The sequence below is a fragment of the Schistocerca cancellata genome, chromosome 9 (genome assembly GCF_023864275.1).
Source record: "Schistocerca cancellata isolate TAMUIC-IGC-003103 chromosome 9, iqSchCanc2.1, whole genome shotgun sequence".
Classification (NCBI taxonomy): domain Eukaryota; kingdom Metazoa; phylum Arthropoda; class Insecta; order Orthoptera; family Acrididae; genus Schistocerca; species Schistocerca cancellata.
In genome coordinates this window covers 462,700,571-462,981,677 of record NC_064634.1, presented here as the reverse complement: position 1 = coordinate 462,981,677, position 281,107 = coordinate 462,700,571, and the positions used below count along the sequence as shown (strand labels likewise).

The 281,107-nt window shown below is 42.3% G+C and overlaps 2 protein-coding genes and 1 pseudogene across 3 annotated transcripts; 1 reads left to right on the top strand and 2 right to left on the bottom strand.

Moving 5' to 3' along the window:
• Positions 1-28,748: 28,748 nt before the first annotated feature.
• LOC126101502 (speckle-type POZ protein B-like) lies at positions 28,749-49,525 on the bottom strand. The gene is made up of 2 exons (XM_049912147.1): positions 48,972-49,525; positions 28,749-28,836 (listed from the first exon to the last, which is right to left on the bottom strand). Exons 1-2 carry the CDS (start codon positions 49,523-49,525, stop codon positions 28,749-28,751), a joined length of 642 nt encoding a protein of 213 aa, XP_049768104.1.
• Positions 49,526-49,791: 266 nt separating this feature from the next.
• LOC126102219 (5S ribosomal RNA) lies at positions 49,792-49,909 on the top strand (annotated as a pseudogene).
• A 42,118-nt stretch (positions 49,910-92,027) lies between these two features.
• Positions 92,028-215,520, bottom strand: LOC126100109 (glycogen [starch] synthase). Of its 2 annotated transcripts, none has more exons than XM_049910629.1 (13): positions 215,303-215,520; positions 214,456-214,614; positions 200,315-200,499; positions 194,037-194,228; positions 177,901-178,098; positions 161,869-162,131; positions 150,324-150,444; positions 150,064-150,230; positions 144,015-144,207; positions 122,688-122,862; positions 114,198-114,409; positions 99,060-99,260; positions 92,028-93,224 (listed from the first exon to the last, which is right to left on the bottom strand). In XM_049910629.1, the coding sequence occupies exons 2-13, from the start codon at positions 214,592-214,594 to the stop codon at positions 93,186-93,188; spliced, it is 2,085 nt and encodes a 694-aa protein (XP_049766586.1). In that variant the 5' UTR covers positions 214,595-214,614; positions 215,303-215,520; the 3' UTR covers positions 92,028-93,185. The 2 variants fall into 2 exon arrangements, with proteins under 2 accessions (XP_049766586.1, XP_049766587.1); XM_049910630.1 differs by lacking the exon at positions 215,303-215,520 and adding an exon at positions 214,794-214,936.
• Between the last annotated feature and the right edge of the window lie 65,587 nt (positions 215,521-281,107).

The following is a 281,107-nucleotide window of genomic DNA, read 5'->3' as shown; positions in this document are numbered from 1 at the left end:
TAAAATTTATCAAACACTTAGATGGAATACACATGTGCGAGTTAGCTAACGTCACATCACGTCTATGAAACAGTACATCAGAATACATTTTAAATTTTCACGAAATATGTTCTTTGTTATTCTGCCTCAATTACTAGTTTGTAGGATTCCACGCAGGATCTTTATCTTCCACGTAGACAAATTCCTATACATAACAACAAAATACACTCCTGGAAATGGAAAAAAAGAACACATTGACACCGGTGTGTCAGACCCACCATACTTGCTCCGGACACTGCGAGAGGGCTGTACAAGCAATGATCACACGCACGTCACAGCGGACACACCAGGAACCGCGGTGTTGGCCGTCGAATGGCGCTACTAGCTGCGCAGCATTTGTGCACCGCCGCCGTCAGTATCAGCCAGTTTGCGGTGGCATACGGAGCTCCGTCGCAGTCTTTAACACTGGTAGCATGCCGCGACAGCGTGGACGTGAACCGTATGTGCAGTTGACGGACTTTGAGCGAGGGCGTATAGTGGGCATGCGGGAGGCCGGGTGGACGTACCGCCGAATTGCTCAACACGTGGGGCGTGAGGTCTCCACAGTACATCGATGTTGTCGCCAGTGGTCGGCGGAAGGTGCACGTGCCCGTCGACCTGGGACCGGACCGCAGCGACGCACGGATGCACGCCAAGACCGTAGGATCCTACGCAGTGCCGTAGGGGACCGCACCGCCACTTCCCAGCAAATTAGGGACACTGTTGCTCCTGGGGTATCGGCGAGGACCATTCGCAACCGTCTCCATGAAGCTGGGCTACGGTCCCGCACACCGTTAGGCCGTCTTCCGCTCACGCCCCAACATCGTGCAGCCCGCCTCCAGTGGTGTCGCGACAGGCGTGAATGGAGGGACGGATGGAGACGTGTCGTCTTCAGCGATGAGAGTCGCTTCTGCCTTGGTGCCAATGATGGTCGTATGCGTGTTTGGCGCCGTGCAGGTGAGCGCCACAATCAGGACTGCATACGACCGAGGCACACAGGGTCAACACCCGGCATCATGGTGTGGGGAGCGATCTCCTACACTGGCCGTACACCACTGGTGATCGTCGAGGGGACACTGAATAGTGCACGGTACATCCAAACCGTCATCGAACCCATCGTTCTACCATTCCTAGACCGGCAAGGGAACTTGCTGTTCCAACAGGACAATGCACGTCCGCATGTATCCCGTGCCACCCAACGTGCTCTAGAAGGTGTAAGTCAACTACCCTGGCCAGCAAGATCTCCGGATCTGTCCCCCATTGAGCATGTTTGGGACTGGATGAAGCGTCGTCTTACGCGGTCTGCACGTCCAGCACGAACGCTGGTCCAACTGAGGCGCCAGGTGGAAATGGCATGGCAAGCCGTTCCACAGGACTACATCCAGCATCTCTACGATCGTCTCCATGGGAGAATAGCAGCCTGCATTGCTGCGAAAGGTGGATATACACTGTACTAGTGCCGACATTGTGCATGCTCTGTTGCCTGTGTCTATGTGCCTGTGTCTATGTGCCTGTGTCTATGTGCCTGTGGTTCTGTCAGTGTGATCATGTGATGTATCTGACCCCAGGAATGTGTCAATAAAGTTTCCCCTTCCTGGGACAATGAATGCACGGTGTTCTTATTTCAATTTCCAGGAGTGTAGTATGCCTAAATGGTGAGTCTTTTATTACTAATAATTTAAAATTGGGTGACTACTCAACTATTTCATGATGATTTGACAGTCCTCGTGGTATTCAGGAAGGAGCATGAGCTACTATGTAATCCTTACCGATTACATGAGTTATTTCTATGTCATATCCTTGCAATACTTAAGTCCAATGTGTGAGTCTCGCATTTAACGGTTTCCAGGTAAACAGAAAACTAAGCGCTTGACGATCACAATTTTTCATAGATAAAATAATTAAACTTTTCTAATATTCATTTTACAGCAAGCGCATTGAATTTCATGATCATATGCATGCGTAGTGTCTTTTCCTTTGGCCATATTCAAAAGTACAGACACCACGCGGAATCCGCAGCTGTGATATGTGTTATGTAAATTGAAGGTGGAAGGGGAAGAAAGAACTCATGAGGTCAGGTGCACTGGGACTGTATGCGCAGTCAGTGGCACTGAGTTAAAATGTGTGCCGGCCCGCGATTCGAACCCACGATCTCCTGCTTAGCAGGCAGTTGTGTTAACCACTGCATCAGCCGGACACAGTGTTTACCGCAATTGTCTGGACTATCTCATTACGCTCCGGGGCTGACCTATGTTCCCACCTAGCTCCACCTTTCCCTTGTCGCTGTCCGTGTGCTCCATGCTCACTAATTTGTAATTCCTGCAGGAGGTCGAATGTGATTGTGCATTCACACTGAAGGTGACGGACTCGTAGCCCATCAAAGCGACTCAATTCTTTAAATGCATGGTGTCTGTTCTTTTGGACGCGTGTCTGCGGTAATAGATGGCTGTTTTGTTGTCCAGGCTCTAGACATCACACTGCAGCAGTGAGACATATAATGTGCAGAAAGTCCCAATGTTGGAGACACAGTGAGTTCCTTCCCTTTTCTTCCCTTTCCCCCCCTCATATTCCAATTTAATTCCGTAACAGTATATGCTCTTTCACACTCGGAAAGGGTTCTATTCGCAAAATAGATGGCTTTGACCACCTGTTAATGATCTAGTGTGTCTATTTGACATAAGCACGTCCCAAGTCCGGTTAAGACGTATCCATCACCAGATACAATCCTCATTCATATTCAGGTGGTGCACTATATCAAAATTACCAGCACACATTTAATTTCTTCAAATACTTCAGCATACTAAGCTCTTCTGCAACAAAGTTAATAAATGGTCATTATTGGACATGTGGTTGAGAACAAATTTTCAAAAAAACGATACCTGGTCTACAAATGATTTCAACTGTCATTTAGTTGTAGGATGAGGCAAATTTTTTATTGTGTCAAATTTTTCGAGTCAGGTTCGGTTCATATTGGTGATATGATGTGCTCCAAAAATTTTGTTTGGTTTTTATCCAATTCTGATTTCGTTAAACCGGGATTCAGTAAATCAGTAAATTTTTGAAAACTTTTCCAAGTATCTCAAGATATTTCTTCCATGTTTCTGTTGCTTAATAGCAACGGTTGCATTTCGAAATAACATACAAAGAAGTGTGCAGTACAGATCAGTCCATCACCACAGACGCGAATATCGCTGCCAATTTATATTCTGTTCACACCAAAGAGATAAATCGAATCTAACCTAGAGCCTGGACAACAAAACAGGCATCCTTTACTGGAGACACGTCTCTCGCTCCCACATTTATTGTCTTCGCCAACTTACAACCAAACATCCACACTCCAACCCAAACCTAGACCTTTTGTTATTCTACTTTCCACACTGTCACCCCAACCACGTTTTTTCGCTATCACATTCTTTGCCTTCAGCTACTCACAACCAAATTGGGGGGGAGGGGGGTCAGGGGTTCAGTGAAGTGTAATGAAAAGAAGACAAGGATTTTTCCGGCCAGAGGAGTATAAGGTAATATCAGCAGCAGGAGAAAATGGTATAACGGAAGCTGTATTCGTTATGAACAAGAAGCCAGGGCAGAGAGTGAGTTACTGTAAACAGTTCAGCAATACGGTCGTTCTCATCAGTCCACAACAAACCAACAGCGACAACGACAGTTGAGGTGTACATGCCGACGTCGCTAGCGAGGATTGAAGAGATAGAAAAAGTGTATGAGGATACTGAACAGGTAATGCAATTTGTAAAGGGATACAATAATACAATAGTGACGGGGGACTGGAATGCGGCTGTAGGGGATGGGCAGAAGAAAAGGTTGCGAGAGAATATGGGCTTGACAGAAGCAATGAGAGAGAAGAAAGTCTGATTTCGACTATAAATTTCAGCTAGTAGTAGAGAATACTCTGTTCAAAAATGATGAGAGAAGGAGGGATACTTGGCAAAGGCTGAGAGATTCGGGAAGATTTCACTTAGTTAACATCATGGTCAGGCAGAGATTTCGAAACCAGATGCTGAATTGTAAGGCGTACCCAGAAGCAGATATAGATTCAGATTACAATTTAGTAGCGATGAGAACCGGTTGAAGTTTAAGAGACTAGTCAGGAAGAATTAATGCACAAAGAAGTGGGATATGAAAGTGCTAAGGAGTGACAATATACGCTTGAAGTTCTTTGAGGCTATAGACACTGCGATGAGCTCTTTATTAATTTTAATTTTAATAATTAAAATTAATATTTACACAGTTGCTGACAGGGCCGCGAAATTTTGAAGATATTTAAATAGCTCTTTAGGCTATTCAGTTTAAGAGGCATGCACGTCTCCAAAAAGGGCAGTCACAGACATTGGTAAGAGAAGCGTAGGTACAAATAAGACAACGGCGAGGACATCATGGGCAACAGAAGCGATACTTCAGTTGATCGATGACAGAAGTAAGTACAAAAATGTTAAGTGAAATTCAGGAATACAGAAATAGGGGTCACTCAGGAAAGGAATAAATAGGAAGCGCAGGGAATCTGTGGCGAAATGTCTGCACGAAAGATGTGAAAAACTTGAAAAAGAAATGATTGTCGGATGGACTGCCTCATCACATAGAAAAATGAAAACAATCCTCGGTGAAACTAAAAGAAGGGGTCGTAACATCGACAGTATAGTGGGAATTTCGCTGTTAAATGCAGAAGAGAAAGCGGACAGGTGGAAACACTACATTGAGGGCCTGTGTGAGGAGAAATAATTGTCTGATGACGTGATAAAGAAGAAACAGGAGCCGATATAGAACACATAGTGGATCCAATATTATAATCATAATTTAAGAGAGCTTTGGAAGACTTAAGACAGAATAAGGCAAGAGCAACGAGGGCATAAAAACCAGACGAGGACTGAAAAAAAGGGGCATTTCAGGCCAAGAAAAGTCTACTAGTATCAAACACAAGCATTAATCTAAGGAAGGAATTTCTGAGAATGCTCGTTTGAATCACAGTATTGTATCGTAGTGAAACATGGACTGTGGGAAAACAGGCAAAGAGGAGAATTGAAGCATTTGAGATGTAATGTAACAGAAGAATGTTCAAAATTAGTTTAACTAGTAAGGTAAGGAATGAGGAGGTTTACCAGAGAAAAAAAAATTACTGTGAGTTGTAGAAGGCAACGAATCTGGTAACGAAAAACGTGTGTGTGGTGACACTCTGATCTGTAGCTTAGCCTGTGTTCTAGCATAGTTTGGAATGCGACAGTTTGGTAGTGAGTTGGTGAAGCCAACGAATATGACAGCAAAATATGTGACTGTGGTAGAAAACTGATCTGTGACATATCCCGAGCTCTACGTTAGATTCGATTGCAATGGTGTGGGTGCGAGATTTAATAGCCAAATACGTGTGTGTGGTGACGCAATGCTCAGTAGCGTAACCTGAGATGCAGGATAGTATTGAATGCAATGTTTGTAAGTTGGGGAAGCCAATGGATGTGGTAGAGAAAAAGAGCTCTTTGGTGACTGACTGATTTGTATCGTGGCATTTCTTGTAGGTTGGTTTTGAATACAACAGTTTGGTTGTGAGTTGGCGATTCCAACGTGTCTGAGGGGTGTGATGGCGAAAACCATGGCTGTGTGACAGAATGATCTGAAGCGTAACATGAGATATAGGTTAAGTTGGAATTCAGCAGTTTGCTTATGAGTAGCCGAAGCCAACCTATGGAACAGCGAGTAACGTTACTGTGGTGACAGACTGGTTTGTATCGTGGCGTCTGGCGTGGTTTAGTTTTGGAGGCAAAAGGTGGGTTGTGTGTTGGCCGAGCCAACGAATGTGATAGCGAAATGCGTATTTGTAGTAACGGAATGATCTGAAACGTTGCCTCAGGTCTAGCTTAGGTTGCAGTGCAGCAGTTTGATTGTTAAGTTGCCGAAGCCAAAGACTGTCATAGCAAAAATCATGTGTGTGCTGACATGGGTCTGTGGCGTAATACGAGAGGTTCAAATGTTCAAATGTGTGTGAAATCTTATGGGACTTAACTGCTAAGGTCGTCAGTCCCTAAGCTTACACACTACCTAACCCATGCCCGAGGGAGGATTCGAACCTCCGCCGGGACCAGCCGCACCGTCCATGACTGCAGCGCCTGAGACCGCTCGGCTAATCCCGCGCGGCGTAACACGAGGTCTAGGATAGCTAGAAATGCAACAGTTTGGTTGAGATGACGAAGGCGCCGATTGTGATACTGACAGATGTGTCTGTGGTGTAATGTACCCCGAGATCTAGGATAGCTCGGACTGCAAGAGTATAGTTATGAATTGCCAAAGTCAACAAATGTAACAGTGACAAAGTTATTGCTAGTGGGAGACTGCTCTGTAGGATAGACCGAGGTCCAGCTTGTGTTGGAATACAATGGTATGTTTGTAAGATAGCGAAACCAACTTGGGTGATTGCGAAAAACGTGTATGTGGTAACAGTACTGGTCCTTAGCACTAGTGGCATTTAGATGTAAAATAGGATTTACTCATATCTCTGTTACATACTTGTCCAATGTGAAAGGTACTATAAGCAGTTACATCCCCACTATTAAATGTCTCAAGCGCGGCAACTTCTTTTACCTATCACCATTACAGGGCTATTACAAATGATTGAAGCGATTTCATAAATTCACTGTAGCTCCATTCATTGACATATGGTCACGACACACTACAGATACGTAGAAAAACTCATAAACTTTTGTTCGGCTGAAGCCGCACTTCAGGTTTCTGCCGTCAGAGCGCTCGAGAGCGCAGTGAGACAAAATGGCGACAGGAGCCGAGAAAGCGTATGTCGTGCTTGAAATGCACTCACATCAGTCAGTCATAACAGTGCAACGACACTTCAGGACGAAGTTCAACAAAGATCCACCAACTGCTAACTCCATTCGGCGATGGTATGCGCAGTTTAAAGCTTCTGGATGCCTCTGTAAGGGGAAATCAACGGGTCGGCCTGCAGTGAGCGAAGAAACGGTTGAACGAGTGCGGGCAAGTTTCACGCTTAGCCCGCGGAAATCGACGAATAAAGCAAGCAGGGAGCTAAACGTACCACAGCCGACGGTTTGGAAAATCTTACGGAAAAGGCTAAAGCAGAAGCCTTACCGTTTACAATTGCTACAAACCGATGGATCGGTCATGGTGGAGATCATGATCAGCAATTCATGTCATGGCCTCCACGCTTTCCCGACTTAACCCCATGTGATTTCTTTCTGTGGGGTTATGTGAAAGATTTAGTGTTTAAACCTCCTCTACCAAGAAACGTGCCAGAACTGCGAGCTCGCATCAACGATGCTTTCGAACTCATTGTTGGGGACATGCTGTGCCGAGTGTGGGAGGAACTTGATTATCGGCTTGATGTCTGCCGAATCACTAAAGGGGCACATATCAAACATTTGTGAATGCCTAAAAAAACTTTTTGATTTTTATATGTGTGTGCAAAGCATTGTGAAAATATCTCAAATAATAAAGTTATTGTAGAGCTGTGAAATCGCTTCAATCATTTGTAGTAACCCTGTATAATGTACTACTGCAATAGTTAACCAACCATTACCACACAGCGCAGCATCAACTTTGGTAAAGGTAAAATTCACTACACATCCACAAAACACAGACGGACGCTGCAATATAGCTTGGGCACCAACGGCATTAGCTGTAGTAATCTCCAAATCGTCGACACTCTTGTAAACAGCAACAGCAACAGCACAGCCTTTGCGCTAGCATATGGGGGGGAATGGGGGGCACCCCTCCCATGGATACTACACATTGTTCTTGCCAAATGCCGTGAGGCTTAGTATAGTATACTATGATTTTGTAGCGTACCCTGCTGGAATGCAACAGTTTGGTTGGGAATTGGAGAAGCCAACCAATACGGTAGGAACAACATCTGTGGTGAGAGCCTGTCTGTAGCGTATCCCAAGCTCTAGGTCAGTTTGGAATGCAACACTTAGGTAGTGTGCTGCCGAAGGCATCGGGTGTTGTACCGAAAAACGGGTCACCAGTGACAGATTTACTTGTCGTGGTCTTTGGTGTAGGTTACTTCGGAATGCGACTGTTTGGTTGTGAAACAGCTAAGCCAACGAACGTGATAGCGAAAAATGTGTCTGTAATGACAGATTGGGCTGCAAAGTAAGCCGAAATCTAGGTAAGGTTGAAATGCAGCAGTTTGGTGTTGAGTTGGCAATTCCATCGAATGTCATAACTAAAAACGTCTCTGTTGTGACAGACTTTTGCCTAGTGTAGGATATGTAGCGTAGTTCTAGCTATAGGTGAAGTAGGGGAGCTACAGCTTGGCTGTGAGTTTTCGAAACCGACGAACGTGATCGCGCATAGCGGTTAGAGATTGATTCCTACCGTAGCCCAAGGTGTAGGTCAGGTTGGAATGCGACCGCGAAATTTTGGTTTGGTGAAGTCGACGTATATGGTAGTGAAAAATACGTCTGTAGCCGTAGTGGTCTCTATCGCAGTCTCAGAACGAATTGCGTTAGGTGTGGGCGAAGCTTACGAATGTGACAGCGAAAAATCTGTCTGTGGTGACAGACTTTCGTCTTGTGTACGCTGAGGCCTAGTTGGATTTGACCGCAACTAATGTGATAGCGATTAACGTGTCTGTGATAGGAGACTGGTCTGTAAGGTACCGAAAGGCCTAGGTTAGTTTGCAACGGAACAGTCTGATTGTGAACTCGCAAGACAACGAATGTGGTAGCGAAAAAGGCTTCTCTGGTGACACACTGATCTGTAAAGTAGCCCAAGGTCTACGTTAGTTGCCCGCATCTCGTGGTCGTGCGGTAGCGTTCTCGCTTCCCACGCCCGGGTTCCCGGGTTCGATTCCCGGCGGGGTCAGCGATTTTCTCTGCCTCGTGATGGCTGGGTGTTGTGTGCTGTCCTTAGGTTAGTTAGGATTAAGTAGTTCTAAGTTCTAGGGGACTTATGACCACAGCAGTTGAGTCCCATAGTGCTCAGAGCCAGCCATCTACGTTAGTTCGGACACCAATAGTATGGTTGTGACTAGGGAAAAAGGCAACGAATGTGATAGCGAAAAACGATTCTGTGATAACAGACTGATACATAGCGTAGCCCGAGGTCTAGATTAGGTTGGAACGCAATGGCATGATTATGAGTTGGCGAAGCCAGCGAATGTCACAGCGAAAAGCGTGTCTAAGGATACAGACAGCTCTGTAGCGTAGCCTGCGCTTTAGATTAGCTCGGAATGCAACATTTTGGCTGTACGTTGGCGTAGCCAACGAACTTGATGGCAAAAGATGTGAATGTGGTAGCACATTGCAATGCAGTGTAGCTCGACCTCTAGGTTAGTTTAGAATGCAGTGGTTATGTTGAGAGATGGTGAAACCAAAATGTATGATAGAGAAAATCGTGTTTGTGGTTACAGATTGGTCCTTGGCGAAGCGTGGGGTTTAGGTTGGGTTGGAATGAAACAGATGTGTCTGAGTTGGCGAAGCCAACGAATCTGACAGCGGCAAACATGTCTATGGTGACAGCATATTCCAAGGTATAGGGTACTTTGGATTCCAAACCGCACGGCCACTCCGGCCGGCCAATTAGTTTGCCACCACAGACATGTTTATGCTACTACATTCTGTAGTCAACTGACAACAAAACGTTTGGATTCCATTGTTGTCAGTTGAATGTAGTAGCATAAACATGTCTGTGGTGGCAAACTAATTGGCCGGCCGGAGTGGCCGTACCGTTATAGGCGCTACAGTCTGGAACCGCATGACCGCTACGGTCGCAGGTTCGAATCCTGCCACGGGCATGGATGTGTGTGATGTCCTTAGGTTAGTTAGGTTTAAGTAGTTCTTAGGGGACTGATGACCAGAGCCATTTTTTGGCAAACTAATTTGTAATGTTTGCTGAGGCTCAAGATAGTTGCGACTGCAACAGTACAACTGTGAGTTGGAAAAGGTCAAGGAATGTGAAATCGAAAAACGTGTCTCTGCTGATGTCTGATCTGTAGCGTAGCCCATGGCCTATGTTTATTTGGAATGCAACTACACTCCTGGAAATTGAAATAAGAACACCGTGAATTCATTGTCCCAGGAAGGGGAAACTTTATTGACACATTCCTGGGGTCAGATACATCACATGACCACACTGACAGAACCACAGGCACATAGACACAGGCAACAGAGCATGCACAATGTCGGCACTAATACAGTGTATATCCACCTTTCGCAGCAATGCAGGCTGCTATTCTCCCATGGAGACGATCGTAGAGATGCTGGATGTAGTCCTGTGGAACGGCTTGCCATGCCATTTCCACCTGGCGCCTCAGTTGGACCAGCGTTCGTGCTGGACGTGCAGACCGCGTGAGACGACGCTTCATCCAGTCCCAAACAAGCTCAATGGGGGACAGATCCGGAGATCTTGCTGGCCAGGGTAGTTGACTTACACCTTCTAGAGCACGTTGGGTGGCACAGGATACATGCGGACGTGCATTGTCCTGTTGGAACAGCAAGTTCCCTTGCCGGTCTAGGAATGGTAGAACGATGGGTTCGATGACGGTTTGGATGTACCGTGCACTATTCAGTGTCCCCTCGACGATCACCAGTGGTGTACGGCCAGTGTAGGAGATCGCTCCCCACACCATGATGCCGGGAGTTGGCCCTGTGTGCCTCGGTCGTATGCAGTTCTGATTGTGGCGCTCACCTGCACGGCGCCAAACACGCATACGACCATCATTGGCACCAAGGCAGAAGCGACTCTCGTCGCTGAAGACGACACGTCCCTCCATTCACGCCTGTCGCGACACCACTGGAGGCGGGCTGCACGATGTTGGGGCGTGAGCGGAAGACGGCCTAACGGTGTGCGGGACCGTAGCCCAGCTTCATGGAGACGGTTGCGAATGGTCCTCGCCGATACCCCAGGAGCAGCAGTGTCCCAAATTTGCTGGGAAGTGGCGGTGCGGTCCCCTACGGCACTGCGTAGGATCCTACGGTCTTGGCGTGCATCCGTGCGTCGCTGCGGTCCGGTCCCAGGTCGACGGGCACGTGCACCATCCGCCGACCACTGGCGACAACATCGATGTACTGTGGAGACCTCACGCCCCACGTGTTGAGCAATTCGGCGGTACGTCCACCCGGCCTCCCGCATGCCCACTATACGCCCTCGCTCAAAGTCCGTCAACTGCACATACGGTTCACGTCCACGCTGTCGCGGCATGCTACCAATGTTAAAGACTGCGATGGAGCTCCGTATGCCACAGCAAACTGGCTGACACTGACGGCGCCGGTGCACAAATGCTGCGCAGCTAGCGCCATTCGACAGCCAACACCGCGGTTCCTGGTGTGTCCGCTGTGCCGTGCGTGTGATCATTGCTTGTACAGCCCTCTCGCAGTGTCCGGAGCAAGTATGGTGGGTCTGACACACCGGTGTCAATGTGTTCTTTTCTCCATTTCCAGGAGTGTATATCTTGATACAGTAAGCTTTCGAACCAACTAATGTGGTAGCGAAAAATGTGTCTATGGCGACAGACTGATCTCTATAGTGCGTTAGTTCGGAATACAATAGTTTGTTAGAGAGTTGGCAATGATAACGAACGTGACAGCGAAAAACTTGTCTGTGGTTACTGTGACCGATTTGTAGCTTTGTTCCAAGTCTTGGATAGGTTGGAATGCAATAGTATTTTTGTGAGTAGGAAAAAGGCAATGATTGCGATAACGAAGAACGTATTTGTGGCGATAATCTGATATATATCATAGCCCGAATTCTGTGTTTGCTTGGAATGAACAGGTTGGTTGTGAGTTGGCGAACGTAGTAATAACGAAAAACGTTTCTGTCGTAATGGACTGGTTTGCAATGTAGCCCGTGTTCTAGGTTATGATGGAACGCAGCCGTTTGGCTGTGAATTGGCGAAGCCAACGAATGTTATAATGAAATACGCGTCTATGACGACAGATTAATTTGTAGCATAGCCTGAGGTCTAGGTATGGTTTTTGTGAGTTGGCGTAGCCAAGGAATGTTATAGGGAAAAACATGTCTGTGGTGACGGGCTCACTCGTGTTGTAGCTCGAAGTCTAGATTAGTTTGGAATTCGGTTGTGAGTTGACAAAGGCAATGAATATGTTAGCGTTAAACATGTCTGTGGTGAGGGACGGCTGTAGCGCAGCCCGATGTCTATGGTACTTTGATCTGAGTTGATGAACGAATATGATAGTGAAAAACGTGTTTGTTGTGACACAGTGGTGTTTAGCGTAGCCCAGTACCTAAGTTAGGATGGAATTCATTTTTTTTGTTTCGTTGAGGCAGCATTCTACTGTTGGTCTATTGAGGTAACAGTGATACAGACAAGTTGATTGCTGTCGCTGATGCTTTCCTGGAAAAACCAACAGCCTCTAAACTTACACGCATCTGCGTTAAACGATGGCAGAGAGTGGACTGAATGATCGGTTGAGATGGAGTTGTAATGAGGTACGATTTACTGGTAGACTGATGATGAATTCTATTGAGAGAGGGAGATGTCGCTGCAGGTCATTTCACCATTTTTTCCGTTTTTCTGTCCGGATGCGTCTGTTGTGTGACATAGTCTGCGTTCGACTCGTATACACCCGCGTGTTCTGTGTGTGACTTAGAGAACTGTCAACTAGCGATCGTTAACAGCCGATCTCTTGAAACTTCGTGGCAGATTAAAACTGTGCGCCGGACCGCGACTCGAACTCGGGACCTTTGCCTTTCGCAGGCAAGTGCTCTACCATCTGATCTACCCAAGCACGACTCAGTCCCAGTCCTCACAGCTTTACTTCTGCCAGTACCTCGTCTTCTACCTTCCAAACTTTACAGAAGCTCTCCTGCGAACCTTGGAAGGTAGGACACGAGCTACCGGCAGAAGTAAAGCTGTGAGGACGGGGCGTGAGTAATGCTTCGATAGCTCAGATGGTAGAGCACTTGCCCACGAAAGGCAAAGGTCCCGATTTCGAGTCTCAGTCCGGCACACAGTTTTAATCTGCCAGGAAGTTTCATATCAGCGCACACTCCGCTGCAGAGTGAAAATCTCATTTATCAGATCTCTTGGTCATCAGAGGACTTCGATTTCATGTGTCATGAAACGTGACCATCCCGTTTCCACACATTCCTCTAAACAAACGAAGATTTATGAGACGTACTCCATTCTCCTGTCGCATCTTGGGTGTAAAATCGGTACTTCAGTGTCATAACTAAGGTGATTCTAAGTTAGTGACAGGAGTTTGTGACACACTGCAATCCCCGTGTATACAGGGTGAGTCACCTAACGTTACCGCTGGATATATTTCGTAAACCACATCAAATGCTGACGACTCGATTCCACAGACCGAACGTGAGGAGAGGGGCTAGTATAGTTGTTTAATACAAACCATAAAAAAATGCACGGAAGTACGTTTTTAACACAAACCTACGTTTTTTAAATGGAACCACGTTAGTTTTGTTAGCACATCTGAACATATAAACAAATACGTAATCAGTGCCGTTTGTTGCACTGTAAAATGTTAATTACATCCGGAGATATTGTAACCTAAAGTTGACGCTTGAAACCTCCGACGTTCAGTTGCGTGTTGTAACAAACACGGGCCACGGTCGGCGAGCAGCATCTGCAGGGACATGTTTACGATGACGACCGTGTTTACGAGTCTGGCTGTAGTGCACTGTTGTGGTTCGATCTAGCTGTCGCAGTGTCCGCATGTAGCGCTTGCTGCTATTGTTATTCTGCATTCGTCTCCGCACGTAGACCAACTGTAGTACACCGTGTTACCAGACGTCTGTGATAGTGTAGTGTTGTAGGAACTGTGACCATGGTGTATTCGAACTCTGAAAAGGCGGAGATGATACTCATCTATGGCGAGTGTCAACGAAATGCAGCTGAAGCCTGCACGGTGTATGCAGAACGGTACCCGGACAGAGAGCATCCAACGTGCCGCACATTGCAGAACATCTACCGCCAACTGTATGCAACAGGTATGGTCGTAGCACGCAAACGGGTCCGTAACAGGCCCGTCACAGGAGTAGCGGGTGCACTTGGTGTGTCAGCTGTTGCCATGTCCGCAGCTCGTGGTCGTCCGGTAGCGTTCTCGCTTCCCACGCCCGTGTTCCCGGGTTCGATTCCCGGCCGAGTCAGGGATTTTCTCTGCCTCGTGATGACTGGGTGTTGTGTGATGTCCTTAGGTTAGTTACGTTTAAATAGTTCTAAGTTCTAGGGGACTGATGACCATAGATGTTAAGTCCCATAGTGCTCAGAGCCATTTGAACCATTTTTGTTGCCATGAACCCACACATGAGTACACGGGACATTGCGAGAGCCGGTGGACTGAGTCAAAGTAGTGTCATGCGCATACTGAATCGTCACCGCTTTCACCCGTTTCATGTGTCGCTACATCAGCAATTACATGGTGATGACTTTAATCATCGAGTGCAATTCTGTCAATGGGCATTAACAGAGAATGCGTTGCAGTTCTACCTGTTTACCGACGAAGCGGGTTTCACAAACCACGGGGCAGTGAATCTACGGAACATGCATTACTGGTCCGTGGACAATCCTCGCTGGTTCAGACAGGTAGAGCGACAGCGACCGTGGACTGTAAATGTATGGTGCGGAATCATTGGCGACCACCTCATTGGTCCTCACTTCATTGCAGGGGCGCAAACAGCTGCAACATACATCGCGTTTCTTCAGAATGATCTGCCAACGTTGCTCGAAAATGTCCCACTGGAAACGCATCGACGTATGTGGTATCAGCATGGTGGTGCACCTGCACATTCCGCAATTAACACTAGGCTGAACCTTGACAGGATGTTCGACGGGCGTTTCATAGGACGTGGAGGACGCATAAATTGGCCAGCCCGTTCTTCTGATCTTACACCTCTGGACTTCGTTCTGTGGGGTACGTTAAAGGAGAATGTGTATCGTGATGTGACTACAACCCCAGAGAATATGAAACAACGTATTGTGGCAGCCTGCGGCGACATTACACCAGTTGTACTGCGGCGTGTACGACATTCATTACGCCAGAGATTGCAATTGCGTGCAGCAAATGATGGCCACCACATGGAACATCTATTGGCCTGACATGTCGGGACACACTCTATTCCATTCCGTAATTGAAAACGGAAACCACGTGTGCACGTGTACCTCACCCCTCATGGTAATGTACATGTGCGTCAATGAAAGAGACCAATAAAAAGGTGTTAGCATGTGGACGTAATGTGCTGTTCCAGCCTCCTCTGTACCTAAGGTCCATCACCGTTCCCTTTGGATCTCTACGTAATTCGGTGCTCTCCGATACACACGATCGAACAGCGGAGGAGTGGTACTCAAGCGTCAACTTTAAGTTACAATATCTCCGGATGTAATTAACATTTTACAATGCAACAAACGGCACTGATTACGTATTTGTTTATATTGTCAGATGTGCTAACAAAACTAACGGGGTTCCATTAAAAAAAAACATAGGTTTGTGTTAAAAAACATACTTCCGTGCATTTTTTATGGTTTGTATTGACCAATTACACTAGCCCCTCTCCTCAAGTTCGGTCTGTGGAATCGATTCGTCAGTATTTGACGTGGTTTACGAAATATATCCAGCGGTAATGTTAGGTGACTCACGCTGTATATCTGCTTGACAGATGTCTCGTTTACGGAGTTAGTGACGGCATGACGTGTAATTTCACATGTCAAACGCCGCTGCTATGCTATTATCTGTTTCCTTGTGAGAGGTATTCTCCGCTATTAACGATCATTCTATAGGAGTGATACAAACATATTATAATTTCCGAATCGTGATCGGATATGAACATTGGACGCTATACACCTCTGGAAAGCTATATTGTGCATGTATCACACAGAATCGATGTTTTAAGGAAGTAATTTTTTTCATTTTACAGTTTGTCACCATAGTTTATCGTGGAGAAAGAAAGATGTATGTCATGGGCTGGAAATATATTTCTTATATTGGAATAATAACAGCGTTGCATTACACATGAAGCAACGATCTAACATTATATCCTGTTTTAATTGCAGAACCGTGTAGCCTTAGGAGAGCATGTGTTTATGTTATCTCTTACCAATACCTTCTTGGTACTGATCCCAGATACTAGAATAACACTTTAGAATTTATAGCGCAGTTGATCTACGTAAAACGCTTTGAACTCTGTCCGTCTGAAATCACCCGTTTCTTGTTCTTCTTAACTAGCTTCTGTTGCATCACAACACTTTCATATCTACTACTATTCTCCGATAAGGGGTGCTAACCTCTTCAACATGCGGGCTTCTGGAGAAATCTTGTGCGCTTGGATGGGTGCAGAACAGCAGCCACGGACTCTGCACGCTGTATTCCTTCACGAGACGCAGAACGTAGTGGTCCACTTCTGGTCAGTTGCAGATGAAATTGGGGACAGTGCTGCAGGGCGGGTTGGTCAAAGACAATGCAAGGAGACCTTTCAGACTCTAACTTTATCCTAAGAATGCGACAATGCCCTGTGACTTCCATCCACATAGAGAAAGATCGTAAATTACTCACTATTTTCCAAGTTCTAGAAATCTGTAGATCGCTGTCTGGTATACTTTCATGTATATGTTTAAGAATTAACAATGAATGGACGTACTGCACAGTCATCTATCTACATTCGCAGTGGTACAGGGGGGACGGTTTAGCGATGAAACAGAATCTGGAAGCATGCTGCTGTGTCACTGGTCGGTGTTGAAATTACGATAAAATTGCTAAAATTGTTCGCACCATCAACTGTGATGCTTGTTATTACACTACATCGATGGTGTCTTTTGCATCCCCTCCGTCCATTGGTACACTGTTGATTACCACATAATGACTGACTGACATCGCTTGTTTGAGATGGAGAAAGAGTCTTGGTGGAGGGGCAACACCTTCTGCAGATGGCTAGCACCGAAAGAGTGATCGCGTATATTACTGTAGTATGAGGAATCAATCGAAATGGAACACAGAGCCATCAGCTGTTCCATCACTGTAACAGAAGAGCTTAAATGTAGAGGACATCAATCACCTTCAAACAGCAGTTTGGAAACGCTCCACAACGCCGCAAAACTCTTCTATTTTCCTTATGTTGTGACTGTCTTTTATTTCAGTCATTCAATGTGTATGTGGGTGTGTGTGTTTGTCTGTGTGTGTGTGTGTGTGTGTGTGTGTGTGTTGTGGGGGCAGCAGCAATAACACGATTTACAGAGAGGCAATGGATCGAAATGTGTTACTGTCAGTTTAGAATCTGACACAGACCTCGAAGTCTTGGCGGAAAAAACAAAATGTGTGGTAATGTACAAAGCATGTTACAGCACAAAGAAGCAGTGTTTCAAATAACGACACAGGGTCACTGAGAGCCTCTCGTGTGACTGATAGTCTGTGGGATATGGTCTTCCTCCGCCTACAGTACAGGCGCTGACACTTTGCACTGGTCTGTGCAATGGACCAATACCTGCATATTTAATAGAATCGCAGCATATGCTCGATGCCAGCAAACATATGGTATTTATTTTCGATACATCAGAAGAGAGGGATGCAGCAAAAATCTTATCGAGTTCTCTTTCGGATGAAGTTAGTAGAGCTTTTATAATTCGTAATTTTTCTCTGTTGGATGGTACAGAATAATAATGACATAATGTTGGGGTGATAGACGTAAATGGACCCTGAAGGACGTGGATCTGCTTCAGACTGCAGTATCTGTATGATGTTGAGTCTTCCTAATTTTCCCTATAAGAAACACCACTGTAACTGATCATACTGTCTTTTATACCACCTCGTGTTGCAGGAGCGGACATCATTTGGTGCTCAGCTTACACATCGTACACTGTCGGCAGAGCTACGACAACACGTTCCCATTTCCACCGAATGGTCGAAACGCGGTCCTGTCGCACTAACTCAGCTTAGCCTGTTTCTACATGGGTTGCAGAATGTGTTAAATATAGGTCTCCCCGACTTCTACTCAGTTCCGACTTTAATTGGAACGATCACATGCGCAAAGCCGCAGAGATGGCAGGGCGGAGTCTGAGAAGCAGTTACAAGATCCATGGGGTCTATCTAAAACCACGTTGGAATTTTTACAGTAACAGATCGGTTCAGAAAAGGTGACTCGTTCCGAGTTATGAGTGTGCGACGAATATGAGTCATTAGTGGCTGTAATTATTAAAAGACTTCTCCATAGCATCAACACACTATGTGGTTGAATGGAAAAAGTTGATTCCATATTGCAGACAGCATTCCTACTGTAGGACCATTTTCGTATATTTGAGAGTTACTTTCTTGAATAAACATTATTCAGCAGAGTTCTCTGATGTCTGCATCAAATACTGACATTAGAATAGATTCCTTTTTATACATTATTTATATTATGTTTAATATTTCTGTTTGTTTATTAATTCGCAGGTCTAGCCAATGCATAGACTATATTACTGCAGACCACAGCCAAAGGCTATTATTTGCAGCGAGTGATCTGCCAGATATGAAAGCATACAGGTGCGGCGCGGCCCTACGACATTATCGAGCAATGCTTTTAAAGAGCAGCTGTGCATTACCCAATTACCAAAGGTACAAGTAACCGCAGGAAAAGTTCTAGCTGGTGTGCTCATATGGGATGGTGGTTTGACAGCAACAACTCAGCACAATATCCACTAGCCCTTACCACACTGATTCAAGAATGATGAGACATTAAGTGGCATTTCAGTGTACTTGTAAAAATTTGTGCTCAAAATTCAAATTCCATGAATTTTTGGGTGACACCTCGTATATCTGCAGGCCACTTGGCATCTTACGGTGTGCCTAAGTCTACTTGAGTACATGGCATTATAATTTCCTCACTCCTAAGTTCCTTCGCCAAGTGGTTTGTGGGATGAGTGACTTTCAGTAAGGCTCCGTATGAGGTCTTCATTCCTGTGATGTTCTCGTCTCCCGAGACGTGAGTCGAAGAAAGTAATATGTTGCTCGGTTTTTCTCACGAGGTATAGTCTCCACATTTTGGCATTAACCCTCTGTGTAACGTAGTGCAGTTTGCAGAAAATCTCTCTAACGTTTTCGCGCTTACTAAACGAATGCGTCACGAAAAGCATCGCTCTTCGCTGGCTCTTGTCTACGTTTTCTATTAATCCGGCACGAGAAGGTTCACAGGTTGACGAGTAACACGCAAGAGTCGATCGAACGAATGTTTTTGAAAGTCCACTCTTTCGGAGATCAAAGTCGTTTCCTTACGATTCTACCACAGGACCTTAGCCTGACACCTGGTTATCTTATATTTATCGCCAACAGTGGAATCGAAAACTAATGGATTTCTTCGACTGTTTATATAAAATGCGTTACCTTCACAGTCTCTTAAGGTACGGCAGAAGTCACTTCTACGTCTACCCAGTTATATTTGCTAGGAAGTCATGCTTCTAGCGATAAATGTGGTCCAGTTGTGGAAAAGCTCTTGGTTTGTTCACTGTATGCACTGTATGACAGTGCGAGACTGTATCGGATGCCTTCCTCATGAACGAACGGAGCGATTTCAGGTATGTACTGAGTGTCTCACGAGCAGTGATAAATATTCTGGGATATAACAGGAACGATCATTCGAAGCAAAAAGAGTCAAGTTAATATGGACTATAAAATGGATACCTTAAGATATATGAGCAATTGTTCATCTTGGCTACCACGAAACAAACTACTTTTACTGCAAGAGTACTTTGTGCCCACTTTTTGAGAACATTGTCATTTAGTCAGTAACTTTATATTCTAAAATTTTGAAAAAGTAATTACTGTTTTAATGAATTGCTCAACCACAGTGTAAAATTTTTCAAATTTTTTAGTTAAATTGAAGCTGATAAATTAAGTCTTAATAGTAGATGTCACCTTCCCCATTGAATGCCATATGCAATGTTTTGAGGTTCTCTACCTAACTTATGAATCAGTATCTCTTTAAAAAGTATGTCGTTAAGATAAGTCAACAGCAATGACGGAATATCGATTATTTTTTTTAGGGTGGATATAAAGTACCCCCTTCCCTCTCTCATCACGTCCCGGTAATGGCGTTATGGGGTTATTGCTAGGTTTAAGGTAGGGACTTGAGAAACCATGTTTAATAGACCTTTTTGCTACTAATGATCGGTCCTGTCAGATATCCTTGAATACCGACCATTGCTCCTGGGACACCCTGCACATTGGAACTTGGTTCTCGATTTTTTTTTTTCAAAAGCTTTACCGTAGGGGAATCTTAATTTTACTTTAAAGTCGCACATCTCAGATTTGGCTATGTTCGGAACAGACGATGATTCAGTGCTGGGTGATTCGACAACTGTGGGATGGTTAGCTCCACTGGACGATGCACGGCATCAAGTGTCAAACTCATATGGGAACGCGTAAATTGGGATTTGAAAGCGTTAATAAATAAGCTGCAGATTCTTCAGAATTGTGTACTTAAAGGAAAAAAGTAGCAAAAATAGCAAAAAAAAAACGGTTACTGCAAAAAGCGCTGTGTTAGATGACCTTGACACATACCGTTCCAGAAAAAGAATTTGTGGAAAGAAACGGACCGTTGTTCGCTATGTCTGTAGGCAGTGGAGCATGTGTGTGTGCTCACAACAGAAGAGAAGTAGAATTCACTTTCACCACGTGTCGATGAGCAAACAGATTTATTCTGGCACGTTCAGTTTTGTCACTGTCTAACGAACACCAAACACGAACTTCTTACGAACATTTAAGTCAGCGTTTTCCTCAAATATTAGGTACACTAATAAGTACAGAGAATTTCCTCTCCCACAGATTAATTTTCTCAGCTAATCTACAAAGAGTAAATTTGGGCACACTCTAGAAGGTGCCTTGACTTTTCTCCGCAGTCTCCAGTCGCAGAAGAAAAACAAGCATTAGCACGTCATATTTCTAGCACTGTCAGTAGATGGAGTTACATGCATGATCTTCTGAATAGTGTATGTACACCACATGATAAAAAGTATTCGGACAGCCGTACGTAATGCGGAATTGATGATTAGATACCACCACAGGCTGACATGCCAGTATAAAATGGGGCGGGGAGTTTCCGCTGTTGGCAGACAAGCAGTAGCAGCAGAACAGGTCAGCCGGGTGAGCCCAGTGACTTGGTCATCGGGCGTCATGTGGCTGACAAAGCCAAGTGGGACATTTCAACCATTCTAAAGCTGTCCGAGTCGGCTGCTGGTGGTGTGATAGCGAAGTGGGAACGCGAAGGAACGACCGCAGTCAAACCGAGAACAGGCAGAGCTCGAGCAGCGCGGAGCGTGGCTGTTATAAAACCGCACAAAACATATGGGCGAGAAGCTCCTCATACGCCACACATCCCTGTAATCAGTGCTAAGCAACGCTCGACGTGGTGCAAACAGCGGTGACACTGGACCGTAGACGACTGGAAACAGTGAATTGGAGTCATGAACCGCGCTGTACCCCGTGGCAACCCGACGGGAGGGTTTGGTTTTGGCGAATGCCTGGAAAACGTTAGCTGCCACCTTACGTAGTGAAGCACGGAGGAGCTGGTGCTACGGTACGGGCGTGTTTTTGTCGGTTAGGGTGTGGTCCCTTTTATTGCACTTAGAAAACGCTCAAATCTACAGCATTATGTATTGCGTACAGCAGAGGAAAAGTTCAGAGCCGATGACTGTGTCAGCGTGACAAAGCACCGTGTCATTAAGCAGTATGTGTGTCGCAATGGGTTGTCGACAGTAACATTCGTATAATGAATTGGCCTGCGTAGAGTCCCGACCTGAACCCAATGGAAGGCCTGGGAGATGGGTTAGAACGTCCTCTCCAGACCGGGGCGTCTAACCTTCCCATCTTCTCTGGAGAGGAATGGGCTACCATTCCTACACAGTCATTCAGACACCTCAGCGGAGTTCAAGCCGTCATGAGCCCCCTGTTAACGACCACTAACGGGTGTACCGATACTTTTGACCAACCTTCCAGCACCAAAAACGTACGGCCAACCGCGATATGTAGGAATGCACAGTATAATTAACTGAAATACAACTTGATACTAAATAAAGGCCAATTAAATGAACTACTGAAATTACATTGGTCGACAAGAATGGTACCCGTTCTATATACTTAACACAATGACAACGCTCATTATTACTCGACAAAATTCCTCAAAACAAGATACCGGCACGTGACTGTACTCTCAGCAAACATCGAAAACCTCTATTTGGCTGTAGCCGTCACATCATCAGAATCTGAACAACTGAAGTTCGGTTTCATTAGCGTATCCAGCAAATTTACTTTAGCACATTTGCTTTTCTCATTGCTCATTATAAAGTCAACGAGATTAGATCTATGTGCAATTAAGATATAAACGAAACAGGAGGTCGTCGCCGGCCGCTGTGACCGAGCGGGTCTAGGTGCTTCAGTCCGGAACCGCGCTGCTGCTAAGGTCGCAGGTTCAAATCCTGCCTCGGGCATGGATGTGTGTCATGTCCTTAGGTTAGTTAGGTTTAGGTAGTTCTAAGCCTAGGGGACTGATGACCTCAGATGTTAAGTCCCATAGTGCTCAGAGTCATTTGAACCAGGAGATCGTCGAAACGCACATCGTATCAGTAATGAGAACTGGTGCAGTTGCCACCGTTCATCTCAACGATCACACTTTTGATTGTACGTTGGATTTTAGTTCTATTATTTTGTATCTCCTGGTACCTTGAATAACAATCCAACGATGAAAAACACTCCGAATGGAAGTGGCTTACTCTTCTCGTTTTTACTGTACTGAATCCTAATGCCATGTCTCATTGTATGTATAATTAACTCTCAATCTCTCAATACGCATTTTTGCCGATTTTACCGATTTTTGTACAGAAAGAACACTTGTCATTCTTTGAGAATAAGTTTTACGATCAAGGTAATTCGTGGGCGCCGCGTGACATATGTTACTATGTAAGATCTTAGAAAGGGATTTTTAAAAAAGACTTGTACATTTTTCACGATAAAGGATGACAGCCAAAACAGTTGCAGGATAAAAATTTATTAAAATATATATAAATGTACCTTCATCAGAAGTAAAAAATCTAAAATTTTCGCGATACTTCTCGATATCAAGCACATAGCAATATCGCTTGCATAGCAGTATCGCTTGCACAGTATATTTCCTAAGAGATAGACTGGAAATTATTTCTCTAGAAACTCGAAACTTCAGCGAGGTGGATCGTGCTGTATCTCGTCTGCGAAGATCTTTACTTGAAAACTCGACGAAAATAGAGGAAACTGATTATTCCACTCGCGAATATCGATATCGATGACATAACATATTACAAATCATTATTATACTTTACAAAGTCAACTAATGTGTTTCCCTTGTCTAGAGAACTAGCAAACATGTCTTCCACCCAACTTTCTCCTGCTACATACACGTAATACACACCACAGTCGATGTTCGCTCAAACAAATAAAGACAGGAAATGTGCAGAAGCAGTCAACTGGACAATTTATGTGGGAGGGGATAATTGTCCAGCGCAAACACACGTCCATATTGAATCTTCCCAAATTTCCATGGAGCACACACGTGGTCACGAAGGTTGTCCAGCATATACTGAGTATTGGTCCGCAATTTCGCCATCTAGAGGTCGACATGGTTGGGTCAGCTATATTCCTGTACCCCAACCGGGCTTTCCATTAGGACGGTTCCTGCCGTAAGCCAGAAGCGTGAATCGTTCCCGCCACAGGACATGTACTCCTCACACACGAGGCAGATCGTCCTAGGAAACCGGCCACATATCTTTTATCACTTTACTTACAATTAAATATTATCTGTGTGCTATGCAAGTGATGTTGCTATGTGCTTGATATTGAGAAGTATCACATAAATGGTATGACATTCTGGAAACCCGTGTGAAAATACGTATGTTCGTGTGACCTCAGAGTGTGGAGATAGATGTAGAAAGCATGCGAGCAAGCAGATCAGCATCACAAACAGTAACGCCTTTGTGCCGAGGGGAACCGGCCCAGCCTTTGTACAACAATTCTGAGAGTTACCTTGGTCTGCTTAGTCACGTGTCAGGTCAGTGTGTGTAGATGACTTGTCACCTTTGGCTGTGGTGGATAATCTACCGAGTTTGCTGGAAATATGTAGTGATGCAATGACTATATATGGTGCATGTGCTTATGCTGTCTGTCTTTGCGGTATATGTACGAGTGTCTGGTGGTCGATAGCCGTATGCAGGAAGCAGAAGTGATGATTTTGTATGTTGTAGGATGCGAATTGTGTGTTTACTATATCGATATGGTATGTGGTGATGTATAGCCGGATTGGAGATCAGTTTCACACTGAAATATTCAAGCTTTCGTTGTCAGTGGCAGAGCAGTGTAATTGAGGAAGTGTGTTTCCGTATTTCATGATCTGTAGATCACTTTTGCAGGGTTTAACTGTCAGTGAGATAGGGCGATCTGTACAAAATAATTTTGCCACTGGGTCTCGTCTGCAGAAAATGGTGGACAGTGCACCTACACTGCGAAGCATCAGTAGTTTGGCGGGCTTCGGAAAAAAAAGAAAGAAAATCGAACTTTGCTCGACAACAGCAGAGCACTGTAATTGAAAAGTTTCTTTCCATATTTCACGATCTGTAGACCACACTATTGTGGGGTTTCAGCGTCAGTGAAATATAATGATGTTAACAAAATAGTTTTGTTGCTGAAAGTCTCGTATGCAGAAAAAAATGGCAGACAGTTATCCTACACAGGCAGCAGCAGCAGTTTGGTGGGCAAATTCAGTAAGAGCCAATCGGAATGCTCCACAAGATATCCTTTGTGTGGCCATAGGGGCCTCTGCAGACTGGTTCGACCAAGATGGGGGAAAGGTATCTACGGAAAGTTCTGAGAGTAATACGATATCTTGTTTGTTCAAATTAAGCAGACCATCCATCTATGGCGTGATGCTCTCCCTCCTCCGCCATTGTAGCCTTTAGGACATCTCCAGACCAGCAGATGTAGGACACCAAAAATTCCATACATTTTTCTCTTCTGTAGGACAATGCTTTGAATTCTGTTTCCGTGACTGTTCTGATTTTCCTGTCTGTGCCTAGTCCGTGCTCTCTTTCCAAATAACGAGATTAATGGTGTTTTTGCTAGCATGCACAGACATGATGAAGGCATTTAGCAGTGAGAACAAGAGTGAACGTCTAGCATTTCTGAAACGTATGTTGAAAGAAGGACATTACGATTTCTGGGAAGGGTAGCACGCGATGGACGAGGTGCCTCGTTAGAACCATCAGGAAGAATACTTTCTGGGATATTTTCGTAAACAGGTCCTGTTAGGACAAGAATTTCCAAGCAGACAAGCTGAGACATCATGAAAGTTACTACAACAAAAGCGACCATCAACTATCTCTGCAGCACTTCACGATTTCTGGTAAGGGTGAATATGTGATGTATGGGCTGTCCCGTTAGGATCGCTAGGAAGAATGCATCCTGTGTTATTCTGGGATATATTCGAATGCAGTTTCTGAAAGCATTGCAAAAGATTTCTATAGCTGTCTATAGCATGAGACTGGGCTGTCATTTACATAGACATGAGATGTCAGTATAACACTGACAACCTTTGAGCGGCATCTCCGTGATTGGGTCGCTAGGCAAGCATCTCGCTTGTCAATTAGGCCGGCACTGGACCTGCAGACACAAAGGCGATGTATCAGTGCACCAGCTACAGTGGCCAGGTAAACATGTGCGTGGCCAGATGTATCTCGCATGTGGGACAGGCTGGACCAGCGTGTGCGCTCCACACATGCGGTCATCTTTTCACCTTATACCTCTGTAGGGAGCAGATCACTGATACATCATGGTCGAATTTCTTAACGATAGTTCCAAAGCGTTTTTACATGCAGTGAGTGTTTGTGCACTGCATTAGTTCCTCTGTTTAAGCGTTGTGAGCGTGTTTGCAGAGTGTTATATATGCATTATTATGACAATTTTACACGTACTGAACGTGTCTGTACATCCGTGTTCTGCATTATTTTGTGAACATATCTGTAGGCTGTGCAATGCATTATTTTGACAGTTTACATTTAGTGAGCGTGAAACTTCCTGGCAGATTAAAACTGTGTGCCCGACCGAGACTCGAACTCGGGACCTTTGCCTAACGCGGGCAAGTGCTCTACCATCTGAGCTACCGAAGCACGACTCACGCCCGGTCCTCACAGCTTTACTTCTGCCACCGGGCGTGAGTCGTGCTTCGGTAGCTCAGATGGTAGAGCACTTGCCCGCGATAGGCAAAGGTCCCGAGTTCGAGTCTCGGTCGGGCACACAGTTTTAATCTGCCAGGAAGTTTCATATCAGCGCACACTCCGCTGCAGAGTGAAAATCTCATTCTGGAAACATCCCCCAGGCTGTGGCTAAGCCATGTCTCCGCAATATCCTTTCTTTCAGGAGTGCTAGTTCTGCAAGGTTCGCAGGAGAGCTTCTGTAAAGTTTGGAAGGTAGGAGACGAGATACTGGCAGAAGTAAAGCTGTGAGGACCGGGCGTGAGTCGTGCTTCGGTAGCTCAGATGGTAGAGCACTTGCCCACGATAGGCAAAGGTCCCGAGTTCGAGTCTCGGTCGGGCACACAGTTTTAATCTGCCAGGAAGTTTCATATCAGCGCACACTCCGCTGCAGAGTGAAAATCTCATTCTGGAAACATCCCCCAGGCTGTGGCTAAGCCATGTCTCCGCAATATCCTTTCTTTCAGGAGTGCTAGTTCTGCAAGGTTCGCAGGAGAGCTTCTGTAAAGTTTGGAAGGTAGGAGACGAGATACTGGCAGAAGTAAAGCTGTGAGGACCGGGCGTGAGTCGTGCTTCGGTAGCTCAGATAGTAGAGCACTTGCCCGCGATAGGCAAAGGTCCCGAGTTCGAGTCTCGGTCGGGCACACAGTTTTAATCTGCCAGGAAGTTTCATATCAGCGCACACTCCGCTGCAGAGTGAAAATCTCATTCTGGAAACATCCCCCAGGCTGTGGCTAAGCCATGTCTCCGCAATATCCTTTCTTTCAGGAGTGCTAGTTCTGCAAGGTTCGCAGGAGAGCTTCTGTAAAGTTTGGAAGGTAGGAGACGAGATACTGGCAGAAGTAAAGCTGTGAGGACCGGGCGTGAGTCGTGCTTCGGTAGCTCAGATAGTAGAGCACTTGCCCGCGATAGGCAAAGGTCCCGAGTTCGAGTCTCGGTCGGGCACACAGTTTTAATCTGCCAGGAAGTTTCATATCAGCGCACACTCCGCTGCAGAGTGAAAATCTCATTCTGGAAACATCCCCCAGGTTGTGGCTAAGCCATGTATCCGCAATATCCTTTCTTTCAGGAGTGCTAGTTCTGCAAGGTTCGCAGGAGAGCTTCTGTAAAGTTTGGAAGGTAGGAGACGAGATACTGGCAGAAGTAAAGCTGTGAGGACCGGGCGTGAGTCGTGCTTCGGTAGCTCACATGGTAGAGGACTTGCCCGCGATAGGCAAAGGTCCCGAGTTCGAGTCTCGGTCGGGCACACAGTTTTAATCTGCCAGGAAGTTTCATATCAGCGCACACTCCGCTGCAGAGTGAAAATCTCATTTAGTGAGCGTGTTTGCAGAGCGTTTTACATACATTATATTGACAATTCACGAGTTTTTTCATGTCTGTACATCAGTGTACTGCATTATTTCGGTAATTTACGAGTAGTTTGCAGGTCTGTAGGCTATTTATTTCGACCTCAAGCAGGACAGGGATAGTGTTTTGCATGTGAAATCCATCCCTAAATAAACTGTTCCAAATCCTGACTGAGAATAAATAATGTACACTCCTTCCTCTCCAGCAGCTGGACACAGAGCCCTTTTCCCGCACTTTTTTACCCAAACCATCATTTTGGATTACGTTATGGGATGGGTGAAGGGGAGGGGTGACAGCGCCCTCTGGTGGTGATACTGTGTACTAGCTCTGTTGGACTGCGGACCTCATGGTGAACACACTGGATAGGGCTACCACGTATGACAACTCACATTGTTTATTACTTTGGAATACATTGTGGGAGTGAACAGTGATCAATATATTACAAATATTTACTGTCAAAAACAGTCTTCATCACAATTTATTTATTACAGTGATCAGTTTCGAACACTACTGTACTCATCTTCAGATTAATGAGTAAGAACCTCCCTCTGCTGGAGAATCACTACTAGTGATTCTCCAGCAGAAGATGACCACAGGAGTGGTCGAAACTGGTCACCATAATAAAAAAAATTGTGATCAAGACTGTTTTTGATAGTAAATATTTTTTACATTGTCATGCAAAATAATGACTTACTTCCATCCTATCCAGCAGCCCAGCACAGACTGTCCTTTTCCTGCCAACTCCAAGGAAGAGGTGGTGGTGGGATGACTTGTGTTACTGGAGGTAGGCTGAGTGACCTTTCTCCCCATCAAAATTTTCCCGCCATTTTCTTGGGAGGGGGGGAGAGGGGAGTGTTTAGGTTAGTGGAGGTAGCCCAATTGACCTATTTTCCAGCCAAAATTTGAACTTTCTGCAATGGGGTCATTGTGATGTGGCCACATCTATCGCTGCCATCTTGGATCCGCCATCTTGAATAAATCTGGCAACAACACAACGTAGGGTGACGTCCTTGTTGCCCCTCTAGTACTTATGCCACCACAGCTCACTTCATCAATGAGAACACAACGTTGCAAAACGAGCTATTGGAATGTATTCATTATGAAAGCTGGCACACAGCTGACAATATAGGAAAAATGATGCGAGATGTTCTGTCTGAATGGGGTGTACAGCATAATGTTATTGCCATGGTGACGGATAATGCTAGCAACCTCTTAAAGGCTGTGACAACTGCAGGGCGGACACAGGTGACATCTTTGGACACTCCTTAAATTTGGCAGTAAATGGTGGTCTGAAACAGGACGATCTTAAATCAGTTATGTCAAAAGTGAAAAGTACTGTCGAATATTTTATGTGAAATTCATATGCTTTATCAAGGCCAAAGAATAATAATAAAAAAAATTAAACCTTCCGATATTGAAACTCAAACAGGACTAACTCGTTAGAAGTCGACGCATGTTATGATTACTAGATTCCATACAGTGCAGACTGCTATAATAACTGCTGTAGGGATTCAAAACCCACAGCTAAATAATTTGTCTGCTGAGGAGAGGGAAATTATTTTAAAATGCAGAGAAGTTTTACACATTTTCCAGAGTCCATTACATTGTTAGAGAGTCTCTTTGCTCATAAATAGAGGTTACCTTGTCAAAAGTATCTATTTATGTTCGTGCCGTGCGCAAGATTTGGTGATGTTGAAACAGAAGAATTAATTGCTCAAGCGACGTTGCTATATCCAAGGATCAAGACGTATGGTCTAGCGCCTAGAATCGCAGAAAAATCACTAGATGACCTCAATTAGGTTAAATAATGACCAAAACCATCAAGACATCAGTTCAAACAATGAACAGTATTCCTCAGGTCAACAGTCGTTGACTTGGGGAAAATTTTATCAACAAGTTAAGAATTTGCTTGGTGTACAAAATCCTGCTACATAGAGCGCTATAGAAAGATACATTAGTGAAGAATTACTTGACAGGACTCTAGATCCTCTTATGTGGTGGAAACAGTGAAAAGATATTTATCGACGTCTCTGTAAAGTGATGGTGAAACGCTTGTGTGTCACTGCCACCTCCGTGCCGTGTGGGAGGATCCTCTCCACGATGGGCCAAATAATTAATGAGCGATGGAGCAGACTTAAATCTGAAAAACTATCCTAAATAATATTTATTGCTCACAGTTTAAAATAATTGAGTTGCATATGCTTGTGGACTTGTTTACGTATATTTACCAGAAACATTTCTTACAAAACCTAATACTCGTAATTATTTAAAAATATTGGTTGACTAAAAGTGATTTTTTTTTTTACAGTAAGAACTAATAGCGGACAATGAATTTAGTTTTGTAGCAGTCGGTGATTTGGGTGACATGTATCGTAATTGATGACTGTAGTTTTACTACCTGGTAATAAAACATAATTTTATCGCAGTTGGCATCGTCTTATTTAAAAAAATCATTACTATTGTTAATACGTTACTGACTGCATGTTTTGTAAATCCTGTGTAACAAAACTGCAGTCCTTCTCGGTCAGAGAAGGTTCACTCCACAGATACAGTTCGTCCGCCGGCTGTGGAGCCGGAACAATACAGATCCAGTGGACACGGGTTCACTTTACAGTTGGCGCTCCATCCGAATGGCTGTAGAGCTGGACACGTACAGGTCCACTGGACTCGGAACCCGGACGCGTGTCCTCTGAGCTGGATGCAGATCCGAACCGGACTACTTTAAAATCTTGGACCTCCTATCTCTAAATCCTACGAAACCTATGTGGGTCAGTAACGAGCACCACCATCGCGTACTCAAATCAGCAACCCGCTATTTACGCGAATTGCATAGCTCGATCGTAATCTAATACCACATATCTCCGTAAACCTACCAGCAAACTGTCGGATCCCTGATACGCAGTCATGTATTCCGTTCTAAAGGACAACGATGTATTAAGCGTATTGGTTAAAAACAGTCTTGGTTGCAGTGTTAGTGTTTTATTTTTCAACGACGCGTTTCGCCTTATTTAGGCATCTTCAGGTTATCTATTCAAGATGGACGCGAGAGACACCAAGATCTGCATAACGCGTTCGCGTTCACAGGAACGGGTTATGCGGATCTCGGTTCGCGTTCACAGGAACGCGTTATGCAGATCTTGGTGTCTCTCGCGTCCATCTTGAATAGATAACCTGAAGATGCCTAAATAAGGCGAAACGCGTCGTTGAAAAATAAAACACTAAAATTGCAACCAAGACTGTTTTTAAGCAATACTGTTAAGCACTGGTTTGCTGTATGCCACATATGAAATGGAAGAAGATCTATTAAGCAGTTGGTCATAATGTTTTAGGCCATCAATGTGTGTGTGTGTGTGTGTGTGTGTGTGTGTGTGTGTGTGTGTGAGCGTGTAGTGAGGGGACTCACCGTTTGCGAGGCACCGCGTCGCCGTCGGGTGACGGGGAGCGGCGGGCAGGCGGGGGCGGCGCGGGGGCGGCAGCAGTCCGGCTGCGGTCCCCCCGCGGGCGACGGCGGGCGACGACGGCGGCGGCGGGTCCACTGTCCGCGGCGGCTGGCTCACTGCACACATACACACACAGGGCCACTGCGTGGGAAACAGGTCACATACTGGCAGCAGCAGCTGCTCGTTACGTGGTAACGGTGACCTAGCACTGACTTAAGCAATTTCTCCACTGCTTCTCTCTCAAATAACTTAAGTGTTGAAAATGAAGCACTAACTAATATCCCATAGAATTGCCGCGCAGGGTAGCCGCACGGTCTGAAGCGCCTTGTCACGGTTCGCGCGGCTCCTCCCGTCGGATGTTCGAGTCCTCCCTCGGGCATGGGTGTGTGTGTGTGTTGTCGATAGGGTAAGTTACTTCGCGTTAGATTAAGTAGTGTGTAGGCTTAGGGGACCGATGACCTAAGAAGTTTGGTCCCATAACATCTTACCACAAATGTACAAAATTTTAAATTGTGATCACTAGATGTTGTGTACATAGTTCCGCGTAGTCAACGCGCACACAAGTTACCCAATAGAGCGCGCCCCGCTAAGCACAACAGCGCAGGCGCAGCGCTCGTCCGTCTCCGCACTATGAGATGGCGCTGCATTAGAGACGGACCAAATTCTGCTTCCGCCGATCTGCGTGTTAATATGTAACGCAGCCAATGAGATTGCTGCTAACGTAGAACCTTTTCTCCTTGTGGGTCTCACTCGCGCAGTGATACCTGAATGCGCGAGGTATTATAACGAGTGTACAGACCTCCGATTAGTCAGTCTGCATTAGTTTGCTTTTCTCTGCACCAGTCTGTACCAGTCTGCATTAGTCTGTACCAGCCTATAGGCAAGTTTCAGTCTGCACCTAAGAAGATTATCACATTCCTGTACATAGCCATGAAGATAAATGTATAGACACTTTGTCAAGTATCAGAGATATGTGAGAATAAGATTAACGTATCAAGACCAAAAGAACTTCAGATTGTCAATTGTAAATAGCATGCAGAACCAAGTTAAGTTATTTTTATGCTTGTTATTAATAAATGTCTGTGAAAATTACTCAAGTTCTGTTTAAAGTAGGTCACCGTCAATCTGCTACTCTAATCGTGCAAGTGGCATTTCTATCGTCTGACCTAACGGCAGAAGATAAACACGCCACGATAAGACCACGAGAGATATTGCTGACACTTGCCTACTTCGTTAGAGCGACAAGTCAAATAATCTGATGGTGTGTGTACCGAAGGTCTTACAGTATGCACACCACACTAGATGTACTTTCAGCACATAAACTGTCGGAAAAAATAGCAACACCGAAAACAAACTGTGCGGAATAAATTAAAGTTGTTGAGAGTGTTCCTGCATATGAATAGATTATGTGTACTCAAATTTCCTGCCACTGGCATGATATTGGCGCTAGCACCACCACCATGAGGATGCAAATCACGTTGGCTTTAAATACAGGCTCTAACGGTCGTGAGCGTTACTCGGCTTTGAGACTGGACGTGGTGAGCCGATGTTAAAGAATGCCTTTAACGTGACTAGAATGTCATTATCAGAACCTCGGTCCTCTGAACGAGGCCCTGTAACAGGGCTACGCGAAGCTGAAAGTTCCTTCTGCAATATTGACGAAGACCTCGGCTAGAGTCTAGTCACTGAACGTGATTGCTGGCAGCAGTGGTCACGAGAATGAACTGTGGTGTCACCGCCAGATACCACACTTGCTAGGTGGTAGCCTTTAGATCGGCCGCGGTCCGTTATTATACCTCGGACCCGCGTGTCGCCGCTATCAGTGATTGCAGACCGAGCGCCGCCACACGGCAGGTCTAGAGCCACTTCCTAGCACTCGCCCCAGTGGTACAACCGACTTTGCTAGCGATGGTTCACTGACAAAATACGCTCTCATTTGCCGAGACGATAGTTAGCATAGCCTTCAGCTACGTCATTTGCTACGACCTAGCAAGGCGCCATTACCAGTCACTATTGATGCTGTAAAACATGCACCGTCAAGAGCGACGTTCACCATTTATGGCTTAAAGTTAAGTATTGCACCAGCTACGTCAGTTTTTTTTTTAAGTCTAATTTCCTTGTCCTGTTCCAGACCTCACGCCAGCCTGCGTGAGCTAAAACGCGTGCGTTTCGGCTTCCTCGCATACCGGTGTTGGCTCTCCTGCCAACCCACAACATGAACGGTCGTTCAAATGGCTCTGAGCACTATGAGACTTGACATCTGAGGTCATCAGTCCCCTAGACTTAGAACTACTTAAACCTAACTAACCTAAGGACGGCACACACATCCATGCTCGAGGCGGGATTCGAACCTGTGACCGTAGCAGTAACGCGGTTCCGGACTGAAGCGCCTAGAACCGCTCGGTCACAACGGCCGGCTTGTACGGTCGTAACAAGCCCGGTCTCCCGTGAGGGGAGACCATAGGTTTATCTGTTTAGCAAGAGTAATAGAAGGCAGATTTCAGACTACCTAACAGATCAAAAAGTAAATTTCTGTTCCGACACTTACAATGTTGAGTGTTTATGGAAAAAGTTCAAGGCAATCGTAAGATGCGTTTTAGACAGGTACGTGCCGAGTAAAACTGTGAGGGACGGGAAAAACCCACCGTGGTACAACAATAAAGTTAGGAAACTACTGCGAAAGCAAAGAGAGCTTCACTCCAAGTTTAAACGCAGCCAAAACCTCTCAGACAAACAGAAGCTAAACGATGTCAAAGTTAGCGTAAGGAGGGCTATGCGTGAAGCGTTCAGTGAATTCGAAAGTGAAAGTCTATGTACCGACTTGACAGAAAATCCTAGGAAGTTCTGGTCTTACGTTAAATCAGTAAGTGGCTCGAAACAGCATATCCAGACACTCCGGGATGATGATGGCATTTAAACCGAGGATGTCACGCGTAAAGCTGAAATACTAAACACCTTTTTCCAAAGCTGTTTCACAGAGGAAGACCGCACTGCAGTTCCTTCTCTAAATCCTCGCACAAACGAAAAAAATGGCTGACATCGAAATAAGTGTCCAAGGAATAGAAAAGCAACTGGAATCACTCAACAGAGGAAAGTCCAGTGGACCTGACGGGATACCAATTTGATTCCACACAAAGTACGCGAAAGAACTTGCCCCCCTTCTAACAGCCGTGTACCGCAAGTCTCTAGAGGAACGGAAGGTTCCAAATGATTGGAAAAGAGCACAGGTAGTCCCAGTCTTCAAGAAGGGTCGTCGAGCAGATGCGCAAAACTATAGACCTATATCTCTGACGTCGATCTGTTGCAGAATTTTAGAACACGTTTTTTGCTCGCGTATCATGTCGTTTTTGGAAACCCAGAATCTACTATGTAGGAGTCAACATGGATTCCGGAAACAGCGATCGTGTGAGACCCAACTCGCTTTATTTGTTCATGAGACCCAGAAAATATTAGATATAGGTTCCCAGGTAGGTGCTATTTTTCTTGACTTCCGGAAGGCGTTCGATACAGTTCCGCACTGTCGCCTGATAAACAAAGTAAGAGCCTACGGAATATCAGACCAGCTGTGTGGCTGGATTGAAGAGTTTTTAGCAAACAGAACACAGCATGTTGTTATCAATGGAGAGACGTCTACAGACGTTAAGGTAACCTCTGGCGTGCCACAGGGGAGTGTTATGGGACCATTGCTTTTCACAATATATATAAATGACCTAGTAGATAGTGTTGGAAGTTCCATGCGGCTTTTCGCGGATGATGCTGTAGTATACAGAGAAGTTGCAGCATTAGAAAATTGTAGCGAAATGCAGGAAGACCTGCAGCGGATAGGCACTTGGTGCAGGGAGTGGCAACTGACCATTAACATAGACAAATGTAATGTATTGCGAATACATAGAAAGAAGGATCCTTTATTGTATGATTATATGATAGCGGAACAAACGCTGGTAGCAGTTACTTCTGTAAAATATCTGGGAGTATGCGTGCGGAACGATTTGAAGTGGAATGGTCATATAAAATTAATTGTTGGTAAGGCGGGTACCAGGTTAAGATTCATTGGGAGAGTCCTTAGAAAATGTAGTCCATCAACAAAGGAGGTGGCTTACAAAACACTCGTTCGACCTATACTTGAGTATTGCTCGTCAGTGTGGGATCCGTAACAGATCGGGTTGTTGACGGAGGAGATAGAGAAGATCCAAAGAAGAGCGGCGCGTTTCGTCACAGGGTTATTTGGTAACCGTGATAGCGTTACGGAGATGTTTAACAAACTCAAGTGGCAGACTCTGCAAGAGAGGCGCTCTGCATCGCGGTGTAGCTTGCTCGCCAGGTTTCGAGAGGGTGCGTTTCTGGATGAGGTATCGAATATATTGCTTCCCCCTACTTATACCTCCCGAGGAGATCACGAATGTAAAATTAGAGAGATTAGAGCGCGCACAGAGGCTTTCAGACAGTCGTTCTTCCCGCGAACCATACGCGACTGGAACAGGAAAGGGAGGTAATGACAGTGGCACGTAAAGTGCCCTCCGCCACACACCGTTGGGTGGCTTGCGGAGTATACATGTAGATGTAGATGTAGATGCTAGTAATTTCGCTGTCGGAGCGGTACTTTCGCAGGAAATTGCCGGAGAAGAGCATCCAATTTCATTTGCTTCTCGTCTTTTGAACAAGGCAGAGTGCAATTATTCGACAACAGAAAAGGAGTTATGTGCACTTGTCTATGGCATAAACTACAACCGATGTATTTTAGTGGGCCTAGAATTCACGGTAGTGGATCATGCAGCACTGAAGTGGCTACTCAACCTAAAAGACCTCAGCAGTCGATTAACTCGATGGGCTTTACGGTTAAGTGAGTATCAATTCAAGGTAGTCCGTCGCCCCGGGAAACTGCACAGCAATGTGGACGGACTGAGTAGGAAAGTCGAACATGTTTCACCATCGGCCGGGAAGAGGAATTAATAAATACGCAAGATGTTGACACACAGTGTCAATCATGGAAACATGATCCTAAATTTGAAGTTGTTGATGGGATACTGTACAAGATGACTGAAAAAGAGAACTGCATTGTCGTACCTGAAGCACTACAGGAACAAGTATTAAAAGAATGTCATGATGTCATGACAGCCCATTGGCAGGACGTAGTCGCAAAAGGGCAACTAACCTACGAATAGCACAACTCTATTGGTGGCCAAATCGTAAAACTGATGCATACAGCTACGTTTCACGTACAACGTGCTGACATGAGGAAAGTTTCCAACCGATTTCTCGTACACAAACAGCAGTTGACCGGCGTTGCCTGTTGAAACGTTCTTGTGATGCCTCATTGGTGAAGTTGCAGCATTAGAAAATTGTAGCGAAATGCAGGAAGATCTGCAGCGGATAGGCACTTGGTGCAGGGAGTGGCAACTTATACCTCCCGAGGAGATCACGAATGTAAAATTAGAGAGATTCGAGCGCGCACGGAGGCTTTCAGATAATCGTTCTTCCCGCAAACAATACGCGAGTGGAACAGGAAAGAGAGGTAATGACAGTGGCACGTAAAGTGCCCTCCGCCACACACCATTGGGTGGCTTGCGGAGTATAGATGTAGATGTAGATGTAGATGTTGTGCTCGGCATACGGCTCTGCTGCATCGTACTGCGTCTCCAGCAACAATTTGAGCAGCAGTTGGTACCACGGTGAGACGACAAACTGTTACAAACAGGTTACTTGACGGACAGCTCCGAGCCAGTCGATCTGTAGTGCGCATCCCACTGACCCCAAACCATCGCCATTTCCGACTTCAGTGGTGTCAAGCGAGAGCTGGGTGGACGTCTGTTGTGTTTCTCATGAAACCTGGTTCTGCCTCGGTGCCAGTGATGGCCGCTCTTGGAGCAGGGCCTGCAACCAACCTCTCGTCGTGCTGGACACACTGCGCCTACACCTGAAGTTACGGTCTGGCATGCGATTTTGTATGACAACTGGAACACTCTCGTTGTAATCCCACGCGTCCTGACAGCGAAATTGTACGTCTATCTGGTACTTCAACCTCTTGTGCTGTCATTCATGAACAACATTCTAGGGGATGTTTTATAACAGGATAACGTTCGCCCACATACTGCTGTTGCAACCCAACATGCTGCAGAGTGTGTCGACAAGTTGCCTTGGCCTGCTCGATCGTCAGATCTGTCTGCAACCGAACACACATGGGACATCATCGGACGGCAACTCCGGTGTCATCCGTAAACGGTATTAAGCGTCCCTGTATCGATCGATAAAGTGCTAGAAGCGTGGAACCTCATTCCACAAACTGACATCCGGCACTTGTGCAGCACAACGCATCCACGTTTCCATGTTACCATTCAACATTCTGGCAGTTACACATTTTATTAATGTACCAGCATTTCACATCTGTCTTGACTTATCTCGCATTTAAATTAATATGTGATCTTGCAATGTTAATCACTTAAATACGTTAACAAGACAAATGTATTCCCCAAATTTCATTACTCTACATTAATTATTTTTCGGTGATGCGATTTTTCTCTCCTTCAATGTATTTGTTAGGGCATACGCTGTAGCAACGATAGAAGCTAAACAGCCGAACAGCAGTTTTTGTGTTGAACGGGTAATGAAATTCATACAAGCAAAGGGTACAGAACCTCTGATGCAATAATGTTGTTCGAGTTAGAAATTTAACTACGACGTTAATACGAAATTCAAATGAGAAGTAATTATTTGTTGTTGTTCCTTTTCTGTGTGAAGAAGAGGAACCTGCGAACGAGTAACCGTGTAATAAATTTAACTAAACAGTGGTACACAGACAGCTGTATGACTCGGCAAAGGAAATGCTAATCTGGTCACGGTGGTGGCGCCGCCGTGTTTAGGCCCCTGAAGCAGGGAGTACGCAGCAGGACTGGCGGACGCTGCAGTTTCCTTACAGCTGGCGTACTGTCACACCAATCCACCAGGTCTACACGCCACACGGTTCGCCGAAGGCGAAAATCAAATATCGAAATCCGAATGCGATGTTCGCTGTCGTGGTTACATGTTGCCTTCGAATTTATTTTGTTAGCATGGCCAGATATTGGTTTCCGAATGTCACTCGTCCAACACGAACGGATCCTGTAGATCTGCTCTTCCGGTTTAGTAAATTATATGAAGTGAAATTATCAGGTTTTTCATTTTTCTTTTTAATAAAAGTAGTAGGTAGTTCAAGAAGAAATGTTTGAAAATCTTTGCCATGTGAGACTGTTTTATTATTACTGCCGGATGTGCAGATTATGGAAAAAAATTGGGAAGGGATCAGTGGTTGAACGTTATTGTAATCAAACATTTTCCATACTTTCTACGGCTAGCAATATTTCGATCGTCTAGATATTTCGAGTAAAGGACGAGAAGAATATTGCACGGCTTCCTAGAACAGCGTAGATGTTAAGATACGTTCATGGCAAGTGGAAGATAGTTGATCGGAATTCCATCAAAATCTTTGAAATTTTTATTTAAATCTTTATCAAAATTACTTATTGCCTTATTTGTATTCGACCAACTGTATTTATTTTATTTCTAATTCTTTACTGCATAATTTTAATAAGTGTATTAACTTTTCTATTTGTCCATTATCATATGGATGGTATCAGACAGTTGATTCCACTATCGTGGTGACCTTACGAGTTACCGAATGATTTGTCACCGACAAATGATTGGTGGTGAGAGCGTTTACAAATAAGAGCAAATGAGTATAAAAGTTAACAAAAGCCTGCTGCGAAAGGAGAATGCCCCTACTTAACTTGGTTTAATTATACTAAAAATATTGTGCTTCGTGTGACAGATCGACAATTTCAAACGCTGCGGTGATTATTTGGTACCGCACCCTAGTAGAAACAGCAGTGCCTGATGCAAATTATGTTTATTGATGTGATTCTTCAATTTCTCCAGGAGCATTTCATGACGAAATAAATCTCGGGTGAACAGCCTGGTATGAGTGTGCATAGGACACAATATTCCGGCAATCAACCACGTTGCCATCATCAGGTGCGCTGATACTTCACCTGGAGGGGTAGTGAGGTAGAGGAGTTGGGTGCTGTTTCATGGGGCCATTGTGTCCTAGCTCAGTCGATCCCTACACGTCAAGGGGAGCGCACACACGAAAATTTTCCAAGACAAGACCTCCACTCTGCAGCCATGTAATTACGTGATTAGGACATGTAGTTGCTGGAAAGGGTCATATTTGCACTTTCCACACTAACATCCCTGCACAAAAAATGGTTCAAATGGCTCTGAGCACTATGGGATTTAACATCTATGGTCATCAGTCCCCCAGAACTTAGAACTACTTAAACCTAACTAACCTAAGGACATCACACAACACCCAGTCATCACAAGGCAGAGAAAATCCCTGACCCCGCCGGGAATCGAACCCAGGAACCCAGGCGTCGGAAGCGAGAACGCTACCTCACGACCACGAGCTGCGGACCATCCCTGTACAGTCTGAGCGACTTTCCCACCAGTTTTTTTTCTGGAAGGGGAGGGGAAATGGGAAAGAGGGAACTGGGGCCAGAGAGGGCTGGAGAATTTCCCAGTAAGGAGGAACTGGACTGGCGAAGGCTGACAAAAAGAAGTGTCCCTTTCTCCAGAGTGATGGGCTGGGATTCCTCAGAAGGATGTGTTATTTCCAGAGGGTCACAAATGAACCCCCAGAACGCCACAAATCAATTAGCATAACAATAGGTTGGGGGGGGGGCTAATTTTACCCTGAATGTATGCTTTCCCCTTAATGTATGAAGAAAATGTGCCAGTATCCCTTTGTACCATTAATGAAACAAAAGTAAATGGGAGCTGCATTGCGACTTCATGCATAATGAGCAGCAATAAGTGAAATTGTTCACTAGATCAGATTTGAACAGGGATCTCCCGCTTACTAGGCAATTCCGTTAACCTCTGCGCCACCTGGAGACAGTGTTTATTGCCTTTGCTCAGACTACCTCAGCACGCACCCTGGCGAACCACACCCCCACCCAGTGTCACCCATCAGCATTCCCCATCGATGTCCTCAGTGCTTTAAATCTGAGATTCCCACGGGGGGTCAAATGTAGCTGTGCATGCACACTGAAGGTGGTGGATTCATTGCCCATCAAAGTGAATCAGTTATATGGATGCTTGGTGACTGTTCTTTCAGGCATGGCCTTCCCCTCTGCCCATTGCCTCCTCCTCCGTTTAATTCCATCTTTTCCTCTCCCTCTCCCTATTCATCTGCTCCCCTTTCCTTTCTCCATCCAACCCCTCCTCTCGTCTCTCTCTGCGCATTTCCCCCTCCCATAGCTCTGTCCATCTCCTTCACCTACTATCTGTGCCTATCGTTTCCTTCCTTGTCATGGGCTATCCATCTCATCATCCTCCATCCCTCCCTCCCTCCACCCCACCTTCCTCCCTCCCTGTATATGTGTCAATGTCTGCAAAGTGTATTCTGAACACAATTAGCAGTAAGGAAGTAATAAATTAAAACGCCATACATGATGCGAAAGTCTCTCACGCATCTCAGTGATTATGGCATCATATCTCCAGACTGCAATACGTGTCGTAAAACGATACATTTTTCTAGATACACTCAGCAGCATATATGGATTCTATCTGAGAAATGTCAATAGAGGTAGTAGCAAAGAAGTAATATGGTAAAACATCTTCCATGATGCGGCAGCTCTTCACACGTCATGTCGAACTGTGTGTGCTGCAATAATATATTTTTGTAGCTGCATTCAGTCGCAAATCTGGATCTGTGAAAAATGGTGCGTACAAACTTAGTAGAAACAAAGCAATAAATTTGAACGCCTTGCGCGATGCGATAGTTTTTCACGCGTTCATTGTTTATGACGTATTTCCTGAACAGAGTGTCGTACAATGATGTAATTATTCCGGCACATTCAGTTGTGTATGTAAATGCTGTCCGAAAAAAGTGTCACGAAAACAGTTAATAGTTAAGAAGTAATAAATTAAAACGTCATGAATCATGTGGCAGCTCCACTGCACGAACAACGAAAATGTAGTAAGCGACAAGCTTTTTTTCCTTTCGTCATTTTTTGGCGGTCGTCAGCGAGAAACAGTTTCATTAAGGCTTGAAATTCTGTGTAAAGTTTGTTGCACGTCTCTAAATGCCCTCTTTCTCAAAGAAGGATAACTAAAGTATGGATATTATTGTGTCGTGGGCTACACTGTTTATTCTCCCCCGCCCCTTTGATAGGTGGATTGTTATTACCCCCTCAGTCACTACGTTTACACGCGACACATCTTCCGAAAGTCGAAAACCGAATTTCGGAAACCGTTTTTTCGCTGTCGTGTTTGCAAATTAAGGTCTGAAGCGGACTTGGTCGCCCAGTTTAATATGTTCCCCGGAAAACAGCTGATCAAGTTTCTGATTCAATCAACACATTAGTTACTTCTCTTCTATTAAATATTACAAGTAGACAGCTTCATAGTCGGTCTAATATTTCTGCTTCTCCTTCACCGCACAGTAAGCTCACGTAAACCGAATATCCAGAAAGCAAGATGTAACTTGAGAACCAAAGCACGTTTCAAAATCGTTGCGTTTACAAGGGAGCGAAAATCGACTGCGAAATTGTAAAACCGGCAACTAGTTGCGGATTTCCGGAATCGATTTTGAAATGTTTACATGACCACCCGGAAGCGGTATTGGGAAATCTGTTTACGTAATCCGGTTTTGGGAGCCCCGTGCAAATAGCCTGAGTGATTCTTTCTATACAGTAAATGATATTTGTACCAAATGTGGTTGAAATCGTTCCAGTTGTTTAGGAGGAGATGTGGAACATACATATATAATTTGCATGGGTGTTGTTCAAAAATGGTTCAAATGGCTCTAAGCACTATGGAACTTAACTTCTGAGGTCATCAGTCCCCTAGACTTAGAACTACTTAAACCTAACTAACCTAAGGACATCACACACATCCACGCCCCAGACAGGATTCGAACTTGCGACCGTAGCGGTCGCGCGGTTCCAGACTGAATGACCTAGAACCGCTCGGCCACTCCGGCCAGCGCCTCACGTTGCTTTAACGTGTTACACTCCCGTATGTGACACAGACGTGAGTTTGATCCCTAGTAATTGACTGGCTTACGCACAATATATCCACGACTTAATAAATTATGTGAGTAGCACAATTAAACGTCGGTTCACCTATATTTTGTACTGTTGTCTCTCCTTCTTGCGCCCGCATCTCGTGGTCGTGCGGTAGCGTTCTCGCTTCCCACGCCCGGGTTCCCGGGTTCGATTCCCGGCGGGGTCAGGGATTTTCTCTGCCTCGTGATGGCTGGGTGTTGTGTGCTGTCCTTAGGTTAGTTAGGTTTAAGTAGTTCTAAGTTCTAGGGGACTTATGACCACAGCAGTTGAGTTCCATAGTGCTCAGAGCCATTTGAACCATTTCTCCTTCTTGCTTGCTGTTGTGGGAAATCATAATGGAACTATAATCGTCTGGAACTAGCTGTACAATTAAAGGTATGTTATTTCCGACTGAAGCGCATTTATAATTCAGTTATGGGCTAATATGATCCTCTGTCGCATATGTTCTAGATATCAGATTTTGTGTAAGGATAAAAAATTTTATGAAACTGCGAAAAAATTTCTCTTCCGTGATTTTGTTAGATAAATTTGTGTATAAATGCTACCATCCCGACTGACTAACTTCCCTCACCATCGCGGAGCCTAAACCACTAAGGACGGAAACCTGAAGTTTGCAGAGGGCGTTGACCGTATACTTTATGCGTCGTTTACGAGGGGATTTTTTAAAATTAATCTTATACTGAAGACATTTTTCTGAAAATATATCATTATTAAAGTACTACAAAAGTATTTTTAAAGCTACATCTATGAAAACTAGTATCTGACTTCTGAGTTCCAAATTTAAAAAATCGTATTTCAGTGTTTTTGAAAAGTCAACGCCCAAGGAATTTAAATAAGGGATGAAATGTTTTATGGAAATATTTAATTGTGATAACATTTTTAAAATTTGGTATTTAGCTTCTCGATTAGAAAAATACGTGTTACGCTGTTTTTGGAAATTCAGTCCCTAAGGGGGTGAAATAGGGCCATTATCATACAACCCATACTGCAAAGAATAGAAAGTTGAAATTTGTAGATAGTGTTGATCTTGTACTGTAGACATGGTTTCATAAAAGACTGCTCGAAATTTGACCGCTTAAGGAGAAGAAATAGGAGATAAAAATTTTATGTAATTATGTCATTACGAGAGCATTTCCAAAGATAAATCTATGAAAATTTGTATTTCGCATCTCAGTTAGATAAAAGAAAATATATGTTTCAGTGTTCTGGAAAGGGAACACCAAAAGGGGATGAAATAAGGGATGAAAAAATTTTTAAGAACATATTTCGTTATATAAAAGGTATTTGACTTCTCAGTTAGATATAAATAAATAAATATGTGTTAGGGGATGAAAGTTTCTTTGGAAATATCACTGGGAGGACGCAAAAAGCACGATTAGCAGAAGTATTGGACCGCAGCTCCCAGAATCGCTTATTGGGCAGAGCCACATTCGGGAAATGACTTAAGTAGCGTGAAAAGTTTACGTGCTACAATTTATGGACAACACAAAAAGTCGATTAAAGATAAACAACAAAGGAAGAAAAAGAGCATCTGGGGGACTAATCTAGTTGCAAATAAATGCAGTTCAACTTAGAGATTCGATGGAACTGTTACGCGAAGTCAATAACATCATCAGAGCAGTGTGATAAGGGCTTATTAGTGACGATGAATTTTACGCTACCGGCCATTAAAATTGCTACACGACGAAGATGACGCGCTACAGACGCGACCGACTGGAAGAAGATGATGTGTTACGCAGATGGTTAGCTTTTCAGAGCATTCACACAAGGTTGGCGCCGGTGGCGACACCCACAACGTGCAGACATGAGGAAAGTTTCCAACCGATTTCTCATACACAAACAGCAGTTGACCTGGTGAAACGTTGTTGTGATGCCACGTGTAAGAAGGAGAAATGCGTACCATCACGTTTCCGACTTTGATAAAGGTCGGATTGTAGCCTATCGCGATTGCGTTTTATCGTAGCGCAACATTGCTGCTCGCGCTGGTCTAGATCTAGTGACTGTTCGCAGAATATGGAATCGGTGGGTTCAGGAGGGTAATACGGAACGCCACGCTGGATCCCAACGCCCTCGTATCACTAGCAGTCGAGATGACAGGCATCTTATCCGCACGGCTGTAACGGATCGGGCAGCCACGTCTCGATCCCTGAGTCAACAGATGGGGACGTTTGCAAGACAAAAACCATCTGCACGAACAGTTCGACGACGGTTGCAGCAGCATGGACTATCAGCTCGGAGACTATGGCTGCGGTTACCCTTGACGCTGCATCACAGACAGGAGCACCTGCGACGGTGTACTCTACGACGAACCTGGGTGCACAAATGGCAAAACGTCATTTTTTCGGATGAATCCAGGTTCTGTTTACAGCGTCACGATGGTCGCATCCGTAGTTGGCGAAGTCGCGGTGAACGTACATTGGAAGCGTGTATTCGTCATCGCCATACTGGCGTGTCACCCGGCGTGTCGGTATGGGGTGCCACTGGTTACACGTCTCGGTCACCTCTTGTTCGCACTGACGGCTCTTCGAACAGTGGACGTTACATTTCAGATGTGTTACGACCCGTGGTTCTACCCTTCATTCGATCCCTGCGAAACCCTACATTTCAGCAGGGTAATGCACGACCGCGTGTTGCAGGTCCTGTACGGGCCTTTCCGGATACAGAAAATGTTCGACTGCTGCCCTGGCCAGCACACTCTCCAGATCTCTCACCAACTGAAAACGTCTGGTCAATGGTGGCCGAGCAACTGGCTCTTCACAATACGCCAGTCACTACTCTTACAGAAACCAGATGGCAGTTATAAGAGTCGAGGGACATGAAAGGGAAGCAGTGGTTGGGAAGGGAGTAAGACAGGGTTGTAGCCTCTCCCCAATGTTATTCAATCTGTATATTGAGCAAGCAGTAAAGGAAACAAAAAAAAATTCGGAGTAGGTATTAAAATCCATGGAGAAGAAATAAAAACTTTGAGGTTCGCCAATGACATTGTAATTCTGTCAGAGACAGCAAAGGACTTGGAAGAGCAATTGAATGGAATGGATGGTGTCTTGGAGGGAGGATATAAAATGAACATCAACAAAAGCAAAACGAGGATAATGGAAAGTAGTCGAATTAAGTCGGGTGATGTTGAGGGTATTAGATTAGGAAATGAGAGACTTAAGGTAGTAAAGGAGTTTTGCTATTTGGGGAGCAAAATAACTGATGATGGTCGAAGTAGAGAGGATATAAAATGTAGACTGGCAATGGCAAGGAAAGCGTTTCTGAAGAAGAGAAATTTGTTAACATCGAGTATAGATTTAAGTGTCAGGAAGTCATTTCTGAATTTGTATGGAGTGTAGCCATGTATGGAACTGAAACATGGACGGTAAATAGTTTGGACAAGAAGAGGATAGAAGCTTTCGAAATGTGGTGCTACAGAAGAATGCTGAAGATTAGACGGGTAGATCACATAACTAATGAGGAAGTATTGAATAGGATTGAGGAGAACAGAAGTTTGTGGCACAACTTGACCAGAAGAAGGGATCGGTTGGTAGGACGTGTTCTGAGGCATCAAAGGATCACCAATTTAGTATTGGAGGGCAGCGTGGAGGGTAAAAATCGTAGAGGGAGAGGAAGAGATGAATACACTAAGCAGATTCAGAAGGATGTAGGTTGCAGTAGGTACTGGGAGATGAAGCTTGCGCAGGACAGAGTAGCATGGAGAGCTGCATCAAACGAGTCTCAGGACTGAAGACCACAACAAACTCTTGATGGACTGTGGTATCGTGTTGAAGCTGCATGGGCAGTTGTACCTGGACACGCCAGGCGTATCAAGGCCGTCATTATGGCCAGAGGTGGTTGTTCTGGGTACTGATTTCTCAGGATCTATGCACCCAAATTGCGTGAAAATGTAATCGGATGTCAGTTCTGGTATAATATATTTGTCCAATTAGTACACGTTTATCATCTGCATTTGTTGGTGTTGTAGGAATTTTAATGGCCAGTAGTGTATAAGACAGACACTTCTGTGGAAACAGTGCAGGCTCGCAAACATAGGGAGGACTATAACTGGGCAAGAGAGATACCGGGCTGTCTGTTTGCACTTTTGTAATGAAGTACCACTGGGCTGTGCCCGTCTGACTTCTAGGAATGCGCTGGGGCGTTTATGAAGATGGTGGTTTGGTTTGTGTGCGTGTTTTTGAGTAAATGTTTGTTCTGTGTGTGTGTTTGTGTGTTTTAAATGTCCCTAAAGTGGCGCGTGAGGGTTAATTTAGGTCTCTTATGTTGAAGGTCTGGACGTTCGCAGCCTAAATTTCGAATGAGGTGATGGGGCGATGTTTGTGTTCTCTCATAAAGCTTGGCAGATTTTTCCTTTATGAGGGAATAGATGGTGGGCTGTTCTAAGAAGTCTCTGATTTGTGTGTTGCGGACGTATCTGTCAGCACCTGTTATTACCCGGAAGGTTTTATTTTGTAGCCGTTGTAGTCTTGAAAGTGAGGTGTCTGACGCCATTGACCACACTTCCGAGCCATACAAGATGACCGGAAGCGTGAGTTGGCGCCAGAGAAGCATTTTGCATTTCAAGGTGAGTCCTTCACGCTTCAGAAGAGGGTATAGTTGGGACAGGAGCGCGCACCCCTTGTTTGCCGCTTTCTTTATGTGTTGTCTCCATGTGAGGCGGTTATCGATCTCCATCCCAAGATATGTGACACAATTTCGCCAGGCTAGCTCCCGACCACCAATTGTTAGTTGTTGGTCTGGGAGTTTTAGCCTGGTTGTGAAGTATATGGCCTGGGTTTTATTCGGATTGATTTTAATTTTCTATAGATTGCACTACTGCGTTATGGAGTCGAGGTGGGCTTGCAGCTTTCGTCGTATGAAGTCAAGTTTGCGGCTACTTCTGTAGATGGCAGTGTCGTCGGCGTAGAGAGCGATCTCCCCGCCGACCTGCTTCGGTATGTCGTTCGTATAAATGGAGGATAGGACGGGACCTAAAACCGAACCTTGGGGAACTCCGGCCGCAATCGGTCGCATCTGGCTCGATCCTGTCCCATTTCTTACGAAGAAGTGACGCTCCGCAAGAAATGAGTCAATGATCTTTATTATATGTTCTGGGCACCCTATGTGATCTAGTTTAAATATTAGGCCATCGTGCCAGACGTGGTCGAATGCTTTCTCTATGTCCAGGAATACTGCTCCTGTGGATTCCCTCTTTGCCCTGGCCAGACAAGCGTGCTCAACCAAGCGCAGGCATTGTTGGACTGTGGAGTGCTCAGCGCGGAATCCAAACTGTTCAGGCAACAGGATGTTGTTGTCAGTAAGGAATTGCTGGAGGGTTGTGAGTAGAGATGGGCAAAACTGTTCTTTTCAGAGATTGGATCAGAACTGTTCACTCCCTGAAATGAATTAGCTATTTTTCATGACTCACCACTCATTTACAATAGAAAATAAATGGAAGGCACATTGCCCTTTAAACTTGGTTTATTCCAGTACTATACCTGTATTTTGATCTTATTTGATCCTATTTTGAAGTAACACAGATAATGAGTAAGAATTTTGTATTGTTTATTGAAATTTCCACGATATGACAAAGTTTTTGATTATTGATTTATTTTGCACTATCGTGGTTTTTTGGGTGATCGGAAAATGTTGTAATTTGAGATTTACATTAACAATATATTTGGCTATAATGTATTAAAATTTCATTAACCTCATACAAATACATCGCAAGCCATATATTTTTAAAGTGACGTTTCCTTTCGAAGACGCCTAAAATCGCAAAATCCGTACCAGAATAAGAAAAAAAAATATAAATTTGACTGTAAAACGAAAGTGCTGCATATAGCCTTACGCAGAATAAAACAAGGAAAATATTGGTGTATCACATTTTGCGATACGTTTATCGCTTCGCTCGTAATTAAAGCGTAAATTCGAGTGTCCATAATAAAAATCCTATAGTAAGAGGAGTCATCAGGAATCTAATCTAATCAGTTTAAACAAATAAAAATAAAATAAAAACAATTGATGTATACATAACATAATAATGTAATATACATAGCGGTATTACTACGAAGAACAATATGCAGTGGGGACGAACTCCGATGCAGAGGCGCTGAGTCGAGCAGGTCGAGCAGCGAGCTGTATTACTGAGTGACCAGAGTGACACCTGAGTCGCTTTGCTCGACGCTCTGGCTAGAGTCGAGACGGTGGGGTGAGCGTTGAGCGGGCGAGTTCCGAGGGTGGGGGGGAGCGGTGAACTCACCCGCTCCGAGACAAATCGTCCGTTCCCTTGCGAACAGGTTTTTGCAAGTAGTTCCTATGTTATCCGCTAGGTGGCTCTCTGTCCTGTTGCTCGCATCAACTGCCCAGAGGGCAGGACGTGCGACTGAAACGATCGCCGACAGAGTGCGATGCGAAGTTAAGTTGCACCAGACACTGCACAGTGCACACAGCAGACGACGCACAGAGACGGCACGGCATATGTGAAACACAAAATCCAATGGGGCACTGCACAATGTAGGCAGCCAAGGTAGAAGCAGGGCAGAGGCCGGCGCTGGCTGTGTTGTGTGGCGTGCACTGTGCTCTAACCAGCAGAGGCGCTGCTGATATGCTCCATCTCTCTCTCTCTCTCTCTCTCTCTCTGCCGTGGGAAACGTTTGAAGCTACCGTTCTTTTTTTCTGAATCACTGATTGTTCACTCCTTTGAAAGATTGAACTCTATGAATTAGTTCAAGAGCGGATCCCCCATCTCTAGGTGTGAGTATAAGCAGCTCAAGGATTTTACTCGTGCCAGTGAGTAGGGAAATTGGTCTGTAACTTTCGGGTAGGAGAAGGTTTTTGTTAGGTTTGGGGAGGGTGATTACCTGAGCAGTTTTCCACGCTGAGGGGAAGAGAGGGGCGGCTCACCTGGTTTCTGCCGGCGGGTCGGCCAGCCGCCGGATGACCTCTATGAGGGCGTCGGGCTGCGTGCGCATCGCGTGCGCCCAGCCGGGCGTGCCCACGACGCGCGAGACGTGCCGCCTGAGGAAGGCGAGGGCGGCGCGCGCCAGCCCTTCGTAGCGGCGCGTGACGGCCAGCACGGCCGCCGCCGCCGCCGTCTCGACGCGCAGCTGCGCCGCCGCCAGCCGCTCGCAGTCCGCCGCCAGCTGCGGCACGCCGTACCTGTCGGCGGCCTCGAGCAGGCGGAGGGCGGCGCCGGGCTGGCGCGGCGCGCGCAGCGTGTACAGGCCGGCCAGCAGCAGCCGCAGCTCCGGGCCCGCCACGTCGCGCACCTCCAGCTCCACGCGGCCGGCGCCGGCGCGGCGCAGCAGCGCGGCGAACACGGGGCTCCTGGCGGCGAGCACGGCGCGGTGCGCCGCCAGCCGCGTGCCGCCCGCCACCAGCGTCGCGACGGCGCCGTCGCCCGCGTCCAGCAGCGCCGACAGGTCCGCCGCCTCCTCCGCACCGGCAGCGGTCGCCATGGCGCACGGTTCGCTGAGCACCCTTTACCCTTACAGGCCGATCTCTGTACCTGTCCGAGCCGCAGGCAGACCTGTAATAAGCAACAATTGCTACATGTCGTCTATCGTATGAAATACTGCAATGTGAATGCTACATAAAAATGATGCCAGAGTAGATGCAAATACAGGGTTATTACAAATGATTGAAGCGATTTCACAGCTCTACAATAACTTTATTATTTGAGATATTTTCACAATGCTTTGCACACACATACAAAAACTCAAAAGGCAACGGCCTTGTCACAGTGGATACACCGGTTCCCGTCAGATCACTGAAGTTAAGCGCTGTCGAGCGTGGCCGGCACTTCGATGGGTGACCATCCGGGCCGCCATGCGCTGTTGCCATTTTGGCCGGCCGCGTTGGTCTAGCGGTTCTGGCGCTGCAGTCCGGAACCGCGGGACAGCTACGGTCGCAGGTTCCAATCCTGCCTCGGGCATGGGTGTCTGTGATGTCCTTAGGTTAGTTAGGTTTAAGTAGCTCTAAGTTCTAGGGGACTTATGACCTAAGATGTTGAGTCCCATACTGCTCAGAGCCAAAAACTCAAAAAGTTTTTTTAGGCATTCACAAATGTTCGATATGTGCCCCTTGACTGATTCGGCAGACATCAAGCCGATAATCAAGTTCCTCCCACACTCGGCGCAGCATGTCCCCATCAATGAGTTCGAAAGCATCGTTGATGCGAGTTCGCAGTTCTGGCACGTTTCTTGGTAGAGGAGGTTTAAACACTGAATCTTTCACATAACCCCACAGAAAGAAATCGAATGGGGTTAAGTCGGGAGAGCGTGGAGGCCGTGACATGAATTGCTGATCATGATCTCCACCACGACCGATCCATCGGTTTTCCAATCTCCTGTTTAAGAAATGCCGAACATCATGACGGAAGTGCGGTGGGGCACCATCCTGTTGAAAGATGAAGTCGGCGCTGTCGGTCCCCAGTTGTGGCATGAGCCAATTTTCCGCGGGCTACGCGTCAAACTTGCCCGCACGCGTTCAACCGTTTCTTCGCTCACTGCAGGCCGACCCGTTGATTTCCCCTTACAGAGGCATCCAGAAGCTTTAAACTGCGCATACCATCGCCGAATGGAGTTAGCAGTTGGTGGATCTTTGTTCAACTTCGTCCTGAAACACGGCATCTACCTGTGAACCCGTGTCTATGGCCCTCTGAGTCTCGTGGACGAATAGCGTGAGCTGGGTTTCACACGACCGTCTTTTTCGAAACCCATGCTGATTCCTACAGAGTAGATTTCTAGTCTCCAGAAAAAACACTATACTCTAAGATATTACGTGTTCCAAAATTCTGCAACTGATCGACGTTAGAGATATAGGTCTATAGTTTTGCACATCTGTTCGACGTCCCTTCTTGAAAACGGGGATGACCTGTGCCCTTTTCCAATCTTTTGGAACGCTACGCTCTTCTAGAGACCTACGGTACACCGCTGCAAGAAGGGGGCAAGTTCCTTCGCGTGCTCTGTGTAAAATCGAACTGGTATCCCATCAGGTCCAGCGGCCTTTCCTCTTTTGAGCGATTTTAATTGTTTCTCTAGCCCTCTGTCGTCTATTTCGATATCTACCATTTTGTCATCTGTACGACAATCTAGAGAAGGAACTACAGTGCAGTCTTCCTCTGTGAAACAGCTTTGGAAAAACATATTTAGTATTTCGGCCTTTAGTCTGTCATCCTCTGTTTCAGTACCATTTTGGTCACAGAGTGTCTGGACATTTTGTTTTGATCCACCTACCGCTTTGACATAAGACCAAAATTTCTTAGGATTTTCTGCCAAGTCAGTACATAGAACTTTACTTTCGAATTCATTGAACGCCTCTCGCATAGCCCTCCTCACACTACATTTCGCTTCGCGTAATTTCTGTTTGTCTGCAAGGCTTTGGCTATGTTTATGTTTGCTGTGAAGTTCCCTTTGCTTCCGCAGCAGTTTTCTAACTCGGTTGTTGTACCGCGGTGGCTCTTTTCCATCTCTTACGATCTTGCTCGGCACATACTCATCTAACGCATATTGTACTATGGTTTTGAACTTTGTCCACTGATCCTCAACACTACTTGTACTTGAGACACAACTTTTGTGTTGAGCCGTCAGGTACTCTGTAATCTGCTTTTTGTCACTTTTGCTAAACAGAAAAATCTTCCTACCTTTTTTAATATTTCTATTTACGGCTGAAATCATCGATGGCGTAACCGCTTTATGATCGCTGATTCCCTGTTCTGCGTTAACTGTTTCAAATAGTTCGGGTCTGTTTGTCACCAGAAGGTCTAATATGTTATCGTCACGAGTCGGTTCTCTGTTTAACTGCTCAAGGTAGTTTTCAGATAAAGCACTTAAAAAAATTTCACTGGATTCTTTGTCCCTGCCACCCGTTATGAACGTTTGAGCCTCCCAGTCTATATCCGGCAAATTAAAATCTCCACCCAGAACTATAACATGGTGGGGAAATCTACTCGAAATATTTTCCAAATTATCCTTCAGGTGCTCTGCCACAACAGCTGCTGACACAGGGAGCCTATAGAGACATCCAATTACCATGGTTGAGCTTTAACCTTCACCGAAATCATTTCGCATTTCGTCGGATCTCCGTCAATTTCCTTCGATACTATTGCACTTCTTATCGCTATAAACACGCCTCCCCCTTCACTGTCCAGCCTGTCTCTGCGGTATACATTCCAATCTGAGTTTTGGATTTGATTACTGTTTACGTCTGGTTTCAGCCAACTTTCTGTCCCTAGTACTATTTGGGCATTGTGACCGTTTATTAATGAGAGCAGTTATGGGACCTTTCTATTGACGCTCCTGCAATTTACTATTACCACATTAATATTGGTATTCCCTGTTGCATTTTGCCCACTCCTATCTTGCCGCGTCTCAGGAGGCGTCTTGTCGGGCCTAGGGAGGGAATTCTCTAACCTAAAAAAACCCCATGTGCACTCCACACGTGCTCCGCTACCTTTGTAGCCGCTTCCGGCGTGTAGTGCACGCCTGACCTATTAAGGGGGACCCTACATTTCTCCACCCGATAGCGGAGGTCGATAAATTTGCACCCCAGATCTCCGCAGAATCGTCTGAGCCTCTGGTTTAAGCCTTCCACTCGGCTCCAAACCAGAGGACCGCGATCGTTTCTGGGAACGATACTACAAATAGTTAGCTCTGATTCCACCCCGCGAGCGAGGCTTTCCGCCTTCACCAATTCCGCCAACCGCCTGTACGAACTGAGGATGACCTCTGAAGCCAGACGGCAGGAGTCATTGGTGCCGACATGAGCAACAATTTGCAGTCGGGTGCACCCAGTGCTCTCTATCGCCGCCGGCAGGGCCTCTTCCACATCTCGGATGAGACCCCCCGGGAAGCAGACAGAGTGAATACTGGCGTTCTTCCCCGACCTTCCCGCTATTTCCCTAAGGGGCTCCATCACCCGCCTAACGTTGGAGCTCCCAATAACTAATAAACCCCTCCCCCCGTGTGCCTGCTCGGACCTTGCTGAAGGAGCGACCACATGTCCACTCACAGGCAGAGAGGGCGATGCCACACGCCAGCCTCCATATTGACCCTCCGCCTCGTGTGACACGAACGCCGCTGAACCCGCCACTCCCCTTGGGGAGAGGGTGGCCCAACCGCGCCCGGTATCCGCGAAGATGTCTCGACAGCAGGGACAGTGGGTGAAGCATGTAACATCTGGGGTGTACCCTGCGACGCACCAGACTCCCCACTGCCGCTACACTCCGAGGCAGCAGCCTGAAGACGGCTGACCGCGGCCATCAACACGCTCAGCTGTTCGCGAACAGTGGCCAGCTCCTCCTGCGTCCGTACACAGCAGTCACACATCCTATCCATCCTAAGGAATCAATTTACTATAGAGAGTTAATCAACTTTTAACTAGACTGCTAATTCACTAAAGGCGGCTGATTGTTGACTAAACTGTGATTGCTAGCCACTTCTTGTAGAAAACAATGAAAATAGCAGTACCTGTCTCTGGACTGTATTGAAAACAAACACAGTACTACTGGCACTATAGTTGACTAAAGGGACTCTCTCTGACTGTATTCAAAACAAACACGAAATCTATGGAACACTATTACTAGCACTCGACAATTAAAGCTTCCTAAAAGCAAAAACACACGGAAGAAGAAGTGACAAGTAAGAAAAATACAGTTAATACTTAAATTAAGGTAGCTCGCTGCACAGCAGACGTGAAGCAGACGGCAGTTACGACGATTCCCGTACGAGTTTGGGCAACCTGTGCGCATTCGCACAGACGTAGGTTCAAATGGCTCTGAGCGCTATGGGACTTAACATCTATGGTCATCAGTCCCCTAGAACTTAGAACTACTTAAACCTAACTAACCTAAGGACATCACACAACACCCAGTCATCACGAGGCAAAGAAAATCCCTGACCCGCCGGGAATCGAACCCGGGAACCCGGGCGCGGGAAGCGAGAACGCTACCGAACGACCACGAGCTGCGGACACAGACGTAGGTCAATGGCTGGGTAGCCTTTAACTATATATACGAAGACAGTAACTTGTTCTCGAAAGAATAGTTACTGTTGATGACCGTGCAGCTTTCCCCTGGAATAAATGATGACTAACTGACAACTTCAGCTGCCGACAGGTGTTGTTGATATACCTCGATGTGGACAGCTGAAAATGCGTGCCCCGACTGGACTCGAACCCGGGATCTCCTGCTTACATGGCAGACGCTCTATCCATCTGAGCCACCGAGGACACAGATGAATAGCGCGACTGCAGGGACTTATCCCTTGCACACTCCCCGTGAGACTCACATTCCCAAGTGTCCACAATTCTACATATGTATTGTATCGACAACATCTGTCGGCAGCTGAGGTTGTCAGTTAGTCATCATTTATTCCAGGGAAAAGCTGCACGGTCATCAACAGTAACTGTTCTTTCGAGAACAAGTTACTGTCTTCGTATATAACTGACCGGGAATTATTGACGGAGAGTGCGGTGGAGCACTGAGTACACGAAAACAGTGCGAGAGTAAACAGCACAACAAGTCCCCCGGAGCCGCTACTCACCCCAGAGTGAGGGAAGAGTGACGTCAGGAAGTGTGTGAGCCCCGCCGCGCTGCGTGCAGTGACGGCTCGGCCTGCCCTTCGCTCTGCTGCTCGTACACCTTCTGGCTGGCTGGCTGCCCTCACCTCACCTCACCTCCTACTTCGCTTCAGCAGGTGTGGCCGCAGTGAGGTGACGCGTCTTAGCTTATCGCTTATCTCGGCTGTTAGCCTCAAAGTGTAAGGGTCCGCTAATCACGAGTGCGCCCTGAGAGTAGGCTTACGTAACCCGTCTACAAATACCTCTGATATTCGAGACTGCGAAATGTCAAAACATGTTCCGTATCAGACTGAAATAGTGTACTATGTCACTGAAAATTTTGTCCCGGTCAGAATTTGAGTCGAGGGGCATGAAAGAGAAGCAGTGGTTGGGAAGGGAGTAAGACAGGGTTGTAGCCTCTCCCCGATGCTATTCAATCTGTATATTGAGCAACCAGTAAAGGAAACAAAAGAAAAATTCGGAGTAGGTATTAAAATCCATGGAGAAGAAATAAAAACGTTGAGGTTCGCCGATGACATTGTAATTCTGTCAGAGACAGCAAAGGACTTGGAAGAGCAGTTGAACGGAATGGATAGTGTCTTGAAGGGAGGATATAAGATGAACATCAACAAAAGCAAAACGAGTATAATGGAATGTAGTCGAATTAAGTCGGGTGATGTTGAGGGTATTAGATCAGGAAATGAGACACTTAAAGTAGTAAAGGAGTTTTGCTATTTGGGGAGCAAAATAACTGATGATGGTCGAAGTAGAGAGGATATAAAATGTAGACTGGCAATGGCAAGGAAAGCGTTTCTGAAGAAGAGAAATTTGTTAACATCGAGTATAGATTTAAGTGTCAGGAAGTCATTTCTGAAAGTATTTGTATGGAGTGTAGCCATGTATGGAAGTGAAACATGTATGGAAGTGAAAACACGGTAAATAGTTTCGACAAGAAGAGAATAGAAGCTTTCGAAATGTGGTGCTACAGAAGAATGCTGAAGATTAGATGGGTAGATCACATAACTAATGAGGAAGTATTGAATAGGATTGGGGAGAAGAGAAGTTTGTGGCACAACTTGACCAGAAGAAGGGATCGGTTGGTAGGACATGTTCTGAGGCATCAAGGGATCACCAATTTAGTATTGGAGGGCAGCGTGGAGGGTAAAAATCGTAGGGGAGACCAAGAGATGAATACACTAAGCAGATTCAGAAAGATGTAGGTTGCAGTAGGTACTGGGAGATGAAGAAGCTTGCACACGATAGAGTAGCGTGGAGAGCTGCATCAAACCAGTCTCAGGACTGAAGACCACAACAACAACAGAATTTGAACAGCATCGAATAGTACGAGGGCAGTTCAATAAGTAATGCAACACTTTTTTTTCTGAAACAGGGGTTGTTTTATTCAGCATTGAAATACACCAGGTTATTCCCCAATCTTTTAGCTACACAACACTATTTTTCAGCGTAATCTCCATTCAATGCTACGGCTTTACGTCACCTTGAAATGAGGGCCTGTATGCCTGCACGGTACCATTCCACTGGTCGATGTCGGAGCCAACGTCGTACTGCATCAATAACTTCATCATCCGCGTAGTGCCTCCCACGGATTGCGTCCTTCATTGGGCCAAACATATGGAAATCCGACGGTGCGAGATCGGGGCTGTAGGGTGCATGAGGAAGAACAGTCCACTGAAGTTTTGTGAGCTCCTCTCGGGTGCGCAGACTTGTGTGAGGTCTTGCGTTGTCATGAAGAAGAAGTTCGTTCAGATTTTTGTGCCTACGAACACGCTGAAGTCGTTTCTTCAATTTCTGAAGAGTAGCACAATACACTTCAGAGTTGATCGTTTGACCATGGGGAAGGACGCTCCGCCATTGCAGGAGTCACAGCTGTGCACGGCCGGCCCGCACGCGGGAGATCAGACAGTCTTGCTTGACCTTGCGGCGATGATGACACACGCTTTGCCCAACGACTCACCGTGCTTTTGTCCACTGCCAGATCACCGTAGACATTCTGCAAGCTCCTATGAATATCTGAGATGCCCTGGTTTTCCGCCAAAAGAAACTCGATCACTGCCCGTTGTTTGCAACGCACATCCGTTACAGACGCCATTTTAACAGCTCCGTACAGCGCTGCCACCTGTCAGAAGTGAATGAAACTATACGAGACGAAGCGGGAATGTTTGAAAATATTCCACAAGAAATTTCCGGTTTTTTCAACCAAAATTGGACGAGAAAAAAAATGTGTTGCATTACTTATTGAACTGCCCTCGTATAATTTTCATTTTCTGTGGAATATGTTAGTAATACTGTTTGTTGGTCAGTTCTGTTTGACTCAGGTGCATATTATGATGTGAAGTGGTCAGAGCGGGACATATTTCTAGTTAACAATTTATATATATACTTTACATAATGCTAAATCTTTTTACACTGTTGACCATCGAGGGGCTTCGAACTCACCGTACTGGATGATGCGACAGTGAGAGGCAGTTCCACGATCCTACTTTCAGCGCCTGGGTTGCAGTATGCTCAGTACTATTCTTACTGACCATATTTATGTAACTTCGGCATTCTAACCGTTATCAACACTTATTAAGAGGTTTAAATATCTCCATCCCACAAACATCTTTATTCTCTCTCAGTCTCCCTGCACGATGCTGTAACACTTAACAGAAGTGGCGGAGAACTTGCTACATCATGTAAGAAAGATTTAATTGCAAAGTACTAATACCTACAGTTCTGTACAGGGTGGGGCAAAATAGGTGCTAGGAAGTTTTTGTCTGCTACGACGTAATAAGGGATAGTATATTCTTGTTATCATATTTATGCTATAGCAGACAACTTGAAATTTAATGCAAAAGGTTTTCGAAGTGGTTTCTTCTGTAGAGCCTTGAAATGAATTCCGTGACGACTTTCTGATGAACGTCATTCTCGGCTCCACGAATCTCTCTGGAAATTTCAGTATGAAGATCCTGTAGTGTTGCAGGAACATCTCGATCCCTTAGGTAACCCTATAAGAAATAATCTCGCGGATTGAGATCGTGGCTATAAGGGCGCCATTCCACACGATGTCCAATGAATGCTAAGGTGTGCAGGGTGACGATCCGATGTCTGAATGTAGCCTGAAGAAGGTGGAAGACGTCTGCAGTACGATGTGGACATGAACTATTAGTCTCAGAGCGTTCGGCGGCATCGTGCAGCCAGTACAAATACGTATTCAGACTTGTTTTTATTTGTCTTCTGCGGCAGGTTCCTCAATAGAAATGGCCCCAATAATGCACTGTGCACATATTTCCACCAAACAGTGACTTTTTGTCGAAGAATCTGAGCAGCAACTTGAACGCGTGGGCCTACAGTACCGCTGTTCCAATGTTAGTCCTTCCGTTCTGAAATGTGAATTGAGACACCAGTGGGTGAGCTGTAGAATTTTCAGAGCCACAATACAGCATCCCAATGAGAATCATTTGCGGCATACGATTAAAGCACAGTAGACAGACACTTTATCATGCGTATTTTGCGCCACCTTGTACATACACGTGCTGGCGGCCGTTTCGGCCGAAGCCCGCGAGAGAGAGAGTCCACGGCGCGTGGGTCTCAGCACGTGGAAAAATTTTGGAAATTTGTGGTAAATTTCTATGGGACCAAACTGCTGAGGTCATCGGTCCCTAGGCCTACACACCACTTAATCTAACTTACACTAACTTAAGCTAAAGACAACACACACCCATGCCCGAAGGAGGACTCTAATCTCCAACGGGGGGAGCCGCGCGAACCGTGGCAAGGCGTCCGGGACGAGGCGGCTACCCCGCGTGGCCCAGCACTTGACACTGCAGGTCTGACGAGTGGCGGCAGCCGTCTCGGGCGGGAAGCGAGTAACTACTCCAAACGAGTTTAATAACTCTTGACTGAGCGTTTAAATGCGTGCAAGTTCTCTATAGCACAAGATAAAATTAAGACCATTGGTGGGTATCTCTCCAATTAGATATTAGTTTCCCGTGGGGCATGCACGGAGCCGAGCGTTCGCGATGTGTGGCGGACAAGGCGACTAGTGTGGCGTCACAAGTTCGTTGCAGAGCTCGTATATCTCGTTGGCTTCGGCCACGTGACGTCACCGCGTCGCAGCTTTTACACCTCGCGTAACAGCTTATCGCTCATATTGAGTGTATACCGCCACGTGTGTCTATGTCTGGTCACGACTGCAAGAAGTGAGCAGCCTCATATATTGTCTGTCGACTCCCACCTGGACATTTGATGTCCCAGAACGCGAAGTGCTAGAATGCTTTCTGTATCTGAGCGCATCTTGGGACTGTGTGACTGAAAATTTTGTACCGATTTCAATTTCAACGTCGTCAAACTGTCCGTTTTGGTAGTGTGCGTAGAACGAATGTGATTGTACAGGGTGATTCAAAAAGAATACCACAACTTTAGGAATTTAAAACTCTGCAACGACAAAAGGTAGAGCTAAGCACTATCTGTCGGCGAATTAAGAGAGCTATAAAGTTTCATTTAATTGTACATTTGTTCGCTTGAGGCGCTGTTGACTAGGCGTCAGCGTCAGTTGATGCTAAGATGGCGACCGCTCAACAGAAAGCTTTTTGTGTTATTGAGTACAGCAGAAGTGAATCGACGACAGTTGTTCAGCGTGCATTTCGAACGAAGTATGGTGTTAAACCTCCTGATAGGTGGTGTATTAAACGTTGGTATAAACAGTTTTCAGAGAATGGGTGTTTGTGCAAAGGGAAAAGTTCTGGACGGCCGAGAACGAGTGATGAAAATGTAGCACGCATCCAGCAAGCATTTGTTCGCAGCCCAGGAAAATCGACTCGCAGAGCTAGCAGAGAGCTGCAAATTCCACAATCAACTGTATGGAGAGTCCTACGAAAAAGGTTAGTTATGAATCCGTAACTACCTGAACGTCAACTACCCGAGGCGATGGATCGGCTGCCAGGCAGCCCGTGACAGAGCACTTCATCACTGGCCTCCAAGAAGCCCTGATCTTACCCCCTGAGATTTTTTCTTATGGGGGTATGTTAAGGATATGGTGTTTCGGCCACCTCTCCCAGCCACCATTGATGATTTGAAACGAGAAATAACAGCAGCTATCCAAACTGTTACGCCTGATATGCTACAGAGAGTGTGGAACGAGTTGGAGTATCGGGTTGATATTGCTCGAGTGTCTGGAGGGGGCCATATTGAACATCTCTGAACTTGTTTTTGAGTGAAAAAAAAAACCTTTTTAAATACTCTTTGTAATGATGTATAACAGAAGGTTATATTATGTTTCTTTCATTAAATACACATTTTTAAAGTTGTGGTATTCTTTTTGAATCACCCTATATTTCACGTTTTTGTTGGCCAGCGTTTTTTTTGGCTCGAACGAATACCTTGATGTCAAGCAGGTACAGAAAGGAGCAATTCCATAAATTACAATTCTTTTTGCATAAAATTGTGGCAATTCTGGCAAATAAAATTGCAACAACAGGAAGTATAGGAAATTTATTGTGCATGTACAGATACACGACAAGATTTCTGGGTGTACAGAGAGGGAAATGTAATGCACAGTGCTGTCGTCTGTGGTATCTGCACTGTCTCTCTCCCGGCTGGCTGAGTGTCAGGCTGAAGTGCGCTCAGACGACAGGTGTGTAACCCGACGCTGCTCGAATACTGTGCCAGGGACCCTCAGTCGTAGCCACTGGTGACCAGTAGCGGGCAATGCGTGACCAAATGTTTTCAGTGTGTGAAGGATCCGCATGACGCACTGGCGAGGCCTCTAGTGGAAAACGTAAGTTTCGAGGAACACTGTGTGATCAAAAGTATCCGGACACCCCACCATAACATAGGTTTTTAATATTATGTGCATTGCGCTGTCACCTATTGCCACGTACTCCATATCAGCAACCTCACAGTCATTAGATATCGTGAGAGAGCAGAATGGGGCGCTTCGTGGAACTCACGAACTTCGAACGTGGTCAGGTGATTGGGTGTCACTTGTGTCACACGCGAGATTTCCACACTCCTAAACGTCCCTAGGTCCACTGCTTCTGATGTGATTGTGCAGTGGAAACATGAAACGACACGTACAGCACAAAAGCGGGAGACCATGATCTCGCCTGGTCTCGAAACAATTTGTTTGGCCTAAAGTGCAAGAAGACTGTCGTTCATGGAGTGCTGCATGTATCCGGACTGAACGAAGCTCGGTGTCCTACCATGTGCATATACGAATCATCAGAAGGAGACTTCCCTGACACAGCTTCATAGATTGCACGCATACCTATCGACATTGTAGGTCCACTACCTCCATCAAATGGTCAACACTACCTTCTACATCTACATCTACATGACTACTCTGCAATTCACAGCCGGCCGCGGTGGTCTAGCGGTTCTAGGCACTCAGTCCGGAACCGCACGACTGCTACGGTCGCAGGTTCGAATCCTGCCTAGGGCATGGATGTGTGTGATGTCCTTAGGTTAGTTAGGTTTAAGTAGTTATAAGTTCTAGGGGACTGATGACCATAGATGTTAAGTCCCATAGTGCTCAGAGCCATTTGAACCATTTTTTTTGCAATTCACATTTAAGTGCTTGGCAGAGGGTTCATCGAACCACAATCATACTATCTCTCTACCATTCCACTCCCGAACAGCGCGCGGGAAAAACGAACACCTAAACCTTTCTGTTCCAGCTCTGATGTCTCTTATTTTATTTTGATGATCATTCCTATCTATGTAGGTTGGGCTCAACAAAATATTTTCGAATTCCGAAGAGAAAGTTGGTGACTGAAATTTCGTAAATAGATCTCGCCGCGACGAAAAACATCTTTGCTTTAATGACTTCCATCCCAACTCGCGTATCATATCTGCCACACTATCTCCCCTATTACGTGATAATACAAAACGAGCTGCCCTTTTGTGCACCCTTTCGATGTCCTCCGTCAATCCCACCTGGTAAGGATACCACACCGCGCAGCAATATTCTAACAGAGGACGAACGAGTGTAGTGTAAGCTGTCTCTTTAGTGGACTTGTTGCATCTTCTAAGTGTCCTGCCAATGAAACGCAACCTTTGGCTCGCCTTCCCCACAATATTATCTATGTGGCCTTTCCAACTGAAGTTGTTCGTAATTTTAACACCCAGGTACTTAGTTGAATTGACAGCCTCGAGAATTGTACTATTTATCGAGTAATTGAATTCCAACGGATTTCTTTTGGAACTCATGTGGATCACCTCACACTTTTCGTTATTTAACGTCAACTGCCACCTGCCACACCATACAGCAATCTTTTCTAAATCGCTTTGCGACTGATACTGGTCTTCGGATGACCTTACTAGACGGTAAATTACAGCATAATCTGCGAACAACCTAAGAGAACTGCTCAACTTGTCACCCAGGTCATTTATATAGATCAGGAACAGCAGAGGTCCCAGGACGCTTCCCTGGGGAACACCTGATATCACTTCAGTTATACTCGATAATTTGCCGTCTATTACTACGAACTGCGACCTTCCTGACAGGAAATCACGAATCCAGTCGCACAACTGAGACGATACCCCATATGCCCCCCAGCTTGATTAGAAGTCGCTTGTGAGGAACGGTGTCAAAAGCTTTCCGGAAATCTATAAATACGGAATCAACTTGAGATCCCCTGTCGATAGCGGCCATTACTTCGTGCGAATAAAGAGCTAGCTGCGTTGCACAAGAACGTTGTTTTCTGAAACCATGCTGATTACATATCAATAGATCGTTGCCTTCGAGGTGATTCATAATGTTTGAATACAGTATATGCTCCAAGACCCTATCGCAAACCGACGTCAATGATACCCTTCTTAAACACTGGTGCGACCTAACAATGACTGATAGCTTCACTCACTATCTGGAAGCAGTGTCAGTTAACCTCCGCCTTTGTGTCAAGTTGGATATCTCGGTTTGGTTGCCTGCTACGTGTCACAACAGATTACAGCCGTTAATTTGAATCTGATCTATTCACCCAACATACCAATTCTCCAGCACTGTTCACTACGAAACTGCAAATTATCACCTGATGAGGAACAACATGAATGAACATTGACACCGTTCCCTGAAAGCAGCACTGATGTGTCACAAAACTAACTGAAGAAAGCTCTGCCGATAATCCTACATTTGATTCGAAACACATGCAAGCTAAACTTAGATTCTTCATCAGAGGACCCAGTCTACAGTGTACTGTTGTCTACACTGAAGCGCTACGGAGTTCTTGTAGAATTTGACGCAAATTCTACATCTACATCTACATTTATACTCCGCAAGCCACCCAACGGTGTGTGGCGGAGGGCACTTTACGTGCCACTGTCATTACCTCCCTTTCCTGTTCCAGTCGCGTATGGTTCGCGGGAAGAACGACTGTCTGAAAGCCTCTGTGCGCGCTCTAATCTCTCTAATTTTACATTCGTGATCTCCTCGGGAGGTATAAGTAGGGGGAAGCAATATATTCGATACCTCATCCAGAAAAGCACCCTCTCGAAACCTGGCGAGCAAGCTACACCGCGATGCAGAGCGCCTCTCTTGCAGAGTCTGCCACTTGAGTTTGTTAAACATCTCCGTAACGCTATCACGGTTACCAAATAACCCTGTGACGAAACGCGCCGCTCTTCTTTGGATCTTCTCTGTCTCCTCCGTCAACCCGATCTGGTGCGGATCCCACATTGATGAGCAATACTCAAGTATAGGTCGAACGAGTGTTTTGTAAGCCACCTCTTCTGTTGATGGACTACATTTTCTAAGGACTCTCCCAATGAATCTCAACCTGGTACCCGCCTTACCAACAATTAATTTTATATGATCATTCCACTTCAAATCGTTCCGCACGCATACTCCCAGATATTTTACAGAAGTAACTGCTACCAGTGTTTGTTCCGCTATCATATAATCATACAATAAAGGATCCTTTTTTCTATGTATTCTCAATACATTACATTTGTCTATGTTAAGGGTCAGTTGCCACTCCCTGCACCAAGTGCCTATCCGCTGCAGATCTTCCTGCATTTCGCTACAATTTTCTAATGCTGCAACTTCTCTGTATACTACAGCATCATCCGCGAAAAGCCGCATGGAACTTCCGACACTATCTACTAGGTCATTTATATACACTACTGGAAATTGAAATAAGAACACCGTGAATTCATTGTCCCAGGAAGGGGAAACTTTATTGACACATTCCTGGGGTCAGATACATCACATGATCACACTGACAGAACCACAGGCACATAGACACAGGCAACAGAGCATGCACAATGTCGGCACTAGTACAATGTATATCCACCTTTCGCAGCAATGCAGGCTGCTATTCTCCCATGGAGACGATCGTAGAGATGCTGGATGTAGTCCTGTGGAACGGCTTGCCATGCCATTTCCACCTGGCGCCTCAGTTGGACCAGCGTTCGTGCTGGACGTGCAGACCGCGTGAGACGACGCGTCATCCAGTCCCAAACATGCTCAATGGGGGACAGATCCGGAGATCTTGCTGGCCAGGGTAGTTGACTTACACCTTCTAGAGCACGTTGGGTGGCACGGGATACATGCGGACGTGCATTGTCCTGTTGGAACAGCAAGTTCCCTTGCCGGTCTAGGAATGGTAGAACGATGGGTTCGATGACGGTTTGGATGTACCGTGCACTATTCAGTGTCCCCTCGACGATCACCAGTGGTGTACGGCCAGTGTAGGAGATCGCTCCCCACACCATGATGCCGGGTGTTGGCCCTGTGTGCCTCGGTCGTATGCAGGACTGCATTGTGGCGCTCACCTGCACGGCGCCAAACACGCATACGACCATCATTGGCACCAAGGCAGAAGCGACTCTCATCGCTGAAGACGACACGTCTCCATTCGTCCCTCCATTCACGCCTGTCGCGACACCACTGGAGGCGGGCTGCACGATGTTGGGGCGTGAGCGGAAGACGGCCTAACGGTGTGCGGGACCGTAGCCCAGCTTCATGGAGACGGTTGCGAATGGTCCTCGCCGATACCCCAGGAGCAACAGTGTCCCTAATTTGCTGGGAAGTGGCGGTGCGGTCCCCTATGGCACTGCGTAGGATCCTACGGTCTTGGCGTGCATCCGTGCGTCGCTGCGGTCCGGTCCCAGGTCGACGGGCACGTGCACCTTCCGCCGACCACTGGCGACACCATCGATGTACTGTGGAGACCTCACGCCCCACGTGTTGAGCAATTCGGCGGTACGTCCACCCGGCCTCCCGCATGCCCACTATACGCCCTCGCTCAAAGTCCGTCAACTGCACATACGGTTCACGTCCACGCTGTCGCGGCATGCTACCAGTGTTAAAGACTGCGATGGAGCTCCGTATGCCACGGCAAACTGGCTGACACTGACGGCGGCGGTGCACAAATGCTGCGCAGCTAGCGCCATTCGACGGCCAACACCGCGGTTCCTGGTGTGTCCGCTGTGCCGTGCGTGTGTTCATTGCTTGTACAGCCCTCTCGCAGTGTCCGGAGCAAGTATGGTGGGTCTGACACACCGGTGTCAATGTGTTCTTTTTTCCATTTCCAGGAGTGTATATTGTGAAAAGCAATGGTCCCATAACACTCCCCTGTGGCACGCCAGAGGTTACTTTAACGTCTGTAGACGTCTCTCCGTTGATAACAACATGCTGTGTTCTGTTTGCTAAAAACTCTTCAATCCAGCCACACAGCTGGTCTGATATTCCGTAGGCTCTTACTTTGTTTATCAGGCGACAGTGCGGAACTGTATCGAACGCCTTCCGGAAGTCAAGAAAAATAGCATCTACCTGGGAGCCTGTATCTAATATTTTCTGGGTCTCATGAACAAATAGAGCGAGTTGGGTCTCACACGATCGCTGTTTCCGGAATCCATGTTGATTCCTACATAGTAGATTCTGAGTTTCCAAAAACGACATGATACTCGAGCAAAAAACATGTTCTAAAATTCTACAACAGATCGACGTCAGAGATATAGGTCTATAGTTTTGCGCATCTGCTCGACGACCCTTCTTGAAGACTGGGACTACCTGTGCTCTTTTCCAATCATTTGGAACCTTCCGTTCCTCTAGAGACTTGCGGTACACGGCTGTTAGAAGGGGGGCAAGTTCTTTCGCGTACTCTGTGTAGAATCGAATTGGTATCCCGTCAGGTCCAGTGGACTTTCCTCTGTTGAGTGATTCCAGTTGCTTTTCTATTCCTTGGACACTTATTTCGATGTCAGCCATTTTTTCGTTTGTGCGAGGATTTAGAGAAGGAACTGCAGTGCGGTCTTCCTCTGTGAAACAGCTTTGGAAAAAGGTGTTTAGTATTTCAGCTTTACGCTTGTCATCCTCTGTTTCAATGCCATCATCATCCCGGAGTGTCTGGACATGCTGTTTCGAGCCACTTACTGATTTAACGTAAGACCAGAACTTCCTAGGATTTTCTGTCAAGTCGGTACCTAGTATTTTACTTTCGAATTCACTAAACGCTTCACGCATAGCCCTCGTTACGCTAACTTTGACATCGTTTAGCTTATGTTTGTCTGAGAGGTTTTGGCTGCGTTTAAATTTCCCCACAGCACTTCTCTTCAAGACCAGCCACACTTCATTTGACAGTTGATACAACATATGAAGGGCTTATTTCAATAGTGGTACAAGTCCATTGCCTCCACCCTTCTGCCTATAATGCTTCTGCAATTAATGATCCAAACAAATAGAAAGGAAGGTTCACCTCTAGCAAGAAGCCATATGCTTGGATATTTGTAGTGTGGTGTCACCGCCAGACACCACACTTGCTAGGTGGTAGCCTTTAAATCGGCCGCGGTCCGCTAGTATACGACGGACCCGCGTGTCACCACTGTCAGTGATTGCAGACCGAGCGCCGCCACACGGCAGGTCTAGAGACACTTCCTAGCACTCGCCCCAGTTGTACAGCCGACTTTGCTAGAGATGGAACTGACAAATTACGCTCTCATTTGCCGAGACGATAGTTAGCATAGCCTTCAGCTACGTCATTTGCTACGACCTAGCAAGGCGCCGTATTCAGTTGATATTTATCTTGTGAAGCATGTACAGTCAAGAGAGATGTTCACCAATTGTGGATTAAAGTTGAGTATTCTACCAGTTACCTCCTGTTTTGCTAGTCTTATTTCTCTGACCTGTTCCAGACCTCACGCTAGCCTGCGTGAGCTTAAATGTGTGCCTTTCGGCTTCCTCCAAACCCCGTGAATTGGCTCCTGCCAATTCACAACATCTAGTATCTCAACTGCAGATTTTTCCGCGCTCATTTAACTTTAGGACTCTGTATCTCGCAGGGAACAAAAATGGAATTGTACCACTACTGAAATAAGCCCTTCATGTGGCGTGCATTCGTCCTCGCAAAGCTTGGAGACATGGTGAAGGGTGTGCATCTCAACGTGGAAACATTTACGCTTGTAATACAACCTACGGATGCTGTTAGGCCCTTGCTTGAGCCACCTTACACAGATCTGCACTGTGTCTTACGAAGAGGAGCACGAACACTGGACGTAACAGTAAGTACCAAACACTCTATAGTTTCCACTGACGGAGTCAAATCTGCATACATGTTCCAAGATGTACATCCAACTGATGCACCACAGAACCAGCCTAATCCGCAAGCACCACCAACACAGATCTCCTTCCAGAACGCATCAGATCTGGACACTGAGTACACTTCCCTGTTCATTTTTTTGGACAACGCTGTGCTTTCCCCGAGGTGGTTTGCTTTGTGTGTTTGTTTCTACTAAACGGCTGTCAAAGGTTTTACGCGACAGCTCCAAGAGGCGCTGTGTTTCAAATTGACAATTTCTGTTCATTATTGGACTTTAGAGTTCAGCCACAGAACTACCACGAAGCATGTGTGGTAGAGACAATTTGAAAATCGGAAGTACAAGCTCATGTTACGATACGGAAACAGAGAACGACAGCAGTGCTCCAAATGTTCTGGCAGTGAACTCTGAATACGAGAAATGGACGTGAAAATCTGTATTACTGCTTTTCGAAATACAGATACTGAATGATATTATTTATTCCATTCATACTTTATGGGTGGGCATCATAGCCTAATGGTAATATGCATGCCTGAAAATGTTTTTGTGACCTTCCAAAGCAATGTATTCAACCAATCAGTCAATCAAAAATTAAGATTAACTTCTCATAGATGGCATTTAGCCATGTAAAATTTTCTAATTGACATTGTGGTCGCCTTTTGACAGTATAATTATTTATTTGACAGACCTAATATTGGCCATTATGAAGTGGAAAACACAACTATCCCCTCTTGACTATGGCCACACCATCAAATTTGGGATATCGGGTTTGACAAATACATAATTTTACAATCAAAAGGCTACCAGGTTTCGTTTATAAAAAATGGGAGTATATTGTATACTGCAAAATAATGATTTACTTTTATGTCAACACAACTGATTTAATTTAATTTTTATCACTTAACATTGATACATATTCATTCATCTGAAGTCGTCCTTCTGCCAGTTCCAAACAAAGTAAATTTATGCAACCCGCAAAATACTTATTTCGATTGTCTGAAAAACAAAATTGGGCGCATAGGAAGCACACACTAAATGAGTGCAGCTACATTAAATTTTTATCATTTGCCCCATACTGGGCCATTTTCTATTTTTTTTCTTTTTTCGTACCCACTCCTTTTTAAATAGCGAAATTAGATGTAAGTTCAACACGTGCTTTCAAGGCTTTTATTTATTCGTTCTTTGAAAACTTTGTACAGTACACGACTGAAACTGAACGAATACACAAACTCCTGCTAACAGTACTTTATTCATTACACCTCCCCCCCCTCCCCATACACACACACACATTTTTTTTATTAGATGTCTGTCATCAATTTATGTATTGACAGCCACATCTGGAACACAGAAAATAGAAAGCCAACAGCAGAATTTTTTTTTGCATAGCAACACGCTTCTCTAAGAGATATAGTCGCCACTTCTATGAGCACTTAGCATTTCTGTGAGCCAATGTAACACATACATTGCAGAAAAATTTCTCAAGAAGTTTCTTCTCTTTTTAAATTCTACTCTAAAACCCCTTTCCTCCAATCTTTCGTTTTATAGTGGTGCTGTATGACACCCTTGTGGCTAATATGTCCAAGTAGTTCTTGCTGGCATATGGAGATGAGACGACACAACTTATCAATCTCGTCTGCTACGTTTTTTGGTCTCCCGAAATTTTCTAAATTTTTTCCTAAATTATGATAATGACAATATGATAGAGCGCCTAGTACCCAGTGAGTGCACAGTAATTTCAGATTCATAAATAAGCTTAGTCCCATTGAATTTCATAGCTCATTACATGCTACTTGCTAATATAGTAGCGGTCATCTAATTACTTAACTCCAGAAACGACATGCAAACAAATCTTATTCACAATCTCAAGTCTACAGTTGCTCCTATACACAATTCAGGAGTGTATAAAATCACTTGTGATAAGTGTCCCACTTATCATATAGTGTCGGGTACAAAGCACATTTTTTGGGAAAAAGAGGCACTAATGCACATAATTCCACTCTTGTCGATCATTTATCATATAGTGTCGGGTACAAAGCACACTTTTTGGGAAAAAGAGGCACTAATGCACATAATTCCACTCTTGCCGATCATCTGTTAATTTATGATCACGAGCTGCAAAGTGTTGAAGAAATTTCCATTTTACATTGCGAAAAGAAACGTCATAGTGTCAGCATGCTCGAAGAGCTGGAGATTTTGAAGCATATTTCTAAGAATGAACAGTTACAATTACGGAAGAAAATTTTTTCTGTAGTTTTAATCGATAACTCGCGGAATTTTGATTCCTCTATTTTTTTACTGTATTTCTCTTCCTCTAGTTCCGAAACATCATTTTCTTCGAATCTCTTAGATTATAAACTTACCTTCGTGCAGATATTTTTTGGATTGTACAACTGTTTGTAGAAACTTCGTATATTATTCTATCCTTTACGTAATTGCAGTTTCTGTAAGGCCTTATAGATGGCCCTTAGTTATACTTCATCTGCTTGACTACTGTGTATTTTCAGAAAGACATTAAGCCCTCTTCCTTTGTATTTTGTTTTTATAATTAAATGTCTTTTTTTCAATTACTTCTGTTATAATGTTTCAAATGGCCAGATGTCACTGTCCACGCCCGATAGATGGCACAACTTGTATTGTTTTCGTGGCAGCAATCGAAGCCACTGGGCCAGACATGTTATTTTATAGGGTTTCTCAAAATTTCATTGTGATGAAGAGACCTAGATCAATTAACCAAACAGCTATTTACTATCAGTTGGCTGTGTGATTCCTATGTTGCAACTCAGAAACTATGTTAGTTATGAAATATTGGTAATTAAAAAGATTTGAGACAGTAAAACCTTACATATTTAGTGAGCAGTAAGAAACGTATTTCGGCATATTAACGCCTATCATTTCAAAGTTCATAACTCCAACTTTTCTGTAAGGTGTCTGAAATTGTCTGAAACTAACTATCTTCTACATTAATTAACACTAAGTCTTTATTTCACTGCTAATTTCAAGTACAAATTATGTCAAAATTTCTATTAGATTCTGAACTTGGGCGTTATTATTATGTTGCTATATTTTTTATGTTCCATTTGATGTGCAGCATTTGTTAATTAACTCACTAACTAGAAAGTTTAATATTTTGAGGGTCATAAAATATTTTATTTAAGATGGCTGCCATCGGTAATGAGTAGTGTAAACTATATTGTTCACAGGCAAAAATATATATCAGTTGGCCCAGGCATGCCGTCCCCCGTTGATGTTAGTTAATCCCGGTACCACAGACGCTGAAAGGTTTGCCTAAGCAGAAGGGGACTCCACAGCGACAGAGAGAAGACGTTGCTAAACGTAAGACTGGCGCTTGACGTCAAACACTTTACAGCTGTAATTGGTCCTATAAGTCGCCGCTAGAAAACTTGCTTGCTGTAGGAGGGCTCGAGAAAGGTGTCTGTATTCAAGAATGATTGTCCCTGACCAAAAAAATACGCACAGGGGCCAAAACATATTAATTATCTGTATCAAGGCATATCAACTATGACAGCTAATTTATTAACATCACAAAATACGCCAGTTCGTGCTTCACAATTGGCAGCATTACATAAATGCTATCATATCTTTGATTGCAATAAAGAACAATGAATATCAGAAATGATGTTTCTTTAAAGCTACGTCATAGACCGACAGATCTTTCTACCTGCATTATTCATAGTAGAAATGTTCGAATACATGTCTGTCTCGCTGGATGCATTGATATAAGCGCCTCTTGGTGTTAGTATGGACACCACTTAACATTACTGCAGATACTGAAGTGGAAGCATGGCGTATTCATTCTTTTAACACATCTGGATTTTTCGGTTCCGTTTCGTAAACCGTGGCTCTGTTATAACCCATAAGAAAAAAATGTAAGGACATTAAATCAGACAATCTCGTTGGCCATCGAATGCCGACCATCACGACCTAGCCTCCGTTTGGGGCATACATTTTAAGATATTCGTTAACCCCATACAATAATGGGATGGTACACCATCTTGCTGAAACCAGTGCCTCACAGGTAACTGAAATGGGATGTCTTCTAGTAGATGCCGACCAGTTAGTCTGGAAACCAAATAAACTGGTCCGGTAATGTGGTCTCCTAGAATGCCGCTCCATACGTCGACACCCCAGAGCGCTTCAATGTGACATGGTCGTAGCCAGTGAGGATTTACAGAAGCCCAGTAATGATAATTGTGTCTGTTGACAGTGGTATCACTGGCGAAATAGCACTCATCTGCGCATAAAATCTGCCTGATGAAAAGCCGAATTTACGGGTATTTTATTTACAAGACGTCTGCAGAACGATACCTGATTTTGGAAATCGTTTGCATATACCTGCTGGTGATGCCATTTTCGTTCCTCTAGAATTCTCTTTATCGAAGACGTCGAGATCCTCAGGTGAGCTACACCTCATCTCTGTTCTAACTACGATGAGAAGTAGATATTACTGAGCGATATCTAATGACTTTCATAATAATGTACGTAATAGTATTTTTCTTTCTTTCTTTTCTCAGACGTTATGTCTGGTCAAAAATGGAAAGTGACGCGGACCTTGATCAAGCGTGACTTCCTTTTAACTGTACGGTATGTGTTATATTGCATTTAGGAACTTTCGGGTAATTGAACATGTATCAACAATTAAGGATTTCTGTAGTTGTATATATAAGTTTGGATGTAGCTGTATTGCGTTGATGTACTGGTGGATATTGTGTGGTATGACTCCTGTAGTTGATAGTATAATTGGTATAATGTCAACTTTATCCTGATGCCACATGTCCTTGACTTCCTCAGCCAGTTGGATGTATTTTTCAGTTTTTTCTCCTGTTTTCTTTTGTATATTTGTTGTATTGGGTATGGATATTTCGATAAGTTGTGTTAATTTCTTCTTTTTATTGGTGAGTATGATGTCAGGTTTGTCATGTGGTGGTGTTTTATCTGTTATAATGGTTCTGTTTCAGTATAATTTGTATTCATCATTCTCCAGTACATTTTGTGGTGCATACTTGTATGTGGGAACGTGTTGTTTTATAAGTTTATGTTGTAAGGCAAGCTGTTGATGTATTATTTTTGCTACATTGTCATGTCTTCTGGGGTATTCTGTATTTGCTAGTATTGTACACCCACTTGTGATGTGATCTACTGTTTCTATTTGTTGTTTGCAAAGTCTGCATTTATCTGTTGTGGTATTGGGATCTTTAATAATATGCTTGCTGTAATATCTGGTGTTTATTGTTTCATCCTGTATTGCAATCATGAATACTTCCGTCTCACTGTATATATTGCCTTTTCTTAGCCATGTGTTGGATGCGTCTTGTTCAATGTGTGGCTGGCCGGCCGGTGTGGCCAAGCGGTTAAGGGCGCTACAGTCTGGAGCCGCGTGACCGCTACGGTCGCTGGTTCGAATCCTGCCTCGGGCATGGATGTGTGTGATGTCCTTAGGTTAGTTAGGTTTACGTAGTTCTAAGTTATGTGCTTTCGACTTTAAAACAATCTCTCACTAGTGCCATCTCTCTCGATTACGAAGGTAATCGACTGTCACTTCGTTGGTACAAAGTCGACCACCATATCTTGTCTAGTATTAATCCTCCTTCTTTTCTATTAAAATTATTTCCATGCTAGTAGATCTCTATAGCTTCTCTATACATGCGAGTATAATTATGTGAGGTCCAAGCTATCACATTGGTCTCACTAAATTTTATTTCGTGATCACCGTCTTTGAAAACGTGTTCCGCTACAGCTGATTTGTCAATCTGTCCCAATCTACAGTTCCTTTTGTGTTCCGTTAGGCAGGTATTAACACTCCTTTTAGTTGTTCCAATATACACCATGCCACAGCTACATGGAATTTTACACACACCTGGGGTAGCTAAGGGGTCTCGTGCGTCTTTCACCGATCTTAAACTTTCACTAATTTTCTTGGTAGGTCGAAAGATTGTCTCCACTTGAAACTTGGCCTAAACTTTACCAATACAGTCCGTGATGTTATGAATAAATGGAAGAAAAACTTTGCCAGCCTACAGTTGTTGTTGTCCTGTGTTTTCAGACACTTTTCTTCTAAGGTGGAGTGCTCAATCTATTTCCTTGTCAGTGTACCCATTTCTCTTGAAAGCTGTTCGCAAATGGCTTAATTCATCATGCAAGTAAATTGGCTCACAGATGTTATTAGCTCTGTCCACTTAAGATTTTTTATGACTCCTCTCTTCTGCCTAGGATGATGATTCGAATTCTTCTGTAGGTAACGATCGGTGTGTGTGTGTGTGTGTGTGTGTGTTTCCTATATACCTTGTGCCCTAAAGTCTCATCTGCCCGTTTAGTAACCAATACAACCAAAAAATTTAGTTGTCCATTACTCTCTTTCTCCGTGGTGAATTGTATCTTTGGATTGAAACTGTTTATGTGCACAAAAAAATCACTCAGTTCCTCTTCAGCATGATTCCATATCACAAAGGTGTCATCCATGTATCTATACCATTTCAAAGGTATTTGGCCGACTGCAGCACCTGTTGTTCAAAAAAATTCCATAAATAGATTAGCAATAGCAGGGCTTAGAGGGCTACCCATGGCCACCCCATCAATTTGTTCATAAAACTCGTTGTTATATTGAAAATAAGTTGAGGATAGACAATGTCGAAACAAAGCTATTATATCAGTAGGAAACAGATCAGCTATGTAAGAAAGAGCTTCGTCAACAGCGACCATGGTGAACAGGGATACTACATCGAAACTGACAAGGGTGTCACTTGGACTAACTGTGATCTCCCTCAGTTTTTCGATAAAATGCATGGAATTTTTAATATGAGTGTCAGTTTTACCTTTATATGGTTGCAACAAAGGCGAGAAGAATGTTCCATACAGCACAAGTGAATCTTATTTATTTACGCATGGAATTGGCGAGGCTTAGCTACATTGAACCTATTAACGAGGCTTATGACAACTGTACAAAGTACTAGCCTCCATAGCTCTGATATTGCTCACAACATTAAGAGTACAGCAAGAATAATGGCAATTCAGAGGACAAAACTGGAAGGTTATATAGTATGTACACACCCCAAGAATGGTGTCTCATGGAACTTCCTTCCTCTACAACCGACTCAGAGTGTTCTGTCAATCTTCATTGCTGACGTCATGGATGCAGCAGGACACAAACTCACCAGCACTCACAACATGCCAAAGACCTTTCAAAGCGATTCCCCCCTTCTAGCATTACTTTTCCTCAACAGAAGTAGTCGATACCAAAAATAATTACAACTTTTTAAACAAGTTAATATTATCTCTGCTGTTTTCCCAAAAGAATTTCGTATGATTTTGTACATGATGTAAATTATTTCAGGCGATAATCCATAGAAAGAAATTGCTTTATTTTCATTGTTACAATCGATATCTACTGGCTCTGTATGTACAGTTAAAATATTTTCTTTTTCTTTTTTTAGAAATATTTGAAATTACAAAACATGTGGTACATTTAAAATTCCTATAATTAATTGCACAATCCGATGATATTTATTATATTTACTTCTGGATTCATTTAAAAAAAAAAAAAAAAAAAAGTAAATTGGTGGAGGTTCAATTGTCAAGAAAATTTGTGAACTCTTTGGAATATTGTTAGTACTGCAGGCAAAAATGTGGAGTGGAGTAGTGGGCAGACTTCTGTTGTGATCAGATGTGTTTTTATTTCTGGCAATAACAATGTAATTTTTGGTTTTCAAGTGGAAATTGTAAAGACAGTGTGATATAGAAAAATGTGAAAGAATAAAAATTACAGATACAGAAATATATATTCAGGCAATACTTCAGCATTCTTATGTCAATTGTAACCATGAGAACCTACAATGTCAAAAATTTTATCTTCAAGAATCAGCCACTAGATGTGAAGAACTGAAGGCAACTAAGAGAAAACAAGATAAGTAAAAAGTTTATTGTAAATCTTATTCTTCTCAAAGCTTATTAAAGAGTTTATGATGAAGTCAATGACAATCAACAAATGTGAGGGAGGCGTAGACTATAAGTGGTGGGGTCGTCTGGGATCAATTGGCTGATAATGAAGTTTTGTCTGTTGCAGAAGAAGGGAGAGAAGTTTGCATCATTTGCAGTTCATGTCCAAACAGATTTCCGATCACTCAAAGAAATAAAACTGAGCAATGCCCGACAAAGTTGTATTAACAGTGACAATGTACTACCAACAATGTCGAACTGGATCGAAAGAAAGAGGATTATACAACTACGACCAGGGACATCAAAAGCAAAATATAAGTACAAAATATTTACGAAATTAATTTTTTGTTGACCTGTGTGCTTGTTATCAAAATGATGATAGACAAGTGTAGCAGTGATATAGAAGTGAAAGCTGTAGGACCCAGCAAAGACATGTATGAACCAAGTGGAATCTTAGTCAGCAAAGAAACAGTAAAAACTGATATTTTGAAGTTAATTTTGGCAAAACTAGAGGAAATGAAGATAGATAACAATAGCTAATTTAGTGCATCTTATGATCAGTTAACTGAAATAAGAACTGGAAACAATAGTACAATGGACAGGGTCAAAGAACAAATGGACCAACTTAGTATTCAGGTTTCAGAGCTAAAAAAGGGTTGTCAGAGGGGTTGAAAAGTGTGAATGAAAAAGTTGATGTTTTAGAAAATAAATTTATTGTTTTGGAAAATGGGTTCATTGTCGAATTGGCAAGACAGTCGAAGAATGTTAATGACATCAGAGTAGAACAGAACACCATAGCAGAAAAATTGGAACAAAACATCATTAGTTTAGATCAAAAAATTTTAAATGTTGAAAACAATATGCAAACTAATGTAAATTGTTTTCGATCAAAATATTTCAGAGATTCAGGAAAATTGCATTCACAAAAATCTGTAATCAAACAATAGTATTGTGTGGTCCAACATTCCTATCAAAAGTTTTCCATCAGATAATTTACTCCCAGTTGATTTTCTGCACCACTGTAGAAATAGTTTTGTGTCAGGCATGAGTGACAATCAAAAAATTAACTTTGTTAGAAGATGTCTTGAAGGTGAAGCTCTATCATGGTAAATTTAAATTTCAGTCAGTGGGAAACATATCAAAGTTTCAAGAAAAGTATTTTAAATCAATTTTGGTCGGAAGCTGAACAAGGGAGAATTAAAAGTGAAGTTTTGAATGGTACTAATTACAGGAATAGGGATGGTACTCTGAAAGAGTTTTGTAAGAACCAACTTAAGAAACTAACACACCTCAACAAACCATTTGACGAAATGACATTGATTGATGCACTTAAAAGGAGATTGCCAGAAAGGCTGCAGTCGGATTTAGTACACAGACCTGATGATTGTGTTGAACAATTTTTACGATATGTTGACAGGCTGGATAGGGCAGCAGGAAGAAGTATGTACCATAATAATAGAAATGATAGAGATGGCAATGGTAATAACTGCAAAAACAGAGATAATGGTAACTTCTATCAGGATCAAAATGTTAATAGAGACAAATGAACATCAGCAGGATAGGAATAATGGGGATAATCACGAGCATTTTAATAGAAGAAACGATCATAGAAGTAACTACTCAGGACACAGCAATCTGCCTCAATGAAGGTCCAGATTTGGGGCGAGGAAACATCAAGCACAGGACCAATTTACACTTGCAAGTAGACAATAATAACAGTATTAATGATATGGTACAGGTATCTGAAGTTGAATGAAAGGAATATCAGATTTCTCAATTATTGTTTGATCAAAATTTTTTGAATATTATGTTTAATTATGGTGGTGTAGGCACTAACCACAAACCAGAATGTGAGAGTAATGATGTAGTACGTACTAATGATTTCTTATCCTGGTCAGAAAACAGTGTTATTTATGTATGTAAATCAGGTGTTGACTGAATTGGATCTGAACTAGATGGTATTTTTGACGTACATGTGAATGAGAGCTTGGAAATAACTGAGGTTGGATGGCCTGAGACTGGTAGCTTATTGCAAATGAATGTAGGTGTTGATGGAGATGAGACTTGTGTTGTTTATGATGTTGTTGGTGCAGAAATTTTGAAAAATTTGATGATGATGATGATTATTATCAGGTGTTTGTGGAGTTTAAGAATAATGAAGTTTCAGAGGTATTTATGAATGACGTTGACAATACAGACAAGATAAGAGATATAAGTGATGATGTAAGTGAGAGTCATGGAATACCAGTCCAGTCAAAGCAGTTTTTCATTAATGTCATGCAGAGTAATGATCCAAACAGTAAAGGTGAGTTATCTGTAAGCCTAGAGAATAAATGTGAAAACTTTTTGAAGTTTTTTTGGGGCTAGATTGATGATAACATAGATAAATGTGAATTCTGGAATAACTTAGCTGTGGTTAGTCAAAATTTGTATCCACATTGGTGGAATGAAGTGAAAGAAGGTCTAAGCATGAAGTGTAATTTTGACGGTAATATATATTGTGTTCTTTCTGTAATAAATGAAGTTGGTTGTGCTATGGAGTTGATTCATTGTGTTCAATCTTTAGCTGACAACATGAGTAACCAAAGTAATGCTACGATAACAATAAAGTTGATAAAATTCAGTAGTGGATGTAGCATGTGATGCTACTGCTAAGCAAAACCAAATATGTAAAATGTCAAGTACTGTTAACTTTTAGTATGGAAGATAAGACCTTTGAACATGGATGTATAACAACCCCTAGTCTGAAAGAAAATATACACTATGTTTACAGATTCATAAGACTATATAATTGTGTTTTGTTTGTCATGAATGTAGTATGTAAGATGATGTGATTTTTAGTTCTGTCTTAGCTACTGACTGAGTTTAAATCCATGATACACTACATAATTGTGATCTGTAATAGATTTGTGCTTTAGAACTTGATACATATATGCCATGAGACTAAATGAGTAGATCGTTTTACAATGTTCATAATTAGTGCTATAAAAATTAGGCTCAAAATGGCTCTGAGCACTATGCGACTTAACTTCTAAGGTCATCAGTCGCCTAGAACTTAGAATTAATTAAACCTAACTAACCTAAGGACATCACACACATCCATGCCTGAGGCAGGATTTGAACCTGCGACCGTAGCAGTCGCTCGGTTCCAGACTGTAGCACCTAGAACCGCACGGCCACTCCGGCCGGCATAAAAATTAGGAATAGTATCTTAGTAAATATGTATCACCTTATTAGTTCATTTTTTCATTGCATTTAACTCTGTTTATTAAAATTTCATATGTGATCACTTTTTAATCTCATCTGACATAAATCCTTTATACTTGGTTTTGCAATATAAATAGGGAGAGCATATGCTGTGAGATGTGAGTAATGTACTGAAGAGTATATTTAGTACATAAAACAAAGTTTCAGGATTTGATGTGAATGCTAGACAAAAGTTACCTATCCATCGGGGTGTGTGATGAGTACTCTAGGGAGGAAACAGAGATGGCGGTGGATCCTCTCTCCCCATTGCCGTACGGCTGTACCCTGATGGACCAGTTGCCTTACAAGAGATCATAGGTGCTGGGTAATGTACTAAAGCATCTATCAACTACATCAGTGTTGTGACAGAGATTTGAAAATTGTTAGCCAAGACTGCCAAAGACAGTGTTAGTCCACATAAATGTGTGTTTTTTCAAGCAGGGGGATTGACTTCCCAATACATTATGTAACTTTAAATCAATGTATGTTTTTTTTATCAATTGTAAATGAATTTTCTAGGTATCTATGTACATAGAATGGTTTGTATGAACAATTAGCAAATAGTATGGAAGACATTTACTAGTATAACCAATATAACAAAATGTATACTTCTGCTTTCATACACTGATGTGTGAGTGTGGTTTGGATTCATGGGTCAGTCTCCACATCGCATATCCTTAATACTCTGATTTATGTGGCTGATTGATTTTGTGCTATATTCCTACACATGATTGAGTATATTATTCTGATCTGTACCTGTCCTGAGTTTTTCGAGTTGGCTCACTTGTCATACACTTAGACTCTGAATTTTTTTTTCCTCTTCTCTTTTTAAGATTTTGAAGGTGTGATTTTATTTATAAAAAACTTGCAATTTGTATTTCTAGTAATTTACATTGTGTCTGTGTTTATTTTATAGTTTAGTTTTGTAATAATGTAGTTTTGACTTTGTATTATTTGTCTTGTGACAATATGTACCACATATCTGAGAATCTGAATGCCATGTCCTAATATATGAGTAAACTAGGACTTCTGTAGAAGATTCTTTCCTTATGTTTTCTGTAATATGTTATGTATCAGATACTTCTATACATCTGTACTCTACACACATCAAAAATGGTAGCACACTGGACTCGCATTCGGGAGGACGACGGTTCAATCCCGTCTCCGGCCATTCTGATTTAGGTTTTCCGTGATTTCCCTAAATCGTTTCAGGCAAATGCCGGGATGGTTCCTTTGAAAGGGCACGGCCGATTTCCTTCCACTTCCTTCCGTACCCCGAGCTTGTGCTCCGTCTCTAATGACCTCGTTGTCGACGGGACGTTAAACACTAATCTCCTCCTCCTCCTCACATCAAAAAAAGTTTTGCATAAACCCCGTTCCCAGAACTCCTGAAGATAGACATTGTGGATATTGTATCAAAGAGACAATCCCTTTGACTATTCAGAAATGTCACTAAACCCACCCAAAGATGTAAACCACCATGCATGGGCAGCACCTATTAGATGGAGCTGATCAGTTCGTCCTTCCACCAGGAAGGAGGTACACAGCTCATGTTGTCTGTAGTTCAACCAGACCTAGGTGGTCAATACTGCAGTTTGATCATGTCCCCATTGTTACTTTGTGCCAGGAAGGGCTCTCAACAAGGAATTATCCAGGCATCTTGGAGTGAACCAAAGCGATGTTGTTCAGACATGGAGGAGATGCAGAGAGACAGGAACTGTCAATGACATTCCTCGCTCAGGCTGTCCAAGGGCTACTACTGCAGTGGAAGACTGCTACCTACAGATTATGGCTCAGAAGAACCATGACAGCAACGCCACCATGTTGAATAATGCTTTTCATGTAGCCACAGGACATCATGTTATGACTCAAACTGTGCACAATAGGCTGCACGATGTACAACTTAACTCCCAACATCCATGGCAAGGTCCATCTTTGCAAACATGACACCATGCAGTGCAGTATAGATGGGCCCAACAACATGTGGAATGGACCACTCAGGATTGACATCACATTCTCTTCACCAATGAGTGTCGCATATGCCTTCAACCGTATCAGCAGCATACTGGCGAGGCACTAGTCTTCATGGATGACAATTCACACCCCCATCCTGCACATCTTGTGAATGACTTACTTCAGGATAATGACAACACTCAACTAGAGTTACCAGCATGTTCCCCAGACATGAACCATATCGAACATGCCTGGGATAGATTGAAAAGGGCTGTTTATGGATGACCTGACCCACCAACCACTCTGAGGGATCTACACTAAATCGCCATGAAAGAGTGGGACAATCTGGATGAACAATGCCTTGATGAAATTGTGGATAGTATGCCATGACAAATACAGGCATGCATCAATGCAGGAATGCATGCTACTGGGTATTAGAGGTACTGGCGTGTACAGCAATCTGGAACACTGCCTCTGAAGGTCTCGCTGTATGGCGGTACAACATGCAACATGTGGTTTTCATGAGAAATAAAAAGGGCAGAAATGATGTTTATGTTGATCTCTCTTCCAATTTTCTTTACAGGTTTCAGAACTCTCGGAACAGAGGTGATGCAGAACTTTTTTTGATGTGTGTATCTTCTGACTCATTTTCTACACCGTTTGGCAAACCTTATAGTCTGTCACAAAATATTGTAAACACATTGTTTCCCAATTTTGTGAGAGGGATAATGTAAACATACATCCTCCTTTAGCATTACTTTTCCTCAATAGAAATATCTGATACCAAAAATAATTACAACTTTGTAAACAGATTAATATTATCTCAGCTGTTTTTCTAAAAGACTTTCATATGATTTTGTACACAATGTGTTACATTTCAGGCTATAATACACAAAAAGAAATTACTTTATTTTCATTGTTACAATCAATATGTACTAGCCCCATATGCACAGTTAAAATTACGATTTTTAAAAATAAATATTTGAAATTACTAAATATCTGGCACATTTAACATTCCTTTTATTAATTGTGCAATCTGATGATACTTGTTACGTTTACTTCTGGATTCATTTATGAAATAGTGATATAAATTGGTGGAGATTCACTTTTCAAGAAAATTTAACTCTTTGGAATATTGTTAGTACCACGGAATGGTGGAGTAGTGGGTATGCTTCTGTTGTGATCAGATGTATTTTTATATTTGGCAATAACAATGTAATTTTTGGTTTTGAAGTGTAAATGGTAAAGACAGTGTGATATAGAAAAATGTGAAAGAATAAAAATTACAGAAACAGAAATATATATTCAGGCAATACTTCAGCATTATTTATGTCTATCGGAACCACGAGAAACAACTATGTCACAAATTTTAGCTTCAAGAATCAGCACCCAGACGTGAAGGACTGGAGTCAACTAAGAGAAAAGAACGTAAGTAAAAAGTTTATTGTAAATCTTACTCCTCTCAAAGCTTATTAAAAGAGTTTATTTTGAAGTCGGTGACAATCAACAAATGTTGTGAGGGAGCGGTAGATTACAACCTCTATCAGAGACAACCAGTAAATGCACAAATCTTTGATGCCCTGATGCATAGGATATCCTCCCATCACACCCTAAAGGATGCAGATACCTTCGGATCTCCTTTTGACAAAGAAGTCATCCATGATACCATTCAAAACGCAACAGACAAGGAAACGCCGGAGCAGATGGGCTGACATCTGAGTTCTACAGGCACTGGGTTATTGAAAATGACTTCGCAATGGCAGAGGCTACACCCTGAGAATTTAACGAAAGGATTACTGTATTCTTATCAAAGCAGGGCAATAGCAGACAAATGAATAAAATACACTTTCATTAATGAATGCTGATTTTAAAATTATGGGATGAGCTGTGAACACACTCATACAGAAGATCTTAGATATGATTTTGGGTGACCATCAACATAGTACTGTTTCTGGGAGGGGCATCAAAAATGCCACCTTTTCCCTTTGAAGCATCATTACCACCTATGCAGAGTCCAAGCAATCTGCTGCATTCTTCTTCTTGGAATTTGAAAAGCATACGACCACATCAGTCATGATTATTTATGTACTACTACGGAAGCATTGTAACATCTCACATTATGATAGACACTTAAGCCAACTGGTAATATCAAGCATTCTATTGGGCAGGCATCCTTTATTGATGGGATTGTGTGTCATTGCTGTAGAATCTCTCCTAACTGCATTAACAGAGGAAACATCAGAGTTGGTGATTGATAGTGTCAGACATTGATGTAAAGCTTATGCAGATGACCTGTGTATTGGGGCCACATCTCAAAAATACCTTATATGAGTTGGACATGCCACTCTTGAATTCACATTAGCATGTGTGGCCAAGTTGAATTATACAAACTCTTCTTATGCAAACCTGAATGGGCACCAGTCATGGACTGGTGCAGCTCCAGCAGTAATCTTAAATTACTGGGTATAAATCTGGATCCAAAACCAACTAGGATGAACACCAGGAACTAGGCCGACGTGCTAAATCAGGTTAGGACAGTCCTTTGAAAGTACAAGGACACACAACTTCATATACTTTTTTTTTCACTGCTGCTACTCTTTGTAATAACCCACCATCTTTATACATAAGACGGGTCCTTTCTAGCCTTTGGGCTGGTCTCTTAGCCGACACACAGAGCGCTACGACCATACTCTGTGTGTTGTTGCCCGTGCCCCACCAACTTGGAGGTGGACCACTATGCCCTCTTTCTGAGTATTGATTTGCAGCCATAAATACTTATTGAAAAATGAATATACAAAGATTTGACAAAATTATAATTCTGGAGTTTAAAGTTAGTTTAAGTTGAGATATTGTATAAAATTTCGTTTAAGTTAACTATGTTTACACTTACAGTTCATTTATCAAGAGTGCAGACTTTAAAATTGAGACAGACTTATTTCGTGCTCATATTACTTTGCTACTTCTATATGACCATTGAAACTTTACCAATATTATGTGAATATAAAACTTAACATTAATAGATATCATATGTATATGGTTGTTCAGTTGTTACTTGCATTTAATGCATTAAAACCTTACCTATCTAGGACGTGATAACATAAAACTTGCCATTTACATAAATATCAACATTGAGAATGTTGTTCAGTCACTAGCTTAAATTTTTCAAACACAAGTTAAAAACAACATATTACTACTGTGTCAATTCATAAAACTTACAATTAGTCAGTCATAGCTGTAATATCTATTTATACCATCAGAGCATTACAACTTTACAGTTCTTGGTATACACATCATGTTAGCTCTCGTCAGTGCTGTCTCCCTCTGTTTCCTCGCTGTCACTGTCGTCCTGGAGTGTCTGTCATTGCTGTGGCCAGAACTGTGCAGCCTGGCATTGCCTCTCTCTCCTGTACTCTTCCTTAAGGGCCCTTGAGACTCTGTCTGCTGTGTCACTGATTAACTTCCATTTATCAGGGTCCTGCAGCGCTTGCTTCACATCGTCTTGTAGCAGTTGTACTGCCTCACTTGGTTCATGTCTATTGCACTGGAGAACAACATGCTCTGGTGTGCCCATGTTTCCACATGAGCAATTGGCAGCTCTGTAGTAATATGTCTTGATCATTCTTAGTGGCATGCTTTACCCTACAGTATTTATTCTCGCGAGTTTATGTAGAATAGCTACTGCCTTGTCTGTTGTCAGCTTTATATGCTGCATAAAAGATGAAAAACTATCTAGCTGGACTCCAAGGTATCTAGGTACCTTCTTCCTGGCAATGTTATTAGTACCTAATCTTATCATTGGATTCCGCTGTAGGTTTCCTTTCATCAACATATATGACGTCTTTGCTGGGACTGTTAACTTATATTTCTGGCACCAGTTGTTCATTTCAAGCAGGGTGTCATTTGCCTTTGTTTCCAATTTGGCTCTTGAGTTTGCCGTCACTAAAACTGTTAGATCGTCAACATAGCCCACAATCCCTTCAGTGTTGATGCTTTCTTCCATGAGACTGAGAAGTGGCTCAATTGTAATATTCCAGAATAGGGGCCCTAGGATAGATCCTTGTGGGCATCCTTTTGTTATTTTCTTCACTACCTTTCTGTTGCCTTCTTTCCATTGGACGACCCTATCTCGGCAGTAATCTTTCAAGCTGTGGTACAGGGTTCCCAGGACCTGCAGCTCTCTTAGACGTAAGAATAATTCAGGCCACCACATGTTGTCAAATGCTCCTTGTATATCTATCAGTATTGCTACTGCATATTTCCTGTCAGTATCATTAATAATTTGAAGCCCTTGATCGATGGCGTCATCTATTGACTTATTCTTGCGAAAACCATACTGATGCTCGCTAAGTTCCTGAAGCTCTCTGTGGGCTTGCAGACAATCGCATAATAGTCTTTCTTGAACTTTCACCAGCATGTTTAATAGACATATGGGTCTGTATGACCTCTGATTTGTAGGGTCTTTATCGGCTGCCTTTTTTATTATCACTGTGTTTGCTGTTTTCCATGAAGCTGGTATTTTCCCATCTGATAGTGCCTTGTTTAGAACCTTTGTCAAGAAAGGCGTTATCTGTACAGCTACTTTGTGTAATGTCTCCGGATGTATACTGTCCGGGCCCGGTGCTTTCCGGCTTTTCATACTGAAAATTGCCCTTTGTACTACTTCATTTGTGAAAGGGGGCAGTTACTGCTGCTGTAAGATAGATATCATTAAAACTTCGTCGCATATTCACGTGTTCTGGGTTATCTGACGTTGGGTCATCGTCTGGTAAAAGCTTAAAAAGCAGATATTCCACAGTGCTCCTCCATCCTCTCGTCAAGTTCCCATTATCTTGTTTCAGTGTAGACAGTATGGTGGGCAATTTAATCTTCTCTGTGAAAGCTTATATGGTGTGCCCCAGATATTTTCAGCTAGTTGCGTTTTGACATAATTGTCCCAATGCTGTTTCCTTGTGACCATTAATTTTTCTTTATATTTTGCTTTCGCATCACAGTAGTCAGCCAATCTGATTTCTTTATCTTGTATGGTTATCGTCTTTTGATAAAATTTGCGTTTCTTCCTACTATCTTTTCAAAGTAGGGATAATTAATTGGTCCATGGCGTTCGTGTTTTGGGCCTGCAGTTGTGCTTTGGAATGCTTTCTTCCTGTGCCCTTACTAATAGTTGTGTGAGGACATGAATTCTGTAGTCCACACTACCACGTTTTGAAGCAAGATCAGCTGATTCTACTATATGTCTTAGTTTAGGCCAGTTTGCTCTCTTCAGGTTGAACTGCTTTCCTTCGATTACTGGTCTCTAGAGTCCCAGGTAACTCTATCACTATCCCATTATGGTCACTATGTACCAGCCCTGGCCGCACTTCACACCTGTGGCAGTGTGGTAAAGCTTTGTCGTTTACTATAGTTATATCTATGTCACTCTGTGACCTGCCATTGTCGAATGTTGGTGGTTCTCCCTCTTTGTTTAGAATGTATCGATTGTACTCAGCGAGGATTTCATTGATGATTCTTCCTCTATCACCTGTGGCGTTTGCATGCCAAAGGGTTGACTTTGCGTTAATATCAGCTGCGATGAGCAATTTTCCTCCTCTTGCATATTCCCCCACCATCTTAATCCAATCCGCATTTGGTTCTATGTCATGGGAGTATTGGGCGTACAAGGATGCTATTATCCACGTATCATTTCCTCTTTTCAGTTCTACTGTTGTTGCATGAGTATTACTTAACTGAGTAATTTTAGTAATAGTTATATCTGCTGGTTTTACTACCAATGCTGCTATCGGTGGTGTATCTCCTGTTATCACGCTACTATTAGTTGGGATACATATCAGTTTGCCGTTTCTTGAATATGGTTCCTGCAAACATGCTATATCAATTCATGTCTCCTCCATTGCCTTAGGAAGCTCGTTGCTCACCATGAGGCTATTCTTCATATTTAACTGTAGTATCCTCAATTTATTTACGTTTTCTTCTCTATTCATATTGAATTTTAGCGATCAGTCTGTCATGCAGCATCTTGTATGTTGGGCTGTCTGAGTTTCCTCTTTGTTACAAACTTTGTTTCTTCTTTTATATGGGATGCATCTTATTGGGGGTTCCCTTGACAAGCAATCAACTTTTTCATGTCCCTTCTCCCCACACTTGATGCAGGTTATTTGTTCATCATCACAGTACTTAGTTGTGTGGCCTAACCCACAGCATTTAAAACATTTACTTATTGCATCATAGTCCTCAATATACAGTGCCAGGAAATTTATAAAAATTGTTCTTATCTTTGGTTTAACTTCCAACGCTATGCTAGTTGGGCTCCTCCCCTTCTGCCCTGCTTTGAATTTGATCTTCGCCCCTTCAGAAAATTCTTCTTCGCTAATATTTCCTTCCATATTTAGTCTATAAAGCTGTAAGAGAAATTCACTCTCCGTAACTATAGTTGGGACCCCATGAGTTATAAGTAATGGTCGTCGTTTTTTGGTTACTTCACACCTAATGTGTTGTATCGTTTCTGCCCCTGCCTGTAACTTTTTACAGTCTTCTTCGGATGCTGTTTCCAATATCATGGCCGTTGGTGTGGTTCTTATGGCCATGATCTTCAATTTTTCTTGTTGACGATCTATTTCTCTCATCAATGCGTCCCGAACATCTTTAGTGTTTTGATTGTTTGTAGGTCTAAAGAATAGTGTTATTGCCTACTTTTCCTTGGCTTTTTTCCATCTTTGCAACCATTTTATGTTGTTTTGGGTTACCTACTGCAACTACAGATGCAAAAGTCTGTGTCTGTTTTTATTCCAATGCCTTGAAGGTGGCTGTTTTCCTCTAGTGCTTTTCGCAGTTCATCTTCTAAATTTTGTATTTTCTGTTTTGCGTCTGGTACAGTTTCGCACAGCAGCTCATCCACTTGTTGTCTCAGCCTGTCATTCTCCTCTTTTAACATGTCTATTTGGCCTTCGAGCCTCGCCTGTTGGAGGGCCTCAGTGGACTGCGAGTCCTGTAGTGCTCTAGTTGTAGTGAGCACTTCTACTTGTTGTCGAAGTTAGGTGTTTTCTGTATTCAATACGTCTATCTCTCCTAGTCTCGATTGTGTCAATACTAATACCCAGATTCTATTTCTCATGAGCTAGGAAACATAGGTGGAAACCTTCTTGCTTTTCAATTCGGCCGCAAAATCGCCAAGTATTTCTTCTACTGCGGTAATTTTCTCGGCGTTTGATGCACGTTTTGGTGTATCAAAAGTTGACATTTTGTTTCCATGTGCTTCTTCAGTCTTTTTCGATGTACATGGTGATGTACCTTGCTTTTTTACATCTTGTCTGTGCACCTTCAGTACAGAGCCTCTTTACATCCACTGTCCCGTAGATCTGCGCATGTTCAATACGGGCGCCTAGCGCAGTTTCTCCCGCGTAAATTTCCTTGTGCCCAATAACGACCCATGTTGCCAGTTGTTATCAGCACGTCTTTAAATAAAATACTCTCCCACTATGTCGGTTTGATCAATCAATAAAATATTTAAGCCAAGATGACATCATTATGATTTCAGCAAATCGACTTGCACGCTAGAAACCAACCAATACAAAATTTCCCGCCGAAATGAAGTCAGTCCTCTTTCAGCGAATAGGATAGTAAAAGGGGAACCACCAATCATGGGACTTCCCTCCGTAATGACATAGAAGAGTGCACAGCAAATCACCAACAAGTGGTGAGATGACCTGCCAGAACTGTTACCGCCAAAATTATGTCACTACAATAGCAACCAATGGCAGACCAGTTTATCCCACCGAAACTAAAATACGTTGGCATATATTGTTTTTAACATCCATTTCTGCTCAATTCAGTCTCATTATCTACATATAAAACACTTTTCCAAGCACTACAGGAAATAGTAAAACGTGTTTTCCCAATTTAAGTTCAGAAAGACACTAATTGAGAGAGGTATTCATTAACTTATTAGCAGTCAAGACAGATTAGCAGCCTACAGTGAGGGAAAATCTTCCTATGCCTTATTTTGCACAATTATAATCACAATTTTTATGCACAGAACAGTACCTTAGGACAGCAATCACTGATATCATTTTCATTACAAAATTCGAAGAAAATACCACCAAAACACGATCAAATGCGAGGAGCTCTTCAGCAGCACGTCTTCGTGGCAGCCATGACATAGGGACATATACTACAAAAAGTTTAACATTTCAAACTTACAGTTGCCAGCAAATTTAGTTACCTGGTGCAGATCCTTCCTGTGTCACCCCCTGTAGCTGCCAGCATGCAGAGGGCCTTCTGGGGGTTTGTCATGAGGAATAACATCTTCAAGGTCAGCTTTCAGACCCTGATCTCACCGTAAACAAAGAACAGTCTCAATGTAGTTGATGCAAGAACGCAAAGAGTGGTCCTCTAATTCAATCACTTCAGAAAGGCTGTTGACACCTCTGAACCTCCCACTGATGTCAACGATATCTGGAATGTTTCCTTACTTAAGACAGTGTTCTTCCTGATTTTCTGGACATTATCTGTCACATGTGCCTCAGAAGCTCAGCAGTGCAGTAGGTAGTGTGTCTCAGTCTTAAGGTCATGTGTTCAGTCCTCATCTGGTGCATTTCACATGCTCTCCATGACAGCAAAATACACTGTTGTTGCTGGGAAAGGCCTTATTTGCCATGTGCTTCCTTTGCACCAACCTTTCTCTACCTTGAAATCAAGGGAAATGAAAAACAGGGAAAATTGACACAATCCAGGAATATAAGCTATAAAATGGTCAGAGAAGTATCTGAAGATGATCATCACAAAGGTTTCAGTGATGCCCCTCTTACGTAGCATTGATGAAACATTTCCTTGTAATTTCTTTACTGTAATACTTTGTTTTCCTGAATAAGTACCTAATTATTTAAAAAAGTTATTGGCTGCATAATGTTCTTTATTAACTCAAGAATGACATGTTTCGCCTGGCTGGGGCATCGTCAAGTTATGTTAAAAAATCAGAAATTTTCTGCCAAAAAGCATCTGTCAGCAAAGGTATGATACTGAATGAAACTGCCTTTTAGTACATCTCAGGGAGCCAACAACAGATGAAGCAGCATAGAACAGTTTCTCACATGCAAACGGTAAACACAGCCATACACTAGAATGGCACCGGAGGCCCATCTGAATTCACACAGTGCATGCATATTTGATGTATGCTTTTTGGCAGATAATTTATGATCTTTTAACATACACTGATGAAGCTCTATCCAGGTTAAATGCATCATTCTTCAGTTAATACAGAATGTTATGCAACCCATGACTGTTTTTTAACCAGTAGCAACACAAGGTTGCTGTACCACCTCACCAATGTGGAATGGAATAATTTTTGTAAGTGCCTAATTCTTAGGTCTCTCTTGTAAATAACTCTTAATAACTGGTCATATGATGCAACCATATTCTGTAGCTACTACAAATATAAATAAAAGTAGATCACACTTGAAATTTGCTGCATTTAAAGGCTTCCTGTATGAATCTAGAGCACACATTGCTTTTTGCAAGAAGTACTGACTACTAAGTTTAAGATTCCTGGATATGTAGAATTTCTAAATGTGTCCTGAACCAAACATAGGATCAGTTTTCTTAATACAAGAGGGGGATATCATTAAAGGAAGTTGAACAACTGTAATCAGAAATGGCAATATCCATAAATATTCTGGATGTAACCTTTATTAATGTTTATGCCCCATCAGGCAGCTTCCATAGAACAGACAAAGCCCCACTTTTTAAAGAAAGCTTATTTACTTGTTAAGAAACTAACAACATAGCTGATGGTGGTTTTAATTGTATTATAAATCAAAAAGATCAGACATCTAACACACACACACACACACACACACACACACACACACACACGGGATCAACCGCTTGCCATAGACATGGCCAAATTTTGTTAAATTGTATCATTGTAGTTTGGTGTCCATTGTAGTGTACTTGCCTGCATTGATCTGACCAAACAGCCAACACATCATTTTAAAAATCAGTGGACCTTAATCATCTCATTGTTCAGTGACAAAGGCATGGAAAAAAGAGTAGCAAAAGCATGGGAGTTGTGTCTGCAGTAGATGGAGACCCAACAGCCTTAAACTGGTAGACTAAATTGGCAAAGTTGCAGAGCACTGCAACGCAGTTCAGTGTGCAAACATACAGAGAAGTACAACATGCTGTTGAATTTCATCATAAAATTCTGAAAGACTTATGTATATTTCCTACACCTGGTTGATAACTCCATACAAATCCATTTTGTTTGTGTATCTGTAAATATGACTAGTTTATGGTAGATAGAAGATTTGCCTGAAATTTTGAAAATGCCCTGGGAATGGTTTAACACATTTTCTCATTTCTTTTTTTGTCCCACAGTTGGAATTATGCAGCCAATATTTGTTATATGTAGGTAAGAGAACATTAGTTATTATTTTAAAAATAGCCTTAAAGATTGCAATGTTGCTGTGTAATGGAATTTTGATCTCACCTAAATATAAGCCAATATCTTAATCTGCTTTGCTATGTCATGTATTTGTATATGAAGAATAATTAGCATTTGTACTGATTTATCATGACTGCTCACAATGTTTTTGATCCCATTCAGCAGACTTACTGTGGCACTTAATATAAAGGTTGGTGACACAGTATGTCATGTTCTAATTGCAGTGGTAAACACACTGCAAGTTAGTTTGAACACTGATACAACTATCTTTAATTTTTGCTGATGTCCCTAAGTGACCTTACTTTGTCTCATGTATTCAAAGAAAACATGTACCATACTTAGACTGAACAAAACAACAAGACAAAAATAGCATTTTCCAACATAGTTTCTGGAATGGGATATTGATATATTCCCACAATGTAATTGAAACCCTACAAGAAGGATCACTGATGATACGATAGCATATAATAGATACTAGTATTCTACAAGAATGTGAACTGCGATCAGTTGAATCTTTAATACATTCTGATTACACACAATAGCCTGAAAACCAAGCAAATATTTCATGCATGTGAGGACACATGTACTGTATGAGCTAAATACAATGATGAATGAAAATGTGCCACAATTTTCTTGTAAATATGTATATCAAGTTTCTTTTAAATACACAAAAACGTGATTTGCGATAACTTTGAATAAACTCTGGATAGATAAAACATGAAGATGCCCAAAAATTAAATTTTCATATCTTTTAACAGTTGTCATGTTACAATTACACTTTAAACACCAAACCAGCAGTATAAAATATAACTTATTTCTCAGCACACACTAAGGCTTTATGAGAATTACATTTTCCAGGAACTACCAAATGTTTAACTTTACAAAAGGTATTCTAATATTGAACAATTGGAAGTCCAGGTTGTAATATCAACAATATTATGAAAAGAATAGATTGCTACTCAACGTTAAGATGATTTGCAGAGAGGCACAATGAAAAGACTGTTACACATTGAGCCTTCATCCAACATGTTCTTCAGAAAACAAAACACACACATTCAAACATGCACATATGACCACTGTCTCCAGCCAAAATGTCACAGCACACAAAGATAGCAGTCAGACACATGTGCATGTGTGTGTGTGCGCGCTTATGTGAAGGTGTGAATCTCCTTTTCTGAAGAAGCAATCTATCTTTCTCATTATATTGTGGATAATCCTATTATCATGTAGGAATATCTATTTTCTTTCTCTCAAACCTCCCAGTTGACAAGAAAACTACAATCTTAAATGGTAAAAAGTACGTATATTTTGCTAATAAAAAACACAAAATAAAATGGGAGATTTTCTTAGCTGCTAAGAAGTCTGACTATTAAAAATAAAATTTAACAACAGACCATCACAGTAAAACAGTTAATATTGTACTTTTGCTCCCTAAAATTAAGAAGTACTCATTTAAACTTCACACAAGCAAAGGAATTCTGCACTGTTTCCTTCAAGATACATGCACACTTACAAATGATATGTAATTAAATATCTTCAACATTGACATCCATATTTCATTTTTATAGTTTAAATTACAACATGTAACCATTAAGCATCCATCAAGATAGTGCATTCAAATCTCCCATACACTAACAACCTCTTTTGGCACAATACGGCAGTAACAAAAACGCACACTTTTTGCCAGTAATGTAGTTAATGTTTATGTGCATTAAACTGAACACAATACCCTAAGTGTGATCCACAACATGTTGAAAGAACTGAACATATCATCTGCCTTTAAAACGGATTTAGCACACAAGTCTATGTGGAGCAGAGCAACATTACACAAATTACAAGGAGAATGCATCTACAGCAGTTTGAAATAACACTAATATCACTGTTGAAATTTAGATCTCCTTTTACCATTTTAGTGTAACAGCACTAAAAGCTTACTGAAATTGATCAACATGCAATAAAGTAAAATATCTGAAATTGCCAAGACAATGTGTATTAGTTTAAATGAAGGAACAAAAAGAACTTTGCTATTATTTGGAATCCTCCAAAATTGAGTACCATAATTACAAATATTGAAAATTTTAAGTGTAATCTGGAACCGTCACTGCCATATTCCAGAGACTGCAGCACAGTTCCTTTTACCATTGTTGCTAAACACTCTCTATAAAAGAGAAGAAGTCAATACTATGTAGCAATAAATTACACTGGGTAGTACTGAGCAGATTAATAAGAATAAGACACACACTTACAAAAATATATTCACTGAAAAATCTGTCTAAAAGATCTGGTACAATAAGAAAATAGAATTAGCCCTACCTATTGCAAAGTAAAAGTATTACATTTTGATTTTTAATCACCTAGTTTAAACATTTAAGATTCTAATAACAGAACACACGACAAATGATTTTTTCTCTCTTCTTTGCATGCAGCGACTTCTTCGTTATTCATCTGCTAACATGGTTTACAGCATTGAGTTCTTGAAGCTGTGAAGAGAAACAATACTTACATGAGATACAGTGTTACTTGCCAGAGCACATTAAATGTCATGTTGATAATGTGTTGGAGTTTGAGACTGAATTAAAAAACTTTATGTCGATCAACACCTCATACTCCATTGACAAGTGTTCTTATAAAATTTTTGGTGTATTTTACATGATTCATAGTACATGCATTCCTCTTCTTTGGAAGTGTGTGCATACCTCTTGAGAAGAATTTTTGTTTGTGGATGTGGCCACTAGTGCACTACAGTTTTCATTTTTATAGTTTCTGAAATGCTTGCTCTCAGTGCTTTTTTGAGATGTCTGAATATGTAAAAGTCACTTGGGGTGCAGTCTGGTGAATAAGTAAGTTGTTTAAGATGTTAAAATTTCATACTCTGTATTGTTACTATGGTTGAACAGGCAGTGTGGGAATGGACATTGTCGGGTTGCAATGGAACACCTCCAGTCAGAAGTAGTCATCATTTTCTCCTGACTGCAGGTCAAATTTGGTTGCATAGCTGGTGTGAGTACGAATTATGGCCACTGTTAATTCTCTCTCACTGTAATACTCCAAAACTACACATTTTGCACCCTGAAAGAGAGTGCACACGACTGTTCCTGCCATAGTCAAGTGCAGTTCTGTCCCTGAATCCATTACCTTTGACCTGGAAATGATACCAACATACCTACCAAACTTTAAAAACCAAAAACTCAGGGAATTTAGTTTTAAAAATTAGGAGGTACAAATAATCAAAAAACTACTGCTCCTTTTCAGTGTAAACTTGAGACAACTGATGTGAATCTTTGCCTATGACATCACAAAGTTATATAACTTCTATAAAACACAGTGGCTCCTATCAGGTCACAACAGAGCCGCTGTTTACGTGGTGAGAAACCAGGGTTCGAGCCATATTCAACAGATTCGAATCTATCAGAGACAGAAGAAGAAGAGGGCGTTACAATGACAGCAACTGTGTGCCACCACATGAGACATCCTCTCTCTGGCGACGGTGGCCAAGATCCAAACAAGTAGCTGAAAGTATATGAGCATATAGCCAAATTTAACAAATGGGATGACACCGTATGTTTGGCTAATGTATTTTTCTACTTGGAGGGCACTGCCAAGCAATGGTATGAGAACAACGAGGAGTTCACAAGGTGGGAAGTATTCCAGGCAGAACTGCAAGTATTTCGGCGACACACGACGACAGAAGTGCAAGGCTGAAGATAAATTAAAGTGCAGGGCACAGCATCCAGGACAAACTACAGCATCCTACATTCAAGACGTCTTGGAGCTGTGTAAAATAGAATGAAGGTTGCACATCTCATGAAGGGTGTTGCTGGGGACATGTATCAAGCCCTACTCCTGAAGGAGGTTTCGACAGCAGACGACTTCATAAAATGGTTCCAGTATATCGAGACTTTGTTGGTTGATAGATCTTAAGGATCCAACAGGATGACTCGCCAAGTGGGCACTACATCTTCAAGAGATGAAGAGCATGACATTACTATAGTGTACAAAAGTGGAAGAAAAGATCAAGATGCTAACTGTTTCTCAAGGAACCCTGTGCAAGACCATCAAGACTTTGATGAAGATAGTGATTGTCTCGCTGCACTCCACAATATTTCTGCTGAGCAGAAGGAGCACACCAAGATATCTCAAATTATGCTTGCCTTAAATCAGTCAGAGGATGTGTTAAGATAGTTAATGGATTACTTTGCAAGTAAAACTTGATTCGTTTGGAAAGAGGTGGCTACCAGTGATTCCTAAACATATGCACTTAGATGTTCTACAGGAATTCCATGACACACCTGAGGCCAGACATTTAGGATTTATTAAGACATACGGTAGGATCTGCAAGAGATTTTTCTGGCTAGGTTTATTTAGGATTGCCCATCACTATGTGTCGCACTGTTGAGTGCCAGAGGAGAAAGACAGTCCCTCGGAAACCACCTGGCTGACTCATTCCAATTCCACCAGCCGAAACACCTTTCTAGCAGGTTGGGATTGACCTCCTCTGACAATTTCCAACACCTGCTAATGGCAATAGATGGATTATTGTTTGCACTGATTATCCGACATGCTATCCCATTATAAAAGCCGTGAAAACAGCAAAAGCATTTGAGGTAGCCAAATTCAGCATGGAAGACAGAGATAAACCATCGATGCAACATTACTAAGTTTGTCAATGCTGAGCAGAGCAACTGGGATGAGATGCTACCTTTTGTAATGTTTGTCTACAACATCGCCAAACTAGACACCACAGGATTTATGCCATTTTTCCTGGTGCATGGGCATAAGCCGACGATGACGATGAACACTGTGTTTCTGTTACATCCTGATGACATGGATGACGACTACAATGACCAGGTGTTAATGAGAGCTGAGTAAGCTTGGCAGTGAACTCAACTCCACATGCTGCAGGCTCTAGAAAACGACTGCTGAAGGTATGGTGCAAGCCACTGCCCTGTTGTCAACCAGCCTGGTGACCTTGTCTGGATCTTCACTCCTGTTTGGAAGGTTGGTCTCTCTGAGAAGCTCCTCAGGCACTGCTTTGGACCTTATAAGGTTGTAAAACAGTTGTCTGATGATACTTACAAAGTTGAAGATTTCGACCTCGACACAAGACAATGAAAGATTAGAGATCGGTCCACGTCCTTCGAATGAAGCCCTATAAGGATCCTGCAAAGTGGAAAGGTGATGAAGAGTGTAGCAGCAAAGGAAGTTCTAAGAAGATCACTGCCGGGGTGAATATGTCTGCTTGTGTCTGTATATGCGAGTGCTTACCTGTCCTTTTTTCCCCCCTAAGGTAAGTCTTTCCGCTCCCGGGATTGGAATGACTCCTTACCCTTTCCCTTAAAACCCACATCCTTTCGTCTTTCCCTCTCCTTCCCTCTTTCCTGACGAAACAACCGTTTGTTGCGAAAGCTTGAATTTTGTGTGTATGTTTGTGTGTCTATCGACCTGCCAGCGCTTTTGTTTGGTAAGTCTCATCATCATTCTAGCTTTCGCAACCAACGGTGCCTGTATATGTGTGTGTGTGTGTGTGTGTGTGTGTGTGTGTGTGTGTGTGTGCGCGCGCGAGTGTATACCCGTCCTTTTTTCCCCTAAGGTAAGTCTTTCCACTCCCGGGATTGGAATGACTCCTTACCCTCTCCCTTAAAACCCAAATCCTTTTGTTTTTCCCTCTCCTTCCCTCTTTCCTGACGAGGCAACCGCATATACACAGACACAAGCAGACATTTTTGTCTTTGTCTGCTTGTGTCTGTGTATATGCGGATGGATATGTGTGTGTGTGTGCGCGAGTGTATACCTGTCCTTTTTTCCCCCTAAGGTAAGTCTTTCCGCTCCCGGGATTGGAATGACTCCTTACCCTCTCCCTTAAAATCCATATCCTTTTGTCTTTCCTTCTCCTTCTCTCTTTCCTGACGAGGCAACCGTTGGTTGCGAAAGCTAGATTTTTGTGTGTATGTTTGTGTGTCTATCAACCTGCCAGCGCTTTTGTTTGGTAAGTCTCATCATCTTTCTTTTTAAATATATTTTTCCCATGTGGAATGTTTCCCTCTATTATATATATATATATATAAACAACCAAATGAAAGTGCTGGCAGGTCGACAGACACACAAACGAACACAAACATACACACAAAATTCAAGCTTTCGCAACAAACTGTTGCCTCATCAGGAAAGAGGGAAGGAGAGGGAAAGACGAAAGGATGTGGGTTTTAAGGGAGAGAGTAAGGAATCATTCCAGTCTCGGGAGCGGAAAGACTTACCTTAGGGGGAAAAAGGGACGGGTATACACTTGCGCACACACACACATATCCATCCACACATGTACAGACACAAGTAGACATATTTAAATATGCTTGTGTCTGTATATGTGTGGATGGATATGTGTGTGTGTGCCACGAAACACCCGAAGTCATTTTAGCAGTCCAACACCGAGCACTGAGTGATGTGAATTCGTGGGACTCTCGTTGGGAATAGCAACTGCCACTGCTTCTGCCTCTGTACTTTATGTTACAAATTCCTCCAGATGTAATTAACATTTTAGAATGTAACAAAAGGCATTAAGTATTTGTTTCTATTTTCAGTTGTGCTAAAAATAACAACAGGTTTCCATTAAAAAAACATAAGAATGTGTTGAAAAATCATACTGCCGTGCATTTCTCAGTGGTTTGTATTAATCAATTCCACAAGCCCTTCCCTTCACTTTCGGTCTGTGGAATTGGTTATTCAGTGGTGGTCGTAGTTTGGGAGGGTTTTCCAGTGGTAATGTTAGGTGACTCACGCAATTGTATGTGCACACTGAAGAGAGATATGAAATTTTGTATCAAGGCTGAGATTCGTACCCAAGTCTCCTGCTCATTAGGCAGATGTGAAGACAACTATGCCATCCTGGCACAGTGGCTTTGTACAGCTACACGGTCTACTCTAGCATACCTCACTCCTCAATACAAATTCCCAATACATGCCTCAGCCTACTTGGTATTCCCCATGAACTCTTAACAGCACTGCATCGACTCTCAAACTGGGGATCCTGCCTCAAACCCAGGCATTGAGACTAATCAAGTGAAACTACAAGGGTTGGAACTTTAATAGTGGCAACTACTTATTTACAGCTCATACAAAATAGATACGTGTTTCACAGTTTTACTAAACTTCAGAGTAGTCACCAGCATACTGCATAACCCACTGCCAGTGATGTGGAAGTCTTACGATACTCTTAGCAGTGCTAGTTGTGTTGACAGAGCAGTGCAGTCTATTGCTTGACGAATTTGTAGCAGTTCTGAAGCAAATGCCGTGAAGTGTTTCCTTCAGTTTAGAAACTGAATTGAACTCACAAGGGCTTAAGTCAGGGGAGTGCAGTAGGTGATATAGCACTTAGCAGCTCCATCAGTCAAACAAATCAGTAACAGCTTGCACTGTACGTGCTTGAGCATTGTCCTGCAAAATGATGGTCAGGTCCTGCAGAAAACTTCATCACTTCTGTCTCTACGCTGTTCGTGTTTGGAACACAACCTATGACCAGCTTAGAGACAGAAGTGATGACTGTTGACATGAAATGTTTATGAAATATTTTGCACAGCTCCTGTGTGACAATGGAACTGTTAGTTATTCACCACAGAAGTGCAATATGTTGAGCACCCACATTCTGCCCTGTTACCTTTTTGACATACAATTTCAGTTTTGTTCCAAAACCTTCCTATTCTCTTCATATATTGAACTGTTTTAGCCTGTCTGATGATGTTCCTCAGCTCTTTGCAGTATAGTCTGTAGTGAAATTCTGTTACTGGGCTGTGGTTACCCTACATATTACAATACAGGTCCCATTTCCTCCTACATGACATCTGAGTGCTACTAGTTATGCAAATCAGTTCCTTATCAGTGCTGCATATCTGCCTGCATTTTTTAATAGTACAGGGCTATCAAAGAAAATGATATATGTTAAAAAAATGTTTTATATTTATCATTCATGTTGTCCGTATTGTAGGTTTCTTGCTAAGTTTCCCCTCTCATGTAGGTTTAAGTGTTACACAATATGGATGACTACTGATGTATCTGTTGCAAATGGTGGCACATTTTAGGTTAGACAGCTTTTCTCTGTCATTCAGTTGGTACTATCACCACAAACGTCGCACTTGATATGGATGATAACCAGTTTCTTATTTACTTACAGACAAGTTGTCGAGTGAACAGTGGTCAAAGAATCACAGACTACACGACATCAGCCTGAAAAAAAAAGTTCTTCGCGTGTGCTTTCTCAGTGACACATTCCAAGGAGAAAGATGTAATCTGCTACTAAAGTTATATGCAAATAAATTACTACATACCTCTTTCTCTTCATCAACTTCATCCTCTTCGTCACTACCCGGTAACGACGTCGCAGGTGTCGTCGGTCGCGAACTGGCGGGAGACGGTGGTTCGGAAAGAGGGCGAGGGTACCTGAACTTGCCCAAGGCACCTTCATCTTCCTCAGATGCCATGTCTGGGAACGTTCTCAGTAGGGCCTTCTGCCGTGCTTGTCTGTAGAACTGATAAAAAAAAACGAACTTGCTATAATTTAGTGAAACCTGTAATGGTGGAATATGGTAAAGTCTGTGAAAAATCTTCTCAAAGTGAATACTATTCACAACAAATTGAAATTAAGTGCATTATGCAGAGCTGGTAATTCACACACAGTAAAAATGATAAATAGCATCAGTTTCGTAGAAATGTAACATTACTCAAACACGAGTCACAAGCAGTACTAGTGTGCTTTGTGTTCCATCAATTCCTAGAACTCTTTTCTTATTTCTGACAGCTCTGAGATGACAATCATCAGTAAGACAGGCAAAGCAAATATTACAAAGCAGTATGTTCTTATCACAAATCTGTGATCTGCGATCATCTTGTTGGAAAAGCCCCTGACATTCAATTCTGTCATAAAAAAATATTAAACAATACAGTTCTTCAGCTATACAAAATGACTTTTATAGAGGTTATTGTCAGGTGGTCACACTCTGAATTTTATGGCAATGGCATTGCAAAAATTGAGAAAAATGTTAATTCAAAAAATAAATGTTACTGAATCTGCTAAATCTACAAGACACCTACTAAACAATACAGGATTTCAATACAAGAACCTAAATGATGGTGGACAATTTTTTACTTGAATGCAATGACATACTGGTTCTGGATGAAACTTTTTTACTTAAAACCATTTGCTGAAGTACATCTGCCAGAATTCCAGTCTAAGTGGGAGTCCTGAGGTACCTGCTGGCTGTTGGAAAAGGGCTCAAGGCCAGTTTTTCCCCCCCTTCTTTCTTTCTTTCTTTACTCTATTGGACATAGGTTCCACCACCGTCACAGACATCACTAAGCATCATTCGGTTGTCATGAACTGAGCTCCAACAATGAAAATACAGAAGGCTGACACTGCCACTTGGCTAACCATGAAAAATACTGTTTTCTCACCTACAGACACAAGAGTTGAAATGTTGGATAAAATATGTTTAAAAGTAAATGTACTGATAAATGAAAGGGTACACCAAGTGGCCACAAGAAACAACAGGTTTAAAACCACAGATGTTTAACACTCACTTCAAGTGGCCTTGGAAAATAACACAATTGAACAATGACAGGAATGTTGAGAAAGAAATGAAAGACACTGCAATCGAGCCTTAATCATCAACTGCAATGATAACTCATCAACTGCAGACGATGAGAGCAGTGGAGAAGACTACATATAATAAAAATGTGATGATGAGGATGATAGCTGTGACATGTGAAACATTTTACACTTTTGTCTAAATTTACTGAGCAGTTATAATATCAACTTTTGTACTGTAAACAAATGGTATTGTATCCATTCACAAGCAGAACTGATTTATATCAGATTGGACTTCATAGGGGACTGGTGTGCACAGTGACTGTACAATGACTTGGAAAACAAGGTAGGTATTTACAGCAATGACTCTCATAGTAATCCAGTTTTATTGAAGATCTAGGTTTCAGTTATCTTATAGCTAATACCACTGTATTCAGAATATGTTGTATACACCAGGAGTATCCAGGGCAAGGTTCCTGAATTAGTATCTCTTATTGAAGGAAATAGTGCGCATATAGTATTAGGAACGGAAAGTTGGTTAAAACCGGAAGTGAACAGTAACGAAATCCTAGACACAGAATGGAATATATACCGCAAGGATAGGATAAACGCCAATGGTGGAGGAGTATTTATAGCAGTAAAGAATTCAATAATATCCAGTGAAGTTATTAGCGAATGCGAATGTGAAATAATCTGGGTTAAGCTAAGTATCAAAGGTGGGTCAGATATGATAGTCGGATGCTTCTATAGACCACCTGCATCAGCAACCGTAGTAGTTGAGCGCCTCAGAGAGAACCTGCAGAACGTCGTGAAGAAGTTTCGTGATCATACTATTGTAATAGGGGGAGACTTCAATCTACCAGGTATAGAATGGGATAGTCACACAATCAGAACTGGAGCCAGGGACAGAGACTCTTGTGACATTATCCTGACTGCCTTGTCCGAGAATTACTTCGAGCAGATAGTTAGAGAACCAACTCGTGAAGCTAACGTTTTAGACCTCATAGCAACAAATAGACCGGAACTTTTCGACTCCGTGAATGTAGAAGAGGGTATCAGTGATCATAAGTCAGTGGTTGCATCAATGACTACAAGTGTAATAAGAAATGCCAAGAAAGGAAGGAAAATATATTTGCTTAACAAGAGTGATAGGGCACAAATCGCAGAATATCTGAGTGACCACCATCAAACGTTCATTTCTGAGGAAGAGGATGTGGAACAAAAATGGAAAAAATTCAGAAACATCGTCCAGTACGCCTTAGATAAGTTCGTACCGACTAAGGTCCAAAGCGAGGGGAAAGATCCACCGTGGTATAACAATCATGTACGAAAGGTACTACGGAAACAAAGAAAGCTTCATCATAGGTTTAAGAGTAGTCGAATCATAGCTGATAAGGAAAAGCTGAACGAAGCCAAAAATAGCGTAAAGAGAGCAATGAGAGAAGCATTCAACGAATTCGAACATAAAACATTGGCAAACAATCTAAACAAGAACCCTAAAAAGTTTTGGTCATATGTAAAATCGGTAAGCGGATCTAAATCCCCTATTCAGTCACTCGTTGACCACGATGGCACCGAAACAGAGGACGACCGAAGAAAGGCAGAAATACTGAATTCAGTGTTCCGAAACTGTTTCACTGCGGAAAATCGTAACACGGTCCCTGACTTCAGCCGTCGCACGGACGCCAAAATGGGAAATATTGAAATAAACGATATCGGAATTGAAAAACAACTGCTATCACTTAGTAGCGGAAAAGCATCCGGACCAGACGAGATACCCTTAAGATTCTACAGTGATTATGCTAAAGAACTTGCCCCCTTTCTATCAGCAATTTATCGTAGATCGCTGGAAGAACGTAAAGTACCTAGCGACTGGAAGAAAGCGCAGGTCGTTCCCATTTTCAAGAAGGGTCATAAATCAGATGCGAATAATTATAGGCCTATTTTGCTTACGTCAATCTGTTGTAGAATAATGGAACATGTTTTGTGTTCTCGTATTATGACGTTCTTAGATAATACAAATCTCCTTCATCATAACCAACATGGATTCCGCAAACAGAGATCATGTGAAACTCAGCTCGCCCTATTTGCCCAAGAAATTCACAGTGCCGTAGACACTGGCGAGCAGATTGATACCGTATTCCTGGACTTCAGGAAGGCATTTGATACGGTTCCGCACTTACGTTTAATGAAAAAAATACGAGCTTACGGAATATCGGACCAGGTTTGTGATTGGATTCAGGATTTCCTAGAAGAAAGAATACAACATGTCATTCTTAACGGTTCAAAATCTGCAGATGTAGAGGTAATTTCGGGAGTACCGCAAGGAAGCGTGATAGGACCTTTATTGTTTACAATATACATAAATGACTTAGTTGACAACATCGGTAGCTCCGTGAGGCTATTTGCAGATGACACGGTTGTCTACAAGAAAGTAGCAACATCAGAAGACTCGTACGTACTCCAGGAAGACCTGCAGAGGATTAATGCATGGTGCGACAGCTGGCAGCTTTCCCTAAACGTAGATAAATGTAATATAATGCGCATACATAGGGGCAGAAATCCATTCCAGTACGATTATGCCATAGGTGGTAAATCATTGGAAGCGGTAACGACCGTAAAATACTTAGGAGTTACTATCCGGAGCGATCTGAAGTGGAATGATCACATAAAACAAATAGTGGGAAAAGCAGGCGCCAGGTTGAGATTCATAGGAAGAATTCTAAGAAAATGTGACTCATCGACGAAAGAAGTAGCTTACAAAACGCTTGTTCGTCCGATTCTTGAGTATTGCTCATCAGTATGGGACCCTTACCAGGTTGGATTAATAGAAGAGATAGACATGATCCAGCGAAAAGCAGCGCGATTCGTCATGGGGACATTTAGTCAGCGCGAGAGCGTTACGGAGATGCTGAACAAGCTCCAGTGGCGGACACTTCAAGAAAGGCGTTACGCAATACGGAGAGGTTTATTATCGAAGTTACGAGAGAGCACATTCCGGGAAGAGATGGGCAACATATTACTACCGCCCACATATATCTCGCGTAATGATCACAACGAAAAGATCCAAGAAATTAGAGCAAATACGGAGACTTACAAGCAGTCGTTCTTCCCACGCACAATTCGTGAATGGAACAGGGAAGGGGGGGATCAGATAGTGGTACAATAAGTACCCTCCGCCACACACCGTAAGGTGGCTCGCGGAGTATAGATGTAGATGTAGATGTAGATTATAAACTTTTGGTGGTGAGCTAATTGGCCTGAAATTCCAATAGTTATATTTTTTACCATGATGTGCATTTTTGTAACTGATTTACGTATATTTGCACTTCATATAATACCTAGCATTGTCGGTACCACAAATAAGGAATTTAATGACAATACTTTTAAAATGATTTGAAATTCAAATAACATACACTTATATTACTTCCACAATGGTATGACTGACATAGCCCAAATCAAAATTTCATGGTAAAAATGTAATATATTGATCTGTACCATAACTCGTGGTCTAAAGTGTCAGCAGCCACTCTCTTCCGAGGCAATAGGAAATGATGGAGTGAGCATTGGCATGATTAAGAATGTCGTAGACACTATTATTCCAGTTATCACAGACATCTTCAACCTGTCTCTTGTCAGTAGTACATATCCTACTGAGTGGAAGCAAAGTTTAATTCAACCTATACCCAAGACTGACAACCCTAAGTCGCCACGTGACTACAGGCCGATCAGCATACTACCTGCAATATCTAAAGCCCTAGAATACATCATCCATGAACAGCTGATGGATTACCTCAAAACTCATAACATGCATGACAAATATCAGTCAGGCTTTCGGAAGCACCATAGTACAGCAACTGCATTAATCAAAGTAACTGATGACATTAAATATGCTATGCACAGATGTGAAGCTACCATCCTAACACTGCTTGACTTTAGCAAGGCTTTTGATACAGTTGACTTTGATATATTACTAATTAAAATGAAACTGCTGAATTTCTCAAACAATACACTGGTTTGACAGCTACCTCAAAAACAGAAGTCAACAAGTCATTTGTGGGTCTGAAAAGTCATCATGGAAAAACGTGCGCTCTGGAGTTCCCCAAGGCTCCGTCCTTGGTCCATTACTCTTCTCACTGTACGTTAATGATATTCCTTCAGTGATTCACTCCTGCAACTACCATCTATATGCCGACGACATCCAACTGTACAAAGTGCAAGCCCCAAGAACATTGCTGATGCAGTAGCGAGTATGAACCCAGATCTTTGCTCTGTTCCTCAATGGGCACAGAACCTAGGTCTGAAACTAAACCCCAAGAAATTCCAGGTCATACTTATATCTCATCCAAAGTTAATCAGACGGTGCTTTTGTGAAACAGTCCTTCAAATACTCCTCAATGGTACCCAACTACCATACCAAAAAACAGTAAAAGACCTTGTAATAATCTTGGATGAACATCTAAACTGGGAAGAACAAACAGTCACAGCTTGCCGGAAATCGCTCTCCTCCCTACATCCAATACAAAAATTTAGAAAAATATTTCCAACCCATGTTAAACAAAAATTAGTCCAAACACTAGTCTTGCCTAATCTTTACTACTGTGATGTAGTTCAACACGGCACAAATAGTGAAAATTCGAGATGCCTCGAGCTAGTGATGAATGCTTGCGTTAGATACGCGTGCAATATACGGTTGTATGATCATATCAGTCTTTCATACTCCCAGCTAGGTTGGATACGCCCACATAAGGCACGCAATCTCCACACAATGTGCTTACTTCATCGATTTCTTAGCCACTGGTGTCCCCAATAGTTATATTCTCACATTAAACACCAATCATCATTCCACAGCCGCAATACCAGATCGGATACGTCTAGCATCTTGGCTGTACCTTTACATAACACAGAATCTTTCTCCGTGTCATTCTCCATCTCAGCCATACGACTATGGAACGCACTCCCCTGTGATCTGCGTCTTATCCAGAACCACTCAACATTCAAGAGGGAACTCAAAACTTACATATTAGGGACGGTATAGCAACCATTGTTGTGCCCCTCTCATCTCTTTCTTTCTCCTCTCCATCCATCATCGCTTTGAATTTTACCATTCTACTTCTCTTCCTCTAACCTTTCTACCTCTTCTATCTCTCTTTCACCCCCATGCTATTGTCTTATGTCCCTGCTTGATGAGAATAGCTCACAAGCTGCAAGAACATAACGAGAAAATTCCCAACTAGCAATAAGACTGACATTCATAAAAGAAAAATATGTTTACTTTCATATACATAGTCACTACTACTACTATTACTACTACTACTACTACAACCCATCATTCTGTATGATGACACTGCGGCACTTAAGATACAGTTAATCAACATGCCTGGCAAGAACATTAAATTGTTTTGTGAGGTGTCACATGGCAGATCACTTCCTTTTGTCCCTGTTGCATTTTGCAGGCTGACGTTCGTGGCTTTAAATAATCGTCGTCACTCTGGAAACCGGTCAATATTCAAGGTGGTATCTTAATGGTTTGTGCAACCAGGATATAGAGAGAGTGCCACGAATGGACAAGAACTTGCCAGCATTACCAGCTTGTCACATTTATATCTGACTGGAAAGTTCCCAGACACTTCTTCACACTTCACAAACATTTACACTGACGTGGTGGGACCATTTCCTCTGTTAGATGCCAGCATTCTATATTCACAATAACAGAGATATATGTAATGGCCTGAGTCAGTACGTACAGATATCACCTCTGCAGAAACACTAGTTACCACTTTCATGTCGAGCTGACTGGCAATGACCGGCTGTCTGTTCCATATCACTGCTGACAGAGGCGGAAAGTTCGAGTCAGACTTGTTCACACAGTTGGCAAAGCTCTGTGGCTATGTCCACCACATGACAACCAGTTATCATCTGGCCAGCAACAGAATGGTGGAATATCAGTACTGGATGCTGAAGACTGCACTAATTTGTCCGCACTGCTCACAGTCTTACTGGGCCCAAGAGCCATGTAAAAACTAGATATAGAGTCTTCAGCAGCAGAATTTGTTTATGCCAAGACTTTACACCTGCCAGGGGAGTTAGTCAATGCCTGCCTACTGTCAGAATTGGATGGAGGCATCACCCACCTTTTGGTCAAGAGCTGCACACAAGGCAGATGCGACATCTCGACTTCTAACCCCGCCACCACATTGAGTCACTGCAGGACCTACATGCACCACCTACTCTGCATGACATGTCTAGTTCTAGTCCCGGTTCAGAGAAGACGCTTTGTGACCCACTACACATGTCAGCTGCTGTCACCAAGTTTGTGTCCGTCACCTGGAGCACTGCCGGCCACGGTGGCCGAGCGGTTCTAGGTGCTCAGTCCAGAACCGCGCGACAGCTGCGGTCGCAGGTTCGAATCCTGCCTCGGGCACGGATGTGTGTGATGTCCTTAGGTTAGTTAGGTTTAAGTAGTTCTACGTGACTGATGACCACAGATGTTAAGTCCCATAGTGCTCAGAGCCATTTGAACCATTTTGAACTTGGAGCACTATGTTACTGTTTATTACTTATTCCCTGCAGTTTTAACTCACTCAGTTTATGTTTATTCTTTTATCTTCTTGCTGTTTATTGACAAGTCACCTATAGCAACTGATTGTTTTCCTTCTGTTTGGATTAATAAAACTGTTCAAATCTATTCACAGTGTGGGACTGATCACTTATTAATTGTGAGCAGTGCTACACAGTGTAATATTCCCGTCAGTAGTTATTTATATGGTACAATAAAAAATGCCTACTTCCCAATGAACAGTGTTACTAAAAAGTTATGTGGTCAGACAAGGAAGAAACAAGAACAGAGACTACATTAGTACAATGTCACACATAATTGATAGGAGAATGAACAGCTTCATCCTTAAAAAATATCACGAGTTTGTCACACTGATATATTATTTTACCACCACCACAAAACCCCCTCCTCTGCCTGACCACATAAAAGAATGTTTCTATGATATGCGTGTTTTGTTTCTTTACATTTACAAAGTCATTAAGGATGTTTCATAAACAAAAGGAAGTGAAATGCATATGGCATAGAAACAAACGGTTTTTTTTATTATTATTTATTTAAGTACATAGATGGACGTCATCTCCAAAAAGTAGTAATAATTTAAAGATGTGAACTTTACTTAGCATATTATCAGACAAACTGCTTTGGCGCGCATATATTTTTATAAAATCACTGGAGATGGTGAAACAATTTTGTCTAGTTCAATATCCTATGTCAACAAGTATTTCAGCCATACTGCAAATATCAGATTCTTGAATAATTACTTTTGCTATGTTTTTAGCCTCTGGTGATGTGAACGTTAATTCGTATTACATCTGTGAGATGAGTGTAGTATTTTTAAATTACTCTTCATAAAAAATTACATTTTTTGAGGAAGTGTAAGGTTAATATTTAGTATTTAGGTCTATTAAATATTCCATTCCCTACCTTTACATTCTCTGAATTTGTTCTGAACCAAAATTATTTCTTGTTGTTACAGTGTCCTGTATTTTCAGAATTCCTATTACACAATTCTGATTGAATGAGTAGATTCTATCAGTAACTTATTTCTGCTTTAACCATTATTAGGTAGTATATTGCAGTAGTTTTCATTTTCATTACTCTCATATTGTTCTGTAACTATAGTTTCAGGTATCATTCTGATATCAAACAATACAAATGATTTTTCTCAAATTTTGGCAGCACATGTTTGACTGTTGTCAGTTCTTTGTCCTGTAAGCAATTTCATTTATGGCAGTCAGTTTACATGTGGTCTAAAAAATTGGTCTGGCTAAATTTTCAGGACACAACTTTCACATATTGAAGAAGACAATATGTTACACGGACATGCATTCATAAGCACTGTATTTCCTTGTTAAAACTAGTTTTACAAATCTGCATAGTAAATTAATCATGGGTTTACACAGGAATAGAATGTACCAGCATATCACATTGAACTATTTTTTTACACAAAATGTTCATAGCGCAGTTTGGCACTGGTACGTACATCAACTTGTCACATTAAACCACAGAAGAGCAGCACCAATGGACATGTAGATATAAATCTACATTTATATTCTAAGTCACCTCATGCTGAGTGGGGTCTGGGGAACTTGTAGCACCACTACAATCCCCTACATGTCCGCCCTGTCAGAATGTGCACCCGCGTTGCTAAAAACAGACGTCAGATGTCGCCAGATGTGTCATTATCAATAAAATGTCTTCTCTCAGAGGAAATTAGAGAGATCACTGGGTCCCAAGCCTTGTCCAGTTGAAAACCACCATCATGATTAATAAGATTTTGCACTAGGCGTATCTCCACAGATTCTTTAATTACTGAATCCTAGAAAGTTTTTGTTGGGGCCAAGATTTTCGTGACAGAAAAATCCATAGCGTGTCCTGTGGTAATACAGTGGATGCACGGGCGCGCATTCCGACAGAGCGTGGACATGCAGTTTTCATTTTTATGCATGCACCTGCACTCCACAGATAGAACAGTAGCTCCAGAGGGCGCGGATTTCGATAGAGGATGCTCCTGTTATGGAGGCCAATGCGCATACGTTTTCGCTCCTATTTTTTGCTATAAAGTTGACTCCAGGAACTTGCAGTCTCCAGTAACGGACACTCACCTGAAGATGGCTGGACGATTGCCAGCTGAAATATCATGGCAAGAAGTCAACGTGATCCGGCTGCAATACCAAAATCTCATCGAATATTTTACATTAGTTACTGTTTTGAGTTATTTGTCAGTAACAGTGTAATCCAACTGTTGTGGATTATTTCCCATATTTCTGCACATTATGTTACATTTATTTACATTCTAGTTCAGCTGCCAGTACCTGCAGTAATTGTCGTCCCCTGTTGGCCTTTCTGCATTTCACTACACTGCAGGCTCCCTATAGACAACAGAGGGGAGGCGAGGGGGAGGGAGAGGTGAGTGGTGAGAGGTAAGCGGGGAGAGGGACACAGGGCGGGTGGCTACCAGCTCAGAGGCAGACCGGTTTGGCAGCTAGGAATAAGGGAGGGAGGGATGGCAAACAGTGGCAGCTGCTGTGTAAGGACACAAGAGCACATGAACATGCTAACTTTCAACATCTTGAGGATTTATTGGTAATTTTTCTTTGAATGCTGTTAAATGTTAGACAGTTGCTGAAATCTGGAGGATACAGCACTTAAATCTACTACACTACTACTTCTCTAGGCTCCAGGAAACTTGCCATCAGGATCGCAAGCACACCTTCAGTTGTGCACATTTTAAGGAACTTTTGCACATGCATGACATGCATGACATGCATAACATAACTGCCTTATAGTCCAAATACATACAGATTTGATAAACAACATGCATAGTTCATGTGCCCTTGCCACTCAACTAGAAGTTAATGTCAGTGCCACTGGGTGGTAGCACACAGTGGCAGACTTTTATCCCTATTCGATTGGCATAAACCCTGCTACATAATCGCATACTTCTCAGATGTGCAAATTCACTCATTATATAGTAAAATTAGATCGGACATCACTATATGTTAAAATTGTACAGACAGTAAACCTATTGTGTGTGTTTCTGAATGAGTTATAGTATATTAAGTTATGAATTTTATCATACAGTAATCCATTTGAGGCACTGAGAATCATGAGTGCACAAAGTAAATCACTGTCGATTGTGAGATTGTAGCACTTATTCACTTCTGAAATCTGTTGATCTTATTGTGAGTCAGGTTTATCTGTGAGGTAGGCCCACACTGTAAATATGAAAATTCACTAAAACCTGTATCACTGGTTTCTCTGATATTCACTTGAATGTGGAATCAATGGCAGCATGCTTTAGGCCCTTTTGGATCTTTAGTGCCTCATCTGCATCCTAATCAAGTGACCATGTTGGTAGACATTACTACTAGAGTTTAATCATTTCCAGAAATGGCACTTTGTGTTTGGAGTTAGATGTTTTCTGTGCGGGAATCTGCTTTTGTGTGCAGTGTAAACGTGAAGTATGTTGAATCTATTTTAAATTTTAACAGAAACTCAAATCTGTAAGGATGGGTCACGAGTCATGCTTGTGTAGCTTAGTCGGTAGAGCACTTTCCCACAAAAGACAGAAATCCCAAGTTCAAGTCTCAGTCTGGCACACAGCTTTAATCTGCCAGGAAGTTTTATATCAGTGCACACTCTGATGCAGAGTGAGAATCTCATTCTGGGAAGGTTAGCCACAATGGAACTAGGGCCACCTAGAACAAATATTTTGATTGAGAGAGTAACAAAATCACGTAAGCGTGACTACAAGTGAACATTTAACAAGTAAGTGTAGAGTTAGCACAAGTTCTTGTGTGGGTGCAGTATAAGAATATCTGATTTTCAGCCCAGAAGTAAATTTGTGAACTAATTCATCTGCTAGAGATCTTGTACATTTGTACAGAATTGCGAAAGCTCGCACATTATTTCATCATCACCCTAAACTGTACTTCGTTATGTACAAAATAACAAAATTCCACAAAAATAATTCTTTCTTTTGTCAGATAAGTGAATAATAATAATAATAATAATAATAATAATAATAATAATAATAATAATAATAATAATAATTATTATTATTATTATTATTATTATTATTATTATTGGCTGTAGTTGTATAAACTTGTTAGACAGCAAAGGCTATTAGTTTCACACTCTCAGATTTATCTGAATCTAAAAATTTGTCAATATCCAGAATGTATACTCCCTAGCCACCACTGGTGGCAAGTACAGTTGTAGTAGTGGCCAATGAGAAGCAGCTCACAACGAATGTGATACGGGGACACGAATTGAGAGGTGATGACAGGATGGACAAAGGGGAAACTTGGGTGGAGGATGCAGGGACAGTGGATTACCTGAGATTCGGGCCAGGATGAATATGGGAGCAGAGGATGTGTCATACAGATAACTCCAGTTTGCAAGTGGTCAACTTTGTTCCTGGCAGCAGTTTGAAAGTGGCCACCGATTCTAGTGGACGGCTGGTTGGTAGACATACCAACATAAAAGGCTGTGCAGTGTTGGCAGTGAGCTCAGCTGGTGTATGATGTGGCTGCTTTCACAAGTGGCCTGGCCTCTGACAGTGTATGACTGTGACAGGACTGCAATAGGAGGTGCCGAGTGTGTTCACTGGGCAGTTCTTGCACCTTGGTCTGCCACAGCGATCATATTCCTGTGGCACGGTTGGATCAGACCAAGGCACAAACCCTGCCTGATCCATCCAATGAGCATCTAGTTCTGCAATCCTGTTACAGGCATATCCTACACTCCTACACCATTATAGGCTGGGCCACCCGTGAAAGCAGCCACATCATATACGAATCTGCTGCAAACACTGCACAGCCTTTTATGTTCGTATGACACCAACCAGCTGTCCATCAGGACAAATGGCCACTGCCAAATTATCATCAAGAACAAAGTTGGCCACCAGTGGCAAAACATGCAGCTGAGCACAACAGTGTGAATTTCAGAAACTGCTTCACAACCTGAGGGATCTGAATCCTTCCCTCCACCAGCAGCTTCTCTGAACGCTAATTATCCTTACGACACAACCTCCACTCCCATAGTCATCCTAGCTTCAATCTCAGATAACCTACTTTTATGTTCCCACATCCTCCACCAAACAGTTTCCTCATCCTCTGTACAGTCACCCCCTTCTGACTTATGCCCCCACATCAACTCCTGCATGTGCTGCTGCCAACTGTTTGCTACAACTATACCTGTTACCCTTCCCTCCCACATTCTTAGCCAGCACACTGGCCTCCCTCCCAGCTGCCATCCACTGACCCCCAGTCCCCCCTCCCTGCCTCCCGCCTTCACCTCTCTCTACTCACCCCACCCGTCACCACAACGAGCTGATGTGTGTGTGTGTGTGTGTGTGTGTGTGTGTGTGTGTGTGTGTGTGTGGGGCAGGGGGGGGGGGGGGGTTGCGTGTGGAGAATGGCACAAGTGTGCACACTCTGAAAGTAAGCAAGTTTTCCTTCTTTTGTGAGTGCCTATTGACAACTCAGTGCTTCTGCATTTTGGTGAGTGGTCTTCTTTAATCCTACTCTGCTAGAACTTTCCTAAAACATTTCTATTAAACAACAAACTCACCACCTCAGCAGCAGTATTTAATCTGTGACTATAATCAACCATGTATTTTTCAACTGATGATTTTGAGGAAAAAAAACCTTGTCTTTCGTTTAATCCTTATAACCAAGTGAGTATGGTAGTCATACATGCAATTAAATTATAAACACAAGGTCAGTACAGTGACTCGCTCCAAATAGTTTTGACAGCAAACAAACGAGTAGGGGAGACCGACACATGTTTATGCGGAGCACTTTTCTCAGGAACTGTTCTTGCTAGAGCACTACTGGCAATGGAAGATAACTACTGCCATCTATTCATGGCTCTTTCAATCTTCACAGCACCAGTCTCAGTGTGAAGAAAAACTGAATCCTGCAACTTTGGCTGTTTTCTACATCAAACTAGATAAATACATTGATCGCCATTTACAGGAGATGATTCTACGTTACAGGGTACATTTGTTGAATTTTAATGCCTGGAAGTTACTACTGTAGTCCAAGAAACTAAGTGAAACATGGCAATGGGGCACATTATATCCTAATGTGTATTGTCATCCTATCTGATACCCCAGTTGAGGAAACTAAGAAAACAGTAGTTGGAAATCCCCTCTAAGAAATAAAATAATGAATCCTCAGGAAAATAAAGGGTAGAAACTGATAAGAATCTTTTTGAATCTCATCTCAACAAGAAAGAATTAATTCTACAAGAGAGAGGACTGATAAGGGCAAGAAATTGTGAAAAGCAAGACCGACAAAAAACATGGATACGCTTACTTCGGATGTCCTCATTAGTGTTAACTCTCCACATTCTCTGGTCTTCAGCCATCCTCTTCTGATCTGCATACTTTCTGTTTCCCTTACGTCATCTATGATTTCCTCCTCCATCTCTATCTCCTCTCATAAACTTGTCCTTCCAAAGCATCTGTTAGCAACCAATCCCATCTCAATGATTGTCCCATCCAGTTCTTATTCCTTTCTGTTATAATCTGCAGCAGTCTGATGACAAGGGTGAAAATTGTCTTTGTATTTACTACTTTAAAAGATACAACCAATAAAATGAAATCAAGAAGGGCTCCAGTGCCCTTGATGTAAAATGTGGGCTCATGACAATTGTGCCAATGGAAACAATACTTTTTCTGTGCATAAATTGCAAACCTGATAGCACTGATGAATAGGCCTTAAACTGACACTAAAACTTATATGTAAGCCACATTATGCTAAATGGTTGAAGTTCGACAAAAAATTTGTTCACTGCCAACAAAATTGTTTTACCATGTTAATTGGTGCAAGAAAGACTGTAATTTTATTTATTGCCAACAAAACTTATTTTGAAAGATTTAATACTGTGTTTTGTGCACTCATCATTGTGTTCAACTTGAACCTATATAAAATTATTTCACACTCTTAAATGTAATTCTGAGTTAGAAGTATACATACCCAGTTATGCTTTGTTAACCATCTTGAAAAACTCATCACTTTCAAAATCTTGGGTGGGGAGGGGGGGGGGGGGAGGGGGAACACTCAAAATTCTGTGGGGAAATCCACACCCAGTCTCCCCTACTACATGCAGCATGGAATTAACTCACCACCTTTCCTACTTAATACGTTAATAATTGTGCCACTCATTCCATGCTGACACGTACTACCACAAGTGCATGCTGACACCTACTACCACAAGTGCTTTCTATCTGTATTTGATCATTTTTCCATAGTGGGGAATTTTGTAGCATGAAATTGTCCACTATATCAGTGTTTGATTTAGAATACTCACTATTCCGAGATTTCTCCAGTCGAGTAGATCACTCAGTCGTTCTGTTCGGTTTCGCTGAATGATTCGCTGTCTTCGATTCAGTCGTGCAAAATCATACATGTAGCTTGCCAATTGCTGCACGGAGCCTTCAAGAGATATATAGCGCCTATCTACGACATAAATACCGTAGCTCATGGGGTCTGCGATGTGTTCCTGCATGAAGCAGCCAAAACCTGGAATAAAAAATGGAAGCTGTAAAGCACCTGTACAAAAAGTTGTGTTTTTTACACAAAAATCACTAGAGATGAAGATCAAGGAAACACCCATACTCTTCACATTGGAAGGTGGAAAAATCAGCTACTGTCAGTTCCATAAAGACAACAGTGTGTGCAAGTCTGTGAGTGTAAGAACTTCTCAAGGTATTTGATTTACCTCTACAGTTCCTATATTTTACAGCATGATGTGCAACTTTATCAGTAATTCAACAGACAGCACCGATTCTGTTATGTTCGACAATACAAGATATATTGCAGCGATTATCATTCTGCAATGATTATTATTCTGCAGAGAAACTGTGTGGCAAATGTTCACAATTAATAGATGTTATGAACTGTAGTAACCAGTATTTGCCCCAGACGAACTGAATTTGGATTCAGTAAGATACAACTGAAAAAGAAAAAGTTTCAGCACTGAATGAAAAGAGAAATTCTACAAAAAAATTACTTAATCCACAGTGGAGGTAAGGTACATGTCAATCAGGTTGAAATTAAATATGTTAGTAAACAAGTCCTTTCACCCAGCTTACTTTATTAAGATATATCATGGTGCATAATTTTTTTAGAACTACTGTCTTAAATATACAGTAATTTATCAGCGAGTCATATTTTTCACACAATTATTTTGAAAATACAGAAAAAGAATGTGGAAATGAAACAGCATTGGAGGAAAAGCAGATATCATATATAAAAGAAGTGAATAATAGTAGTAGAGATTATGTGGGAAGTCTACAACAGATAAACTGATTACAAAAAGTAGTTAACTAGACAATCGTGCCCAGAGGACAGCCGATGATGACTGTCTGTGGTGTCATCCTCTGCTATGCAGTGCCATTTGGATGCAGTGTGGAGGGATGTACGGTGAGCACCCCACACTCCTGACTGCCAACAGTTTTTACAGACCTCGGAGCTGCTGCTCCTCACTCAAGCAGCTGCTTGATAGCCTCAAGAGACTGAGTTCTCCCCATTCCAGTCCTACCACTGTAGAAAAATCCCTGATTGTACTGCCCTGCAGTCAGACACAGTGACCACTCAGCTACGGAAGTAGGCATATATTAATTACAAAGCAAAAATTAATTTTAAAAACAACGAGTGATTGCAGCTGGAAGAAAATGTTGACAGGTGACCGTAAAGTCTCTCTCTCTCTCTCTCTCTCTCTCTCTCTCTCTCTCTCTCTCTCTCTCTCTCTGTGTGTGTGTGTGTGTGTGTGTGTGTGTGTGTGTGTGTGTGTGCGCAAGGGGGGGGGGGGGGAGGGGGGGGGACGACACGACACGACAGTGTTGGGGGAAGTAGGAAGAAAGAAGAAGCAAAACACACACAATAAATATTTAATTGATGATACATATAAATATATTATTAGGCAGCAATTTACAGAATATTATTAACGATACAAGGAAATATGACCTTTGCAAAAACTTCATACCCTTCCTCAGACAGAGCTGCATTTTCAGGTTAGCAACAGAACAGAAAAACTGTTCTGTGTCTTTGTTTTGGTTTTAAAAAGTTCCAGAATTACAAAGTCATTATGTGCAGATGAGAAGGTACTCGCATAAAAAGCACATCACATTAGATTCTTTTATGAAAAAATGGAACTCCAGAATTAAAGTGAGAAAAACCATGGATTCAAACATGTTATACTATGAATAAATGATATCTAAGTGATGTTTAGAGAAACCATGGATTCATACACATTATACTATGAATAAATGATGGCAAAGGGACTGTGTGTGAAGAGTATTGTCGAACAATACAGGGTTATTACAAATGATTGAAGCGATTTCACAGCTCTACAATAACTTTATTATTTGAGATATTTTCACAATGCTTTGCACACACATACAAAAACTCAAAAAGTTTTTTTAGGCATTCACAAATGTTCGATATGTGCCCCTTTAGTGATTCGGCAGACATCAAGTCGATAATCAAGTTCCTCCCACACTCGGCGCAGCATGTTCCCATCCATGAGTTCGAAAGCATCCTTGATGCGAGCTCGCAGTTCTGGCACGTTTCTTGGTAGAGGAGGCTTAAACACTGAATCTTTCACATAATCCCACAGAAAGAAATCGCATGGGGTTACGTCGGGAGAGCGTGGAGGCCATGACATGAATTGCTGATCATGATCTCCACCGCGACCGATCCATCGGTTTTCCAATCTCCTGTTTAAGAAATGCCGAACATCATGATGGAAGTGCGGTGGAGCACCATCCTGTTGAAAGATGAAGTCGGCGCTGTCAGTCTCCAGTTGTGGCATGAGCCAATTTTCCAGCATGTCCAGATACACGTGTCCTGTAACGTTTTTTATCGCAGAAGAAAAAGGGGCCTTAAACTTTAAACCGTGAGATTGCACAAAACACGTTAACTTTTGGTGAATTGCGAATTTACTGCACGAATGCGTGAGGATTCTCTACCGCCCAGATTCGCACTTTGTGTCTGTTCATTTCACCATTAAGAAAAAAATGTTGCTTCATCACGGAAAACAAGTTTCTCACGGAACGCATCCTCTTCCATGAGCTGTTGCAACCGCGCCGAAAATTCAAAGCGTTTGACTTTGTCATCGGGTGTCAGGGCTTGTAGCAATTGTAAACGGTAAGGCTTCTGCTTTAGTCTTTTCCGTAAGATTTTCCAAGCCATCGGCTGTGGTACGTTTAGCTCCCTGCTTGCTTTATTCGTCGACTTCCGCGCGCTACGCGTGAAACCTGCCCGCACGCGTTCAACCGTTTCTTCGTTCACTGCAGGCCAGCCCGTTTATTTCCCCTTACAGAGGCATCCAGAAGCTTTAAATTGCGCATACCATCGCCAAATGGAGTTAGCAGTTGGTGGATCTTTGTTGAACTTCGTCCTGAAGTGTTGTTGCACTGTTATGACTGACTGATGTGAGTGCATTTCAAGCACGACATACGCTTTCTCGGCTCCTGTCGCCATTTTGTCTCACTGCGCTCTCGAGCGCTCTGGCGGCAGAAACCTGAAGTGCGGCTCCAGCCAAACAAAACTTTATGAGTTTTTCTACGTATCTGTAGTGTCTCGTGACCATATGTCAATGAATTGAACTACACTGAATTTATGAAATCGCTTCAATCATTTGTAATAGCCCTGTAGTTCCCAGTCAATGTTTCACTGTTGTAAATGCAGGCTGTGATGAGAGTTTTGTTCTGTGTTCACTACTTCTAAATGACTACAACAACAAAGCTTTGAAATGGATATAAAGAAATTAAAATACTTAGAGACAAGCTTCTAGCATTAATCAGAGAGCAACAACTCCGTTCTGTTTGTTCCACTGACGAAATTTTCAAGAAAATGGTTTCCTCCTACTGATGCTGTTCCACCTAGACCTAAATCATATAAAACTCATCTGGAATCTTACAGCACCTCACTCTCCCACTTGAAAAAATAACAGCCAATACTTTTGTTGTTAATAACTAAACATCTCGTTTAATCCTACCCGGCACAAGCCCCTCGAAGTGATATCAGTTCTGCAACTTGTGCCGCAGTTTCACTGCTTCCATATTCGAGCAGCTTTTCATTTAACCAAAAAAGGCTGACTGGATCTTCTAAAGATATTTTCACCAGGTCAAAATTACACTGGGAATGAAACCCAGAACCTCCATGTTACTTGCCAAGCACACTAACCACAAGACCGTGCAGTCACCACTTTTGCTATTGTAACATCACACAACTATGAAGGTTGAATGTCATGTCAATCAAAAATGTGAAGATCACTGGAAGAGAGACTTTGACAAGGAAACAAAATATAATACAATCTGCTGGGATAAATTTGAAACTGACGCTGTCATCTGCAACTGAAACAGGAGATGACAAATCGACAAACACAGCTAAGGAAAAAGTGACATCACTGAAGAAGGTGGTTTTAGGTATACTGCCACCTCAATGTTGTAAGCAACTGAGATGAGATATACTATACTGTTGTGTGTTCTTCTGAATAGGTGCTTCATTCAGTGGTACTTACAGTTATGTAATACGTATGTCACAGTGCTTACTTTTAAGGTTACAGGAGTGTCCGCTTTTGTTACCTCCCCTCCCTGCTTCTCAGCTAATAAGAGCACATAAATCTATGATGTGGACAACTGGACAGAAAGAGGTTCTGGTAGATCTAGGCTAGGTATAAAATAATAGTTTGGTAATGAATTCTTCCATCACATTCTGGTAGAAGCATTACATGTAGGGATGAGAAGCAAACCATGTTTTGTTCCACTAGTTATACTGATATTTCTGAAACAAAATGCATGTGGAAGAGGTTCTTATTCAATTATTTGAAAACTGACATTGTAACTGTCTACTGATCTCACGTGAAAAACTTCACACCAGATGCTATCCCACTATATAGATAAGAAAGAGAGTGATGTTTGGTTTTGTTGGGCACTCAACTGCACAGTCATCAGTGCCCCAACAGTCCCAATTTTTCACACCGTCCAATTATTTTACTCAGTCCAATTAAGCCACTGACATGAATGATGATGATGATGATGATGATGATGATGATGATGAAATGATAATGACAACACAAACATCCAGTCCCCGATCAGAGGAAGTTCCCAACCTGGCCGGGAATCGAACTCGGGACACCGTGATCCAGAGAAGATAAGAAAGAGAAGCTATGAATTACAATTTGTCACTCAAGCAGTTTAGGGGTAAAGGCAACAGCTCACCCGATAGTAGAGGCTCTGAGTCATTGACAGGCACACAAGCTAGACTGCAAACTTTACTAGCTTTCAGACAGATCCTTTCTTGAGCCAAGGAACAATTATGAAGGGCTTCAGAGGTAAGATATACATGCTGCCCACACTAACACCATTGTGCAACAAGAGTGGTGCACTATCATAAGAGAATACACATTCTGCACTTCCTGCACAGACAGTTCTGCTGTCGCATGGATGAGAGGTGCGTCAGTGTGTGGGAGGGAAATGGCCATGCAATGGGAAACACACTACAAAGTTGAAGTACGTGGGACAGTACAATTCTTGTGGACAAAAAGTCTAAGCTGCAAACAGATTCACAGTGAAATTCTGATGCTACATAGATAAAAAAAATGATGTCACAACCAGCCATAGCAAAATGGTGCTGAAAATTTGACCGAGGCTGCCCAGATGCAGATGACACTCATCGGGAAGGAAAGATGTCGATATCAATCACAGAAGACAATGTCTATGCGTTTGAGGAACCCAGGCACAGCAATCACAGATTTTCCAATGGTAAGGACATTCACGTGGCAGTTTTCCAATCACTTCATAATTGCAGATTTTTATCATTGAGGACCTGAATTATTGGTACAATATTCTGACCACTGTTAACAGAGACTTTCTATGTTAAGAAAGTAGTGTTCCATATCTGTGTCACTTCTGAAGTGTAGTGCACGATCCAATAGTAGTCACTTTGCGTGCAGGCCTTGAATAAGGATTTTTCTCAAAACTAGAAAAGTTTGCAGTCTGGCTTGTGTGTGTTGACAACTCAACACCTCTACTATCCAGACAGATGTTACCCTTACCACTGAGGTATTGGCATTCTGCCAGAATTTTCCATACGAAATTTGTCACTTGTGTTGAATGTGGACAGCTATTTTGTTTGAGCTTTATATTTAATATTAGAAGAATAGCTGATAACTAGAATGGTGTTGTATATTGCAATATACTTAACATGCCTAAAATATTTGAAGAGCTTAGATCAGCTTTAATACTTTTAAACTGGATACTAGAATATATATTGTCTTGGTAGTGTTAATGATGAAGTCATGGCTTGCATTGCCACTACTGGAAAAATATAACTAAAAAGCAGCAGCAGCAGCAGCAGCAGCAGCAGCAGCAGCAACAGCAACAACAACAAAAGAATTCAGAATTACTGGAACCTGATCACAGACAATAATCCTATGCCGTGGGTTTAAACAGGTCATCCCCATCAGAACTGGTGTCCTGGAATTAAAACTACACATCATATGCCATTGCTGGTATATGTTAGAGGATGCAGTAAATGCTGGGATAACATGGCAATTGAAAGCAAGCTACATAAAGTACTATTAAAGTTGCACAAATCAACATGACTTTATTAAAGAAACTAGGAGCAACTTTAAGTCATTCAGAAACAAAGCAGATGAGGTAATATGTTGTGAAAATAAAAATGGTGGTGGTGGTGGTGGTGGTGGTGATGATGATACAGTGATGATGTCAAAACACTGGAAAAAGAGAACAAAAATTAGAGGAAACGCCTTTACACCAAAATGCATAGCTGATCACTTATTAGGAAGCAATCTTGAAATCAAACAGTACGTAGAGTTTCACAACCTGCGTACATCAGTGACATAAGAAAACACATTAAAAGTTTACGTTCACAACAAAATTGTGGCTACTATCGATCCAGGAAAGTGAACTTGATACTTTATGAGATTAAGTTCTTTGACTAGGGCAGTTCTGTTCCACTAGTAGTTGCATGTAGCTTGATAGTGTACGTTGGTATCAATAAAACAGTATCTAAATGTTCTGTTGGTTTTGTATGTTTATCATCATCAAATCAGGAGCAGAAACCCACAAAATAATTAAATCAAACAGAAGTATAAGACAAATAGTTTAATTTTGTGAAAGAGGCAGCTAAATGCACAAACAGAAACCATCTGAAATTGACAGGCATCACAGAAGGAGAGACCCAGAATAAGGAAATTTTTCAATCAAAATTTTAACAATAGCAAGATTAGCAGGAGGGAAAACCCAAAATGAAGGCCAGGACAACTTTGGGGTAATAACTCACAGCAAAAGAATTAGAGGTATGGGTGCACAGAAAAGCCACCCAATGTTTCCAAGTGTTCTGTGAAATCCTAAATGGGGAAATACAGTCAAGAGTATTCTTTACTTACAAGTATAACACACTTTATAGTAACCTCAAACAATAAAAACTCCAGGTACACATACTAACAAAATAAGAGAAAGGGCAGATTGCTATTCAATGTAAAGATGACACACTGATTTGCTGGCAGGCACAATAAAAAGGCTTATGATTTACATTTGGCCAAAGCCTTCTTTGGAAAAGAAAACACACACATTCATTCCTAAAAGCAAGCACACCTCATGCACATGAATGCAATCTCCAGCAGTTTGGACTGGCCTGTCTAAAAATTAATGTGTCATCTTTATGGTGATTAGCAATTTACATTGTTGATCGTAACCACATACAACCACACAAGATTTAGTGGACAACACTGACAACAGTGTGTAGAGCATCGAAACGAATTTTTCCTCTTCCTTTTCTGGATCCTGTCTACTGTATTTCTGTACTTTTTTACTACATTCACCAAAATGATTATAGGTGTTACATTGTCACAACATGTTACGAAATTTTTTGAGGGCCGAATCAACTATTTCCTTTATTTGAGCCACAGGCTCTCTAATCAATCATTGTCTGAATAAAATTGGTAAATTACAGTGTTATACATAGCAGTTGGGATTAGATTTACTGGCGACAAAAACACTCAAACACCAGTGATGGAACCTGCATACAGACTTAACAGTGTTCACTGGGCATCAGAGCTAAATAAACAAACGAACAGGAAAGTTCTGTGTTTCATAACTTAGATGACGTGAATGTACTGCCATTTCTTAGAAAGGTGGTATAATCATCTAATAAACAGAATGAACACAGAGGAGTTGGCACTCACATGTATGAGAATTTTTCATAAACCCCCGAAAGAAATTTATATGGTGTTGCAATTGTTTAATTCCCTCACTCATTTTGCTCAGAATAGTTCATCAGCTATATGCCTCAATTTACTACTTGCTCCCTTCAGTCAATCAATGCATAATTTTCAACATACAGTGCAACATCCTCTCTTGCCCAGTAATGCTTTAGTATTACATTTGTTCAGAACATACACACTAACTGGATTACAAAGTAACAAGTAATGTGCACAAGGCCACACATTCTTTGTGGTGGTGAAAATATCATCTTTGTGCCACGTTTCCCGAAGTCTTCATTAATCCACACACGCGTATACATTGCAAGAAAATTGCTTTTAGTCACCATCTGCTATAAAAATCGTGTCAAATTAACTACACATATATAATTATCCAATGTGTCAAATTGTTTACGGTAATGATCCTCAAGATCACTACATACATTTTCCTGAATCTGGTCCACTTAATTACTCTCTCTTCAAACTAAGTAATACTCACCACTACCATTACAAATTAATAAACTATTAATAACTTAGAAATTGTGAGAGTTATTTTGATGTCATTACCTGAGAGATTTGTGGTAATAGATGGTATTCCCATAACTGTACACTCTGCTGGTGTGTAACCCCACGGCTCGTAGTAGCTTGGAAACACTCCGAGGTGACAACCACGCACAAACTCTTCATAATCAAGACCAAACAGTGGATTGGTGGAGGACATAAACTCTGGATGAAAAACAATCTGCAAAGAAACACAATGCTCTTAATCACACTGCTGCAGCTCCTCTCAATATTTACTTCTGCTTAAATAGGCTTCATATGAAAATATGATGAAATGAAAATAGTGGAATCTTAATCACAACATTGTGCAGCTTTCACAAATATTAGATAGTAAAGGATGTATTAGGATTAGGAAATTGAGGAGGTAAGAGAGAATGTTGTCATAACTGAAGACTAGTAACCTTAATATTTTTACATAAAAATGGGGTTACAAGAATAATATGAAACAAAATAAAAATGATCTGTAAAAAGCTATAAAATTCCAAAACATAAGTTTTACACTTTTCCAAGGAATGAACCACACTGACACCCTGCAACGTTACTCACTGTCACTCTCCTTGGCAACAAAATTCCTTCATCAAGAGCAGGCATTGCCTGCAGTGGGAGCAACTGTTAAAACTAAGTTTTTGAAAACAGCCAGAAGTCACACTTTGTATTTACAAAGTATATCCACTAAGTAAGTTCCATTTGGTTATATAAAACAAATGTGTACAGATACAGAAAAAATATTTATTGTACAAAAATCTACAACTGTTAAACTACTTTTCTACATAGCTTCCGAAATTTTGTAGGCACTTGTCAGTGTGGCACAAGTTTTTGTATGCTTTCTTCATAGAAGGTTGCTTCCTGTGTATTCAACCATGTGGTAACATGTTCTTTCAGCTCGTCATCATCCTTGAAGTGTTGGATCATCAAGGACAGATTTTACGTGTAAGAAGAGATGAAAGTTGCTAGGAGCGACGTCTGGGTTGTACGGAGCATGATTAAATGCGTCCCAGTGAAATTCCCATAAGAGTTGAATGGTCACATTCGCCATGTGAGGCGAGGCATTATCGGGGGGGGGGGGACATCTTTTGACAGTAATCCTTGCCGCTTTTTCTGTATTGCTGGGTTTAATTTCTTAATGCTCTTGCAGTAACCACGTGCATTGATTGTTTGGCCACATGGTAAGAAATCAGATAAATGCCTTTTCTGTCCCCAAAAAAATGGTGCACATGACTTTTCGAGGTGTCAAGATTTGCTTAGGCTTAATCTTCATCGGGGACGAATTGTGCTTCCATTCCAATGACTGCCATTGTTTCAGGGGTGTTGTATTATACCCAAGTTTCATCTCCCATGACTATCTGAGAAAGAAAACTGTCACCTTCCTCACTATAGCAAATCAAAAACTGAAGTGCACTGCCCATCCATTGTTTTATTGTGTTGTTCAGTAAAAATTTTGGGTACCCAACATGAGCAAAGTTTCCAAAATATCAGTTTTTCAGAAACAATTTCACGAATTAGTGATTGTGAGATTTGTGGAACTTCCATAGCAAGGGCACTAAGTGTAAACTTACGATTGTGCTTAGTCTTCTCTTCAATTGTGTGAATCAGTTCATCAGCAACCATAAAGGGGTGTCCACTAAAGTCCTGCATGATCGAGTAAGCGAGCATAAAATACGAGGTGGGGCGAGCACACCTTAACTAGATAGGCTACCCGCACTAGCTCTGGTGACCGAGCATAGAAGCCGTGACCGAATACGTAGCACGTAACTTCAAACACATTACACGTGTTATTATCCGTGAGACACTGCAGCCAGTACGGGCTTCTCATTTGTGGTGTCTCTCTCTCTGTAATCAAGCAGCACGAGGAAGCCAGTGTAGTAAGACGTAAGATTGAAACCAATGTTTACACATTAAAGAAACGGGAAGGTCTAAAAAGCCAAGTATGGAGTACATTTCTGTTGGTTGTAGATGAAAACAGTGGGTCTGCTGGATACGTATCGTGCATAAACTGCTCCACTTTATTGTTTTTCAGTCAGGAACCACTCATTTAAAGAAACACAGTTGCAGGAAACCTCACAAAGATCGTTTCTTTGGCCGTCCTTCCGTGATCTTAATATGCTTGAAATAAGTGAAAAGCAAGAAATTCTTAGCAATGTGCGACAATGTGTGCTACGTACGCAGGTACAACATGCAATCATTAACATAATCGTTTTTGCATAGTTAGTGGAAAGTGTATTATAGAGAAACAAGAATGTTGTGACTCGTATAATATTTCATTAACGTAAAACATCTTGTTTTTATGGGAACGGGGGTCGGGTTGTTTAGGGGAGAGACCAAAAAGCGAGGTCTTCCGTCTCTTACGGGAACGTTTCGACTATTTCCATATCAGTTCTGTATTACTTTTCTCTTTTGTTCATTATCATAGATCCTTCAAGTACTGTGTCATCACCACCCAGAAAGAGAGATCGTTTCAAGGAATGGAGGAACAACAAATCATCCGCAGCAGATGAAGTAGATCTGTACATTTTAATGCACTCCGGAGATGATGATGACATCTTAAAGTGGTGGAGCAGACATGAAACAGATCTGCCAGATTTGGCTGCAGATGCAAGACGTATTTTATGTATCCCAGCAACAAGCACACCTAGTGAAAGATGCTTTAGTAAAGCCGGCATATTACTAACAAATTGCCGCAGCCAATTAAATCCGGAACACGTTAGTGATTTACTGCTGATCAACAATAACTATAATTTTGTTTATGTTGCAAACATTTGAAAAGTATGACAAGTTACTTACGTCTGTAAATGTTTAATGTTCTTTGTATGCTTTCTTTATGAAGATGGTTGTCTTCTAGATTACAGGGAAAGCAATTATTTAATGTTTCCTATACATGAAAGGAAAAATATATCTTTTGTCTGGAAAAGAGACTCGTCTTCAATCCGCGATTGTATTGAAATATCATTTTACTTTCCTGATGCTTTATGAATTTATTTATTTATTTATGCATTTATTTTACCTGGCAAGATTAGGGCCTTCAGGCCCTCTCTTACACCTAACCAGGCATACTCAGATTCAACAAATTTCAGTTTCTACAGAACATTAAGGACATATAACATGTTATACAGTATTAATGTTACCGAAAAAAATTAGAGATTATAAAAGTAGTACAATGATAATTTTAACAATCAAAAAAATAATTATAATAATCAAGAATAATAATAATAGTAATGACTATGTATAGGAAAGTAAACATATTTTTTTCTTTTATGAATGTCAGTCCTATTGCTAGTTGGGAATTTTCTCGTTATATTCTTGCAGCTTGTGAGTTATTCTCATCAAGCAGAGACATAAGACGATAGAATGGGGTGAAAGAGATATACAGAGGTAGATAGGTTAGAGGAAGAGAAATAGAATTGTAAAATTCGAAGCTATGATGGAGAGGAGAAAGAAAAAGATGAGAGGGGCACGACAATGGTGGCTATACCGTCCCTAATATGTAAGTCTTGAGTTCCCTCTTGAATGTTAAGTGGTTCTGGATAAGAAGCAGATCACAGGGGAGCGCGTTCCATAGTCGTATGGCTGAGATGGAGAATGACACAGAGAACGATTTTGTGTTATGTAAAGGTACAGCCAAGATGCTAGACGTATCCGATCTGGTATTGCGGTTGTGGAATGATGATAGGTGTTTAATGTGAGAAGATAAGTATTGGGGGCACCAGTGGCTAAGAAATCGATGAAGTAAGCACATCGTGTGGAGATTGCGTGCCTTATGTGGGCGTATCCAACCTAGCTGGGAGTATGAAGGACTGATATGATCATACAACCGTATATTGCATACGTATCTAACGCAAGCATTCATCACTAGCTCGAGGCATCTCGAATTATCACTATTTGTGCCGTGTTGAACTACATCACAGTACTAAAGATTAGGCAAGACTAGTGTTTGGACTAATTTTTGTTTAACATGGGTTGGAAATATTTTTCTAAATTTTTGAATTGCATGTAGGGAGGAAAGCGATTTCCGGCAAGCTGTGACTGTTTGTTCTTCCCAGTTTAGGTGTTCATCCAAGATTATTCCAAGGTCTTTTACTGTTTTTTGGTATGGTAGTTGGGTACCATTGAGGAGTATTTGAGGGACTGTTTCGCGAAAGTACCAACTGATTAACTTTGGATGAGATATAAGTATGACCTGGTATTTCTTGGGGTTTCGTTTCAGACCTAGGTTCTGTGCCCATCGAGAAACAGAGCAAATATCTGCGTTCATACTCGCTATTGCGTCAGCAATGTTTTTGGGGCTTGCACTTATGTACAGTTGGATGTCGTCGGCATATAGATGGTAGTTGCAGGAGTGAATCACTGTAGAAATATCATTAATGTACAGTGAGAAGAGTAATGGACCAAGGACGGAGCCTTGGAGAACTCCAGAGCGCACGTTTTTCCATGATGACTTTTCTGACCCACAAATGACTTGTTGACTTCTGTTTTTGAGGTAGCTGTCGAACCAGTGTATAGCGCTGTTTGAGAAATTCAGCTGTTTCATTTTAATTAGTAATATATCAAAGTCAACTGTATCAAAAGCCTTGCTAAAGTCAAGCAGTGTTAGTATGGTAGCTTCACGTCTGTGCATAGCATATTTAATGTCATCAGTTACTTTGATTAATGAAGTTGCTGTACTATGGTGCTTTCGAAAGCCTGACTGATATTTGTTGTGGATGTTATGAGTTTTGAGGTAATCTGTCAGCTGTTCATGGACGATGTATTCTAGGGCTTTAGATATTGCAGGTAGTATGCTGATCGGCCTGTAGTCACCTGGCGACTTAGTGTTGTCAGTCTTGGGTATACGTTGAATTAAACTTTGCTTCCACTCAGTAGGATATGTACTACTGACAAGAGACAGGTTGAAGATGTCTGTGATAACTGGAGTAATAGTGTCTACGACGTTCTTAATCATGCCAATGCTCACTCCATCATTTCCTACTGCCTTGGAAGAGATTCTCATAATTGCCTTGTGTACTGTGCCGGTAGTTACATGTTTTAGGAAAAACTTGTCTCTCGCGAGATTGATATCTTGGAGCTGGTAATTTGTCGCTGCGTGGCAGTTTACAGCTGTTGAGAGGAAATCGTTGAATTCTTCTGCAGACGCTTGATAAACAGCGTCAGATCTTCGCTTCCCTATACCGAAACTGCGCAGCTTTTTCCACAGTACAGCAGGTTTTGTTATACCGCATACGACAGAGCGGGCATGTCTGATTTTGGCATTCCTCACGCTTTGCTTGGTTCTATTTCGGAGTTTCCTATAAGCTTCGTACGCCTCTGGAGTTGGGTTACGCTTGAAGGCCCTATGTGCAGCATCACGTTTATTCATTAACTGGCGTAATGCAGTAGTGAGCCACGGAGCGGGAGCTCTCTTTACCTCGACAGTGCGTTGAGGAGCATGTTTATCATACAGTGCAATAATTTTGCGACATAATTCCCGAATTTTTCGGTCTAAAGTCGGTTCATTGCTTATATCACGCCAAGGGATGTCTGAGCAATCCTTTTGAAGGGCAGCATGGTTAACATTTTTTAGGTTTCTGTAGGTTACCAGGTGAGATTTTTCTTTGGTAGTATGCACTGCGTAATTTAAGAATATCACGTCATGAGCAGAGAGTTCTGGAGCGGATGTCTGATTGCCGCGAATTATTTTATCTGGTCGCTTTGTTGCTATTATATCTATGAGTGTATGGCTGTGTGGCGTGTGATGAGTTGGGTCCAGCGGTGTTAAACTTATATCATTGGAGTGGAACAGTCTCCTTAGTTTTTCTGCAGAGGGAGATTTTAACTGTAAGTCGATGTTTGTGTTGCCCATAATGATTATGTGTTCATACAGTGTCACGAGCGAGGACAGGGCAGACTGAAAGGAGGACATAGCACCGACGTTTGGAGGTTTATAGATTACTCCAATTAGCAGTTTCTGATTTGATGTATTTATTTCGAAAAACAAGAACTCTGCTTCTCCTTCGCCCTTTGGATCCGATGTGCATAGTACAGTAGGTCTGAGATCAGAGCGAACATAGGCACCCACACCACCCGTGCGTCGTGTTTCGCGATCTGCCCTTAGGAGAGAGTAACCAGTGATTCGGATAGCGTCGGAAGAAATGTTTGGTTTCAACCAAGTTTCAGAGACAAGGATAACATGGAACAGCGATTGGCAGAACAGGTCACAGAACTCGTCGAAGTGAGCCGTTAGCGACTGAGCGTTCGCGTGGGCCACAAAGAGCCCGCCGCCGGAACCGGTCCATCCCATTGTGGCCGCCTGTAGGACCGAGCGTGCTCCGTCTACCTGCTGGCCGGAAGAGGGACAAAAGCTGGATTTCGCGGGGGAAGACATATTTACAGGTGTGTCCAAGCTCGTGACTGACTCAAGCGTCTGTGGGCTAAAGGTGAAAGACAAGCTGGAGGTATCGGAGAAAGGAGCAAAAAGAAAGATGGAAAGTGACAGTAGTGGTTACGAAAAAGATAATAGTGGTAGTAGTAGTAGTAGTGGTAGTGACGAGGATGAAAATAACAGATATAGAGAGGCGGTTTTAAGGAGATTCCTGTTAATGGAGAATGTTAATTCCCATTTGACTGAACAATATGAATATGCATGAGCACTTATGATAGACAAATAAAGAGTTAGCTGTCTCATGTACCCATTCTTGGAAATGTTACTTTTGTATTAAAAGAGAGAGAGAGAGAGAGAGAGAGAGAGAGAGAGAGAGGCGTTGGATTTGTACAGTACAGTGCAGCGAGCCGGGACGAGGCGAGGCGAGGTGAGGTGAGACGTCAGCGGTGACCGGTCATGCTCGGTTATCCGCGTGTCCGGAATCCAGACAACAGACATGGGGCGAGTACGTGACCGAGCCGAGTCGTATGGGGCCGGACACGAGCGGCTCGGTCCCCCCATCAACAGGCGAGCCGTGACCGGTCAAACACTGAGCATTGCAGCACTCTAGTGTACACTTCGTTCTTCATCATGCACTTTATCACATCCTTCATTGGACAGTCTGACTCATTTTCTAACCATTGAATCACTCATAGGATTTTGACTGTAAACCTTGCAGATTTGCCGATGAATCCTTTGGTTTAACTTTCTTTGCATTTAGAAAACAAATCATAGATATGATTTCATGCGCGGCAGCATTTTCAATTATGGCTGACATTATAAAGAAGCGCTACAAAGCACACGTCAGAAGCAGCGATCTAAAAATGGCGTACATGTCTTGTCCTCGAGTCAGAGTAGCTGCCACACATGCGCAGAACTGCGGTCATAGCGCTGCCACAGATATAAATAAAAACAGAACTTACTTTGTGGATGACCCTCTGATTTTTGACAAAGTTTTGCTCTTCAAATGAACAAGAGCACCATCAGAATATACAGTTTAAAGTTGACTGACAGCTCTAAAGATTAAACTGTCTGTATTATAGTACTTAAACTTAGGTTTAAAGTACAGTGGTGAATGATGGCATTGCCAGTGCCATGTTTCCAGGTGACATACAGTAAACAGTAAAGGAAGTTGCTCTACCTGCTGTCTGACAACATTAAATGCAGGCTGGTAATTCTCAGACACAGAGGCTCGAACATAATGAAAAGCAAAGTGTTCAGCAACAGCGTCTGTACCAATGTAGACATAACTATTCACAGAGATACCAGTACAACAGTGGTGCACTGATGCCCACAGAGGCATTGAATCTTTTCCTGAAACTGTGAAGGAGTGGTACACAGCCCAACAGTAGCACCATACAGCTCCCAGCAGTCTTTTTTGTACCATTTTATGAGGAATGGCCCTCGGTATGGAGCCACTTAAAAGGCAGTGAGGTGCTCCACCAATAGGTGTGTCCCATGGCCCTCCTGCAATCTCTAATGACAATTGCAGGAGTCCACCAAGGTACTGTCTGCCAAGGAATAGGCAATCGCTGAGTCAGCTGCTGATAGAATTGCTGCAGCCCTGCTCTGAAGAGTTGCACTGACACCTCCACATCGCTAGGTGCCAGGGGTGATGGCAGTGATGAAAGCATCCCAATCAGCTTTGGAGAGAGCCCATTTGGGTGGACACCCAGGGAACTGACACCAAGGGAGGGTCAAAATGACTACTGTTGCACAGGTTCAGGGTGTTTCAAAAATGACCGGTATATTTGAAACGGCAATAAAAAACGAGCAGCGATAGAAATACACCGTTTGTTGCAATATGCTTGGGACAACAGTACATTTTCAGGTGAACAAACTTTCGAAATTACAGTAGTTACAATTTTCAACAACAGATGGCGCTGCAAGTGATGTGAAAGATATAGAAGACAACGCAGTCTGTGGGTGCGCCATTCTGTACGTCGTCTTTCTGCTGTAAGCGTGTGCTGTTCCCAACGTGCAAGTGTGCTGTAGACAACATGGTTTACTCCTTAGAACAGAGGATTTTTCTGGTGTTGGAATTCCACCGCCTAGAACACAGTGTTGTTGCAACAAGACGAAGTTTTCAACGGAGGTTTAATGTAACCAAAGGACCGAAAAGCGATACAATAAAGGATCTGTTTGAAAAATTTCAACGGACTGGGAACGTGACGGATGAACGTGCTGGAAAGGTAGGGCGACCGCGTACGGCAACCACAGAGGGCAACACGCAGCTAGTGCAGCAGGTGATCCGACAGCGACCTCGGGTTTCCGTTCGCCGTGTTGCAGCTGTGGTCCAAATGACGCCAACGTCCACGTATCGTCTCGTGCGCCAGAGTTTACACCTCTATCCGTACAAAATTCAAACGCGGCAACCCCTCAGCGTCGCTACCATTGCTGCACGAGAGACATTCGCTAACGATATAGTGCACAGGATTGATGACGGCGATATGCATGTGGGCAGCATTTGGTTTACTGACGAAGCTTATTTTTACCTGGACGGCTTCGTCAATAAACAGAACTGGTGCATATGGGGAACCGAAAAGCCCCATGTTGCAGTCCCATCGTCCCTGCATCCTCAAAAAGTACTGGTCTGGGCCGCCATTTCTTCCAAAGGAATCATTGGCCCATTTCTCAGATCCGAAACGATTACTGCATCACGCTATCTGGACATTCTTCGTGAATTTGTGGCGGTACAAACTGCCTTAGACGACACTGCGAACACCTCGTGGTTTATGCAAGATGGTGCCCGGCCACATCGCACGGCCGACGTCTTTAATTTCCTGAATGAATATTTCGATGATCGTGTGATTGCTTTGGGCTATCCAAAATATACAGGAGGCGGCGTGGATTGGCCTCCCTATTCGCCAGACATGAACCCCTGTGACTTCTTTCTGTGGGACACTTGAAAGACCAGGTGTACTGCCAGAATCCAGAAACAATTGAACAGCTGAAGCAGTACATCTCATCTGCATGTGAAGCCATTCCGCCAGACACGTTGTCAAAGGTTTCGGGTAATTTCATTCAGAGACTACGCCATATTATTGCTACGCATGGTGGATATGTGGAAAATATCGTACTATAGAGTTTCCCAGACCGCAGCGCCATCTGTTGTTGAAAATTGTAACTACTGTAATTTCGAAAATTTGTCTGCCTGAAAATGTACTGTTGTCCCAAGCATATTGCAACAAACGGTGTATTTCTATCGCTGCTCGTTTAGTTTTTATTGCCGTTTCAAATATACCGGTCATTTTTGAAACACCCTGTAGTTGTGGATGTATGAGAAAAGACCTAGGCTGCAAACGGCAAGGTCAATAGCCAAATAAGACCTATATGCCACACTGAAGTGTGTGGGAGCATCAGTACTCAAGAGGCAAAGATAGAGTTCTACAAGCATGTTCAAACAGAAGGCAGAACATATGTGCAAACACCACCCAATGCTCTTTCATAGTCAGTGTGATTCTTAACATAACCACAATAGCCATGGAGGATGGGGACCACTTGGCTGGGAAACAAGTTTTCTGGAGGGTGAATGCAAAAAAAACGGGAAGCGTGCAAAAGATATCAGAGCTCAGCCAAGTGACAGGAACAGACGCTATAGTTCCACTGTAGGATCACACTGTCACTATTCTGTGGGGTCATAAAGGTACCAAAGAGGCAGGTCATGCTTTACTGCCATCTGCTGCCACTGGTTGTGAAGGCACCCTATCAATACACATTTGTTCCAAATCAGGGTGTGTGGAAGGTTCAGGGCCATAGGGGCCACCAGGAAAGCTGTCTTGGCTACAGAGGTTGCATGAGGGCCATCAGAATCTCTCATTTTTTGGAGGACTCAATTTATCTTCTTCTCTTTAGAAAATTTAGACTTCTGCAATGATCGGTCTGCCCCAGATTCTGGAACACTGGAGGAATGCGAAGTCTTACAACCTACAACCTGTGGCTCCTTCAGCCACCAGCTGGCATCAAGTTTCAGGTCAGCAAATTCCTGGGGACGGAGTGTTCTGTGCAACTCCTTCCTGGTAAGGGGCACCTGAGGAGGGCATCTGGGGACGGAGTGTTCTATGCAACTCCCTCCTGGTAAGGGGCACCTGAGGAGGGCATTGCTTCTCCAGCTGGGGATTGGGGACATGCCCCAGCAAATAGGGAGTAGAGATGGGCAAACTCGTTCATCCTTGGGAACTAGTTCACTGGTGATCGTTCTTCTTTCGAAACCGTTCATTTTTACTCGTTCACCGTTCATTTGTGCTTGGTATATGTTTCTTATGAAAAACTGAAAGCTAGTAGTGTAGATGACTGAAGGATGGAGGGCACCAAGAGGGGGTACTTGCCTCCCCCTGGAGTATACAGTTTTTATTCATTACAGAATTCTTACACACTTTTAGAAGTAATTTCCACGATCCTGCAGAACCTCTCATTTAGCCAACTGTAGCCTTGTATGGTTGATCACAGGGAAATAACATAGGGAGGCACACGGAAAACCAACCCCGAGTACAGACTGCTCGCCAATTACGCACGATTTGTTGCCCGTTACGAGCAGATACAACAAATAGATAAACATGTAATAATTAGGCAGTGAAGAAATAACAAATAAGCAACATCTGCGAAACAATTGATGACTATTGTTGTGGAACAATGGGCAGTCTAGTGGTAGGGGCTGATTTTTCGTGTGCCAGCCTGTACCACTGAAATAATATTGTAGAAGTTATCTTATTTTCTTTGCAAAATTTGACAGCAGACACTCGATTATGGAGCGCAGGAACTAAAATGCGTTTACGACCCAGCACGGCCACCCCAGAACACAGTCACCTTTCCTTTTCGAGGAAAGATCGTAGCAAGTGCAACGTCTCTGTTTTCTGTTCGTTTATGTAAAATAATTCACATTCACAAGGGAATTACTCACATTACATAACAAGCCAGTAATGAGCCATCTACCAAACCAACATTAATAGTTTTCTTTTGAAATGTGCTGGTGTCTACAACATATTGTCTGTGCATCAAACTGCCATACTGTGCGGGAACTGAAGTGAGCTGATATGCCCTTTTGTTACCTGAAAAGAGGTACCTATTACATACAACGTAATTTTTATGTAATTTATGTAACTATAAAATACTTTTTAATTACTGGTCGTGGACGATGAATAGCCAGAACTAAGTGCAAGAACAGTTTGGAAAACATGTAAAATGTGCGAGCGCAGTGAACGAAACGAACAACTGGATACTGAACTAACTAGGAGTAGTCGGCAGTGGAACTGCGACAGGTAGTCATGCGAAGAACAACATGTGCTGCCGAGGGAGCCCGAGACAGAGGAGCACCGGACCGAGGCTGGAACAAGAACTGCCAAAGGGACCGCCGCGACCAAGGTGAACTAGTGAACTATGAACCGATTGTTCCTTGTTCCTGGATACTATAAGTAGACCACTGTGACCAAAGTGAACTATGAACCGATCGTTCCTCATTCCCGGGAACTATAAGTAGACCGCCACAACCGAAGTGAACTATGAACCGATCGTTCTTCATTCCCAGGAACCATAAGTAGACCGCCGCGATCGAAGTGAACTATGTAAGACAGTTCCTTGGAATTTGTTCCTCGGTCCTTTCGTTCATCATGGTGAACCGTTCCTTTGGACCCGTTCGTTCACGAACTACCCGTCTCTAATACGGAGTCAACACTCCCAAAAACGGGTGAGAGGGAGGAAGCAATAGGAGGAGAATCCCCAACCATGAGGGGAGCAGGTACAGTCGGACAAACCTGATGGCCAGATGTAGAAAGCACGCGCACACACACACACATATATATATATATATATATTTAAAAACAAAGATGATGTGACTTACCAAATGAAAGTGCTGGCAGGTCGACAGACACACAAACAAACACAAACATACACATGTGTGTATGTATGTTTGTGTTTGTTTGTGTGTCTGTCGACCTGCCAGCACTTTCATTTGGTAAGTCACATCATCTTTGTTTTTAAATATATTTTTCCTTCGTGGAATGTTTCCTTCTATTATAACTATAACTAATATATATATATATATATATATATATATATATATATATATATATATATATATACCTAAAAACAAAGATGATGTGACTTACCAAATAAAAGTGCTGGCAGGTCGACAGACACACAAAAGAACACAAACATACACACAAAATTCAAGCTTTCACAACAAACTGTTGCCTCATCAGGAAAGAGGGAAGGAGAGGGAAAGACGGAAGGATGTGGGTTTTAAGGGAGAGGGTAAGGAGTCATTCCAGTCCCGGGAGCGGAAAGACTTACCTTATGGGGAAAAAAGGAGGGGTATACACTCGCACACACACACATATCCATCCACACATATACAGACACAAGCAGACATATTTAAAGACAAAGAGTTTGGGCAGAGATGTCAGTCGAGGCAGAAGTGCAGAGGCAAAGATGTTGTTGAATGACAGGTGAGGTATGAGTGGCGGCAACTTGAAATTAGCGGAGATTGAGGCCTGGTGGATAACGGGAAGAGAGGATATATTGAAGAGCAAGTTCCCATCTCCGGAGTTCGGATAGGTTGGTGTTAGTAGGAAGTATCCAGATAACCCGGACGGTGTAACACTGCGCCAAGATGTGCTGGTCGTGCACCAAGGCATGTTTAGCCACAGGGTGATCCTCATTACCAACAAACACTGTCTGCCTGTGTCCATTCATGCGAATGGACAGTTTGTTGCTGGTCATTCCCACATAGAATGCATCACAGTGTAAGCAGGTCAGTTGGTAGATCACGTGGGTGCTTTCACACGTGGCTCTGCCTTTGATTGTGTACACCTTCCGGGTTACAGGACTGGAGTAGGTGGTGGTGGGAGGGTGCATGGGACAGGTTTTACACCGGGGGCGGTTACAAGGGTAGGAGCCAGAGGGTAGGGAAGGTGGTTTGGGGATTTCATAGGGATGTACTAAGAGGTTACGAAGGTTAGGTGGACGGCGGAAAGACACTCTAGGTGGAGTGGGGAGGATTTCATGAAGGATGGATCTCATTTCAGGGCAGGATTTGAGGAAGTCGTATCCCTGCTGGAGAGCCACATTCAGAATCTGATCCAGTCCCGGAAAGTATCCTGTCACAAGTGGGGCACTTTTGTGGTTCTTCTGTGGGAGGTTCTGGGTTTGAGAGGATGAGGAAGTGGCTCTGGTTATTTGCTTCTGTACCAGGTCGGGATGCGAAAGCTGTTGTCAGGTTGTTGGTGTAATGCTTCAGGGATTCCGGACTGGAGCAGATTCGTTTGCCACGAAGACCTAGGCTGTAGGGAAGGGACCATTTGATGTGGAATGGGTGGCAGCTGTCGTAATGGAGGTACTGTTGCTTGTTGGTGGGTTTGATGTGGACGGACGTGTGAAGCTGGCCATTGGACAGGTGAAGGTCAACATCAAGGAAAGTGGCATGGGATTTGGAGCAGGACCAGGTGAATCTGATGGAACCAAAGGAGTTGAGGTTGGAGAGGAAATTCTGGAGTTCTTCTTCACTGTGAGTCCAGATCATGAAGATGTCATCAATAAATCTGTACCAAACTTTGGGTTGGCAGGCCTGGGTAACCAAGAAGGCTTCCTCTAAGCGACCCATGAATAGGTTGGCGTACGAGGGGGCCATCCTGGTACCCATGGCTGTTCCCTTTAATTGTTGGTATGTCTGGTCTTCAAAAGTGAAGAAGTTGTGGGTCAGGATGAAGCTGGCTAAGGTAATGAGGAAAGAGGTTTTAGGTAGGGTGGCAGGTGATCGGCGTGAAAGGAAGTGCTCCATCGCAGCGAGGCCCTGGACGTGCGGGATATTTGTGTATAAGGAAGTGGCATCAATGGTTACAAGGATGGTTTCTGGGGGTAACGGATTGGGTAAGGATTCCAGGCGTTCGAGAAAGTGGTTGGTGTCTTTGATGAAGGATGGGAGACTGCATGTAATGGGTTGAAGGTGTTGATCTACGTAGGCAGAGATACGTTCTGTGGGGGCTTGGTAACCAGCTACAATGGGGCGGCCGGGATGATTGGGTTTGTGAATTTTAGGAAGAAGGTAGAAGGTAGGGGTGCGGGGTGTCGGTGGGGTCAGGAGGTTGATGGAGTCAGGTGAAAGGTTTTGTAGGGGGCCTAAGGTTCTGAGGATTCCTTGAAGCTCTGCCTGGACATCAGGAATGGGATTACCTTGGCAAACTTTGTATGTGGTGTTGTCTGAAAGCTGACACAGTCCCTCAGCCACATACTCCCGACGATCAAGTACCACGGTCGTGGAACCCTTGTCCGCCGGAAGAATGACGATGGACCGGTCAGCCTTCAGATCACGGATAGCCTGGGCTTCAGCAGTGGTGATGTTGGGAGTAGGATTAAGGTTTTTTAAGAAGGATTGAGAGGCAAGGCTGGAAGTCAGAAATTCCTTGAAGGTTTGGAGAGGGTGATTTTGAGGAAGAGGATGATGATGAGACTTACCAAACAAAAGCGCTGGCAGGTTGATAGACACACAAACAAACACAAACATACACACAAAATTCTAGCTTTCGCAACCAACGGTTGCCTCGTCAGGAAAGAGGGAAGGTGAAGGAAAGACAAAAGGATATGGGTTTTAATGGAGAGGGTAAGGAGTCATTCCAATCCTGGGAGCGGAAAGACTTACCTTAGGGGGAAAAAAGGACAGGTATACACTCGCGCACACACACACACATATCCATCCGCATATACACAGACACAACCAGACATTTGTAAAGGCAAAGAGTTTGGGCAGAGATGTCAGTCGGGACGGAAGTACAGAGGCGAAGATGATGTTGAAAGACAGGTGAGGTATGAGCGGCGGCAGATTGAAATTAGAAATTAGCGGAGATTGAGGCCTGGCGGATAGCGAGAAGAGAGGATATGCTGAAGGGAAAGTTCCCATCTCCGGAGTTCTGACAGGTTGGTGTTAGTGGGAAGTATCCAGATAACCCGGACGGTGTAACACTGTGCCAAGATGTGCTGGCCGTGCACCAAGGCATGTATAGCTACAGGGTGATCCTCATTACCAACAAACACTGTCTGCCTGTGTCCATTCATGCGAACGGACAGTTTGTTGCTGGTCATTCCCACATAGAACGCTTCGCAGTGTAGGCAGGTCAGTTGGTAAATCACGTGGGTGCTTTCACACGTGGCTCTGCCTTTGATCGTGTACACCTTCCGGGTTACAGGAAAACCTATTCCAGTCCTGTAACCCGGAAGGTGTACACGATTAAAGGCAGAGCCACGTGTGAAAGCAACCACGTGATTTACCAACTGACCTGCCTACACTGTGAAGCGTTCTATGTGGGAATGACCAGCAACAAACTGTCCATTCGCATGAATGGACACAGGCAGACAGTGTTTGTTGGTAATGAGGATCACCCTGTGGCTAAACATGCCTTGGTGCACGGCCAGCACATCTTGGCACAGTGTTACACCGTCCGGGTTATCTGGATACTTCCCACTAACACCAACCTGCCAGAACTCCGGAGATGGGAACTTGCCCTTCAGCATATCCTCTCTACTCGCTATCCGCCAGGCCTCAATCTCCGCTAATTTCTAATTTCAATCTGCCGCCGCTCATACCTCACCTGTCTTTCAACATCATCTTTGCCTCTGTACTTCCGTCCTGACTGACATCTCTGCCCAAACTCTTTGCCTTTACAAATGTCTGGTTGTGTCTGTGTATATGCGGATGGATATGTGTGTGTGTGCGCGCGAGTGTATACCCACCCTTTTTTCCCCATAAGGTAAGTCTTTCCGCTCCCGGGACTGGAATGACTCCTTACCCTCTCCCTTAAAACCCACATCCTTTCGTCTTTCCCTCTCCTTCCCTCTTTCCTTATGAGGCAACAGTTTGTTGCGAAAGCTTGAATTTTGTGTGTATGTTTGTGTTCGTTTGTGTGTCTGTCGACCTGCCAGCACTTTCATTTGGTAAGTCACATCATCTTTGTTGGTTACAGTTCTGGGTTTTCAGGGTAGTACTATTGCAAGAGAGAATGGTGCAAATGAAGAAAAGCACAAAGTTGAAATATATATCACACTGGGCAACCTCCCCTGCATGATCTGCACATCTGTAAAATTTAGAAAAGAAATGGCAAGTCAAATTCAACAAGCAGATAATATAAATAATAATGAAAAGCTGTTGAAGGCTGGAAGGTAAGTAAATAAGTGCCCAAAACCCAAACCGGATCCAAGCATAATTGGCATCAAGAAGGTGGTCCACTGGAAAGGTAGAGAGGAAAAGAGAATAGTACAATGATAGACTTGCAGCATGAAAAGGGAAGTAGTTCTGCAAAGACTGAGGGCCCTTGGTCAACAAGTACGTACTCACAAAAGAGATGCGAGTGCCCTGGAAAGTCTATGTGAATTGTTCTACATTAGAAACAATGTCTCCTACAGAAACATGTACTACTCATTATTTGTCCACTTGCAAAGTCAATTCACTTTAACTAAATTTAGATTCTGGCAAACTGCAATTTAAACATAGTAGAGGTTATAAAAAATCAAGGTATGTGGAATGCGCCCCCACAAAGGAATTTGCTGCCTGCTCTTGCTCTATCCTGCACACATTTGGTTGATCTGGTGCCACTGCCCCCCCCCCCCCCCTCCCCCTCCCAACCCCTCTTATACACTTATAAAATGGTCAAATCTGTGTATGACCACAACAACCAAGGCTTCATCTGAAAATGTTAGACAATCCCTTTATTAATTTATTACACAATGTAAAAAAACATTGGCCTCAGCGACCAAAACTTTACCTCTGAATGTAACACAAGCTTGTATTTTACTAATGATAAATTTGGTAAAAAGGTCGTCATACAGGTGGATAAATACAGTACATTCCATGCTCTTCCACATCTATTACAAATACTATCTAACCAGTACATTTATTTAATAACCTTGGCAAGTGCAGTTACAGACCACAGAGTGGGTGCCCACTTTCACATTAATTTGTTACATTACACTCATGGATTTGACAGTGATTTTTATGAAGTGTCACTAGCTGTATTTCTTATTACAATGCTTCCTCCTCAGTTTCTGTCAGTTGGTGCAATAAAATCACTAGAACTGAATCATTGCAAAATTGCCCATGATGCCCATCCAAGTGTTAGTTTGTAGTTCTTATAGCTGTCTACCAGACGAAACTGCAAGATCAAACTTCATATGCTACCTAAACAACACACTTGAGTTTAGATAGGTAATAGTTGAAATCAGTATCACACAAAAAAATAAATAAATAAAATAAAAACTTTACCTTGCACTGTGTTTAAAAGCAATAATAGACAAATAATCAAGGTGCTCAGATGCTACTGGATTGGCAGGAACTCAGATGATGAAATATCCCAATACCAGACTTATGTACGAGTACACAGTACATTTTTTGAGTGGAGTATATAACACTTTGTACTTTTATTATGTTCATCTATATTTATGACCAGGTTTCATATTGATACACATTTTAACCACTGACACTGATTAATGACACTATTGCTGCTGTATATTGTATGGTATATCAGAAAACACGTGTAAAATAATGAGACCTGTTGTAATCTGCCCTAACCATTATTAAGGGGAGCCTGCCTCTCTCTCTCTCTCTCTCTCTCTCTCTCTCTCTCTGTCTGTCTGTCTGTCTGTGTGTGTGTGTGTGTGTGTGTGTGTGTGTGTGTGTGTGTGTGTGTGTGTGTGTGTGCGTGTGCGCGTACTACTGAATTTCACTTTGACTGCAGTCTTCACCTGCCTCATTAACAATTTATTTCAATAAACTTCATTTATTTCGAGATTCAATTATTCCCTTTATTTCTAGTAAATACGTTACATTATTACATGTGGTGCATCCAGTAATGTAGAGATAAAAAAGTAAAAATAGAAACAGAGAGAGAGCAATAAATAAATATTTCAGAGTAATCAGGTCATATGGATAGGTGCACATTAGGGTGTTCCAAAAATTCGAAGTAGGTTTTATTTGAACGCATACCCTCTTAATTTATTTGTACGATGCCAAAACAACTATATGTAAAATTTCAGAACCTTAGGATCTTGGCAGCCCATGCCGACTTGCATTGAAACATGTCAGGTTGGCTGTGCTTGGTAAGAAAGGCGAAGGCACATGCCCTCGTGTTGGTGTGTCTCGAACATTGTTAGTCTAAATTGTTGTCAGCAAGTGAAAATGTAAGTGGAATTACTTAGTAGTTCTAAAACGCATATATTTTTAATAGGTCTGATAAAACATTAGATAATATGTTCAAAACTGCCATCTAATGGACAAGTTCTAGCAGTTTTATTTTATAATATCCAGGAAATGAATTTAACTGTCAGTGAAAGTGCAAATCTCACTATTCGGGAATGTATGATCTTCTGGGAAAAGGTGTGTATACCTACCAAACATGAAATTAGTGAACCTATGTCAAGTTTGGAGGGAGCTGAAGAAGGAAAAAAAAAAAATTGCGCAAAAAATCCAAAAAGTATTTGAGCAGCGCCGACAAGAGTTTGTCATCAAGTTGGATGATTTGTTCGGCATTGCACATGCCAATGCCCTTCAGTTAATGAAAATAGATGAAGATAAAATCTTTTTACAGTGACAGAAAGAGCCAGATTGGCCTGGCCACTTAGATGGAGTGGATGAGAAACTGGCTAACAAAGAGGAAAGGTCGTGCGTCAGAACTATTGAGGAAGAAAACCGACATGCTAAATATCTTTCCATGTCAGATCCTTCAACAGCATCTTATGAAGCATTACAAAATGACATCTTCAGATTATAATGAAAACGAGATGTGTTTGCAAGAAAGTTTCCCAAGTGTGATTGAGAACATAAAATCTGGAACCAGTAAAACAACTATGCGGAAAAATTTCAGTACTCCAAAATTATTAGCAGCGCTAGATAGGTGTCAGTTGAGTGTGAGAGATTCAGTGTATGTTCTTGAAACTATCATTGAGGCACTTGGATATAATACTGATGAATTTCCTATAAGTAAGTCCTCGATCCAAAGAATTCGTACAGAGAAACGGAAAGAGCGTGCGGAAGCTATAAAAGTTAATTTTCAAAATGAGGTACCAGATGTTGTGACTGTTCTTTGGTATGGCAAACTGTTGCCTGCTACACATGATCAGGAATCAAAAGAAGAACGTCTTCCGATAGTTATTTCATATAGAAATAATTTCATTGCTCTGTCAATCACTCTTCAGGATGTGAACAGGTGAAAGCTGTTTGGAACGTGATTGTGGACTGCAATCTCGAAGGCAAAGGGCAGTTTCTTTGTTGTGACACTACAGCTTCAAATACAGGTCATATCAATGGTGTCTGTGTGCTACTTGAGCAAAAACTTAACAGAAGTGTCATTCATTTTCCTTGCCGCCACCACATGTATGAACTAGTGTTACAAAACGTGTTCCAGGTAAAAATAAGTTCAGTGACAACAAGTCCTGATATTCCACTCTTCAAAAAGTTCCGAGATAACTGGAAAAGTGTAGATCCAGATAATATACACTGCTACAAGGAAAAAGTCGCAATGCACCTAACCGTTTCAGAAATTGACTATCTGCTTGAGTTTTTACCACACTGAACTGACAAAGGAAATAATCAGAGATGAGAACTGATAGTTGATAGAGCTTTCTGTTATATTTTTAGGTTACGGACAGAAAATTCGAGATATGGCCTCCAGGTGCCATATACCAAGCTTGATGGATGGCAAGAGCTATAAATTCTCTAAAAATATCATTACTTTGTGGTCAGTTAAAATTTTTGAGCAAGGAGAAGGTAGCACTGTTTGACATTTGCCTGTTCATCATGACATCCTATGTCAAGCCATAGCTTCAGTGTATTTTGGCAGTAAAGGCACCCTACCAAGATTTGTGCTTTTTGAAGTCAATGAAGGCACACACAAAAAAATAGATGAAGACATCTCAAAAGCAACTCTACAGAAGATAAGCCAGCATTTCTGGTATTTGACTGAGGAAGTTTCCGACTTGTCACTGTTTCATGATGATGTGGATCTAGAAACAAAAGTAAAAATGGTTGAAAATTTAACCACAGATAACTTATCAGCTCATGCTAACCGTTACATCCCTTCAAAGGAAGAACTTGTGGTCCCTTGTATGGTGAGTTAAATAAATGAATAGAGACATCGTTTCTTTAGTTTTCTGTTTACATCAAAATTTTGTTAACCTGTTAGCTCTCTCTTAATTACAGAGAAAAACATCTACGACTTTATTTCAGTCAGAAGCAAGTCATTGTTCCATCGTCTTAAAACTGATGACAGTTTTCTCCACAAATGTCCTGCCATATGGTCAAACAGTGCTTCCTTTCAAGAAACCAGAAAGAAGGTTTCAGCACTGAGAGCAGTGAATGACACACCTGAAAGAGTGGTCAAGTTGATGCAAGACTTGGTTTAATCTCGGGTGAGGAGGAACAAAAACAAATTTTGTTACGTTGCATACAAGAACACCAAAAGATTTATTCTGACTGCAGAAAACAAACTTCAAAATAAAAATTTAGAGGCTAATGTTTTTACATGTTAAATAGTGAATAAACATGATTTGGGCAATTTGGTGTTATATTTACCAAACAATCATTAAGTTCCAGAATCCCTACATTCCCAAATAGGAAAAGTTTTCAATTCTCATGTTTAGCATCAAGTCTGTACGTGTTATAATAATTTAATTGTAATAATATATAGTATGCGAGTTATTAAGGTCAAATAGGAAAAAATAGAGGGAATGCATTTTCAATTTCATGGAAAAAAATTCCCATTATATCTTGGGACACCCTAGTGCACGTGTGCACACGGGGAATAGTTGGGCCTCAGCAATAGCCTCACATTGTGCATTATATGACTCTGGAAAGCAGCAGGCAGTGGAAAGGTGAACAACTGAATAAGTTAAGAAGCAACATTGCAAACACTAATAATCCAGAGTGTGAGAGGAGTATTTTGAATTACACGGCAGCAAACATTTACCTTGACACGATCGTTACTCGTGTTGAACAAATGGCACCTTCTGACAGCATTCAGAACAGGATCGTTCCAGTCATCAGCTACGTTGTGCGTCGTTACAGGTGGCAAACCATTTCTCTGTAGAGAATATATACATCTCTTAATCTTCACCATGTCTTCTTTCAGTAGCAGGTCCGCTGGATTGGGCAGCCGCCCACTGGTAAGCAGGACAACTCAGTTTTAGAGCATAGCTCATAGATAGAATAAAACAAGCATATCTAAGAGATACCTCACAAATATTAGGCCAAAGAGTTATCTGTTACTGGTTTTAGCTTTTCTATATGATGCTTTGTTGTTCTATTGTAATATAATATCCTTATAATTTGCACAGGAGTTAGCGAATTATGTGACATTTTGTATTTTTATTGTGTTATTGTATATTTACAAGTTGGTTTATTCCTTTCACATCTTTTAAATTGTTAACTAACACTATGTAATAATTGAAAATCTTGTAAATAACAAAGTTGGTTATACTATTTCATTCACAAAATTACAAAACTGGGTAATCTGGAATTTCATGTATACCATCCTCATTCCATAAAAATAATGATTTCAGATCCAAGATGATAATTTGCTTACATAATGCGGTTTTTGTAGAAATACATAAAATCATCAAATAGAAAGATCTAGAAAAATAATGCGTAATGATGTGACCAATTATTCAAATCTTAGATTGTTCAGTAAGAATCTTTAACATGGTTTACAGTATAGTTGGCTGTAACAAATAATATAACTTTTACATTGAAACCTTTGTAAGTGCTAGTAATTAAAATAATTAAACACATTAGTAGGTATTTATATTTGTTGAAAGCAATCATTCAAATTCAATATTTTAAAAAAATATTGTATAGGAAGAAATAGTACAAAAAATCAAAACTGCCAGATTTTTCTTCGTTGTTGTGAAACTTACTGTCAAACTAATGTTCTGTGAAATAAATTTCTAATTATAACTTTACAAGAGTACTGATACTAATTATGAATTTATCAAGTGTTTGTCAGTTCTAAACGTTTGAAACAATAGATATACCAGTTATTTAACCAGTCTGTATAAAGTTTATGAAGATATGTCACAGACTGAGACAACACAACATTACATGAGCTACAAGTCAATTTTTCTTTTTGGCGTTCCAAACTATGACACATTAACAGCAGACATTTGATAATTTTCTAACAAGGTACCCCTTGAGTATGATTTCACAAAAGGCCAGTGACATTTATAGCACTTGATGCCCCCACACAACTGTCTACCACACACCCACAACATTGGCTGCTAGTGGCAATAGTAGGGGGCGAAACTGGAAGTATCCAGTGATGATCAGAGCACTACGCTACAGAGTGTAACTGTACTATTTAGTCAATAAGTAACTCACAACAGTGCTAGTTGTGATGATACAAAGCACAGCAATGGCAATGATAAACAAACATTCTATTATATCTAAAACAATGGTTACTGCAGTTGACATTCGCCACCAGAAGGAACCCAAGGAATCTCATGGAGTGAGAAAGAAGTGGATGATGAAATATGAGCATTTCTGCAGGATGAGTCAGTGAAATGTGTGGTGTCATATACACTCAACTGTGTGGACAGTGTACATGAGGAGTACAATGATGACTATACATGCTTAACAAGTGAAATTGATATTGAAATGGGTGTCGAGCCATGGACAGAGAGAGAGAGAGAGAGAGAGAGAGAGAGAGAGAGAGAGAGAGAGAGAACAGCTCCTGAATATGTCTGCAGCAATACAATCCTGTAGTGCATACAAAAAACTATGGATATTCGAGAGGTCAGTTTGCACTTACAGGATGTGCATGGTGGTGACCTACTACATTACACACATCAAATTGCATGCGACGTACATTACAGTGATTTCAAGAGAACCAGTGGATGGTTACATAACTTCAAACAGTGCTATGGAAATGGAACATTTACGATAGCAAAATTTCAGACAAAGCATCAACTTAACAATGCACAGACAAACTGTGGAACTGGCCTGTAAATTTGTAGATGAGATAAACTTATCCCATCATTCAGTAAGGAATTTGTTTTCAACTACAACCAATCAGGATTTGAAAAGGAAATACATATGAAAGGAATTCTGGAAATTACAAGTACCAAGACAGCTGTATCAAAATCAACTAACATCAAAGCCTTAATACATTCGTACACAATTATGCCAATTGTTAATCTGGGTGGTCAATTGGCTGCAAAGTTATTTATCATTCTGTGGTAAGCTGGAGAGGAGCTCTGTCCCTCTGATTCTTCCTCGTGTGTGTGGTCATGCTAGGGCAATACGGAACATTTATGTCACAGCAAACAAGAGTGGGAAAATGAGTGTAACAGAACTACAACCACGGTAAGAGCACTGCTTTTGGTCAATAGCTGGCCAAAATTACATGCTTTTGCTTGATTCTTGGTCTGCATATAAAAATCATATTCTTAGAGCAAACTACCCCTCCTGAAAAATGTGTGACATTGCAATTCATACCACCTGGAAGCACTGGACAAATTCAGCCTCTGGATGTTTGTTTTTCCATGCCTATAAAACATGTTCTCGCATTATCTGCAGCTATACCTTAAAGGATAGTCAGTTTCATGATAAGCTCCACAACAGACTGCTTCCCATTCATTTGCATATCATCACATTCCATCAGTTCTCATCATCCCGTTATACCACTATGATTCTATATGCATTCTTTAAGTGTGGAAACTTAGTTAAGCATCCTGTACTGTTTGGAACTCCCAAGGAGTTTGCCTACGATCTCGATGGTGCGAACCTTTGTTATCACTGTGGAGTACCATTTTTCATTTGATGTCCATAATGGAAGTTAATGGTTTGTTTTGAACATTTCTTGACTGTCGAAGATGTCCATTTTGTGGAGTGTAATATATACATCCCACAGAACATTGATCTCTGCTCCTCCCGGACATTCATTCTCTGCCGCCCTCGTAATGCACTCGGTGAGTCATTAGCAGCTTATATTTTTCATGTCATAACTGGTAACGCAACACTCAAATGAACCTTACTAAAGACTGGACTTGCAACTTTGCAGTCAAGGAGTTCCTCATAAATATTTCCTAAAATTCAATACATTTCCCTAGTTGCAACTAAGTGCCATACATGCTTATTTTTAGTTAATCTTCAGCACAGTTCCAATTATTTTAAGAGAATGCAGGCAAGAGGAGTTACATTTGACTGAACCGTGGACACTGCCATCACAAGACATGTTTCTAGCAAATTGCAAGTGACACATGGAATGTGGTTTTTTGTGGTCTGACTCAGGAGAGCAACTTCCATCATAATAAGGGAACAACGTTTCATCATTTCAGTTCCAAATACAAACTGTCAGAAAGTTAGAAGCTCTTAAACAGCCATTACATCTTCAATTTGAGTCCACAAGCCATTGTACACCAAGTGTTGCACGGTACACCATGCAGTATAATAATTTTCCACACCCTCTCCCTACTACAATTATGGGTGGTAGGTGCAAAGAATGACTGTTGGTATTTCTCTGTAAAAGGACTTTTTGTTTTAATTTACTAAGGCAATCATTATGAAAAATTTTAACATCTAGATTCTTACTTGAGTTTGGGCTCTAAGAACTTTTAGAATAAGGTTATCCATGACACACACACACACACACACACACACACACACACACACACACAAAATTAAGTCAAATCTGCACTGTCATTTTAATTAGTGGTTTGCCGATTTCTGAGGAAGTAACAAATTAGTGATAGCTTTGCTATAATTGAAGTTATTCCAAAACTCCATCTTGCGCCACCGAAGATTTTCTCTGCATACAGGTAAGAAATATTTTGTTTACTAAGGAAAGCCATTTGGCCACTGCATAACAGTCTCAGGAATTTTAATAAATTTAGTATCACTGGCTATGAGTTGCTTGGAGAGCTACTTCAAGGATAGAGCTACAAAACTCACATCCCCTCAAATGTGTGTCTCAGAGAGGGTGCCTTCGTGGTTCCATGTGTAGCCTAGTGCTTCCTTTGGGGACATATTTACTTCAGTTTTGTACCAAGTTCACTTATCCTTGTCCCCAAGTCCTTCATTCTCTTGAGGCATGAATCAAGTATTTCTTCCGTCCATGGTTATCAGTAGAGTAGTCTTAATATCTTCTAATAATCTCCTGTTCATGACCTCATGTTTAAAAATATTTCTAACTAGTGCAACTCACTTTTTTACTTCTCTCAGCTTTAAACCATGTTTGCGACACCTACCCTTTCACCTCCTAAATCTTTGTCAGATATTTTTATTAGTATGCTTCCAGTCATGCCAAATATGTGGCCAAAGGAAGTTAGGGGCTTTTTTTCCTGGTATTTATAACGAACTGCACTGAGTCAGGTGGCTTACTAAAGAATGCCATGCCACAATGCATCAGGTATAGAACTAGACAGTGTCAGTGTTCTGACACTCACTGTAGGGATCACATGAGGTAAAAACGTGATCTATACACAATGATTGAGACCTGTACTGCAAATTGGCTTTCGTTTAGTTGTAATTTATTTACTGTAAATACAAATTAAATTAATATTTCTTAAGTGAAAGCCTAAAACAGCATTTGAAATATTAGTTTTGTTATCTGACAATGAAAGGAATGGTATAATTGTTTTGTAGAGTAAAATGTTACCTGAGGGATTTTATAATTATTACATATACTGAAAACCAAAATGAAAAATAGTGATGGAAGCCATTACAGTTATGTAATTAGTCAAAATATAGCAACAAAAAACAAAATTAATGAAACTTATTGTAAGGGACAAAATAGTAGTTGATAGAAAACATTTTGTTATAAAACAACAGCATTGTGGTGCTGAAAATTGATAAATCTTGTTGATCAATTTCAGAGTTAAACTTTTCATTGTATTCATTCACTTGCTTTGTTGTGGCACCACCAGAGCCAAAACAGGTGTCTGTACAAGGCTGTTCCAACAGAAGGTTCACAGTGAGAAGTTCTGATGAAGAGCTCTTAGAACAAATTTACAAAGAGCAGCTCACCATACCAACCTGTATCAATTGGTAATGCGGAATTTAAAGAGAATAAGAAATTGTAAAAATATTTCGATGAGCTTTAAGCTGAAGATATGCTAAACAGAATGAATAGAAGATATTGAAATCTACATTTTGATTTACAAGACAAGAATGAAAACAAATTTCGATTTCCTACACATCTAAACTGAAACCTGGATGTCAGGTTAACTTCAAGAATGTTTCAGATGAAATAAAATGAACATTTCATCATTTTTATTGTGCCAGTTTCTCTTTCCAATTTGGGTGATAAAATTTGCAATTAAATGTTATTGCAAGTAAATGTACATTAGAGGGAAGAGAAGGTTAGTTATGTACAGAGTTCCCTTTCCAAACTTTTAATATACTTTATAATTATTACTTAGCTTGCACATTCCTTTTATGCTGGCCCTAGATGCTTCTTCGAATCCCTTGTCCCAGTTTCTCATATGCTCAGGCTACCCGAGGGGCAGAACTTCTGATATTTCAGCCAGATCCTTGGAAGTTTACTGTGGAGGCCAGGGTTTCTGATAGAAAATATAGTTGGTAGGGAATGATCAGTCTGAATATTTGCCTTACAACAAGAAAAAAATGACCAGAACCATGTGTTTTATCTCTCTCCTGTTTCCACACAGTCCTGTTTCATTTCATATACCCTCTCAATATCACAGTTTGTTTCTCAGTGTTCCTTATAAATTATCAGTCACCTAGGAATTTGGAAGTTCAGCCTCGTAAGCATTTTCTGTTGTTTCTATTTTGGGCACAAAGATGTTAACACTGGTCCAATACTGTTATTTTTTCTTTTCTTCTTCTTCTTTTTTTTGCTTAGAGATTATGTCACTTTAACTTAGTGAAGACATGCTAACAAATTACTTTAACATATCAGACTGTTGCAAACAAAAAGTAAACAACTGTCATATTTTCAATGAACATCAAGGAAATATCTCAGTAAAACTAGGTGTATTGTATTTTTAATAATAAATCCATACCTCAGACAAATCTCATACATTCTCTTTCCAATTTTTTGCTGTATGTCACTGATTGTGTCCCGCAAGCTCTTTGTCACAGCATGGCCACGTAAGCTCTCTACGTTGAAGTTGTTCGTTTTGGTAGGGAATATCAGGAATGCAACTACTGTGATTTCTGGGTAAGATGTCTAAAAATAAAAACTTTATGAGAAACTACAGAAATGTATAACACTTCTATAAATTTAACTGACTTATTTAACTAAAACAATGATTAATGTTACCTTTAAAAAATGATTTAACCGTGCTAATGCCTCAATGAATACATCAGCACCTTTGTTTCCAAATTCATATCTTCCAGCTATGAAGAAATACAATGTTTTATCCAAATCAAAGTCATAGTGTCTGAAACAGAACGAAATATTTTACAGTTGAGACCAATACTGGAAACAACAGAGAAAAAACGCTATTAGCAATGTAGGAAAAAGATTACTTACTAGACAACAACACACTAGAATATCAATAGATGCAACAAAATGTGAAAGATTTTAAAGTTTTCAATATAATCTACACTCATGTCCAGTAAAGAAGTAATACATATTAACATAAATAGGAGTAATTCTGAAAGTTTTTATACAAAGCAACCATGACTTTTACGTTACAGGAGTATGGGATTTCATGCCATTGAGTATCAAGCCTCATCATTCATTGCCACAACGCAGTATCTATAATTTCATTTTATCATTTTCATGACATGGTTCAGTCTGATCATTTTCAACTCCTATGCTTAAGAAATTTTTATAGAACAATGATTGTGCTTTGTGTTCTGTCACACACCCTTCACCCACAATTTTTTTTTTTTTTTTTTTTTTTTTTGATATTACAAAAAGGATAGATTGCTACTGATCAAAAGGCTGCCTCCTGCATTAGACACAACACACACACACACACACACACACACACACACACACACACACACACAAAAAGCAATTCCCACTCGTGCAACGGTAGACATAAAAATTGTAAAATTTCTGTAAGGTTTGTGACAAATTTGTTTCTTTTCGGATCCAGAGGAAAATATTTTACAAAGCTGGTGTCTGATAGTTGTATCCAGCATCTATCAATCATATGTAGTATGCTCAAATTACTCAAACTGGCTGCCAACAATCTATTTGAACATGCGACTCTAATCACATGCCTAACAATCAGAGATAATTTTTCTGTGCTAAAGCTATAAATAGTGCCTTCCAGACTGAAACCTTTTATGATGTAATTTCTATCATCAAGTAAGCCTAACTGAAGAATCAATTCTCATTTAATTATGTTTATTTCTGAAATATGAGGAGTAACAATCTGCAAGTTTCACTATGTTACACATGTGACTGGCCTGTTCTTACTTCAAAATGTGGTCTTCTTCCAATATTGTGTAAATCCTGTGGTCATGTCTCAAACACCTGAGAAAGTAAGACACAAAAGTGGAGAAAGAAGCTAGCAGGTGAAGAAGGAAAACATTATAAAGTCAAGCAGCAAGAGAGGGGTAGAGTATCGCCGAAAGATGAAAAGTAGTGCAACAGTGGCTGAAAAGGAAGACAAATGGAAAAGTTCTGTAAAATAGAAATGCCATCAGAGAGAGCGAGAAAAAAATGTGCACAAATTTTTTCCTCAAGCAATAGGAAAAGCTTGTCTCCAGAGATAAGGAAGCACTGCCGAAGTCATCCAATTGGCAGCAAATCAACAGCAAGTTGTCACAAAAAAGGAGACAGTTTTTGGTGAAACAACACACAAAGAGAGAGCTGACAAGACTGCACACAATATCAGTGATGTGATTAAAGCTTTATATCCACAACAATATCAGCCAAATGTCTCTCAACATGAAGGATATCAAATACATAGAAGTTGGTCTAATGCAGAAAAGGTACCTTAAAATGCATGTCAAAGAAGGGTTACAAATTATTTAAACAGGAATATCCACATATAAATATAGGTCCTACAAAGTATTCTTATTGGCCACTTCATGTACTTCCTACAACAGAGAAAGATGAAGAAGTCATCATGTGCATATATCATGAGAATGTGCGGTTACTTTTGAATAAACTTTCTCACAATATACCATCATTTCCATCCAGTGCAGATGCAATGGGTTGCTGAAATGGTTTGTATTCCTTACAATATCACCTGTGCAAATTGAGAAGGGCAAAACTGTGGAGTGCATGCAGAGCGTAAATTTATTTCTGAAGTTGACATTACTGAAGACATTACCTTCTTCCAGTGGATCTGTAGAAAGTAAGCACAACCAAGATGACTCAATTCATGACCACTGCAAAAGCATCTGGTCTTAAAGATTTCACTCTTCACACCTAAAACAGCATTACACGAAGAACTCCGTGTACTGAAGGCAAATTTGAAGGATCATGAAATAATGCTGCATTCTGGTTTCTCAGAGACTTCTGTCATCAAGTTTCAAAAGGAAATAATGCAAGCCAGCTGGGGTTCTGAAAGTGTCACATTGTTCACAGCTGTGATATACAAGGTATGTCCACAAAATAAGTTCCGTTTGGTTATATAAAACAAATGTGCACAGATACAGAAAAATATTTATTGTACAAAAATCTACAACTGTTAAACTACTTTTCTACATAGCTTCCGAAATTTTGTAAGCCCTTGTCACAGCGTGGCACAAGTTTTTGAATGCCTTCTTCATAAAAGCTTGCCACTTGTGTATTCAACCATGTGGTAACATGTTCTTTCAGCTCGTAGTCATCATTGAAGTGTTAACCATCAAAGGCAGATTTTTAGGTGTAAGAAGAGATGAAAGTCGCTAGGACTTCTTTTCATTAATCTTCTCTTCAATTTTGTGAACCAGTTCATCAGGACCACAGAAGGGTGTCCACTTCATTCTTCATCGTGAACTTGATCACATCCTTCATTGAACAGTCTGATCCATCTTCTAACCACTGAATCACTCGTAGCAGTTTGTCCATAAACCTCGCAGATTTGCTAGTGAATTTCCTTTGGTTTAACTTTCTTTGCATTTAGAAAACAAATCACAGATCTGATTTCACATGTGGTGGCATTTTCCATTACGGCAGACATTATAAAGAAGCACTACAAATCGCACGTTGGCAGCAGATATCTGAAAATGGCACACATGCCTTCTCCTTGAGTCAGAGTAACTGCCGCGCATGCTCAGAACTGCGATCATAGTGCTGCCGGAGATAGAAATAGAAATGGAACTTACTTCGTGGATGACCCTCGTACTATCATAGTATTGTTTCTGACTCTACAAACTGAGACAAGTACACTGTTGTTGCATTTCATAATGCTATTTTAACAGATTTTCAACAGCAGGGCCACGAAGTCACTTTCTGTCATTATTGGACGGGTGGAGCAGGACCTCAGTTAAAAAATAGATTAATTTTTGATAATATTTTGCATAATTAAGGAGACTTTGGATTTCCCACTGACTCAAGCTTCTTTGCAACAGCTCACAGAAAGGGTGCTGTTGATGGAGTTGGAGGTGATGTCAAGAGGATGGTAAGGACTGCATGGCCGAGTGCATTGCACAGGAAGGAACATGTTACTAGTGCACAAACATCTGCAAAGGTTGTATGAAGGGTTGTGAGGAAACCACGCATTTCGTATGTTCCTACAGAATAAATTGCTTGCCTTACTTTTTGGTCTTGAGGAAAAATGGAAAAATGTTCAGAAAGTGCAAGGAATGTTATCCTTGCAGTACATGAAGCACAGTGAAGTACCATAGCACATGTGCATTAGTTCAAATTCACCAGCTACATGAGACAGCACCACATATGTATATCACCGTATGTATGGAAATATCAATTCTGAATTTAATAGAGGTTTACCTAATATATAAGTTGTTATGCCAATTGTGGATGAAATAGAGGATACTAATTTTCTATAAAAACTGGTACTTGTGTTGTAGTCAATTTCTGCATAAAAAATTGTGTAACGTAATATCTGTCAGATCACCAACATCAATGATTTACACACACAAGAAATTTAAAAGAAAACATAAAATTGAGGAGTCATCTTTGAATGGCCTGATGTCCCAGATGAATGTGTTCTGGCTGATGATACTGGCCTTGCTGTTGAATTTTTCTGGGTACAATATGTGTTAAGTAGTTTGTTTCATATCTAATGTCTGCTTACGAACATAACTGCACAAAGTAATTGCAGACATTCTGAGACCCTTTTGTGAAGTATAGCCATTATTAAGGCATTTCATGATGTGTTCATAGACTATAGAAGTCTTTACTCTTGTTTTATAGTGTTCTTGTGGTGTATTTCAATCATTTTTTTATGTTCTATGGCAATTAACTTTTTTATGAACAAAAAATCACATGCATAATGCAAACTAGAGTATATAATAATATATACCAAGTTGTAAAAATATAAAAATAAAGTTTTGTTAGCATGCAATAGTAATGAAATGTTCTGGATACCACAAAATAATATGCATTAGCTTTGTAACAGAATTTATAGCAGAATATTTTCTCAAATAACCAGAAAGACATTCTTCCCATATCTTTTCTCCCTCACATGACTAGTAGATTTAAATTAATTTATTTTACATGGGAGGTAGTGTGGAGAGTTAAGCTGCCAGAGCAATAGCCAAAAGCGAACTCTGGGAGGTAATAGGGGACACGCTCCACACTGCTAGTCAAGGGGGTCATTGAAGGAAGCGGCATAGGATGGGTGGCCGGGCATGGCAGACAAATGGCACGTGTATCCACTGAGGAGAACATCACAGCAGTATGACAGCAGTTGTTCAGCAGCTTCTGCACAGAGACCCTCAACCACATTAGTGTAGAAGGTGCTAGTGGCTAAACAGATTCCATGGTGGTGGATCATATTAACATGGCGTAAAATGGATGGACATGCAGACACATAAACAAAACATTCATTGTGTAGTTTTGAATGGACAAGGGATGGGTTCAAATGGGGGAGGGCTATCCAATCGGCTCCCCGGGAAGTACTGCTTAGGACATACAAGACATTGAGAATCCGTGTACAGCATGTGGCCAGATAAGACAGTTTTCTATCAAGCATGAGCCCCAGGAATTTCCTAGTTTCAGCAAATGGAAGAGCAACAGGCCCAAAATGTAAAGACAGTGGACAAAAGCCATTGCATCATCAGAAATTCAAATGAGTTTGTCAGTGGAAAAGCAAAAGCCACTGTCAATGCTCCACAAGTAAAAATGATCTACCGTATTTACTCGAATCTAAGCCGCACTTTTTTTCCGGTTTTTGTAATCCAAAAAACCGCCTGTGGCTTAGAATCGAGTGCGAAGCAAGCGGAAGTTCTGAAAAATGTTGGTAGGTGCCGCCACAAGTAACTTCTGCCATCGAATATATGTAGCGCTACACAGGCATGCTTTGTAGGCACAAAGATAAATACTGTCGCCAAAACCTCTGCGTCAGTAAATACATTGAAAAAAGGTGGAAGACGAGCTTTTTTTTTCTCCACCCCGAGTTTCGACCACTGCATTTTCATTTTCATACATTATCCAACGAAGTAAATACAAATTCCGTATTGTTCATCTTTGAATGTAGCAGAATTTCAATGTACTGCGAAAATCCGACTGGCAAGACTGTTTGGGATGTTTGTCAAAATGGCCAACTCTACGTTCTGAATTTTTTCCTACCTGTGAGAAGAGATGGTTGCTAATAGGAGCCTGATGAAATGTGAATTACATGCAGTATTCTCTTCACCATAAGTATAATACGAATATAAACATTTTGCCATGTATTCTTTCATGTTTGCTGCTATCTTATTTAAATCCTGTCTGCCTAATAAACTACGAAATTAGAGTGAGACAACAGCAAACGCGGAAGAATATACGTATCGTGTCATGTTTATATTCGTATTATTCTTATGCCTAATAGTGATACAGTGAGAAATGAAGCACGGCAACTGACTAGATTTTTAAATCTAAGATGGCTCTAATTTCTGTGCAGAATTTGATGTACTAAAGAAGCGGCCACAAAGATTTTCAAATGCAGAAAAATTTTCGCCTAACTCTCGTTCAGAACGTGTTCTATCATACGCAGTCTATTATTTGGTTCTTGTTGATCATTATCGAAGAAAGCAGCAGTGTAAGTAACAATAAAAAGCAGTCTCTTGCCATTGTTTCGCTAATGAGACGATTCCTCTTTATTGTAAGCGGCGGTAGTGTGCACGAAACCAAGCCTTGCCGCGAGCGGCGACAGGCCGTAAACACGCACTATCAGAATGCGACAAACAATGCATGACACAGTACAGTAATGCATCTTCAGCTTAGAATGACGTAAACACCTATAAAAAAGAAAACGGCACTTATCAGATCAAAGCAAAATAAGCAATCGATTCAAACCAGACGAAGCAAGTGAAAAAGGAAGGGTACCCGTGTAAATACGGACGGAGCGCCTGACGCGTAGCAATGGCTACGTGGTAAAGCTTAACTGCTAAGCTTACGACTCGAACCAAACTACTGTAGCTGTATCGTCATTCATTCGACCTAAATTGTCTCATATAACAATGGACCAACTTTGTTTCGATTTGGAGGTGCGGCCTAAAACTTTTCTCTCTCCTTGAATTTCGAGTCTCAAATTTCAGGTGCGTCCTAGATTCGGGAATTTTTTTTTTTTCTTTATTTCGAGTCTCATTTTTCAGGTGCGGCTTAGATTTGAGTGCAGCTTAGATTCGAGTAAATACAGTAGACATCACTGAAGACGCTGCTGAAGGAGACACGTCTGTGGAGTCTGCAATACAGAACAAAGTCATTGACAAAAAGGGAGCCGGAGATGCCCAGAGCGAGACAGGTCATAATGGGGTTAATGCTTATAGCAAAGAGAACGACACTTAGGACAAAGCCCTGAGGCACCCCGTTTTCCTGGATAAAGGTGTCCAACAAGGCTGAACCAACACATACCCCGAAAACTGTTCTTTAAAAATTCCTGAAGGAAAAAGGGCTGGCGGCATCAGAAGCCTCTTGTGTATAGAGTACGGAGGATATCAGTCCTCCAGCAGGTGTAATAGGCTTTCTCCAAATAAGAAAATGTGGCCACAGTCTCATATTTCTGCAGAAAACCATTCTTAACATGGATTGACAAAGTGACAAGATGGTCAACTGCAGAATCGCACTCGAAATGTACATTCTGCAGAGGTTAGTAGATTGCAAGATTCAAGCCACCATACCAACCGGCCATGTTCCATCACATTGCAAAAACAGCTGGTGAGAGAAAGGGGGTGCTAGATAAGAGGGAAGTGTTTGTCCTTAACAGACTTAGGTAGGGATATGACAGTAGCTTCACGCTAGTGTCTGAGAAATGTGTCATCTGTCCAAATTTGATTGTATATATCAAGGAGAAAGTGCTTGCCTGCAATAGGAAGGTGCTGCATCATCCGGGGGGGGGGGAGGGGGGTATATTTTTCTTTTTTTAGACAAGAAAAACAACTAGGATCATACGCACCCATGGCAGAACTGTAGAAAAATGAAGACAAGGAAAGGAGTTAAAAATGACTACACGTTAATTCCAATTGATAGAAGAGAAGACAGCTAAAAACAGGGATGTGGAGAAAGGCCTTGAAAACATGCCATAGAGAAATGGAGGTCCTGAACCAAAAATTAAATGGTCTTCGCCATACTGCTATGACATATAAAAAGTAAAACATGGTCAACAGTCCACGTGTCTTTCATTAAAACGGCCTATAACTCGGACGGCAAACACAAACGAAAACGTAAGTGGTTAAAAAACGGGCATTTCGTCAGGAACTGGCAGACTGTCAAAGGTTGAGTGCAATGAGCACAAAGTGGTGTGGGAGCACTACTTAAATGGTGATGGCTAAAAAGACAGTGCGTGATATACACCCTAGCTAAAATGATCTCATGGCGAGAGGGCCAAGAGGTGGTTTTCCAACCTGCTGGGAGAGGCTTAATGATCTGGAGCTTGTTCTCATGAAGAGAGGGCCAGTGGTGATGCCAAAGTGACACCACCTGCTGACAGACGACAACACAGAGGTCATTGGAGGGAATGTAAGAGATACTGTGCTGAGGTACGAGGACTGCAGCCTTGGCAGCAGTGTCAGCAGCCTCATTTACTGTCAGACTGACATGACCAGGGACCCACAGAAACATAACAGTGGCTCCATCAAGAGTGGGCAAGTGAGCTTTCCTGGACCCACTGCACTAAGGCACGGTCAGCGTACAGCACACAGAGGCTTTAAAGAGCACTGAGAGAGTCAGAGCAGATGAAGCAATTGGAAAGCCTGTGTTGCCGGATGTACTGCAAGGCCTGATACAGGGTGGAGAGCTCTGCTGTAAATACTGAGCAGCGTTCTGGAAGCCAATACCAAAAAATGTCGGTGCCAATGACGAAGGCACACCCAACACCACTGCCAATCAGACAGCCACCCATGTACACAAAGGACTATCGCAAAGTTTTGCACAAAGGTCATGAAACTGAAGGTGATAGAGCAAGGCTGAAGCTGACGATGAGGGAACCAATGAAGAATTGTCACCTCAGCAGCTGCTGAGTGCCAACCTTTGAAGACTCACTGCTACAGATTGTAGAGGCTGGAGGATCCTGTTTCTTGAGATCTACAGAGGTGTCAGCATTCTCTCTGGGTCGACCTGTGGAGTCCAGGACAAAAAAATGGTAGGCAGTATGCACCAGTGAAATGGAGGCCGGCCAGGTGACGGTATCATGCGGCAACAACACTGAAGAGCTCTTCGAGTCAGGAAGGAGAAGACCGTTCGTTTGATTTCTTAGAATCTTTGCATTTGGCAGATGATGACTCGGATATCTGTTGGCATGAGGGAGTGTTCTTTCTGCCCTTTCTGGCCTGCCAGTTGTGAAGCAGGTGATTTTGCTGCTGGGGGCAAAGATTTTGTGGCTTGTTGCACAGCTGGAGGAGAAGATGAGAATGCTACTGTGACACTGGGCAATTTTACAATTGCAGTGCTGAATTTGGGTTTACAAATCCATGTCCCCATTTCCTCCATGGAGTGAGGCATAGCAAGAACATTACTGTAAGTGCCAGATGGTAAAATGCAGGTCTTTTGACTAAACAACAACTTGTGAGTGACAGGGTAACGTACTCTTTCCTCCACCCAGATCTCCTGGATAGCGTGCTCATCAAGATACAAAGGACATTCTAATGATGAGGGTGCATGGTCACCACTGCAATTGAGACAGCAGAGAGGAGGAGGTGACCGATCACCCTTGTGGGCAACTCTACCATAGGTTACACACTTGGCCATGTTTTGCAGGACATGTGAATATAACTGTAACATTGACACTGGTAGCAAAGAAACTGTTTGGAATGTATGGTCAGATTAAGATGGCTTCATAGTGTGCTTTGATCTTTGGTGGAAGCACTGCTCTATCAAACTAGAGGAAGAGAGCGTGTAGGCACTCAGGTTGCATCAACCTTTTTCATTACCCGATGGACTGCAGTGACACCCTGACCAGAGAGAGAAGTTTGGATTTCTCCTCCAGTCAGACCATTGAGGAGCCCAGTGTAAATAACACCACACAACGAATTCAGCATTCGATGGCCTCGACACGAACAGCATAACTATGGAGGAGCAAAGTTGCAAGCAATTGTTCGGCCTGAAAAACACAACTGGTCTCAAACAGTCAAGTTCCATTACATAAACAAGAGCAGGATTTCACAAGGATTGCAATTGTATCAACATCTTTGTGAATAATAAGTGGATTAACTGTAGGAAAGGACTGACCCCCTCCAGTATGCGATACCACGAGGAACCGAAGTGCAGTTGGGAGATTGTTTGAAACTTTAGCCTCATTCTGTTTATGTTTATTAGACATAGACTGAGATGGTGATTGGCTCATTGTGAGAAAATCCCAAATGTTTGCTAGAGTCTCCGATGGTGTGCTCCATCCGACTGCGGCCCCACTCCCCCCTCCCCTACATTGAGCCAATGCAGCCTCCTTGTAAACTTTTAGCACACATTATTTCTTTATTATGTCTGTTTTGGACTGCTAATTGGCAGCAAAAATTCACACAACATAACCACATTAAAAAGTCATAAACAAAACTATTCTGCACAGCTAACATTTAAAGTATAAAACACACACACACACACACACACACACACACACACACACACACACACACACAAAACCAACCACTGTCTCTGCCTGCTGAGGCCAGATGTGCACAGCAACTGTACCTCTTGGGAGAAGCAATCCATGGGTGGTATGGGGTAAGAAGAAGATTGTGATAGGGAAGGGGAGGGATAGCAGGGCATGGATGAGGGAAAGTGTAAGATTGTGGGTGTGATGGTGGAATAGATGGCTGTGTAGTCCTGGGGTGGGAACAGGGAAGGGGATACGTGGGTGAAGGACAGGGACTAATGAAGGTTGAGGTCAGGGTGTTTCAGAAACTTAGGATATATTGCGCAGAGAGTTCTGTGACTCAACATGTCCTCCGTATGGTCAGTAGTTTTGTCATCACTCCATCTAGGATTTTTCATTATTTGATGATGCATTTGCATGATTGAAAAACACATACCTATGTAAAACAATTCCTTTGACTTCATTTTCACCTCCCTCCTTAACATGGCGAGAATTTTCACACATACCTCTTAATTATATCACAAATTGCATTCTTCAATGAATAGCTCCTTGAAATGATGTCACATTGCCTCCAGTCCTATCATCTTTAAATTTTCATTAGCAACACATACTATTATGGTAACTTTTCCTTAAGAATGTCATTGTCCGTTATTTTCTGACATGCTAAACTCATTACAGCAATCTGTACATTGGGACACTTCGAGCAACCATTAGGACGAAGGAGTAACCGAAGACCTTGAGGCAACCGTACACCTTTTTGGCAGCAGAAGTGAATTAGGCTGGTCTGTGGTTTCCATACAGTGTACCACAACGATCCTCAGGCTTCCACCTCATCCAGTGAAGTACAATCTTTGCAAATAATGAATGGATGAAACAGATGGAGTGATTGGCTGTGCAGATGAGAATATATGAGTGCATGATGGTCTTCATCTGAGGATGAGAGTTGTATTAAATGAGGGCACAAATACATCCTTTCCATGGAGTATGTATTGAGAGGAAGAATCACTCCAACTTCACGTGAAATATGAATAATCTGTATGATCAAGAGACAAGATAATGACTATATTTATATGACACTTTGAACAAATAACCATCAAACAAGAAAAAAGGGCACTTGTTTGGTATGAAATTATGTCCACCGTAGTCATATTTTTTAGTTATAAAAATGCTAGGTATGTGACCAAGTTATTAAAAATGAAATACAGCTAACTAACATCTCTAAGCATGATTTTTTTTTAAGAACTAATGTATCATATCGGATTGTGTGCCATTATCAGTTTGTTTGGATTATTTCACTAAAATGATTTAGAAAGATAAATGGTTAATTTTAGCACAGCATGCTTATGAAAAGTTATAAGAAAACAGCTAGTTTATAAATATGCACAAGGAATTAAGAGAATGTACAGACTGCAAGCTACATGCACAAATATTTTTTTCTAATGTTATGGATCTGAAGCAAAGGTACTTGAAAAGGAACTATGCAGGATATAAGAAACTATGAATACGGGGTATCAGCCTTCATCTCCAAAATGTCATTTTTCACTACATCAAACCACTGAAATGTGTAGGAAAATACACACAATGAATAAAGAAGGAAATATTCTGGAAAATATATACAATGAATAAATAAGGAAAGTGTCACACAACAACAACAACAACAACAACAACAACAACAACACAACACAACACACAAAACATGTAAGAGAATGAAGAAGTTCAACTCACCCATAAAAGTGTCCTCTTACAAACTCATGTATTTTCTCTTTTGACAGAGCATGCAAGTTCTGGAATTCATGGAGAGCGAGGAACTTTTTGACATTAAGACCATTTGGAGTAATTACATCAGGCTTTCGCTTTAAGAGGTGCTCAGCTTCAAGTCCCGTGATTTCGGACACAGTAGTAAAGACATGCGCAAGGTGAGTAGCTGCTCGTTCCAGACAGTATCGGTGATAAATATTTCGCTTTCCAGCTTCTTCGTCAATGTTGAACTATTCAAAGCAAACAACCTATTATTGTCCGCTATAAGAAACAACAGATACAGTATCTAAGTCCTCTCTCTCAGAGTCTAAATCTTTCAATATTAAGCTGCTAAATGGTTTTTCTGTAAAAATTGTTAAGCAAAGATGAGTATGATAGCATTAAAATTGTGTACAGAGCTTAAATAAAATTCAAAATAAACAATTTGTTGTGTACTTAATGTCAGAAAGAAAAAATACTAAAAATTAAAACAAAACATGGAAGAAACACTGATACTTTCAAAGTGATAAATCCCTGTCAAAACTTTGCAAGTGAATTTTACAGCATCATGGTGGCTATATTGTGTGACAACCCTCCATCCCCCATCCATAAAGGTTTTGTTTTGTAACTTCAGGAATTAGTTATGAATATGTGGCTGTCTAAAGAGGACATTTGTATATGTCAACATCATCATAAATGTAAGTGTGCTTTGTCTGTGCATGTCATTATAACTCTGCCACACACTGCCGCAGCCACAAGGATGTTATATGCTACGACAGCCCTCCACCCCCCCCCCCCCCCCTCCCATCCACATGGGTGGTTTGGACTGGAGGGATTGGGTTCTAAGATATGGGTGTCAGAAGAGGGCATTACACCAATGGACTTCTTATGGGAAGACAGTGAAGTAGCTTGGAATAGGGTGCTGAAGGAGCCAAGACTGACTAAAATGTTCCTTCCAAGATGTTGGAGAATGTTTTAGAATGTTCGATAGTGTTATAGAATCTTCCAGAAGATTCTAGACTGTTCGAGATCTCCAATGTAATCCCGAATTAATGGGAAGTGCATTACTTGCACATTCTAGACACTTTTGGCAAATACTTCCAATTATTTCAAAATCAACACCAGCAGATGAAATCAATGCATGTTTGAAGAAACCATTTCTTTGGTTTTGAGAGAGGAAAGTACAATTAAGAATAAATACGAAAGCTTAACTTTCCAACAATGAAGCAGCAAACCATTCTGTCTTAGTGAATGTGCTCACTAATTGTGTAACTGATCAAAATGAATTTCGAAATGACTTATGTAACAACCAAAATGAATTAATAAAGTTTTCTCAAACATTGCCCAAAATTACTTAAGTTAGTTATTTGAAAGAGCCATTTTTGCAGTACGAAACACAGTAGCTGACAATATTAATTTAAAAATTCAAAACAAGAAATGGTGATGAACAGTTATCAAACAATAAAACTGAAGCAGACGTTGAAAATACCGATTCAGTTGTAAATTATTTTATTTTCACATGACCGGTTTTGGACTGTTATAAGCCCATCCTCAGGTATCATACTGGAAATAGAAAAGATGGGAGATAATTTTCACACACCACAACACACACAAAAAACAAATCACCAATTTGCCTCCTTGTTGCGTCCGCTACTCCCTGTTCTGCACTCATAGGCAGCACACCGCACCTGGTACACACGGCACTCAGGGACCACAGCACAACGTAAGTGTGTTGATACTTGTATATATTCCCTACCCAGGCAGTCATCCACAGTACCTTCTGGTGCCACTTTCGCATTGACATAGGTTTTATAGCACCTAGCCTGACTGGCAGTTTCAAAATGTTTTTTAAAAGTTTTTAAAACTTTTTAGAAAACATTTAACTGAAGCAGTATTTTAACCTCTTGCTATAATGCTCAGTTGCAGATGTTCTGCCAACAGGATTGTTTGTAATAAAACTGAAGCAAAAATATTAGGAAAGTATAAAGTGAAAAAAGCATTTATTCCAAGGATTCCGTTCATATCTACCCAACTGAGACTTAAATCCAAAAGACAGCAATTTGTAGTAAGATTAGCACTTAGCACCACCATAAAATTAATGAGGTTGCAGTTACAGCGCAGCAGCATGGCACGACCGGAGCAGCACTGGTGGAACAAACCAGTGCTCCCCAGTGTGTGTGATTACAGTGCTGTTGCAAGGAGAGCAGTGCCGAGTGAATGAAACATGTCTGTTTCACAGTGTGGTTACCAGAGCATTAGAGTGACTCCAGCTTCATTTGGGCAATGCTGGCAGCTGTTGCTGCAGGAAGCGGAGTCACTGCTGTTGCCACTGCTTCTGTTTCAGTTGTTGTATTGTTCAGAAAATGGCATGAGTGGAAACCTTGATTGCAACTGTTTTACTTTGTGTTTTTTAAATATTCTTTCCCTAGATCTAAAACCCGTTGAATGCAAGATAAAACACCTTAACAATGGATACATCTCACCGCCAATGGATAAAAAGTCAATACAGCTGATGCGTTTGTTAGTGGAGTGTCTGGCAGTACATTAAGCTCCCCTTCTACCATCAACTGAAATACACTAAAAGAATGAAATCTACCATGCTTCAATTTCCTCCCCTAATCCCCCCAACATCAATTATAATGAACTTCCATGAGCGTCTGCTGCTGCTGCTGCTGCTGCTTGTAGTATGATTGGTTGAAAATGTTTATAATTAGAAAATACTGTACCAGATTTTCTGGTCATTTTAAATGAATTTCTTTTTTCCTCAACATCACTGACTGCATTTGGAATGTTCTGTATGTTATATAAGTGATTTACAGCATTTGCAAAATCATATTCCAAAGGCACACTGAAACAGATTGGCTGGAGGCAATCCCACAGCACACATTGGTAGTTGACTCCAGAACTCTGAAAGTGGTTGTGAATCCCTTTGTTAACATCAAAAGCCAAATCTTGAAAACTACATCTGGTTTCTAGGATGCTGTAACAATTCTCGTCTCACCAGCTGTTGAATAATCCATAAAAAGTTACATTATTCCATTGAAAAGAACTGTATTTACTAGTATATCCTGCTAGCTAAGGAATCTATGCACAGTAACCACATGACAGCATACTACTCCTTTTTCTGCTATCAGTTCCCAAAATCTCATTTCAACAACTCAAACTGTTTACAAGACACAAGAATGTTATGAATATTTCATTCTCAATTTATCATATGGGTGGATGAGTGGAACAGAGTGCACTATACACAATCCATTATATCAAGAATGGAGTCAGTTATACAGCCCATCCCAAGTTTACAGAGTAGTTCAATATGTTAGCCAAATTTGGTATGCAGCATGCAAATCATTCAACTTCCTTGCAGTACCTTATTTAATTTTGATATACAACAAAAACTATAACAATTATTGAAATAATAACCAGTTTATCATGAAGCTGATGAATAATGCTATAAGGTATTTCTTAATTACATAAACAATTTAGGAGAATCTGAGCAGTTGTCTCAGGTTGTTTGCAGATGATGCTATCATTTATTGTCTAGTAAAGTCACAAAAGATAAAAATAAATTGCAAAATGATTTAGGAAAGCTATATGAATGGTGCAAAATTTGGCAATTGGCCCTAAACAACAGAAAGTGTGAGGTCCTCCACACGAGTACTAAAAGGAATCAAACTTCAGTTACACAATATATAAGTCAAATGTAAAGCCAATAAATTCAGCTAATCACCTACAAATTACAATTACAAACAACTTAAGCTGGAAAGAATACATAGAAAACATTGTGAGGCAGGCAAATCAAAGATTGCATTTTATTAGCAGAACACTTAGAAAATTTAACAGGTCTAGTAAAGAGACTGCTTACACTATAGTTGTGCGTCCTCTTTTGGAGTACTGCTGTGCAATCTGGGATCCTTATCAGGTAGGATTAATGGAGTACATTGAGAAAATCCAAACAGAAGCAGCACATTTTGTATTATCAAGAAACAGGGGAGAGAATCACAGATATTTATGTAAGTGTTCCAAGTCGAATCGACTTTTCAAAAATCAGTTTTGAAAAAGGCTATTCCACCTACTTTTGGAGGTTTGTAGAGGACACACATTAGGCTAGTTTTGTTTGATATTTATGAACATATATTTGACTTGTTTGTTTTAATTACTAATGGATGTGAGTAACACAGTCAGTAATAAGTCAAAGTGTTTGTATGTCACTACTATACGTGTTCATCTGTTGCTTCAGTGGTGCCTTAGGACAGTGGAATCTATATTTAGGGAACTAGAGAGCATGCTTGGCTTGAGCCAGAAGACCTGTATGCTGATATTCTGAAATATATTGCAGAGTTCATTGAAATGAGGAAAGTGATGGCTAACTATGTTCTATAGTAACAATAGAGAAACACTGGAACTATTCACTGCAAGAGTTGACAAGTTCATAGCTCCTAAATCACAGTCTATAGAGTTCATTTTTTCCAGCCTTTATCTGCACCATTATTTCTTGTTCAATGCGTAGCCCAAATTCAGATGTCACATTATTCAAAATTTTTATCTTTCAGCAGTGTAATCCTCACATATTATCTGGCTTGTCTCTGTGAGTTTCTCAATCACTATGATTGTTTCAGACCTTTTCATATATGGTACAAATTTCACAACTGTGGGTTTCAGGTAAATTCTGATTACAGAAAATGTTCCATATATAATTTTTCTCACTTTAAGCTTTTACAATTTGAAATGGCTATGTTTAGTTGTATATATTTGAATTTTAGCACAAAAATATATCCTACACATTGCCTTCACTTAGAAGAATACCAACTGATTCATCAGACAACGTTACTGGACCCCCAACTCAAAGGCAAGGATTTTCAGATGACAAATCATTTCAGAACAGCTACACAAAGGCTACTGCAAAAATGAAAGTGTTGATTGTCCATCAAGAAAAAACAGAGCTCATTTCTCACAACCATTTACTGCTGTGACACAAGAGATTTCTTCAGTCTGGGAGGAGTTCAACGAAACTATTAGCTTCAAGCAAGTCACAACCCATATAGTGTGATGGTTGTTGAAGTGGACAAATCTTTAGTGGAGGGATGTTTGTGCAGAGACAGCAATCTCTCAAACTGGTGGAAAACAAGAAAATTGTTGTGACCAGTGCTGTATCAGTTGGTTCTAAAAGTATTGTGTATCACAGTAAAATCGGTGGCGTGTGAACGAATATTTTCAAAAGCAGGACAAATGGACACTAAGACACTAAAGAGATGCGCATTGACTAAATTGTGTCAAGTTTTATTTATAAATGACAAATTGATTAATTTTTCCTTTTTGGGAACATATATGGTAACACCAACTGCAAATACACTTCAATTACAGTGGTTATAATTTTTATATTGTTTTTCCAATGAAAGTATCAAGATATAAAAGAATCTGTCTTCATTCTTAAAATTTACATGATAAAAGTATTTAGGGCTTTGTTTTAATATTTATCATTTTTACAGAAGACTAAATTTAAAGCTTTTGTATATGAAAATTACTAGGGACATAACACACAATTATTTCTCCTTCCTTCAAAACAGGACCGAATCAGATAAAAATACAGGTTTAGTAATCTGAATTAAAAAGGCAATGTATGTTTCTTTTACTTATTTTTGTGAGTGAATGGTGAGTGCTCAGTCACAAAAAAATCTAGTTCATTCCAGTGAATGATCACTCCTTACCTGATCCATGAAAAGAAGAGTTTTGCCCATCTCTAGTAAGCATATAGTAACTATTGTGAACAGTATGCACTGTTTTGCACATATCGCAACTGTTAAATCAAATTACAGATATATTAATGCATATTCTTATTGGGGATAGTAGTATTTTGAAATGTTCGAAGTCACAATCAAATGGGGAAAAATAAATTCAGAACCATATTACAAATGGCTAAGAAATGTTATGACATCAAGATACGTCATTTGTCGATCAAATGAAGTACAATTTACTTGTGTCACCACTTGTGGACACACTAATTGAGAGGGTTCTAGAAATATCATGTGTTACCGCTATATCTACAAATGGGAGGATATGATCAAGAGGATTAGTATGAGGCACCAGCTAAGTGTAGAGTTTGCAAATGTTAAAAAGGCTCAGCACTCATGAACTTTTACTGGAAAACATTTGGTAATAAAGTTATCATTTTTTCTAAGTTTTATTAATCTCATAGTCACCATCTTCCTAGTAACCGAAGTCCCCATCAAACTGACTGTTTCTGTTTCTAACACCATTACCTTTTAACACCACCGTTATGATTGCAGATTAGCACAGTATGGTCCAGTTCACCACTTATGTTCAACATCAACATCCCATAACCACTCACATGCAGCAGCTGGTAGCACCAGAAGTATAGGTTCAAATGGCTCTGAGCACTATGGGACTTAACATCTATGGTCACCAGTCCCCTGGAAGGAGTATAGGATATACATCAAGTGTGTATGAGGAACACAGGAAACAGTACAGTGGTTGTCATAATGCCAAAATGGTGCAATTTATCTGCTGCCAAAAGGCCTTGATCAGTGGTTTTTGGGCCACAGGCAGAATCATTTCCAAAACTGCTAAGTGTGTAAACCGTTCGTGTGCCACCACAGTTAAAGCATACAGTGTGTAGCAAAAATGGCGCTATCCAAAATCGGCTGTAGATGACAGGACTCAACAACAGCTGGGGAGATGTGTACAATGAGACATGCAACTGTTGAGTAACTAACCACCCAGCTGAAGCACGGGGCAACCAACAGTTTAGCGAATATTGCTACATACGGGTCTCCACAGCAGGCACCTGGTTCGTGCACCCGTGCCGAGTGCCATTCACTGGCGATTAAGGCTGGAATTTGCGTGCCAATACCACAACCAAATATCTACAGGGACAACAGGTGGCCATTTCAGATTATTCATGTTTTATACTGCATCCGCACGAAATGGCTCGAAGCAAACAGTTTGCAACAATCATCGGAAAGGTCCATTCCAGAGTAGGAGTGTTATGATGGGGGAAATGTTTTTTCATGGCACCCCCTGGGTGATCGTGTCAATCTGGAATGCACAATGGATCAACACAAGTATGCATCTACATCTAGGGACCATGTCCACCCTGATATGCAGTTTGTTTTTCTTGAGACAATGGCACCTACCAGCAACATAAGGAAAGCGTCACAGCTCACAGTACACATGCATAGTTCAAAGAGCAAAGGCATGAGTTTACCGCACTCCCCTGACCAATAAACGCCTCTCATCTAAATCCAATTGAAAATCTATGGGACCACCTCAATCTGACTGTTCGTGCCATGGAACCTCAACCGAGAAAGCTAGTGCAGCTGGTCACGGCACTTGAGTCTGTACAGCTCCACATCCCTGTCTGTACCTTCCAACATCTCACTGACACCCTTCCTGCACTGCAAAATGATGTTATTCAAGCTTCTGACAGGTTGTCACATTAATGTGACTGGACAGTGTATTATTTGTCATACCAAAGCCATTAGCCTTTACTGTTTATTCACCTTATTGCCTATGAATGAATATTTGTGTTGTTTTGTGAGTTATTTTCTGAATTAATGTGTTGTCTTGTTTTTGCACCAAATTTCATGTGGATTATTGTCGTATATTGGGAAAACACAAATGATGTGCACGGTCCGCCATTAAACAAGCAAGCAGCAGCCGATCACAAACAGCCAGTGTGATCCCAATAGTGAAGTACTTTAATCCTGAGAAATGGTAAATATTCTTGGTCTAAAGTACCTCCAAACTAAGAGACATGTGGGGTATCAGGGGAGACAGATTAGGATTCCTCCACTTTTATTACATGGGCGAAGTCATTTCTAGTTAGATTAACATTTGAGAGGGAGTCTTTTTTTTTTTGTCATATCATGTGTAACCTTGTGTATTGTAAGGTCTTTCAAAATGCCCACAAATTGTTATATGTTATGGATAATGAGCACTATCCATTAACCTATCGAAATATCATGAACTGAATTCTGCTTTTCAATTTTTTGTTACTAGTGATGTTTTTTTTATTTGCCATTCAGTCTGCTTGATCCTATTCAAGTAGCAGTCTTTAGTAACAGATGTGCTTGCAGATTACTCACTTGAAGCAACTGCACTGGCATCTATATCACATTCATTTGTTTCAAACTAGTAATCTCCATCTCCTGAACTTTGTTATTACAAAGACCATCGCCAGTTCACTGAGATCTGAAATAATTTCCTGGCCTGTGAGGAGCATGAAATTTATGAAAGGATGTGAAAATGACATTGGACTTCCTTTGCATACAATAAGCACTTACAAAAACATGTACCTGATCAGGAAAGTGGTAGTGACATTTACAAAAGTCCTTCAATACTTAGACAAATAGCTGCATAACAAAACTGGTTTTAAATAAATGTAATTTTTTCTTATAATCCACATCAAATTCTATGCACTTATCCCTACAAGTATTCTTACTCCTCAGAAAAGTGTATTTTACTATGCCATGAAGAGTTAACATCATGCCTACTTTGTGTGAATTACAACATTTCTGGAAACTTCACTGTAATGCAAACATGCCAAAAGTCATCATCACTGGTGCTCCTTAGTCAAAAGAGTGATAGTTTCATTCATACCTCTGAGGATCTGTAGGACACTAAGTGACAGCGGCAACAAATTTACATGTGCCTGTAGAATAATGCAGCAGCTTAACACACCATAGTGTAATTAAAAACATCACTTCGCAGTGGGTATGTGCTCCTGAAATGCATTCGTGCAAGATTAATTAAAGAAAGATCATAACTGACCATAGCAAACATTCTGATGTTAAAAATGAAGCCATCAGCACATCCTATTATTTATCAAATTGTTGAGCTGTGCAGGTGAGTGTGTTTCATGCCTTTATGGTCAGCATATACACAAAAAGAACTTATTATTTAAAACAGAATCCAGACCCTGAGCAACACTAGAGTAAAGTTCAGGGGGACACTTTCAGAAAGCTTTGAGATAAAGACGGGAGTTAGATAGGGAGATGGAATTTCACCTCTCCTCTTCAACTGTGCTCTGGACAAGGTGATCAGAAAGTGGAGAAAAGAAAGTACAAAATATACCGAGTGGTATTTACCTGGGACACAAATGGAAGGGACTAGTATTAGACAGTTCAGCTTTTGCAGATGATCTGGCACTTATAGCAGGCTCAGTGGAAGCAGCAGTAAAGTAGCTCAATATGCTCAAACTCCAGGCTGCCAAGGTAAGACAAAAAGACTAGAAAAGACAAAATACCTCACCAACATCAGTGATAATACCAGTGAACTACAGCCGGAACAAGATCAAATTGAGAAAGTTGACAGATTCAAGTACCTAGGAGAGTGGTTGGAACCGAATCTTATCAGAAGGAACAGCACTAACAACTCTGATTAATAAGTTACAATTAGCATAGTGATTAACCAAGAACATCTATAATAATAAATGCCTATCTCATAATTCTAAACTAAAACACTACCAAACAGTTATCCACCCTGAAGCCCTATATGCCTCAGAATGCTTGATTCTGAACAGGAAAAGCTTGACAGATAAACTAGAGATTCAGGAGAGGAAGATCCTGAGAAATTCTGGGACCAGTCAAAACAGATGATGAACACAGAAGACAATCAAACCAGGTGATATACAATCATACTGAAAAAATCACAGATGTAGACAGGAAGAGATGTCTCGCATTCTATGGATGTATCACAAGGATGGGCCAAACAAGACTGATCAATTGATTTTTCAGCTACTGGAAGAGCAGAAAGACCATGGCTGACAGAAGTCAAGAAGGACATCCAGGAACTGGACATAACGGAAAGTGACATTAGAAACTGAGCACTTGCCAGAAGGTTAAGAGAAAAGAGGTTTAAGGACAGATCACCCGGTAAAATGACTGGCACCCTTTGGACAAAGGAGAGAAAGGAGAAACATAGCCAGAGAATGCGGCATTACTGGACAAACATCAAGTGCCTCTCCAGGCTGAAAAGTTGAATATCATGGTCCTTAGCTGATCCATAGGAAAGACAAAGAAGAAGAATCCAATGATTATTTGTGATGTCTAATACAATAATAATGTTGGACTGCCTGGCACTGCAGAGAAATATGATTTGGTGCAGTCTTTTTACATAGTGTTTTTTATATAAGAGGATTATCCAAATACTGACATTAAAGGTGGATGCATGTTAATATTTAAAACATCATACCTCATCATTCAGTGGCTTATTAGTCCTTGGAGCTGTTTTGAGGAAGATTTTTAAAGAATGGGAACATGTGTTTGGACAGAAATGTACTGCGATAGAAGACACAAATGGGACTGAAGGTTCAGAACACTGCTTGTTAGCTTATATTGGCTCAAAAAGTCATAGATATTGAAGAAGTGACCCAGCAGAATACTGGAAGAACAATATTTTTCCATTGCTGACACCAGGACACATGCCCAAAAACATTTTTGCTCTCTTTTACTGTTTATTTTCCTAACAAAAGTACTGTGTTAAAAAGGAAAAAAATAAATGAATGGGAGTGATAGAGAGAGAGACAGAGAGAGAGAGACAGAGAGAGAGAAGAAACCATGACGGCATTATTTTGTATCAAAGCTAATAGAAATGAAAGGTTGCTACTCACTACAATTTGAAACTTTCAACTACATATTTTAAGATGATGATAACACTACCCTACATTTACAACTTCATGTGTGGACAGCTGCAGAATTATTTTAAAAGGTTGTTTATATGACAAGTGTGGAACAGAGAAAGAAAGATTCATTTTTTTATGGGCAGATGCCCTCCACATAAGAAAGTAATCTCATTTCTTGTAACTGACTTTTAAAACAACACCTGATACTGTGTTTGACAACAGGACTTAAATTGGCTTGTAAAGCTAGCGACCTTATACTACATCGTCGAACCGATATCTGTCTGTGATGAATTCAGCTAATACAAAAACTTAAATATAACAAAGCTCTGAATGTTATAGCAGACAAAAGTAACACTGTTGTTGTCATCTATAGAAAAGATTATGTTGCTATGAAAATTTTTAAGAGATTGCCATCATCCACATTAATCATCCTTTAAATGCTGCAGTTCTTATTTCCGTGCTTGCTAATTCCTCCCCAGTTATCCTCGTTGTTCAATAGCCCAACTTATGCATACAGTACCAAACTTAGGATGCCTCTTCTTGAGTGTAGCAATATTATTAGTCCTGAGAATTTTTTCAGAATGAAAGTAATGAAACAAAGAGTGCCAGCACATTGTGGACAAGTTAAGATGCACAAACAGGATTTCTGATCCACCCATTTGTGAATGGAATAGGAAATCCACATGAACTGACTGAAGTTTTTGCTGCAAATAATATGCAAAGCATTTGAATACAGAACAAACTTTTCTGTTTCAAACAGGAAAGAAATAATTCAAAAACTGCATGGAAAGGTCTTTACATCAATCTGTTGCCTAGTTTCTCTCAATACAAAGAATTTGTACACTAACATTCCTATTGACAAAACAATCAGTATTATCCAAGAAAATCTGTCTTCCAGCGATCAGTTCAGTACTGATGAGATTAGAGAATTATCTTCACTTCTTAAATTGGTAACTTCCTATCATTACTTCCTTTTAAAAAAATAATTGTTGCTATGAGCAAACTGATGGACTGGCTATAGGCAACTGTCCTGCTAGCTGCCTGGCAGACACTTCTATGAACAGTTTAGAATGTAAATGCTTTCTACAAGCAAATTTTACTGCCCCATTTCAATGGCATATTCATTGTATTTATGGCCCTTTGGGTGATATATCTTTAGTGAAAGATGAATTTAACATTTTGTTTTCAAAAATGTTTTCCACTTATGAAGTAATGGGTCCAAAGGTCTGGATAATGTGGATGTAGAACTCCAGCTTGCCAAAAACAAAATTAATTTTGACATTTTTTGCATACCAGTTACTAGGGACTCAGTAATCTATATATCATATTGCCACACATACCAACATAAAACAAGTTTTTTTCAGAGATATGATAGACCATGTATGTGAAATTACTTTAACCCCAACTGCTGTTGACTTTGAACTAGCCAATTTAGAGTTTGCTGCTACTAGTAATGTAAATAACTCTAAGGTTGTCAATAAACTGTACAAACAAAAACTGGAGAAAAGTAGTAGTCTAACAGAAGCTAATTCTGTAATTCCAAAAGAGAAGTTTGTTGTCCCATTGTTCTTGGGTAGCATTTCTTACCAGCTTGCTAGGCTGTTTATGAGCTATGATGTAAAAGTAGCTTACACCACTCATGACAAGATCCAGTCTCACTTAATACATAATGAGCAGCCATTTGAAGACAAATTCTGTTATTCTGGCATTCAGAACCTAACATGTAGTCGATGTCCTATGTCTCACATTGGGCAAGCTGGCTGTATGTTCAAAACAAGATGTCACAACCTTATGCTGACTAAAGAAAATACAATTAAAAGTAATTCCTCATTTGTTAGGCATTTAATAAAAGTTGGTGGGCACATAGTGCCTTTATAAGAACCTCTCCAAATTTTGCATAGAGGATCCAAGAGAAAAAAAAAAACTAACTTTGCTTGTGGAATCAGATTGTGAAACACTCTCACATAGCTAAAGAGTTAAGACTTAATCAACCAGCTAACTGTTAAGACTCACATGTTTTATGGTTCAATGAAGACAGTTTTTCAAAGTATAGCTGAGCACTGACAGAACTCTCCATTTCAAGATGTTAATTCACATATGCATCTTACATTTTAAACTTGACTTTTTAAAAGTTTTACGTAATTTATGACTCTTTTGTATAAGAATTTTAGTGTTTACACATTTCTTGCATACATCTTGTCTTTACTCTCGATGCTGACAGATGGCACCATGTACTAGATATTTTATTCCTTTTGTAACTTTTTCATCTATTTCACTTCTATCGCCTATTTGAAATCTAGTTTTAATTTTGATTGCCTTTACTCACCGGTATATGTTTTACTTTATTATTATTTATTGTACTTCCAAACACAAACACTGAAATTCCATCTACTGTATCAGCAGCTTTCTGTCAGTCTTATGTAGCACACACATATGTTGTTATGAATTCACAACTACTGCAATTTGTGTTACCATATTTATGTTTCAACATTACAAGTGTGGCTCAATTTAGCATTGATGCCTGTCTTCACCAAAGGTAAGTATCATCATTTGTACAGTTCCACGATGACTATCTTTCCTCTGCTAGTTCTGAGCAACACTTAGTTTTTTACTTTTGCATTTCAGGTGCACGCCAAAATTTTGCCTATTTGCCTATTTAGACTACTGCTTTACCCATTGGTGGTAGGGAAGTGGTGCCAGATATAGATAATCTGCAAGAAGAAGAAGAAGAAGAAGAAGAAGAAGGAGAAGAAGAGGCATTACCCAATTTTCCAAACTTCAGTACCCCTTCTTACTGGATTTTTGTACAGTATTTTACCACTTTCTCATGCTAGATATGACCACACCTCTAATCTATTTCTATTTATTTTTCCCATGTAGAAATACTTAAGATGCCTCAAAAAGGCTAAATGCACTGGGAAGATTCATTTCTTGGCAAGAATGTTCTCCCCCCCCCCCCCCAATCACCCATTCATTAAACATGCACCATCTGCACCTCTGGAACTGCGAAAGTTCACTCTGTGAAAGCGAATGAAGAGTGCCCATTTTGCAGGAGGTCAATTACATTCCTGGAGAGAAGGGGAGTAAAGAAAATGAACATTTATTTACAGGCTAAGCAGATGTAATGAAAATGAGATACTGGAAAACCACAGGAAAAACGGCTAAACTGAGAGCTCAATGGGTGTGATGCCTATTCCTTGAAGTGGAATTGAAGAAGATGATGAAAGTATGTAGTTGCCTGGAATGATTTGGCTCAACAGAGTGCTTTGAGCTGTCTTTCAAATGCACTGTAAGACAGTTCTCATCATTGCAGAAGTTGCTTTCTCAAAGAAGACTGGAAAGTCCTGGCATCCTCACTATCACAGTGTGAATGGCTGTAAACAAGCTGTTACATGCTCTTGTGAAGGAACAAGTTAATTAAATGGTGGTGGTGGTGGCGGTGGCGGCAGTCACAGTGATGGTGAGGATAGTGAAGAGGAGTAGTCACCTTCAACAAGGTTTCCTGGAGCTGTGCAAGGACTTGGAGCTATATGTCTTCTGTTCAGTCAGTCCTTTCCAGCATCAACCTGCTGGAGAAATGGTTGTCAGTTATTTATGCTAGCAGAAAAATGTGAATTCCTTTATTTCAAAAATAATTTTATCATTCAATTCATTCATTATTTCTCTCAGCATTCACTGTTACACAAGATACTGAAAATTACTGACACTAGTTTTAGCAAATTCTTTGCAGCACCTCTGAAGTCTATACAATGCTTATTTTGGTAGATAGTATTGGAAGCTCTGTGAGGTAGTGGTCAAGGAAGTGATGTTCTATTTAGGGAATTTGAAATCCCAGAAATTGTAGTGAAATGCAGGAAGACCTGTCAAGCATTGAAACTTTGTGCACAAACTGGCAGTTGACCCACAAAATAAACAAACTTAGCATATTGTGAGCAAATAAGCAGAGGTATCTCTTACTTTACTGTTAGATAATTAGTGGTCAATATATAGAGCATTCACTTTGCTAATGCAATCACTTATTATTTAAAAGCAATTAACTTTGCTATATACAGGCTTAATTTTTTTTAATCTATTGCTTAATTTGAAGGGGGGGGGGTAATTACTTGTACCCACAGCTACTATCAATATACATTCTTTTTAGTGATTTACAACTGAATCCCTTCACTAATTTAGTGTTACATATCCTGCCAACAACTTCATCACTAAAATACACATGAACATAAATAAAACTGTACATACATGAGAAACCACAGACCAAAACAATGTTTTTTTTTTTTTTTTTTTTACATAAAATGGAAATGCATGCATGCACACACACGCACACGCCGTTTAGTCCAGTGGTCAGCAACCTATTCCCTGACTCTCACTAGTGTGCGTTCCAGCATTCATGATGGGTGGTAGGTGGTAAGGGTTCTAAAAACTTTTTCATAAGGTTTCCATAAAATTTTGACAAAGAATTCATCACCTATTATTATATGCTTTAGTTAGCTGTATAACTGCTTTGTGAATGTATTGAAGAAAAGTTACTTCTCTCCTTTGTAAAACCATTATTACTGTGGAGCCTGTGATTGGCAAGAACTTTTTTCCACTAACAGAGATACAAGAGGGGGCAGTAGGTACAGAAGGTTGACCACCCCCCGTTTAATCAAATAAATGTAAACAGTGGTGCAATATTTAGTTGTGTTTTACGTCAAAAAAGATACAGTGCTACAAACTAGGCCAGAAATAACAGCACCAAATGCAAGAATGCCTGGAAAATATGCATACTACCATACAACACAAACTGTTTTTTGCTCTAGACCCAAAAACAAAATGTAAGCATATTGTATTCAGACTGTGATGAGTTTTTAAAATGAATAAAATGATTATATATACAATCTTCATTCATCAATTTATATTTATTTATTTAATTGATTTTTGAAGTCATTAAGATGTTAAACTCCAATGAATTAAAACACTGATCCAATAGTACTCATCACAATCCCAGTGGTTGGGAGCCTGTCTTGTCCTAGAAGACACTCTAGTGAACAACAGTACAGCAATAAATGCAGACAAGTCATATTCATACCCGAGACCAAGGACAACAATATGCCTCTTTAGATGGTTAATATATTGATAAGTAGCTCAAAAATTGCTATATACACTTCAATAACTATTTCTGGCCCACTGTGTTTTCTTTCAAGTACTAGTCCTTGGGAAACTTAATTGTGAGGTAACCATACTTTTCTGTCAAACTGACTTGTAGTGGACATAAGACAATACATTTTTCTTTAACAAAATAAAATCAGTACATTATATACAAAATCACTTTACTTGCCAAGAAATAGAGGTCTGGAATCCAAACTCATGAAGTTACTACTAAAACTTTCAGAGCTGCTTACCTTTTCCAGGTTATTGTAGAAGTCTGTGTTCCCGGCACAAAGAAACCGTCCCAACAACGTAGCGTGTGTTGTGAAGACTGTGGCGACGTCCACATGACGAGTTCGCAAAGCTATCAGCCCCACCCCTGCTTGCCATTCGTGAAAGTGGGCCACAATGTGAGGCGGAGTATTCGAACACTCCTCGGCAACTTGCCTGAACTGTGGAGAGAAGACAAGTCATTAGGCATACAGTATTCAGGTTAATGTGGTGCTAGAAGATCCTTGGTGATACATGATGGACTGTGTAGAGGCAGCAACAGAGTTTAAATGCAGTGCAGTGGGCTTGCAAATAAAAGAACTGCGGCATGGAATACCAACTTATGAACACCTTCTTCACAGAGAGAGAGAGAGAGAGAGAGAGAGAGTGTGTGTGTGTGTGTGTGTGTGTGTGTGTGTGTGTGTGTGTGTGTGTGTTTTGGGGGAGGGGGGGGGGGGGGGAGAGGGAGACATACACACACCTTCATAAGCTGAGCAAAGTTCCAGGTTGATTGGCATCATAAATACATTTGTAGTTACATATGAAGTTGTTCTAAGGGCATCACAGATGAAGAAGGATATCCTCTCAATTTTCCGACTGCATGCAACCCTAAAAAATAAGAGGTCTAAATCCAGTTATGTTGCTACAAAAGACACCTAGGCATGGCTTCAACATGGTCATATAATTGACAATTATGGAGACACCAGTAATGAATAAACCCACTGATTCTGAAGGCAGTTTTTGTGTTCAAGACTGTTAGAACTGGTTTTATGAAGTGACATGAGTAATCTGCAAATCACAAAGAATCGTGTGATAAATTCGCAAGAGACAGTAAGGTACTTTTGAGCAACATTAATTTAATGATAACAAATATAGTTCATCCATGAAGACTCTACAATTATACTGTATGCATCTTGTCTATGCAGTTTCACCACTGACATTTGTATATAGTTGAAGCATTCTGGCATTCCACAAAGTTGACATATATTTAAGAAAATGCTCTCCCCAAGATGGCATCATTTAACCTATCATTATTTCAAAGACAATATACATACAATGAATTCCTAAATTATACTGTGAAAAGTGGTGCTTGTGTTGCTGTCTTTACTTACTCCGTCATAAGCATCCTACTTAAATGTTGTCATAAAATTAGCTAAAATGTTGACATAAAACAACGATGTTGACTTTAAACAACTATCAGTTTCAGGCAATCCTAGTACCTTGAAGGGTTTCCATGTTTAACGTCTATTGTAGCAATCTTAGAAACTTTTAATAAGCAGTGAGTTACTTTCTGCAGTGTTACAAAATTGTTAACATTTCTCCTCTTATCTTCAACTCTGAAATTTAATCGTCATTCATAAGAATTTCTCTAAACAGCAATTTTACGGCTGAGATGTCAACTGATGTTAAATAGTAACAAAGAGCTAAAAGGAGCACTATTATAAAAGTTAACTACTGGTCATTCTATGAACTAGTCAGATATGGGGTTAAAACACTTTATGTGAAGTAGCGTCAAACATTCTCAGTGAACTTCTCATGTTCATTTGAGAATTAATGGGGCAAGTATGACATGGAATTGTAATACAAGAAGTCACTTGCAAAAGATTGCGCTTATACCTAATGTGAAGGTTTGATGTAATTGTTTCTGTTAATGTATTTTCACAAAAATAATTCTGAGTGGACTGAACAAGATAAACTTTGAATATCTATGAAAAATTGTAGCACCATTTGCCAATTATTGTCATGCTGTCAGCCTGCCTCAGTCTCCTAACACTCCCATTCTTTTAACATGGGCATGCACCCATTCTTTTAACATGCCCACATAACCTCAATTTTGTCCTTTGTACAATCTCTTGCACAGGCTTCTCTCAGGCAAGCCTTAATCCCAAAGGGCGAGTCCCTAGTGGCAAATCAGGAAACACTCAGCAACAGCTCCTGACTGCTGAAGCATAGGAGGGAATTAATACACTTCGTGGATCAAAGGCCAGAGAGGAAACTCCAACAACAAATCCAGCTATGATAAGCCCATCAAGCCATTATGGATAAAATTACACGCTTTTAAACATGGAACAATAAACTGGTACATCTGGGAATGATTGACCTAGTAATTGCATATAGACTAACTGTGCTTAATCACCTGCTTCAAACCTCGCAGCTGATTACCCCTAAATGTTGGAGAAGCCTGGTGGTCCAGCTGCTAAATGATCACAACATATGTTTTCTGTTATCAGTGGGATGCCCTGAAATGGACAGACATCTCAGGATACAAATGGCTACATGATGGCTCCAAATTAACAACTAAGGCTAGATTAGATTAGATTAGATTTACTTTCATTCCAATTGATCCGTAGTGAGGAGGTCCTCCAGGATGTGGAACATGTCAGAAAAACAACAATACATGACAAATATTTACAACTAAAACAAATAAGCTAATGTACCATTCCACAGGTCCCAAGTGGAATGATCGTCATTTTTTAATGAACACTAAGAGTCATTTTACAAATACTAATGCACTGAATTTAAAATAAAAAAGTTTCTTATTTATTTATAAGGTAATACAACTACTGTAATACTTATTTACAATGAACACATTACTGCACTGAAATGGTGCAGAAGTTAGATTATACTTACACACACACACACACACACACACACACACACACACACACATTTTCAATGAACACATTACTGCACTGAAATTGTGCAGAAGTTGTGTTGTACTTATATACAAATCAGTTGGTTTTACTAAGAAATTCATCAATGGAGTAGAAGGAGTTGGCCACCAATAAATCCTTTAGGCTTCTCTTAAACTGAATTTCATTGGTTGTTAAGCTTTTTATGGCTGCTGGCAAATTATTGAAAATGTGTGTTCCTGAATAATGCACACCTTTTTGTACAAGACTAAGTGACTTTAAATCCTTGTGAAGATTATTCTTATTTCTAGTATTGATTCCATGAATTGAACTGTTGGTTTGAAAAAGTGATATTTTTTAATGACAAATTTCATTAAGGAATAAATATATTGGGAAGCAGTAGTTAGTATCCCTAGTCCCCTAAACAGGCTTCGGCAGGATGTTCTTGAGTTCACACCACATATAACTCTTACTGCACGTTTTTGTGCCCGGAAAACTTTAGCTTGGCTTGATGAATTACCCCAAAAAATAATCCCATATGACATTATGGAATGAAAGTAAGCATAGTATGCCAGCTTTTTCATTTTTATATCCCCTATGTCTGACAAAATTCACATTGCAAACAGAGATTTGCTAAGACGCTTCAGCAGTTCTGTGGTGTGCTCCTCCCAGTTGAATTTATTATCAAGCTGTAATCCCAAGAATTTAACACTGTCCACTTCTTATATCTTCTTGTCATCGTATGTTAGACATATACTCTTGGGACACCCCTTACAAGTTCTGAACTGCATGTAGTGTGTTTTTTCAAAGTTTAGTGACAAAGAATTGGCTAGGAACCAGTGATTAATGTCCACAAATACAGGGCGTTTCAAAAAGAAAGAGCAGATTTCAAACATTTATTTCTCAAAAACTACAAATGATAGAAACACAATTCAAACGTTTCTTGTCAGAGAAAGGTTCAAAGTTTTTCAATGGTCCGCGCAGAAGTTCCATGCAAATCCGCAGTGGCGCTGGCGTTTGTTTGTAGGAAAATGGCGACGACACCACAGGAACGATCATTTTGTGTGCTGCAATTTGCAAAGTTAGAGTCCATTGTTGGTGTGCAACGTGCATTCCGCCGTCAATTCAACAAACAGCCGCCTCGTCATAAGCAAATTTATGAGTGGCATCACAGATTCGTAGAAGATGGTTGCATCTGCAAGCGAAAAAGCACGGGTCGTCCACGCACATCGGATGAAAATGTCGAGCGTGTCCGTGCAGCTTACGAAAGGAGCCCTAGAAAATCCACGACACGGGCAAGTCACGAACTAAGCATGTCTAAAACAACGGTATGGCGCGTTCTGAGTAACCGTCTGCACATGAAGCCGTACAAACTGCAGTTATTGCAAGCATTGCGTCCTGACGACCACAACAAAAGGTTCGAATTTTCAACTGCAATTCTACAGGACATGGAAGAGGACAATTTTGCCGAACGATTAATTTTTTCAGATGAATCAACGTTTCACATTTCTGGTAAAGTTAATCGGCATAACGTACGAATTTGGGCGAGTGAAACTCCGAGGGACGTTATTCAACATGAAAGAGACTCACCAAAGGTTAACGTCTTTTGTGCAATTTCGGTAAACAAAGTTTATGGACCTTTCTTTTTCATGGAGAAAACTATCACAGGAACCATTTACCTGGACATGTTAGAAAACTGGCTATTTCCTCAACTTCAGGAAGATTCAAATCACTTCATCTTCATGCAAGATGGCGCCCCACCACACTTCTCTGAACCTGTACGACGGTACCTAAATAACACCATTCCAGGACGGTGGATTGGAAGAGCAGGAGCACAAGATCAATGTCATCGTCTGTGGCCTCCCAGGTCACCAGACCTTACTCCCTGCGATTTTTATTTGTGGGGGTACATAAAGGACTGTGTTTATGTCCCACCTATGCCCGCTACTCTTCAAGAGGTACGACATCGAATTGTTGCGGCCGTGAATTCGGTAACTAAAGACCAGTTGCGTCGTGTGTGGCAAGAAATGAGATACCGGTTTGATATTTGTCGTGTAACAAATGGTGCTCATATTGAGGTACAGTTTTGATATTTGTTGTGTAACATTTGGTACTCATATTGAGTGAAGGACCGTTGGAATTGTGTTTCTATCATTTGTAGTTTTTGAGAAATAAATGTTTGAAATCTGCTCTTTCTTTTTGAAACGCCCTGTATTTTATTGGCTGATCTTTCTAAGACTACACTTGATTTGCTATTTATTGCAATGTTTGTGTCATTGGCAAACAAAACAAACTTGGCATCTGGTAATGTTACTGATGAAAGGTCATTGATATACATAAGAAAAAGTAAGGGCCCCAAAATGGAACCTTGTGGCACCCCACATGTAATTAGTTCCCAGTTGGATGATGCCTGATAGCTTGATACATGTCTCTTTCCTAATAACACCCTTTGTTTCCTGCCAGAGATATGAGATTTGAAGCATTTTGCAGCATTTCCTGTTACACTATAATATTCTAATTTATTTGAAAGGATATTGTGATTTACACAGTCAAATGCCTTTGACAGATCACAAAATATACCAGTTGCCTGCAATTTTTTGTCTAATGAATTAAGCACATTTTCACTGTAAGTATAGATAGCCTTCTCGATATCAGAACCTTTTAGAAATCCAAACTGTGACTTTGACAGTATGTTATTTGAGATAAGATGGTTATAAAAACGACTGTACATTACTTTTTCGAAAATTTTTGAGAATGCTGGCAACAGTGAAATTGGACGGAAATTTGATGCTATTTCTTTATCTCCCTTCTTAAACAGTGGCTTAACTTCAGCATATTTCAGCCATTCAGGAAATATTCCACTAATAAACGACTGGTTACACAGATAGCTTAATATGTTACTTAGCTCAGAATCACATTATTTAATTAACTTTGTTGATATTTCATCATATCCACTAGATGTTTGATTTTAAAGATTTTATGATGGACATTATTTCTGTTGGGGTAATGAGGGTCAAATTCATATTACGGAAGTTACTTGAAATGTGTGGTGTAAGGTAATCCATAGCAGCATCTACTGAACCTGACAACCCCATCTTTTCAGTAACAGTTATATAATGTTTGTTAAAAAGTTCTGCAACACTATACACATCTGTCACCAATGTATCATTTACTCTTAATGCTATTTGTTTCTTTTCATGTCTGGTTCTACCGGTCTCCTCCTTCACTATATCACATATTGTCTTTATTTTGTTATTTGATATGACTATCTTTTCCTTGTAATATATTTGCTTTGACATCCGTATTACAGTCTTTAATATTTTGCAGTATTTCTTATAATGTGCTATAGCATCAACATTGGAAATGTATGGCAGACTGTTGTCTTTTCTTTGTTGGTCCTTAGGCTCCAGCCTGCAGTCTTATCCGTATTGTTACAGCAGTGTCCCCTATGTAGCTACACTAAGGGTGAATAGAGTTGGTCCCCAACATTACATTTCACGTTCAACCTGCATGATGCAGAACCATAGCAGTCTATTGTATGACTGTCAAGGACTTTGATTGTACTAACTATAAAAATCTACATATATTCCTCTTACTTTTCTCAGTTTAAAGATCTGAAATCCCCCTCTGGTATTCCTGAGACTAAGTTTTACTGAAATTTTCTTGACAAACTCCTCTTTTGATTCTACAATTCATCTCAAACTTGATGGAAGCTGTATCACTGACACATCCTGCTACAGTGCCCAGGGAGCACCGTCTGAAACACGCACGACAACTATGCCACACGAGTGAGGAACAGCGCTGCCCGTAAACATGGCTGCAACATTGGCAGATGCCTGAGTTGCTGGCAAGTCACTGGGAGAGAGGAGCCTCACCAGCTGTAGCCAGAGGCCACTGCAGTACCAACTACTCACACCCCTGCCAGGTCACGTGTGCGGAGAGGGCAGCACATCTCTTCCGGAAGAACGAATATTTAAGAAGATGCAGTGATCACAGCGGGCAGTTCCCATTGGTCAGAGCTGGCACCTCATGTGCCACCTGCACTGTAGACCCTCAATAGCTCTCATCGGTGTGCTAACAAAGTAGATGACAACCTGTAGTGAAGCTCTGTTTATAGTGCTATCTGTGTAGATTGTTTATTTTCTGTCTGGCTCTTGGGCATTAGCCAGAGTCCAGGTTGTTAATGTACTTGTCATCCTGCAGGAGGAGAGGAATATAGTTTCTGTGTAGTTTTTTCTTGGTGTATCCTCCTGAAGGAATAAAAAAACCATTGTAAACTGCCACCAAGGCTAGTCATTAAAACCCAATCTAGGGACATGTACACACATTCTGCAGTATACTAACAAAGACCGAAACCAGTGCCTTATTTCTGAACAGCTGTTAGCACAGATTTTGTCAAAGTTATTTCAAAAGCTTCTGAAAATCTATGAATTCCAAGTACACCAGAAACTGCCACTCTTCACACTGTTCTAAAATTCTGCTGAAGACTTGCCAGTGATTTACTGTTCTATATCTACCATCACAGCAGCTCACTCCATTGCCCGATTCAAAACCAATTACAGTTCATCCTCCCTTATATCATCGACAATTTTAGTTGCACAATTATTTCTTGTCTGTCCCCTTCCTTGTGCAGCAGAATAATTACAGCAGTGTTTTAGTTTTGGGGAACAACCTCCTACCAAATACTTTGAGTAAATAATTTTGCAAGTTACTTTTGCATTACTTTGCCTTCAACTTTACCCGTTTCTACTGAAAGACCATAATCATCTCCATGGCCTTTTCATTTTTTCATATGCCAAACTGATTTAAGCATCTCATCTGGCAGGTCTTTCAGAATGCCACTATTCTCATGATTACCTGTGTTTCTGATTTATTTCATTGAGAAGAAAGAGGTAACCAAAATACAAGATAGAAATTAATTTTCTAGTGGACTTTTCTCTTTGTCTAGGGTTCAGAACAGAAAGACAAAGCAAAAAACTGAGTATCCAAGCAACTGAAAGGAATATTAAACATGTATTACCTGCTTATATAAATTCAAGGAAGGGAGGAAGCAAGAAGCAATGTTCATTGTAAATAGAAGTTCATTGCAAATGTTGATAACCACATAATAAATAGCTGTCTGTTGATCTTCATGAAGACATAAATATTGAGCTAGCAACAGGAGACAAATTCTAGCTATTAAATGTTACTGAGGAAGCAGAAGAATTATTAGCTTTTGTAGTGATTTAGTAATTTTACTACATCAAGTTTAGCTTGAATAATAGTTTATAGTCTTAACACTTACATATGACAGATGTAATACTATGCCAATTACAGAAAATCAAAAACTGTGGCAAACGTAATACTACACTGTGCCACTTATGTTGTTTCTCTGTGATAGCAAAGTTATATTTATGATTTTTGCAAATATCTGTCATGTCTCAGACTACATACCTTCTACTGTGACTGCCAGCTGTCAGAAGCAGCCAGCATAGATGTAAGAATTTGTTATTACTGAAAAATTTGTTACTTTTGCTTCATAGACGATAGCTGGTGTACACCTTCTCTCAGACCCTGACATTTTATATGCTTTTGTGTCTCCTTTGTCAGGCCACCCCCTTGCTGAAGTACACTCTGTGAAGGCAGAAAGGACCGCATGTTCACATGAAGCTGCAGGCTACGCTGGCTGTAGCGCAGCTACTGGCAGGGTCTCCCATTCCAGACAAGACTGAGAATGAACTAGATGAAGATTGTCCCCATAATACCACATCTCTCCCATATCTACTCTCATACTCCTTCCCCAATTCCCCAACTCAAGGTGTGATGCAATCCATGCCAAGGGGTGCATGGCACTTGGGAAGATGTGTCACTAACAAAGCTTCTGGGATACTGGGCAACCTTCACAAATAATTAGCTTCAAGGTGTGTGAGGTTCCAGCATGTCAAGCAAATAGATTAAAATTCTTGTAGGGCATAACTCGAGAAAAATGAAAACAAAATAAAAACCCAGGAACTTGATGAGACCTCAAACCAACCAACCACTGGGACTTGGACTGATGGAAGCTGTTTCTATAATTGAATCTGGCTATAGACCAGTCCAAGAAGTGGGAACTGTTACTGAGAAGTTGGGCCAGATCAAGATAAAATCCTAATCTGGGGCTCAGAGGAGGAAACTTCTCAATTAACAAAAAGAAAAAGAAGGTAAAGAATGGCTTCCTTAATATAAATGGAGTGAAATAAAAGGTCTCAAACCTAACAACTTCAAAAAAATAATGTCAGAGTGAATGGGCTGCCTCTAATACAAAGAACAAGATAACAAGGGAAGAGTATTAATATTCCCACTTATCAGAAAAAGCCAAGGCTGTTAATAGGGAAAGAGACCTATAGTACTGCAGTCTGTTTTCAGGAGGGTGGTTACCCAACAGGGACACCCACAAGTCAACATCACTTCACAGCAGATGGATCCTCTCCAGATAGCTCTCTGAGAACATTGGAGGGGGGGACAAATGCAGGACCCAAATTCAGGAGGGTCTATCTGGCAAAAATGCTCTTTGTCTTCCAGGGGATGCGAAAAGTGAAGTGGTTTGAAGAGATGGTGCCCAAGATATCTCTGTGGGAGGAGGTGAAGCTGCTGGTCAAGACAGTGACTGAGCTCTTCAAAGACACTGTTCAAGAAATAATGATGCAGAACCAGAAGATCTCAACAGAGGATTGGATGGTCATCAATTACAAGATTGTACCAGATGGCCAAACCTTTGCAGTGGAAGTCGGTAATGTGAGAACAGGACATGAAACTGTACTTAGGGTTATTGCAGGTTGCACTCTACAGAACTTCCTTTGTTTCATTTAAAAGAATAATGAAATTATTTCAGTGACTAACACACCAAATTCAAGGATACACACATCTCTCAGCATACTACTTAATTCTCAAGCTGGGGCACTTAGGTATACAGAGCATTAATCGCAAATAACATTGTCTTGTACCGTTACATAATTTTTTTCCAATTTTGAACCCATGCTTATTCATTCTCCACTGCTTTAGCTAACACAGTGATAAGTTTTACTGTTACACATCCATGTGAGAAGCAGTAATATTAAATAAACAGCAAGTTAAAGGGAAAAAAATTATGACCTGGGCAAGAAAAGACCCAGATTTTGAGCTAGCAACACAATCCCACAATGAGACAGTTGTCTACGAGACAATCAGTTTACTGGTATCTGATGCTGCTGCACTGTTTTATGCTCTGAGGGTTTCATTACTCTGGGGTAACACTTGTGGCAATAATGTGATACAATGAAAATTTTATTATTGTTTAAACAGTGATTTACTTCAGATAATTTAAGTTTATTGTTGTTTAAATAACAGACTACACTATGATTGTGCTCATATTTGAGTACTTGGTAACAAAGACTGCTGTTCTTTACATGTGTACAAAGTTAACCACGTACCTGCTCGAGCTACAAAAATCAATGTGCCACTCTAGGACTAATGACAAAATTTAATTTGTTATAGAAGACATGGCCTTGATCCAGGAATCCTCTCTATACAAAAGGCAATGTTTCAGGGCTCTGAGAAACTGGAGGAAAGTTTATTTATGCCAGAAATCTAAAAAACTCCAGAACATGTATTTTTGTTGAGAATGGAATTTCATTTAAGCCAATGGCAGACTTCTGTTCCAGGGACTTGGTGACAATCAGGATGAAACAATGTGAAGAAGGAAGCACAATGGAAATTGTTTTGGCCTCAGCATACCTTCCTTATGAGGACAGCACACCTTTACAAGAAGCGAGGAGATTAGTACACAGCTCATGATAGCAGAATGATTAGTGACACCAGCAACAGAGGTGAGTGCCTTTTTGAATTTTTACTAGAACATAATCTGGAAATCTTTAATAGAGGTAGGGAACCTACCTACAGGAATAGAAGAAGGGAAGAAGCAATTGACAAGTTTTGGATCCACTCTAATGGGTAGTTATATTAGTGGCATGTGGTGAAGGAACCATCCTTATCTGACAGATGTATATTAAGTTTGAGGTTAAAATGAGTGTTAAACATGCCATGACCTATAGGAATCCCTGGGAAACAGACTGGGGGTCACATAGGAAAGACAATCTCACACTTATCTGAAGACAAAACTTTGATACAGAACCTAGTAGTTTTTGAGGATGACCTCATATTCAAAAAACTGTCAAGTCCCCAAGAGGTGCACAAAAAGAAATGTATACCTTGGTGGAACAACAATCTGGAAGAGCAAAGGAAGCAAAATGAAGACTGTCCTACCTTGCATGAAAGAAAGGACAATGGGCAAAATATCAGGAGGCCCTTGTCAAATACAACCTCAAGACTAAGCATGTGAAACTATCTTCCTGGTAGGTATTCTGTGAGGAACTGGCACGTACAGCAACTTGTACTGAAATTCATAAAATCTGACTAGAATACCAACTAATCCAGGAAGTACTACAAGGAAGGTGGGTGGTGAATACATAAGAACAGGTAGTGAGACACTGGATGTGCTGCTGAGACTCACTTCCCTCAATGCACTGTGGCAGATAACACAGACCAGGAGTCAGTCCCTGAAAAACACTGGTTTGCAGGTAATCAAGTGAAAACTGGTAACATGCCCGAGAATGTGTCAATTTCAAAAAATCCAGTGGGTGGTGGTAGCATTTCAACCAGTCAAGTCACCAGGCCCAGGTGGTATCTTTCCAGTTCTACTTTAACAAGTAGGAGAGGATTTAATTAAGCTCCTGTGTGGACTGCTTATGGTCAGTCTCACAGTAAGAATCATTCCTTATACTTGGAGGACAGTGAGGGCTGTTTTCATTCTGAAGCCAGGAGGAGAGGTGCCCATGTGGGATGTATTGAATGACAACTGGCTGCAAGTCTGAAATTTATTTGAACCCATCTGTGTGTCCTTTTTTCTAAAGACTTTATAAAACTCGTTAATGTATACATTAGGTAGAAGAAGCTAAATGAGGCTCCTCTACATACAATGAACACACATATCGACAAGGTGTAAAATCATTTAGTCAAATTGCTGGGAAGATGGAAGCAGCTCTCTGCAGCTTCCTGGATGTCATGGGGACTAGCAATACAACCTCCTAATCCACAGTTACAACTAAAAAAGAGCACAGAACTGAGACCACCATATGCTGGGGGAATAAGACCACACTAAATAGAAGAAAGGAAGGAGTCACCACAATGAAAGCAAAAATGGCGATCAACACCACCAGAGGGGGATCATGAGGAGGGGTTTTGTCCCCACTACAGTGAAACCTTGTGGCCAATGAACTCATTTAAAAGTTAAGTACTAGAGGCTGTTTTTCCCAAGGATAGGCACGTTGTGACTTGGCAAGACAGCCAAGCCACTAGGAGGAAGCCGAAAGGCAGGCGTTTAAGCTCACGCAGGCTGGCGTGAGGTCTGGAACAGTTAAGGGAATTTATAGTAGCAAAGAACGTAAGTAACTACTGGAATACTTAATTTTAATTCATAATTGGTGAACATCGGTCTGATGGTACATGCATCACAAGATAAATAGCAAATGATAATGGCGCCTTGCTAGGTCGTAGCAAATGACGTAGCTGAAGGCTATGCTAACTATCGTCCCGGCAAATGAGAGCGTAATTTGTCAGTGAACCATCGCTAGCAAAGTCAGCTGTACAACTGGGGCGAGTTCTAGGAAGTCTCTCTAGACCTGCCGTGTGGCGGCGCTCGGTCTGCAATCACTGACAGTGGTGACACGCGGGTCTGACGTATATTAACGGACCGCGGCCGATTTAAAGGCTACCACTTAGCAAGTGTGGTGTCTGGCGGTGACACCACAAGGCAGATGATGTAGTGATAGTAATACTTGGCAAATTTGCTAGTACTGTTGGAACAATGACACAATGTGCACAAATGGTGCACAAGTCAGGAACTAAGGGTCAGTCCCAGCAAAACTGTTGTTGTACCATTTAGAAGGAAGCAAATCCAGCCAACATACTGGAATTTCAAGCTCCTCAGTGAAACTCTGCCAATAGAAGGGGTAGTGAAGTATCTAGGGGTAACCATAGATGCAAGACTACTGTGAGCCCCTCATAAAAAATACATGTTCCAAGGCAAAAAGTCCTCTCATTAGCACTAGAATGACATATAGTAAACACTGGGGTCTAAAACCCAAGAGTATGTACTGAATATATGCCACTGCAATAAGACCTATGATAATTTATGGGATGACAGTACAGTGGAATAAAGTAGAACAGAAGGTGACTGCTAAGGAACTTGGCAAGATACAGAGACTGGCCTGCTTAGCCATAACAGGCGCAATTAGCAGCAGACCCACTGTTGGGACAGAGACCGGGATGAACATGCCCCTAATACATCTATGTATTACAATCTCACACAGTATAGTGTGGTAAACATAGGAATGGTCAGGGAAATGCTGGCTTACTATACAGTAACTTCCAGCTGCATCAAACCTTCCATTGTAACAACTGGAAGAAGGGAGCAGTGGAAGAATGGATCATGACACCATCCAGGGACAGTCTGATTTACTGACAGATAGAAAACAGATTAAGGCACTAGGGCCAAGAAATACAAGATACAACCTAGACAAGTGAGTGCAGTCTCTGTAGGAAAACAGCTCACAATGTTCAAGGCAGAAATATACACTATCAGAGTTGTGTGTGGAGGAGAACTTGTATACTTGCTACAAGGATCATAGCACCAACATTTATTGAGACAGCCAAGCAGCTCCTAAATATCTAACAGCTGATGTATTAGATTAAAGATCATTGCAGAATGCCATGAATCCTTTGGGAAATGAGAGGGAGGGGGGCACAGGATAAACCTGCTGTGGATCCCTGATTACTCAGGACTTAGTACAAGTGAACAAGCTGATAGTCTGGCAATGGCAAGCACAATGATTCCATTTATTGGACTGGAACCTGTCCTAACTATCACTAAGGCAATGGTTAAATCAAAACTGCATAGCTGGATCAGCAGGCAGAATGTAGAATATTAGACTACAATCCAAAAACAAAAATGTAGCAAGCAAATGATGTCAAAGCCATGTTTCAAGAGAGAACTTTAACAGGAAACAGATTAAACTCATGGTACGACTCTTAGCTGGCCATGGGAACTGTAAGAAACACCGACATGCGATGGCTGTAATGGAAGAATCCCCCGAGTGTAGCCGCTGTGGTGAGAAGGTTGAAACTGCACCACATCTGATTTTCTTATGTGCAGCTTTGGAGGGCAAAAGACATTGAATATTCTGCTTGGTAGAGCCTGAACAATAACAAACTCATAAAGGGACTCCTACTCCTCCTTACAGGTACAGATTGGCTTTACTACAATGACAGGGAGTGAAACCACACAATACACTCACAGTGTAGACAACAGTGGGCTAAAACCACTGTTTCTGTCTCCCTGCATTAATCAAATCAGTGTGCTTTCATGTAGATTTTGAGCTCAAAATGTTCAGTTAAGAGAAGAAACATTTAGAGAAAATGATTTAGTAAGTCCCTTCAAATGTTCATATAATAACAATATACTTTATGACCATCCAGATTACACAGTCTGGAAATGGTGGCAAGTCTAGATTTGTTTGAAGTGTAATTGCTGCATATGTTTCTAGTATTTTCATGATTTGCACTTTTATGAATTTTTGTTCTGCAGATATATCAGAAAACGAATCAGAGCACACTTTGTGACCATCAATTCAAGGCAGAAAAAGATTTCAAAGTGGCTTCAAAACTGACTGGACATGCGTATGAAGCTAACTGTGGATCAGATCGCAAGCTCTATATTGTGAAGTTCCAGCTGAAACTGATGAGTAGCCAAAGCTGTGCCTTTTTGCAGGTACAAACCTAGAAACATCCCTCGGATTATACAGCAGAAGTCAGGAACAGATTTAAGGTGTAAGAGTTATAATACAAAAACCCACACAGCTGTGAGTAGAAGTACCCTATGCTGTCAAGGAGGCAGCAAAAAAACACATTGCCAAGAGACAGATTAACAAGAAGGTCAAATAATTATTATCAAGCAATTGAAAATTGCAGAATAACAATGGAAAACAAAAATCAGAGGGGATGGATGATCAATGTTTAAATTAAGTGGAGAGTTTCATAAATTAGCTAGAAGAAACAAGACGACGATCTTAAATGAACAGTGCAAAGCAGTTTAAGACACTAACAGAATGCGGATGATGAGGGAGCTTTACAAGAAAATTAAGAGATATCAAAGGAAAATTCCAGGCAAAAATTGGACTGATAAAAGACAGAAATGATAAAGATTTAATGGAAGCAGGGGAGAATATGTAAAAGATCTAAATAGCACAGTGGTGGATACTGATACAGAAGTTAATGTGATTTTAGGACCAGAGCCAGATAGTTTTGAGAATGAAGTCAAATGGGCCCAATAAAGTATTGCTGAAAACAAGGCTAGTGGACAAACAGAATTCCAGCTGAACTGTTCAAAGTCATTAGAAAGAATTCAGTGGAAGTTTTACATTCAATGTGTCAGTAAATATGGAGAACCAAACATTGGTCAAAAGACTGGAAGAGTTCAATAAACCCGATTCCAAAGAAGGGAATTTCTAAAGAGTGTTCAAAATCACCACACAATTGCACTTATCTCACATGACAGCAAAGTCATGTTAAATTCCTACAAAATGGGCTTTGCCAGTACAAAGACCAAGAGGTAAGCAAAGTGGGATCAGAGATAAGATTGCCACCATTTTATGTATTATAGGAAAGAAAATTTCAGAAAGATGTGTACCTCTGCTTTACTGATTATGCCAAAATCTTTTAAATATGTCCACCACAATACATTATGGAAGGTACTCAAAAACACAGGAGCACCAGATCACCTCATTTACATCATACAGAATTTATACTCAGGTCAAGAAGCCACGGTGAGAATCATGTATGAAGCAACAGTTATGCCCCAGTGGCAGAGTGAGTGCCCCTTCAGTTAAATGCCCTCAGTGATTATCCCACATGTGCTTCAGACACTACTGCCACTCGGGGAGTGTGTTCTCGTGAACTGTGTAAATTAAGAAGAAAATGTAATACAACTATCCAGCAAGTATACATTTGTAATACATTGTTTGAAAATGTTCTTTATGCCATCTGCTGTGTTCTCAATAACATATCATGTCTCTGCAACAGCAGTCTATTGTGCCACTTTAATGAATGTAAGTCATCTCTGCAAAAGAAAGTCAGGAACAGGCAATTAACTAACACAAAAGCTCATCTCCATAAGGTACAGAATCAATGGAGTACAAAGTAAGAAAATTTACAGCTTTCTTTCACCAACAATACACAGACCTTCAAATTTTATCTGGAAACTGTGTAACAACCACAACTTTGTTCTTTATCACATAGGCCTGTTGTAAACTGCTGAAATTATTTGTGCATAAGTTTTGAACTAAAGCAGTAACTATTATTTGTAGCAAATCAGTACACAATAACTACCAAAAATACTGTTCCAGTATGCAGCTGTCATACACAAATTCCATACTAACCTCTTCAATGAACTGTGCAACTTGATAACCGAGTATGATGGCATCGTTGCACTCGACATCGGGGTGTGGTGCACCGAGGTGGCACTTTTCCCACAGCTCCTGCTTGTACTCGTCCATCTTCCAGGCAGCCGACCCAATGTCGAACAAGATCAGCTGCGGGTTTCCGTCTACTAACCATGTCCCCGTGTGTATCTAGAAATGATAGCAACAATCTGTATCTTTGCTGAAAGACAATGGGACGCATGAGCAAGTCCTGACATCATAGCTCTACGTTTCAGATATACAAAAGTAAATCTGTAAATGTATCTAAAAATTATTACAATATACTCACAATAGGTATTACACTGTCAGGATAAAAACAGAAAAAGCAGCTGGAATAGAAGAAATAGGAGTGGGGATTATAAAGGTGGCTTAATCTACTGGTCTACAATGGTAATATGGATTGCTAAGATGCATATAGTCTCAGAAATACAAGTCTGAAGAACGAGGAAAAGGAATAATGATTCCAGCGGGTAATCTAGTAACTACTTTACGTAGTGATGTAGCCGCCTCCATTTTTATTTTTACTTAATTCTGATAATAATACCAATAACTAAAGGTTTCAGCAAAATTTAAAGAGAAGACTTACATGCCACCCATAAGGGAACATGAAATAAACTATTTACTTTGTATTTCAATTAACGTAAGAGGGAGCACTTGAATGAACATCAGGCAGGCGGACAACTGAACATTATGTATGGAAGGTGGTGAGTTGCTTAGAGCAGGAAGGCGAGAGTGAAGTAGCTGGAATTATGTCTGTGTGGCGTCTGAGCTAGAACACACAATACATCTCAATTGTTGTAGAAGGACTTATGCATAGGTACACCTTTCTATCAGCTTAAAAGCACACAGAAAAGTTAAGCCAAAGGGGAATTCCCATACTCGTCTGTTATACAATAGATCAACATGTAGCACAAAGACATAACATAGTCCCAAGAGTTCTTAGCCTTCCACATTAAGAAATATTTATTTTAACTGTGCTCTAAGGAACATGATAGAGGACAATACCTAATAGGTAAGATTCCTCTGTTTCAGTTTATATGTTTTTATTAACTTTCAAAAGTGGTTACATCTACTGCAACTCAAGGAACAGAAGCAGATGTTCAGTACAGAGGGCACCAGATAAGGTGTTGGCACACTCTTAAGATGAAGTCACTATTTGGGCTTCCAGAGAGGCAAATCGCAAAGGTGGACACTCAGCAAAAATGTTCATTCCTGCTGTAATACAGTACTTTAGGAGTATTATAATTTTTGGACACTGCTCCGAGTGTCTGAAAAAGGATCTAAGTTGCGACGGGTTATTCTGCAAATATTACATGCAGTAACATGTACGAGTGTGAAATGACCTTGAATGTGTGTAGAAGTATCATTTCCAACTATGACGATTATTAGAATGATGGCAGGATCATATTCTCCTGTCATTATGCTGTCTCAACATGATGGGTATGTGACTTCAGCCCACAGCTTGATGCTTGTGAGATTTCTGATGGTTGTATCCTCAAAAGTTTAAATACACAGATGGTCAAGTGACTGCATGGCGGTAGTACTGAATCTTGATAAGAGTAAAGTTTAGAATCATTATCAAAAGACCCACATGGCAGTGTAAAATTGATTAACGCAAGTGAAAGTTTCTTTACATATTATTTTTCTTTGTTGTTACTGCATTAACATACAGAGTGCTTGACACATTTCTGGAGTCCATAAAATGGGTAATAAGTACAACTTTCTTTATAGTGAGTTCTTGATTAGAGAGAAGAACCATATTTAACATATGGATAGAAGTATGGTATAAGCCCCCCCCCCCCCATGAACCATGGACCTTGCAGTTGGTGGGGAGGTTTGCGTGCCTCAGCAATACAGATGGCCGTACCGTAAGTGCAGCCACAATGGAGGGGTATCTGTTCAGGAGCCAGACAAACATGTGGTTCCTGAAGAGGGGCAGCAGCCTTTTCAGTAGTTGCAAGGGCAACAGTCTGGATGATTGACTGATCTGGCTTTGTAACACCAACCAAAACGGCCTTGCTGTGCTGGTACTGTGAACAGCTGAAAGCAAGGGGAAACTACAGCTGAAATTTTTCCCGAGGGCATGCAGCTTTACTGTATGGTTAAATGATGATGGCGTCCTCTTGGGTAAAATATTCCGGAGGTAAAATAGTCCCCCATTCGAATCTCCGGGCGGAGACTACTCGAGAGGACGTCGTTATCAGGAGAAAGAAAACTGGCGTTCTATGGATCGGAGCATGGAATGTCAGATCCCTTAATCGGGCAGGTAGGTTAGAAAATTTAAAAAGGGAAACGGATAGGTTAAAGTTAGATATAGTGGGAAAGAGTGAAGTTCAGTTGCAGGAAGAACAAGACTTTTGGTCAGGTGAATACAAGGTTATAAATACAAAATCAAATAAGGCTAATGCAGGAGTAGGTTTAATAATGAATAAAAAAATAAGAGTGCAGGTAAGCTACTACAAACAGCATAGTGAACGCATTATTGTGGCCAACATAGACACGAAGCCCATGCCTGCTACAATAGTACAAGTTTATATGCCAACTAGCTCAGCAGATGATGATGAAATTGATGAAATACATGATGAGATAAAAGAAATTATTCAGGTAGTGAAGCGAGACGAAAATTTAATAGTCATGGGTGACTGGAATTCGAGAGTAGGAAAAGGGAGAGAATGAAACATAGTAGGTGAATATATATTGGGGCTAAGAAATGAAAGAGGAAGCCGTCTGGTAGAATTTTGCACAGAGCATAACTTAATCATAGCTAACACTTGGTTCAAGAATCATAAAAGAAGGATGTATACATGGAAGAATACTGGAGATACTAGAAAGTATCAGATAGATTATATAATGGTAAGACATACTTAGGAACCAGGTTTTAAATTGTAAGACATTTCCAGGGGCAGATGTGGACTGACCACAATCTATCAGTTATGAACAGTAGATTAAAACTGAAGAAACTGCAAAAAGGTGGGAATTTAAAGAGATGGGACCTGGATAAACTGACTAAACCAGAGGTTGTAGAGTGTTTCAAGGAGAGCATAAGGGAACAATTGACAGGAATGGGGGAAAGAAATACAGTAGAAGAAGACAGTGGCAACATCCATGCCCCGTGATGATAAAATTTCCAAAACAGTGTGGAAAGTAACGCAGGCCTTCTGCATAGGAGTCAGCTGTACTGGCCACTCAGCTAAGGATGTAGACATGTTTGTCACAAGAAGTCTGTTATGAAAAGGCAACTAATTACATTTTCAATAAAGTAATAAATTTATTGATTGTTGAAAGATTATAGGTGTAATTGTGGCTGTGGCCACTTGGCTCAGTATATCTCAGAGTGATGGTGAGCTGTTATGACATATTCCAGACATAAAAAATTTTTGAAGTGACACTAAACAAAATTTTATCTGTACCTTTAGTTATTCACCAACCCAAACCATCTCCTAACTGAAGTAAGTCATCTGCAGTACTTGTTTTCTGTTTATCAATGCACCACTCTGCACATAAATTTAAGCACTACATAGCAGTACTATAATAATATAGCTAAAAGGCTCAGATTTGAAGTTTAATATTCTGAAAAATGTGTTTAAGGATGTAGCCAAGTTCCATTGATAAGCAAAAAGATTCCACTGAATGACGAAATAGGTTGCACTGAGTGTGTGCAGGCTTCCTATCAGTCATCATAACAGGGAGACTATTTTATGTAGAACAGCAGACAGTACTGTGCAGCAATAAGTGGTAAAAATAACTTTGTGAAAATTAGTTCCCACTGGGTGTTCTGAGAACCTAATGACTCAGAGTGTCAGAGGAAGGCACTTCTCAACCACTTAGAGCCTTACACAGGCAGCAGTGATAGAAAGGGTAGTGATGGTGCATAACACTACATGACCAAATCAAAGGAGTTCCGCCTCAAGTTGGGAGCTTCCATGTCCTCTGCCACTGAAGACATTCAGTCTGGCAACACCCACAAAGGCAATTTACACTACCCCCTCCTCAGAGAGATATACATGGCCTTCCGTTTGAGGAATTTCACACAGGAAGGGTGACTATCAATGCTGAAATATGTCTCAACATTCATCAAATTGAAAAAAGAGACAGCATTGGTCGTATATTTTTACTATCGCAAAATCGATTTTCTGTCACTGAGGACCATCTTTAGTGCTATATTGTATAACTTAAATTAGGATGCACTGTTGTCACTAAGCTTTACGGCAATCACATAGAGTCTATGTGATTGCCATAAAGCTTAGTGAAAACAGTGCATCCTAATTTAAGTTATACAATATAGCACTGAAGATGGTCACTCAGTGACAGAAAATCGATTTTGCGATAGTAAAACTATACGACCAATGCTGTCTCTTTTTTCAAGTATACCTGTTATCTGGTCGTAGTGCACAAGACAACATGGAGTCGCCAATCAATTCATCAAATTGTATCGTGCTCTCTGCAATGAGTGTCAAAACGAGTAACTGCAAACATCAGGCAGGTCCACAGAAATGCGCATTTGCCTTGCGGCTATCATACTGCCAAGATTATACAGTTCTTGAGAGAACTGCTTCAGCATCTGCAAACATGTGATTGATTTGCATATGTCTGGACCTTTGAAAGAGCTTCAGGCTGCCACGACCGACAGCCGTAGTGAGCAGGTGGTTATACACCGAACCAGTGGAATTCTACAAACAAGAAAATTTTATACTTGGGCTTTAATGGAAGGAATGTACTAGAAGATAACATGCTGTATTGAAAAATAGATACAGGCATGAAGAATTCATACTGAAATGGAACTGCAATGGAACTGAAATGGAACTGCAAGCTTATAAAGTATTAAATGATCTAAATGTTTAGTGAAGAACTTAATAAATTTTAAATTTTAATTCTGTAACTTGTCAATTCCTGGTTTTGGCAGTAACATAATTTTGAATAAAAATTAACATTTCTGTTAATAGTTGAGTATTTTGTTTCATTCTGAAATTAAATATCATAACTGACAAAAGTAATAACGTCTGATAATATTCATTGTTAAAAGCCAGTAAATCCACAATTTCCGAAACAAAAATACAAGTGTGTGCAATAATATTTAAGAAATAATAATAAATCATACTGGTCAGAGTCACCTGAGATGGTGGTCATGTGTAAACGAGGTGCGCTTGCTTATGTGAACGCATGTGTTTTCTCTCCTGAAAAGTATTTCGTCAAAAGCTAAATGTGTAACAGTCTTTTTCTTGTGTGTGTATGTAAATTAACATATCATCTTTACACTAAGTAGCAAACTACCCTTTTCCTAATAGCTACTACCCTTTTCCTAATATTGTTCACAAATTATTACTACATATATGAAGAAATTTAACAAATCACAAGCAAGAAATTCCATAAAAGTAAAACAATACGTTAATCATGTGAAAAAGTTCATATTTCTCTTAGAGAAGCCGATTTCTAAAAGCATCTAATGTTAATATATTTAGACAAAAACAATAAATTATTTTTCATGAGAATTTTGTTATGAAATTATTTAAATAATGAAACTAATTCTAAAAACAATTTTTAATATGGAAGGAAATTCATTAATTGCTGAAACTTCATAAACATAACCACCATAACCAGATGGCTCAGCATTTGTATGTCTCTGGTTGAGAATCTCTTACTATGCCTCAGCAGTTACTCCTATATTGCGACAATGAATTTTTGAGCGAATTTAATAAAAATTTTTACTTTAACTGAAACAGAATTATTTGCTTTTGTGCACCAAGCTCCTGTGATCTAAGTAACTGAATCAGCTAAGTAAAATACGCATTTTATGCTGTTAAAAAAAGCTGTCACTTTGTAAATAAATTAAAGCACAAAATTAGTATTTCCAGTTATAGAGCTGGCAAATGCTTAAGTTTGAAATTAATACTATAAAAATGTGTTTATGGTAGTAGTGGATACATTTTACAATACATACTTTTGTTCTGAATAACAAAATGAAAATTCTGTAAAATAATTAAGCGCGTATCTTTAGTTCTACCCTAGTACTTGTGCTGCTTACAATAATACCATTTAACTGCCAAATATTACATGCATCCAGAATGTCAAGTCTAAACTTTTTACAGTCCAAAACAAAAGGAAAAGTTGCTAAATTATGATATTGACATGTCCAAAAACTTTGCATCCAAACAATATAATTGTACTGACACAATGAAGTACAGCTCTTCAGTTTATACAGTAAGAGCTTAAAAAATAGTTTATCAGAGTATTAGTACCTTGAATCCCATATCACGCATTTTGTTGACAGCAATACTGAGTGGGCTGGTGACTGGGAATTCTGCCTCCTCCACTTCTGTGCGGGCACAGTGCTCTTTATAGGGACCTAACATAACATACTGGTCACCCATCTCCTCCGTTGAGACATATGCTTTTGATCGCAAAACAGTGTAAATGCCACCCACTGAAAAACAAAACAACAGATGTTTGTTCTTTTATCAAACTCCTCAATGCTGAACACAATAGCAATCGATAATTATGTGATGCTTGCTGTGAACTACATAGTTTAAAATATACACACTTATCTAAACTATCTGTCTCCAACATTTCAATACATAATTGAAATACTAGAGGCCTGAAGTTGTAACAAAAAAAAAAAAATGTCACTTACAAACAATATGTCCTACCATGGTTAACTACAAATAAGAGCTGCTTTTTAACTGGGATAAAGCAGACCCAACAGCAATATAAAATACTTAGAAGTATTCTGGCAGCTGTCTGTTTAATAAATATTCTGAAGCATTCTTCCACTATGAGGCAACACATGTGCAAATTCCTACAAATTACAGCCTGGCAATATATAACATTTCTGATAAGTGTATAGATAAAAAATGTACTTGTCAAGTGGTGTCAGAACACACACATAAAAGACTATTGTAATTGGCAAGCTTTCAGAGCCAGTGGCTCCTTCAGGCAGAAATGTTAAACAGGAAGAAAGAAGGGTGAAGGAAAAGGGGTAGATTTCATGAAAGTCTCCAGAACCACTGATCAGGAGAGACTTATCATACGGGATGAGAAGGAAAGACTGATTGTTGGGGACTGCCCCAACAGTCTTGTGTGTGTGTTGTGCTGCCACTTTTGTGTTTAGATTTTTTATCCAATTAAATAATTTTGTTAATAACTGATTGTTTTTGTTGTTATTTCTGATAAGTGAACACATATATAAACACAAAGGTTTCTGTATTTTGACCATCTTTTTGGGCTATTCTGGCAATATTATCAACTTTTTTTGTATTACAGATCTGGTTACAATAGTAAAGGAAGCCAGTAAAATGATGTATTTACCCAATGACAAACAAGATATATCTTTACTAGCATTATGCATTTTCTTCTATTGAAGTTATAACTATGTATGATGAATGGTTACCACTTTTAGCTTCCACATGCGATTATGTAGCTTGTTCATGTGACAGGTTTCAGACTATTAAACCTACACTGCAACTTGTGGGCTACTCTGGCAGGTACTGACACCAGTTAACAATCAAATGTAAAGAAACTGCTATACATTACAAATAAATGAAAACACTTTAATCACTTTGCACTTAGCAGTCCTGTCAGCAAATCAATGCAGTGATAGAGATTTCTAACATTTTTCACTAACTTTCCATTGAAACAACACTAACTTCTGGTGCAACACAGCTGAGGTCATACAGTTTATTCCACAGAAGTGTGCAATAAGAATACTGTGTACGATGATAATAGAAAGTCTCTAATAAGCCTCTTCAATAACCTGGGAATCTTAAACTTACATGCTGACAAGTTTGCTCTCTGGTGGTATTTTGTGATTAATAAGATGAGACAATTTAGAATCAACTTCGAATTTCACAACCACAAAAAAACAAGTGAAGATAATTTCCAAATAGACTGTGTGCCTCCCTCTGCTGTTCATAATGAAATTTTATACTGCAATGCAAATGTCTATAACATGCTGCAGGTAAACCCAAGGCAGAAAATCCCAATACTAAAAATTGCAGTAAAAAGAGTACCTTATTAACCACTACTATAATTTATCAGAAAATCTGAGCACAGAAATACAAATTATAGTTAACACTCTTGTTCTCGTTAAATACGCCTAACCACGTGTGGTGAAGAACTACTCGTAAAATAGTAGACATACCATGTGCTCAAAGGAAGGGCAGGCTGTCTCCTCACTGTACCGGTACCGCCCTCATTGTGTCTGAAACGCGATAATTGAGATCACACAGCCCGGCCCCCTGCACCACAAGGAGCCCCACCCACTGCATCACAATTGACAGCACTGGGGTCACACAGTAGTATCTGACATGTACATGCCAATCCCTTACAATTGCTTGATGTGGGAGTCATTGGAAAGCAATTCGTTTCACCCCTCAGGGTGCCGACTGTGATATTTGTGTGGCCTGAAGTGCAGGTACTCACCTACAGGGGAGGACAAGGGTGGGGGTAGCTATGATCCACCAAATATAAGTATTTTAGTAAATGCATTTACAATTTTACATACATATGCTGCCAATGACAAATCTGGCACAGTCTACAGGTAGAGCCAACAAAGCTGAGCTGAGTAAGGAAAGGCAGAAATGAAGAGATCCTTCACCAGGACACAAAGTCTCCTTACTGCAATTGATCAGAATTGGAGAACCTGTGTGCCAAGTAATAGTTCCCATACAGTACTTTAACACTGTTGAGAACAATAGCCAGTATTTTCAATAGCACAGTAAAAACCAATTTTTACGTTGAAATGATAATTAAATCAAGACCCAAAGCTGTTGACAGGTGTTGATATACATCAACAGGGACAGTTGAAAATGTGTGCCCCGACCAGGACTCGAACCTGGGGTCTCCTGGTTACATGGCAGATGCTTTATCCATCTGAGCCACCGAGGGCAAAGAGGATAGTGTGACTGCTGGGATTTATCCCTTGCACGCTCCCCATGAGACCCACATTCCCAACATTCTTACATTCATAGTGCCCCTGCACATTACACTCATTACTCGCGGCATACAATCTTACAGAGTCCCATAAGAGTTCGGGCAATGTGTGTGCATCCAGCACAGGAGGAGGAAGTCAATGGCTGGTTAGCCTTAACTATATGAAGATGGTATCTGTTCTTTTGGACAGACCTAGAAGGTCCTCCTGTTGGGATGTAGTCACAGAAAGGGGATGTCTGAATTAGTTCAGAGCTCCATAGGCAATGAATACCAGCTAACTAATACTTTTAAGTCAAGTGCGGTGGCTCAGTTATGTCACCTGTGGTTTAGGCTCTCTGGGAAAAGATTTTGGTAAATAATATAATTTAGTAGTTTTTGGGGATGCCTGGTACAGTTTCGACTGTAACCTCAACCACACAAAGATGACACTGAGCACATCAGTGGGACTGCTCCTCTCACAAATATGAAGGTTGCTCCACTGTGAGCAATACAATAAGCCTTGGATGAAAGGGGGGGGGGACAATTAATTATTTTGTGTGAAGAAAACTTACATTAAAGTGACACATTTCACATCATTACAAAATGTCATATTCATGATCTATGGAACAAGGATTAATGTAATGTAAACACAGATTCACGAGTCGATAGACTGTGGTGATCACACACAGGTATGATTGACATCTCACTCTTCACGTGGCATGGTCTACATCTTAATGTACCCAGAAGGAAGTTACTTGCTCAACTAATTTCCAGCAGCATTCAGTGTAATCATACCACCATTTGCCCACTCCCTGTAATTCCAAATATTTCCCACTTTTGCGTGATTCCAAAGGAAAGAATGGCAGAATGAGTATGAACTCTGCTGTAACAATAAATGGAGAAGAAAAAACTGGCAGCTTCGAAAGCACACAGGTTAACAACAATACTTTTTGATTTTTCCATTAAGATATTAGAAAGGTGTTCAATAAAAAGAAGAAACAGGCAAACTTAATTATATTCATAGATTATATAATAATACTAATACTAATAACAATTATTATAATTATTATTATTATAATTAATAATAATAATTTTGTTTTGTTCAATGCCTGAGGGCAAGTCTTTCTATTGCATGTCGCTTCAGTGACTCACGTTTTCCTAATCTACCCTAGTTACCCAGACCAAAAAAAGGGGACCTACAGTTTAATGGGGAATCTGAACCACATGTTTCTGGCAATTCTTCATGTTGTTGAGAGGTGACAACTAGGTTAAGACAACAACTAAAATATTTGTGGTCCACCCACATCTGTTTCCAGACATACTTTTCTGCTAGATGACCATATCCAACATATACAGCATGTACATAAAGCCCGGGAACACTGTCAATTATTTATTGCACAAGTACTAAACACTGTCAAGATGTCATATATATTGCATTTTGAAGAGAAACTCTAAAATTTTTTTTTTTTTTTTTTACAAACATCCAATATGCGATTCTCTTTGCGGGCACAAGGAACCATCGTAACAAATTTGTTGTCCCAGTGGTAAATGGCCTTCCTTGTTGGTTGGTTCTTACGGTACGTGGTTCTAAACATCCATTGAACAGCTGTAGCACACTTGTTTTTGTCAAGCTCCAACACACACAAAGCTCGCTCTGCACCTGAACTCAGCATGTTTGCGACTAGCGCTGACTATCGGCGAATTACCAAACTACATTGTGGTGGTATACAAGGAAAAAAAACTTTCAGTGTTTCTCTCCAAAATGACAATGTATGATATCTGTACAATGTTTGTGTCTTGTGCAACAAATAATTGGAAGTGTTCCCGGACTTTATGTACACCCTGTATATAGATGGTCGATTTACAGGTTTTCATGAGTGTTTGAGAGTGCCAAATATGTGATCTAAATGACTGTCTTGATTGCATTGAGATACAAGCTTAAATTTTTAACTCCGCCAAGAAAACAGACTTTAGTATGTAACTTAAATTTCAACTTGATATGTCTACCCATTGCTGAGGAAAAATGAGTTAACAGTCAGACAGAGAAAAAGTGATTCTATGTGTGTTCAATTTTTATAGATTGAGGTTCAAAACCCTAAGAATAACTACACATAACAGCGCAGGATACTGAGAATCAAAGGTATTTCTACAAATGTGTTATGTATAACAGAATCTGGAAGTCACGGAAATTGAACACATGCAGGTAGATCGAATCAAATTAGTACCACAGTGGTGTAGATGTAATAAGAGGAAAGGGAGGAGAGGGGGGGGGGGGGGGATCAACAAAAAATGTAAAATAAAGTCCCTGGCAATATACCTCAGTGGGTATTGCACTGAACATCTGTTTGAATGCTGAATTTCAGTAACAAACTTTGAAACATACGAGATAGCATGTGTGAATACAGACTTTCCTGGTATATACTAGTGATCAAAAGCTAACTGATTTCAAGGCAGGTGACTATTCAGATACTGTGATGCCACTGTACCATCACAGTGCCACCAAACTGGAAATCCGAGAGATTTTCATCAACAGAAAATAGCAGTTCTGATAGTTCATGGCCCCACCACTACGGAAATATTCTAAATTCTACTAACCAGTTAGAGCAGGTATTTGGTGTAAATAACTTACGAGGGGCATTTGAAAAGTCCATGCAAAGTCTGAGAGCTGGCACCTCCAGTGCATATCGAGGTCATGTTTGGTTAGTAGCAACTTTGGAAAGAAGTTTCAGCCATATTGGTCTATTTCTTTGTGTTTGGCATTCGTGTGAATCAAGGAAGTCGAGTGATTGTCAAAAAATGGACAAAAAAGAATTTTTTGTGGTCATTAAATATTACTTTATGAAAGGCAAAATGCCTCAGGAGACTAAAGAGAAGAATGATAAACATTACGGGGACTCTGCACCTTCAATTAGAACAGTTTGAAAGTAGAAATCATTGATAAAATCCATGATATGATGATGGATGACAGAAGATTTAAGGTACGTGAGATTGCTAGTGCTGTGGGCATCTTGAATGAATTGGCACATAGCATTTTGCATAAACATTTCAACGCGAGAAAGCTATCTGCAAGATGGGTTCCTACATTACTCACTCCTGACCAAAAACGGAATTGTTGCAAGGATTGTTTGCAGTTGTTCAGGAAGAATCCATAGGACTTTTAAGCGTCGTTTTGTCACTGTGGATGAAACATGGATACATTACTATACTCCTGAGACCAAAGAACAATCTAAACAATGAGGTACCAAGGGAGAATCTGCACTAAAAAAGGCAAAGACCATTCCTTCGGCTGAAAAGGTTATGGCAACTGTTTTTTGGGATTCACAAGGGATAATCTTCATCGACTATCTGGAAAAGGGTAAAACTATTACAGGTGCATATTATTCATCATTACTGGACTGTTTGAAAACCGAGCTGCAAGAAAAACACCAGCAATTGGACTGCAAAAAAGTTCTTTTCCATCACGACAATGCACCAGCACACACCTCAGCAGTTGTGGTCGCAAAATTAATGGAAATAGGATTCCAACTCATTTCACATCCCCCATATTGTCCAGACTTTGCTCCCTCAGACTACTACCAAATTTGAAGAAATGGCTGGCAGGACAAAGATTTTATTCAAACAAGGAGGTGATTGCAGCAACTAATAGATATTCTGCAGACTTGGACAATTCCTATTATTCTGAAGGGATCAACAAATTAGAACAGCACTGGACAAAGTGTATAAGTCTAAAAGGAGACTATGTCGGAAAATAAAAAAGGTTTACCCCAAACACGTAAGTAGTTTTTATTTTTGCACAGACTTTTCAAATGCCCCTCGTAAGTGAATGTGTGTGAAGATTTCAATATAGATGTCATCTCAGATAGCTCTGATCAAGGGCACCAGTAGTTACTGATGTCCATCTTTTGGTTCACCCCAATATTAACATTCACAACAAGAATGGAAAAGCTTAGCAGAACAGTGATTGCTAATTTCTTTCCAGATCCATACGTCTTTAATGAAAAAGATGTCAGCTGCATAATAAGCAGTTTTATCTGGTCATGAAGGTCAAATTAGTTGGCTGGTTGGTTGGTTTGTTTCAAAGAGGGGGGAGATGGGTTGGGTTATTTGGAGGAGGAGACAAGACAATGAGGTCATTGGTCTTATGGGATTAGGGAAGGAAGTCAGCCGTGTCCTTTCAAAGAAACCTTCCCAGCATTGGCCCGGAGCGATTTATGGAAATGACGGAAAACCTAAATCAGGATGGCCGGATGCGGGTTGAACCATCATCCTCCCAAATGAGAGTCCAGTGTGCTAACCACTGTCCCATCTCGCTCGAAGAGGGGGAGAGACTAAACTGCTATGTCATCTGTCCCTCATTCCAATTAAAATAATTCCATGAGGGTGGGAGCAAAATAACAGACATACAAAACACAGCTGGAAGAAAGGAGAAAACCACAAGAATGACATAAGGGCAACACAAACACTAAAAATGGACAAATTCATACAAGAAAACCACAGAGAGACCCAAGAAACATGAAGAGATCAAAACAAGAGAGCAGATTACCATGGCTGACTGACCATGAGAATGGAAAGGAGAAGCCAGCCACTCTGCAACACTTTAAAACCTTCACCCTAAATGCACTAGGGTGGAGGACACAAAGGGACGAAAGACATGCGCTAAAACTTAGATCAAATTATAAAACCCAGTCTCAGGTTTAAAACATAAAACTAAAGCTGCTGTTGAGGCATTGTCGCCCAACACCAAAGGCAGGGTGAGAGAGGACCGCATGGAAGACTTCCACACATTCGTAGTCTCCATAATTACACGCAGTTTGTTGTGCATACTGTTATGCCATTCTGTCTCCCAAGGCCAAAAATCCATGTGGCGTAAGACAGGATGCAGGTCAGTTTCGGAGATTCCAATCTCCAGAAGTGGTTTCTGTGTAGCCTGTTTGGTCAGCCTGTCGGCCAGTTTGTTGCCTGGGATTCCGACGCGTCCTGGGGTCCACACAAACACCACCAGATGATGGGACCATTCCAGGACACAGTTGGACTCCTGAATGGACACTATCAAAGGATGGCGAGGGTAGCACTGGTCGATAGCTTGTAGGTTGCTCAAGGAGTCAGTGCACAGAAGAAATGACTCGCCATGGCATAAGCGGATGTGCTCAAGACCGTGAGATATGGCCACCAGCACTGCAGTGAAAACACTGCAGCCATCTGGCAAGAAGTGCTGTTCAATATGTCCTCCATGAAAATCCACAAAACCTTCGCGACCATCAGCCATCAAACCGTCAGTGTAAAACACTTCATGGCCCTGGTACATGTCGAGAATCGAGAGGAAGTGATAGTGGAGAGCTGCAGGGTTAACGGAGTCCTTAGGGCCGTGCGAAAGATCCAGAAGAACCTGTAGCCTATGTGTACACCATGGAGGTGTACATGAATGGATCTCAAGGAGAGGTAGTAATGGGAAGGACTCCAGCTCAGACAGAAGGGACTGAATGTGAACCACAATTGGAAGCCCTGACCCGGGCTACCAATACAGGAAATGAACTGCCATGTTTGGGAAAAGGAGATTGTAATTCGGATGTACAGGGGAACTACTAACTTGTGCAACATAACTGGCCAGCAATTGTGCACACCTAACGTTCAATGGAGGGTCTCCGGCCTCTACCACGACACTTGTCACCGGACTTGGTCCAAAAGCTCCCGTCACTACATGAATGCCACAGTGGTGCACTGGGTCAAGTAAACCCAACATTAAGGGCACTGCTGAACCATAAACCAGACTCCCATGGTCAAGGCAGGACTGAACAACAGCTCTGTAGAGCTGCAGCAGTGTAGAGCAATCTGCACCCCAGTTGGTGTTGCTCAGGCAGCGGAGGGCACTGAGGTGCTGCCAGCACTTCCGCTTAAGCTGATGAAGGTGAGGTAGCATCGAAAACCAGTCCTAAGAATCAATTTGTCTCCACTACAGTGAGTGGATCATCATTAAGATAAAGTTCTTGGTTGGTTGGTTTGGGGGATGAAAGGGACCAGACTGCTACGGTCATCGGTCCCTTTTTCCAAATACAAAGAACATCCACAGAGAATAAAAACGAGGAACAGAATAGATCACAGACAATACAGAACAAGAGAAACTGAGACAAAGACAAGACAAAACGAACTAAAACCACACAGAGTGTGACAGTGGTTGGCCGACCATAGAAATAAAAAAGGAAAAGCCAACCACTTAGAAACACATTAAAAGATCACTTTAAAATCATAGGCCAAAGGCCAGAATCATCACAAAAAATAAAATAAAACAGAAACACTCAGATTAAAGAATAAAAACTCCCTGCCCTAATAAAACGTAAAACTAAGGCAGCCATAACAGGGTCATCAGATAAAACGGCAGGGAGCGTATCAGGCAGCGCAAATGTCTGCCTGACCACAGCTAAAAGAGGGCAGGCCAACAGAATGTGGGCCGCCGTCAAAGCCGCCCCGCAGCGACATACAGGAGGGTCCACCCGGCGCAGTAAATAACTGTGTGTTAGCCGGGAGTGGCCAATGCGGAGCCGGCAAAGGACGACTGAGTCCCTGCGGTTGGCTCGCATGGAGGACCGCCACACAGACGTCGTCTCCTTAATGGCACAGAGTTTATTGGGTGTAATCCGATCGCACCATTCAGCGTCCCAAAGCGCAAAAACTTTTCAGCGGAGGACTGCCCGCAAATCAGCCTCTGGGAGGCCAACATCCAGAGATGGTTTACTCGTGGCCTCTTGCGCCAGGCGGTCAACGATAAAGTTCTGGTTATGGATGAACGGTGCCATGTTCTCAGAAATGCGCGACACACTACTTCACAGCTGAAAACTAGATGCTGTGGGCTAAAGCCCATGACTGCACCTTGTGAATGGCTCCCTGCAGTTGCCGCTCAGCACCACCAGTACTGGTAGAGCAGTACGAAATGCAGAAGTCATCCGCATTCAGAGAAGGTGAGACCGAAGGCCCTACAGCTGCTGCTAGACCGTTAATAGCCACTAAAAATATAAAAACACTCAATATGGAGCCCTGTGGAACACCATTCTCCTGAATACGGGGGGAAGTATGGAAGGCACCAACTTAGACATGGAAAGCATGGAGCGACAAAGTTTTGGATAAAAATCGGGATTGGGCCGTGGAGACCCAACTCATACAATGATATGATGTCACCAGGTGGTGTCACATGCCTTACGTAAGTCAAAAAAGATGGCAACCAGATGTTGGCATCTGGAAAAAGCTGTTCAGATGGTAAACTTATGGGACACAAAATTATCAGTGGTAGAGCAACCCTGACAGAAGCCACCCTGACATGTAGCCAATAGGCCACATGACTCCAGGACCCAACACAACTGCCGACACATCATACATTCCATCACCTTACAAAGAAAGTAGGTGAGGCTGATGGGCCGGTAGCTAACCACATCAAGTGGGTTACGACTGGGTTTGAGCACCAGAATGATGGTGCTCTCCCGCCATTGCGATGGAAAGACACCATCGCACCAGATCCAGCTGAAGATGATGAGGAGATGTCGCTTGTTGTGCTTGTTGTCAGATGAGAGATGTTTAATCATCTGACTGTGGGTCCTATCCGGCCCAGGATCTGTGTCGGGGCAATGCGCAAGGGCGCTGAGGAGCTCCCACTCTGTAAATGGGGCGTTATAGGGTTCACTGTGCCGTGTGGTGAATGAGAGGACTTCCCTTTCCATCTACCATTTGAGGATGCAAAAGGCTGGCGTGTAGTTCTTGGACACCGAGGCTCGAGCATAGTGCTCAGCAAAGTGGTCGGCAATCGTGTTTACGTTGGTAGATAATAGCCATTGATGTTAATGCCAGGGACACCTGTTGGGGTCTGGTACCCAAAAACACGTCTGATCTTCATCCAGACTTGGGAAGGTGACGTATGGCACCCAATGGCCGACACATAGCCCTCCCAACACTCCTGTTTCCGTCTTTCTAGAAGCTGGCCGCAGAGCTGCTTAAAGGCTATTAGGTGCTCCAGGAAAGGGTGCGACTTACGTCACTGTAGAGCTCACCAACACTCTTTAATTGCCTCAGCAACTTCCGGTGACCACCCTAAAGAACGAGGGATCTGGTTTTCTGACACAGAAATGATCGTTGGAGTGATCTGCTCAACGACAACATCGGTGGCACCAAGTGGGGGAGATTCTGAGGCAACAGCAGATGTGAAGGCTTCCTAGTCTGCCTTGTTTAAAGCCCATCTGGGTAGGCGTCTGTGGGCATGATGCCGGGGGAGTGGTCACTACCACACAGGTCATCATGTACTCTCCATTCGATAGATGGGAGAAGGCCAAGACTGCAAACCAAGAGATCAATGGCCAAACATGTGCTATGCACCACACTAAAATGTATGGGGGCACCTGTATTTAAGAGGCAGAGGTCGAATTGTGACAGTAAATTTTCGACATCCCCACCTCAGCCAGTAAGCATGGCACCACCCCATAAGGGGTTATGGGCTTTAAAATATAGTCGCTACAGTTCCAGTAATATCCCTTATAGCCATGGATGGCAGGGGTCCACACTGCCGGGAACCAGGTTTCCTGGAGGGCAATGTAGAAAGCAAGGTGTAAAGTTTAACAGCTGCTGTAGCTCAGCCAGGTGGTGGAAGAAACCGCCGCAATTCCACTGGAGGATTACATGAGCGTGAGACTGGGAAGGCACGAAACAATGAGGCAGTCTACGCCTCAGGGTCACCTGCTGCCACCACACACCACAATCTCCACCTCACATGGTTCCAACAAAGCACAGAACCCACAAAGGGTCAGTGAGTGAGTATCAGTAAAATAAGATTCCTGGCGAATGACACAAGCTGTGGAGTGAAAGGAAATAAGGGCTTGCAACTCCAGAAGGTGATGGTAGTATTCCCTATAATTCCATCGAATAAGCTCAGAATGAGGAACCACATTGGAGGAAAATGTGCCAAAGCTGGACACACCACTGGATAACTACCCATCATCAAGGAGGACAGGGCGATGTCGACAAACGAGAGCTCAGGGTAATGTTGAGAGGGAGAAGTCAGCATCTCCAGGGGGATAAAAGAGACACTGTCCCAAGAATTATCTTTTTTCTCCTACTCCTCTTACATAAGTCGAGCAGGGTAGGGCCTGGAGAGGGAGCAGTCTTCAGCTATATCTGAGACTGAAAGAGAGTAAGAGACAGTACATGGACTATGAAAGCAGCAGGTCTCTGGGCTGGGGGGGGCGCCAGGGGGAGGGGACCCAGGACAGCGCACCATCACCGGCAAGCGGACACTTCCCCAGCCAGGTAGGGGGAGTGGCGCCCAGAGGGGAGGGCATGGAAACCACAGCAGGGGGAGATGGGATTGGGATAACGAGCAGAGGGAAACAAAAATGACTTGAGACTTCATTGGTGATAGGACATACAGTTTCACGTCACACTGATAAACCAAAACCTTCACCTCCTTTGGTAGGTCACCCCCACCCCCTTAAATGCCAAAATAAAAGTGCCAGTACCGATGTGATTGTGGTTTCTTGTTACATGCCAGACAGACATCAAATAAGTTACCACTACAGTACATAACTCCAGTCTGTATTGTGAACAAGTCTTCATAAAAATTATTATCTGTGCCTTGTATTTGCGAGTCCTGTGTTTATATTTGTAATATCAATTTTATCAGAAATGGAGTATATTTCTGAAACTGATTTAACAAGAATGTATGGACACTAACAAGGTAGTATTGTGCAACACTAAATAATTATCTGAGAACAAATAGTAACTGTCTAAACTGTAATAGCCTTCATCCATTGCTTAATTGAGCACCAGCCCCTCACATGGTCTGAGTAAACCAATGATGACATTTATCATAACTGCAAAAGATCACCTCCAATACAAAGAAAACATAATTTACACTTTAACTTTATATTCTTCTGTAAGTAAAAATGCAAATGTTCAGGCATTGTGTGAAAACTTTATAAGCAATTACTTGTCACAGAGGCAGATGAGTGAGTTTAAAATCTTTCTGCAGTGCAAAATTTTCTAAGATGCGAATAGTTTGGCAGCAGTTCCCTGTACAATTGTGTGACAAGAACCTGTAACAAAAGTCATTACGTTTGTTGTTAATGAGCCTGTATTCTTAGATCATGTAGGCAACTGCTATTCTTTCATTAGTATTGGAGTGCTTATGTGTATATTAAAATGACTCAATAACTATTATGAAAAACTGTATTCTAACAGTGGTAGGAAGGTAGCATGTAATTGATGGGGTCTGGCAAGCACTGACTTCTGTACAGTATTCTTGAATGTAATTATTTAACTAACTTCCCCTGCAGTAAGTTCCAAGAAACTTATGAAATGACTCTCCAAAATCTATTTCTCCTCTCATAACTAAATGTTTGTACTCTCATTTCTTTTAGGCCTGGGCAGCACTTACTGCATCATCGAGTAATGTAAATTCAATGAATGGCCATTTAAAATTTATTTGCAGTCTTTATTTATTTATTTATTTCTTGAACTTTGTTGCATTCTGCAAGTTGGTTCCTAAACATTTAAACTAAGAAAATTAAGAATATTCTCTGAGTCCTCCAGTCACTCACTCAGACAAAACTGATTATTCTTCTGGGAGGTTAAAAAAATAACTTCAGAAGTAGCATTTGGACAGAATACTAAAAAGACACCCATCAATGTAATGGCATTTCAGAAGGGCTAGGGTTACTACTCACACCCCCTCCCCTAGCATGCCAGCAGAAATTACACACAATGAAATAATTCCCAAGGCAGTTATAATGGGGGCAGATGTCATTAATGCTTTAAATTTTCATGCAAAGGAGTCAAGAACAAAAAGTTACATAACCAGCAAAATATGGCCTTGGCATTTAGCCCACTGGTCATGCCATATTAAAACAAGGTCACTCAGACACTGCCAGAGAAAAACAAGACCAACAAAAATAGCTGGTGGTGGTCACCAGTTACACACAGTGTAATGATGTGTACAGAAAACACCTCCCATTTAACAGTGATGGCAGTTTCTTAACATAAATGTAACAACTAGGACCAGCAATTAGGAATTAAACATTATGGTTAATGGCAACAGTATGATAAATAACAGGAAATGTGTGTGAACGAGACAATGAGTACAACTGATGTGAATCTGGGCTATGGGCAAAACACTAAAGTTTTAACAACAGGCCTACATTTCACAAACTTTTCTACTACATGACCATTTCACATTCTAAGCTCATGTTCTAGTGACAAAATAGATACTAAATCCACAATATAAACCACGTACAATAAAAGTTTGAGAGACCCTGTGTAAGTGTGTTCCCTTATGTAGTAACATAGTACATTTTTAGTTAGGGGTTTTAATAGAGGAATGATGACAGTCGAGGAGGATGAGAGGGCTTACATATTCACTTGTTTGGCATTAGAATTCTATTTCACATGAATAAAAAACACACTTCATAAAAGAAACAATACATTTTAGAAATAGAATATGTACCTTTGTTTGCAACTTCCCATGCTGTTTCAAATGTCCACCGATTCTCGAGGGCTGCGGAGTGGCCTCTGTCCAGGAAAGACAGAAGTTGGTTTTGACTTTCTACACGATAAAACCGTCGAGAGGCCCGTTCCTTTGACATGGTGATCTGTTATACCCCGCCTGTGAAGAAAAAAAAGCTGTACCGGTATACCATTTTTGGTCAAGCATACAATGTCAACCAGTATACATTCTAGTCACCACATGCTGTTAACACTGTATCCAAAGCTACCCTGCACATTGCTTGCAAACAATTTCAGTTTACTGTACAACTCCCTTCGCCGCCTTCCTCTCCATCATACCTGTTGCAAACAATTGTGCACGAAAATCAGAAAATTGTTCATGAATGGATGTTTCAACTCTCTTCAGTCGGCAAATAACAGATTTGTCTGACGCAGAGTAACCATTTGAAATGCATTCTTTCACGATCTCGACATCAACACATAGTCTATCTTTAAGCTGTGTAAAAATACTGGCGAGTGCAAGTGAGTAGAACATGGGCAAATTACTGCACGTACGGATCCTGCAGGGGCGGGGGGGGGGGGGGGGGGGGAGGGGAGGGGAGGGGCGGCAATACGTATCAGCATACAGCTGACAAAATATTTTTAATACAACACGTTCAATATGTGTGATCAGTGTTGCACGAATACACTCTTGCCAAAGTGTAGTAAAACCAACCGGCTTTGGCCACGAAGCCCAGAGTAACGGGCAGACCTCCCTTAAACAACACGCGCAGATTCGTGAAATACAACAATCTCACAGAAGAAGTAACAACACGTTTTCAGTACCACGGCTTTTCTTTTTACCTTACCTGCAAAACAAGTCGTATTTCAGCCCAACTGTACGTCGGCGTGCGCTTGAACAGTCATAAATTACGTGGCTGCTGGGCCGTTACCGAAATGATTCGCAAATGATCACGCAAATTAAATTTCTACGCCGACGCACAGTACCATGAGGTTACCGCACCACAGAGTTCGTCTGAAGGTCACATGGGCCACAACAACAAACCCGCTCCGTCCGTCGTATGAGTTAGACAGATCTTGGTTCTCCCATACCCCTGCAGAGGACTCTGCTACTCGCGCATCTCGGGACAGCGGCAAAGAGGTGGCCTCAAATCGCATTTCGGGACGGATCGCTATTCTCAGTGCTACAAAGTGCGTGGCATTGGGTACTTTTCATTGGACCAAATGTAGGTTTTCCTTTCGCTCAGCTGCCTACTAGCTTGTGTGTGAGTGTCTGAGTATAATCTTATTTTCACTTGATTTGTTACACATAGCGTGACAAAAACTTATTTTTTTAGGCTGCTTCCGTGACTGTATGTTTAAATTATAAATTAATAAACATAGCGTAATCACTAAATATTAATTTTAAATATTAATTTTGCTCCATCTGCAGGTAACGATTTTTTCTTTTTGCGTCACAGTCGAATGGCCCAGACTTGTTATGTCGAAACGTGCTGATTTTTTTTCCCGTTGTTAGTCAACGCAGAAAAAATTCTGTATGCAAAACTTAAGCTGTCCACCTGAACTGGAAGTCGCTCAAAACCACACAAAAAGCGACGTTTCTCCGCATGGTACGGCACTTGAAACTGCCTGGTGTACAGCCCTGAATCCTCTCTCTCCGCGTTCTCGTCATTGCTTCCATCGCTTTTCTGATACGACCGACGGTTTGCCGACTGAAAGCGGTCGAAAAATATTTTATCTGTCACTTCCTTTCCAAACTGGCAAGGAGTCAAAGCAAATCGACTTAGTTTGATAGTCAAAGAGTAAGTGCAGGGGGGCGGATGCAGTGTGAAGTGAAGTCATCGTATGGCATTGTTGGCTGGGATCTCCCAGACGGGTTCGGCGGCCAAGTGCAAGTCTTTATTTGAGTCGGGGCCACATTGGGCGACTTGCGGCCGGTGATGAGGATGAAATAATGATGATGATGATAACACAACAACCAGTCCCCGAGCGGAGCAACCCGGCCGGCAATCTAACCCGGGCCCAGTGCATGGGAGGCAAACACGTTACCAGGCAGCTAAGCAGGCGGACAGCGTATACAGTAATCCTACGTCGCCACTCTAGGCAAGTTCCTCGAGCAGATGGTGCCGTTGCGTTCCCCTGACCCGTTATGAAGTGTGGAGTATTAGATTAGATTAGATTTACTTTCATTCCAATTGATCCGTAGTGAGGAGGTCCTACAGGATGTGGAACATGTCAGAAAAACAACAATACATGACAAATATTTACAACTAAAACAAATAAGCTAATGTACCATTCCACAGGTCCCAAGTGGAATGATCGTCATTTTTTAATGAACACTAAGAGTCATTTTACAAATACTAATGCACTGAATTTAAAATAAAAAAGTTTTTTATTTATTTATACGGTAATAAACATGTAATACAACTACTGTAATACTTATTTACAATGAACACATTACTGCACTGAAATGGTGCAGAAGTTAGATCACACACACACACACAAATTTTCAATGAACACATTACTGCACTGAAATTGTGCAGAAGCTATGTTGTACTTATATACAAATCAGTTGGTTTTACTAAGAAATTCATCAATGGAGTAGAAGGAGTTGGCCACCAATAAATCCTTTAGGCTTCTCTTAAACTGAATTTCATTGGTTGTTAAACTTTTTATGGCTACTGGCAAGTTATTGAAAATGTGTGTTCCTGAATAATGCACACCTTTTTGTACAAGACTAAGTGACTTTAAATCCTTGTGAAGATTATTCTTATTTCTAGTATTGATTCCATGAATTGAGCTGTTGGTTTGAAAAAAGTGATATATTTTTAATGACAAATTTCATTAAGGAATAAATATATTGGGAAGCTGTAGTTAGTATCCCTAGTTCCCTAAACAGGCTTCTGCAGGATGTTCTTGAGTTCACACCACATATAATTCTTACTGCACGTTTTTGTGCCCGGAAAACTTTACCGCACGTGTGTCGTGTGGATGACTGTGGTGAGCATTTGTACGGTGTAGTGTTTGGGTGCATGTTGTCATGGATGATGGGAAGGGAGAGGATGAAACCTGGAACTAACACAAAGCCTGATCCTCTCTATTAGCAGTGAGAGAGCTGTCGAGCTTAACCTCCCCCATCCGACCGACAGATAGATCACCATCACCAATAGAGTCATATGACATGACTTCGTGAGACACTACGGAGAGTTTTGGTGTATACACTGAGGTGGCAAAGGTCACGGGATGCCTCCTAATCTCGTGCCGGGCCTCCTCTTGGCCGGCGTAATGCAGCAGTTCGATGTGGCATGCAGTCAACGAGTCGTTGGAATCCCCTGCAAGAACGCTGAGCCCTGCTGCCTTACAGGACTCAATGGTAGGGGAAGTGCAGGATTTTGTGCACTAACTCACCTACCCATTATGTTCCACGAATGTTCGATGGGTTTCATGTCGGGCGAACTGGGTGGCCAAACCATTTGCTCGAACTGTCCAGATTGTTCTTCAAACCAGTTGCAGACAGTTGTGTCTTGATGACATGATGCATTGTCATCATCATCATCATCATCATTTAAGACTGATTATGCCCTTCAGCGTTCAGTCTGGAGCATAGCCCCCCTTATACAGTTTCTCCATGATCCCCTATTCAGTGCTAACATTGGTGCCTCTTCTGATGTTAAACCTATTACTTCAAAATCATTCTTAACCGAATCCAGGTACCTTCTCCTCGGTCTGCCCCGACTCCTCCTACCCTCTACTGCTGAATCCATGAGTCTCTTGGGTAACCTTGCTTCTCCCATGCGTGTAACATGGTTCATGGTGTGGGTTCCTGTAGTCATGTCCTAGTTCATGCACCACGGGCAACGTATGAGTGGCCAAGTAAGTGGTCCCGACAGTCGGGATACCAGTTACTTTGGAATAAGGCTGGGCATCTCGGACATATTCTGAGTCGTGGTCACCTTTGTGCTCATACGGCAAAGACTACCAAATCCACCGGTTAGTCCCTCAGCCGTTAGGGGTGAAACCCAATGGGACTCGGGGCAAGTAAGGCTAGCAACCTGCTTCCCTGGTACTTTAAATATGATGCTGGCAATAATCAGAGCAAAATGATGCATTGTCATCCATAAAAAAAAATCGTTGTTGGTCACAAAGTAACGGAACATAACCATTTCCAGTCAATGGTTGGTTCAGCTGGGACCAGAGGAAGCAGTTCATTCCATGTACACACGTCCCACACCATTATGGAGCCGCCACCAGCTTGCACAGTGCCTTGTAGACAGGTTGGGTGCAGGACTTCGTTGGGTCTGCGTCAGACTTGGACTCCATCATCAGCTATTACCAACTGAAACCGGGACCCATCTGACAAAGACACGGTTTTACAGTCGTCGAGGGTCCAACCGAGACGGTCGCGGGCGGCCGCGGTGGTCTAGCGGTTCTAGGCGCTCAGTCCGGAAACGCGCGACTGCTACGGTCGCAGGTTCGAATCCTGCCTCGGGCATGGATGTGTGTGATGTCCTTAGGTTAGTTAGTTTTAATTAGTACTAAGTTCTAGGGAACTGATGACCACAGATGTTAAGTCCCATAGTGCTCAGAGCCATTTGAACCATTTTTGAGACGGTCGCGAGTTCAGGAGAGGCGCCGCAAGGGGTGTCGCGCTGTTAGCAAAGGCACTCGGCGTCGCTCGTCTGCTGCCGTAGTCCATTAACGCCAAAATTCACCGCTCCGTCCTAACGGATACGTTCATCGTACGTGCCACGTTTATTTCTGATGTTATTTCATGCAGTGTTGCACTGACAAGTCCACACAAATGCCGCCGCGCTAAGGCGTTAAGTGAAGTCAGTCGGCCTCCGCGCTGTCCGTAGTGAGAGGTAATGGCTGATCTTCGGTATTCTCGGCACACACTTGACAGTGTGTCTCTTAGAATATTGAATTCCCTAACGGTTTCCAAAACGAAATGTCCCACGCATCTACCTCAAACTACTATTCCGCGTTGAAAGTCTGTTAAATCCCGTTGTGCGGTCATAACCGCGTCAGAAACCTTTTCAAATGAATTACCTGTGTACAGTCCGTAGCCCGTGGTCTTTCGGTAGCGTTCTCGCTTCCCGCGCACGGGGTCCCGGGTTCGATTCCCGGCGGGGCCCGGGATTTTCTTTGCCTCGTGATGACTAGGTGTTGTGTGTCTTTCAACATCATTTCATCCCCAACGACACGCAAGTCGCCGAAACGGCGTCAACTCGAAAGACTTGCACCAGGCGAACGGTCTACCCGACGGGAGGCCCTAGCTACACGGCATTTCCATTACCTGTGTACAAATGATAGCTCCACCAACGCACTCCCCTTTTATACCTTGCGGGCGAGATCTACCACCATCTGTATATGTGCATATTCCTACCCCATGATACTGGGGCAAAGTCTGATGATCAGGAACTCTATGCTACTACTTCTCCTCCCTTGCCTGGACCAAACACAGGCAGCGAAAATTTTTCACCATAGGCGTCGAAATGCCACTAATAATTTTATGGAAGTTTTGTGACCTGTCCAAGAATTTAGTAATTCATGGGATTTGTTTTCACAAAACGGAAGAAAATCGTGATTAATGAAAAATTTTACAAATTTTCTCTCGCATTTTTAGGGTCTATTCATATTTTCAGACATGGTGTATTGTTTCGGGTTGGTTCTTGAAGACAGACGAACAATATGTAAAGTAACTCCAAACCATCTAGAGTGATCACGGGCATTAGCGTTACCACGCGAAAGCGTACCAGGTAGGGTTCATAGAAGAGATAGAGAAGATCCAACGGAGAGCAGCGCGCTTCGTTACAGGATCATTTAGTAATCGCGAAAGCGTTACGGAGATGATAGATAAACTCCAGTGGAAGACTCTGCAGGAGAGACGCTCAGTAGCTCGGTACGGGCTTTTGTAAAAGTTTCGAGAACATACCTTCACCGAAGACTCAAGCAGTATATTGCTCCCTCCTACGTATATCTCGCGAAGAGACCATGAGCATAAAATCAGAGAGATTAGAGCCCACACAGAGGCATACCGACAATCCTTCTTTCCACGAACAATACGAGACTGGAATAGAAGGGAGAACCGATAGAGGTACTCAAGGTACCCTCCGCCACACACCGTCAGGTGGCTTGCGGAGTATGGATGTAGATGTAGATGTAGAAAGCGCAGTAACAAATATACACATCAAAAAAGTTTTGCATCACCTCAGTTCCGAGAGTTCCGGAACCTGTACAGAAAATTGGAATAGAGATCAACATAAACAACATTTCGCCGTTTTTATTGCTCATGAAAACCGCACATTGCATGTTGTACCACCATACAGCGACACGAGTCGTAACGCGACGTCCTGTCGCTGCTTGAAAAGCATTATTCAACATGGTGGTGTTGCTGTCAGGATTCCTCCGAACCATAATCCTTAGATAGCGGTTATCCATTGCAGTAGTAGCACTTGGGCGGCCTGAGCGAGGCATGTCATCGACAGTTCCTGTCTCTCTGTATCTCCTCCATGTCCGAACAAGATCGCTTTCGTTCACGCCGAGACGCCTGGACACTTCCATTGTTGAGAGCCCTTCCTGGCACAAAGTAACAATGCGTACGCAATCTAACGCCGGTATTAACCGTCTGGGCATGGTTGAACTACAGACAACACGAGCCGTATACCTCCTTTCTGGTGGAATGACTGGAACTGATCAGCTGTCGGACCTCCTTCGTCTAATATGCGCTGCTCATGCATGGCTGTTTACATTTCTGAACAGTCAAAGGGACTGTTCCTGTGATACAATATCCACAGTCAACATCTGTCTTCAGGAGTTCTAGGAACGGGGGTGATGCTAAACCTTTTTGGATGTGTGTAAGTTTGTGATCAGGCTGCCCATAGAATTGAGGTTTTGGGAGAGGGGTATCTTAAGTGTTCGGTTCCTGTTTGAGCTAGGAATATGGGGTACAATGTTTTTGGCATAGCCCAGACCAGCGGTCATTTGCATAGCCATTTGAAAATGTGACTTACTGTACATACAGGGTGTTTCAAAAATGACCGGTATATTTGAAACGGCAATAAAAACTAAACGAGCAGCAATAGAAATACACCGTTTGTTGCAATATGCTTGGGACAACAGTACATTTTCAGGCAGACAAACTTTCGAAATTACAGTAGTTACCATTTTCAACAACAGATGACGCTGCGGTCTGGGAAACTCTATAGTACGATATTTTCCACATATCCACCATGCGTAGCAATAATATGGCGTAGTCTCTGAATGAAATTACCCGAAACCTTTGAGTTCAATTGTTTCTGGATTCTGGCGGTACACCTGGTCTTTCAAGTGTCCCCACAGAAAGAAGTCACAGGGGTTCATGTCTGGCGAATAGGGAGGCCAATCCACGCCGCCTCCTGTATGTTTCGGATAGACCAAAGCAATCACATGATCATCGAAATGTTCATTCAGGAAATTAAAGACGTCGGCCGTGCGATATGGCCGGGCACCATCTTGCATAAACGACGAGGTATTCGCAGTGTCGTCTAAGGCAGTTTGTACCGCCACAAATTCACGAAGAATGTCCAGATAGCGTGATGCAGTAATCGTTTCGGATCTGAAAAATGGGCCAATGATTCCTCTGGAAGAAATGGCGGCCCAGACCAGTACTTTTTGAGGATGCAGGGACGATGGGACTGCAACATGGGGCTTTTCGGTTCCCCATATGCGCCAGTTCTGTTTATTGACGAAGCCATCCAGGTAAAAATAAGCTTCGTCAGTAAACCAAATGCTGTCCACATGCATATCGCCGTCATCAATCCTGTGCACTATATCGTTAGCGAATGTCTCTCGTGCAGCAATGGTAGCGGCGCTGAGGAGTTGCCGCGTTTGAATTTTGTATGGATAGAGGTGTAAACTCTGGCGCATGAGACGATACGTGAACGTTGGCGTCATTTGGACCGCAGCTGCAACACGGCAAACGGAAACCCGAGGCCGCTGTCGGATCACCTGCTGCAATAGCTGCGCGTTGCCCTCTGTGGTCGCCGTACGCGGTCGCCCTACCTTTCCAGCACGTTCATCCGTCACGTTCCCAGTCCGTTGAAATTTTTCAAACAGATCCTTAATTGTATCGCTTTTCGGTCCTTTGGTTACATTAAACCTCCGTTGAAAACTTCGTCTTGTTGCAACAACACTGTGTTCTAGGCGGTGGAATTCCAACACCAGAAAAATCCTCTGTTCTAAGGAATAAACCATGTTGTCTACAGCACACTTGCACGTTGTGAACAGCACACGCTTACAGCAGAAAGACGACGTACAGAATGGCGCACCCACAGACTACGTTGTCTTCTATATCTTTCACATCACTTGCAGCGCCATCTGTTGTTGAAAATTGTAACTACTGTAATTTCGAAAGTTTGTCCGCCTGAAAATGTACTGTTGTCCCAAGCATATTGCAACAAACGGTGTATTTCTATCGCTGCTCGTTTAGTTTTTATTGCCGTTTCAAATATACCGGTCATTTTTGAAACACCCTGTATGTTACAGTGTATTAGGCAAGATCTGAATGACGAACCGGAACTGGCGGCCAGGCAAATTGTGCAAATCGGTTAATTCCCTTTGCAAAAAAATTTAATTGGGCTGAAATTAATCCTCAGCTAATGGTATCGTTTCCATGTGCACCTTCCGGATTTTACGTGCATAAACACTTACACTCGTTCAGACTTTACGTGCAAAAACAATCTTAAATATCTCCGGATTGGAGTGAGACTGATGGTTCAAAATTAGTCCACTGGAATATCTGCCTTGGTCTAAGATGTGTTTTAAGCATTTGAAAAACTCTTGTTTTGTTTGTATTTTGCCTGCAAGAAACACATTTTTTTCTGGGGCCGGCCGGTGTGGCCGAGCGGTTCTAGGCGCTACAGTCGGGAACCGCGCGACCACTATGGTCGCAGGTTCGAATCCTGCCTCGGGCATGGATGTGTGTGATGTCCTTAGGTTAGTTAGGTTTAAGTAGTTCTAAGTTGTAGGGGACTGATGACCTCAGAAGTTAAGTCCCATAGTGCTCAGAGTCATTTGAACCATTGGAACCTGAATTATACTCAGCCCTGTACAAAATGATATACCGTTTGATCGAGCATTTAAAGCTTTATCGACGAACACGCAGAAAATTAAACTAACCCTAAAACTGCCGTAAAATAATTGTCAGAAAAAGGTTACCTTACTTGTAATCAACTGAAAATGTTCTGCAGGTACTATGTTTTCTTCCAAAACTACTGTGCTATCTTACAGCAAACTTATTTTCAGACAAAACAAGCTTAAATTCTTCAATTTTCGTACGGATTGAAAAGTTTATAGTCTTTGGTCGTGGATAAATTATTTTGCAGTTCTTCTGCTTATGGTTAGACAGACTACGATGCCCAACTCAACCAACGTGGGCCGAAAGACAATGAAATACGGGTTTCGGATCATTCGTCGCTCGAATCAACAATAATCTACATCGGCTGGCAATCTACGGCGATCTAATGCCAAAATTATGGTAGAGTAGAAGTTGGGAACCAGAGTGAAAAATGTTCTTATCATAGTACAAAAAGGCGAATACGAGTATGTCCTAGGCAGAGATAGGGATGTAAACTAGCTCTCCGACTTATCTCGCAGATAAGAATTTAAATCAACACATCTTTCTACAAGTTAACCCTATTTTCACAGTGCTGTGAACGCTCTTACCTGCAAGGTGTTCGCATACCTGCAACTTGCAATTTATAGACTAAAGTCCCTGAGCCAGTGCCGAAAATCCAGCAGATTCGCCAGCCACAGTAAACAATATATAATATCACATGTCTGGAGAGCATACATGTATTAGCTAACAAAGTTTTTTCTGAGGAGGTAAAATCGTTGAGCGTGGATTTGTTCTGGGGGGATGCTAAAACATTTTTTTGATTTCTGAGTTTGACGAGGGGTTAATTTTTTCCTGAGGGTACCATTTCCCACATACCAACTCCCTGCTACGTGTATGGTGAGGGATGTAAGAACAAATAGACACAAATTTACGTGCTTCTAGAGAGTGGGACGCATCTACAGCAGGAAGTATCCGAGAGTGTGGATGCATTTATAACACAGACTGGGGCTGCATGCATCCTAAACTTCAATGATGCGTAATGTAATATTGCACGATATGAGAAATGACGAAGTGTAACGATCTTTAATTTCGTCGCCACCGGTGGATTCACAGAGTCGCGTACAGTGCTTCAGTCGTTTCTAGCCACACGTCTGCACTATTTAAACATCAGTCTGAAAGTTCAACCACCATTTTGCACGTGATGTAATCTTCAAGCGTTTTCTGTGAAAGACACCAGCTGGCTACTGTTGTAAGGGCTATTAAAATGACTCATTCTTTTCCAGCGCTTTGTATTATCCGAAGCGTTACATGTACAAATATGATTACTGCATGAATAGAAGAGTAGACTCACTGAGTTGCATTTTGCATTTTTACAAATGTTCTATGAGTACCCTTTTCGTCGCACGACCATGCGTCAGTGAAGTTCATTTCATACCTTACGTAGCAGCGTCCCGTCCATGGTTATCACAGCAGCATCGATGCCTTCTCTGAGGTTTCCGAGAGTTCTTGGCAGGGGGCGGGGTGGAGGGGAGGGGGCGTACATAAACACGGATCTCGATCTACCCCCAACGGATAAAGTTATTAGGCGTTAGGTTAGGCTGCCGGCCGGTGTGACCGTGCGGTTCTAGGCGCTTCGGTCTGGGACCGCGTGACCGCTACGGTCGCAGGTTCGAATCCTGCCTCGGGCATGGATGTGTGTGATGTCCTTAGGTTAGTTAGGTTTAAGTAGTTCTGAGTTCTAGGGGGCTGATGACCTCAGATGTTAAGTCCCATAGTGCTCAGAGCCATTTGAACCATTTAGGTCAGGCTGCCTGGGAGCCAAGATAATAGAGTACCACCATCTTCTCCACTACCCCCAATAACTCAGCGATGCGGAAGTTCATCGTTTTGGTAGCGCCGAACATCGATGCTAACAACCTGGGTGCTCGTCTTTTCGAAAGATGAAATCCTCGGTAGCAGCAGTCAGTTGTCGAAACAACCACAACGGAAGCGTATCAAAGTATGTGGTACCCGTCACAGTCCACAGTCTTCTCAAGGAGCAAAAGCCACCAATACAACTTCGTCTGTGACATTGCACAGAAAAAATTAACCTTGGCAGATCTGGTTCATGTGTCACAATTTCGTGAGGATATTCAGTGCCTCACACTATCACATGGTGGCGATTAACCTATAACAAATAAAATTTTGTTGTGCAATTATGTTTATCCTTGGGCTCAATATGTTAGAGTCGGTAGAATTATTAGGTTGTTGGCTCAAATGGCTCTGAGCACTATGAGACTCAACATCTTAGGTCATTAGTCCCCTAGAACTTAGAACTACTTAAACCTTACTAACCTAAAGACATCACACACACCCATGCCCGAGGCAGGATTCGAACCTGCGACCGTAGCAGTCCCTCGGTTCCGGACTGCAGCGCCAGAACCGCACGGCCACCGCGGCCGGCTATTAGGTTGTTCTTATGTAAAAAACAAAGAAGGCTCTCTTAAAGTCCTTCTCGTTATCCACTTCTCTTTCTGTCGCTATAAACGTAATATCACCATTTTTACGTCTAAGTTAATTATGAATAATAATGTTAATATTGAGTTAACATGAGTTGTTATCTTATAGAACATGTGTCTCAACAATCATTAATTTTTCTGTGCAAATTTATTTCATGTTTCATCAGAATTACTAGAAAAATATTTACGTAAGTCTGAGTTATCCAACTAATCGCCCAGTGTTCCAAGTTTTACGACAGATGGCTAACACTGCCAGAGGGCAGGTCGTATAAACATGTCAGTTCCTGTTATCTTCTCTGTTCATAGATATACTAAAATTCCACGGGATAAGATCGTCATCTAACAAATCCTCAATTTTCTTTGGCATCCTTCAGTGCATTGTTCTTGTCAGCGACTTGGATACGTGAGACGTTAAGCTGACTCTGCGATAGTTATCGCACTTATCTGCCGTTGCTGTCTTCAGGATTATATGGATTACATTTTTCCGAAAGTCTGATGGTATGTCTCCAGACTCATAGATTCTACAAACCAACTTGAATAGTCGTTTGGAGACTACGTCTCCCAGTCATATTAGAATTTTATAAGAAATTTTATCTATGCCTTCGTCCTTCTTTGATTGCAAGACTTTCAAAGATCTGTCGAACACCGACTCAAATAATGGATATCCTACGTCTTCCACATCGATTTCCATTTCTTCTCCTATCACGCCATCGGTCAGTTCCTACATTTCATAGAGTCCTGTCTGCTCTGTTCTCTGCTTTTAACAATGAAATTCCCTTTGCACTGTTTTTGTAGATTCCTTTGGTTTTAATTTCACAAGAGTTGTTTTGAAGTTTTTTAGATGCTGTGTCAGTTCTTCCGACATATATTTATTTTTCGACTTCTTCGCTTTTTTCAATGCAGCCGTTTCGCCTTGTCTCACCTGCGCTTTCTATTTATTTCGTTCCTATGTGACTTGCATTGCTGTACTGATGTGCTTTGCCGAACTTTCTTGTATTTCTTTCTTCCGTTGATCAACTGAAGTATTTGTTCAGTTACTCGAGTTTTCCTTACAAGTTTCTTCTTTGTACCTACAATTGTCTGTCCGTTTTCTGTGATTTCCCGTCAACCGAACTGCCTAGTGTGGTATTCACTATCGTATTATCTACAGCCTTACAGAATTTCAAACGCACCTCATCATTCTTCACTTTCAATATACCCTTCTTTCCATATTCATACTTTCGGACCATTCTCTTAAACTCCATTTTACTCTTCATCCTTACTAAGTTGTGATCTGAGTCTATATGTGTTCCTGGGCACGCCTTACAATCCAATATCTGTTTTCGGAATCTCTGTCTGACCATGATGTAATCTAGCTGGAATCCTCCAGGCCTGTTCTAAGCATACTTCCTCCTCTCGTGATTTTTGAACAGCGTATTCGCTGTTACCATCTGAAATTTATTGCAGAACTCATTTAGTCTTTCTCCTCTCTCATTTCCATTACTGAGCCCACGTAGACGCCAAGATGGTTATGTGAATGGTTGGTGCTGCATTCTCCTTGACAGGTCGACTACCACCAAAGTGCACCAGTGTTGTTCCCGTTTAGTGCGTATACAAAGGGTGTGAACAGCGCCAAACGGGTGATCGCTGTGAAGGTCAGAGAGATGTGAGACAGCGCTATCAGCACCAGACAGAGTCTGAAAGAGGCCTTATTGTGCGTCTCCGTTTGGCCGGCTGCTCGAATCGTGCAATATCCACATTTGGGTGCGACAGTGGTCCGATTTTGGACTTTATGGGAAAATGAGGGCACGTATACTCGTCCTCAAGGTTCTGGTCGACCATAAGCGAGGATCGTCGTGTTGCGCGCCACGCACATGGTAACCACATCCGCGCCTGCCATCCGAGAAGAAGTAACGGTCTCGCTGCGACATTCTGTCATCCACCGCGCATTCGCTTGCGCTGTTTAAACCCACTCTCGTAACATATACAGCCGTGACACTCACTGCAGTGAAAGTTGTTAGTGTGTGACGTGTGAAGACGCACTAACGTCCGTTACAGCAAGATAGCGATTGCTTATTAATGTATCAAGCGACCTGGAATACCATAGTCCGATTAAAATCACTTAATAGTTGACATCTGTCACTTGCTGCTGCAATGTTGCCACGTCCGCTGCCGGCTACCGGTCGGCTACGGATGACACACAAACACAGCAGGTCGCTTCACAAATGCTGTTATTTTTGGAAATTTGTGGTAAGATCTTATGGGACCAAACTGCTGAGGTCATCGGTCCCTTAGCTTACACATTACTTAATCTAACTTAAACGAAGGACAACACACACATCCGTGCCCGAGGGAGGACTCGAACCTCCGCGGGAGGGAGGGGGAAGGGGGAGGAGGGGGAGGGGGGAACAGCACGGAGGACTGTGACAAGGCGCCTGCGACCGCGCGGCTACAACGCACGGCAAAAATGTTGTTAATGTGTAATGCAGAGCAGTATGGGAAGTGGCCGCCACGAGGTATGACGGAAATGGGAGATGCTTTGTCAACAGCTGACTTTGAGTGACCAATGACTGTGGCACACGATATATTTAGTAGTCCTGCATTTAAACTCATGTTCTAAACTAAGCACAAACTCGTGACGTGCGTTGTATCCGAGGAAATGGTGAAGAACAAACTGTAGTAGAACGAAAATCACGAGGCCATTGTTCACTGCGATTATGGCTAATCTCTACGAGTAAACTCAAGATAGAAAAATGTCAGTCCCAGCGCTAAACAACAAACTGTAATTTCTCATACTGGCTACACAAACTTCCATTTTACTAAACGATGAGCAGCCCTGTTTGACACTTGGTTGTAGATTACAGACGATACTGGCAGATTCCGAATGAAAAATGAATGACAGGAAGAAAAATAAGGGAGAATAACAAATATGATAATGAAAATGATGTGCCAAAGCAATAGAAATTAAAAAAATACATTTAAATCTATCAGTTGAATACTAATAATGCAAGTCTTTTGACTGGATTTAGAAATTTTAAAAAAAATTCCCTGTGTTTCACTAGTTTCGAGCCTACGACTTTCTACACGTCAGGTTTATGAAGCTTATCATCGTATTACGACACAATAAGCTGTTACATTTATGAACTGCACTCTTTAGAAATTTCGCTTCACGTAAAATCATGCGAAACTTTTCTAATGTAAGCCGATGTCTGAGATTATAATAACTGTATATGTGGCGCTGTATCGTGTCTGTTGCGTAAGGATCCAGTAGTGTTTGTTAAGTGCTGTATATGATACGTGCGGATATTGCTAGCATCGTTGTGTGTGTGTGTGTGTGTGTGTGTGTGACGAAATTAAAAGGCCAAATTCAGGATTCGGGATCCAAACACAACAAGAAAGAATGGCGGACAAGACGAAATGACCAATTGTAGTGGCAGTTTGGCAACTCTGAACTGGAGGAAACAGGCTCCTGCCCGTGAAATGTTAACTGTCAAGTACTTTTAATCGGATTATAGTGAAATAAAAGTAAAGAGAACCAAAATTCATATACGAAATAAAGCGATAATACTCCCGTAATTGTATACAATTGAAACTTGACCACGCCGAAAGCAAGAGAATATAAACGTAATATGTCATCCACAAGAGGCATATATTTTTTGTTGTTGACTACTTATGGAACTTCCTGTGACATGCAACAATTTCCACGAAGTCTAAAGATTTCATTCTACTTTCCAATTCACAAATTTTTGTCTAAAATAATTACATCTTCATCAGAAGATAACTGTCTCGATAAACTCTGGCATTTACGGCTCTGACGTATCAACAATTGCGACAGTAGATTCTTTTTAGTTGGTGAACAGTTTTATTGTTTTTATCGTTCAGTTACCATACCTATGTGGTAGTTGTTTCTACACCTAGGGCTACTGTGGCTTATCTCGTGCGTTAAATTCTGCAAAAAAATGCATTCTGCGCGAGTTTCCTTTTTCACGCATGTAAACAGTCTAGCGTTAAAAGGTTTTTGCTTTTCACATTTAACCAAATATAACATTGATGATGATAATTTATGGCAATGTTTGCCGACATGATAAAGAATGCAACCTTTAACACTAGATTGCGTACTCACCGCAGTTCTCCTTGGCCGTTTTATTGGTACGACTTGGAAAGAGAGAAAAATTAATGAGTGATCGCCGATGCGTCGGTTCTCGACTGTGTTCAGGAGACGTACATATTGATTGCGCGAAAATAGTTTCTCAGATGACCTCTTAACCCGGATTGCTTTCACGCAATCAGACTCTTCAATGAAATTACCTAAGGGACCTATTTGAATAATAAAAAAATTGGAAATGAATGCAAAACAGTGAAATTTTGTAAAAAAGGTTGTCAGATCGGAAATTGAACATGTTAATGGTCTCCCAAATACAATCGAGACACCGCGATAAAGAGCGAACCTGTAACAAAGTCCATTTAAACATAAACATTATTTGTGGTTAATTTAAAAAGAATAAGCATAGATTTTCTGTACAGTGAAGCATCAATATATTCTCAAAGAACAAAGGCGTTAAACTATAAACATTAACAAATTTACAATGAATACAAAACTTAACATTTTTATGTTTTTCTCATGCATGGAGCAGTCCAACAATCGCTGCTTTTGTATGTGTGATATTTTGTAAAAATTAAATGTCCTGGCGTGCGAGTAAGTATTTTTATCATCACAAGGTTTACAAAAGCGTTCTTTTTTCTTTTTTTTCTTGGTGATAACGTGGTTTTTCACACTAAATGAAATATAACTTGTAGCGGTGCTACACAACACGTCTTAACAAGTCGGCGACCAAACATCGAAGATAATGAAGCACATGTTAACATATCGACGACCGGAAGTACAACTAACTATAAAGAAAAACTGCCTATTGGCTTCTGTCTCGGGTTCTTAACAATTTTGTAACTATAAAGACTAGAATTTTCCTAACAAATGATAAATTGTTCTTTCTTCTGTTTCGCAGCTTCTTGCTATCAAGCGCTGCGGCAATGATTTTAAATATCTGCGCCCAGCGAGTCATAGTGTTTGAAGTTACCTTTTAAACGCTGGCCGCGCGTCTTGGTATAGGCGCACGTTATAAACAGATTTCGTTTCTTTACTCTCGCGTTGTCATGCTTAGTATCATTACAAACTACAGCTCGATGGCTGTCCTTTTCTCATATGCATAATGTCTTAAATCCAATAATATCACAGCAGCTTTCTTTCGAAGTGTAATCAACGAAACTTATCGTTATTCTTTCCACAATTTATCATGTCTTCTGCTATTTAACAAGACGATAGTAACTAAACAGTAGTGTGTTGTGGCTTCTCTTGTGATCCTTAGGAAATCTACAGAAGGTGAAAATTCGTGTGTTGTTTTTGTTGTCGCTACAATTCATTCCTCCCTCCTGTACAAACATGTTAAAAATCAATATAAACGGTACAATTTGCGTTCGTCGGATATCGTATTCAGCACTGTAGCTGTCGCATTATACAACAAAAATAAGCTGGAGTATCGCGACTGTCACTATAGTCTAAAATTTTTTGGTAGTTGTCACTTCACGCGTTGAACTGGTTTCTGCCCATCAGAGCGCTCAGCGACAAGCACGAACCGTTTGCCGCTACCAAACAGCCACAACAATTAGTTACAATCTGTGCCTGGCCCTTTTATTTCGTATTTCATCACACACACACACACACACACACACACACACACACACTCACACACACACACACAGAAAGAGAGAAACGATGCTAACGAAATACACACGATTCATAAACGAGTTCTGACACGACTGGATCCTTCCTCACAAAACGCAGCATCATTTATACAGTTACTATAATCACAGAGATCGTCTTAAATTAGTTAAGCTTCGCTCGACATTGTATGAAGCCGAATTTTTGAAGATTATCAAGTAGGTGTTGGGGCAGGGATACCGGAATCATGAATACAACAACATGTGGTAGAGTATTGCCCGCAGCTCGTGGTCTCGCGTTCGCGTTCTAGCTTCCAGAGCACAGGGTCTCGGGTTCGATTCCCGGCGGGGTGAGGGATTTTCACCTGCTTCGATATGACTTGGCGTTTGTGTTGTCCTCATCATTTCATCATCAGTCACGAAAGTGGCAAAACTGGACTGAGCAAAGGTTGGGAATTTGAACGGGCGCTGATAACCGCGCAGTTGAGCTCCCCGAAACCAAAACATCATCATCGTAGTGTAATGGCGTGGCGTGATGGTTAGCGAATCAACTCATTGTGTACACAGTCATAGGTTCGAATCTTGTTAAGTAGAACGAATTTTTTAATTGTTCTAAATCCAATCAAAAGACTTTGATTATCATTTTTATTCAATTAATTGGTTCAAATATTATTTTAATTGTGACTTCAAGATTTCCCGGCGGATTTGTTGTCAATAGTCTTCACGGGTTTGCCGCCGGATCACGTTGTGCAAATTCCGCAGTATTTCCTCGGAGCAACTGTCCGACATCTTGAAGTGGTTTCACCTCGTTGGTGGTTAGGTACGACTGACGGTGTCCGCACGTCGACACCCCGTTTGTAGAACACGCGCGCGAAGAATGCGCAGCCGCGGAAATCGCCCATGGGCTATCATTCGCAGATGGATGGTGCCATACTCAAACGCCCTCTGCCAAAAATCGCAGAGCGGCTCTCCTGCACGTGTGCTGAACGCTGCGTTTACTAACAGTGCGGCCAGACGCTACTCACTAATGTTATGACCGGTCTGTTACCGAAAAATCTTGACTTCCGCGTCGTGATTTAATAGAAGCTAATACAGGGTTGCAGCCTGTGCTAAGCTGAAATTCCGCATCCCTGTTAATGAGGTTATCGGTTGTACGGATATGTATTGCTTTTATTTTATTTGTAATTCGTTGCTGTGCATTTTCATCATCATAATAACTGTGGTGTCACCGCCAGACACCACACTTGCTAGGTGGTAGCTTTAAACCGGCCGCGGTCCATTAGTACATGTCGGACCCGCGTGTCGCCACTGTCAGTGATCGCAGACCGAGCGCCACCACACGGCAGGTCTTCAGAGACTTACTAGCGCTCGCCCCAGTTGTACGGACGACTTTGCTAGCGACTACACTGACGAAGCCTTTCTCTCATTTGCCGAGAGATAGTTAGAATAGCCTTCAGCTAAGTCCATGGCTACGACCTAGCAAGGCGCCATTAACCATTTCTGGAGAGAGTCTCACTTGTATCATCAAGAACGCTGTATACAAATGATGAATTAAAAGTTAAGTATATCAGCAGCTACGTACTTTTCTTTATAGCATTCATTAAGTATCCTATTTCAGACCTAACGCCAGCCTGCGTGAGTTGACGCGTGCATTTCGGCCTCCTCTATCAATTAGTGTGCGTTGTGTTGGCTAATCTGCTGACACAACAATAACTTTTTTATTTGCTCTTATTTTTCTTCCTGTCATGCTTTTTTTATGATTTGGAATCTGCTAGCGTCGCCTATAATCTGCAGCCGAGTGCCAACCAGGACTGCTCACGGTTTGTAATGCGGCATCGCGTGTAGCCAGTGTAAGGATAGTTGGAGATAACCAATGGCAGCGGCAAATCACTCTTTGCTTTTACCACAAAAGGTGAAATTTTGCTCTCGAAGATTGTTATGCAGACTAATATATTATGAAATTTTCCTGCTTGAGTTTGCTTTTAAAGGTTAGCCTTAAACACCGTAAGCACAGCGACTGTGATTTTAGTTCTGCCGCAGATGTTGATCGCCGTTTACTAGGATACATTGCACATCACGAGTTTGTGGCTAGATTAGGACACGAGTTTAAACTTAGGGCTACAAAACATGTCATGCGCTGCAGTTCAGCCATTGGTCGCTTAAAACCAGTTGCCGAAAGAGCATCTTCCATTACTGTCATACCGTGATGGCCACTTCCAACATTGCTCAGTGTTACTCGTAACAACATTTGTGAAGTGAGCTGCCGACTTTGTGTGTTGCCTATAACCTGGCAGTAGCCAGCGACTGTGGCAACACCAGTGGCGGATACACATGGGGGGCGCACAGGGAAGGTGCGCCTCCGCCCCCCCGCCCTCCCCCCCCCCCCCCGATTGAGGGGCCGCGCCCATATTGCCACCCGTTCCGCCCCCACGAGTCGGCCTGCGCGCTATTCGTTCGTTTATTTCGACAGTCAGCTCGACTGAATCGAGTAGTTGTACTTTCCTATGCAGCACGCGCGTCTGCGTCATCGTATTTTATACGTTTCTGTCTGTCACAGAGACATCGCGGCGTACAAATACACTCCTGGAAATGGAAAAAAGAACACATTGACACCGGTGTGTCAGACCCACCATACTTGCTCCGGACACTGCGAGAGGGCTGTACAAGCAATGATCACACGCACGGCACAGCGGACACACCAGGAACCGCGGTGTTGGCCGTCGAATGGCGCTAGCTGCGCAGCATTTGTGCACCGCCGCCGTCAGTGTCAGCCAGTTTGCCGTGGCATACGGAGCTCCATTGCAGTCTTTAACACTGGTAGCATGCCGCGACAGCGTGGACGTGAACCGTATGTGCAGTTGACGGACTTTGAGCGAGGGCGTATAGTGGGCATGCGGGAGGCCGGGTGGACGTACCGCCGAATTGCTCAACACGTGGGGCGTGAGGTCTCCACAGTACATCGATGTTGTCGCCAGTGGTCGGCGGAAGGTGCACGTGCCCGTCGACCTGGGACCGGACCGCAGCGACGCACGGATGCACGCCAAGACCGTAGGATCCTACGCAGTGCCGTAGGGGACCGCACCGCCACTTCCCAGCAAATTAGGGACACTGTTGCTCCTGGGGTATCGGCGAGGACCATTCGCAGCCGTCTCCATGAAGCTGGGCTACGGTCCCGCACACCGTTAGGCCGTCTTCCGCTCACGCCCCAACATCGTGCAGCCCGCCTCCAGTGGTGTCGCGACAGGCGTGAATGGAGGGACGAATGGAGACGTGTCGTCTTCAGCGATGAGAGTCGCTTCTGCCTTGGTGCCAATGATGGTCGTATGCGTGTTTGGCGCCGTGCAGGTGAGCGCCACAATCAGGACTGCATACGACCGAGGCACACAGGGCCGACACCCGGCATCATGGTGTGGGGAGCGATCTCCTACACTGGCCGTACACCACTGGTGATCGTCGAGGGGACACTGAATAGTGCACGGTACATCCAAACCGTCATCGAACCCATCGTTCTACCATTCCTAGACCGGCAAGGGAACTTGCTGTTCCAACAGGACAATGCACGTCCGCATGTATCCCGTGCCACCCAACGTGCTCTAGAAGGTGTAAGTCAACTACCCTGGCCAGCAAGATCTCCGGATCTGTCCCCCATTGAGCATGTTTGGGACTGGATGAAGCGTCGTCTCACGCGGTCTGCACGTCCAGCACGAACGCTGGTCCAACTGAGGCGCCAGGTGGAAATGGCATGGCAAGCCGTTCCACAGGACTACATCCAGCATCTCTACGATCGTCTCCATGGGAGAATAGCAGCCTGCATTGCTGCGAAAGGTGGATATACACTGTACTAGTGCCGACATTGTGCATGCTCTGTTGCCTGTGTCTATGTGCCTGTGGTTCTGTCAGTGTGATCATGTGATGTATCTGACCCCAGGAATGTGTCAATAAAGTTTCCCCTTCCTGGGACAATGAATTCACGGTGTTCTTATTTCAATTTCCAGGAGTGTAGATGTGTCCCACAAACCCCACACTCTGTGAACAATTTCTCTCATCTTTCATCAAATGTCCAATTTTCCATGACTGCACCTAATTGCTATACATGGATTGCAGCTTTTCAGCCAGTAGATGAAACTATCTGTATCCATAAAAATTACCTCGGAGTCGGCGCGGTTATGCTTTGCAAACTCATAGTGAAAGTGTTACATGTGAAGTCTGGAAGCTCCAGAACACACATACTGATACAGACGGGTCTCTTAAACTGCACAAACCTTGGCCATTCCGCAGTGAGTAGTCCTCCACTGAAGATGGTGGCCCATTAGAAATTTGGTCTGGCGGCATAATCTCTTGCACCATAACGCCCATCCCACAGATAAATTAAATGAAATGGGCAATATTCTCTAACCCCTTCCATGGTTTTGCCGAAAACTGAAGTATTCATTAATTTGTAAAAGTCGTTGTCACAATCACACGCCGGCCGCGGTGGCCGTGCGGTTCTGGCGCTGCAGTCCGAAACCACGGGACTGCTACGGTCGCAGGTTCGAATCCTGCCTCGGGCATGGGTGTGTGTGATGTCCTTAGGTTAGTTAGGTTTAAGTAGTTCTAAGTTCTAGGGGACTTATGACCTAAGATGTTGAGTCCCATAGTGCTCAGAGCCATTTTTTTGAACCACAATCACAGATCACGAGAGCCATCTCTTTGATATTTAAATCCTAGTACTCCTTCAATCAGGGACGCTGCTTGAAGGAGATTCCATGAGCCAGAGCTGGAGATTTCTGTAGTAAATTGTACAATGTTGTTTGTTCCCCAGCGTCAGAACCGCGGGACTGCTACGGTCGCAGGTTCGAATCCTGCCTCGGGCATGGGTGTGTGTGATGTCCTTAGGTTAGTTAGGTTTAAGTAGTTCTACGTTCTAGGGGACTTATGACCTAAGATGTTGAGTCCCATAGTGCTCAGAGCCATTTTTTTGAACCACAATCACAGATCACGAGAGCCATCTCTTTGATATTTAAATCCTAGTACTCCTTCAATCAGGCACGCTGCTTGAAGGAGATTCCATGAGCCAGAGCTGGAGATTTCTGTAGTAAATTGTACAATGTTGCTTGTTCCCCAGCGTTGTAAGCGGCTTCAGGATGGAATCATTTCTCGGGACTAGGCACTCCAAACATAGTGGCTATTCACTACACTTGTGCAGTTGGATGGGATTTTCCAGATTTATTTCCAGAACATGTCACTCACCAGCATCTGAAGTCATATGAATCTTTTCCTTCAGCCTGGCGATTTCCCCTTTCGGGACCCATCAGAACCCTCAAAATGGTAGACTTCGTTGCATTACCTGTCCACAGATGTTGGTCACATCCAGATAAAGTATGTAACTTACATCGTTAGATGGAGTATGTGACCAGGCATACACTCCGGATCTTCTCGAAAATGTCTGTGAGAAGGTGTACGTTAGTGTTCATGTATGATCTAAGATTTTCCTAAGTCTGGGATGCCAGACTCATGCTAAACATTCACAGCATGCTCTTACAATGCATCCGTTATGGCAGTGCCTGGGAGTTCACTGGAAAATGTGGCTATGCTGGACAGTGCAGTTTCATGGAGTCTCTCGGTCGAATCCATCTACAGAGATAATCCACAAGCCACCATACGGTGTATGGCTGAACGTACCATCTACTTGTCATTTTCTTTCCTGTTCCACTCGTAAGTGGAGCGAGAGAAAAACGACTGTCTGTATGCGTCCATATGAGCCTTAATTTCTCGAATCTTATCTTTGTGGTCCATACGTGCAATGTATTTCGGTGACAGTAGAATCATTCGGCAGTCGTCTTCAAATGCTGGTTCTCTAAATTTTTTCAATAGTGTTTCTCAAAAGGAGCGTCACCTTCCCTCCAGGGATTCCCATTTGAGTTCCCTAAGAATCTTCGTTACACCCACATGTTGTTCGCACATACCAGTAACAAATCTAGCAGCCCGCCTCTGAATTGCTTCGACGTCTTCCTTCAATCTGACCTGGCAAAGATACCAAGCACTGGAGCAGTACTCAAGAATATGTCGCACCAGCGTCCTATATGCATTTCCTTTATAGGTGAACCACTTGTAACATGTATGAGACTGATTCTGATCTATGTTCCTACCACAGTTGTGTTTTAGGGATTTCGTGTTGAACCTGTGGTCTGCAAGGCAGACAGATATCATCTCATACATGCAGAGTCCAGAAGAGTGCAACAGTATAGAGAGTGGTGCAGTAAGACAACGATGTCAATGTCTGTTCCACTACACTCCCTGTAAAGAAAACGTTATCACGAACAGAAATTAGTGAATGGGTTCAGGCGCAACTATGCGTTAGTAAAAAATGAAAATCTTAGATATTCACTATTAAAGTTTAATTTTCCTCTAAGTATGACTTCACGACAAAGTTTGCAAAATTAATACCGGATGGTAAAATATTGAGATTGGGCGTTCAGAATTGTGAAGCGAAATTCTTAATTATTATAAGGTTCTTTAATGGTAAGATGGTTGATGATCATGTCTGGGGTTCGATAAAAATACAAACAAATTAAATACAATTGGGGCCAGAGATATAAATTATGCTAAAATGCACAATGAAAGTACCCCAGTTTGAATTGGTGTCGGTAAATAGCAGTCAAAAAGAAATACACAATTAAAACAATTCAACAAATTCATAGTATAAAGCACTCTACAGTGGCCGATCAGTCCTTTCCATTAGCTCGGATATCGGGTGTTTCTGCTTCAGTTAAGCCCGACAATAGTGAATATGTTTAATGACAGTTCAGAGTTGAGTGTGCAAAAATTAAGGGAGACGGAGACGACGGCAGTTCTCAGTGTCAATTGAATATCAGCTGCTGGCGTAGCGCGAGAGAGCGTATGTACACCTTTGGTCGGCAGTGGCATTGGCGGCTGTTGGCGCAAGTTGTGAACCGCAGAATCTAGTCTAAATCTCTCTCGACGGTTAAACACCAGTCTGATACATTTCCTACATCTTCAGTGAAGCCGAGACTCCTAGTTATTCCTTAGCTAAGTTAACTGGCGTGGTACACGCTACTGGGCTGGTTAAGCGTTGTTGCCCTCAAATCGCCGGTAAGCGTTAACTGTAAGTGCTCGGTGCGATTCTCAATACTAGGAGACTTTGCTGTTTAAGTCTCACGAGTTAAGACAAGCCTGTGAACAAGTGTTGACATAATCTACATCTACATCTACATTTATACTCCGCAAGCCACCCAACGGTGTGTGGCGGAGGGCACTTTACGTGCCATTGTCATTACCTCCCTTTCCTGTTCCAGTCGCGTATGGTTCGCGGGAAGAACGACTGTCTGAAAGCCTCCGTGCGCGCTCTAATCTCTCTAATTTTACATTCGTGATCTCCTCGGGAGGTATAAGTAGGGGGAAGCAATATATTCGATACCTCCTCCAGAAACGCACCCTCTCGAAACCTGGCGAGCAAACTACACCGCGATGCAGAGCGCCTCTCTTGCAGAGTCTGCCACTTGAGTTTGTTAAACATCTCCGTAACGCTATCACGGTTACCAAATAACCCTGTGATGAAACGCGCCGCTCTTCTTTGGATCTTCTCTATCTCCTCCGTCAACCCGATCTGGTACGGATCCCACACTGATGCGCAATACTCAAGTATAGGTCGAACGAGTGTTTTGTAAGCCACCTCTTTTGTTGATGGACTACATTTTCTAAGGACTCTCCCAATGAATCTCAACCTGGTACCCGCCTTACCAACAATTAATTTTATATGATCATTCCACTTCAAATCGTTCCGCTCGCATACTCCCAGATATTTTACAGAAGTAACTGCTACCAGTGTTTGTTCCGCTATCATATAATCATACAATAAAGGATCCTTCTTTCTATGTATTCTCAATACATTACATTTGTCTATGTTAAGGGTCAGTTGCCACTCCCTGCACCAAGTGCCTATCCGCTGCAGATCTTCCTGCATTTCGCTACAATTTCCTAATGCTGCAACTTCTCTGTGTATTACAGCGTCATCCGCGAAAAGCCGCATGGAACTTCCGACACTATCTACTAGGTCATTTATATATATTGTGAAAAGCAATGGTCCTATAACACTCCCCTATGGCACGCCAGAAGTTACTTTAACGTCTGTAGACGTCTCTCCATTGATAACAACATGCTGTGTTCTGTTTGCTAAAAACTCTTCAATCCAGCCACACAGCTGGTCTGATATTCCGTAGGCTCTTACTTTGTTTATCAGGCGACAGTGCGGAACTGTATTGAACGCCTTACGGAAATCAAGGAAAATAGCATCTACCTGGGAGCCTGTATCTAATATATCTAATGCATCTAATAATGACTCTCACAATCGTCTCAGCGCGGCAATTTTCTTCAAGAGAAGAAAACAATCTGTTTGCAATTTGCCTATATCAAAGCTGGTGACAACACGTTTTCTTTCTGGCCAATCAGAGCGTTCGTACTTTTTATAACTCCACTCACTACAGTTTTTCGTATCCTATCACAGGCGTCGTTTCTTTCGTAGGGCAGAGTTTTAAATTCTCCTTCGTAATACTGAGATAAACAGCTTTTTCTTTCATGCGAGTTTTAACGCAGGTGACTACAGTGAGTCACGAATATTTTGAGTTGGGTTTCTCGAGATCTGCGATCTCCAGCCGTGTTCCTGTAGAAAAGCTTTCCGAAGGGTCATCTTTAAAAACAGGGACAAGGGTTGTTTTTGCCGGCGGCCTACGCAGTGGTGGCGTCTCATTGTGTTCGCTATAATTATGTTCTGCTGTGAGGTTTTAGCTGTGTGCGACAGACCTGCCGCCGTAAAACTCTCCTTCCCTCAGAACTGCGTCTCTTATCTCGGGTCTGAGAAATTACTAGTATGAGTGTTAGTGGTTTATATTCATTAAATGCTAGCTCATTTATTAGATCTGCATATTAATAAAATTCGTACAATTTCAAGTAACTATGACGTGTGACATATCGAGTTAACCGGAATTGTTTCAGGAATTCAATGTAAGGTGTGTTATTTGTTTGACACCTTACACACCCTTTCCTAAAAAATTCTCCCAATAAACCGAAGTCACCCATTCGCCTTCCCTAACACAGTTCTCACAGCTCATTCCACCTCATAACGCTTTGCAACATTACACTCCGTCTGTGACTTTGTCAAACAGGACATTAGTAATGCTGTATCATTATTACAGGTTTGACCTTCCTACCCACCTGCGTTAACTTACATATTTCCACATTTAGGGCTGGCTGCCACTCATCACACCAACTGGAAATTTTGACTGAGTCGTCTTGTATCTTCCTACAGTCACTCAACTTCGACACCTTACCATACACCACGGCATCGTCAGCAACATCCAGTCTGCCAAGTCATTTATGTATATAGAGAACAACAGCTGTCCTGTCACACTTCCCTGGGGTACTCCTGATGATACACCTGTCTCTAATGGACACTTGCTGTCGAGGACAACATAGTGGGTTACTTAAGAAGTCTTCTAGTCATTCACATATCTGTGAACGTATTCCAAATGCTCGCACCTTCGTTAATAACCGGCAATGAAGCACCGTATCAAATGCTTTTCGAAATCTAGAAACGTGGAATCTGCCTGTTGACCTTCATCCACTGTGTGCCATGTGAGTATATCTTCTCAGTATATCATGTGAGAAAAGGGGAAGCTGAGTTTCGCAAAAACGATGCTTTCTATAACCATATCCTAACTGAGAATATTTCCAAGGATTATGCAGCAAACAGAAGTTAGGGACATTGGTCTGTGCTTCTGTGGGTCCGTTCTTTTAACCTTCTTATATACTGGAGTAAGGGTAAGGGGTGAGAAAGAAGAGGAAGTGGGAGAATACAAGGTCTACCTGTCAGGAGTCAAAGCAGGAATAGCACAATGGGGTGTAGGGCTTTACATCAGGAAAGAAATGGAACCCGCGTAGTTGCAATAAGGTATGTAAACGAACGACTGATGTGGATAGATTTGACAGTGTCTAGCAAGAAAATTAGGATTGTGTCAGTATATTCGCATTGTGAAGGGACAGATCAAGATAAGATGGATAGTTTTTATGAGGCACTCAGTGATGTAGTTGTTAGAGTAAAGGACAAGGACAGTGTTCTGCTCATGGGTGATTTTAACACCAGGATTGGAAATCGAACAGAAGGGTATGAAAAGGTTATGGGTAAATTTGGAGAGGATATGGAGGCCAACAGGAACGGAAAACAACTCTTGGATTTCTGTGCCAGTATGGGCTTAGTAATCACAAACTCCTTTTTTAAACATAAGAACATTCACCGGTATACTTGGGAAGGCAGGGGAACCAGATCTGTCATTCACTATATAACAACAGATCAGGAATTCAGGAAGGCTGTGAGGAACACACGTGTATTCAGGAGATTCTTTGATGACACTGATCATTATTTAATCTGCAGTGAAATTGGGATTGTGAGGCCGAAAGTGCAGGAGGTCTGGTCCATATGTAGGAGGATAAGAGTGGAGAAACTTCAGGATAAGGAAATCAGGCACAAGAACATAACAGCGATCTCAGAAAGGTACCAGTTAGTTGAATGTAGTCAATTACAGTCATTGGAAAAGGAATGGACAAGGTACAGGGACACAGTACTAGAAGTGGCTAAAGAATATCTTGGAACAGTAGTGTGTAAAAGTAGGATGAAGCAAACAGCTTGGTGGAATGATACAGTCAAGGCAGCCTGTAAAAGGAAAAAGAAGGCGTATCAAAAATGGCTACATACCAGAACCCAGGTAGACAGAGAAAGTTATGTTGAAGAAAGAAACAAAGCCAAACAGATAATTGCAGCATCCAAGAAGAAATCGTGGGAAGACTTTGGAATCAGGTTGGAGACTATGGGTCAAGCTGCTGGAAAACCATTCTGGAGTGTAATTAGCAGTCTTCGAAAGGGAGGTAAGAAGGAAATGACAAGTATTTTGGACAGGTCAGGAAAACTGCTGGTGAATCCTGTGGATGCCTTGGGCAGATGGAGGGAATATTTTGAAGAGTTGCTCAATGTAGGTGAAAATGCGATCAGTAATGTTTCACATTTCGAGGTAGAATGGGATAGGAATGATGATGGAAATAGGATCACATTTGAGGAAGTGGTAAAAATGGTCAATAGATTGCAGTGCAATAAAGCGGCTGGGGTGGATGAAATTAAGTCGGAACTCATCAAATACAGTGGAATGTCAGGTCTTAAATGGCTACACAGGATAATTGAAATGGCCTGGGAGTCGGGACAGGTTCCATCAGACTGGACAAAAGCAGTAATCACACCAATCTTTAAACATGGAAACAGAAAAGATTGTAACAACTACAGAGGTATCTCTTTAATCAGCGTTGTGGGTAAAATCTTCCCAGGTATTGTTGAAAGGAAAGTGCGAGTATTAGTTGAGGACCAATTAGATGAAAATCAGTGTGGGTTTAGGCCTCTTAGAGGTTGTCAGGACCAGATCTTTAGCTTACGGCAAATAATGGAGAAGTGTTATGAGTGGAACAGGGAATTGTATCTATGCTTTATAGATCTAGAAAAGGCATATGACCGGGTTCCTAGGAGGAAGTTATTGTCTGTTCTACAAGATTATGGAATAGGAGGCAAACTTTTGCAAGCAATTAAAGGTCTCTACATGGATAGTCAGGCAGCAGTTAGAGTTGACGGTAAATTGAGTTCATGGTTCAGAGTAGTTTCAGGGGTAAGACAAGGCTGCAACCAGTCTCCACTGTTGTTCATATTATTTATGGATCATATGTTGAAAACAATGGACTGGCTGGGTGAGATTAAGATATGTGAACACAAAATAAGCAGTCTTGCATATGCGGATGACTTAGTTGTGATGGCAGATTCGATTGAAAGTTTGCAAAGTAATATTTCAGAGCTAGATCAGAAATGTAAGGACTATGGTATGAAGATTAGCATCTCCAAAACGAAAGTAATGTCAGTGGGAAAGAAATATAAACGGATTGAGTGCCAAATAGGAGGAACAAAGTTAGAACAGGTGGACGGTTTCAAGTACTTAGGATGCATATTCTCACAGGATGGCAACATAGTGAAAGAACTGGAAGCGAGGTGTAGCAAAGCTAATGCAGTGAGCGCTCAGCTACGATCTACTCTCTTCTGCAAGAAGGAAGTCAGTACCAAGACTAAGTTATCTGTGCACCGTTCAATCTTTCGACCAACTTTGCTGTATGGGAGCGAAAGCTGGGTGGATTCAGGTTACCTTATCAACAAGATTGAGGTTGCGGATATGAAAGTAGCTAGGATGATTGCAGGTACTAGTAGATGGGAACAATGGCAGGAGGGTGTCCACAATGAGGAAATCAAAGAAAAACTGGGAATGAACTCTATAGATGTAGCAGTCAGGGCGAACAGGCTTAGATGGTGGGGTCATGTTACACGCATGGGAGAAGCAAGGTTACCCAAGAGACTCATGGATTCAGCAGTAGAGGGTAGGAGGAGTCGGGGCAGACCGAGGAGAAGGTGCCTGGATTCGGTTAAGAATGATTTTGAAGTAATAGGTTTAACATCAGAAGAGGCACCAATGTTAGCACTGAATAGGGGATCATGGAGGAACTGTATAAGGGGGGCTATGCTCCAGACTGAACGCTGAAAGGCATAATCAGTCTTAAATGATGATGATGATGATGATGATGATGATGATGATATACTGGAGTCACCTGAGCTTTTTTCCGGAGCCTTCGGACTTTGAGCTGGGCTAGAGATTCACAATAAATGCACGCTAGGTAAGGGGCCGTAGAGTACTCTTTGTAAAATCGAAATGGGATTCCATCCGGGCCTGGTGATTTATTTGCTTTCAAATCTTTCAGTTATTTCTCTACACCAGGTATGCTTATTACTATGCCGCCCAATGGTCAAATAATGGTATGTTTGTACGATTCTCATGTGTGAACGATTTCTTGAATGTGACATTTAAAACTTTCGTTTTGCTGTCTTCAACTGCCACACCAGACTGCTCAACTAGGGACTGAGCGGAAGCCTTAGATCGCTTAGGGATTTTACATACGACCAGAATTTTCTCGGGTTCTCCGCCATACCCCTTGCTAAGGTGTGACGGTGGTACTTCTTGTATGCTTCTCGCCCAGATCTTTCACAGAAGCACGAATCTCTACTAATGTTCATTTGTCATCATTCATGCATTCCCTTTTGTACCGATTGGGCAACACTCTCTGCTTCCTCAGCATCCACCGAATTTCGTTATTAATCCATGGTGGGTCTTTACCGCCCTTTATTCACTTAATAGGCACACAATTCTCCAGACCACGACCTACAATCTGCTTAAACTTTGCTTATAATTCCTCTAAATCCATTTTACTGGAACTAAGTGATGCCAATTCACTGTTTCAGTGAGACGTTAATATCTGCTTATCCGCTCAATCTAGCCTTCTTCACTAATTTACTAGCTTTCGTAATCAAAGTTGCTATAATGATATCATTATCACTAATCCCCATTTCTATACTGACATTGTCGATAAGGTCCGGCCTATTTGTAGCTATAAGCTCTAAGACATTTCCATTGCGTGTGGACTGCCGAGCTAGCTGCTCAAGACAGTTTTCATGAAACATGTTCATAAGTATTTCGCATGACTGTTTGTCTGTAACCCCCCCCCCCCCCCCCCCCCCGCATTGAATCCATAGACGTCTGAGTCTATACTCAACAGTTTAAAGTCGCCTGCAACTAATACTGCATGATTTTGGTATTTAAAGGCTGTTGACCGTAGACGTTCTTTGAATGACTCTAGAACTGTCACAGCAGAATCGGTGGTCTGTAAAACCACCCAACAATTAACTTGGTTTCAGTAACACCTTTTATACGTGACCAGGTGACCTCATTGTCACGCTCAACTTCGACCTCAGTGGAGACAATATTTCTGTCAACTCAATGTACACTCCCCCCTCCCCCCCCCCTTATGGTCTCTAATCTGTGTTTTTGATATACGTTCCATGACTCGATAAATATCTCAAATCTTTTCACTTCGGGTTTCAGCCAGTTCTCGGTCCCAACAATAATTTGAGCGCGACAACGTTTCTGGAGGACAGTAAATCCGGAAACTTTGTTACCAATAGTTCGACAATTTACTGACAAAATCATGATAGTCGAAGTGTCTTTATTCTGACGCCGTTTGACTTCTCATGCTGCATATCGACTAGCGAGTGTTCATCGGAGCACCTCAAACTACTGCCTAGCCTAAAAGACACTCACGTGCACTCGACAATTGCTCTGCTGGCCGAGTGGCTGCTTCCTTTGTTTAGTGCACCCCTGGCCTATTGAGGGGAGTCCTACGATAACGCAGGTCTAGAAACCTGCTGCCACGACCTCACAGAATCGACGAAGCCTTTGGTTGAGACCCTCCACTCCGATTCAAATCAAAGGACCTCTGAGAACGATGCTGCAAATTGCGAACTCTTCTCGCACCCCGTACATGAAACCAGCAGTCTTCACCACGTTCGCCAGCCGCCTGTACGAACTGAGCACCGCCTCAGAACCCACGCGACATGCGTTGTTGGTGGCGACGTGAACCACAACATGTAGACAGCTGCATCCTGCACGCTCAATAGCCACAGGCAAGACCGCCTCCACATCTCGGATGAGGCCCCCAGCAGACATACCGAGTGCACATTGGCCTTCTTTCCAACCCCGAATGCTGTCTGCCTAAGGGGATCCAAATGCGCCAAACATTGAACCTCCCAATAACTAGTAAACCACTATCCCATGTGCCTACTCAGACCCTGCTGAAGGAGCAGCCACCTGTCCACTCACAGGATGAACGGGTAAGGCCAACTGGCCATCTCCACATTAGCTCTCTGCCTCTGCGAGCGCATTACCACTCGCCACTCACCCTGCTGTGAGGGCGGATCCACCATATCGAGTGCACCAGGAGGTGCCTTAGAAGCACAGCGCATGGGCGAAACAAGTGACACCTGAGGTGTCCCATGTGATATGCCATATTCTCTGCCACTGCTACACCCAGAGGCAGCAATCTGAAGGTGGCTGGCCGTAGCCAATAGCATATTCACTTATTGCAAACTGCGGCCAGCTCCTCCAGCATAGGCACACAGAATGCACACATCCTAGCCATCCTAACAAGACTGAAGAAGTGAACTACAAAAGCAGACAATCCTAGATATGCAACTTGCTACCCTCCACATATATCACCAACGGATGCGGATACATTAAAGTAACAGAGCTGGCTGTTCAGTGAGCAACTATTTCTACAGACTGAATGAATTTACACTTACGAAAACGCAGGATTAAAACAGAGAAATACGGACCAAATTTAATAAATATACTATGTGGAAAACACAGAAAAAGATAAACACTTAATTTGCCGTTCTGTAGACATGTATGAGCCGATATCCAGGTATTCAAATCGGAAGATCCCTTATTCATCACAATTAAAACCTTACTGTTTGGAATGTACGCCTCTGGTGTTATGTTCATCCCCCTGACACATTGTTTTAACAAGTTTCTGAAGAGAAGGGTGTAGAAGCAAAGCGATCCAGGAAGCAGAGCGGTATTTCTGGCGAGATTCCATTGGAAAATGAAATCTACTTTTCAAGGGTGTCCGGGATGACACTGACCTTATCAAGCTTAAACCCAAAATCGCTCAAGTGTGGAATGAGAAAGCGGGCATCACACCCACTCAAATTCTGAAAGAAGAAGGGTGTGTGCCGTGGCAGTTGGTACTTCAAGTTGCAGGCGTTGTGAGCTGCTCTGCGGATGTCCCCCATACGTGATAAAGGTCTCTAGATTCTGCTCCTTGTTGATCCTGGCGACATTGCCACAATAAACGCAATCAATTTTGCACGCAAATTTTTTGACCTCAGTGACCAACTATCTCACAGGATTATCCTTGACATAAGATTCGAATTTGACTTGAGTCATAAATACACACAACATATGAATTCTGAGAGGTGGAATTGTGCGATCACGAGTTTACGTGATTGAGAAATACAGAGAAGGAAAAAATCGCAGCAGCAAGAAGGAAAATTGGTAGGTCTGCTTCTACAGGGTGTTTCAAAAATGATCGGTATATTTGAAACGGCAATAAAAACTAAACGAGCAGCGATAGAAATACACAGCTCGTCAAAGCAATACTGCGATAACTGCTGGGATGCGTTCGGTCCTTCCCCGGTTTGAGGAGAGGAATCAAAACCGCCTCCCTCCATGAGTCAGGGTATGTGCCGGATAACCATATCATATTTAAACAACTCAGGAGAACTTCCTTGGATGGCAGCAACAAGTGCTGCAGCATGCTGTACCGGATTTGATCATGACCAGGCGCAGTATCATGAGCCACAGACAGCGCCGAATCCAGTTCCCACATTGTGAAGGGGCAGTTGTAGGGTTCAGAATTTGGAGACCGGAAGTCCAAGTGACCCCTCTCGATGGCAGTTCGGTAGCGGCAGAAATCTGGATCACAGTTAATTGTGGCGGTAGATTCCGCAAAATGCATGGCCAGTGTCTGGGCAATGTCTCTCGGCGCCGTGAGGAGACATCCCTGATGCAGCAATGCCGTGACAGGTAGTGGGCTGCGTTGCCCAGAAATCCTCCTGATGGCTTCCCATACTTTCGTAGAATTAGTGGAGCGGGAGATGGAGTTCAAGAACAATTGCCATGACCGTCGTTTGCTCTCTTTAATCACTCGCCGCGCTGTGGCCCTTGCCACCCGAAAGGCCGCAAGATTGTCAGCTGAGGGACGGCACTTGAAGCGGCGCAGAGCTGCACGGCGGGCTCGGATGGCTGAGCGGCACTCAGTGGTCCACCAGGGGACAGGACGCCTCTTGGGATTACCGGATGACCGTGGAATGGACAATTCAGCAGCATGGGAGATCACGGCTGTAACATGGTCTACCCATTCGTGGACGCTGGCACGGTGTTCCAAAACAGCCAGTTGGCTGAAAAGCGTCCAGTCAGCTCTGCAGAGGTGCCACTGAGGCGGCACTGAAAATGCCACAGCCTCATCCAGGAGGCGAATCCAAAGGGGGAAGTGGTCACTAGAATGGAGGTCAGCAACAACCTCCCACAGAGCAGAAGCCGCGAGTGCTGGGGAGCAAAAGGAAAGGTCAATAGCCGACGACGACCCGGAAGCAGTACAAAAATGAGTGGGGGCACCAGAGTTGAGGATGCACAGTTCTTCAGACATCATGAGGCTTTCCAGAATGCGACCCCTGGGGCAAGTAGTCGGAGAGCCCCATAAGACATTATGAGCATTGAAGTCCCCCAGCAGAAGAAATGGGCGGGGGAGTTGGCTAATAAGGTCTGTGAGAGCCTCAGAGTCTATCACATCCTGAGGAGGTAAGTAGACTGAACAGACTGTGAGCCTCCGACCCACAAGAAGGTCAACTGCAACTGCTTGCAAGTCTGTAACGAGAGGGAGCTCAGATGAGGGGTGCAGGTCACGGACAAAAACCGCAACACCACCCTTTGCCCTTTGCCCCGTCAGATCATCTTTCCGATATACGGTATAGCCCCGTAAAGAAGGAGCATCAGTGGCCCGAAAATGTGTCTCTTGGAGACATAAGCACAAAGGGCCCTCTCGTACAAGGAGTTGTAATTCGGCCACATGCGTCCTGAACCCATTCAGGTTCCACTGTAATATGGGAGCCAGTGATTAGGGTGGCTGAACTTTCACCCTTCCTCTGGGCTTCGGAGGAGAGCCCGTACCCGCTGGAGATTTATTCCTGGGGCGAGAAGATCGCCCCCGGTCGACATCGATGTCCATCAGCTCCGATGACGACCCACGGGAGATGTCAGACAGTACGATGGCCTCGTCATCGGACCGACCCTGACTAGTCTCCTCAGGTGGCAAAACCTTCACCTTCGGCGTCTTTGTCTTGGAGGGCTTAGAATGCACAGCCTTGTCAACAGGTGGAACTTTACTCGCCTGGGCAGAAGGCGCCATAGGGGGAGGGGCAGGAAGTACCCCAATGTCAGCAACCACAGCCTTGTCCGATGTTGCAGGGAGAGCCGCAGGTTGCAAAACAACCGCAGCAGCACAAGTGCACTGGCAAACGCAGGTATTAGTGCTAACACTAGCAACCTCCGTTTGCGTAGCAACAGTGGCCATTTGTACCGGTTTCTTCAGAGCGGAAGCGAAAGACGTTGTAAACACAGGAGGTTGCATGGCCTTAAAGAGCTTCTTGGCCTCACCATAGGGGATGCGCTTAGATGTTTTAATCTCCTGTATCTTCCGTTCTTCGAGATAGATGGGGCAGACCCGGCTCCAGACAGGGTGACTCCCAGAGCAATTCACGCACTTCACAGGCGATGAACAATCGGCTCCTTCATGGGCAGGCTGACCACATTTACCACAAGTGGCTATCCCATTGCACCCCAACGTAGTATGCCCAAAGCGCTGACATTTAAAACAGCGCATGGGGTTGGGGAAATACGGCCTTACTGGCAACCGTAAGAACCCCGCTTTAACATGCTCTGGGAGTCTCGGGCAACTGAACGTGAGAATAAACGAGTCGGATTTGACTAGGTTCCCATCGACTCGTTTCATAATATGCTGCACATCAACAATACCGTCATCAGCCCATTCAGATTTTAACTCATCTGTGGGGATATCCACCAAATCCCTACATGTCACAACACCCTTACTATAGTTCAGAGTGGAGTGGAGCTCGGTCTCGATAGCGTACTCTCCAAGACAGGTTGCCTTCCGAAGAGAAGCGACTTGACGGGAACTAGAAGTCTCAACTAACAGAGTCCCATTGCGAAGTCGCTTCACAGATTTAAGTGTTCCTGCAATCCCCTCAAGACCCTTGTGGATGTAAAAGGGAGAAACCCTCTCAAAGCTACCCTCCTTCCGTTGAATAATCAAAAACACATTCTGATTATCAGCATATGCTCTGTTACGACAGTCTGATAAATCTCGATCAACACCAGGCGCTGGAGGACTCCCAGCACGAAGTCGCTTTTTCGATTGGGTGTGTTTTCCTACCAGTGGCCCACCCAATCCACTGGTAGGGGGAAACGTAGAGGTCGAAGGGTCCATTGTGGTCCCACGAGCAGCTAGGGAACTAAAGGTCCGCTCAGACAGAGCCCCGCGTGCCTGAGTAAGCCTGATACAACTGGGGTGCGGCAGGTGCCCCAGAGGTTGCCCGCTTGCGACTGTTCCACCCCAACAGCCATACATCTCATAGGCGCGGAGCACACTGGAAGATTGAGGGGTTTTTATAGAGGTTGTCCTTCCTCGCAATCCAGGCGGTCAAGCCAAGATTACCATTCCCCGCAGCACACAACATTCGACCGCCGCGCCATACAGTGGTCGCTGAAGCATGTCCGGGGGTTACGGTGACAGGAAACTGGCGGCGCCGACCAGTCCCCAGCTCAGGACCCCGGGGTCGCCAAGCCCGTACTCAGCAAATGAATGCTGAGCCCCTGGGGGGAAAACGACAAGTAACAATATTAGAAAGTTATTTAACTCATGCATTAAGTTATGCTATCCTTGTTGTCCAGAGAGCCCCTTTTTATACTTTAGCCGGCCGGTGTGGCCGACTGGTTCTAGGCGCTTCAGTCTGGAACCGCGCGACCGCTACAGTCGCAGGATCGAATCCTGCCTCGGGCATGGATGTGTGTGATGTCCTTAGGATAGTTAAGTTTAAGTAGTTCTAATTTCTAGCGGACTGATGACCTATTACATCCCATAGTGCTCAGTGCGATTTTTTTATACTTTATCTGCAAACCTCAGTAATTTCATCTATTGTAACATCACTATACAATCAATGTGTTTCTCTTCTTTCAATTCTGAAATGAAACCACTTTATACTGCATCCTAATATTTTTATACAATTCCAAATACATGACTTAGGACCAATATGTTTGGGTGCAGCATGCCACAGCATGGAGAATAAAATAACATAACTTGTTTCCTCTCTCTCTCTCTCTCTCTCTCTCTCTCTCTCTCTCTCTCTCTCTCTCTCACTCACTCTCTCTCTGAAACCCACACACACACACAACCAATGACAAATTCGCCTTGGCTCTCTAGAATGCACCATCGTTCCACTATTAAGGCATATGTAGTGACAATCCCACATTTATACGTACTCGTTACAACTCCTCTGATTGATTACCACATCTGTACAACGATTTTGTTTTTTCAAGGTACACCTGTACGCCATGTCTATCCAACACTCTGTATAAATAACAAAAACCATATTTTCTCTTTTCTAAGGGGTCTGCGATGAGATCTCTCTCTCCGAACCTTGAGTACATATCTCTGTCAATTCTGATGCAAATGGTACTGAGACTCTAATAGTTTTCAGCCGTGCGCGGCTCGTGTTCATGCCGTTTCTTGCTTGACAGCTTCTCTTTACGGAACTGTCACCTCGTTCCTTATTCGATTTACTGGCGTCACTAAGTTGCTGGCTTGCCTGCCCGTGAGTGGCAGCAGCAGTGCGTATCGCTAAGAGCACTGTCGTACTATCTTTGAACGCACCGCTAGTATTTTCGGCTCGTCGTGTGTCTGGACGCAGCGCCAGTGAGGCCCGGACAGTCCAGTGCACGCTGACCGCTTGCCGCAACTCGTGCACTGTCCGACGGAAGGAGACTGGAGCGGGAACGACCGTTGATTGGTCGGGCGACGTGTATTTGGTCTTTTGACCGTTTCTGGGCCTCGTCAGCTGGTTATCTTGTTCGACGTGGGTCGGTTCTTCCTTCTGCAGAGATATCTGGTGGCCAATGGGCAAGTCATGGAGGTAAGAATAAGGGGAGATGGCGCTACGTATCCCAGCCGTACTACGTTTTGAAGCCATGGGGGCGTGGCTCGCTGCCATGACGCTCTGACCAAAACATTGCCAGTGTGCTATAGCGCTGCATGTATTACAGTCGCTAATTGCACCATATACGCATGTAACCTCATCAGATTGGTTGTTTCAAAGTTTTTGTTTAAAATAAAGTCTCGTAAAGGCGAAATTCCGCGTTTCTTCTGATTAAAAATAGTTTTTAATGTAATATTACGAATAGCTAGGCTTCAATGTAAACGATACAATTTTGTTAATTCAGTAATAAACGTGTATCACAAACTAAATAATAGAAACTGAAAACTAAGTTAGCTATACCCTCCCTCCAAAGCCCCATAAATACATCTTGTTTGTAATACGTACTGGGACATTTCAGTTACGTTACACTACTGGGAAACACTGTTCATTACCACCAATATTTACTGAGATACGGTACATAGAATGGCAAATCTACACAGTGTCCTGTTTAGGCCTATACTTTATGCTAGTTAATGTAGTGTTAGCTTTTAATTTGGTACATGATGAAGACAAAATGAGTTACTCAACACTTCGATTATCGACGATACGTACGTCTTATACTGAAACGTGAACTTTAAAACTAAGAATTTAATTCTTTGAATTAACATACCTTTTGCAAATGTTTTGGGTGTGTAGGGAAAACTGATAGTACAGCATTTTCTCGAAGCCTCACTGTTGAAAGGGAAGTTCGGTCTATGTCCTCTTCTCGGAAATGCTGAGAACATATAGTGCTCCATTTAGACCAGGCTGTTCCAGCTCGTCGGCTCCGTCGTGAGCCGCGGAGCGCTCCCTGCTCCAGGGAGCCGTGTCGCTCGCTGTGACCATTCAAAGTGGGCCGGCACGCCGGCAGGTGGCACGGCAGGCTGAGGCAGGCGGCAAGGCGAGCGTTTCGATGTGCCACCTGCGTCTTACAAGATAGACAACATCGTACTCTTAGCTGCTAAGACGTGGTGACGTGCTACACCAGGAAATACGATGTTCAGGAAATAAATAAGGAACAACTGTTTTACAAATTTATTGGGCCTCTTTAGCTTGACAGTTTCTTTTCATTACAAGATCGGAAATATCTGGCGTCAAAGTGTTCGCAGCGTTAATGCGGAGGATGGCCTTTATTGTTGCATCCTGAAGAAACGATCGTTCCTTACTTTTTACTCTTTTCATTGCTGAAAAAAGCTGCTCACAACAATACGTAGATCCCAACATGCAGATGATCTGAGCGGCATCGTTGTGAAGCTTGGGAAATGTTTTTTGCTGTAATGAACGATAGCATCGTGACAAATCCAACGTGTTGTAGTACATCTCTTTCAACAAAGTTGAATTTTGCAAATCAATAATCTCCAACTGAAGTGACGATGACAAGTCATCGCGGGAAACTGAAAAAGGAGTGCTGAACACCGTAAGTTCCATTTCCAAACTAGTGAGGTCTCAGAATCGTGTTTCAAACGACGTGATGAGCTGCTTTAACTTTGCTTGGTAATCGCCGAAAGTAGTACCTTCAGGTAGTTTTAAAGAAGCAAGACGATTGAAGAATGTTAAATGTCCATTACTCATCTACCTCTCAAATGAACGTAACTTTTCCATGAACGCTTTGATCTGGTCGTGCATGTCAGCTATTAGCTGCCCTTTGCCCTGCAATGACAGATTTAAATTATTCAGATGCTTAGTTATGTCAGCTAGGAACGCCAGGTCTGATATCCATTTTATATCTTTCAGACAACGCATTTCTTCCCCTTTCATTTCGAGAAGAAGGGATATTTCCTCACGAATGGCAAAGAAAACATCAAGAACTTTTCCCCGACTCAGCCAACGAACTGTACTGTGGTAAGGTATATCCCCATATTCCGCTTCCATATCTTTCAGGAATCCTTTGAATCGGCGATGATTCATACCGTGACGCCGCACAAAATTCACACATTTCACGACATCTTTCATTAGGCCACCTAGCTCTACTGTTTCAGCACACAGTGCCTCTTGGCGAACAAAACAATGAAGAGTCAAAATGTCTTTCCCGAATTCGTCCCTGAGTTTATTTTTCAAACGAGAAGCAAAACCTTGGTGACGCCCGATCATTTGTGGTGCAGCGTCTGTCGCTACAGAATAGAGCTTATCCCACGGGAAATCCATATTGTCCACTGATTCACAAACAACTTCAAAAATGTCACGTCCTGTTGCGGTGTAATCGAGTGGTACCACATCCAAGAGTTCTTTAGTTACTTGCAGCTCCATGTCGACACCACGCACAAAGACTGCAAGCTGAGGACAGTCCGATATGTCGGTGCTTTCGCCAAGCGCTAGCTAAAATGCAACAAAGCTCTCCGCTTTTTCCCTGAGCTGTGTCTCTAAAACCGCTGCCATATTCAGGATTTGACAAGACATTGTTTGCTTCGACAGGCAAACTCAGGCAAACCCCTTCAATTGCCTGCACCTCCCTTGGAAACAAACATTCTGCAACTGCTACCATGCACGATTTTACGAGTGGTCCCACCGAAAACGGCTTGTCACTGGTCGCAAAGACGTGAGCGTTCCTGTAGCTTGCTCGAATTGCAGGTTCAGTAGTGTTTTCTCCGCTCTCATTCACCTGAAAATTATAAACGCATTACAGAACACGAACTATGTTGCATGTTTCGATACCCTCCGTATTACGCCTCCTGGTACGTCGTTCTTAAGCCTGGCTACCAATTCTCTGCGTGCAACGCCTTCTACCTGATCGTAGTGCGCTGCGTGAAGACGTGTATAATGTCGGTGTATATTTTACCTCCTTGCAGAATTAAATACTTTATGACATACAAGACACTGCAGACGACCATCCCTCTCAGTGAATAGAAAGGTATCCTCCAATAGAGGTACAGGGCTCCCGCGGCTAGTCATAGCTGTCATTGAACACGGATTATTGCGTCAGTTGCGGCTGCATGCGGCCAGGAGGCAGTGAGTTCGCTTTCCCCTTCCACACGGGCTCTGAGCTGCCGCAGTGAGCGCTCCGGAGCGCTCCAGCTCCCTGGAGCTCGGTTGGAACAGCCTGATTTAGACGGACGCCAATTCTTCCTCCTCACGGCATTCTCCCACAGAGCTTTACGACTTTCATTTTTAGGAAATCTAAAATCATACAGGAGAAAAACACGCTATAGTACAAGTACCGATGTAGCACACATTCATTCACAATGGAGTTCTAAAATCACACTTAACGAGACAACTTACACATGAAATGTTATTCCCTTCGATATCGCATCACAATCAGAACGATTCGTACATCCGAACACCACACAACTCACCATAATAGCGCAAAATCCTTCCAAAAGCGAGCGACAAGCCTATGCACACAAGCTTACAGCAGCAATGTTTTGGTCGGATTGAGATTGCTACCCTCGGCTTCACATAGCTTCACAGCTGTGACGTCACAGCGTCTCCCTCTATTCTTACCTCCATGGGGCAAGTGTGCCCTCTGAATCGTTAGGTCCGAGCCAGTGCGCCTGGGTCGCTGTGTCTCCGAGTTCCGAACGGACATGGAGTTGAGTCGGGATGGAGCTGCAGTGAGGTCCGGACAGCCGAGACTCGCCCGACTGTTGCTGACACACACACGACTTGAGTGGGGGCGACCTTGGTCGGCCGTCTCATCGGGCGACGTATATTTGGTTGCCGACCGATTCGGGTTCTCTGTGTGTGCCGACTTGTCATCCGTCCTGGTTGTTCCACAGTGATTGCTTTTACGATTGTTCGAGTTCTTGTGGAAGTGTTTTCGTGGAACTGTGTCTAGGTTGTGTAATTTCGACTGAGCAGTTATGCTGTGTGCGTACTGGAGTAGGCGGTCGGTCAGTTGGGACAGAGCAGCGAGGAAGCCTCCGCGGCGCGTGGCCAGGCGGCGTGCACGCGGTCGGTTTTTTGAGGCGTTGGTTGCAACAGCTACAAAGTTCGTCGCCCACCGAACCTGGACACGGAAGTTGAGTGGCCAGTTAACCTGTTATGAAACCTCAACTGCTGTGACATCTCTTCGTTCTTTGCCAGTTGTTGCTTTCTGGGCCGTTCCTGTAAGCAGGAACGTATGGTGTATTGGAGTCGGCGAAATTTTGCAGCCATCTTCCTGTGTGGTGTTTAACTATTGAACTGGTTGATACTTATTAGTGAAGTTCACCAGCGGTATCTTCTGCCTTGAGGTCTTTAACGTTGCAGTTACCTGCCCTGGTCGTTAGCGTAGTTCTCTTAGCGCAGTTTTCCGGCAGTGTTTTTTCTCGCCGTGTTGATGGTGTCCGGCACGGCGTGTAGTTCGACAGCCCTTGGTGTTGTTCATATTTTTGAGTGCTTATTGTGCCTTGACTGTATTTAGACACCAATTTTCAAGACGTAGTGCTGCTGGTATCCTCGTCCTAGCTGATTTTTCCGTTGTATACTGTTGGTCGGGCGGAAGGGAATTGATTAGGTTGTTGGTCGGTCCTTCAGTCGTCCCTGGGTCGGGTTGCCATCCGATTATTTGGTATTACGCTTGGCTGCGTGTCTCACCTAAACTTATGTTAGAGTTAGCTCCTCAGGCCGACCCTTGGAGCACTTCTGAGCATCACTGTTCTGTTGTTTCAGATTGTGATTTTCGTTTAGTCTCAAGTACTGTGCGACGCCTTCAGCCGTCTATTAATTTAGTTTGTTTTAATGTTAAGATAAGGCCTTCAGCCGTCTCAAATTAAAACTTTGAAGAGTCTTCGTTACACTATTTTTTTAAGTGGATTTTGCGCATTGGAAATGCTTATTATTATGGAGGGCTTAAGCCTTGAGTTGTTCTTTGTTCAGTATGTGGCCTTCAGCCGAACTTTCCGTGAAATATTTTAGGATAATGCCTTCAGTCATCTTAAATTAAAATTTGAAAAGTTACTTGTTTAAAACCTTTTAAAATTTTCTTCCCTATCTGAAATTCTTGTTATCCAGGCCTTAAGCCCTAAGTTCTTCTGTCTCCAGTGTGTGGCCTTCAGCCGAGTTTTTATGTAAATTTTGTAACTAAGGCCTTCAGCCGTGTGTATTCCTTAAGGCAATTTTAATAACTTGTGTTCGGGCCTTCAGCTGTATTGTTTTTGAATGCTTTTAAGGCCATGTGTGATTAGGAAAATAAAGTTTGTATGTTTTGTGCAACTGACAGTTACTGAGTTTGGCCCCTTTCCACAACTATAACCTGATCCACTCTGTCCGGCGAAACCAGATTTCAAGATCACTCATCGTCATAGTTTTTTAGAAACACGTCCAAGAGATCTCCCCCGACATTTTGATCTGGTTTTCATGTCAAATTCCAGCTATAATTTTAGAGGGAGATGTCCAATGTGACCATATCATATGCGGATTTTTACCGAATTTTTAACACTTCCACATTTTTCGATATTTATCATTTTTTTCCATATTCCATAAGTAATTGTGCTAGTGTCTATACGCTCTTATTGCTTACATGCCAGGTGCTGCTTGCTGTTGTTTTTTACGCCATCCAACTTCGATACTCATGGCCAGAGACAGCCACGCTCTGGACAGCCTCACCTTTACTCTGTGATTGCTCGCTCATTTCTGGACAGGATCTCCCTTGTCTGCATTAGTTATTCGACTGCCGGCTACCGAGATCCCGCCATTTTTCTCGGTGCCCGCCGAGGCCTTTTGGAAAGATGCTCCCCAAAATGTTAAACGACCCACGGTATTCTGCCATTAAGCGTAACACAGTTCTATGAGAGCCCATGCACCCCGAAAGATGATAGTGATTCTGCCAAGGAGAAAAGCAGCGTCCAAATTTGGCGAAGAACTATCGTGATATCACGGAGTTGTTCAATCACAGTGGTTCAGAACATTTGTCAAGAGTGACATACTCGGCCAGTTTTCTAACACGCACGAAAGAGAGATGCGCAAGGCACTTAGTCTTGTGCTCCATCTCGCTATACAGGGTGTTACAAAAAGGTACGGCCAAACTTTCAGGAAACACTCCTCACACACAAAGAAAGAAAATATGTTATGTGGACATGTGCCCGGAAACGCATAGTTTCCATGTTAGAGCTCATTTTATTACTTCTCTTCAAATCACATTAATCATCGATTGGAAACACACAGCAACAGAACGCACCAGCGTGACTTCAAACACTTTGTTACAGGAAACGTTCAAAATGTCCTCCGTTAGCGAGGATACATGCATCCACCCTCCGTCGCATGGAATCCCTGATGCGCTGATGCAGCCCTGCAGAATGGCGTATTGTATCACAGCCGTCCACAATACGAGCACGAAGAGTCTCTACATTTGGTACCGGGGTTGCGTAGACAAGAGCTTGCAAATGCCCCCATAAATGAAAGTCAAGAGGGTTGAGGTCAGGAGAGCGTCGAGGCCATGGAATTGGTCCGCCTCTACCAATCCATCGGTCACCGAATCTGTTGTTGAGAAGCGTACGAACACCTCGACTGAAATGTGCAGGAGCTCCATCGTGCATGAACCACAAGTTGTGTCGTACTTGTAAAGGCACATGTTCTAGCAGCACAGGTAGAGTATCCCGTATGAAATCATGATAACGTGCTCCATTGAGCGTAGGTGGAAGAACAAACTAAAATGAGCTCTAACGGAAATTAAGCGTTTCCGAACACATGTCCACATAACATCTTTTCTTTATTTCTGTGTGAGGAATGTTTCCTGAAAGTTTGGCCGTACCTTTTTGTAACACCCTGTATACTCGCATGTCTATGATCCGCTTAATGAAGGGTCCAGTTTCCTCTCTGTTCCGAAAGATATTGCCACTAAACAAGCATGTATTAATGGCCAGAATCTAGATGAAATGTATACTGCTTCGCACGGTTGCTTCTGGCTAGTGGTAGAAATTACCCAAAGATAGTGTACAATAAAATTTTGTTCGTGGGTGGAGGAGCAAACATAGGATGAAGTCTTCTTGTAGAAAATGAAAACAACGGAAGGTTTATTAAAACCACTTTACCGTGGTTTCAAAGTTAATAAAAACGTCTTCTTCAGAAGGAAATATCGACAACTAGACTACATGTTGTCGCAGAGATATGTTAAAGTATAGACGAAAGACGTCACTGAAATATAAAATTTCAACTCCATAATAATAAAAACATCCGCAACATTGTTGTTGTCATTTGGTTCAAAATGGTTCAAATGGCTCTGAGCACTATGCGACTTAACGTCTGAGATCATCAGTCGCCTAGAACTTAGAACTACTTAAACCTAACTAACCTAAGGACATCACACACATCCATGCCCGAGGCAGGATTCGAACCTGCGACCGTAGCGGTCGCTCGGCTCCAGACTGTAGCGCCCAGAACCGCACGGCCACTCCGGCCGGCTGTTGTCATTTGGTATTTCCTCACCAATGTACAACTCTGCCACAACATGTAATCCAGTTGTCAGTGTTTCCTTCTGAAGAAAACGTTTTTACAAACGGTGAAACCAAGGTAAAGCGGTTTAATTAGCTTTGCATTTTGCCACTGATTGGCTGTTTACTGTTATTACAAGAAGATAAGTACGAAACATGTAATGTCAGCGAACATTGCGATTTTGATGACATCTCATTCACCGTAAAACTCCAGCAGCATCTAAATTCCAGGAGCAAACCCAAGAAGCTGATAACCTGGAAGAAGACCATGAGCACACTGTGCAGAAGAAATTAGTGAAGCATGAAGTAATTATATCCCTCTACTTTTCCAAATTAGCTGGTAATCGACCCAAACTTGTAGAGCTGTTGCCTAAACTCCGAGGGTGATGAGCAACACTGTAGGTGTAGATCGAAAACATGCCCCATCTAGTTGTTGAGTAAAAAGTACTGTACCAGACACTTCTGCCGAATGCGCTTCAACGCTTTTAGCAAAAGAGAGAGTGGTTTTAAAGGGGCCTCATTGACTTCTCGAACCAGGAACTGGTCACAGGCAGAAATGCCTGCCACGAATAAAAAGTTCTTAAACTTTAAGAACGCCCACCACCAAGAGCGATTCCCCTTCGTCAAGCACGCCGATTTCAAGTGCCTGTGGTGCGTCATGAAGGCAACTCCTCTGGCTTCCACACCATCACCACAGAACTGCACATACTGTATGCAGCTGCGTATCGAGTTGTGTTCAATTACGAATCAAATCGAAACAAATTCATATCTTACTTCAGAGATAATTCTGTGAGAGGGGAATGGTACATTGCACGAGCAGGCCGCTGACTGTCATATTTGTGGGTTGCTGTTGGACAGAGACATGCAAATTCCCCATAGAGGCCTTTGTCATATAACGGAGAAGACCGTCAGAGCAACAGACAGCGCACGCAACTTGAAGTACCAACTGCCGCTGCACGCACATGTCTTCTTTCACAATTTGTGCGGCTACGTGCCCACTTTCCCGTCCAACACTTAGGATGATTTCGGTTTGAAGGGTGACAAGGTCCGTGTCACTCCACTTCCGGATTCACTTCACTTCAAGCACCTGTACCTTCAGAAATTTGTTGAGACGATGTGTCAGGGGGACATGTAAATCACGAGAGCCATACATCTCGATGGTGTAAGGTTTCAGATTGTGATGAATAAGAGGGAGGGGGGGGTCTTTCGATGTGAATACCTAGATTCAACGGAGAGCCTCCATGAATTCACATTGCAGGGCATAGTAAAGTAAACTAACAAGCACTACCATAACGAATATTGAGTATAAGCGTGCTGTGAATGTGTGGCAAGAGTTCAGCATCCCTGATTTAGGAGAATATGCTAGATTCAAATGATTTTATTCGAGTCTTTGATCACAATATAAAGTCCTTCGACGATGACCGGTTTCAGTCAGTAATGACCATCTTCAGATCTACAATATAAAAAAATATACACCTAGTGGCAGTCTATCTTTCAAAACAATACAGCATTTCCTATCACGATATACTCTCATACTGGGAAATGTACAGATAAAATAAAGTGACCATGTTCTACACCATGTCCTAATGTAATAAAGACGTAATGGCATCGAGAAAACATTACCCTCAGCAAAGGATCGTCACGTAGAATTAAAATATGCTGTAAAATAGGACACATCGTCCACACAGTCATCTTGCAACTGACGTAACTGTACGAAACCTACTGAAGTGTAGTAGCTACCAGAAATATGTTTACCTGAATACTTCATAGATGTATTCTTCATTTATGTAAGAACCATCATGTAATAAAAACACATTAGGTAAAATACATGTAGCGGACTTTTAAATTTTAATAACTATCACAGAAACAATTGCGATAAAATAAAATAAAATACAGTTAACCATATAAAATTATTAAGAGGAAATATACAAGGATAATAGGTCTGACACTTTTATGTGAATTTATGGTCAAAAATAAAATATACCTATACACTGCCTACAGCAACCTACAAATTACCTATGAAAGATAAAATGTCTGTTGTTGTGGTCTTCAGTCCTGAGACTGGTTTGATGCAGCTCTCCATGCTACTCTATCCTGTGCAAGCTTCTTCATCTCCCAGTATCTACTGCAACCTACATCCTTCTGAATCTGCTTAGTGTATTCATCTCTTGGTCTCCCTCTACGATTTTTACCCTCCACACTGCCCTCCAATGCTAGATTTGTGATCCCTTGATGCCTCAAAACATGTCCTACCAACCGAACCCTTCTTCTAGTCAAGTTGTTCCACAAACTTCTCTTCTCGCCAATCCTATTCAATACCTCCTCATTAGTTACGTGATCTACCCACTTTATCTTCAGCATTCTTCTGTAGCACCACATTTCGAAAGCTTCTATTCTCTTCTTGTCCAAACTAGTTATCGTCCATGTTTCACTTCCATACATGGCTACACTCCATACAAATACTTTCAGAAACGACTTCCTGACACTTAAATCTATACTCGATGTTAACAAATTCCTCTTCTTGAGAAGCGCTTTCCTTGCCATTGCCAGTCTACAGTTTATATCCTCTCTACTTCGACCATCATCGGTTATTTTACTCCCTAAATAGCAAAACTCCTTTACTACTTTAAGTGTCACATTTCCTAATCTAATTCCCTCAGCATCACCCGGCTTAATTTGTCTACATTCCATTATCCTCGTTTTGCTTTTGTTGATGTTCATCTTATATCCTCCTTTCAAGACACTGTCCATTCCATTCAACTGCTCTTCCAAGTCCTTTGCTGTCTCTGACAGAATTACAATGTCATCGGCGAACCTCAACATTTTTACTTCTTCTCCATGAATATTAATACCTACTCCGAATTTTTCTTTTGTTTCCTTTACTGCTTGCTCAATATACAGATTGAATAACATCGGGGAGAGGCCACAACCCTGTCTCACTCCCTTCCCAACCACTGCTTCCCTTTCATGTCCCTCGACTCTTATAACTGCCATCTGGTTTCTGTATAAATTGTAAATAGCCTTTCGCTCTCTGTATTTTACCCCTGCCACCTTCAGAATTTGAAAGAGAGTATTCCAGTTAACGTTGTCAAAAGCTTTCTCTAAGTCTACAAATGCAAGAAACGTAGGTTTGCCTTTTCTTAATCTTTCTTCTAACATAAGTCGTAAGGTCAGTATTGCCTCACGTGTTCCAACATTTCTACGGAATCCAAACTGATCTTCCCCGAGGTCGGCTTCTACCAGTTTTTCCATTCGTCTGTAAAGAATTCGCGTTAGTATTTTGCAGCTGTGACTTATTAAACTGATAGTTCGGTAATTTTCACATCTGTCAACACCTGCTTTCTTTGGGATTGGAATTATTATATTCTTCTTGAAGTCTGAGGGTATTTCGCCTGTCTCATACATCGTGCTCACCAGATGGTAGAGTTTTGTCAGGACTGGCTCTCCCGAGGCCATCAGTAGTTCAAATGGAATGTTGTCTACTCCCGGGGCCTTGTTTCGACTCAGGTCTTTCAGTGCTCTGTCAAACTCTTCACGCAGTATCTTATCTCCCATTTCGTCTTGATCTACATCCTCTTCCATTTCCATAATATTGTCCTCAAGTACATTGCCCTTGTATAGACCCTCTATATACTCCTTCCACTTTTCTGCCTTCCCTTCTTTGCTTAGAACTGGGTTGCCATCTGAGCTCTTGATATTCATACAAGTGGTTCTCTTCTCTCCAAAGGTCTCTTTAATTTTCCTGTAGGCAGTATCTATCTTACCCCTACTGAGATAAGCCTCTACATCCTTGCATTTGTCCTCTAGCCATCCCTGCTTAGCCATTTTGCACTTCCTGTCGATCTCATTTTTGAGACGTCTGTATTCCTTTTTGCCTGCTTCATTTACTGCATTTTTATATTTTCTCCTTTCATCAATTAAATCCAATATTTCTTCTGTTACCCAAGGATTTCTATTAGCCCTCGTCTTTTTACCTACTTGATCCTCTGCTGCCTTCACTACATCATCCCTCAGAGCTACCCATTCTTCTTCTACTGTATTTCTTTCCCCCATTCCTGTCAATTGTTCCCTTATGCTCTCCCTGAAACTCTGTACAACCTCTGGTTCTTTCAGTTTATCCAGGTCCCATCTCCTTAAATTCCCACCTTTTTGCAGTTTCTTCAGTTTCAATCTGCAGTTCATAACCAATAGATTGTGGTCAGAATCCACATCTGCACCTTGAAATGTCTTACAATTTAAAACCTGGTTCCTAAATCTCTGTCTTACCATTATATAATCTATCTGATACCTTTTAGTATCTCCAGGATTCTTCCAGGTATACAACCTTCTTTTATGATTCTTGAACCAAGTGTTGGCTATGATTAAGTTATGCTCTGTGAAAAATTCTACAAGGCGGCTTCCTCTTTCATTCCTTCCCCCCAATCCATATTCACCTACTATGTTACCTTCTCTCCCTTTTCCTACTGACGAATTCCAGTCACCCATGACTATTAAATTTTCGTCTCCCTTCACTACCTGAATAATTTCTTTTATCTCGTCATACATTTCATCTATTTCTTCATCATCTGCAGAGGTAGTTGGCATATAAACTTGTGCTACTGTAGTAGGCATGGGCTTTGTGTCTATCTTGGCCACAATAATGCGTTCACTATGCTGTTTGTAGTAGCTAACCCGCACTCCTATTTTTTTATTCATTATTAAACCTACTCCTGCATTACCCCTATTTGATTTTGTATTTATAACCCTGTAATCACCTGACCAAAAGTCTTGTTCCTCCTGCCACCGAACTTCACTAATTCCCACTATATCTAACTTTAACCTATCCATTTCCCTTTTTAAATTTTCTAACCTACCTGCCCGATTAAGGGATCTGACATTCCACGCTCCGATCCGTAGAACGCCAGTTTTCTTTCTCCTGATAACGACGTCCTCCTGAGTAGTCCCCGCCCGGAGATCCGAATGGGGGACTATTTTACCTCCGGAATATTTTACCCAAGAGGACGCCATCATCATTTAATCACACAGTAGAGCTGCATGTCCTCGGGAAAAATTACGGCTGTAGTTTCCCCTTGCTTTCAGCCGTTCGCAGTACCAGCACAGCAAGGCCGTTTTGGTTAATGTTACAAGGCCAGATCAGTCAATCATCCAGACTGTTGCCCCTGCAACTACTGAAAAGGCTGCTGCCCCTCTTCAGGAACCACATGTTTGTCTGGCCTCTCAACAGATACCCCTCCGTTGTGGTTGCACCTACGGTACGGCCATCTGTATCGCTGAGGCACGCAAGCCTCCCCACCAGCGGCAAGGTCCATGGTTCATGGGGGGGATAAAACGCTATAAGACAAAATAACTGAAGAAAAGACAGATCAATTGGTCAGCGCCCTCTGTTGGCTAGGCCGACAGGATGTTACGTAGGCGTGCAGCGATCGTAAGAACTTAACCACTAGAGGGCTTTTCATACATGGTGATATGTATACGACAGAAAATTTGTATAGAACATACTAACAGTCAATAAATAAAATTATATAGCCTGGCCATACAGTCCATGAATAAATAGGATATAATGTTACAGGACTAGAGCGACGAATGTATCGAAGTAAGGCAAATGCATATTGTTCTCGGCATAAATCAGCAAGAACGGTAGATATAAATAAGCGAGGCATTAAGTAGGTATTCGCACCGTCCTTCCTATGTCACCCTCCACAACACCAACTCCCGTATCTTTTATCCCACGGCTGGCGTCCCCCAGGGTTCTGTCCTCTCCCCTCTCCTTCATCTCTTGTATACGGCTGATGGGCCCAAGCCACCCCCACCAGTCCACCTTCTCCAGTATGCTGATGACACCGCCTTCCTGGCTCTCTATCCTACCCTTCAATGGTCTCAACGTACTCTTCAAACCCACCTTAACCAGTTCACCACTTGGTGTAACCAGTGGTTCCTCCGTCTCAACCCCTCCAAAACCCAGGCAATCATCATGGGCCGCACCACTCGCTCCTTTCGCCTCCATGATTTCTACCTCACCCTTTATGGTCGTCCTATCCAGCTCACCCCCACCCCTGAAATACCTTGGCCTCACCCTCGACCGACACCTCACCTGGCCCCTCATCTCCAGACCGTCCAGCAGAAAGCCCATTCCCGCCTCCGCCTTCTGAAACTCCTGTCTGGCCGGACATGCGGATTGCATCCTTCTACCATCCTCCACACCTACAAATCCCTCATCTGTCCTGCCAGCGTTGCCTGGATCTCCGCCCCCACCCGGTTTTACAAGGCCCTCCAAATCCTCGAACGCCATGCGCACCGCCTTGCCTTCCGTATCCGCCTTCCTTTCCCCACACGGCTCCTGTATGAACTGATCCCCTTCCCCCACCTCCTCCTGTTCCTCCAACATCTCCACATCCTTTACATTGTCCGCAGGTTTGATCCCCCCCACCCTCTGGTTTCCTCCTTCCTCTCCACCACCCGCCCGTTGCCGCGCCTCTATCGCTGTTTCCCTCCCTCTCTCCACCTCCACACCCTCCATCTCCATCAGGGCAATTTCCAACGCCTCCCCCTCCCGGGTGACGAACTTCGCCCTGACATCTACCCTTCCTTCCAACTATAACCTGGCCTTGTTCCCCCCCCCCCCTCCCCAGGGCCCCCTTTTTTCCTCTTCCCTCCTTCTCCCAGAGCGGATTTTCCTCCTCCCCCCCCCCTGCACCCCATACTAGCCTCTTTCCTTTCCACATCCCTCCCTACCTGGCCCTCTTCAGCGCACCTCCTGCTCATCTCCCCCATCTCTTCCCCTCCCTCCCTTCTTCCGGTCTCCCTCATCTCCTTGCGCCTGGCAGATCCTCTGTTTTGATCATCGTCAGTGTGCCACATCAGTGTTGTGTTTAGTGCTGTTTCTCCTGTGTGTCAAGAGGTGTGATTTTAATTGTGTACTGCCTTGAGGTTCGCCGTCAGTGTTTGTTATGTGCTACGCCATCTGTCGATACCTTTTATGCTCCAGTCATACTGTGCCTTGTGTTCTTTTAATTTTCGCAGTGTGTGGCTTTTTGTGTGTGCTACTTTTAAACAGTTTTAACAGTTTTTATCTCCATTTTACGGTCACCCCATTTTTTGTCTATTGCCTTCCATGATGTTCCCCATTTTTTATATCTATGTTCATCATATTCTCTCCTTTGTTCTTTTTAAATGTCTTCTATTGTTTGTCCTATGTCTTTCGGCTGAAGAGCAGCGCATATGCTGCTGCCAGCCCGCCCCGATGGGGAACTGAAATACAATAAAGAAAAAAAAAAGTAGGTATCGTAGTATTGATTGTTCCGGTGTAGTGTGTTCGATCTCTTTCGATTCGCCTTGCGGTGCGCGGCTTGGTGGTCCCTCTGGGATTCCGTGCGGGAAGCCCAAAGGGAGTCTCGGGCAGAGAGAGAGAGAGAGAGACAGAGAGAGAGAGAGAGAGAGAGAGAGAGAGAGACGAGCGGGCCTGGGCGGAGCGACGCCGGAAGACCGCGGAAGTCGCGTCGGCAAGTGGTGTGAGTGTGGCGCTCGCATTGGGGCCGGCCGAGCAGCCGAACTGCAGTGACTCGCTGTCGTTCGTTCTTTTTGCGAGTTCAACCTTCCTCACGCTGTGGCTACGGGCTGGTGTTATTCTGGCCATCACCTTATTAGCGGCATTTGGTTAATATTGTTAAAGGTGAGCCGTTACAGCGAGACTTCTTTCTGTCGTATTCTGGCTTGCGCTGCTGAGCAGTGAGTGTTCCCACGTCGCGCGTCGAAATACTGACTTGTGCCCCGGTTGATTTACGTATGAACTGGAGTGCCTCTGTGGGCGTGTTTGCTTAAATTGTTGATGAAGTGTTTCACAATACCCTTACTTGAGTGTCTTTAAATTGCATTTCAGTTTGTTACTGAAATTATGTCAGTTACGGGACGCCCAAATTGTCATGCTAGTCAAGTAAAGTTGAAGTCTACTGTGACACCAATGTTTACCTGATGGATTAAAATTAATTCAATCTTAACCACAGCTAGGAATAATTCAGGGCTAATTGTAAGTGCCGTGTGTGTTTGCTTTTTGTCCTTTTCTCTTACTGACTACTGTTGAGTGTTAAACTGTTTTGGAAACCCCTTTGACGTCATTTCACAGTGTGGTTTTAGAAAGAGTTCTGTGGGTACTGTTGTTAACGGCTCCTGTTGCAACAGGTCTTCTGGCCCACACATCTATCGCACGCCAGGGGTTTAGCGCCAACCACCAACAGTGCGGTAACTTGTTAGCAGTCCTTTTCGAATCACCGTCTGGCCTACGACTGTTGATGGATTTCTGTGGTAAAATTCAAATGGATGCACTGTCTTGTTAACTTGTCTGAACTGAATGTGCTTGCCTTGCAAAACAGTTCATTACTGATTCTGAGTAGTTTAATCAGTGGTAGGGCTCTCGTCATTCTGGACCAGACTGTACTTGCCATTAATTGCAATATCTTGGTAAATCGGTGTGCTACATAAGATTATAATGCAAGCGGCATTGTGGGTAACATTTACCATTTAACAATATGAGTTGGTTCTGTGAATCATTGTGGCACACAAGGTCACGTAAGACAGTGCTGTAGTGGGCAGATATTGCTATACGTCTGTGATATTATTTCCTGTAAGCCATTGTGCCCATTAGGTTATGTAAGGCTTAAATACAGTGACCAGTTTGGTAAATTATGTGTTATGTAATAACATTTTACAGGCATTAAAATTTTGGGAAAGGTTTAAATCTCATATTTGCAGATTGTTTGATGTTAGATAAATTGTATATGATTCATGTTAAATCAGCTGATGTACATTTAAATCGAACAAGTTATATGTCAATATGTTGTTACCAGTACCTTGCGCATTTTCTTACGTAATAAATTCAATTTTATATTCTATCCTCAATTTGTTGCTCAGCCTTCCACTCCAGCAGCCCCTGTATCCTGCTCCCAACCACATCACGACCCTTGTCTACCCTGTGTAGAATACGCATACCCCTCTCAATACTCCCTGGAGTGAGGCCAGTTTCTACTAAATGCATTCGCAGTGCAGTTTTGTTGTGTGCCTGCAAATGCTCCCTAAATCTTATTTTAAAAGAACGGCCGGTTTGACCGATATAAAATTTGTCACCCTTGCTACAAACTATCTTGTAAACCCCAAAACCATCAAATTTATCAGAAGTATTACTCAAATTATGTTTTACACGGAGTTTCAGAGCGTTGTTAACTTGAAAACCACATCTAAGCTTAGATTTCCTGTAACACTTTTCTATTTTTTTGGGATATTTTTACGTAAAATTTCATTGGAATAGTTTTCAGTTTTTCTTTATTACTTCTTTTTTCTGGGTGATTGTGGGTGTGCCTATTATTTACTTTTCTGTTTTTTTAGCCTATTGTATGGGCGCATAACATCATTTGCAGAAAAACCGTTGGCTACTGCAATTTGCTATAATACACTAAGTTCTTGGCGTATTTCATTGGCGGCCAATGGTAATCGAAAGAGTCGGTGGATCACAGAGGTGAAAAAGGCCCTTTTATATCGTGGCGGATGGCGTGAACTCTCACCGATGACAGTAACTGTACATGTAGGCTTTCTGATAATCGAAAATCTGTTATCAACATTCTTAATAGTAAGGTCTAAATAGTTAATGGTAGATTGTACATGAACACTAATGTACTCCTGAATGAGATTTTCACTCTGCAGCGGAGTGTGCGCTGATATGAAACTTCTTGGCAGATTAAAACTGTGTGCCCGACCGAGACTCGAACTCGGGACCTTTGCCTTTCGCGGGCAAGCGCTCTACCATCTGAGCTACCAAAGCACGACTCACGCCCGGTACTCACAGCTGCCAGTATCTCGTCTCCTGCTCTCAGACAATTCTGGGAACTTCTGGAGTGTACGCTGGACATATACACTCCTGGAAATTGAAATAAGAACACCGTGAATTCATTGTCCCAGGAAGGGGAAACTTTATTGACACATTCCTGGGGTCAGATACATCACATGATCACACTGACAGAACCACAGGCACATAGACACAGGCAACAGAGCATGCACAATGTCGGCACTAGTACAGTGTATATCCACCTTTCGCAGCAATGCAGGCTGCTATTCTCCCATGGAGACGATCGTAGAGATGCTGGATGTAGTCCTGTGAAACAGCTTGCCATGCCATTTCCACCTGGCGCCTCAGTTGGACCAGCGTTCGTGCTGGACGTGCAGACCGCGTGAGACGACGCTTCATCCAGTCCCAAACATGCTCAATGGGGGACAGATCCGGAGATCTTGCTGGCCAGGGTAGTTGACTTACACCTTCTAGAGCACGTTGGGTGGCACGGGATACATGCGGACGTGCATTGTCCTGTTGGAACAGCAAGTTCCCTTGCCGGTCTAGGAATGGTAGAACGATGGGTTCGATGACGGTTTGGATGTACCGTGCACTATTCAGTGTCCCCTCGACGATCACCAGTGGTGTACGGCCAGTGTAGGAGATTGCTCCCCACACCATGATGCCGGGTGTTGGCCCTGTGTGCCTCGGTCGTATGCAGTCCTGATTGTGGCGCTCACCTGCACGGCGCCAAACACGCATACGACCATCATTGGCACCAAGGCAGAAGCGACTCTCATCGCTGAAGACGACACGTCTCCATTCGTCCCTCCATTCACGCCTGTCGCGACACCACTGGAGGCGGGCTGCACGATGTTGGGGCGTGAACGGAAGACGGCCTAACGGTGTGCGGGACCGTAGCCCAGCTTCATGGAGACGGTTGCGAGTGGTCCTCGCCGATACCCCAGGAGCAACAGTGTCCCTAATTTGCTGGGAAGTGGCGGTGCGGTCCCCTACGGCACTGCGTAGGATCCTACGGTCTTGGCGTGCATCCGTGCGTCGCTGCGGTCCGGTCCCAGGTCGACGGGCACGTGCACCTTCCGCCGACCACTGGCGACAACATCGATGTACTGTGGAGACCTCACGCCCCACGTGTTGAGCAATTCGGCGGTACGTCCACCCGGCCTCCCGCATGCCCACTATACGCCCTCGCTCAAAGTCCGTCAACTGCACATACGGTTCACGTCCACACTGTCGCGGCATGCTACCAGTGTTAAAGACTGCGATGGAGCTCCGTATGCCACGGCAAACTGGCTGACACTGACGGCAGCGGTGCACAAATGCTGCGCAGCTAGCGCCATTCGACGGCCAACATCGCGGTTCCTGGTGTGTCCGCTGTGCCGTGCGTGTGATCATTGCTTGTACAGCCCTCTCGCAGTGTCCGGAGCAAGTATGGTGGGTCTGACACACCGGTGTCAATGTGTTCTTTTTTCCATTTCCAGGAGTGTATTTCCTAAATCCTGACTTGTATTTCACCACCACTACGGATTTCCTGGAACGCAGTGCTAAGGAAAGCCCATGTAAACATCGAACTGTTGACTGATGTTGACAAGCTGCTCCTCTTCAAACAAGGATATCGCTATGGGCCTTCCCAGTGCTTGTAGACGTACGCCAAGGCGAATAATCCCAGAGTACAGGCCATCTGACGATTTAAGTTACATCCTTCTACTGGATGTAAGCAGTGTCTATGGGTAAACCACGCAATTAGGTCTTCCATTTGGAGGGTTCTGATGGATGCTCAAAGGGGTGATTGTCAGGCCGAAGAAAGAGATCCACGCCGTGGCTGACAACGCTGGGGATCAAACAACATTATACGATTCACCATAGAAACCTACAGGTCTGGCCCAGGTCGGGGATGAATCTTATTGGTATCATCCACGAAATCTCCTTGAAGCCATGTCCCTCGTAGAAGGAGCACTTTGATTTAAACACACGTTTGTTTGGCCTCCGTAGTGGTTGCTCCTACAATGTGGCTATCTGTACCACTGAGTCCCGCAAACCACTTTGATACAAATGCCGAACAAATGCCTCTCGCGATGCGTGACTGTGACAAAAGACTCTTACAAATTAGTGAGCAATTCAGTTTTCGGAAAAACCATGGAGGAAGTTGGAAAATACTGCACGGTCCATGTAGTTGACCTGTGGGATGTGTGTTATGGTGTACGAGATTAAGTCACCAAACCAAAGTTCTAATGGGCCGCCGTCTGCAATGAAGGACTAGTCGCTATAGAGATGCGCTAGGTTTCAGTGCAATTCACGAAACCTCTCTGTGTCGCTATGTGTGGTCTGGACCTCTACAGAATTCACATGTACCGCTTTCGCAATGAGTTTACAAAGCCAATCTTCTACGACCCCTAGTTACTTTATATGGATACAGATAGTATCAGCTGGCTGAAAGGCTGCGATCCATACGCAGAAATCAGGTGCAATCACAAAGACTTCGACACGTCTGGATCCGTGGTCGATAATACTTTTGGAATAAAGCCTTAGAACAACGCTGTCAGCCTCATGAAAGACGAGGCGAATGGTTCAGGAATTGTGGGGTTTGTGGAGACCACATCAAAGACGTACTCATTCCATACAGGTGCCACCCAGAGGTGGGCTAGGCGTCTGTGCACTGTGTGGCCTCCAAGGCCTTTATGATAAAAGATGCAGTCGTGCCTGGGTGTTGGCAGTGCTCCATATATGGTGCACCAGGTAATCTTTCGATCAGGAGGTCATAATCTATATAGTACTGCATTGCAGCTGAAAGTAGAACTGCCCCTTCAGGATAACATACAATTCATCTGTGGGGACGTGATTGACAGCCTCCTGTACACACAGTACCCATTGTAGTGATTGAGTATGTGGTTGTGTGTTTATTTGTGAATAGTTGATGTAAATATGTGGAATAGTTGGACGAATGGCGTGTCAAAGTTTAGTGTGGGAGAATATGAATGTCCCACTGGACGCTCTATGTGCGTATATATTTTCTGCACGCTATGCATGTTTCTAAAATTGATGTATATATATCCACATCCACAATGGATAAAAGTCATATATATATATATTTGTGTGTGCGAGCGTGTGCGTGCGTGTGGTTTTTACTTCATCTGCTGCTGCTAGTCCCCGTTTCCCATGTATATATTATATACAGAAAGAAATAATCTAGTGAAATGTCAGTATTTTAAATACACTCCTGGAAATTGAAATAAGAACACCGTGAATTCATTGTCCCAGTAAGGGGAAACTTTATTGACACATTCCTGGGGTCAGATACATCACATGATCATACTGACAGAACCACAGGCACATAGACACAGGCAACAGAGCATGCACAATGTCGGCACTAGTACAGTGTATATCCACCTTTCGCAGCAATGCAGGCTGCTATTCTCCCATGGAGACGATCGTAGAGATGCTGGATGTAGTCCTGTGGAACGGCTTGCCATGCCATTTCTACCTGGCGCCTCAGTTGGACCAGCGTTCGTGCTGGACGTGCAGACCGCGTGAGACGACGCTTCATCCAGTCCCAAACATGCTCAATGGGGGACAGATCCGGAGATCTTGCTGGCCAGGGTAGTTGACTTACACCTTCTAGAGCACGTTGGGTGGCACGGGATACATGCGGACTGATTGTGGCGCTCACCTGCACGGCGCCAAACACGCATACGACCATCATTGGCACCAAGGCAGAAGCGACTCTCATCGCTGAAGACGACACGTCTCCATTCGTCCCTCCATTCACGCCTGTCGCGACAGCACTGGAGGCGGGCTGCACGATGTTGGGGTGTGAGCGGAAGACGGCCTAACGGTGTGCGGGACCGTAGCCCAGCTTCATGGAGACGGTTGCGAATGGTCCTCGCCGATACCCCAGGAGCAACAGTGTCCCTAATTTGCTGGGAAGTGGCGGTGCGGTCCCCTACGGCACTGCGTAGGATCCTACGGTCTTGGCGTGCATCCGTGCGTCGCTGCGGTCCGGTCCCAGGTCGACGGGCACGTGCACCGTCCGCCGACCACTGGCGACAACATCGATGTACTGTGGAGACCTCACGCCCCACGTGTTGAGCAATTCGGCGGTACGTCCACCCGGCCTCCCGCATGCCCACTATACGCCCTCGCTCAAAGTCCGTCAACTGCACATACGGTTCACGTCCACGCTGTCGCGGCATGCTACCAGTGTTAAAGACTGCGATGGAGCTCCGTATGCCACGGCAAACTGGCTGACACTGACGGCGGCGGTGCACAAATGCTGCGCAGCTAGCGCCATTCGACGGCCAACACCGCGGTTCCTGGTGTGTCCGCTGTGCCGTGCGTGTGATCATTGCTTGTACAGCCCTGTCGCAGTGTCCGGAGCAAGTATGGTGGGTCTGACACACCGGTGTCAATGTGTTCTTTTTTCCATTTCCAGGAGTGTATTATATACAGAAAGAAATAATCTAGTGAAATGTCAATATTTTAAATACAAACAAATGATTAAAAAATGTAAATACTGTATATAGAATTAACAGAAAGAAAAATGTAAATATTAAACTACATATAATCAGAAAGCATAAATTTTTCTAGTGTTAGTGTAAATAAATGTATCTGCTAGTCGTAAGAAAAAAATTTTTGCAAATAACATAATTGTATATGCGTGAGAAAAAAAGAGTATCTGTATACATACACCAACAAAAAATTGTAGAAAGTTAGCTTTGCAAATTAATGTTTATGTGATAAAATAGCTTTGTACCAAAAATCTCTGAGAGATATGTCATCAGAAAGCTGTTGTAAATTAAAAAATCGTTAACAAAATTATTGTCAACAAGCCATAATTATTTTAGTGTTATTATTTGCAGACCTTTTAACTCCAGACTCGCACAGATCAAAAATTGTGTAGATAGTACGCCAGCACCTCTCCCTCAAGATGTTCAGACCTCAAATGAAAACCTGCGCACAGTTGAGCTGGGAGGGGGGAGGAGAGATCGAATCTTATTGGCCCATTGGGTTATGCTGTGTTTCCATCGGCTGAGAGGAGTTTCCCGTCGTTTGTACATTGCGTGACGACAATATAGTTACGTCATGGCCTTGAACACAAGTCGGAAAATTGCCTACGTGAACTTGAGCAATTCCTGGTGTTTCTTCCGCAGAGAGGAGGGCGGGGCGGGACTGGGGGTGACTTAAGTCTGCTATGTGGATAATCTCACACCAGATGTGTAAACTGGTAGCCCCCTCCCCCCCCCCCCCCCCTTCTTGTCACTGATAAAGTGGAACGTTTTAAAACTGGCACTTCTATCTTACTACCATATGGCGAATACTGACATGAGGAATGCACGGGATGACATGGCATGTGTAAGACGTCAGGGAATAACTTCCATGACACTGGAGGAAGCTGTAGAGGGCAAAATCTGTAGGTTAAGACAGATACTGGAGTATATCCGACAAAATAATTGCACACCGTACAAGTGCTACTATAAGATATGAGGTTGGCTGCAAAGCGTCAGTCAGAAAAAGAAAACTTGGTTGAACACGCAGTACAGGCGTTACCAGATGGAATTTTTGTGAAAACTAGCTCGTAGAAGCAGTATAGTGGGACAAAGTTCGAATTAAAAGTCTAAACCACAGCATTTAAATATTACTATGTAGCTGTATAAAATCTTACGGCACAGTTTATGATTTAATGATTGTGCGAGATTTAAGTTCATCACATTTCATTGATTTTAGCTTGCGTTTTATAGCAGTCCGTGAATTCGTATTGTACGAAAAAATGTAAGAAAAATCTTATTATAATGATATTTTTAATTTGTTACTACACTGTTTGTGGTGTCACCGCCAGACACCACACTTGCTAGGTGGTAGCCTTTAAATCGGCCGCGGTCTGTTAGTATACGTCGGACCCGCGTGTCGCCACTATTAGTGATTGCAGACCGAGCGCCGCCACACGGCAGGTCTAGAGACACTTCCTAGCACTCGCCCCAGTTGTACAGCCGACTTTGCTAGCGATGGTTCACTGACAAATTACGCTCTCATTTGCCGAGACGACAGTTTAGCATAGCCTTCAGCTACGTCATTTGCTACGACCTAGCAAGGCGCCATTACCAGTTACTATTGATGCTGTAAAACATGTACCGTCAAGAGTGATGTTCACCAATTATGGATTAAAGTTAAGTATTCCAACAGATACGTACTATTTTTGCTAGTCTTAATTCCTTGTCATGTTCCAGACGTCACGCCAGCCTGCGTGAGCTTAAACGCGTGCCTTTCGGCTTCCTGTCATAGTGGATTGGCTGTCTTGCCAATCCACAACACTGTTGTTATTCGCCTACAATGGAATGTACAAGTAAATCCGCCCCGGCAGGTGCACTGCACTGCAATGACGTGTAAAACCTTCATAGTGCTATAATTAGGATGCTGACAGTTTTTTGTTTCCCAGTTGTAGTAGTATAATTATAAGGAATAAAACAATATTATAAATGTGGTGTCACTGCCAGACACCACACTTGCTAGGTGGTAGCCTTTAAATCGACCGCGATCCGTTAGTATACGTCGGACCCGCGTGTCGCCACTATCAGTGATTGCAGACCGAGCGCCGCCACACGGCAGGTCTAGAGAGACTTCCTAGCACTCGCCCCAGTTGTACAGCCGACTTTGCTAGCGATGGTTCACTGACAAATTACGCTCTCATTTGCCGAGACGACAGTTTAGCATAGCCTTCAGCTACGTCATTTGCTACGACCTAGCAAGGCGCCATATTCAGCTACTATAACCTGAACAGATAATATTGTGAATCATGTACCGTCAAGAGGAACGTTCATCATTAATAGATTACATTTAAGTATCAAACTAATTATGTCCGCTTTCTGAATTTTAATTCCTTGTCATGTTCCAGACTTCACGTCAGTATACTCCTTCCCTACTCACGCCAGCCTGCGTGAGCTAAAACGCGTGCATTTCTGCCTCCAGTTGTAACACGGTGTTGGCTCTTCAGCCAACGCAACAATAAACATAATAGTAGTTTAAAAAACAGCGGAATTTCCCGCTAAAATATTCACTATTGTCTTGTGACATGGCTATTAGGTCACAAGTGAGTGAGCTGTCAGTTAGACGGTAAGTACCGTAAGACATCTACGCCTGGAAATGTACCCCGCAAGCCACCTTACGGTGTGTTGCGGAGAGTACTTTCTGTATCTGTGTCACTCCCCCTTATCCCGTTCCAGTCGCGAATGGCTCGCCAGAACGACGACTGGTGGTAAGCATCTGTGTGGGTTCGAATCCCCCCAGTCTTACCTGCGGTACCCAGGTATACGCAGGAGGAAGAAATATATTGGTTGACTCTTCTGGAAATGTAGACACTTGGAACTCCTGACAGTAAACCACGCTTTGATGCGGAATGCCTCTCCCGTGGCGTCTGTCGCTGGAGTTGCCTAAACATCTCCGTGATGCCTCGGTACAGATCCCAGGGTGACGTGCAGTACTCAAGTGTATGTGGAACTAGGGTTTTGTAAGCTACCTCCTTTGTGGGTTACTTTCACAAAACATTTAGGAGTATGCCTACAAGTTGATTTAAAGTGCAACGACTACATCGAACTAATCGCAGGTAAGGTACATGCCAGATTGAGATACTCCACCTCGTACTGGTCTCGCAATATCTCGTTTACGAACAAAGTTGCCTGAAAATGGATTTCGTTAGCTTCAACATTTAAAGAATCTGCATTTGGTATCAGAAAGTAAAAAAAAAAAAAAAAAAGTAGGTTCTTGTTTGGAAGATACGACATACTGGAGAAAATCAGCTCTGCGCAACATGGAACTCATTTCTGTTAATCGTTCCTTTAAAGGTTCAGCGATTTTGCCGACTGTGTTTGACCGTGCACTGCCGCGAATTAAGCGTGACGGAGCGCTCGGCTTCAGATGTGAATGATAACTTAATCCGTATCAGCGCCCACTGGAAAGTTCTGTCCGATAAGGCCATCGCCAACGTCCTTTGCGGTTACGAGAGGGCCCGTTCCACAATTTTAGTTTTTTGTGGTGCAAGAACCTAGGCTAAGACCCAGATAGCCTGCACTTAAATACTGATCTGTAGTTCATTTATAAGGGAAACAGTAGTAGGCACGGAACACTTGCCGACCCGTTTTAAGTAGCCCTATGTTATGTTTGGTATCTCCAGAGTGTCGGATTGAAGGAAGACACCGGAGCAGTTCAGAGCTGTTCTGCTAAATTTGGTACCTGTTTAAGTTCGACCAACATGTGAGTCTTACGGAAGTGCTCCGCGAATTCAGGTGGGAGTCCCCGATGATTATTGAGAAAGTTTAGAGGACTGGCATTTGAGACTGACTGCAGAACGATTCTACAGCCACTAACATTCGTCTCTCATAACGACTGCGAAGGCTACATGTCATATATTGACGAGATATTTGTACATGTAGGAGAGATTCTATTATGTGCACTGATGCCAAAAAATTATATAATATAATCATAAATGTCTAAATATATCGATGGAATCTTCGGAAATTCCTTGATAACAATTTGTCGACGCCGAAGACAGGTCACCTAAAATTATTTCAGACGTGTTCAGTAGTCCGATCAGTGATCACGTTTCTGCAGTCAAACTTGGCTCAGTCTGAAAAAAATATAAAAGGCATGGAGAAGAGTAACGCCTCGATAGCTGAAGTAGGAAATATATTAATCGACACTAAAAGATGGCTGAAGGAAAGAAAGGCTGCCAATTTTATTGGCATTGCAGACCAAGATGAGTTTGAACAAATTCAAAGATGAGAACACTCACCAAGAAACAACTAGCTTGATTTCTAAATTTGAGGAAGAGGAGATGGCTTTCTGTACCGTTGCATTTAATTACTTAGAGAAATGAGGTATTTGTATTAATAAATATTAAGTATTTGACAGGATGACGCTATCTGAAATCCCATATTGAATGATGGTTATATATCTGACTAAAAATGGTGTGAAGATTTCAGGCGGCATTTGTTTTCAAGAATGTATGTATCTGCAGAGCTTTTTTAAAACTAAGAGTGTCTTGGAAGAATGGAAGTCTAAATACTCTATGGAGAAAAGGTGGATTTACTTTCTTAGGGAAGCCGAAAATCATCAGCGGATATGCCAACTGCTAAACTTAAGCGAGTATTTGTTTTCTACTCCCGCACGCAACGCCATCTTGGAAGGAGTACTTTCGCTAATGTCGGGCCAGTGGTCTGACGAACGAAATCCACTGCTGCCAGGAACTGCGAAATCAATCTTACAGTGCCAGTTTAACTACAAGCTAACTTGCACGGAGTTTTTGCCGAAAAAGGTGAAATCTTCCCAAAAATATGTTGTACCAACTACTTCTGCCGCAACAAGTATTCAAAATAAGTGGTAATTGTGTTACAGAAATTTTTTACTTCATTTCTAGGGCCCCCATCTCAGTGTGTCCCTACGAGGTCCCATCTGTATATGACAACTGTAATCATTCCGGTATTTGGGCGTAGTTTGGAGAAGAAGAGAATAGAAGCTTTCGAAATGTGGTGCTACAGAAGAATGCTGAAGATTAGATGGGTAGATCACATTACTAATGAGAAGGTATTGAATAGAATTGGGAAGAAGAGAAGTTTGTGGCACAACATGACAAGAAGAAGGGACTGGTTGGTAGGACATGTTCTGAGGCATCAAGGGATAACAAATTTAGCATTGGAGGGCAGTGTGGAGGGTAAAGATCGTAGAGGGAGACCAAGAGATGGATACACTAACCAGAATCAGAAGGGTGTAGGTTACAGGAAGTACTGGGAGATGAAGAAGCTTGCACAGGATAGAGTAGCATGGAGAGCTGCATCAAACCAGTCTCTGGACTGAAGACCACAACAACAACAACATTTGGGCATTACGTATAGTTAGTGCTAATGGGTGGAAAGTGAAGTTGAAGAACTTTATTGTCCGTGTCATTTTGTCCGTTTTCAAGCTCTACAAGCATATAAAGGCATGTTATGCAGACACACTAAGCAGATTTCTATTTCTACTGTATACTACGAATAATTTGTTGTTAAGTTTTTAAATTTATTACTGTTACCATCATTTCCATTCTGTTTTATTATTTCATAGAAATGACGGTCAAATCGTTCATCTTTTAAAGAAAATGAAGGACTGTACTGCGTTGGTTAAAATGGTTCAAATGGCTCTGATCACTACGGGACTTAACATCTGAGGTCATCAGTCCCGTAGAACTTAGAACTACTTGAACCTGTAGCGCCTAGAACCGCTCGGCCACTCCGGCCAGCTTGCTACGTTACTTCGTAAAAATATTTGCAGACTAGGGTTGGTGCCACCTGCAACACGACAGATTTCTGGCGACGCGACGACAGGCAGAGATGGCCGCAGAGGCCACGTGGGAGCACCTCTTGGACGCTGCACGTGCACGCGTACTTACGCCGTGTGTGTTTGTTGCTCGCTCCTGTCGCCGCTGCTACTGAAATAGCACTGATCGTTTTTACTATTTTCTATAACAACACACTATTTCTAACCAATGCAAATTGTACGGATATAAATTACTTCTTTTCCTTTTAAAAAAAAAAGTTTATTCAAAAAGTGAAATTTTAAATCTGCTACAGCAGCTAAGTGATATTTCGGTTTTTTCACTCTACCATTACTAAAAAATAAAAGACCTATTAAAACGGAGACAAAACAAATATCGCAAAATAGCGGTTATGCGGAACTGAAATACCGGTATCGGTTTTAAGCGACCGGTTTTTCCCATCGCTGCTTCTCCTCCGCTTCTCCAGGGTGTCAAGAAAAGGGCTCCCTGATTTCAAAATTAAATATCTCGAAAACAGAGATCGATGGAGGAATGCAGTAAACCGTATGTTTATTGTGAAAGCTGCAAGAAGTTTATACAGCAGTTTGAAATAATAGTTACAAAAGCTGCTAACAGATGGCGCTGTACGCTGTACAGCTCATATCAGCATACATAAGTGAAATAATCGTATGAAAACAATCTTTGCAAACAATCACATCAGAATGTTTTCAAAATGTTCACCATTGGCACTACAGAGGTGGCGCAAACGAAGAATGAAATTCGCCATCACGTTTCGTAGTGTCTCAGCCGAAATGGATTCACATGCCACAGAGATCGCCGATTCAAGCTCGTCCAGCGTGGCGGGATGCTTCGGGTAGACCATGTCTTTCACTGTGCCCCACAAAAAAAGTCACAGGGAGTCAAATCCGGCGAATATGGAGGCCAATCCATGCCTACACCAGTAAATTTGGGATCTTCCAAAGCAATGGCTCGATTCCCGAAGTATTCCTCAAGAAAGCGAAACGTTCGGTCCGATGTGGTCGGGCTCCATCTTGCATAAACCATTCAGTACCTGGTCGATGCTGTAACGCTTGCTGTGTGGCGACAAATTGTTCCAAAATTGCAACGTAACGTGCA

What these genes read in the sequence shown, in the direction of transcription:
- LOC126101502 (XM_049912147.1), bottom strand. Translation starts at nt 49,525, where the DNA reads ATGGCGACCGCTGCCGGTGCGGAGGAGGCGGCGGACCTGTCGGCGCTG. An exon ending in GACCCGCCGGCAGAAACCAG is followed by an intron (nt 28,837 to 48,971) that starts GTGAGCCGCCCC and finishes GTCCTGTTTCAG; the next exon opens with ACCACCATTTACTGCCAAAT.
- LOC126100109 (XM_049910629.1), bottom strand. Translation starts at nt 214,594, where the DNA reads ATGTCAAAGGAACGGGCCTCTCGACGGTTTTATCGTGTAGAAAGTCAA. An exon ending in ATGTATGAGATTTGTCTGAG is followed by an intron (nt 144,208 to 150,063) that starts GTATGGATTTAT and finishes CCTGCTTACCAG; the next exon opens with TGGGCGGCTGCCCAATCCAG. An exon ending in ACTGGAGAAATCTCGGAATA is followed by an intron (nt 99,261 to 114,197) that starts GTGAGTATTCTA and finishes TTTTTTTATCAG; the next exon opens with TTCTACAGACAAGCACGGCA.